At 38.7% G+C, this 288358-nt stretch overlaps 3 protein-coding genes and 1 pseudogene across 5 annotated transcripts; 2 read left to right on the plus strand and 2 right to left on the minus strand.

Moving 5' to 3' along the window:
- The first annotated feature begins 25587 nt into the window (after positions 1 to 25587).
- LOC104654143 lies at positions 25588 to 26332 on the plus strand. Its single transcript, XM_010353218.2, has one exon. The coding sequence runs from the start codon at positions 25622 to 25624 to the stop codon at positions 26027 to 26029; it is 408 nt and encodes a 135-aa protein (XP_010351520.1). The 5' UTR covers positions 25588 to 25621; the 3' UTR covers positions 26030 to 26332.
- Positions 26333 to 77407: 51075 nt separating this feature from the next.
- On the plus strand, positions 77408 to 158699 carry APOOL (apolipoprotein O like). 3 transcript variants are annotated; one of them, XM_030934277.1, is made up of 9 exons: positions 77408 to 77486; positions 121013 to 121117; positions 127202 to 127321; positions 130206 to 130260; positions 131698 to 131796; positions 139366 to 139457; positions 145915 to 146028; positions 146191 to 146308; positions 158348 to 158699. In XM_030934277.1, the coding sequence occupies exons 1-9, from the start codon at positions 77472 to 77474 to the stop codon at positions 158434 to 158436; spliced, it is 807 nt and encodes a 268-aa protein (XP_030790137.1). In that variant the 5' UTR covers positions 77408 to 77471; the 3' UTR covers positions 158437 to 158699. The 3 variants fall into 3 exon arrangements, with proteins under 3 accessions (XP_030790137.1, XP_030790139.1, XP_030790138.1); XM_030934279.1 differs by lacking the exon at positions 77408 to 77486 and adding an exon at positions 77503 to 77598; XM_030934278.1 differs by lacking the exon at positions 77408 to 77486 and adding an exon at positions 83720 to 83766.
- LOC104659194 lies at positions 123792 to 125183 on the minus strand (annotated as a pseudogene).
- A 4822-nt stretch (positions 158700 to 163521) lies between the features above and the next one.
- On the minus strand, positions 163522 to 239187 carry SATL1 (spermidine/spermine N1-acetyl transferase like 1). Its single transcript, XM_030933675.1, has 9 exons — positions 239163 to 239187; positions 238820 to 238910; positions 206667 to 206724; positions 194843 to 195940; positions 185119 to 185170; positions 176312 to 176392; positions 175521 to 175622; positions 164308 to 164348; positions 163522 to 163689 (listed from the first exon to the last, which is right to left on the minus strand). The coding sequence occupies exons 1-9, from the start codon at positions 239185 to 239187 to the stop codon at positions 163522 to 163524; spliced, it is 1716 nt and encodes a 571-aa protein (XP_030789535.1).
- Positions 239188 to 288358: the final 49171 nt, after the last annotated feature.

Consider the following 288358-nt stretch of genomic DNA (forward strand, 5'->3'; position numbering starts at 1 on the left):
TATTTGATATTTGATACAAATTATTTGTATTATTTGATACAGATATTAAGCCTAGTATCCACTATTATTTTTCCTGAACCTCTCCCTCCTTCTACCCTTCACCCTTCAATAGGCCCCAGTGTGTATTGTTCCCTGACATGTGTCCATGTGTTCTCATCATTCAGCTCCCACTTATAAGTAATAATATGCAGTATTTAGTTATCTATTCCTGCATTACTTTACTAAGGAAAATGCCCTGCATCTCTATACATGTCCCTGCAAAGGACATGATGTCTGTATCATTCCACTTTCACACCACTATAAAGATACTATCGGAGCGGAGCAAGATGGCCGAGTAGGAACAGCTCCAGTCTCCAACTCCCAGCGCAAGCGAGACAGAAGACCGGTGATTCCTGCATTTTCAACTGAGGTACTGGGGTCATCTCACTAGGGAGTGCCATACAATCGGTGCTGGTCAGCTGCTGCAGCCCGACCAGTGAGAGCTGAAGCAGGGCGAGGCATCGCCTCACCTGTGAAGTGCAAGGGGGAAGGGAATCTCTTTTCCTAGCCAGGGGAACTGAGACACACAACACCTGGAAAATCGGGTAACTCCCACCCCAATACTGTGCTTTAAGCAAACGGGCACACCAGGAGATTATACCCACACCTGGCCAGGAGGGTCCCACGGACGTGGAGCCTCCCTCATTGCTAGCACAGCAGTCTACGATCTAACCCCAAGGCAGCAGCAAGTCTGGGGGAGGGGTGCCTGCCACTGCTGAGGCTTAAGTAGGTAAAAAAAGCTGCTGGGAAGCTCGAACTGGGTGGAGCTCACAGCAGCTCAAGGAAACTTGCCTGTCTCTGTAGAATCCACCTCTGGGGACAGGGCACAGCTAAACAACAACAACAAAAAAAGCAGCATAACCCTGTGCAGACGCAAACGACTCTGTCTAACAGCTTTGAAGAGAGCAGTGGCTCTCCCAACATGGAGGTTGAGATCTGAGAACGGAGAGACTGCCTGCTCAAGTGGGTCCCTCACCCCTGAGTAGCCTAACTGGGAGACATCCCCCACTAGGGGCAGTCTGACACCCCACACCTCACAGGGTGGAGTACACCCCTGAGAGGAATCTTCCAGAGTAAGAATCAGACAGGTACACTCGCTGTTCAGCAATATTCTATCTTCTGCAACCTCTGCTGCTGATACCCAGGCAAACAGGGTCTGGAGTGGACCTCAAGCAATCTCCAACAGACCTACAGCTGAGGGTCCTGACTATTAGAAGGAAAACTATCAAACAAGAAGAACACCTATACCAAAACCCCATCAGTATGTCACCATCATCAAACACCAGAGGCAGATAAAACCACAAAGATGGGGAAAAGCAGGGCAGAGAAGATGGAAATTCAAAAAATAAGAGCACATCTCCCCCTGTAAAGGAGCGCAGCCCATCACCAGCAATGGATCAAAGGTGGTCTGAGAATGGCTTTGACGAAATGAGAGAAGAAGGCTTTAGTCCATCAAACTTCTCAGAGCTAAAGGAGGAATTACATACCCAGCGCAAAGAAACTAAAAATCTTGAAAAAAGAGTGGAAGAATTGATAGCTAAAATAATTAATGCAGAGAAGGTCATAAACGAAATTACAAAGATGAAAACCATGACACAAGAAATACGTGAAAAATGCACAAGCTTCAGTAACCGACTCGATCAACTGGAAGAAAGAGTATCAGTGATTGAGGATCAAATGATTGAAATGAAGCGAGAAGAGAAATCAAAAGAAAATAAGAAGTAAAAGAAATGAACAAAGGCTGCAAGAAGTATGGGATTATGTAAAAAGACGAAATCTATGTCTGATTGGGGTGCCTGAAAGTGAGGAGGAAAATGGAACCAAGTTGGAAAACACTCTTCAGGATATCATCCAGGAGAACTTCCCCAACCTAGTAGGGCAGGCCAACATTCAAATTCAGGAAATACAGAGAAGGCCACAAAGATACTCCTCGAGAAGAGCAACTCCAAGACACATAATTGCCAGATTCACCAAAGTTGAAATGAAGGAAAAAATCTTAAGGGCAGCCATAGAGAAAGGTCAGGTTACCCACAAAGGGAAGCCCATCAGACTAACAGCAGATCTCTCGGCAGAAACTCTACAAGCCAGAAGAGAGTGGGAGCCAATATTCAACACTCTTAAAGAAAAGAATTGTAAACCCAGAATTTCATATCCAGCCAAACTAAGTTTCATAAGTGAAGGAGAAATAAAATCCTTTACAGATAAGCAAATGCTTAGAGATTTTCTCACCACCAGGCCTGCCTTACAAGAGACCCTGAAGGAAGCCCTAAACATGGAAAGGAACAACCGGCACCAGCCATTGCAAAAACATTCCAAAATGTAAAGACCATCGAGGCTAGCAAGAAACTGCATCAACTAACGAGCAAAATAACCAGTTAGTATCATAATGACAGGATCAAGTTCACGCATAACAATATTAACCTTAAATGTAAATGGACTAAATGCTCCAATTAAAAGACACAGACTGGCAAACGATAAAGAGTCAAGACCCATCAATCTGCTGTATTCAGGAGACCCATCTCACATGCAGAGACATACATAGGCTCAAAATAAAGGGATGGAGGAAGATCTACCAAGAAAATGGAGAACAAAAAAAATCAGGGGTTGCAATCCTAGTCTCTGATAAAATAGACTTTGAACCATCAAAGATCAAAGGAGACAAAGAAGGCCATTACATAATGGTAAAGAGATCAATTCAACAGGAAGAGCTAACTCTCCTAAATATATATGCACCCAATATAGGAGCACCCAAATTCATAAAGCAAGTCCTTAGAGACTTCCAAAGAGACTTAGACTCCCATACAATAATAATGGGAGACTTCACCACTCCACTGTCAACATTAGACAGATCAACGAGACAGAAAGTTAACAAGGATATCCAGGAATTGAACTCATCTCTGCACCAAGCAGACCTAATAGACATCTGTAGAACTCTCCACCCCAAGTCAACAGAAGATACATTCTTCTCACACCACATCACACTTACTCCAAAATTGACCACATAATTGGAAGTAAAGCACTCCTCAGCAAATGTAAAAGAACAGAAATTATAACAAACTGTCTCTCAGACCACATTGCAATCAAACTAGAACTCAGGACTAAGAAACCCAATCAAAACCACTCAACTACATGGAAATTGAACAACCTGCTCCTGAATGACTACTGGGTACATAACGAAATGAAGGCAGCAATAAAGATGTTCTTTGAAACCAATGAGAACAAAGATACAACATACCAGAATCTCTGGGACACATTTAAAGCAGTGTGTAGAGGGAAATTTATAGCACTAAATGCCCACAAGAGAAAGCTGGAAAGATTTAAAATGGACACTCTAACATCACAATTAAAAGAACTGGAGAAGCAAGAGCAAACACATTCAAAAGCTAACAGAAGGCAAGAAACAACTAAGATAAGAGAAGAAGTGAAGGAGATAGAGAAACAAAAAACTCTCCAAAAAATCAATGAATCCAGGAGTTGGTTTTTTGAAAAAATCAACAAAATTGACAGACAGCTAGCAAGACTAATAAAGAAGAAAAGAGAGAAGAATCAAATAAATGCAATAAAAAATGATAAAGGGGATATCACCACCAACCCCACAGAAATACAAACTACCATCAGAGAATACTATAAACACCTCTACGCAAATCAACTAGAAAATCTAGAAGAAACGGATAATTTCCTGGACACTTACACTCTTCCAAGACTAAACCAGGAAGAAGTTGAATCCCTGAATAGACCAATAGCAGGCTCTGAAATTGAGGCAATAGTTAATAGCCTACCAACCAAAAAAAGTCCAGGACCAGATGGATTCACAGCTGAATTCTACCAGAGGTACAAGGAGGAGCTGGTACCATTCCTTCTGAAACTATTCCAATCAATAGAAAAAGAGCAAATCCTCCCTAACTCATTTTATGAGGCCAACATCATCCTGATACCAAAGCCTGGCAGAGATACAACAAAAAAAGAAAATTTTAGACCAATATCCCTGATGAACATCGATGCAAAAATCCTCAATAAAATACTGGCAAACTGGATTCAGCAGCACATCCAAAAGCTTATCCACCATGATCAAGTGGGCTTCATCCCTGGGATGCAAGGCTGGTTCAACATTCGCAAATCAATAAATGTAATCCAGCATATAAACAGAACCAAAGACAAGAACCACATGATTATCTCAATAGATGCAGAAAAGGCTTTTGACAAAATTCAACAGCCCTTCATGCTAAAAACGCTCAATAAATTCGGTATTGATGGAACGTATCTCAAAATAATAAGAGCTATTTATGACAAACCCACAGCCAATATCATACTGAATGGGCAAAAACTGGAAAAATTCCCTTTGAAAACTGGCACAAGACAGGGATGCCCTCTCTCACCACACCTATTCAACATAGTGTTGGAAGTTCTGGCTAGCGCAATCAGGCAAGAGAAAGAAATCAAGGGTATCCAGTTAGGAAAGAAGAAGTCAAATTGTCCCTGTTTGCAGATGACATGATTGTATATTTAGAAAACCCCATTGTCTCAGCCCAAAATCTCCTTAAGCTGATAAGCAACTTCGGCAAAGTCTCAGGATACAAAATAAATGTGCAAAAATCACAAGCATTCTTATACACCAGTAACAGACAAACAGAGAGCCAAATCAGGAATGAACTTCCATTCACAATTGCTTCAAAGAGAATAAAATACCTAGGAATCCAACTTACAAGGGATGTAAAGGACCTCTTCAAGGATAACTACAAACCACTGCTCAGTGAAATCAAAGAGGACACAAACAAATGGAAGAACATACCATGCTCATGGATAGGAAGAATCAATATCGTGAAAATGGCCATACTGCCCAAGGTTATTTATAGATTCAATGCCATCCCCATCAAGCTACCAATGAGTTTCTTCACAGAATTGGAAAAAACTGCTTTAAAGTTCATATGGAACCAAAAAAGAGCCTGAATTGCCAAGACAATCCTAAATCAAAAGAACGAAGCTGGAGGCATCACGCTACCTGACTTCAAACTCTACTACAAGGCTACAGTAACCAAAACAGCATGGTACTGGTACCAAAACAGAGATACAGACCAATGGAACAGAACAGAGTCCTCAGAAATAATACCACACATCTACAGCCATCTGATCTTTGACAAACCTGAGAGGAAAGAGAAATGGGGAAAGGATTTCCTATTTAATAAATGGTGCTGGGAAAATTGGCTAGCCATAAGTAGAAAGCTGAAACTGCATCCTTTCCTTACTCCTTATACGAAAATTAATTCAAGATGGATTAGAGACTTAAATGTTAGACCTAATACCATCAAAACCCTAGAAGAAAATCTAGGTAGTACCATTCAGGACATAGGCATGGGCAAGGACTTCATGTCTAAAACACCAAAAGCAACGGCAGCAAAAGCCAAAATTGACAAATGGGATCTAATTAAACTAAAGAGCTTCTGCACAGCAAAAGAAACTACCATCAGAGTGAACAGGCAACCTACAGAATGGGAGGAAATTTTTGCAATCTACTCATCTGACAAAGGGCTAATATCCAGAACCTACAAAGAACTCAAACAAATATACGAGAAAAAAACAAACAACCCCATCAAAAAGTGGGCAAAGGATATGAACAGACATTTCTCAAAAGAAGACATTCATACAGCCAACAGACACATGAAAAAATGCTCATCATCACTCGCCATCAGAGAAATGCAAATCAAAACCACAATGAGATACCATCTCACACCAGTTAGAATGGCAATCATTAAAAAGTCGGGAAACAACAGGTGCTGGAGAGGATGTGGAGAAATAGCAACACTTTTACACTGTTGGTGGGATTGTAAACTAGTTCAACCATTATGGAAAACAATATGGCGATTCCTCAAGGATCTAGAACTAGATGTACTATGTGACCCAGCCATCCCACTACTGGGTATATACCCAAAGGATTATAAATCATGCTGCTATAAAGACACATGCACACGTATGTTTTTTGCGGCACTATTCACAGTAGCAAAGACTTGGAATCAACCCAAATGTCCATCAGTGACAGACTGGATTAAGAAAATGTGGCACGTATACACCATGGAATATTATGCAGCCATAAAAAAGGATGAGTTTGCGTCCTTTGTAGGAACATAGATGCAGCTGGAAACCATCATTCTTAGCAAACTATCACAAGAACAGAAAACCAAACACCGCATGTTCTCACTCATAGGTGGGAACTGAACAATGAGATCACTTGGACTCGGGAAGAGGAACATCACACATCGGGGCCTATCATGGGGAGGGGGTAGGGGGGAGGGATTGCACTGGGAGTTATACCTGATATAAATGATGAATTGATGGGTGCTGACGAGTTGATGGGTACAGCACACCAACATGGTACAAGTATACATATGTAACAAACCTGCACGTTATGCACATGTACCCTAGAACTTAAAGCATAATTAAAAATAATAATAAAAAAAGATACTATCAGAGACTGGGTACTTTATAAACAAAGGTTTAATTGACTCAGTTTCACATGGCTGTGGAGGCCTCAGGAAACTCACAATCATGATGGAAAGCAAGGAAGAAGCAAGCGTGTTTTACATGGCAGGCAGCAGGAGAGTGAAGAAAGCAAAGGGGGAAGAGCCCCTTATAAAACCATCAGATCTCCTCAGAACTCACTCAGTATTATGAAACATCATGGGGGCAACTACCTTCATGATCTAATCACCTCCTACCAGGTCTCTCCCTCAATACCTGGGAATTGCAATTCAAGATGAGATTTAGGTGAGAACACAAAGCCTAACCATATCAATGTCATTCTGTGTGTGTGTGTGTGTGTGTGTGTGTGTGTGTGTGTGTGTGTGTGTTTTGAAACGGAGTTTCACTCTTGTTGCCCAGGCTGGAGGGCAATGGCATGATCTCAGCTCACTGCAACCTCCGCCTCCCAGGTTCAAGTTATTCTCCTGTCCTCAGCCTCCCAAATAGCTGGGATTACAGGGATGCACCACCACGCCTGGCTAGTTTTGTATTTTTAGTAGAGACAGGGTTTTTCCATGTTGCCCAGGCTGGTGTTAAACTCCTGACCTCAGGTGATCCACCTGCCTTGGCCTCCCAAAGTGCTGGGATAACAGGCATGGCCACTGTGCCCAGCCAATATCATTTTTTTAATGGTTGCATAGTATTCCATGGGGGTATATATATCACATTTTCTTTATACAGTCTGTCACTGACGGGCATTTGAGTGGATTCCATGTCTTTTCTATTGTGAATAGTACTGCAATGAACATATGCATCTTTATAATAGAATGATTTACATTCCTTTTGGTATATCAGCAGTAGTGGGATTGCTGTGTGAAATTGGATTTCTGTCTTTAGTTCTTCAAAGAATTGACACAGCCTTCCACAATGGTTGAACTAATGTACATTCCCACCAACAGTGTATAAGCATTCCTTTCTCTCCACAGCTTCACCAGCATCTGTTATTTTATGACTTTAATAATAGCCATTCTGACTAGAGTGAGTTGGTAACTCATTATGATTTTCATTTATATTTCTCTGATGATCGATGATGTTGAGCTTTTTCATATGCTTATTGGCTGCATATATGCCTCCTTTTGAGAAGTGTCCACTCATGTCCTTTGCTCACTATTTTATGGGGTTGTGTTTTCTTATAAATTTGTTTAAGTTTCTTATAGATGTTGGATATCAGACCTTTGTCAGATGTGTAGTTTGCAAAAATTTTCTCTCATTCTGTAAGTTGTCTGTGTAATCTGCTGATAGTTTCTTTTGTTGTGCAGAAGCTCTTTAGTTTAATTAAATCCAACTTGTTAATTTTTGCTTTTGTTGCAATTGCTTTTTGCATCTTCATCATGAAATAATTGCCTATTACTTAGTTCAGAATGGTATTGCTTAGGTTGTCTTCCAGGGGGTTCATAGGCTTTGATTTTACATTTAAGTCTTTAATCTATCTTGAGTTAATTTGTGTGTGTGGTCTAAGGAAGGGGTCCAACTTGTATCTTCTGCATATAGCTAACCAGTTATCCCAGGACCATTTATTGAATAGGGAGTCTTTTCCCCATTGTTGTTTTGTCAGCTTTGTTGAAGATAATATGGTCATAGATGTGTGGTCTTATTTCTGGGCTTTCTCTTCTATTTCATTGGTCTATGTGCCAAATGTTTGTACTACTACCATGCTGTTTGGGTTACTGTAGCCATGTAGTATAGTTTGAAGTTGAGTAATGTGATGTTTCCAGTTTTATTCTTTTTACTTAGGATTGCCTTGGCTATTCAGGCTACTTTTTGGTTTCACATAAATTTTAAAATAGTTCATTATAGTTCTGTGAAGAATGTCATTGATATAATAGTTGGATAGAAATAGCACTGAACTTGTAAATTGCTTTGGACAGTATAACCATTTTAATACTGTTGATTCTTCCTATCTGTAAGCATTGGATGTTTTTCCATTTGTTTGTTTCTTCTCTGATTTCTTTGAGTAATATTTTGTAATTCTAATTTTAGAGATCTTACACTTCCCTGGTTATCTGTACTGCTAGGTATTTTATTCTTTTGTGGCAATTGTGAATGGAATTGCCTGTTTGATTTAGCTCTCAGTTTGGCTTTTGTTAGTGTCTAGGAATGCTAGTGATTTTTGTATATTGATTTTGCATCCTGCAACTTTACTGAAGTTGTTTATCAGCTGGAGGAACTTTTGTGCACAGATCATGTTTTTTTTTGTAAATATAGAATCATGTCATCTGCAAACAGGGAGAGTTTGACTTTCTCTCTTCCTATTTGGATGTACTTTGTTTATTTCTCTTGCCTGATTCTACTGTCTAGAACTTCCAATACTATGTTGAATAGAAGTGGTGAGAGAGGGCATCATCAGAAGTGCCAGTTTTCAAGTGCTGAGACCAGCTCGGTTGGGGACACCCTAACCCAGTGGCACTAGAGGAATTAAAGACACACACACACAGAAATATAGAGGTGTGAAGTGGGAAATCAGGGGTCTCACAGCCTTCAGAGCTGAGAGCCTCAAACAGAGATTTACCCACATATTTAGTAACAGCAAACCAGTCATTAGCATTGTTTCTATAGATATTAAATTAACTAAAAGTATTCCTTATGGGAAAAGAAGGGATGGGCCAAATTAAAGGAATAGGTTGGGCCAGTTAACTGCAGCAGGAACACACCCTTAAAGACACAGATTGCTCATGCTTTTGTTTGTGGCTTAAGAATGCCTTTAAGCGGTTTTCCACCCTGGGCCGGCCAGGTGTTCCCTGCCCTCATTCCCGTCAACCACAACCTTCCAGTTTGGATGTTAGGGCCATTATGAACATGTTACAGTGCTGCAGAGATTTTGCTTACGGCCAGTTTCGGGACCAGTTTATGGCCAGATTTTGGGGGACTTGCTCCCAACATGTCTCCCTTCTTTGATTTGCAAAGAGATAAAAGCAAGGGCAGCTTTCTCACGGTGAGCTACTTCTCACAGGAATCGGAATCCTCATCTGCAGACTGTACAAAGACAAACAACATAGATTAAAAGCACCATGATCCTTGAAATCACAGAACTTCCACGTGTTTTTATCCACTTTAATGGGTTACTAGCTGCTAATTTGTCTGCAGCTCCTTTAAGCATTCCAGTTCTTGACATTAAAGTCAGGTGTGCCTGGGATGCTTTAAATATTTGTCCTTTTAATTTTGCTGTATCCAAAAACAAGTTTGTAGAGTGTCCTTCTAGATGCTTTTTTATTCTTTCCCAAATTTTGATCTTATTAAGAGCATGTAATAGTTTCCACAAATCCTTATGTTTAGCTCCTAGAGTGGGCCATGCCATTTGAGGTTGAGGTGCCACTATACCGCCATGGTTCCAGATAATAGGAACTTTTGTTGTACTTCTTATCATTTCTACCATCTGACTGTTTTGTTCAGATCATCTGAACATAGTATGGCCCTGGCACGCAGACTGAGAGGTGCAATTCAAGCTAAACATCCCCTTAGGGGACCAATTAATAATGATTCCATGGGAATCATTGTGCAGCTCCTCTGCCTGTACTGCAAAGCAATCTTCCTAAACAAGTATGTTCATTTTTTCTAACTGGGTTCAATCCTGTTTACAAAATAGGTTTTTAAGTGCGGTATGTTGGGCATCACTGGATAATAGTTTTAGCTTCTTTCCAGGTAATGCTGTATCTGCGTTTGAGACCAAAGGCATTAACATGGTTTAAATTGTGAAGAGGTGTATGAGCCCTAATGTGAGTGATGTAAAAAGGGTACATTCTACTCCTGACTGCTGTTTGCAATTGGGTAAATGAAGTCATCAGTTGTTCATCTGTATGAAATCGTAACTGAGCATTTTCAATTAACTGTGTGGAATGAACCACGTATGAAGAATTAGAAATCACATTAATAGGCATATCAAAAGCAGTCAATACCTCAATTACAGGTACAAGCTCCGCTTTTTGAGTTGAAATATAGGACATCTGGAAAACTTTACTTTTTGAGCCAGAATAAGAAGCTTTACCACTACTAGACCTCTCCGTAAAAACATTCGCACCACCTTCGATTGGTTTAAGTTTAGTTATTTTAGGGAGAATCCAATTAGTTAATTTCAAAAACCGAAACAGCTTTGTTTTAGGAAAATGATTATCGAGAATACCCACAAAGTCAGCTAAATGGGTTTGCCAAGTAAGACTATTTATAAAAGCTTGCTATATTTGTGCCTTTGTGAAAGGGACAATATTTTTCCAGGATCATATCCATGTAATTTAACAATCTGTGTTCTCCCAATCCCTATCATAGTAGCGATTTGATCTAAACAAGGAGTTAGAGTCCATGAATTAGTATGTGGAAGAAAAAGTCACTCTACTAAGTCCTGTTCTTGGACAATAACACCAGTAGGTGAATGCTGAGTTGAAAAGATTAGCAAATCTAGAGTCTTCTCTGGATCTATTCTATTTATCTGAGCTTTATGGATTTGCTTCTCAATCAGTTGTAATTGTGCCTCCACCTCCTTTGTTAATTCCCGAGGGCTAGTGAGACTAGGATTTCCTCTAAGGATAGAAAACAGATTACTCATGGCATAGGTAGGAATACCTAGAGTAGGTCGTACCCAATTAATATCCCCTAGTAATTTTTGAAAATCATTTAATGTTTTTAATTTATCCCTATGTGTGGCTACTTTCTGTGGCATATTGGTAGTGTCATTTACTAAGGTCCCCAAGTAGGAGTAAGGAGTAAGTAATCTGGAGCTATAATTAAACCAGCACGAGAAATTGAATATTGCAAGTGACCATAACATTGGAACAATATTTCTCGAGTGGAAACAGCACAAAGTATATTATAATAAGGTTACACTGTGAAAAATTTTTACGAGTAGGTTCAATTGCTTGCCCCACATATGTCTGACAAATACTCAGACTGTTTAACATGCCCTGTGGCAATGCCCTGTGGCAACACTTTCCAATGATAAGCTTAGCAGGCTGCAGGTTGTTTACTGCAGGAATTGTAAATGCAAACCCTTCACAGTCTTGCTCAGCTAAAGGGATAGTAAAGAAAAAGTCTTTTAAATCTATGACTATTAAAGGCCAATTTTTTGGAATTATAGCAGGAGAAGGCAATCCTGGCTGTAATGCTCCCATAGGTTGTATAACTGAATTGATGACTCTTAAGTCAGTTAACATTCTCCATTTACCTGATTTTTTCTTAATTACAAAAACTGGAGAATTCCAAGGAGAAAATGTTGGAGCTATGTGCCCATTTTCTAATTGTTCAGCAACTAATTTCTCAAAGCCTCCAGTTTCTCTTTATTTACCGGCCATTGTTCTATCCAAATTGGCTTACCTGTTAACCATTTTAAAGGTATAGGTTCTGGAGGCTTAATAATGGCTGCCATCAAAAATTATTTCTTAATCTTTGGTGGGAACTTTGTATTTCCACTTATTCTGGAAATAGAACTTGTGCTCCCCATTGTTGTAATAAATCTCTTCCCCATAAATTTATAGGTACAGAAGTTATAATCGATTGAATAGTCCCAGGTTGTCCGTCAGACGCCTCACAATGCAAAATATAACTACTTTGATATACTTCAGCGGTTTTACCAATTCCAACTATATTCAATTGAGGAGGTTGAATTGGCCATACAGATGGCCAGTGCTGTAGAGAAATGATTGAAATGTCCGCTCCTGTATCTACCAAACCTTTACATTTCTTTCCTTGAATAGTTATTTCACAGATAGGACGTTTATCAGTAATTTGATTTACCCAATAAGCTGCTTTGCCTTGTTTGTTTGTGCTTCCAAATCCTCCTGTTCATTTAATTTCACTTTTTCCCACTCTCACATATGGTACAATCAGGAGCTGTGCTCTGTGCTCTCCTGGTTCTGCTTTCCAGGGAACAGAAGTAGATATAATAATTTGAATTTCCCCATTGTAATCTGAATCAATGACTCCTGTATGTATCTGTATGCCTTTTAAACCTGAACTAGACCTTCCTAAAATTAATCCTATTGTCCCTGTTGGCAAGGGTCCACAGACTCCTGTTGGGACCTTTTGCAGGGGTTCCCCAGGCAGAAGACTCACAGCTTTTGTGCAGCATAAATCTACTGTGGCACTAGCAGCTGTGGCGGGGGACAGACATTGTACAGGGATGAGGGAATGGCCTGAGCTGGAAATGCCCTGGTTTAGAATGGGGCTCAGGACGGGCCCCTCATGGCATTTCCCAAAATTGGGTTCCCATCTTTATCAAGCTTAGAGTGACACTGACTAGCCCAGTGTTTTCCTTTTTTACATTTTGGACATTTTTCAGGCTCAACAGTTTTCTGTTTTCCCCTATTTGGTGACCTAACTCAATGATTTATTCTACATTCTTTTTTAGTATGACCATGCTTCCCACAGTTAAAACAAGCTCCAGGAAATGGAGTATTTCCTTTGTCCAGTCTCAGTCCTGCCATTGCCTGTGCCAACAAGGTTGCTTTATGCAGATTACCTCCGATACCATCACAGACCTTGATATAATCAACTAAATGTGCTTTCCCTCTGATAGAGCGCAGAGCAGCCTGGCAATCCGGATTAGCATTGTCAAAAGCTAATAACTGCAACACTATATCCTGAGCAGCTGAATCTGCAATCATCTTTTTAAGAGACTCCTGTAACCGAGCTATAAAATCAACATATTGTTCTCCGTGTCCCTGTTTTTTAGCACTGAAGGAAGAGTATTGCTCTCTGCCTGAAGTGATTTTTTCCCAAGCTCTAATGCACACTCCTCTAAGCTGTTATATGGTATCATCCTGCATGACCAGCTGTGCATATAAACCAGCCCAGCTGCCAACCCCCAAAAGTTGGTCTGCAGTTACATTAATTTGAGTTTAGGCCTGGGCATTGAAAGCAGCCTAAATGGAAGCTTCATCTGCCCACCAAGTTTTTTTTTTTTTTATTTTATTTTTGTTTGTTTGTTTTATTATTATTATTATACTTTAAGTTCTAGGGTACATGTGCATAATGTGCAGGTTTGTTACATATGTATACTTGTGCCATGTTGGTGTGCTGCACCCATCAACTCGTCAGCATCCATCTTGGTGGGATTGTAAACTAGTTCAACCATTATGGAAAACAGTATGGCGATTCCTCAAGGATCTAGAACTAGATGCACCATATGACCCAGCCATCCCATTACTGGGTATATACCCAAAGGATCATAAATCATGCTGCTATAAAGACACATGCACACATATGTTTATTGCACCACCAAGTTTTAAATTGTAAGAACTGAGCAGGATTTAGACAAGCTCGAGTAAGAGCGTCCCAGTCAGTAGGAATCATCTGACTGGAAATAGTAACTTTCTTTAACAATCCCATTACAAAAAGAGAACCTGGTCCATACTGATTTATTGCTTGTTTTAATTCTTTGAGTAATTTAAAAGGAAAAGGCTCAAATGTACCATAATATGTCCCTCTTGATCTGGGGGGTGTATTCTAACAGGGAACTGCCAAGCCTCTAAATCACCCTCTCATCTAGCTTGCTGAATTCCTGCCTGAATAGAACTAAGAACGGTCACTGAAGGTGCTGCTCAAACAGTCACTGGGGCAACTATTTTTTGCCTAGTGTCTTCTGGAAAAGAAAGATCTGGGGGGTCATTTTCTTCAAAATAATAAGGAGGGAATGCAGAAGGGTAGGGGTGAACCTCTTCCTCCTTTGCTGCTTTAGCTTCAGCTGGCATATAAACATGCTCTGTAACCTCTTCTGTTATTTCGCTATAGTCTTGTTCCTCTTCATTATCAGTGTGAAAAAGTTCCAAGGTGAAACGAACCAGACCCCACACTTGTCCCACTGTTACCCTGATACTTCTGAGCTCCCCTTCTTACTCACCATGGGGATTGCTTTAAGAGTACTCGGGTGTCCCCCAGCTAGTTTTCTGTTCCAACTGTCGCTCTGGGGACCCTTCGACCTGGATTTGAACCCCCATGAATGGATGCCACTTGCTGAGACCAGCTCTGTTGGGGAGACCTTAACCCAGCAGTGCTAGAGGAATTAAAGACACACACACAGAAATATAGAGGTGTGAAGTGGGAAATCAGGGGTCTTACAGCCTTCAGAGCTGAGAGTCTCAAACAGAAATTTACCCACATATTTAGTAACAGGAAACCAGTCATTAGCATTGCTTCTATAGATGTCAAATTAGCTAAAAGTATCCCTTATGGGAAACGAACGGATGGGCCGAATTAAAGGAATAGGTTGGGCTAGTTAACTGCAGCAGGAACATGCCCTTCAAGACACAGATCACTCGTGCTTTTGTTTGTTACTTAAGAATGCCTTTAAGTGGTTTTCTGCTCTGGGCAGGTCAGGTGTTCCTTGCCCCTATTCCTGTAAACCCACAACCTTCCAGAGTGGGCATTAGGGCCCTTATGAACATGTTACAGTGCTGCAGAGATTTTGTTTATGGCCAGTTTTGAAGCCAGTTTATGGCTGGATTTGGGGGGATTTGCTCCCAACATCAAGGGGGATGCTTGTAGCTTTTGCCCATTTAGTATAATATTGGTTGTGAGTTTTTTACATATGGTTCTTATCATTTTGAGGTATATTCCTTCAATACTTACTCTTTTGAGTTTTTAACATGAAGCACTGTTCAACTTTATCAAAAGTCTTTTCTGCATCTATTGAGATAATTATGTGGCTTTTGTCTTTACTTCTGTTAATGTGATGAATCACATTTATAGATTTGCCTATATTGAACCATCCTTGCATCTTGAGGATGAAGCCTACTTAATCATTTCAGGTTAACTTTTTAATGTGCTGCTGGATTTGATTGGCAAGTATTTTGCTAAGGTTTTTTGTATTGTGATTCATCAAGAATACTGACCTCAAGTTTTCTTTTTTTGTTGTGCCTCTGCCAGGTTTTTGTATCAAGATTATTCAGGGAGGAGACTCTCTGCTTCAGTTTTTTGGAATAGTTTATGTAGGAATGATACCAGCTGTTCTTTGTATATCTGGAGGAATTTGGCATGAGTGCATCATGTCCCAAGCTTTGTTTTGGTTCATAGGCTATTTATTACCGATGCAATCTCAGAGTTCATTATGGGTCTGTTTAGGGAATCAATTTCTTTCTGGCTCACTCTTGGGAAGATGTGTGTTCCCAAGAATTTATCCTTTTCTCTAGGTTTTCTAGCTTGTGTGCATAGTAGTGTTTTTAGTGGTTTCTGATGGTTGTTTTTTTTTTTTTTTTTTTTCTGTGGGGTCAGTGGTAACATTCCTTTCAGCATTTCTAATTGTGTTTATTAGTATCTTCTCTCTTTTCTTCATTAGTCTAGGTAGCGGCCTATTTTATTAACTTTTTTGGAGAAAAAACCTCCTGGATTCATCAATCTTTTGAATGATTTTTCATGTCTGAATTTCCTTCAGTTCAGCTCTGATTTTTGTTATTTCTCATTTTCGGCTAGTTTTACGATTGATTTGTTCTTGCTGCTTTAATTCTGTCAGTTGTGAAGTTAGGTTGTTAACTTGAGGTCTTTCTAAGTTTTTGACGTGGGCATTTAGTGCTGTAATTTTTTTTTTCTTTTTTTTTTTTTTTTTTTTTTTTTTTTTGAGAGGGACTTTTGCTCTGGTCACCCAGGCTGGAGTGCAATGGTGCAATCTTGGCTCACTGCAACCTCTGCCTTCTGGGTTCAAGCGATTCTCCTGCCTCAGCCTCCCAAGTAGCTGGAACTACAGGCACACACCACCAAGCCTGGCTAATGTTTGTATTTTTACCTCCTGACCTCAAGTGATCTGCCCACCTCTGCCTCCCAAAGTGCTGGGAGTTAACAGGCATGAGCCGTCATATCTAGCCTGACTTTTCCTCTTAGCACTGCCTTAGCTGTGTCTCAGAGATTCTGGTATGTTGTACCTTTGTTTTCATTAGTTGTACAGAACTTCTTGATGTCTGTCTTAATTTCATAATTTACCCAAAAGTCATTCAGGAGAATGTTGTTTAATTTCCATATAATCGCATGATCTTAGGCAGTTTTCATAATCTTGACTTCTATTTGTATTGGGTTGTGACCAAAAGTGTGTTTGGTATGATTTTGGTTATTTTGCATTTGTTGAGCATTGTTTTATGTTTAATTATGAGGTCAATGTTGGAGTATGTGCCATATGGCAATGAGAAGAATGTATATTCTGTTGTTTGGATGTGCAGAATTCTATAAAGGTCTAAAACCCATTTGGTCCAATGTTGAAATTAGGCTCAAAATCTCTTTAATAATTTTCTTCTGCTTGGTGATCTTTTCAGTACTGTCACTGGAGTGTTGAAGTCTCCCACCATTATTGTGTTGGAGTCTATGTCTCTTTGTAGATCTCTAAGAACTTGATTAGTGAATCTGGGTACTCCTGTATTGGGTGCATATATATCTAGGATAGGTAGGTGTTATTGTTTAATTGAACACTTTTCCATTAGGTAATGTTCTTCTTTGTCTCTTTTGATCTCTGTTGGCTTGAAATCTCTTCTGTCTGAAATTAGAATTGCAACCTATGCCTTTTTGCTTTCCATTTGCTTGGTAGATTTTCCTCCATCCTTTTATTTTGAGCCCATGATTGTCATTATGTGTGAGATGGGTCTCTCAAAGACAATATACCATTGGGTCTTGCTTTTGTTATCCAGCTTGCCACTGTATGCCTTTTAAGTGAGGGATTTAGCCCATTTACATTCAAGGTTACTTTGATGTGTGTGGATTTGATCCTGTCATTGTGATGTTAGCTGGTTATAATGTTGGCTTGTTTGTGTAGTTGCTTTACAGTGACACTGGTCTGTGTGTTATTGTGTTTTTGTATTAGCTGGCAGCAGTCTTTCTTCTTGATATTTAGTGCTCCTTTCAAGATCTCTTTCAAGGCAGGTCTGGTGGTAAGAAATTTCCTCAACATTTGCTTATCTTAAAGGATCTTATTTTTCCTTCACTTAGGAAGTTTATTTTGGCTGGATATAAAATTATTGGTTGAAGAGTTTTTTTCTCTAAGAATGTTGAATATAGGCCCCCAATCTCTTCTGGCTTGTAGGGTTTTAGCTAAGAGGTGTGCCATTAGCCTGATGGTGTTCCTTTTGTAATTAACCTGCCCTTTCTCTCCAGCTGCCTTTAACATTCTTTCTTTTTTGACCTTATGAAATGGACAATTAAGTGTCTTGAGGATGATCTTCTTGTGTAGAATCTTGCAGGAATGCTCTGTATTTCCTAAATTTGACTATTGGCCTCTCTAGCAAAGTTGGGGAACTTTTCACAGATGATATCCTGAAATATATGTCCCAAGTTGTGTGCTTTCTCCACCTCCATCTCAGGGATGCTAATGATTTGTAGACTTGGCCTCTTCACATAATCTCACACTTTTCAGAGGTTTTGTCCATTCCTTTTTATATTTTGTTCTTTATTTTTGTCTGTGTTATTTCAGAGAACCAGTTCTGAAATTATTTCCTTATCTTGGTTTATTCTGCTGTTAATACCTGTGACTGCATTGTGAAATTCTTGTATTGTGTAATTCAGCTCTGTCAGATCTGTTAGGTTTTATTATTTGTTTTTTTTTTTTTTTTTAACTGGCTATTTGGACCTTCAGTTCCAGTATTACTTTATTGTGATTCTTATTTTCCTTGGATTGGGTTTTGCCAATCAAAGATCTTGATGGTCTTTCTTTCTATCCATATTCTGAATTCCATTATGTAATTCCAACCAGTTCAGCCTGGTTAAGAACTCTTGTTTGAGAACTGGTGCAGTTGTTTGGATGACATAAGACACTCTGGCCATTTGAGTTACCAGATGTTTTGTGTTGGTTTTTTCTCATCTATGTATGTGGGTGTTCCATTAATTGCACTGTAGATTGAGTACACTCAATAGACTTCTTTCCTGGATGTTTTCACCAGGCCAAGGCATTGTGTAGGGTCTTTACTTGAGGCTGACTTTTCATCTCTGGTTTTAGATGGGTGTATATTAGTGAAATACTTTTAGTGTTCGCTCTATGCTGTGTGATCCAGCAGGTGGCACTTAGGCTTATCGATCAGTTGGTAGACTCTTGAATGGCTGTGTTGCTTCCTTATGTGTCCACACAGTTGCAGCTCTGTTCCCTTTCAATGCTCTGAAAGTGTGGGTTCATCTCCTGCTTGAGTGCTGGCTATAGATCTTGATTTGGCACTCCTGGACTACCCACTGCAGCTCTGGGGAAATCTCATTGTTTATGTTTCTTCTCCAACTTGGAGGCAGCGGAGGAAGGGATCTAGTAGTCACTGTGGCCAAGGGTCACTTATTTGTCTCCTGAGGGCTCCACCCCAGAGAGATGCAGATCAGCAATTGCTCAATGCAATCATCCCAGGATGGAGAGTCCATGCTGTGGGCCCAAGCCCAGGGTTCTCTGTCTGATGTGTGTGGGATCCATGGGAGATGGACTGGCCTCTTTATGGGTCAGCTGCAGCTTCTTGGAGGCACTTAGGGTCTTTGCTCCTTTGTTAGTCTGACGATGGCAAGGACAGCTCCACTGCAGAGGCAGTGGCAGAGAGGCCTTCAGTTGCTCCTGGAGGCTCTGCACAGGGAGTTACTAAGTTGCTACTGTCTCGATAGTTCTGGTGGAGGATGACTGGAATCCGAAGCCTGGAGCACCTGCTTGGTGAGGAGATATAGGAATGGGTACCCACATAATAGTGTGATCACTTGTCCATAGGGCTGCTGTGGTATGCTTGGGGCCCACTCTAGTCCCTAGTTGCCTTGGATTTTCCAATACCTAGAGGTATCAGCCATGATGTCTATAAAACAGCAAAGATGCCAACCTGCCCCTCCCTCTGGAAGCTTCATCTCAAGGAGTTACAGGCCTATTTCCAGCCAAAAGGCATCTGTAGAAGGTGTTTGGAGACTCTGGTTTGGAGGTCCCACCCAGTGAAGAGGAACTGTATCAAGGATATGCTTAAAAAATCAACCTGGCCATGTTTTGGTAGAGCGGTTGTGCTGTGGTAGGGGTCCACTTTAGCCCCTCGTTGCCTCAGACACTCCAAAGCCTGAAGGCTGAAATGGCTAAGTGGCCCAAACAGCAAAGATGGTGACCTGCCCCTCCCTTTAAGAGCTCTGTCCCAGGGAGTTTACAAATCTCTGTTGGCCAAAGGACATGAACAGGGGTGGTTGGGAGCCCAGTTTGGGAGGTCTCACCCAGTGAGTAGGAACGGGAACGGGGACCCACTTAAAGTAGTCTGGCCATGTTTTGGTAGGGCAGTTGTGCTGTGCTGGGAGATCCTTTCCGCCCCAGTCGGCTCAGACTCTCCAATGCCCAAAGGCTGAAACAGTTAATTTGCCAAACAGCAAAGATGGTAGCCCACCCCTTCTTCTGGGAGCACTGTCCCAGGAAGAATTCAACTCTCTGTTGGCTGAAGAACACCAGTGGTGGTGGCTGGAGCTCCTGGTTGGGAGATCCCACCCAGTGAAGAGAAGTGGGGTAAGCAACCTGCTTAAAGAAGTAGTCTGTCTGAAGGCTCTACTTTCACGGCACCTCATAAGATAAGACCCACTGGTTTGCTTAAAGAAGTAGTCTGGCTATGTTTTGGTAGAGCATCTGTGCTGTGCTGAGGGATCCCTTCCACCCCTGGTCAGCTCAGACTCTCCAAAGCCTGAAGGCTAGATCAGCTAAATTGGCAAAACAGCAAAGATGGTGGCCCACCCCTCCCTCTACGAGCACTGACCAAGGGGGGGATTCAAATCTCTGTCACCTGCAGAACAAGGTGGGGGTGGCTAGAGGCCCCAGTTGGGAGGTCCTGCCCAGTGAGGAAGAATGGAATCAGGCACCTGCTTAAAGAAGTCTGGACATGTTTTGGTAGAGCAACTGTGCTGTGCTGCGGGATCCTTTATGCTCCCTGGTTGGTTTGGACTCTCCATAGCCTGAAGGGTGGAATGGCTAAGGTGCTCAAACAGCAAAGATGATGGCCCACCCTTCCCCCTAGGAAGCTCCTTCTTAGAGAGGTACAATGCCACTACCAGTGGCTGGCTGGAATTCCATGCCCATGGGTCTTACCTTATGAAGTGCCGTGTAAGTAGAGCCTTCAGGCTGTCACTGCTCAGCCCTCTGTATTCAGCCTCTTTCCTAGGGGTATGTATGGGGGTCTACCCTCCTATTTTGCTGGAGCTGCAGCTACTTTTGCCAGAAATCCCTAGTATCTAAGATTCCAGGGTTTCCACGCATGCCTGAGCAGCTGCTCTGCCAAGACTCCACATAGTTCTGCGTGTCAGACTGAAGGCCTTAGTGGAGTGAGTTCACAAGGCTATCTCCTGACCCAAGGGTTGCAAAGATCCATGGGATAAGCATAGTGTTTCTCTATGGCACATTCACTCACTGCTTATCCAGGCAGGGAAGTTCTCTTGGCTCTGTGTTGCTCCTGGGTGCATCACTGTCCTGTCTTGCTTTTCTTCATTCTTTGTGGGTCAAGTTGTTTCATTGATTAGCCCCAATGTGAGTACCTGAAGGTTTCAGTTGAAGGTGTTGTATTTACTCACCCCTTCCATTCCTCTCCTTGAGAGCCATGCACGCTAGCTGCTTCTAGTCAGCCATCTTGGTCACTCTCCCCATATACAAATGTTAACTCAAAATGGATCCCAAACAAAAATTTAAAACCTAAAAGTATAAAACTCCTAAAACAAAATATAGGAGAAACTCTTTGTGACCTTAGGTTAAGCAAAGATTCAATAGGTAAGATACCAAAATTCCAACCCACAAAAGAAAATATCAATAAATTGGGACTTCATCAAAATAAAATTTTCTGTTCTTTGAATGATAATGTTAAGAGAATGAAAAGGCAAGCAACAGAGGAGGAAAAAATATTTGCAAGTCATATATATGATAATGGACTTGCATTCATAATAAAGAACTCTCGAAATTGAATAATTAAAAAAAGTCCCAAAAATCTTTTTGACACAACAACCTCATTAAACTTATATTGATTTTTTATTATTTTTGTGATAGAAACCAAAGACAACTCTGTAATTGTGTCAACTTCTGTTAAGGGCAAAGAGAGGAAAATCAGCTATGGGAGATTAAAGAAGCAGTTGCTGAGCTTCTATTTGTCTTAGATAACTAGAAGGGACATTTTAGCTACACAGGGTGATGAAAAGTGAAAAACAGTTAATAGTTAATAATTTATTCCACCCCACACATTTTAAGTGAAATGCTAAAGTTTTGGCCAGGCGCGATGGCTCATGCTTATAATTCCAGCTACTCGTGAGGCTGAGGCAGGAGAATCGCTTAAACCTGGGAGGCAGAGGTTGCAGTGAGGCGAGATTGTGCCACTGCACTCTATCCTGGGTGACAGAGCAAGACCCTGTCTCAAAGGAAAAAAAAAAAGTTGAAGTGGCTTTGAACTGTCGTTGAGGGCTTGTCAAATGAAGAATAATGCAATGTATTCTCACTATATTGCTTTTTATTTTTATTGTGGTATAACATCTTGTGGCCTGTAATGTTTCTGACTTAAATCTTAGGTTAGGTGAAGAAATTTTATATCAATGACTGTGTACAAGTTATATCATTCCTTTTTTTTTTTTTTTTTTTTTTTTTTTTTTTACAGAGTCTTGCTCTGTCGCTGAGGCTGGAGTGCAATGGCATAATCTCGGCTCACTGCAACCTCTCCCTCCCAGGTTCAAGTGACTCTCCTGCGTGAGCCTCCCAAGTAGCTGGGACTACAGGCACATGCCGCCACACCTGGCTAGTGTTTGTATTTTTAGTAGAGACGGGGTTTCATCATGTTGGCCAGGCTGGTCTCAAACTCCTGACCTCAGGTGACCTGGTCGCCTCGGCCTCCCAAAGTACTGGGATTACAGGCGTGAGCCACTGCACCCAGTCATCATTCATCTTTAATGAATGCATGCACTTATCCAGAAAGTACTGAGTACCTAATATATACTGGGCAGTAAGAGACAAAAATGATCAAGGCCAATCTTCACATAAAAGAGCTATCAGACTGGTTAAGAGGATGAACACTTAAAAAGATAGTGACAATGCAGTATAATACATGCTGTATTAGAGACACACAAAAGATTCTGCGTAGCCTAACAGAGAGAAGTTTAATTCTCCCTGGGGATGACTTAATTGGGCAGCCCTGAAATTTAGAATTTACCCTTCAGGTGATGGATGGCTATTGAAAGCTTTAAGTATGGATTATGATAGGAATTAATTTAGGCTTTAGGGAGATAATTCTACATGGCAGTGTTGAAAGTGGATTTGAGAGTGGCAAGATTAGCAGCACAGACACTTATTAAAAATATATTATTGTAGTCTGGTGATAAATGATTACATCCTAAATTAAGACAGTCACACTGAAGATGAAGTGCAGATGAACGTAAAAGGTATATTCCACAGGATTTTACCACAGAACAGATGTGGTGATCATGACTACACTTTTTCCCAACAGAGAACTTACACAAGGTTACATGATCCTTATTCCCAACTCAATCAAAAAGGTTGATGTTAATGGCATCTGGTCTTGCAAAATAATTTTCAAGTCTCATCACGATGGAAAAAGAAAACTCTGGAAGCTTACTATATAACATTTTGCAATAATATGCTTCCCCAATAAATAACTAGCCCTGGTTTTCTTTTTGAATTTTCTTACAAAATGCTATTTTAATTGAAGACTTTAAAGTTTGATATTTAATAATCAGTAGAGTAAACAGATAACCGACAGAATGTAAGAAAATATCTGCACACTAAGTATCCAACAAAGGACTAGTATCCAGAATCTACAAGTAACTCAAATCACCAAGAAAACAATAACAATCACATTAGAAAGTGGGCAAAGGACATGAATAGACATTTCTCAAAAGAAGATATACAAGGCCGGGCACGGTGGCTCACGCCTGTAATCCCAGCAGGCTGAGGCAGGAAAATTGGTTGAACACGGGAGGTGGAGGTTGCAGTGAGCGGAGATCGCTCCACTGCACTCCAGCCTGGGGACAGTGTGAGACTCTGTCTCAAAACAAAACCAAAAAACAAAACAAAAAAAGATATACAAATGTCCAATAAACATATAAAAAGAGGTTCAACATCACTAATCATCAGGGATATGCAAATTAAAACCACAGTGAGATATCGCCCTACCCCAGCCAGAATGGCCATTATTTAACAAGTCAAAAACAATAGTTTTTGGCATGGATGTGGAGAGAAGGGAACCCTTAAGCACTGCTAGTAGAAATGTAAATTAGTACAACCTCTATGGAAACCATTATGGAGATTCCTTAAAGAGCTGAAAGTAGATCTATTCAATCCAACAATCACACTACTGGGTATCTACTCAAAGGAAAATAAACCACATCAAAAAGATACCTGCACTTGCATATTTATTCCACCATAATTTGCAATTATAAAGATGTGGAATAATCCTAAGTGCCCATCAATTAATCAGTGGATAAGGAAAATGTGGCTTATATACAGCATGGAATACTATCAGCCATTAAAAGGAATGAAATAATGCAACTTGCAGCAACTTGGATAGAGCTGGAGACCACTAGTCTAAGTGACATAACACAGGATTGGAAAACCAAAAACGGTATGTTCTCACTCATAAGTGGGAGCTAAGATATGAATATGCAAAGATATACAGAGTGATATAATAAACTTTCAAGGTTCAAAAGTGGGAGTATGAGAAAGGGCCTAGTGATAAAAAGAACTACACATCAGGTACAATGTACATTACTCAGGTGATGGATGCACTAAAATCTCAGAATTCACTACTATATAATTCTTTCACGCAACAAAATACCACTTGTACACCAAAAGCTATTGAAATAAAAAATATAAACTAAAACCACTAAAAATATAATATGAAATGCTAGCACACATGAAGTTGCAGAGACTGTTTTTAATTGATCTCTACCCCTTGTTATTCTCATTGGTCTACCAGCAAGAATAAACTGTCGCACAAGAAAAATAAATAAACAAAAATAAAATTTGATATTTCACCACAGTAACAGCAATAACTCATTTGTTCAGAAGCACACAAACCCTGTTCTTCTGCAGTAATATATAACACAACAGATTGGGGAAAGTTCCTTTCAATTAGTTTGACATTTTAACCTACTATTAGAAGATCCACTCTTCTATATCTACATTCTCACCTTTGTACCGTCAAATAATTATCTTGCCTTCACAAGTTAGTTGAATAGGTATGTTAGTTAACTAATTTTGCAGCAAGAAATTTTCATAACTGAAGGATATCCAGTATCTTATAAATGAAACTATGATCTAGTTTATATACTATAATTTCTTACCAAAATTTAAGAACTCCTCATTGAATTATTACTTAATTCATGGAAAGGAACTGATATGGCTGACAGGCCAACCTATTTTGAAGGTACTTAGTTGGCTTTACATTCCCACATATAAGTAAGTGAAGGTTTCATGTGAATCGGTATTAGTACTGGAAAGCCTCAAGAATGAGACATTCTGTTCTGCAGTTATGCTTGTTATTGGAACCATTATTTTTTTTTTAAAAAAGATCATTTTTATAAACAACAATAACTGAAGTGTTTATATATGCCACATGGACTACTGGTTTCCTTTCTTCCCTCCCTCCCTTTCTTCTTCTTGTCAGGAGTTCCTCAACAATTGAAGTGGTTTTAGCTCCAAATTGAATTTTTTGAAGGCCTTAAATCTTCATAAAAAATAAATTTACCAAAAGGTTATCAAAAGTTACTTTAAAAAGTATTATATTGATAGTAAATCTACTAAAGTTATTTATAAAAGAGAATGTCTCTGGAAATACACAAGTGGTGACAGAAGGGAGGGGAGGAGAAGGCCTCTCAGGTAAACTGTGAAGGAAAGGTGACTGTGGGTAAGGGGCGGAGAGGCATTCACTGAACTGCTCCTATTTCTTGAGGTCACTCTGGGCGAAGGGCAGTGCCTGGGGTCCTACTTGCCCGCCAGGCACAGGCACAGGCAAGGAGTGAGACCGTCCCGCCCCGCCCCTCCCCCCAACTTTTCACCTTCCTTTCCAGCCCCACCCCGCTCCCATGGCCCCGGCCCTTGGCAATGCTGCGCAGCGCGTCAGTCAGCGTCAGAGGGCGTGGGGGTGGCTAGAGGCTCCCGTGGCCTCTGATCTCACAGAGCGGATCCGCGCGGGTGTCCAGCGCCCCGATGTGGGCAGTAGGGGCTAGCCGCTGGGGCAGGCTGCCCCCAGCAAGAGGAGCGGCGGCTCCAAACCACAGAATCTCCAACACTGGAAAGCGTGGCCTCCGTCACCCTAAGCCACAGGTATCCTGCGGGTCATCGCTTGTGGTGGAGCGCCCGGCGCCAATCGTGGTCAGTCCCCCTCTACGCCACAGTCCGATTCCCCCGGCGCCCCCGCCGACCCCGGAGCCGGCCCTCAACCCCTTCGTCTGCGGAGAAATACCCTTGCTGCCCATCCCATCCCAGCCAGGGATCACCACCGCTGCCCTCTACCAAGCGTCGGGCCCGGTACCGAGGACTGGCCGCCAAGTTTTGCGGACTACGGCCCTAAAGCTCATCCACAAGGAGTTCCTCGACCTAGCCCGCGACTCCTAGCCCCACTGTTCAGCAGGGCCAGTGTAGGACGATATGCTCCACTGGCAGGCCACCGTAACGAGGCCCAACGACAGCTCCTACCTGGGAAGGGTCTTCTTCCTAAGTATCCAGTTTCCCTCCCACTGCCTATTCAAACCACCCAAGATCAAATTTACCAACGGAATTTACCATCAACATCAACGGAAATACAGGATAGGAGGAAGTATGGCAGAATAAGTAGAGACTGGACTCAGTAGTGTACCAGGTAATTTCAAAATATAATTCCATCGCCTTAATAATAAAGATGCAGAAAGTGACAGTTCACTTAATTGGCTGTTTTGATTACTTTCTATGAAGGGGAGTCTCCTCATTCTTCTACGCTTTTCTTAGCAGGCAATGAGTGGAGGGCATAGAAGTGGTGGGGTTCTGGGGGTTGGGGACAGGGGCGTGCACGGTTGGTGAGGGTGTGGCCGAGTGGGAAGTCAGGGTGTGTGGAGAGTGTAAGACAAACAGGTCAGTTTTCATTTAGTTTTGACAAAAAAGATTTATTTGTTGATTTAGGATTGTAAAACAAAGCAAGAACAACGGGGCGGGGGATGGCTTTAAGATTGAGAACAGTTCCACTGACTAGTGGGAATTTTATTTATTTATTTATTTATTTATTTATTTATTTATTTATTTGAGAGAGGAGTCTAGCCCTGTCGCCCAGGCTGGAGTGCAAGGGCATGATCTCGGCTCACTGCAACCTCCACCTCCCGAGATCAAACGATTCTCCTGCTTCAGCCTCCGGAGTAGCTGGAATTACATGCGTGAGTCACTACGCCCAGCTAATTTTTGTGTTTTTAGTAGAGACGGGGTTTCACCATGTTGGCCAGGCTGCTCTTGGAACTCCTGACCTCGTGATCTGCCCACCTCAGTCTTCCAAAGTGCTGGGATTACAGGCGTGAGCCACTGCCCCTCGCCGGGAAAATTTTTAATGCGCAGTCTGTTTTGAACTGACATCAGTTGGGAAAAGCAAGATGAAGATTAATAAAGCTCGTATTCATTTTATTCTGAAGAACTATTCATCCATCCTCTACTTTGAGATTCAGATTTAACTGGCCCAAAATGAAATCAATTAGTTGTTACAATAAAAAATGTGTTTTGTTCCCAGTTTCCAACAGCTCCCACACCTTCATCTCCCACCTTTTTGCCCACTCTGCCGCTCTCCCACGCCCAGGGTTGGGTTGTCTGTGACTTCTCAGGCCATACCTACTAGCTCTTATTTCTCATGTTTTCTCGAGAACCATGTAAGGTCTGAGATTCTACCCAGCCTGCAGCTACAAGTTAGCTTGTCAGAGTTTGGTGGAGGCTGGCAAAATGACAGAGTCGTGGGTTAGAGGCAGGAGTCATACATAGCACAGCAGGCAGTGTTAGTTTCACTGACATCAGTTTCCCTTGCTCCCTCAAGTCCCAAGGAGGAGAGGTGGATCAGACCAGGTGAGTGCTGCACACATAGTGGGTTTGGGTCACAGCTAAGAGAATTTAAATTTAGGAATCCCCAGTCTTTGAAAGGGGACTACTAGCAAGCCTGCCCACCCTTTGCCTAGAGAGAGATGTTCTTATTAAGCTGATCAGGAAACAGTCAAATCTACCCTCTCCCCTGGAGGGGTTTCTAACTTCCAAGGCTGTTATATACAAGTATATGTCAATAAAAATATTTGAAAAAGAAAAAAAAAATACTTTCAATATGAAACCGAGTTTTCAATAATCCCCTTTTATTCACTTAAACACAATTTTTACGTTTCTTTTTAGTTTTTGTTTACATTCTTACAAGGAAAATCAACTATTAAATAAAGATTAGTATATCTGTAAGAAAATTTTTATTTTTCTAAATATAAAAAAAAAAAATTTGAAATAATAGTCCAGGACAAATGTCGTCACAAGGTGACTAGAATTATCATGAAGAGTTGCACCCTGACAGTTTTAACTGGACTATCTGGTTGTACAGGTAAAAATTAATTTTATGAAAATACTTATGTGTAAGGAAAAGCCCAATTCCTCCATTAGAACTTGTATATTCAGGGATGGCCAATCAGTGTAATAAGCAGATTACTACCATCATCACATTTAATACATTTTGTGATTTAATCAATTACTTCATCTAATCTTAGTAGGCTAAAAAAGTTTTAATTTTCTGAAAGTAAGTTTATTTCTTAACACTTCAAATAAAAGAGAACAAAAACTCCTCAGCAGGAAAAATATGTGCTTAATGTCTTACTGCTTTCATCCACGTTTAAAATAATTTATTTGGATTCTGACAATGTTATTGACATTACATTTTCAATACATGCCAAATTTTCTCTTACCTGGAGCACAGAAGAAAAAGAGATGTAGAGAAACTTCTTTGGGCCTGGCGCAGTTGCTCATGCCTCTAATCCCAGCACATTGGGAGGTCAATGAGGGCAGATTGCTTGAGCTCAGGAGTTCAAGACCAGTTTTGGCAACATGGCAAAACCCCATCTCTACAAAAAAAAATTAAAAAAAAAAAAACAACCCAGACACCAGACATAATGGCGCGCACCTGTAGTCTCAGCTACTTGGGAGACTGAGGTGGGAGGATCCCTTGAGCGGCGGGGGCGGGGGGGGGGGGGGGGGGGGCGGTGGCGGGAGGTTGAGAGGCTGCAGTGAGCTGTGATTGAGTTACTGCAATTCAGCTTGGGTGTCAGAGTAAGATCCTGTTTCAAAAAAAGAAAAAAGTCTTTGCATTTAAATTTGTTAATTTGTAAATTACACTAAATCTCACTTGAGAAAATTTTGTTTCTAAATGAGACTTTACAAACTCTTTTTTGAAGTGTAAAAGTTAACTTTAGTTTGTTACCTGTATCTACTCTTTTTAAAGGGGAGATGGAAGGATGAAGGCAATACTGTCTAATAAAACTTTCTGCAATGACGGAAACATCCTATATCTACACAATCCAAATACAGTAGCCTCTAGCCATGTATGGCTATTGAACATCTGAAACAGAGAGAGAGAGGGAGAATTTTTTTTTTTTTTTTTTTTTTTTTTTTTTTCTACTTTGTATATCTTTATTCTTCTTGCTTCACCACCTTTCATGTTCTAAGAAGAAATGTAAATGAAATGATACATCACATAGTCCTTTATAGCTCTATATCATTATTGTTTAGTCTTCTCATGTTGAGACACATCTCTAAGTAAAGATACAATATGATACCCCACTGACAATAGCACATTGGTATAGAAGAAAAATCAGTTTTCAGAGTGAGAAATAGGATAAGTATTGCCGAAGTCAGGAATCCAGTTTCTATTTATGTCATGGTATAGAACTTCTATAGGATATCTTTCTGAAAGACTTTTTATAATGAGGGGAGGTTTCTGTTAAGGATGGATGATTAACATAAATATCGTGTAGGCTGGACTCAGGGAAATTTAATTCCATGTCTATTAAGTCTCTGTATTCCTTTCAAGTCTTGAATTATCAACATGAAGTTTCATCAGCTGTTTAATTAGCTTCCGATCCAGGCATCTCACTACTATATACCAAAAAAGAAAAAAAATTCCATAGCCTGTGAGCTAGGTGAAGTGTGAAAAGTAAATAATACTTTTATTATTTATCTTTAATTTTCTGACATGGAGCGTCACTCTGTTGCCCAGGCTGGAGTGCAGTAGCACGATCTCTGTTCATTGCAGCCTCCACTTCCTGGACTCAAGCGATTCTCCTGCGTCAGCCTCCCGAGTAGCTGGGATTACAAGTGCATGCCACCACGCCTGGTTGATTTTCTTTTTGTATTTTCAGTAGAGATGGGGTTTCGCCATGTTGGCCAGGCTGGTCTCAAACCCCTGACCTCAAGTGATCTGCCTGCCTTGGCCTCCCAAAGTGCTAGGATTACAGGTGTGAGCCATTACGCCTGGCTGCCCTCAATACATTTATTTATTTACTTATTTATTTTTATTTTTTTCTGGTGGATGCTCTCTTGCCCCCTCCCCTAAACTGAGATATCCCCATTTGGCACTTTGCCTAGTTGGAGTCAAGCTCCAAGTTTTAGACTTAACAAGAGTGAGGTATGTGCTCATTTTTCCTCTGATAAACTCACCCATGCAGAGGGGATGATGAGTGATCTTGATGGGCAGCATGTCAAAGGGGCATTTTGAGGGCAGTATCTTTTTTTTTTTTTTTTTTTTTTTTTTTTTTCTCTTTTTTTTTTTTTTTTTTTTTTATTATACTTTAAGTTCTAGGGTACATGTGCATAACGTGCAGGTTTGTTACATATGTAAACTTATGCCATGTTGGTGTGCTGCACCCATCAACTCGTCAGCACCCATCAATTCATCATTTATATCATGTATAACTCCCCAATGCAATCCCTCCCTCCTCCCCCCTCCCCCCTCCCCATGATAGACCCCAGTGTGTGATGTTCCCCTTCCCGAGTCCAAGTGATCTCATTGTTCAGTTCCCACCTATGAGTGAGAACATGGGGTGTTTGGTTTTCTCTTCTTGTGATAGTTTGCTAAGAATGATGGTTTCCAGCTGCATCCATGTCCCTACAAAGGACGCAAACTCATCCTTTTTTATGGCTGCATAGTATTCCATGGTGTATATGTGCCACATTTTCTTAATCCAGTCTGTCACAGATGGACATTTGGGTTGATTCCAAGTCTTTGCTATTGTGAATAGTGCCGCAATAAACATACGTGTACATGTGTCTTTGTAGTAGACTAATTTATAATCCTTTGGGTATATACCCAGTAGTGGGATGGCTGGGTCATATGGTACATCTAGTTCTAGATCCTTGAGGAATTGCCATACTGTTTTCCATAATGGTTGAACTAGTTTACAATCCCACCAACAGTGTAAAAGTGTTCCTATTTCTCCACATCCTCTCCAACACCTGTTGTTTCCTGACTTCTTAATGATTGCCATTCTAACTGGTGTGAGATGGTATCTCATTGTGGTTTTGATTTGCATTTCTCTGATGGCCAGTGATGATGAGCATTTTTTCATGTGTCTGTTGGCTGTATGAATATCTTCTTTTGAGAAATGTCTGTTCATATCCTTTCCCCACTTTTTGATGGGGTTGTTTGTTTTTTTCTCGTATATTTGTTTGAGTTCTTTGTAGATTCTGGATATTAGCCCTTTGTCAGATGAGTAGGTTGCAAAAATTTTCTCCCATTCTGTAGGTTGCCTGTTCACTCTGATGGTAGTTTCTTTTGCTGTGCAGAAGCTCTTTAGTTTAATTAGATCCCATTTGTCAATTTTGGCTTTTGCTGCCGTTGCCTTTGGTGTTTTAGACATGAAGTCCTTGCCCATGCCTATGTCCTGAATGGTACTACCTAGATTTTCTTCTAGGGTTTTGATGGTATTAGGTCTAACATTTAAGTCTCTAATCCATCTTGAATTAATCTTCGTATAAGGGGTAAGGAAAGGATCCAGTTTCAGCTTTCTACTTATGGCTAGCCAATTTTCCCAGCACCATTTATTAAATAGGGAATCCTTTCCCCATTTCTTGTTTCTCTCAGGTTTGTCAAAGATCAGATGGCTGTAGATGTGCGGTATTATTTCTGAGGACTCTGTTCTGTTCCATTGGTCTATATCTCTGTTTTGGTACCAGTACCATGCTGTTTTGGTTACTGTAGCCTTGTAGTATAGTTTGAAGTCAGGTAGCGTGACGCCTCCAGCTTTGTCCTTTTGACTTAGGATTGTCTTGGCAATGCGGGCTCTTTTTTGGTTCCATATGAACTTTAAAGCAGTTTTTTCCAATTCTGTGAAGAAAGTCATTGGTAGCTTGATGGGGATGGCATTGAATCTATAAATAACCTTGGGGAGTATGGCCATTTTCACGATATTGATTCTTCCTATCCATGAGCATGGTATGTTCTTCCATTTGTTTGTGTCCTCTTTGATTTCACTGAGCAGTGGTTTGTAGTTCTCCTTGAAGAGGTCCTTTACATCCCTTGTAAGCTGGATTCCTAGGTATTTTATTCTCTTTGAAGCAATTGTGAATGGAAGTTCATTCCTGATTTGGCTCTCTGCTTGTCTGTTGCTGGTGTATAAGAATGCTTGTGATTTTTGCACATTAATTTTGTATCCTGAGACTTTGCTGAAGTTGCTTATCAGCTTAAGGAGATTTTGGGCTGAGACAATGGGGTTTTCTAAATATACAATCATGTCATCTGCAAACAGGGACAATTTGACTTCTTCTTTCCTAACTGGATACCCTTGATTTCTTTCTCTTGCCTGATTGCCCTAGCCAGAACTTCCAACACTATGTTGAATAGGAGTGGTGAGAGAGGGCATCCCTGTCTTGTGCCAGTTTTCAAAGGGAATTTTTCCAGTTTTTGCCCATTCAGTATGATATTAGCTGTGGGTTTGTCATAAATAGCTCTTATTATTTTGAGGTACGTTCCATCAATACCGAATTTATTGAGCGTTTTTAGCATGAAGGGCTGTTGAATTTTGTCAAAAGCCTTTTCTGCATCTATTGAGACAATCATGTGGTTCTTGTCTTTGGTTCTGTTTATATGCTGGATTACGTTTATTGATTTGCGAATGTTGAACCAGCCTTGCATCCCAGGGATGAAGCCCACTTGATCATGGTGGATAAGCTTTTTGATGTGCTGCTGAATCCGGTTTGCCAGTATTTTATTGAGGATTTTTGCATCAATGTTCATCAGGGATATTGGTCTAAAATTCTCTTTTTTTGTTGTGTCTCTGCCAGGCTTTGGTATCAGGATGATGTTGGCCTCATAAAATGAGTTAGGGAGGATTCCCTCTTTTTCTATTGATTGGAATAGTTTCAGAAGGAATGGTACCAGCTCCTCCTTGTACCTCTGGTAGAATTCAGCTGTGAATCCATCTGGTCCTGGACTTTTTTTGGTGGGTAGGCTATTAATTGTTGCCTCAATTTCAGAGCCTGCTATTGGTCTATTCAGGGATTCAACTTCTTCCTGGTTTAGCCTTGGGAGAGTGTAAGTGTCCAGGAAATTATCCATTTCTTCTAGATTTTCTAGTTGATTTGCGTAGAGGCGTTTATAGTTTGATGGTAGTTTGTATTTCTGTGGGGTCAGTGGTGATATCCCCTTTATCATTTTTTATTGCATCTATTTGATTCCTCTCTCTTTTTTTCTTTATTAGCCTTGCTAGCGGTCTGTCAATTTTGTTGATCTTTTCAAAAAACCAACTCCTGGATTCATTGATTTTTTGGAGGGTTTTTTGTGTCTCTATCTCCTTCAGTTCTGCTCTGATCTTAGTTATTTCTTGCCTTCTGCTAGCTTTTGAATGTGATTGCTCTTGCCTCTCTAGTTCTTTTAATAGTGATGTTAGAGTGTCCATTTTAGATCTTTCCTGCTTTCTCTTGTGGGCATTTAGTGCTATAAATTTCCCTCTACACACTGCTTTAAATGTGTCCCAGAGATTCTGGTATGTTGTATCTTTGTTCTCATTGGTTTCAAAGAACATCTTTATTTCCGCTTTCATTTCGTTATGTACCCAGTAGTCATTCAGGAGCAGGTTGTTCAGTTTCCATGTAGTTGAGCGGTTTTGATTGAGTTTCTTAGTCCTGAGTTCTAGTTTGATTGCACTGTGGTCTGAGAGACAGTTTGTTATAATTTCTGTTCTTTTACATTTGCTGAGGAGTACTTTACTTCCAATTATGTGGTCAATTTTGGAATAAGTGCGATGTGGTGCTGAGAAGAATGTATATTCTGTTGATTTGGGGTGGAGAGTTCTATAGATGTCTATTAGGTCCGCTTGGTGCAGAGATGAGTTCAATTCCTGGATATCCTTGTTAACTTTCTGTCTCGTTGATCTGTCTAATGTTGACAGCGGAGTGTTGAAGTCTCCCATTATTATTGTATGGGAGTCTAAGTCTCTTTGTAAGTCTCTAAGGACTTGCTTTATGAATCTGGATGCTCCTGTATTGGGTGCATATATATTTAGGAGAGTTAGCTCTTCCTGTTGAATTGATCCCTTTACCATTATGTAATGGCCTTCTTTGTCTCTTTTGATCTTTGATGGTTTAAAGTCTGTTTTATCAGAGACTAGGATTGCAACCCCTGCTTTTTTTTGTTCTCCATTTGCTTGGTAGATCTTCCTCCATCCCTTTATTTTGAGCCTATGTATGTCTCTGCATGTGAGATGGGTCTCCTGAATACAGCAGACTGATGGGTCTTGACTCTTTATCCAGTTTGCCAGTCTGTGTCTTTTAATTGGAGCATTTAGTCCATTAACATTTAAGGTTAATATTGTTATGTGTGAACTTGATCCTGCCATTATGATATTAACTGGTTATTTTGCTCGTCAGTTGATGCAGTTTCTTCCTAGCCTCGATGGTCTTTACATTTTGCCAAGTTTTTGCGATGGCTGGTACCGGTTGTTCCTTTCCATGTTTAGGGCTTCCTTCAGGGTCTCTTGTAAGGCAGGCCTGGTGGTGACAAAATCTCTAAGCATTTGCTTATCTGTAAAGGATTTTATTTCTCCTTCACTTATGAAACTTAGTTTGGCTGGATATGAAATTCTGGGTTTAAAATTCTTTTCTTTAAGAACGTTGAATATTGGCCCCCACTCTCTTCTGGCTTGTAGAGTTTCTGCCGAGAGATCTGCTGTTAGTCTGATGGGCTTCCCTTTGTGGGTGACCCGACCTTTCTCTCTGGCTGCCCTTAAGATTTTTTCCTTCATTTCAACTTTGGTGAATCTGGCAATTATGTGTCTTGGAGTTGCTCTTCTGGAGGAGTATCTTTGTGGCGTTCTCTGTATTTCCTGAATTTGAATGTTGGCCTGCCCTACTAGGTTGGGGAAGTTCTCCTGGATGATATCCTGAAGAGTGTTTTCCAACTTGGTTCCATTTTCCCCCTCACTTTCAGGCACCCCAATCAGACGTAGATTTGGTCTTTTTACGTAATCCCATACTTCTTGCAGGCTTTGCTCATTTCTTTTTCTTCTTTTTTCTTTTGGTTTCTCTTCTCGCTTCATTTCATTCATTTGATCTTCAATCGCTGATACTCTTTCTTCCAGTTGATCGAGTCGGTTACTGAAGCTTGTGCATTTGTCACGTATTTCTCGTGTCATGGTTTTCATCTCTGTCATTTCGTTTATGATCTTCTCTGCATTAATGAGTCTAGCTGTCAATTCTTCCACTCTTTTTTCAAGATTTTTAGTTTCTTTGTGCTGGGTACGTAATTCCTCCTTTAGCTCTGATAAGTTTGATGGACTGAAGCCTTCTTCTCTCCTCTCGTCCAAGTCATTCTCTGACCAGCTTTGATCCGTTGCTGGTGATGGGCTGCGCTCCTTTGCAGGGGGAGATGCGCTCTTATTTTTTGAATTTCCAGCTTTTCTGCCCTGCTTCTTCCCCATCTTTGTGGTTTTATCTGTCTCTGGTCTTTGATGGTGGTGACGAACTGATGGGGTTTTGGTATAGGTGTCCTTCCTGTTTGATAGTTTTCCTTCTGACAGTCAGAAGGACTCTCTGTTGGTCTGTTGGAGATTGCTTGAGGTCCACTCCAGACCCTGTTTGCCTGGGTATCAGCAGCAGAGGTTGCCGAAGATAGAATATTGCTGAACAGCGAGTGTACCTGTCTGATTCTTCCTTTGGAAGTGTCCTCTCAGGGGTGTACTCCACCCTGTGAGGTGTGGGGTGTCAGACTGCCCCTAGTGGGGGATTTCTCCCAGCTAGGCTACTCAGGGGTCAGGGACACACCTGAGCAGGCAGTCTGTCCGTTCTCAGATCTCAACCTCCGCGTTGGGAGATCCGCGGCTCTCCCCAAAGCTGTCAGACAGAGTCGTTCGCGTCTGCACCGGCTCCCGCTACTTCCCCTGTTGGTCTTCAGCTGTGCGCTGTCCCCAGAGGTGGAGACTACAGAGACAGGCAGGCTTCCTTGAGCTGCTGTGAGCTCCACCCAGTTCGAGCTTCCCAGCGGCTTTGTTTACCTACTTAAGCCTCAGCAATGGCGGGCGCCCCTCCCCCAGCCTCGCTGCTGCCTTGCGGATAGATCGCGGCAGACTGCTGTGTTAGCAGTGAGGGAGGCTTCGTGGGCGTGGGACCCTCCCGGCCAGGTGTGGGATATATTCTCCTGGAATGCCTGTATGCTTACAGCGCAGTATTGGGGTGGGAGTTACCCGATTTTCCAGGTGTTGTGTGTCTCAGTTCCCCTGGCTAGGAAAACGGATCCCCTTCCCCCTTGCGCTTCCAGGTGAGGCGATGCCTCGCCCTGCTTCAGCTCTCGCTGGTCAGGCTGCAGCAGCTGACCAGCACCGATTGTCCGGCACTCCCTAGTGAGATGACCCCAGTACCTCAGTTGAAAATGCAGAAATCACCGGTCTTCTGTGTCGCTCGCGCTGGGAGTTGGAGACTGGAGTTGTTCCTATTCGGCCATCTTGCTCTGCCCCCCGAGAATTTTGTTTTTAGCTAGTTTTTAGTAAAAGCTTTATTGCAAGGTTTGCAAACCCCTTTTTTTTTTTTTTTTTTTTTTTTTTTTTTTTTTGAGGCAGAGTCTCTTTCTGTCACCCAGGCTGGAGTGCAGTGGCACGATCTCGGCTCACTGCAAACTCCGCCTCCTGGGTTCACACCATTCTCCTGCCTCAGCCTCCCGAGTAGCTGGGACTACAGGCGCCCACCACCACGCCCGGCTAATTTTTGTGTTTTTAGTAGAGACGAGGTTTCACCTTGTTAGCCAGGATGGTCTCGATCTCCTGACCTCCTGATCCGCCCACCTCAGCCTCCCAAAGTACTGGGAGGACAGGCGTGAGCTACCGCACCCGGCCTGCAAACCACTTTTTAACCTTTGTATTTTAGATTTTACATGCCATCAACAGATCTTTACAAAATGTTTACATTATGATATGTAACTATAAAAAAAGAATAAAATTTCTCTCCATGTCACTAAAGATCATTGATTTAGTAGAGAGCTATGCTATGAATATGTTTAATATTTGTAGACTGTTGAAACATTACCACTTAAGAAATTTCTAACCAAGAAATTCAAAATGTGAGTCTGTTCCTAAGAAACTAATATAAATTTTTATTGTAGAGATTATGTATGTAGGTCATCAATAATGATAGTCAGAATTTTCAGAATATTAATACAATGATCTCACACTATTATGACCTTTTCCTATTATGGTCCAATTCACAGTTACTAATTATATTGCCTTTATTATTTTGCTTCAAATACCATATTTTCACCATCAAAATCAAACCCACATAATAGTAAATATTTGGGGATAAACAATAAAATCTAAGCAGGACATTATGAGACAGTCAAAACGGCCATAGTAGGATGGCAATTCTATTTCTGATTAGAATATTTAATGTTCTTTTTTATTCAAAATGGTTACTCCCATCTTGCTCTGTTAGTCTCTACACACCAGTTCCTCGATTTCAGTGAAATCAATTATGAAATGTTAAAATTTGTATTTGGATTAGGGGAGGGAAAGATGATTGTATTCTATTGTCAGTATTTTCAGAAGCAGAATAACTGAGCCGATTTGGGGAAAAGGTTCTATCCTAGGTATCAAAAAACATAGCTTTTGCCTCGTAGAAACTGCTAACAGATACTCTACACGTAAAATTGAGTACTTTCAACTTATTAAATGTTTGGCATGATTTCTAATATCACGTTTTATGTGTATTGGGGTAAAAAATTATGACTGTGTCTTGCCTCTATAGATACCATCAGGGCAAGTGAATTCAGTTTGAAAGTTAGACCCTGAACAAGGATAATCCGGCTTATATTATTAGCATATATTAAAATATTTAGCTAAAAATATTTAGCTTTCTCATGTTAGGTATATGAAAAGCATAGCAAATATCCAACTATCCATGGTATAGCTTTCTTTCATCTCATGATTAGAAAAGAGTTTCTTATATAATTCATACTGGCCTCAAATCATGATCTTTACTTGTTTTGGGTTTATACTGTGAACAAAAAGAGTCAAGCTCTGTAAAATATTGGAAGAGGTTTATTCTGAGCCAGATATGAGTGACCATGGCCTGTGACACAGCCCTCAGGAGGTCGGTCCTGAGAACATGTGTCCCAGGTGGTCAAAGTGCAGCTTGGTTTCATATATTTTTATAGAGGCATGAGATACCAATCAAATGCATTTAAGAAATATGTTGGTTTGGTTCAGAAAGATGGGACAATTCAAAGTGGGGGCTTCCAGGCAATAGGTAAATTTAAACATTTCCTGGTTGACAATTTGTCGAGTTTGTCTAAAGACCTGGGATCAATAGAAAGGAAATGTTCATGTTAAGATAAAACATTGTGGAGACCAAGGTTCTTTTAAGATCTTACAGTGGCTTCCCTCAGAGACAATAGATGACAAATGTTTCCTATTACGATTTTTAAAGGTGGTAGACTCTTGGTTAATCTCTTTAGGATTGGAAGGGCCTGGAAGAAAAAGAGCTAGCTATGTTAATAGAGATTCTTTACAAATGCAGATTTTCCCCCACAAAGGACAGCTTTGCAGGGCCCTTTCAAGATATGGCAAAGAAACATGTTTCGAAGTAAGATATTTTGACTTTCTTATTTGTCACATGTTATGCCAGAATCAGATTGAAAAGTAAGTCACAGTAAAATAAATAAAACCCATCTGATGAGAATTTGTAGTTTGCAGAGCATGACTTTCCAGACCCCTCAGATAGGAATTTGGGGAGGATTAAGAAAAAAAAAAAATCAGAGCTTAGTCCTCAGTCCCCTCTCTTGGACAAATGTTCAGACCAACAAACAGCAGCAGGTCCCACGGTCCTAGGAAGGCTCATTCCTAGAGTTGTCTGGTTTGGCCATCTGACAAGGTGTCCTGGCACTAGTAAGGCTCATTCCTAGAGCTCTCTGATTTGATGGTAATACTTTTAAATATTAAGCTGGGTGCGGTGGCTTACGCCTGTAATCCCAGCACTTTGGCAGGCCAAGGTGTGTGGATCACAAGGTCAGGAGTTCAAGACCAGCCTGGCCAAGATGGTGAAACCCTGTCTCTACTAAAAAAAAAAAAAAAAAAAAAAAAGACAAAAAAATTAGCTGGGTGTGGAGGCATGCGCCTGTAATCCCAGCTACTCCGGAGGCTGAGGCAAGAGAATCGCTTGAACCTGGAAGACGGAGGTTGCAGTGAGCCAAGATGGCACCACTGCACTCCAGCCTGGGCAACAGAGCGAGACTCTGTATCAATCAATCAATCAATCAATCAATCAATATTAGCTATTTGGATCATGGGGGAGGATGTGGTCTGACCCAGTATAATAGCCATTTGTTTAAGGGGTGAGATGGAGTCAGGCCTAGGGTTTAGTAAAAACAAAGAAACAAAACTCCCGGGCCAGATGTATTTTGCGATCTATCATGATCCAGGTCCTTAATTGTGCCTTTTCCTTTTGCTGTATCTGGCATAACATTTACAAGAGTTGCATAATGCTAATATAGTAAGAAATATAATAAAGATAGTGAAGATTGAGTGTCCAAGGTTATAGGTAGAATCAGAGGGCAGTAAACAAGCCAATCTGCCAGAAAAACCCCTGTATGCCTTATTATGTGCTTTGATCAAACTCACAATGTGTTCAACCCCCTTATTAAGGGTTATTTGAACTTTATGATAAATCTTATTTGAGGATTGTAGGACTGACATTAAATCAGAATCCAATAAATTTAGTGTCTCTTCTAGGCAATTTGTCTCCATAGGTATAATAACCTGAGGAGGGTATTAATGAATTGCAAGAAACACCTGGTCCTCAGTGTCTAAATTGTTATAAACTTGCTAACAGTAGAAAAATCTATTTTTCCTAACAGTAGAAAAATCTATTTTTCACACCACTTTTGTATTGCACCATATACTGGTATTTGGGAGAGAAAAGAAGGCTTTGTCACAGGAGAAGTCATGTAGTTCTACAGTGGCATTTCTTTTTGTCCCTTGGCAGGACTCCCTATGGCTGAGAGCCTTAAGAGTCGAAAGACTTATAGCCAATTAATTGTTCCAGGCCAGCTAGGAATGGATATGGACAGGCATTTGTTACTTCTTAAAATTATTTTAAGTAAAAAAGCCAACAACAAAACCAAAAGGCAGTTACAAGACTGACTTATTTTTAACTTCTATGTGTTGAGCTACTATAAGCTTGGTTTTTGTTACAGACTTTTAGCAATTAGCTATATAAAACATAAGCATTGCTCTGAAAAATAATTAAACATGTATATATCTATATCTATATAGATATAGATACATTTATCTTCACAACTCATAATTGGGAGTGTTATACCCAGAAGGCTTTGTTACAAGGTATTTTTATTCTGTTATTTTACTAGTTAGTAAATATTTCCTTTTAATTCTATAGTAAGCAGAAAATTTTTATAGTTGTGGTGGATGCAAAAGTGACACATGATAGTTTAGAAGGCAATTAAACTTGTTTTACCTGATATTTAGGCATTTTTGTACTCCCTTTTAGATTTGGAGGGTTTGACTTTGACCTAGTTTTATCCCTCAAAACTGACCCTTACAGTCCTATGCACCCATCTCTTCCACGATAGTTCCTGGGCCTACAGGGAGGCAGCTTGTAAAGTTTTAGCAGCAGAGCATTAGCGATGAAACAGATCTGGGCCCAGTGGGATGCCAAATGAGGGAGATTCATATCTCCAGAATACCGTGGCTTTGGTTTCCTTGGAAGTAAAACAAGGAGAGATAAATAACAATTATAGTTTAACAATTATAAGAGTAATTGAGGCCGGGCGTGGTGGCTCACACCTGTAATCCCAGCACTTTGGGAGGCCGAGGCGGGTGGATCACCTGAGGTCAGGAGTTCTAGACGAGCCTGGCCAACATAGTGAAGCCCTGTCTCTACTAAAAATACAAAAATTAGCTGGAAGTGGTGGCAAGTACCTGTAATCCCAGGTTCTAAGGGGGGCTGAGGCAGGAGAATCGCTTGAACCTGGGAGGTAGAGGTTGCCGTGAGCCGAGATACCACCATCGCACTCCAGCCTGGGGGACAAGAGCGAGGCTTCATCTCAAAAAAAAAAAAAAAAAAAAAAAAAAAGAGTAATTGGTATGTCAGAACAGAAAAGGAAACTTATTCCATTAGGGCACCAATTAAAAATATGAAGAAAAATTATAATCTAATACATTCTAGAGGATTATTGTAGCCAAGAAATAACGATCTAATCTGTACTCGAAAAAGTTAGGGCTGAAATCTAGTATTAAGTATTACATTTTCCCCTTGAAAGTATTTTTTTAGCTGCCTTTATTTATTAAAGAGAAAATTATAGCAAGGCCAATTCGTGTGCAAGGTCAGTTTTGGGCTTATTATGCTTGCTTGATTATTTGCATAAAATACATTGATAATTGATTGGCCATATAAACTTGTCTTAAGTTGGCTATTGCTGGAACTTTGCCTAAAAATAGGCTATTTTAGTTTAAGTCTTGGTAAAATAACCAGTGTCTCCAATTGTTTTTTTAGACAGAGTCTCGCTCTGTCACCCAGGCTGGAGTGCAATGGCAAGAACTTGGCTCACTGCAACCTCTGCCACCCGGACTTAAGCGATTCTCCTGCCTCAGCCTCCTGAGTAGCTGGGATTACAGGCACCTGCCACCATGCCCGGCTAATTTTTGTATTTTTAGTAGAGACGGGGTTTCACCATGTTGGTCAGGCTGGTCTCGAACTCCTGACCTCGTGATCTGTCCGCCTGGGCCTCCCAAAGTGCTGGGAGTCCAGGCATGAGCCACCGTGCCCAGCCCATTTACTGGAATTCTTAAAAATATTAGGAGAAAAACAACCCTAGAACTGTAAATATTATATGTAGTGTTAATGTAAATAATAAATATAAGACAACACTAACGACACCACAGGATGCCCTAAAATATTGCATGTTAAAACATTATTTTTGTTTTGAAAATTAATTTAGTTTATTCCTCTCAACTACCAAATTAGTTTGGCATAAAAAGACACAGGGCATAAGGGGGAAATTATTGAAATATTTTACTAAATCACTGAGTAGAATGCCCTTCTCAGAGAGAAGAGGATCACTTTTTAATGGCCAGATGATCAGCATGGTATTCAAATTACACAACCACAGTTACCTATAAAATTTGGTTTTAAAGAACATTTATTTCGGCCAGGCGTGGTGGCTTACGCCTGTAATCCCAGCACTTTGGGAGGCCGAGTCGAGTGGACCACCTGAGGTTAGGAGTTCTATACCAGCCTGACCAACATGGAGAAACCCTGTCTCTAATAAAAATACAAAAAATTAGCCGGTCGTCGTGGCGCATACCTGTAAACCCAGCTACAGGCGGAGGTTGCAGTGAGCCGAGATCGTGCCATTGTGCTCTAGTCTGGGCAAAAAGAGCGAAACTCCATCTCAAAACAAAAACAAAACAAAACAAAAAAGCAAAAAAAAAAAAAAAAAAAAATATTTCACAAAAACCTTTAAGATAGGTAAGATATGACTGGAAAGGTAATGAGACTAGCTCATAAACTACAGGTGGAAAATAACCTCATTATATTCATGCATAATATATTTTCTTCCAAAGTTTTGGGGCATATGGGCCATTATTCAAATTGTACATTTAAATTTTCAACTATCCTGAATAATGGTAGCTGTTGTTTTTACAAAACCAAGGGTTTAATTTCTAGGTTACCACCTAACTCCTAATTATGTGTCTTACCACATGGTGCAAGGGGTGGTGATCTATAGTCTAATGGCAAACTCCTGCCCACTTACAGGATCCATTTGGTCTTTGAGGAAGAAGGTAAAAAGGATAGCCCTCTCTTCACTACCCCCTGGTTCAGTATGTGCTTACTGAACCATGGCTTTGGCATCAGAAGAAAAGGACAAGTAGTGAGATTTCTTTCCCCTATTTCTTACCAGCCCAGAAGATAAGATACCATTTCAGACTTGAGCAACCTGAATTTTGTGTATGGTAGCAAAACCACATAAGTAATGCAAGGATACAGGCTGCCACACTTCAGTTACTGCCAATGCGTGACTCAGAAAAAAACAAACTGACAATTCACCCTGTTTAAAAGAGAGTCTATATATACACGATCTTGTCACACTGACTTTGTGAAACAGAACTATTACATTTTTAACCTTCAAAGGGAACCACCTTGTGGGTGCAAAAACAGTAAAATAAGATGGAAACTGAGAAATGGCTTATTAAGAACTAACATTTAGTACAAAGCAAGTAAAAAAAAAAAAAGAGAAACAACTATATATAATTGTTCTCAACTATATATAATACTGACATATAATTGAAAAAGGTCACTAAAACACCAACATCATCAACAACAGCAGCAAAACCCTGCGATGTCAGTGTTATTTCTCATCCTTTATGATCAATATATTTTGGGGGTACTGTATTTAGTGACTTTAAATATAAAAAAAAATGTAAAGTGGCCAGGTGTTTCTTTGCAAAATTTTAAGAAATTGAATGAAACTAAGGTAAAGAATCAAATGTGAAGATGGTCTAAGAAGATAATTCTCAACCTTGTAAAGAAAATTACTTCCAAATATTGTTAGTTCAGACCAGAGCAATGCAAAAGTTTCAATGTCACATCATTATTTATCTTCCAAGATTGTCCCATGTCTTCTTAGGGCTCTCTATGTCAAGTAAATTATCTAAAGTCATTCAATAATCATCATAATTCCAGAGGAAAGAGAGTAAAGAACATGGAATATACTGAATAAGAAATTTTCATCACAAATTTCACATAAATTGAACCTGAGGCTTTCATGAAAAAAATGTTAAAATTGAAAATCTAAAGGCATAGGATTGAAGAAAGAAAATGATGAGCCATTTCCAATTCTCTTGCTTTTTCCAAATAAATGACAGATTAAAATTACCTACATGTAATATATTTACATTTTAATATGTTCCTATAAAATAAGAAGAAAATTAGTTGCTAAAATTGATGATAGCATAGGATGGGAGAAAGAACTCTGAATGTTTCCTGCATATTTTACTATGCAAGAAGGAACATTTAATCAGAAAACAACAATAAATAGTTATTAGTTAACCACCATAATTAGCCACATTGTTTCCTTCTAAAGCTATAGAAAAATGTAAAGTGTGCACTGCTCAGTGTAAGAGATAAATTTTTCTAATTTTACAGACGTTTTACATACATTCCCCTAATTATACTAAAATAATTTTAAATTGTAAATTAAATTGTACAATGTGCATTCAGACAAGTTGAAAGAATTTTTAACTAAGCAGAAGAATGAGTTTTCTTTACTAAATAATATTTCTTTTATGTCTGTTTAAGTCTTCAAAAATTAAGCAAATGAAAGAATGTTTTCCTCAAAGGTTAATATGATGGAACTAAGGGGAAACATATTTGATACAAAAACACTTATCTAAGAACCAACAAAATGCAGTATTCGAATATCATAACTTCTACTTTCATTTCAATAAACACAGTGTTAGAAAAATATTTCTCGAAGCATTTAATTCAATTCAAAATATTTTTGAAGCATTCTGAATAGGGAAATCATTCACACATAACCACGATCTGTATATTAGAACAAAGGGACTTCAACTGTTTGTAACATTAAAAAAAATATATTTCAAATGGTCTGTTTGTCTATAATTAGAAGGTAAAATGAAGAATTGAGGCTTTACACATGTAGTGAAATCTTAATTTATTTCAGAAAACCACAATATCAAGAATCGTTATAAAATTACAACACATAACTATAGAAGAAATTTTATCCAAAAAATCAAGCAAGGGCATTAATTTTGAACATTAATCTCATGGTAATTGAATGTACAACAGTACTTCTTTTTAATAATGAAACAGTATAGACAGTGTGCATAATTTATATTAAAATCCATTAACTAGCAAGAAAGCTTCATTTATTGCATATGGCGTTTCCATCTAATAATTAAACTTTAAGTATGTTTTAGAAGTGGAAACTTAAAATACAGCAAATTGCTTTTAGTAGATCATAGGGTATAAAGTACATATGCCTGTTCAGCAAATCTTTTAAGAGCAAAGAGCCTCATTGATGTGTGATAATCTTGTAGAAAGTGAGGGGATAAAAGAAGAGCAAAACAGAAATTAGAATAAAACTGTAGCTGAAGGGGGGCAGAGCCAGATGGCCGAATAGGAACAGCTCCAGTCTCCAACTCCCAGCGCGAGCGACACAAAAGACCGGTGATTTCTGCATTTTCAACTGAGGTACTGGGGACATCTCACTAGGGAGTGCCGGACAATCGGTGCTGGTCAGCTGCTGCAGCCGGACAATCGGTGCTGGTCAGCTGCTGCAGCCTGACCAGCGAGAGCTGAAGCAGGGCGAGGCATCGCCTCACCTGGGAAGTGCAAGGGGGAAGGGAATCCCTTTTTCTAGCCAGGGGAACTGAGACACACAACACCTGGAAAATCGGGCAACTCCCACCCCAATACCGCGCTTTAAGCAACGGGCACACCAGAAGAATATATCCCTCACCTGGCCGGGAGGGTCCCACGCCCACGGAGCCTCCCTCATTGTTAACACAGCAGTCTGCGGCGTATAACAGCAAGGCAGCAGCGAGGCTGGGGGAGGGGCGCCTGACATTGCTGAGGCTTAAGTAGGTAAACAAAGCCGCTGGGAAGCTCGAACTGGGTGGAGCTCACAGCAGCTCAAGGAAACCTGCCTGTCTCTATAGACTCCACCTCTGGGGGCAGGGCTCAGCTAAAAAACAACAGGGGAAACAGCAGAGGCCTGAGCAGACGCGAACAACTCTGTCTGACAGCTTTGAAGAGAGCAGTGGATCTCCCAACATGGAGGTTGAGATCTGAGAACGGACAGACTGCCTGCTCAAGTGGGTCACTGACCACTGAGTAGCCTAACTGGGAGACATCCCCCACTATGGGCAGTCTGACACCCCACACATCACAGGGTGGAGTACACCTCTGAGAGGAAGCTTCCAAAGTAAGAATCAGACAGGTACACTCGCTGTTAGCAATATTCTATCTTCTGCAACCTCTGCTGCTGATACCCAGGCAAGCAGGGTCTGGAGTGGACCTCAAGCAATCTCCAACAGACCTATAGCTGAGGGTCCTGACTGTCAGAAGGAAAACTATCAAACAGGAAGGACACCTATACCAAATCCCCATCAGTACGTCACCATCATCAAAGACCCGTGGCAGATAAAACCACAAAGATGGGGAAAAAGCAGGACAGAAAAGCCGGAAATTCAAAAAATAAGAGCGCATCTCCCCCTGCAAAGGAGCACAGCCCATCACCAGCAATGGATCGAAGCTGGTCAGAGAATGACTTTGACAAGATGAGAAAAGAAGGCTTCAGTCCATCAAACTTCTCAGAGCTAAAGGAGGAATTACGTACCCAGTGCAAATAAACTAAAAATCTTGAAAAAAGAGTGGAAGAATTGACAGCTAGACTAATTAATGCAGAGAAGGTCATAAACGAAATGACAGAGATGAAAACCATGACACGAGAAATACGTGACAAATGCACAAGCTTCAGTAACCGACTCGATCAACTGGAAGAAAGAATATCAGCGATTGAGGATCAAATGAATGAAATGAAGCAAGAAGAGAAACCAAAAGAAAAAAGAAGAAAAAGAAATGAACAAAGCCTGCAAGAAGTATGGGATTATGTAAAAAGACCAAATCTACGTCTGATTGGGGTGTCTGAAAGTGAGGGGGAAAATGGAACCAAGTTGGAAAACACTCTTCAGGATATCATCCAGGAGAACTTCCCCAACCTAGTAGGGCAGGCCAACATTCAAATTCAGGAAATACAGAGAACACCACAAAGATACTCCTCAAGAAGACCAACTCCAAGACACATAATTGCCAGATTCACCAAAATTGAAATGAAGGAAAAAATCTTAAGGGCAGCCAGAGAGAAAGGTCTGGTTACCCACAAAGGGAAGCCCATCAGACTAACAGCAGATCTCTCGGCAGAAACTCTACAAGCCAGAAGAGAGTGGGGGCCAATATTCGACGTTCTTAAAGAAAAGAATTTTCAACCCAGAATTTCATATCCAGCCAAACTAGGTTTCATCAGTGAGGGAGAAATAAAATCCTTTACAGATAAGCAAATGCTTAGAGATTTTGTCACCACCAGGCCTGCCTTACAAGAGACCCTGAAGGAAGCCCTAAACATGGAAAGGAACAACCGGTACCAGCCATTGCAAAAACATGCCAAAATGCAAAGACCATCGAGGCTAGGAAGAAACTGCATCAACTGACGAGCAAAATAACCAGTTAATATCATAATGGCAGGATCAAGTTCACACATAACAATATTAACCTTAAATGTAAATGGACTAAATGCTCCAATTAAAAGACACAGACTGGCAAACTGGATAAAGAGTCAAGACCCATCAGTCTGCTGTATTCAGGAGACCCATCTCACATGCGGAGACATACATAGGCTCAAAATAAAGGGATGGAGGAAGATCTACCAAGCAAATGGAGAACAAAAAAAAGCAGGGGTTGCAATCCTAGTCTCTGATAAAACAGACTTTAAACCCTCAAAGATCAAAAGAGACAAAGAAGGCCATTACATAATGGTAAAGGGCTCAATTCAACAGGAAGAGCTAACTCTCCTAAATATATATGCACCCAATACAGGAGCACCCAGATTCATAAAGCAAGTCCTCAGAGACTTACAAAGAGACTTAGACTCCCATACAATAATAATGGGAGACTTCAACACTCCACTGTCAACATTAGACAGATCAACGAGACAGAAAGTTAAAAAGGATATCCAGGAATTGAACTCATCTCTGCACCAAGCGGACCTAATAGACATCTACAGAACTCTCCACCCCAAAACAACAGAATATACATTCTTCTCAGCACCACATCGCACTTATTCCAAAATTGACACATAATTGGAAGTAAAGCACTCCTCAGCAAATGTACAAGAACAGAAATTATAACAAACTGTCTCTCAGACCACAGTGCAATCAAACTAGAACTCAGGACTAAGAAACTCACTCAAAACCGCTCAACTACATGGAAACTGAATAACCTGCTCCTGAATGACTACTGGGTACATAATGAAATGAAGGCAGAAATAAAGATGTTCTTTGAAACGAATGAGAACAAAGATACAACATACCAGAATCTCTGGGACACATTTAAAGCAGTGTGTAGAGGGAAATTTATAGCACTAAATGCCCACAAGAGACAGCTGGAAAGATCTAAAATTGACACTCTAACATCACAATTAAAAGAACTAGAGAGGCAAGAGCAAACACATTCAAAAGCTAGCAGAAGGCAAGCAATAACTAAGATCAGAGCAGAACTGAAGGAGATAGAGACACAAAAAACCCTCCAAAAAATCAATGAATCCAGGAGTTGGTTTTTTGAAAAGATCAACAAAATTGACAGACCGCTAGCAAGACTAATAAAGAAGAAAAGAGAGAGGAATCAAATAGATGCAATAAAAAATGATAAAGGGGATATCACCACCGACCCCACAGAAATACAAACTACCATCAGAGAATACTATAAACACCTCTACGCAAATCAAGAAAAAATGGATAATTTCCTGGACACTTACACTCTCCCAAGACTAAACCAGGAAGAAGTTGATTCCCTGAATAGACCAATAGCAGGCTCTGAAATTGAGGCAACAATTAATAGCCTACCCACCAAAAAAAGTCCAGGACCAGATGGATTCACAGCTGAATTCTACCAGAGGTACAAGGAGGAGCTGGTACCATTCCTTCTGAAACTATTCCAATCAATAGAAAAAGAGGGAATCCTCCCTAACTCATTTTATGAGGCCAACGTCATCCTGATACCAAAGCCTGGCAGAGACACAACAAAAAAAGAGAATTTTAGACCAATATCCCTGATGAACATCGATGCAAAAATTCTCAATAAAATACTGGCAAACCGGATTCAGCAGCACATCAAAAAGCTTATCCACCATGATCAAGTGGGCTTCATCCCTGGGATGCAAGGCTGGTTCAACATTCGCAAATCAATAAACGTAATCCAGCATATAAACAGAACCAAAGACAAGAACCACATGATTATCTCAATAGATGCAGAAAAGGCTTTTGACATAATTCAACAGCCCTTCATGCTAAAAACGCTCAATAAATTCGGTATTGATGGAACGTACCTCAAAATAATAAGAGCTATTTATGACAAACCCACAGCTAATATCATACTGAATGGACAAAAACTGGAAAAATTCCCTTTGAAAACTGGTACAAGACAGGGATGCCCTCTCTCACCACTCCTATTCAACATAGTGTTGGAAGTTCTGGCTAGGGCAATCAGGCAAGAGAAAGAAATCAAGGGTATCCAGTTAGGAAAAGAAGAAGTCAAATTGTCCCTGTTTGCAGATGACATGATTGTATATTTAGAAAACCCCATCGTCTCAGCCCAAAATCTCCTTAAGCTGATAAGCAACTTCAGCAAAGTCTCAGGATACAAAATTAATGTGCAAAAATCACAAGCATTCTTATACACCGGTAACAGACAAGCAGAGAGCCAAATCAGGAATGAACTTCCATTCACAATTGCTTCCAAGAGAATAAAATACCTAGGAATCCAGCTTACAAGGGATGTAAAGGACCTCTTCAAGGAGAACTACAAACCACTGCTCAGTGAAATCAAAGAGGACACAAACAAATGGAAGAACATACCATGCTCATGGATAGGAAGAATCAATATCGTGAAAATGGCCATACTGCCCAAGGTTATTTATAGATTCAATGCCATCCCCATCAAGCTACCAATGAGTTTCTTCACAGAATTGGAAAAAACTGCTTTAAAGTTCATATGGAACCAAAAAAGAGCCCGCATTGCCAAGACAATCCTAAGTCAAAAGGAGAAAGCTGGAGGCGTCACGCTACCTGACTTCAAACTATACTACAAGGCTACAGTAACCAAAACAGCATGGTACTGGTACCAAAACAGAGCTATAGACCAATGGAACAGAACAGAGTCCTCAGAAATAATACCACACATCTACAGCCATCTGATCTTTGACAAACCTGAGAGAAACAAGAAATGGGGAAAGGATTCCCTATTTAATAAATGGTGCTGGGAAAATTGGCTAGCCATAAGTAGAAAGCTGAAACTGGATCCTTTCCTTACTCCTTATACGAAGATTAATTCAAGATGGATTAGAGACTTAAATGTTAGACCTAATACCATAAAAACCCTAGAAGAAAATCTAGGTAGTACCATTCAGGACATAGGCATGGGCAAAGACTTCATGTCTAAAACACCAAAAGCAATGGCAGCAAAAGCCAAAATTGACAAATGGGATCTAATTAAACTAAAGAGCTTCTGCACAGCAAAAGAAACTACCATCAGAGTGAACAGGCAACCTACAGAATGGGAGAAAATTTTTGCAACCTACTCATCTGACAAAGGGCTAATATCCAGAATCTACAAAGAACTCAAACAAATATACAAGAAAAAAACAAACAACCCCATCAAAAAGTGGGCAAAGGATATGAACAGACATTTCTCAAAAGAAGACATTCATACAGCCAACAGACACATGAAAAAATGCTCATCATCACTCGCCATCAGAGAAATGCAAATCAAAACCACAATGAGATACCATCTCACACCAGTTAGAATGGCAATCATTAAAAAATCAGGAAACAACAGGTGTTGGAGAGGATGTGGAGAAATAGGAACACTTTTACACTGTTGGTGGGATTGTAAACTAGTTCAACCATTATGAAAAACAGTATGGCAATTCCTCAAGGATCTAGAACTAGATGTACCATATGACCCAGCCATCCCACTACTGGGTATATACCCAAAGGATTATAAATTATTCTACTACAAAGACACATGCACACGTATGTTTATTGCAGCACTATTCACAATAGCAAAGACTTGGAATCAACCCAAATGTCCATCTGTGACAGACTGGATTAAGAAAATATGGCATATATACACCATGGAATACTATGCAGCCATAAAAAAGGATGAGTTTGCGTCCTTTGTAGGGACATGGATGCAGCTGGAAACCATCATTCTTAGCAAACTATCACAAGAAGAGAAAACCAAACACCGCATGTTCTCACTCATAGGTGGGAACTGAACAATGAGATCACTTGGACTCGGGAAGGAGAACATCACACACTGGGGCCTATTATGGGGAGGGGGGAGGGGGGAGGGATTGCATTGGGGAGTTATACATGACATAAATGATGAATTGATGGGTGCTGACGAGTTGATTGGTGCAGCACACCAACATGGCACAAATATACATATGTAACAAACCTGCACGTTATGCACATGTACCCTAGAACTTAAAGTATAATAAAAAAATGAAAAAAAAAAAAAAAAAGAATAAAACTGTAGCAAACCACCATGGCACACATTTACCTATGTAACAAACCTACACATCCTGAATATGTACCCCTGAACTTAAAAGTTGAAAATCAAAAAAGAAACTTAGAAATTAATGATAAAATATTGTGAGCAGTCCCAGATCATATTTTAGCATTCTTTTGCCAAGTGAATGGAATGATTATGAAACAAATATCTCATTTGCCATTAGAAAAGGAATTAGTTGCATAATAGTAGACTTCATTATATTGTTTGTCTCACTGTCTTCCCACTTTTCATTTGGGCAGCATCTCTTTTTTTTTTTTTTTTTTTTTTTTTTTGTATCCTTTGTTGGTATGCAAAGTAGATCGATACATTAGTTTTAAAAAAGGAAAAAAAATAAAATGATATATTTTGAAGACTTTTAAAAATTTTTGCAGGTTTGAACTTGTCATTTTACTTTTTATTAATATGAACAAATAAGCCTTAAAATAATTAAACTTTAGCACTAACATCCCTAAAGTTTATGCTAACCCTGGCTGGGTGCAGTGGCTCATGCCTATAATTCCAGCACTTTGGGAGGCTGAGATGGCTGGATCACGAGGTCAGGAGATGGAGATCATCCTGGCCAACATGGTGAAACCCCGTCTCTACTAAAAATACAAAAATTAGCCAGGCGTGGTGGTGTGCACCTGTAGTCCCAGCTACTCAGGAGGCTGAGGCAGGAGAATCGCTTGAATCTGGGAGGCAGAGGTTGCAGTGAGAGGAGATCACGCCACTGTACTCCAGCCTGGGTGCCAGAGCGAGACTCCATCTCAAAAAAAAAAAAAAAAAAAAGTTTATACTGTCCCCGATTTCCTAATTCTTATGATGTACATCATCAATTTATGAATTTGCCTAGAGCATATTTTTGCTATTGAAAAGTAATATTTAAGAGTTTATTTTAAAGCTGATTTACCTCCAGTAGATCTGATTATCTTATGCAACTAGTATTTATCTACAAACTAAGTTCTCTATTCTTACACATATACTAGAATAAAATAAGAGATCATCTTCAAAATAAAACTTCAGAAATGCAGTGACATTCAAAATTATAGCTAACACAATATTAAATCGTGTTAGAATTATTATCAGTTAATAATGCTGATTTTCACCAAAGCCCAATACTGAAGATCATCATGAAAATACTAATTTTCATAATTCCTCCATAAGTGTATTGAGTCATTCAAAAACAAATACACATACATTTCAGAATTTTAAAGTTGCAGAATAATAATGGACAAAGTTCATTCCTGAAACTTAACATTTCATTACTATGTAATAAGTGCTAATGGCGACACATGTGCAGTACTCAGATGGATTCAAAAGTCTGTGAAGAAGAAAAGATCACGAAGACGTAGTATTGACTTGGAAATACCCATTATTGTCAATATTCGGTAATAACACCTCTACACATTACACCTTCTCAAACCTTTAAGCCTGTCAAGTTCTCAAACCAAGTGTTTCAGTTTGTTGTATCTGTGTGCAGTATGTTTCACATAAGTGACTCTACATTTATCTTTTTCTACATTTATCACCAGTGACTAGAGAACAAATCTGCCTTAACTTAAAAAACAACAACAACAAGAAACCCCTTTCTTGATTCAAGAAAATCAGCAAGAGCTGATGCAGTGCTTACAATTTTACTATTCGTTATGAATCTAAACTTTTTCTCTTTCGGAAATGAAAGATACAACTTGAATTTATTTTCAAAGAAAAGGACAGTGAGTAAAGTACGCTGGTATTATGAAAAACCTTCCATTTTTACACTGATTCTGTATTCAATTTTTTAAAATGTGTATTGCCATTAACTGCTGGCCATTGTTGACTTCTGTCTTATTTATGAAGTGTCTACTTGGATAGGTTTAAACAGTGTACCATTCAAGGTGATATTTTAATATATAGGTGGCATGTATACCTTGGCCTCTATTGTATCTTTAAATAAAATGTGGTATAGATTGATGTGACAGGTTTTTTTTTTTTTTTTTTTAATTCTGGAGTTGAATTATCACAACACTAGGATATTAAACTGTTGGTGCTCAATCTGTACAATTAACCTAATCTTGCAAAGTTCACAACAGGTATTTTAATATCTTACTAAGTTAAAATTCTAATAAAGAAAATTGCAGAGGGGTTATAACCATTTAAATGCAAAATTTTTACAAGATTAATCTTATTTCTGCAGCAAAATTTACCAATAATTTATTAGGACTGTTTGCAAAAATAAACAAAATTAGGCCGGGTGAGGTGGCTCACATCTGTAATCCCAGCACTTTGGGAGGCCGAGGTGGGAGGATTGCTTGAAGCCCAGGAGTTCAAGACCAGCCTAGGCAACAAAGTGAGACCACCCCACCCCCCACCATCTCTACAAAAAATAAAAAAATTAGCTGGGCACGCTTGCAGTCCCTGCTACAGGGAAGCTGAGACAGGAGGATCACTTGAGTCCAGGAGTTCGAGGTTACAGTAAGCCATGATCATGCTACTGCACACCAGCCAGGATGACAGAGTGAGACTCTGTCTCAAAAAATAATAATAAAATCAAAATCACTTCTACACCTACTGATGCAGCTGTTACCATGGTCTTTTGTCCAAGTGTCATGCTATGATGTAGGCACTATCATTTTTGGATCTTTGTGAGTGTATATGTGCATGAATGCACATATATGTGAAACACAGAGAAAGGAGACTTGGAAATAAATATATACACCATCATTCGCACTTATGTTTAATCATTAACAGTTTTAACATAGTTGCTTTCTTAAGCACCTTAAGATTATTTTATATTTTACTGTAGAAAGATTCCAGTATCATTTCATTTGTATTGGTAATATAAACCTGTGGTTCTTATGCTTTTCTTGCTAAGCTGGCAAGCAGAGAAATAGATATTTTAAATGTTACCTTTTGTGTCCTAAATTAGTGATTAAATATCATACAAAAGTAGAAAAAATGTTACGATTAATTCTATGTAATAGAAAGAAGAGCTAACCTACAAACTTATGCACTGAAAATCTTGGTTTGTTCTGTTTCACATGTTTCATTTATATACAAAATTTCATTAAAAATTCAGTTTTTCTTTATTCAGAAAGTGAACTGTTTTGTGAAATGCAAACTTGATTAAGAAACATATGAAGTAAAACACTAGAAATGTTTGATGTTAGAGAAATTAAAATTAACTCACTTTCATCTTATATCTTAAAAATAAATTTCAACTTGTGGATAATGTTGTTTTTCCTAAATATTTTAAATTTTATATTTGTAACATGTTGAGACTTGTACTCTAAGTTATGTAACCTATAATGTTAGTTGTTTCTTTTCCTTCTTCTCATCAAGTAAATTATGAAACTTATTGTAATTGGTGCCATTTTGCTATCAGATTTCTGCCAGATACCTTGTTGATATTTAGTGTCTGGTAAAATTTGTTGATGGTGAATGTTACTGTGCAGTCCTCATTAGGCATATATTTTCCAGTACATTACAATGATATGCAAGGTCCACTGCAAACATGTTTTAAAATGGTCTTTTATCTTATATATTGACCTGTTGCAAATAATATACATTTGGCACAATAGTGAAGGGAATATATTTCTTCCTAAATTCAATTTTTTCCCCACTTTTATTGTCTATTTATTTTTTATTTTTAATTTAAGTTCTGGGATACACGTGCTGAACGTGCAGGTTTGTTACATAGGTATACACGTGCCATGGTGGTTTGCTACACCTATCAACCTGTCATCTAGGTTTTAAGTCCCGCATGCATTAGATATTTGTCCTAATGCTCTCCCTTTTCCTTTCCCCAATCCCCCGACAGTCCCCGGTGTGTGATGTTTCCCTCCCTGTGTCCATGTGTTCTCATTGTTCAGCTCCAGCTTATGAGTGAGAACATGCAGTGTTTGATTTTCTGTTCCTGTGTTAGTTTGCTGAGGATGATGGTTTCCAGTTTCATCTATGTCCCTGCAAAGGACATGATCTCATTCCTTTTTATCTTTGAATAGTAATCCATGGTGTATATGTACCACATTTTATTTATCCAGTCTATCATTGATGGGCATTTGGGTTGGTTCCAAGTCTTTGCTTTTGTAAACAGTGCTGCAAAAAACATATGTGTGCATTTGTCTTTATAGTAGAATGATTTATAATCCTTTGGTTATATACCCAGTAATGGGATTGCTAGGTCAAATGGTATTTCTGATTCTAGATCCTTGAGGAATTGCCACTCCACAATGGTTGAACTAATTTACACTCCCACCAATAGTGTGAAAGCGTTTCTATTTCTCCACAGCCTTGCCAGCATCTGTTGTTTCCAGACTTTTTAATGATTGCCATTCTAACTGGTGTGAGATGGTATCTCATTGTGGTTTTGATTTGCATTTCTCTAATGACCAGTGATGATGAGTTTTTTTTAAGAAAAAAAAAATCCCATCAAAAAGTGGGTGAAGGATATAAACAGACACTTCTCAAAAGAAGACATTTCTGCACCCTAAATTCAAATTTACCTTTTGCTTAAAAACTTCATCTAAAAATTTAGATTTCAATAAATGGTGTCACCTGCTCTCAAGTATTGTATTTTCTCTTTTTATTTCTTTCAGATACAGTTTGCTTAGTGTTACAGTCATCCCTTGGTATTTGTGCAGGCTTAGTTCCAGGACCCCTTCAGATAACAAAATCCACAGATACTCAAGATTTTTATACAAAATGGTGTAGTATTTGTATATAACCTACACATATCCTCTCATATACTTTAAATCATCTCTAGATTACTTATAATACCTAATACAATGTAAATGCTACGTAGATAGTTGTTATACTGTATTGTTTAGGGAATAGTGACAAAAAAATCTGTGCATGTTTAATACAGACACAATCACCCATTTTTTCCCCAAATATTTTTGATCCACAGATAATTTAATCCATGGATGTGGAATCTGTGGATATGGAGGGCCAACTGTACAAACATCCCTAAGTCAGATATGTTGAATCTCAATCAAATAATAATAGAGCTAATTATTTGAATGCTTGAAACCTCAAGCCATATCCCATAAAATAGTCCAGTAATTTAAAAAGCATTTGATGGTGCTACTTTAAATCTTGAGTGATTTATAGTTGAATCCAGTTGTGTGTAAACAAAACCTATTAAGCAACGTTAGAATTTGTGAGAAACACAAGCTTCCATCACATCCCAGGATTCTGACACACATGGGTCTCCAGCTAGAACTCTGCTAAAGGCTTCTCTTCCCAAGTCACCAATCTCTCAATAACGTTACTGATGTGCCTCAGGTGTAGATGGGGTGACTTTCCATTTTGGGGAACTTCAAGCATTTCAGAGGTCCGAACATGCTGAACATAACTTCAGAAGAGCACTATTTACTCCTTTCCATTAGATAGATGTTGAGAAAATATTGATATGTTTCATGAGTATATATATTCATTTATATATATGTATATGCTAATATGTATTGCACATATTAGAGTTTATTCTAACTACATTACATTGATGAGACAAAGATAATGAATAAGGCCAAACCAAATCAGCTATTTTTCTTTATTACCTGGTCCCAATTTTAATTTCTGGCTATTTTTATAACTTAAAAAGCTGGGGCCAGGCACAGTGGCTCATGCCTGTATTCCCAGCACTTTGGGAGGCTGAGGCGAGTGGATCACCTGAGGCCAGGAGTTTGAGACCAGCCTGTCCAATACGGCGAAACCCTGTCTCTGCTAAAATTACAAAAATCAGCTGGGCATTGTGGAGGGTGCCTGTAATTCCAGCTACTCAGGAGGCTGAGGCAGGAGAATCACTTGAATCTGCGAGGCGGAGGTTGCAGTGAGCTGAGATCATGCCACTGCACTCCAGCCTGGGTGACAGAGCGAGGCTCTATCTGAAAAAAAAAACAAAAACAACAACAACAACAAAAAAAACTGAACATTTTATGTAGGATAAAATATTCTAACCAATGAATGAATGAACATCGGTATGCTAATAACAGTGTTTCATTGAGAAGCGAATTACTGCAGAAAACTTGAGAAGAGAGAGCTATGGCATCCATTACTTTTTTTCAACATACAGTTGAGCACCAACCTCTAACCTGTACTGAGCTAGGCACTAGGGAATATAATGGTGGAAAAAACAACCTCATTCATACATACACTCTGGAAACATACAAGCTTATTGGGGATACAGAGTAAATAGAGTGGTCATAAAAGGCCACTTTGGCAACAAATGGTAATTACTTTCACTTCATTTTTATAGGAAATAACTCTTAAAACCAGCTACAAATAATTCACACAGACAAAAAGGTCTGCTTCAGTCCTTACCACGTTTTTATAACATAAAATAGCCTTGGACAAATATTGAGTGGTATCCTATAAGAATTCCAGAAGAGTATTCTCTCTCTAAAAATCAGCAGTCTTAGGCATGAAATCCTATAATAACTCAACACAACAATAGCAAAGAAATCAACTCACAATTGTTGCTCCTGTTTATGTTGTTGATAAGTTTTCTCCAATGCAATGACTCAGATTTGATGTGTATCGAAATGTCTTGGAGAAGTAGTTATAAAGACAAATTTTGAAGACAGACCTTAATACTAAACAAGAATCTTTGAAGCTAGGACATAGGAACCTATATTTTTATTTTTATTTTGAAACAATTGCATACTTGGAATAAAAGTATAAGTGCAGTAGAAAACATTTTTATTTCCGGACCATTTCAGACTAAGTTGCTCACCTGATGCACCTTCGCCCTCAAATAATTTAGCGTGTATTTCCTACAAGCAAGGACACCACTTATGTAACCACAATACAATCATCAAAACAAGACAATTGACAGACCCTATTGGAATTTTACCAAGAGTCTCAATAATGTACAATATGGCAAAAGAATCCAGTTCAGTATCATATGTCGTATTTAGATGCATGATTCTTTAGTCTTCTTCAACCTGGAGCAGTCCCTCAGTCTCTCCTTGAGTTTCATGACCTGGACTTTTTTTGAGGATTACAAGCTAGTAAGTTTATGTGTGTTTGTTTGTTTAGAATGTTTATGAATTGGGTTTGTCTCATGCTTCATCATCACTAGATTCAGGTTATGTATCTTCAGCAGGAATATGACAGGATGTTGTGATCTTATTGTGTCCTATTGGATGGCACACAATTTCAATTTGTCTTATTTAGCTATTCTGATCTCCATCAAACTTTTAATTTGTCATTCATTTATTTATGTCTGCAAGGACACACTAGTTTCTGATTTATTCAATGATTTATAATCTACTATTAATATTATTTTTATGCCCCAAATATCCTCCACTTAGTCAGTAGGATCTCCTTAAGACCTGACTTCTTATCCTTTCAACATGTCACCATTGTTCTTTTGTACTTCCTGGCTCTATGGCACAAGATGTCCCAGCTTCATCTAGTATTTTTCCTGTACCAGCCCAGGAATCACCATTTCTCCAAAGAACCATCATTCCTTTTAGTGGAGATTGGTATTTAGAGGCCTAAATCTAGGTATTAAGTGTTCAATATTACAGGGGTGTGGTGGCTTTTAGGGTTCATGGTTAAACAAAACCACAGTGTGATTCTCATTTTCTCCTTTTCCAAATTTGTAATGTCCTTCTCTGGCAGTGAGAAATCTGGCTTTAATTATACTTAATATACTTACTTCTTTGATTAAGAAACCAATCTCCCATTTATGCATCCACAACCCTCCCCCTTACAGATACTGTCTTATCTCTGTTACCACTCTGAGTTCCCATTCTGAGCCAAACATATCCCTCAGCCCACATGAATGCCCTCCTCATGCTACTTAAGCTATGACTTCCTGAGCCAGGCCACCCCTCTGTAGATATGCCATCCTTACCTTGCTAAGGCTTGGACTCAATATCTTTAGAACTGAATGGTTCAGGAATAGCATAAAAGAGAAGAGAGAGAAAAGGAAGGGAAGAGAAGGGGAAGGGGAAGAGGAAGGGGAAAGGGTGCTTGTCTGGAACCACTGAGGAGTAAACCCTAAGATGCAGTTAAATGTACAAGATTTTTATTAGGGGAAACACCAGTGATGGAAAATGGGAAGGGAGCTGGGAAAGACTGGAAAAGTCATCAGACCTAAAGTGAAAGAGTGAGGGAAAGAAAGTTGGGTAGAAGTGTTCTAGACTACCTTGTGATTTCAGGAAGGTTTGTCAAGACTGTGGTGGAGTGCTCAAACCCATGACATTTGTCCAGAGGAGTTCTATGTCTCTCAGGGATGTGCCTGCCTTAATTTGCCTGCCATGCTCAATCATATGGCAGGAACAGTCCATGGGAGGCATGATTTTAGTCCAAATACAACAGTGAATTTTGGAGTACTGTACTTGAGGCCCTTGGTGAATTACACTTACTGTAGTTGGAGGCCTATAAGGAACTTTCTCAATGTGTCCACCTGAGAGAGAAAGGAAGGGATTAAAAAGGTAGAGAAATGTACCCAACAGAGCATCTAGAAGTCATTGTGCTGTTTGTTGAATATTATAAAAAAAAGTATGCGAGGAAAAGGACTTCCTGGAGGTGGAGCAAGATGGCAGAATAGAAGGCTTAACCGATCATCCATCCCCAAAAAGGGCACCAATTTAACAACTATCTACATGAAACAAACAAACAAACAAAAACCTTCATAAGAACCAAAAATCAGGTGAGCCCTCATTGTATCTGGTTTTAACTCTGTGTCATTGAAAGAGGCATTGAAGAGATAGAAAAATCATGCCCTTGGAAATATCAAAATAGTGTGTAGAGATTTACATTGTGAACTTCTATCCAAGAAGGAACATGGGAGCTCAGGATAAAAGCAAAAGAAACTTTGGATCCTCTGAAAAATATGACAGATGGCAGACTGCATGGTGGGGGCAGCAGAAGACTGTGAGTAAAGCCTCAGTTCATGAGAGAGGTAGAGAAGGCTTGATTCCCACTGGGGAGTCAAGCAATCAAGGCTACCTGGGGGTTCCCTGACCCCACCAAACACCGGATCTGATGTGGGGAGCAGTAGGGAGACCCTGGGAAAAAGTGTCAGCAGGAATTGCTCCATGCATGCTCCCGGTCCCTGGCAACAATAGAGGGAGCAGCAGTCACTGTTTTAAAGAGTGACTGCTATCCATGATGTCACCAGAGTGGCCAGAGACACAGTTTCTTGACTGTGGTTGGCAATCTACTCTCAAGTGGAGTAGTGAGTGTGGCATGGGTTCCAGCCACTGGCCTGGGAGTTGGGAACCCCCTCACTTTGCAAGACCAGATTGGGAGGGGTATGGCCTGGGAGCCATGGTTTTTCACCTAGGCATGGAGTTCCTTAACCTGGGGTAGGTTTGCAATCTGAGGACAGACTGCCTGTGATGTGGCTGGCTGTTTTGGCTTGCTGTGGCCAGCTGTGGGCCACAGGAGGGAGTCCCAGTGGGCCAAGATCATAGGAGTGAGGTGGGTCCCTCTGCAGCCTGCTAGTCTGTGGAGCCTTAGCCACCCCTCTTTCCTCATGCTGGCTCTTTGGTGTGGCAGTGGTTGCTCCAATCTCCCCTGGAGCATTGCCCTAGTGACCTGAGAACTGTCTTCTGACCCCCATCAGGGTAAGCCCTTATGTTAGCTCTCAGGGATCCCAAACATGGGCTTTCCTGACTCAGCCCTGCTTGGCTTACCCCCTACACCTGCCTCAGAAGCAGAGCATGGGACAAGGACCTCTGGGAGTTCCACAGTCAAATTCATTGCCTAAGACATCTGGCATCTCCTGGTTAAAAAAGTTGAAGCATACATGGAATACTATGCAGCCATAAAAAAGGATGAGTTCATGTCCTTTGCAGGGACATGGATGAGCTGGAATCCACCAATTTCAGCAAACTATCGCAAGGACAGAAAACCAAACACCACATGTTCTCACTCACAGGTGGGAATTGAACAATGATAACACCTGGACACAGGGTGGGGAACATCACACACCAGGGTCTGTCATGGTCTGTCATGAGGTGGGGGGAAGGGTGGAGGGATAGCATTTAGAGATATACCTAATGTAAATGACAAGTTAATAGGTGCAGCACACCACCATGGCACATGTATACATATGTAGCAAACCTTCGTGTTGTGCACATGTACCATATAACTTAAAGTACAATAATAAAAAAAATGTTGAAGTATAAACTCTACTGTCACCACTGTGGCTGGCACTCACATGAAAGTACCACCTACTGGCTGGGAGGTCAACCTGCACAGACCATTACAACATCTGCTGATACAATTGCACAGTGCTCAGGAAGGAGACAAATTTGTGTAACTGCTGCTACCACCATTGTGCACACCACCCTAGCTACTCAGAAGGCCCTGAGTCCATTCACTTGCCCAATGCATTACTACTGCAGCTAGCATTTGAGAAAGCCACCACATTTAGGCTATTTATGACCCAGGAAATCATACAGAGACTATGCCACTGAATGCACCCATAATCAAAGACAAATGACCCTACAAACCATACATCATAAACACATCCTGAAGAAAAAATGTCCTACCCTAATAAAAGTAAACTCAAAAATGAGAAATGATTGTTACCTCAGATGCAAAGGAATCACTGCAATAATACTAGACATTTTAAAAAAGAGCCAAGACGCAATGACACCCTTGAAGGAACACAGTAATTCTCTAGCAATGGATCTTAACCAAAGAGAAATCTTCAAAATGGCAGACAACAAATTAAAACTACAGATTGTAAGAAGGTCAATGAGATACAAGAGAAAGCGGAAAACCAATACAAAAAAAAAATATAAGAAAATCAATTCAGGATATGAATGAGAAATGCATCAAAGAGATAGATTTTTTTTTAAGCCAACAGAACTTCTAGAAATGAAAAATTCATTGAAATAATTAAACATATAGTTGAAAGTTTCAACAATACACTTGACAAAGCAGAAGAAATCCTCTTGGAACTTGAAGACAGGTCTTTCAGATTAATCCAGTCAGACAAAAAGAAAAAAGAATTTAAAAAAATGAACAAAGCCTTTGAGAAGTATAGAATTATGCAAAATGACTTAACCTATGAATTAAAGATATTCACACAGAAGAAGAAAGAGCAAGAGCAAAAAGTTTGGAAAACTAATTTCAGGAAATAACTGAGGAAAACTTCCTAGTCTAGCAAAAGATATAGATATCCTGATACAAGAAGCTCAGTAAATACATTGCAAGAAGGACCTCACCATGACATATAGGCATCAGACTAAGATCATCAAGGAAAATAACCTAAAATCAGCTAAAGTGTCTAGTCATCTATAAGTGATACCCCACCAGACTAATAGCAGACTTCTTAGTAGAAACTCTATGAGCCAGAATGGAGTGGGATTCTATCATCAAGAGTGGTTCAATCAAAAAAGAAAATGTCAAACTCAAATTTTGTATCCTCTGAGAAGAGCTTCATAAATTAAGGAAAAATAAAGTCTTTCCCAGTCAAGCAAACACTGACAGAATTTGACACCTTTAGACTAGTCCTAACAAAAATAGGCAAAGGAGTTCTAAACATGGAAACAAAAGATCGATATTCACCATCCTAAAATCCCATGAAAGTATAAAACTCACAGATTTTATAAAACAGTAACACAAATAAGAATGAGAAAGAAAGAAAATGGCAACATGACAGAACTCCACCAAATCACAAAAAGACAGAGAAAAAAAGAAACAAAGAATTTACAAAGCAACTAGATAACAATATTATGACAGGAACAAAACCTCATATATCAATATTAACTTTTAACAGAAATGGATTAAATGCTCCATTCAAATGACACAGATTGCAGAATGGATAAAAAACATGGGTTAACTATATGCTACTTACAAGAAACTCACTCTTAAAGACACATAGACTGAAAGTAAAAGGGTGGAAAAATGATATTCCATGGAAACAGAAACCATAAAGCAAACAGGAGGCCAGGTGTTGTGGCTCATGCCTGTAATTCCAGCACTTTGGGAGGCTAAGGCAGGTGAATCACTTAAGATCAGGAGTTTGAGCCCAGCCTGGCCAACATGGTGAAACCCCGTCTCTACTAAAAATACAAATATATATATTCCAGTCATGGTGGCGTGTGCCTGTAATCCCAGCTACTCAGGAGGCTGAGGCAGGAGAATCACTTGAACTTGGGAGGCGAAGGTTGAGGTGAGCCAAGATTGTGCCACTGCACTCCAGCCTGGGTGACAGAGTGAGACTTCTTCTCAAAAAAAAAAAAAAAAAAAAAAAAAAAAACAGAATACACACAAACAAAAGTAGCTATACTTATCTAAGATAAAACAGAATTTTTTTTTTTTTTTTTTTTTTTATTATACTTTAAGTTCTAGGGTACATGTGCATAACGTGCAGGTTTGTTACATATGTATACTTATGCCATGTTGGTGTGCTGCACCCATCAACTCGTCAGCACCCATCAATTCATCATTTATATCATGTATAACTCCCCAATGCAATCCCTCCCTCCTCCCCCCTCCCCCCTCCCCATGATAGACCCCAGTGTGTGATGTTCCCCTTCCCGAGTCCAAGTGATCTCATTGTTCAGTTCCCACCTATGAGTGAGAACATGCGGTGTTTGGTTTTCTCTTCTTGTGATAGTTTGCTAAGAATGATGGTTTCCAGCTGCATCCATGTCCCTACAAAGGACGCAAACTCATCCTTTTTTATGGCTGCATAGTATTCCATGGTGTATATGTGCCACATTTTCTTAATCCAGTCTGTCACAGATGGACATTTGGGTTGATTCCAAGTCTTTGCTATTGTGAATAGTGCCGCAATAAACATACGTGTACATGTGTCTTTGTAGTAGACTAATTTATAATCCTTTGGGTATATACCCAGTAGTGGGATGGCTGGGTCATATGGTACATCTAGTTCTAGATCCTTGAGGAATTGCCATACTGTTTTCCATAATGGTTGAACTAGTTTACAATCCCACCAACAGTGTAAAAGTGTTCCTATTTCTCCACATCCTCTCCAACACCTGTTGTTTCCTGACTTCTTAATGATTGCCATTCTAACTGGTGTGAGATGGTATCTCATTGTGGTTTTGATTTGCATTTCTCTGATGGCCAGTGATGATGAGCATTTTTTCATGTGTCTGTTGGCTGTATGAATATCTTCTTTTGAGAAATGTCTGTTCATATCCTTTCCCCACTTTTTGATGGGGTTGTTTGTTTTTTTCTCGTATATTTGTTTGAGTTCTTTGTAGATTCTGGATATTAGCCCTTTGTCAGATGAGTAGGTTGCAAAAATTTTCTCCCATTCTGTAGGTTGCCTGTTCACTCTGATGGTAGTTTCTTTTGCTGTGCAAAAGCTCTTTAGTTTAATGAGATCCCATTTGTCAATTATGGCTTTTGCTGCCGTTGCTTTTGGTGTTTTAGACATGAAGTCCTTGCCCATGCCTATGTCCTGAATGGTACTACCTAGATTTTCTTCTAGGGTTTTTATGGTATTAGGTCTAACATTTAAGTCTCTAATCCATCTTGAATTAATCTTCGTATAAGGGGTAAGGAAAGGATCCAGTTTCAGCTTTCTACTTATGGCTAGCCAATTTTCCCAGCACCATTTATTAAATAGGGAATCCTTTCCCCATTTCTTGTTTCTCTCAGGTTTGTCAAAGATCAGATGGCTGTAGATGTGCGGTATTATTTCTGAGGACTCTGTTCTGTTCCATTGGTCTATATCTCTGTTTTGGTACCAGTACCATGCTGTTTTGGTTACTGTAGCCTTGTAGTATAGTTTGAAGTCAGGTAGCGTGACGCCTCCAGCTTTGTCCTTTTGACTTAGGATTGTCTTGGCAATGCGGGCTCTTTTTTGGTTCCATATGAACTTTAAAGCAGTTTTTTCCAATTCTGTGAAGAAAGTCATTGGTAGCTTGATGGGGATGGCATTGAATCTATAAATAACCTTGGGGAGTATGGCCATTTTCACGATATTGATTCTTCCTATCCATGAGCATGGTATGTTCTTCCATTTGTTTGTGTCCTCTTTGGTTTCACTGAGCAGTGGTTTGTAGTTCTCCTTGAAGAGGTCCTTTACATCCCTTGTAAGCTGGATTCCTAGGTATTTTATTCTCTTTGAAGCAATTGTGAATGGAAGTTCATTCCTGATTTGGCTCTCTGCTTGTCTGTTGCTGGTGTATAAGAATGCTTGTGATTTTTGCACATTAATTTTGTATCCTGAGACTTTGCTGAAGTTGCTTATCAGCTTAAGGAGATTTTGGGCTGAGACGATGGGGTTTTCTAAATATACAATCATGTCATCTGCAAACAGGGACAATTTGACTTCTTCTTTTCCTAACTGGATACCCTTGATTTCTTTCTCTTGCCTGATTGCCCTAGCCAGAACTTCCAACACTATGTTGAATAGGAGTGGTGAGAGAGGGCATCCCTGTCTTGTGCCAGTTTTCAAAGGGAATTTTTCCAGTTTTTGCCCATTCAGTATGATATTAGCTGTGGGTTTGTCATAAATAGCTCTTATTATTTTGAGGTACGTTCCATCAATACCGAATTTATTGAGCGTTTTAGCATGAAGGGCTGTTGAATTTTGTCAAAAGCCTTTTCTGCATCTATTGAGACAATCATGTGGTTCTTGTCTTTGGTTCTGTTTATATGCTGGATTACGTTTATTGATTTGCGAATGTTGAACCAGCCTTGCATCCCAGGGATGAAGCCCACTTGATCATGGTGGATAAGCTTTTTGATGTGCTGCTGAATCCGGTTTGCCAGTATTTTATTGAGGATTTTTGCATCAATGTTCATCAGGGATATTGGTCTAAAATTCTCTTTTTTTGTTGTGTCTCTGCCAGGCTTTGGTATCAGGATGATGTTGGCCTCATTAAATGAGTTAGGGAGGATTCCCTCTTTTTCTATTGATTGGAATAGTTTCAGAAGGAATGGTACCAGCTCCTCCTTGTACCTCTGGTAGAATTCAGCTGTGAATCCATCTGGTCCTGGACTTTTTTTGGTGGGTAGGCTATTAATTGTTGCCTCAATTTCAGAGCCTGCTATTGGTCTATTCAGGGATTCAACTTCTTCCTGGTTTAGCCTTGGGAGAGTGTAAGTGTCCAGGAAATTATCCATTTCTTCTAGATTTTCTAGTTGATTTGCGTAGAGGCGTTTATAGTATTCTCTGATGGTAGTTTGTATTTCTGTGGGGTCAGTGGTGATATCCCCTTTATCATTTTTTATTGCATCTATTTGATTCCTCTCTCTTTTTTTCTTTATTAGCCTTGCTAGCGGTCTGTCAATTTTGTTGATCTTTTCAAAAAACCAACTCCTGGATTCATTGATTTTTTGGAGGGTTTTTTGTGTCTCTATCTCCTTCAGTTCTGCTCTGATCTTAGTTATTTCTTGCCTTCTGCTAGCTTTTGAATGTGATTGCTCTTGCCTCTCTAGTTCTTTTAATTGTGATGTTAGAGTGTCAATTTTAGATCTTTCCTGCTTTCTCTTGTGGGCATTTAGTGCTATAAATTTCCCTCTACACACTGCTTTAAATGTGTCCCAGAGATTCTGGTATGTTGTATCTTTGTTCTCATTGGTTTCAAAGAACATCTTTATTTCCGCTTTCATTTCGTTATGTACCCAGTAGTCATTCAGGAGCAGGTTGTTCAGTTTCCATGTAGTTGAGCGGTTTTGATTGAGTTTCTTAGTCCTGAGTTCTAGTTTGATTGCACTGTGGTCTGAGAGACAGTTTGTTATAATTTCTGTTCTTTTACATTTGCTGAGGAGTACTTTACTTCCAATTATGTGGTCAATTTTGGAATAAGTGCGATGTGGTGCTGAGAAGAATGTATATTCTGTTGATTTGGGGTGGAGAGTTCTATAGATGTCTATTAGGTCCGCTTGGTGCAGAGATGAGTTCAATTCCTGGATATCCTTGTTAACTTTCTGTCTCGTTGATCTGTCTAATGTTGACAGCGGAGTGTTGAAGTCCCCCATTATTATTGTATGGGAGTCTAAGTCTCTTTGTAAGTCTCTAAGGACTTGCTTTATGAATCTGGGTGCTCCTGTATTGGGTGCATATATATTTAGGAGAGTTAGCTCTTCCTGTTGAATTGATCCCTTTACCATTATGTAATGGCCTTCTTTGTCTCTTTTGATCTTTGATGGTTTAAAGTCTGTTTTATCAGAGACTAGGATTGCAACCCCTGCTTTTTTTTGTTCTCCATTTGCTTGGTAGATCTTCCTCCATCCCTTTATTTTGAGCCTATGTATGTCTCTGCCTGTGAGATGGGTCTCCTGAATACAGCAGACTGATGGGTCTTGACTCTTTATCCAGTTTGCCAGTCTGTGTCTTTTAATTGGAGCATTTAGTCCATTAACATTTAAGGTTAATATTGTTATGTGTGAACTTGATCCTGCCATTATGATATTAACTGGTTATTTTGCTCGTTAGTTGATGCAGTTTCTTCCTAGCCTCGATGGTCTTTACATTTTGCCAAGTTTTTGCGATGGCTGGTACCGGTTGTTCCTTTCCATGTTTAGGGCTTCCTTCAGGGTCTCTTGTAAGGCAGGCCTGGTGGTGACAAAATCTCTAAGCATTTGCTTATCTGTAAAGGATTTTATTTCTCCTTCACTGATGAAACTTAGTTTGGCTGGATATGAAATTCTGGGTTTAAAATTCTTTTCTTTAAGAACGTTGAATATTGGCCCCCACTCTCTTCTGGCTTGTAGAGTTTCTGCCGAGAGATCTGCTGTTAGTCTGATGGGCTTCCCTTTGTGGGTGACCCGACCTTTCTCTCTGGCTGCCCTTAAGATTTTTTCCTTCATTTCAACTTTGGTGAATCTGGCAATTATGTGTCTTGGAGTTGCTCTTCTGGAGGAGTATCTTTGTGGCGTTCTCTGTATTTCCTGAATTTGAATGTTGGCCTGCCCTACTAGGTTGGGGAAGTTCTCCTGGATGATATCCTGAAGAGTGTTTTCCAACTTGGTTCCATTTTCCCCCTCACTTTCAGGCACCCCAATCAGACGTAGATTTGGTCTTTTTACGTAATCCCATACTTCTTGCAGGCTTTGCTCATTTCTTTTTCTTCTTTTTTCTTTTGGTTTCTCTTCTCGCTTCATTTCATTCATTTGATCTTCAATCGCTGATACTCTTTCTTCCAGTTGATCGAGTCGGTTACTGAAGCTTGTGCATTTGTCACGTATTTCTCGTGTCATGGTTTTCATCTCTGTCATTTCGTTTATGATCTTCTCTGCATTAATGAGTCTAGCTGTCAATTCTTCCACTCTTTTTTCAAGATTTTTAGTTTCTTTGCGCTGGGTACGTAATTCCTCCTTTAGCTCTGATAAGTTTGATGGACTGAAGCCTTCTTCTCTCCTCTCGTCAAAGTCATTCTCTGACCAGCTTTGATCTGTTGCTGGTGATGGGCTGCACTCCTTTGCAGGGGGAGATGCGCTCTTATTTTTTGAATTTCCGGCTTTTCTGCCCTGCTTCTTCCCCATCTTTGTGGTTTTATCTGTCTCTGGTCTTTGATGGTGGTGACGAACTGATGGGGTTTTGGTATAGGTGTCCTTCCTGTTTGATAGTTTTCCTTCTGACAGTCAGAAGGACTCTCTGTTGGTCTGTTGGAGATTGCTTGAGGTCCACTCCAGACCCTGTTTGCCTGGGTATCAGCAGCAGAGGTTGCCGAAGATAGAATATTGCTGAACAGCGAGTGTACCTGTCTGATTCTTCCTTTGGAAGTGTCCTCTCAGGGGTGTACTCCACCCTGTGAGGTGTGGGGTGTCAGACTGCCCCTAGTGGGGGATTTCTCCCAGCTAGGCTACTCAGAGGTCAGGGACACACCTGAGCAGGCAGTCTGTCCGTTCTCAGATCTCAACCTCCGCGTTGGGAGATCCGCGGCTCTCCCCAAAGCTGTCAGACAGAGTCGTTCGCGTCTGCACCGGCTCCCGCTACTTCCCCTGTTGGTCTTCAGCTGTGCGCTGTCCCCAGAGGTGGAGACTACAGAGACAGGCAGGCTTCCTTGAGCTGCTGTGAGCTCCACCCAGTTCGAGCTTCCCAGCGGCTTTGTTTACCTACTTAAGCCTCAGCAATGGCGGGCGCCCCTCCCCCAGCCTCGCTGCTGCCTTGCGGATAGATCGCGGCAGACTGCTGTGTTAGCAGTGAGGGAGGCTTCGTGGGCGTGGGACCCTCCCGGCCAGGTGTGGGATATATTCTCCTGGAATGCCTGTATGCTTACAGCGCAGTATTGGGGTGGGAGTTACCCGATTTTCCAGGTGTTGTGTGTCTCAGTTCCCCTGGCTAGGAAAACGGATCCCCTTCCCCCTTGCGCTTCCAGGTGAGGCGATGCCTCGCCCTGCTTCAGCTCTCGCTGGTCAGGCTGCAGCAGCTGACCAGCACCGATTGTCCGGCACTCCCTAGTGAGATGACCCCAGTACCTCAGTTGAAAATGCAGAAATCACCGGTCTTCTGTGTCGCTCGCGCTGGGAGTTGGAGACTGGAGTTGTTCCTATTCGGCCATCTTGCTCCGCCCCCGATAAAACAGAATTTAAATCAACGGTAAAAAATGTCAAAGAAAAGTGATTATATAATGATCGATGGATTCAACTAATAAGAAGATATAAAAATCCTGCATCTATCTGCACCCAATCCTGGAGCACCCAGATTCATAATACAAATATTACTAGACCTACTAATAAAGATGGAAAGCAATATAAGAATAATGGGGGAATTGAGCACTCCACTGACAGCACTATATAGATTATCAAGGCAGAAAATCAATAAGAAAACACTACTTAAATTGGGCTTTAGACCAAAATTGATCTAATAGATATTTATAAAACATTCTATCCAACAACAACAGAATATACATTCTTATCATCAGCACATAGACTGTGCTCCAAAACAAACCATGTATTAGGCCACAAAAGAAGTCTCAATACATTTTTAAAAATTGAAATCATACCTAGTATCTTCTTGGACAAAAGTAGAATAAAACTACAAATCAATTCCAAGAGGAATTCTTGAAAAAATACATAGAAATTAAACCACACACTACTGAATAATATTTGGATCAATGATGAAATTAAGATAAAAACTTTAAACATTTTGGAAACAAATGAAAATGGAGACACAACATACTAAAATCCCTGGGATACAGTAAAAACACTGCTAAGAGGAAAGTTTGTAGTGCTAAATGCCTACATCAAAAAACTCAGAACACAATTTAACAACCTAATGTCACACCTCAAGGAAGTAGAAAAGTAAGAACCAAACATAAAGCTAGCAAAAGAAAAGAAATAACAAAGATCTCAGAAGACCTAAATGAAATTGAGGCCAAAAAATACAAATAATCAATTAAACAAAAAGTGGATTATTTCAAATGATAAACAGAATTGGAAAAATTTTGTAATCTATCTGTCTGACGAAGGGCTAATATCCAGGATCTACAAAGAACTTAAACAAATTTAAAACAAAACAAAACAAAAAAAACCCCAACAACCCAATCAAAAAGTGGGCAAAGGATATGAACAGACACTTCTCAAAAGAAGACATTTATGTAGCCAACAAACATATGAAAAAATGCTCATCATCACTAGTCATTAGAGAAATGCAAATCAAAACCACAATGTGATACCATCTTACACCAGTTAGAATGGCAATCATTAAAAAGTCAGGAAACAACAGATGCTGGAGAGGATGTGAAAAAATAGGAACACTTTTACACTGTTGGTGGGAGTGTAAATTAGTTCAACCATTGGGGAAGACAGTGTGGTTATTCCTCAAGGATCTGGAACTAGAAATACCATTTGACCCAGCAATCCCATTTCTGGGTATATACCCAATGGAGATTATAAATCATTCTGCTATAAAGACACATGCACATGTATGTTTGTTGCGGCACTGTTCACAATAGCAAAGACTTGGAACCAACCCAAATGTCCATCAATGATAGACTGGATAAAGAAAATGTGGCACATAGACACCATGGAATACCATGCAGTCATAAAAAAGGATGAGTTATTTTCCTTTGCAGGGACATGGATGAAGCTGGAAACCATCATTCTCAGCAAACTAACACAAGAACGGAAAACCAAACACTGTAGGTTCTCACTCATAAGTGGGAGTTGAACAACGAGAACACATGGACACAGGGAGGGGAACATCACACACTGGGGCCTGTTGGGGGCTGGCGGGCTAGGGGAGGGATAGCATTAGGAGAAATATCTAATGTTGATGATAGGTTGATGGGTGCAGCAAACCACCATGGCACATGTATACCTATGTAACAAACCTGTACGTTCTGCACATGTACTTCAGAAAATAAAGTATAATAAAAAATAAATATAAAATAAAGGCTGTTTATAAAAAATACAAATAATCTATTAAAAAGTTGATTATTTCAAAAGATAAAAAAAATTAGGCCAAGTGCAGTGGCTCATCCTTATAGTCCCAGCACTTTGGGAGGCTGAGGTGGGCAGATACTAAGATACTAATCAGCCAAAAAAAGAACAAAATCATGTCTTTTGCAGTAACATGGATGGAACTGGAGGCCATTATCTTAAATGAAATAACTTAGAAACAGAAAGTCAGTATCACATGATCTCACTTATAAATAGGAGCTAAATAATGTGCATACATGGACGCAGAGTGTGGGATAACAAACATTGGAGACTCAGAGGTGTGGGAGGTGGGAGGGGTGTGAGGGATGAGAAAATACTTAATGGATACAACATCTACTATTTGGGTAATAGTTACACCAAAAGCGCAGACTTCACCACTACACAATATATCCATGTATAAAAACTGTACTTGTACCCCCTAAATTTATAGAAATAAAAATAAAAAATAATAAAATAACATAGCCACAATGGAGAAGAGGAGATTTAGCTGCCTAAAGTCAGGTATATTTATACTGAATGTGGGGTTTTTTCGAAGAGTAAAATGAAACTTTTCCAGTGAGACTGGGTAGATGAGTTTATTGGCAAAAAAGCGGTTGGAGAGATGTACCACAAGGTCTAGGCTGGTGAGAAAATAAAATGAGGCTAGAAGGGACTAACATAGTGAAAAAGGAGATGTGATGGTGGCTTTAAAATATGTATTTAAAGTCTTTGGTATTCCTCCATTTAAAGCTAGAGCCTAATAGCTCTACGAGTTCTATGAGGACACTCACACAAACTTATGGAGTGATTCACATGGCATATCTGAAGGCTCCTGTCAACAACCACCAAAGCGAATGAGTCATTTTGGAAGTGGATCCTTAAACCCCAATCAAGCCTTCTGATAACTGCAGCTCTGGCTGATATCTTGACTACAACCTCATGAGAGATGAGTAAAATCATCCAGCTAAACCACTTCAGAACTCTTGACCCACAGAAACTGTGAGACAATACATGTTTCTTTTCTTTTTTTTTTTTTTTTCTATTGCTAAATTTGGGGTAAAGTGTTGTGTAGCCAAAGATAGCTAATATAGACATTAAGGTCTAGAGAGCTCGAGGAAGCCAATAAAATGTGTGGGTCAAAGAGCTCAAGGGAAAATAGTCGAAGTCCGAAAAATAATGTTTGAATTTAAAATTTCAGAGGAAATGTAGTTTTCTCAGCGATAACAGAGTCAAAACTATGGCCATTGTTGTGGATGGCTGAGGTAAAGTGAAAATAAAAGTCACTGGAGAGGAGGATTTCATGTGTCTACAAGAATACTGTTGTTGCCTAGGATCACCAAATACCATTAAATAAGAGCCCTTACATGATCCTAGGATGTCAGAGCTAGAAATAACACACCATTGTAAGTTATGTAGTCCATATAAGTGGACTTGATTTGTTTCTCAATATGTGGCCCAAGTAATGTCCATATTAGAAACACTTGGGGTACTCTTCAGACATGCCCCTACATCAGAACTAATAAATACCAATAGCCAAGGGTGAGATCCAGGAATTCTCATTTTATCAAATTATCCAGGTGATTCCCAAGCACACTAACTTTTGGAACATCTGGTCTAGCTCAACTCCTTCAAGCTTCTGCCTTTAGAGGCCAAGATCTTATTTTGATGCTAATATTCTCCATTATACAAAACTGCCTTTTGTGCCCAAAGCAATTAGTGGACAATTGGTAAACTTACAATAATAAATCAAAGAATATTTAAGAATAAATAACCTAAAAGAAAATCCAAATTCTTTATATAGATCTGGTTCCTGCCAGACTCTTCTATCACTTTCTGCCTTGCTCATGGCGCTCCAGTAAGTTTATTCTCACCTAACAGTCTTTGTATTAGCTGTTCCTTCTGCTTGGAGTGCTCAGATATTAACATGAGTAGACCCACTTTTCACTCAAGACTCTGCTGAAACATCTGCTCCTTCAAGAGGTATTCCCAATCTAAAGTAACTTTCACCCCAAACCAGAGACTAAATACTATAGTCACTCTGTATAGTACTTATCAGCATTTAAAATACTCTTAATTTATTTACTGTTTTAGTCAAAATATACTTAAGCTCCCTGGGACCAGGGATTGTATCTGTGTTGTTCATTACCTCAAGCCCAATATATATTTTTTCTGACTTTTTAAATATTTCTGCCGCTAATTGTGACATCACATATACATATTCTGAGAATCATACTTCTTTTTATTCTCATACGCAATAGTTCCGTGTCCTATATATCATTCTTACGTAAAGTCAAAGCATTTAGTTGAAAAAAACATGCCAATCATAAGCTTGCATATTTGTGGATAAGGTTATAAAAGCATTGAATGCATTCCACTGATTTATTCTTGATTGTTCATATAGGAAAAGATGAGTATAAGGGAATTATGAATTTTTTTCTATTTTTGGGATTGAAAAAGTTAATATTGTTTTTATTTATTTATTTACTTACGTTTTAAAAAAATTTTAGGTTCTGAGGTACATGTGCAGATTTGCTACATAGGCAAAGTTGTGTTATACGGGTTTGTTGTACAGATTATTTCATCACCCAGGTACTAAGCGTAGCACCAAATAGTTATTTTTCTGAACTTCTCCCTCCTCCCAACCTCTACCCTCAATTGAGCCTCAATGTCTGCTGTTCCCCTCTTTGTGTTCACATGCTCTCATCATTTAGCTCCCACTTATAAGTGAGAGCATGTGATATTTGGTTTTCTGTTCCTGCATTAGTTTAAGAATAAAGGCCTCCAGCTCCATCCTTGTTGCTTCAAAGGACATGATATCATTCTTTTTGGGCTGTGTAGTATTTCATGGCATATATGTACCATATTTTCTTTACCCAGTCCATAGTGATCGTACATTTAAGTTGATTACATGTCTTTGTTATTGGGAATAGTGCTGCAATAAACATACGTGTGCATGTGTCTTCATGATAGAACAATTCATATTCTTTTGTGTTTTTACTCAGTAATGGGATTGCAGAGTTGAATGGTATTACTGTTTCCAGCTCTTTAAGGAATTGCCACACTGCTTTCCATAATTGTTGAACTAATTTACACTCCCAGCAACAGTGTATTAGTGTACCCTTCTCTCTGCAACCTCACCAGCATCTGTTATTTTTTGACTTTTTAATAATAGCCATTCTGACTTGGGTGAGATGGTATCTCATTGTGGTTTTGATTTACATTTCTCTAATGATCACTGATATTGAGCTGTTTTTCATATGCTTGCTGGCTGCATGTATATCTTCTTTTGAGAAGTGTCTGTTCATGTCCTTTGCCCACTTTTTAATGGGGTTATTTGATTTTCTTGTAAATTTAAGTTCCTTACAGAAGCTAGATATTATTTTCTCCCATTCTGTAGGCTGTTTATTGATAGTTTCTTTTGCTGTGCAGAAGTTCTTTAGTTTTATTAGATCCCATTTGTCAGCTTTTGCTTTTGTTGCAATGGTTTTGGTATCTTCATCACGAAATCTTTGCTAGTTCCTATGTCCAGAATGGCATTGCCTAGGTTGTCTTAAAGGGTTTTTATAGTTTTGGGTTTTACATTTAAGTCTTTAATCCATCTTGAGTTAATCTTTTATTATGGTATAAGGAAGGGGTCCAGTTTCAGTCTTCTGCCTATGGCTTGCCAGCTTTTCCAGCACCATTTATTGAATAGGGAGTCCATTATTGGGTATGTACCCAAAGTCATATAAGTCATTCTACTATAAAGACACACGCATGGGTCTGTTCATCACAGCACTATTCTCACTAGCAAAGACATTGACTCAACCTAAATGACCATCAACAGTAGACTGGCTAAAGAAAATGCCATAAAAAACATAAAAAAGAATGAGATCATATCCTTGGCAGCACCATGGGTGGAGCTGGAGGCCATCATCCTCAGGGAACTAATGCAGGAACAGAAAACCAAATACTGCAGGTTCTGACTTATAAGTGGGAACTAAATGATGAGTATGCATAGACACAAAGATGGAAACAATAGACACTGGTGCCTACTTGATGGTGGAAGGTGGAAGGAATTGAAAAACTACCTATCAAGTGCTATGCTTATTACCTGGCTGAGGAAATAATCTGTATGTCAAACCCACTTGACATGCAATTTTCCTGTATAACAAATCTGCACACGTACCCAAACCCAAAATAAAAGTTAAAGTTGGAAAAGAAGCAACAACAACTACAACAACAAAACATGAGTGTTATTGAAATTCCTGAAATTTTTGGGAAATAAAATTGTTATAAATTTATTCTAAGCTTATTCACAATTTTAAGACTTTTCCTATTTGCCTGTTGATTATTGTGAAATAAACCTGACATATTAAAATCAATAAAACGTGTGCATCTATCAGTTATGAACAAAGTTAGCTTGACAAATCTAGGTATACTATTTATTTAATATGCAGAAATGTTAAATTTGGATGAAGTTATTGACAAATATACAGAGGTTAAGGCTCAAAACCAGAAACTGTAATATTATTATTCATTCCTGTGGTAGACCACCATGTAGATATAAGTTTTTTTCCTTTGAAAAATACATTAAAGCAATTAAAACACCTTGATCCATTTTTTTCCTTTTTGGTTCTGTACTATTTATTTTGCATTTTATTTTTATATTGGCATATATATGTATGTATATGTTTATATTAAGTTCAATAAAAGAAAATAGTCATTCAATGTTTCTTTCGCAGCCAGTATTATTAGTTTCATTTCATCATTATTTCTTAAAATAATTTTGTCATTTACAGGATAGTTCTGTTAAAAAAAGATCTGTTTTCGGTATGAAATGTGATAGGTATCAACTAATGCCTAGTATATAGTTTGTACTTAATAAATATTTGTTGACTGAATGAATGAATACATGAATTAATATTGGGACTGTTAATGGGCATATTATGAGCATCCTCTTTCCTCAGAATCCTTCATGGAGGCCTACGGAAGACCTTGCTCCTGTTGTGAATATGGCAATATACCCTTAGTATTTCTCCTGATAGCACCAAAATCATCCTTCAAAAACGTAAATTAGATCACATCACACCTTTGCTCAAAATCCTCCAACGATTTCCCATCTTATTCAGCATAAAATCCAAATTTATTTTTTCGTAAGCACGAAAGCCCTTACACTGCATTACTTCACTACCTCTGAAATTATTGCTCCAGCCTCACTGGCCTTTTTCATTGCTCTTCCTTCCGTATGCAACCCTCTTCTCTAAATTCCTCCAGGACTTTTATCAAATGAGCTTATCAGAGAGTCTTTCTCTCATTTATATAAACCAGTAAACTCCCACCTCATCCCCACACTGTTTTATTTTCCTTCATAGCATTTGTCTCTTTTACTCCTGGAATCATAACTATGAGGAAGCCACCATGTTTTGTCTGTGCCCCGGACAACTGCCTGCCATAGAGTAAGCTCTCCGTGACATAGTTTTAGAATGAATGAACTTACCCATGTTTCTCAGAGGTAACAACTTCTTTTTCTGACTATATAATTAATTATTAAAGCAGCTACACTTGGGTAGTAAGTCCTTATGTAGACATATCACATATGCCTGAAACAAAATAATTAAAAGTTCTGCACCCAGGAAAATAACTCCCACCTAGACTATGGATAATATTCTGAAAGGCTTTATCTGGGACCAGGAGGGGCAACCACAAGAGTGAACAGTTTCTCCGGAAGACAGCCGACCAAAACTGCAGCAGTTGCCAAGGCCGCTGGAGGAGGGCGGAGAAAAGGCGGTAACTGGCAGGCAACGGGCGTAACGGGGCGGGGCTGTCGGAAGGGGAGCCTAGTCGAACTGATTTGTCCCTCTCCGCTCTCCGTCTGAAAACCTTGGCGAAAAGGGTCGTAGACATGGCGGCCATCAGGGTAAGCGAAAACGAACTTGCTTAATTTCTGTGGTTGCCGATAGCATCCCAGTAACTGTAAAAGGGATCCTACTAACTTCTGAAGGAGCCCCGGAGCAAGGGGCGGGGTGGAGGTGGGTTTTGACATAATTACAATCTTTATTGTTTGAAGCGTCAAGACACCTGCCTTTCCCCATTAGAGTTTTATCAGCCTGGGACACTGCTTCCTCAATCCCCGGCGGTTGTCGATTTACACAGTGGCACAGTACAAAACTGGGAAACGGCTGGGTGAAAATGGCTGGCCAGGCGACGAGCCACAGTAGACGTTTTGGTCTTGAGCTGCAATAAAGAGAAAAAAAAAAATCCTGGGCATTTGTCTCGGCGCACAGGGCAAGGCCTCATGACCCTATGGAAGGACTTTGTTGAAACATTTGGGGTGAAACTGACCAGGATAGAGAGGTCCCATAGTCTCTCAGGAATGCGCTGGTTTACAAGTAGTGTTGTTGCTCTCTGTGCTCGAATAACCTGTTTCTTTCGAGTTTTACGCTTGGAAAACGTGCCTTTACTTGGGAATCCGTGTACAGTGAGTGACTCAGCTGGCTGCTTGCTGCAGTTCCCTAAGTAGTGTTTAATAATGGTAGTCTACAGGTATTTACGTAGCGGGTTTTAAGTGTAAAATATTCTGTTAGGCTTGCAGGAGATACAATATGAATAATTCAGTTTCGCTGAAGTTTAAGTCGGCAGCATCTGCAGTTCTGGTTCTCATACTTCATCTGAGTTCTTTCAACAACCTCCTACCTGAACTTGCTGCCTCAAGCCTGGCTCTCATGTAATCCGTTTTCTGTGTTGCCAGAGTACATCTACCAAAATGCAAATTTGATTTTTGCCTCCCCACCCCCCCCATTTAAAAAACTATATGGGCATGTCATCATCTCCCCTCTGGGGTCAGGTCATGCTCTTATGTCTAGAACACCTGATTTTACCTAGACTTTCCAGCCTTATCTCTTGTCACTCAGGAACCCTCCTCCTGTCGATACTGAGCTATTTGCTTGACCCCTCCTTGCTTTTTTATGTGCTCTTTCTCTGGGCCTAAAGTGCCTTTTCCCCTGCTTATCTAGTTGCATTTATAGGTCATTCTTTAATTCAACAGATATTTGTGTACAGCCTCCCCATAGGCAAAACACAAAAATGCCTTGTCTAACAGTGTCCTTGATCTCCCCAGTCTATTTTATTTTATTTTCTATTTTTGAGACGGGGTCTTGCTCTGTCTCCCAGACTTGGCGTGCAGTGGCGCGATCTCAGCTCACTGCAACCTCCCCGCCCCCCGCTCCCCCCCGGGTTCAAGTGATTCCCTGCCTCAGCCTCCTGAGTAGCTGGGACTACAGGCGCGCGCCACCATGCCTGGCTAATTTTTTTATTTTTTAGTAAAGACTGGGTTTCACCATGTTGGTCAAGCAGGTCTCGAACTCCCGACCTCATGATACACCCGCCTGGGCCTCTCAAAGTACTGGGATTACAGGCGTGAGCCACCGCGCCCGGTCCTCGCCAGTCTATTTTAAATAACTCTTGTCTGTGCTCCCAGAGGACTCTGGGCACACTCTTAACCAAGCATTTATTCCACTGCGCATACAGAATACTTACTTGTCTGTTCTAGCTACCTAAACTTTAAGTTCCTTGAAGACAGTAATTATATTTTGTATCTGTAGTACCTGGCACAAATCTGATGTATATTAGGTAGTCAACATGTTCTATATGAATAAAGTGCCAGGCAATGAGGACAAAAGAGATTAAGTGGTGGAGATATAACACATATAACACAAATGACTGTGATTAAGAGTAAGGGGAGTTTCTTACCTCAAGAGAAGTACAAAGTGCTCTGAAGCTCAAAAAGAGAGAGAGCTCACACTTGGTTTGAAGAGAGTAAAGAAACGCTTCATGGAGAAGGTGCACAGGCAGAAGGAATGGTCAGTGGCAAAAAGCAAACCAGAATAGTGTGTTGTCATTGAAACTTAGAGAAGAGAGTTGAACAGGCCTTTGATTTCACCGTTAATAAGTTGCTGCAGTTATCATTTATTAAGTGCTTACTGCAGGCCAGGCACTATGCTAAAACACGTTACATGTGTTAATTCACTAATTCTCAAGACAGCTTTATGTGGTGGGTATTATTACCATTTTACAGATTAAAATTAAGGTTTAGAGGAGTCAGATTATTCAAAACCATGCTAATAAGAGCTGAAGTGAGCTAAAGAGATAGAGTGGTAGAGGAACAACCAAAATTGTAAGGGGTTAAGAAAAGAATAAGGGATGGAGAACTGGCATTCATTTAGCACCTACTTTGGCCAGATGATTTACATATATTATTTTAGTTTAATCCTCTTGATGACCCTAAGAAATGGGTAGTATATCCATTTTACAGATGAAAAAACGGAGGGTTAGAAAAACTGCTTGCTCCAGGCCATACAACCACTAAGTGGAAGAACTAGGTTCAAACAGTATATTTATCCCCAAAGTCTTTCCACTACTCCATGCTTCCTCTGGAAAGGAGTTATACATTACTCTTTGGTGGTGAAAGAAAGGAACGAAATCTTGGAATGAGGGTAGCAAATTCCAGAAAAGGTGTCTTTTAATTTAAAAAAAAACAAAAACAAAAACAAAAAAAAACTGAAAACAAACAGGAGACAGAAGACTTGAGCTACTTTGGAGACAAGGGGAAATGTACCAGGAGGTATCTAGAGGGAAAGGTAATAGTATTTACAGCTATTATGTTATTGAATATTGACTACGTGCTAGGAATTTTGCTAAGCACTTTATGTGGATTCTCTCATTTATGCTTCACATTGGCCCTATGAGTAGGAACTGTTATTAATCACTTTTTGCAGGTAGGGAAACAGAAGCTTAAAAAGGTTGAGTAACTCCAAGGTCATACAGGAGTAAAGTGGTAGAGCTGGATCTGAAATCACATGGTTTAAGTCCTGAACCTGGACTCTTAACCATACTTTGTAAGAAAGTGGTAAAATCAAGAGAACAAGTGGAGGGATTAACCTTGGCAAAGAGGAGACACACTTTGCTTCAAAGGCCAGAGTTGGTCAAGATAGAAGGTGAAGATACAAAGTGATTTTGAAGAACGAAGGAGGTCAAGGAGGGAGCTCACATTGGAGGTCTGTATCTTCTGGGTATAAGGTCATCTGCTGAGAGAGTAAAATGTGCCTTTAGGAGTTTAAGAATAGGATAGGCTTGGAAAAGGTGTTGTAGGAATTCAGTAAAGTATCAGTAGATATTGAATAAAATATTAATAATTGCTGAGAAGTGAGGGCCCGGCTAATGTTGGCTCTAGTAGTGACTTTCTCCAGCAGTGCTCACAGCATAGGGGAAGAGGAGACAGTGGGTTGCTCCAGTGCTGAGTGTTGTCAAGGTGAGAATGTTAGAAGATCTAGGGAATTTATCCAAATAATAGTCATCTACTCTGGATAAGGAGACAAACAAAGAAGACTGAAGTGATGGACTAGGGTACTAGAAGATTTATGGCCATAGTGAGAAAGAAGATCTAGTTCAAAAAGAGTAGGAGAGTTGAAAGAGCATTCTATTTTAATGAGGGAAATTTCAAGCATTTAGGATCTCGAAGGTGAAACAATTTCTAATAATTGCAAGGTAGGGTAATTGCGTTAGAAATGGCTGAGATTTGTGGAGATCATGGTGCTTGAGAAGCAAGGACTATGCTGATCTCTCAGGTCTTCTGGAATCAGGGGGAATTGCTGGGGGTCTGGCCTTCAATTAAGTGGATTGGGAGGAATGTATAATAGTAGTGTCAAGTAAAAGCCAAGTTTCATTTAATGCCAGAGGTTGAGAGTGAGTGTGAGAACAATTTGGGTATTGGCAGATAATTTGTTTGTAATAGAATACTTAAAATCAAAATTTGTCTATGATTTATTGAGGACTTACTGTGTATCAGGTACTGTGCTAAGCTGTTGATACACATTATTCCATTTAATTCTCACTAAACGTCTTCTAAGGTAGGTAACTTTACCTGTAAGAACTGAAGTAGATCAGTAAGGAAATCGAAACTGTAATGATAGGAGGTTGTACTCAGAAAAAAACTTGCTGAATTTATGATTTTAGCTATTAAGAAGTTCTAGGGAATGGTAAATTCAAGATGTACCCAGGGAATAGGTAGCTATAAGACCCTCTGGGTTTATGTATTTTTTTTTCTTTTTTTCCCCAGCTTTATTGAGGTATAACTGACAAATAAAATTGTTTGATTTTAAGGTGTACAGTGTGATGATTTGATATACATATATTTTGTGGAAAGATTACCAGAATCAAATTAGTTTATATGTATCACTTCCTATGCTGTGTATTGTATCCCTTGAACTTACCTATCTTATCATTGAAAGTTTGTGCCCTTTGGCCAACCTCCCAACCTCTCCCCTTTCCTTCACCTTTGCCCCTGGTAACCGCCATTCTATTCTCTAGTTCAGTAAGTTCAACTTCTTAAGATTCCTAGTACAGATAAAATCATACAGAGTTTGTCTTTCTTTGTCTGACTTACTTTACTTAGCATAATACCCTTGAGGGTTATCCATGTTGTTGCAAATGACAGGATTTCTTTCTTTTTTTATGGTTGAATAATAACCCGGGGTGTGTGTGTGTGTGTGTGTGTGTGTGTGTGTGTGTATGTATACACCACAATTTCTTCATCCATTGATCTGTTGGCAGACACTTGTTAGACACTTAGGTTGTTTTCATGTTTTGGCTATTGTGAATAATCCTGCAATGAACATGGGAGTGCAGATATCTTTGCAATTGCTGATTTCATTTGCTTTGGTTGTACACCTACTTTGGCTATTCAGAGTCTTTTGTGATTCCATACAAATTTTGCAATTGTTTATTTTTTCTGTGTCTGTGAAAAATGCCATTAGAATTGAATCTGTGGATTGCTTTGGGTAGTATGGATATTTTAACAACATTCATTCTTCCAATTCATGAACATAGGATATCTTGCCATTTGTATCTTCATTTTTGTTCATTATGGTTTGATAGTTTTCAATATACAGCTCTTTCACCTCTTGGGCTAAGTTTATTCTTAAGTGTTTTATTCTTTCTGATGTTTTAAACGGCATTGCTTTCTTTCTTTCTTTTTTGGGTAGATCATCTTCAATAGTATATAGAAATATAACTGCTTTTTTGTATGTTGACTTTGTGTGCTGCAGTTCCCTGAGTTTATTTATTAGTTCTAACAACTTTTTGGTGGCATGTTTAAGATCTTCTATGTATAATATCTTGTAATCTGCGAAAAGAGACAATTCTACTTCTTCTTTTCCAATTTGTATGCCTTTCATTTCTTTCTCTTGCCTAATTGATTTGCTAGAACTTCCAGTGCTATGTTAAATAGAAGTGGCAAGAGTCTTGTTCCTGATCTTAGAGGAAATGCTTTTAACTTTTCACCATTGGGTATATTAGTTGTGGCCTTATCATATATGGCTTTTATTATGTTGCGGTACATACCTTGTATAATTAATTTGTTGAGAGTTTTTATCACAAAAGGATATTGAAGTTTGTCAAATGCTTTTTCCGCATTCGTTAAAATGATCGTGTTGTTTTTGTCTTTCATTCTATTAATGTGGTGTATCATGTTTATTGATTTGGATATGTTGAACTGTCCTTGCATCTCTGGGATAAATCTTACTGATCATGGTGAATGAGCCTTTTATTTATTTATTGACTTCTTTGTTCAACTTCTATTTTAGGTTCAGGTGTACATGTGAAGGTTCGTTACACAGGTAAACTCGTATCATGGGCATTTATTGTGCAAATTATTTCATCACCCAGCTATTAAGCTCATTACCCAAAAGTTATCTTTTCTGCTCCCCTCCTTGCTCCCACCCACTACCCTCAAAGAGACCCCAGTGTCTGTGGTTTCTTTGTGTTTGTAAGTTCTCATCATTTAGCTCCCACTTATAAGTGAGAACATGTAGTATTTGGTTTTCTGTTCCTGCGTTTACTTGCTAAGGATAATAGCCTACAGCTCCATCCATATTCGTGCGAAAGACATGATCTCATTCCTTTTTACGGCTGCATAGTATTCCATGGTGTATATGTACCAATTTTTTTTAATCCAATCTGTTATTGGTGAACATTTGGGTTGATTCCGTATCTTTGCTATTGTGAATAGTGCTGTCAAGCTACCCTTCTAAGTGGTTGTACCATTTTGCATTCCTACTAGCAATGAATGAGACTCCCTGTTGCTCCATGTTCTCCCCAGCATTTACCATCATCAATGTTTCGGATTTTCACCCTGCTAGTAGGTATGTAGTGGTATCTTATTGTTGTTTTAATTTGTAATTCTCCGGTGACATGATGTTAAGCATCTTTTCATATGCTTATTTGCCATCTGTGTATCTTTGATGAAGTATCTTTTGAGATATTTTGCCCATTTTAAAACATTTTAATAGTTTTTCAGGAACAGGTGGTTTTAGGTTAAATGGATGAGTTCTTTAGTAGTGATTTCTGAGATTTTGGTGCACCTGTCACCTGAGCAGTTTACACTGTCTCCAATGTGCAGTATTTTGTCCCTTACCCCTCCCAGTGTTCCCAAGTCCCCAATGTGCATTGTCTTATTTTTATGCCTTTGAATTCTCATAGCTTAGCCCCCACTTATTAGTAAAAACATATGATAGTTGGTTTTCAGTACCTGAGTTACTTCACTTGGGATAATGTTCTCCAACTTCATCTGGTTTGCTGCAAATACTATTATTTTGTTCCTTTTTATGTCTGAATAGTATTCCATGTTGTATATATACCACATTTTCTTGATCCACTCATTGGTTGATGGGCATTTAGGTTGGTTACATATTTTCACAATTGCAAATTGTGCTGCTGTAAACATGCATGTGCAAGTGACTTTTTTATATAATGACTTTTTTTCTGTGGGTAAATACCCAGTAGTGGGATTGCTGGATCGAATAGTAGTTCTACTTTCAGTTCTTTAAGGAATCTCCATACTGTTTTCCATAGTGGTTGTACTAGCTTACATTCCCACCAGCAGTGTAAAAGTGTTCCCTTTTCACCACATCCACACCAACATCTGTTATTTTTTGATTTTTAATTATGGCCATTCTTGCAGGAGTAAGATGGTATCGCATTGTGGTTTTAATTTCCATTTCTCTGATAATTAGTGATGTTAAGCATTTTTTCATGTTTGTTGGACATTTGCATATTGTGAGAATTGTCTCTTCATGGTCTTTGCCTACTTTCTGATGCAATTATTTGTTCTTTTTCTTGCTGATTTGTTTGAGTTTCTTGTAGATACTGGGTATTAGTCCTTTGTCAGATGCATAGTTTGTGAGTATTTTCTCCCACTCTGTCGGTTGTCTGTTTTCTCTGCTATTTTGTTTGCTGTGTAGAAGCCTTTTAGTTTAAATTAGGTCCCATCTATTTATTTTTGTTTTTATTGCATTTGCTTTTGGGTTCTTGGTCATGAACTACTCTTTGCCTAAGCCAATGGCTAGAAGAGTTTTTCTGATGTTATCTTCTGGAATTTTCATGGTTTCAGGTCTTAGATTTAAGTCTTTGATCCATCTTGAGTTGATTTTTGTATGAGGTGAGAGATGAGGATTCAGTTTCATTCTTCTACATGTGGCTTGCCAGTTATTCCAACATGATTTGTTGAACAGGGTGTGTGTGCTTTTCCCATTCTGTTTTTATTTGCTTTATCTAAGATCAATTGGCTGTAAGTATTTGGCTTTATTTCTTGGTTCTCTACTATGTTCCATTGGTCTACGTGCCTACTTTTATACCAAAACTATGTTTTGGTAACTGTAGCCTAGTTTGCAGTATAGTTTGAAGTTGGGTAATATGATGCCTTCAGATTTGTTCTTCTTGCTTAGTATTACTTTAGCTACGTGGGCTCTTTTTTGGTTCCATATGAATTTAAGGATTGTTTTCTTCTAGTTCTGTGGAGAACGATGATGATATTTTGATGTGAATTGTATTGAATCCGTAGATCACTTTTGGCAGTATGGTCATTTTGACAATATTGATTGTACCCATCCATGAGCATGGGACATGTTTCTATTTGTTTGTGTCATCCATAATTTCTTTCAGCAGTGTTTTGTAGTTTTCTTGTAGAGATCTTCCACCTCCTGAGGTTTTTTTGTTTGTTTATTTTTTGTTTCTGTTTTGTAGCTGTCGTAAAAGGGATTGAATTATTGATTTGATTCTCAGCTTGGTCATTGTTGGTGTATAGCAGTCCTACTGATTTGTGTACATTGATTTTTGTATCCTGAGACTTTACTGAATTATTTGTTAGATCTAGGAGCTTTTTGGATGAGTTCTTAGAATTTTCTAGGTATACTGTCCTATCATTGGTGAACAACACCGGTTTGACTTCCTCTTTTCCGATTTGATTGTCCTTTATTTCTTTCTTTTGTCTGATTTCTTTGGCTAAGACTTCCAATATCATGTTGAATAGAAGTGGTGAAAGTGATTATCCTTGTCTTGTTTCAGTTCTCATTGGGAATGCTTTCAATTTTTCCCCATTTAGTATGATATTGGCTGTGGGCTTGTCATAAATGGCTTTTATTACCTTGAGGTCTGTCCCTTCTATGCCAATTTTGCAGAAGGTTTTTGTCACTAAGGGAGCCAGGATTTTTTTTAAATGCTTTTTCTGCTTCTATTGAGATGATCTTATGATTTTTAGTTTTAATTCAGTTTATGTGATATATCACATTTACTGACTTGTGTATGTTAAACCATCCCTACATCCCTGGTATGAAACCCACTTGCTTGTAATGTATTATCTTTTTGATATGCTGTTGGGATTCAGTTAGCTAGTATTTTGTTGAGGATTTTTGCATCTGTGTTCATCAGGGATATTGGTCTGTAGTTTTCTTTTATTTTTTGTTATGTCCTTTCCTGGTTTTGGTATTTGGATGATACTGGCTTCATAGAGTGATATAGGGAGGACTCCCTCTTTCTTTCTTTCTTTCTTTCTTTTTTTTTTTTTTTGTAATAGTTTCAGTAGGATTGGTACCAATTCCTCTTTGAGTGTCTGATACAGTTTAGCTGTGAATCTATCTGGTCCTGGAATCTGTTTTTGTTGGCAATTTGTAAATTACTGTTTCGATTTCGCTATTGGTCTGTTCAGTTTCTACTTCTTCCTTATTTAATCTAGGAGGGTTGTATATTTCCAGGAATGTATCCATCTCTTCTAGGTTTTCTAGTTTGTGTGCACAAAGGTATTCATAGTAGCCTTCAATGATCTTTTGCATTTCTGTGGTGTCAGTTGTAATATCTCTCTTTTCATTTCTACTTGAGCTGATTTGGATATTCTCTCTTCTTTTCTTTCATTTAATCTCTCTAATGATCAATCAGTTTTCTTAATCTTTTCAAATAAACAGATCTTTGTTTTATTTATCTCTTGCATTTTTTTTGTTTCAATTTTATTTAGTCCTGCTCTGATTTTGTTATTTCTTTTCTTCTAGCTTTAGGTTTAGTTTGACCTTGTTTCTCCAGTTCCTAGAGGTGTGATATTTGATTGTCAATATTTGGGCTCTTTCACACTTCTTGATGTAGGCATTTAATGCCATGAACTTTCCTCTTTGCACTATTTTTGCTGTATCCTAGAGGTTTTGATAAGTTGTGTTACTATTATTCAGGTCAAAGACTTTTTAAATTTCCATCTTGATTTCATTGTTGGCCCAAAGATCATTCAATAGGAGATTATTTAATTTACATGTATTTGTATAGTTTTGAGGGTTCCCTTTGGAGTTGATTTCAGTTTTATTCTACAGTGGTCTGAAAGGATGCTTAATATGATTTTGATTTTCTTAAATTTATTCAGAAGTGTTTTTTGGCCTATCATGTGGTCTGTCTTGGAGAATGTTCAATGTCCTGATGAAAAGAGTGCATATTCTGCAGTTTTGGGGTAGTAAGTTCTATAAATATCTAAGTCCATTTGTTCTAGGATGTAGTTTAAATCCACTGGTTCTTTGTTGACTTTCTGTCTTGATGACCTGTCTAGTGCTGTCAGTGGAGTATTGAAGTCCCCTACTATTATTATGTTGCTGTCTGTCTCATTTCTTAGGTCTAGTAGTAATTGTTTTATGAATTATGGAGCTCCTGTGTTAGGTACATATATGTTTAGGACTGTGATATTTTCCTGTTGGTGTAGTCCTCTTATCACTATATAATATCCCTCTTTGTCTTTTTAAACTGTTGTTACTTTAAAGTAGCTACTCCTGCTCACTTTTGATGTCCGTTTGCATGGACTATCTTTTTCCACCACTTTACCTTAAGTATATGTGAGTCCTTATGTGTTAAGTGAGTCTCAGCAATTACTTGGTTGGTGGATTATTATTCATTCTGCCATTCTTTATCTTTTAAGTGGAGCATTTAGGCCATTTGCTATCAGTGTTAGTATTGAGATATGAGGTACTGTTCTATTTGTCATGCTGGTTGTTGCCTGAATACCTTTTTTTAAATTGTGTTATTGTTTTATAGGTCTTGTGAGATTAATGCTTTTAGTTGATTGTATTTTGGGTGTATTTCCAGGTTTTCTTTCAAGATTTAGAACTGCTTTTAGCAGTTCTTATAGTGCTGGCTTGATAGTGGCGAATTCTCAGTTTTTTTTTTTTTTTGTCTGAAAATAACTTTATCTCTCATTTATGAAGTTTAGGTTTGCTGGAAACAAAATTACTGGCTGACAATTATTTTATTTAAGGAGGTTAAAGATAGGACCCCAATTCTTCTGACTGTAAAGTTTCTGCTAGGAAATTTGCTGCTAGTCTGATAGGTTTTTCTTTATAGTTTACCTGATGCTTTTGTCTCACGGCTCTTAAGATTTTTTCCTTCGCCTTGAGTTTAGATAACCTAATGACTGTGTGTCTAGGTGATTATCTTTTTTGTGATGAATTTCCCAGAAGTTCTTTGAGCTTCTTATAGTTGGATGTCTAGATCTCTAGCAAGACCAGGAAATTTTTTTCTCAATTATTCCTTCAAATGAGTTTTCCTAACTTTTGGATTTCTCTTCTTCCTCAGGAAGACCAGTTATTCTTAGATTTGGCCATTTAACATAATCCTCAGTTTACTGGAAGCTTTGTTCATTTTTTTAGATTATTTTATCCTTGTCTTTTTCTGATTGGGTTAATTTGAAAACCTTGTCTTCGAGCTCTGAAATTCTTTCTTCTACTGGTTCTAGTCTATTTTTGAAAATTTCCACTGCATTTTGTTTTTCACTAAGCGTGTCTTTTATTTCCAGAAGTTGTGATTGGTTTTTCTTTATGATACCTATTTCTATGGAAAACGTTTCATTCATATCCTGTATTTTTTTAAAAAAGTTTTCTAAGGTCTTTTTCACCTTTCTGTGGTATCTCCTTGAGTAGTTTCATAATCAGCCTTCTAAATTCTTTATCTGGCAATTCAGAGATTTCTTTTTGGTTTGGATCCACTGCTGGGGAGCTGGTGTGATTATTTGGGGGTGTTATAGAACCCTATATTGTCATTACCAGAGTTACTTTTCTGGTTTCTTCTCATTTATGTAGACTGTTTCTTAAAATTGTTCTTGAATCTTTTTTTGATTGGACTTCTTTTTTATTTTAAATTTCTTCTTTTCCTTCTTAAGTATCAGACTTTAATATTTATTTATTTATGAGATGGAGTTTCACTCTTGTGGCCCAGGCTGGAGTGCAATGGCATGGTCTGTGCTTACTACAACCTCTGCCTCCTGGGTTTAAGTGATTCTCCTGCCTCAGCCTCCTGAGTAGCTGGGGTTATAGGTGTGTGTCACCAAGCACAGCTAATTTTGTATTTTTATTAGAGATGGGGTTTTGCCATGTTGGCCAGGCTGGTCTCAAACTCCTGACCTTCTTTTTGCTTGTAGGGATGAAGACTGTGTATGAGATATTTAGTTATAAAAAGAGCCTTTGTGTGCTGGCTTTCCCTGATGCTGGTTGTAGTAGTTATATTTGTGGTGTGTGGGTGAGTTCACTGTCTCCTATGGAGTTGGAATGGCAGGGATCTTTTGAAGGTTATCTCCTTCTCTCATGGCATACAATTTATTTATTTACTTAATTTTTTCCATTGTTTTATTTACTAAATTGATGATTCAGTCTTCAGTCCAGTAGGGAAAGTATCCCTGGATAGTCACCAGTTGTGGCTAAGATAGGGTTGGTGCAAAGGTAATTGAGGTTTTTCCCATCAACGGCAAAAACCTCAATTACTTTTGTACCAACCTAATAATGCCCAACTGTGGGCCAAGGTCCCAACCTTGATGAGGGTTGCTGGGGGAGCTCTCAGTGAAATCTGCTGAGGTTTTATCAGGGTGAAGAGTGAGAGCTACCTCAGCCCCCCTGCCAGATCAGCAGGAAAGTTATTCACCTCATAGCTTCACTCCTGTCTTTGTGTTTCAGCTACTTGGGTTATACAGACACATCTTTTAATGTATAGGAATGTTGATCTTCCAGGTAGGGAGGAATTGTGACTCTGCCTCTCTGCTGGCCTGAACCTGGAGTATGCTCCTGTTATGGGGATACACTCACCCTGGATTGTTCCAGCAAGGCTGTCTATACATTCTTCTAGGCTGCATTCCTGTGGGGGAAGCCCACTGTGTCTTCAGTGGAGTGCTGGCGAGGAACAAGGTCCCCTTCTCCAAGACCTTTTATGATCACAGAAGCTGCCTGCCTGTTGGGGTATAGGTCTAGACTTTCCCTACTGTACCCAGCATTGCAATTGTGTCTCTGTTGTGAGAAACTACCCACTAGCATAAAGATCTAGAACTCAAGTCCTGCTGTTCAGATTCTTTTATCCCATGGGGTGATTGCCTGACGTGGTGCTCTCCCCCTTCTTAGGAGCAGGGTTATTCTGTCATGAGTTGCTGTAATGGCATGAGATAATTGCCCTCCAGTCAGGAGGTAACACATTCAAGATAACACCAGCTGTGGTAGCAGTAGTGGGATATAAGCTTGCCCTCAGTTGGCAGAGGAAGTATTCTGTTTTCTCAGGTAATGGGCAGGGCCATAAAGCTCCCAAGAGTTCATGTCTTTTGTATTTGGTTACCAGGCAGGTTGGAAAATACCACCACGTGGGGGCAGGGTATTAGGTGGATCTGAGCTTAGTCTCTTCTTGCATGGGGCTTGCAAAGGTTCCGTGGAGGTTGCGCGGGGTGGTTCTCAGGCCAGTGGGGTTATGTTCGAGGGGATTATGGCTGCCTCTGCTGTGCAGTATAGTTCTCCAGGGATTTAGGGTATAGCCATTAGTGAAAGGACTCACTCAGCTCCCATGCATTTGGCGAGGCCGATCTTGATTCTGCAGTGCCCTACTAACAGTTTAGATCCAGGCAGCCTGTGCGCAGAGCTCAGACCTGCCCCGGGCCATAAGTTTCCTTGCTAAGAATGCAAGCACAGCTTTCAGGCCCTCATCTCTCTTTGTGCTCACAATGTTGATGGTTCCTATGCTCATATTTGCAGCAGTTCCCATTCACCCCCTATATTCTGCTCAAGAATGTTTGTGCCCAGTCAAAATTATTACAAAATTCAGTTGGAAACTTCTTTCACCCTTTGACCCCTCCCTAATTCTGCTGGCTGTCTTCCCTGAAGGCCCCTGTGAGATCTTAGCAGTTAGGGATGGCTTCCCTGGGCTTGAGCTGGAGACTCTGAGTGCCTACAAGGTCCTTCCCCACTGCTGCTTTTACCTTTATATTTCATACGGCTCCTGAAATCTGTTCCAGCTCTAGGCAGGGTTAAATCCTTCTCCCATGATCTGAATTTTTAGATTCCCCAGTGGAATATGTGTTTGGAGGCAGGTTTTCACCCTCTCTCACTTTGGAAACTCACCCATCTCATGGAATTTGCAGCAGCGCTCTGCTACCATCAAAGGATCTGTGAATTCTTTTGGTTTTCCTGGTATGTTCCTGCAGTGGTTCTTGGAACAAAAGTTCGTGGTATGAGTCTCCACACACTGTTCTGTCTGTTCAAGTGGGAGATGCATGTTAGCCCTGCTTCCTGTTTGCTATTTTCCTCCCATCCATAAATGAGTCTTTTAATGTGCTGTTGAATTTAGTTTTTACTAGTATTTTGTTGAGGACTTTAGCATCTATGTTGTATTAGACCATTTTTGCATTGCTATAAAGGAATACCTGAGACTAACTACTTTGTGAAAAGAGGTTTTATTTTTGGCTTATAGTACTTCAGGCTGTACAGGAAGCATGGTGCTGACATGTTTCTGGTGAGGGCCTCAGGAAGCTAACTATCATGCCAGAAGGCAATGAGGAACCAGCATGTCATATGGTGAGAGTGGGAGCAAGAAAGCAAGTGGGGAGGTGCCACAAAATTTTAAACAACCAGATCTTGCAAAAACTCACTCACTATTATGAGGATAGCACCAGGTTATTTATGAGGGACTGCTCCCATGATCCAGTAACCTCCCACTAGGCCCCAACTTCAAATTTGAGATGACATTTCAACATGAGATTTGGAGGGGACAAACATCCAAATGTGATCAGTGATTCAGTTGATAGTGTCCTGTAAGTTCTTTGGGTTTTCTTCACTATTTTTCATTTTTTTAAAAATCTTCTCAGTGGATCATTTCATAAGGTCTGCCTTCAAGTTTGCAGATTCTTTCTTCTATTTGATCATGTCTCCTGTTTGAAGCTCTCTTTTACATTTGTATTTCATTCATTATATTCTTCAGTTCTAAAATTTTTGTTGGTTCTTTTTGATAATTTCTGTTTCTTTGTTGATCTTGTTTTGTTTATTACTTTCCTGAGTTCATTGAGCTGTATGTGTTCTCTTGTATCTCACTTATCTTCTTTAAAATAATTATTTTTAATTGTTTTTCGGGTAACATAGATCTCTGTTTCTTTGAGATCACTTACTGCATAGTTAGTGTGTTTCTTTAGTGGTATCATATTTCCTTGATGTTTTCCTTTTTCTGGCAGCCTTATGTTTATATGTGTGCAGTCTGTGGTGGCTATAGTGGCTAGGGCTCTTATGGTCCTTGGTAGTGGTGGCTGCTGGGTTCCTCTTGCATTCCTTTTCTCTCATGGGGGGATATTCTAGCCAAGGTTATTCCTCTTGGCACTGGTTGTGGCATGCTGGCATTCACACAACTGTAGCTGTGGTGATGCTGGGATTGGGGCAGGTGCATGATCAGTGGCTGCTATGGTTTGAACGTGGGTGTTCCCTTCAAATTTATATGTTGGAAACTAATACTGTATGTGACAGTTTTAATAAGTAGGCCCTATCTGAAAGATATTAAGTTATGAGGGCTCTGCCCTCACAAATGGGACTAATGCCCCCATAACAGAGATTGAAGGGTAAGATTGACTTATTCCTTCTGCCATGTAAGGATGCTGGAAGAAGTTACCATCTTTGAAGCACAGATCAAGCCCTGATTAGAGACTATATCTTCTGTTGCCTTGATATGTGACTTTCCAGCCTCCAGAACTGTAAGCAATGCATTTCTATAATTTATAAATAATCCAGCTTAAGGCATTTTGTTATAGAAGTCCAAAGAGGCTAAGACAGTGATGGTGGTGCCAGTACTTAGGGCACAGGTATTTGGAGTAGCAACAGATCTGAGGATCTGTGGTTAGGTGTGCACAGAACTTCTGTGGCATCTGGGAACTGGAGCACAGACATACTTGCTGGGATAGTGGTGCCAGTGATTAAGACATGGTCTTGTGCATATCATCTACAGAGTTTACAGTGGGTCTCTAGGACATTCCCCAATGACTTGACCTCATGGGGAAGGGATATAACAGCAACACAGATCCAGCAATGACAGGACCAAGAAGAGGCCTGGGTTGTGGGTCTGTGATGCAGCAGTGGGTAGTATGGCCCAAGGGATGGCTGGTTGTAGCCACAACTCAGGCCCCAGGGAGTGGAGCAAACAGCAGTGATATCTGTGACTTAAGCTCCAGAGTGTAGAGTCTAGAGCAGTGGCAGCATAACCCCAGGGATGGTTAATCAAAGCCCTGGCTCAAGACCCAGGGGCTAGGGCACAGAGTAGCGGGAGTGCAGCCTCAGTAAGGGCATGTGAAAGCCCTCATTCAGGACCTGTGGGTGGGTGCTGAACAGAGGCAGTGTCAGCAAGATTGGTGATGATGATATGATTGGTCAAAACCCTGACTCAGAGACAAGCATCAGCAAAATGGCAGAATAGGATGCTCCAGCACTCTTTCCCTTGCAGAAACATCAATTCGAAGATCCCTCCATATATGAAATGACCTTTATAGGAGCTAAGGAAACCAAGTGAGAAATTACAGCTCCCGGGTGTAGCACAGAATTATGAAAAGATGCATTTATGAGGGCAGGAGAGATGGTCAGTTTTACATTGCCCATGTCACCCCTCCCCCAACACCAGGCAGTGTAGCGTGAAGAGAAAAGGGGGCAATGGACACCAGACTTTGCCTTGGACACCAGCAATAGATTTGTCTTAGTAAAACACAATGCAGGGTAGGCCTCCACAGCTCTAGACTCCAGGTCAGTATCTATGGACTAAGCCTCTAAGCCCACCTGTTCCAGCAACCAGGCTGCATCCTACAGCCTCAGGCTCCAGACCCATGCAGCAGACTTGGTCTCCAGGCTTCTTTACTGTCAGGACAACCTCAGGATCCTCAGGTTCTGGACTGTCCTCAATGTTCAGCTGACCTCAGTGGTCCTAAGCTCTCGGCTATCCCCAGCACCAGGCTGGCTCTTGCAGCCTTAGTCATCAGGCTGGCATGTGTGGATACAGGTTCCACGTCTGCTCAGTACCAGGCTAGCCCCTTTACCCCAGGTTCAAGTTAATACCTGCAGATACAGTCTGAAAGCCCACCCTGGTATCAGGCAGAAGCCTCTAGCCCCAGGCTCCAGGCCTCCCTAGTGCTAGGCCAACACCAGCAGCTCCAGGCTCTAGACTATCCCCAGTCTCAGACAGGTCCTTGCAGTTTTAGGCTCCAGAGCCACCCCAGGGCAAGGTCACCCCTAGTGATACTAGCATCAGGATCGTCCCCAGGAATGGGCCAGTTCTCATGGCCATAGGCTTGAGGTCCACTCCTGTGCTGGATTAGCACCCTTAGCCTCTGACACTAGGCAGGAACTCAGAGACACAGGCTCTAGGCCTGCCCGATGTTAGGCCAGTCCCTGTGGCCCCATGCCCCAGCAGACCTAGAGTACATGCCTGTCCCAGTAGACACTGCTAGTGGATTGGTCTCCATGGACTCAGGCTCCAGGACCACCCATGTATACCCAGGACCCAGGCTGGCCCCAGAACCAAGGCCAGTCCTTGCAGACTTAGCCTCTAGACAAGCACCTATATACTCAGCCTCCAGCCAGCACCAGTAGATACAAGCTCCAGGCCTGTCTCCAGAGCCCTAGGATCCTGGCCATTTCTAGTGGCTCCAGGTACCAGGCCAGTGCCATAATCCTAGGCTTCATACCAGCCCCTACAGAACCGAGCTCCATGCTGGCCCCAGGCTCTAGAGAACCCAGAGTTCAGGCCTGCTTCAGCAGATCCAGGGTCCATTCTCACCCCAATACTGGGACAGACCCTATAGACTGAGGTACTAAGACAACCCAGACCCAGGTTCCAGGCCCATCCCAGTGGTCCCAGGTGCCAAGCCTCTCTCGGTGCCAGGCCAGTTCCTGTGGATTCAGGCTCCAGGTCCCAAGTATAAAACCTAATGTTATACCTCAAGAAGCTAGGAAGAAACAAAACAAAACAAACAAACAAAAAATAAGCCCAAAGTTAGCATAAAGAAGGAAATAATAAAGATCAGAACACAAATAAATGAAATAGAAACCAGAAAAACAATATAAAAGATCAGTGAAACTAAGAGTTGGTTTTTGTGAAAAGGTAACATTGATAAACCTTTAGCTAGACTCAGTTCTAAAAAAGAGAGAAGACAAATCAGAAATGAAAGAGGAGATATTACAAATGATACCACAGAAATACTAAAAATCATGAGACTACTGTGAACAATTATATGCCAACAAACTGGATAACCTAGAAAAAATTGGCAAATTGCTAGACACATACAACTTATCAAGACTGAATTATAAAGAAATAGAAAATCCGAACAGAGTGCTAATGAATAAGGAGATTGAGTCACTAGTAAAAAGTCTATCTAAGAAAAGCTGGGGACATGATGGCTTCACTGCTGAATTCTACCAAACATTTAAAGAAGGAATAATACCAGTCCTCAAACTCTTCAAAAACTGAGCAACAGGCATTAGTTTCAAATGCATTTTATAAGGCCAGCATTACCGTGATACAAAAGCCGGACAAGGACACAACAAGAAAAGAAAATTACAGGTCAGTATTCCTGATGAACTTAGATGCAAAAGTCTTCAACAAAATACTAGCAAACTGAACTCAACAGCACATTAAAATAATCATTTACCCTGGTCAGTGGGATTTATCCAAGGGATGGAAGGATGGTTCAAAATATCCAGATCAATAAATGTGACATATGGCATTAACAAAAGGAAGGACGAAGCCATATGATCATGTCAATAGATGCAGAAAAGGCATTTGACAAAATTCAACATCCTTTCATGATAGAAACTTCAAGAAATTGGTTATACAAGGAATGCACCTAAACATGGTAAAGGCCATATATGAGAATCCTACATTTGACATCATACTCAATGGTGAAAAGCTGAAAGCTTTTCCTCTAAGACCAAGCACAAGACAAGGATGCCCACTCTTGCCATTTCTATTTAACATAGTACTGGAAGTCCTACCCAGAGCAATTAGGCAAGAGAAAGAAATGAAAGGTATCTCAATTGAGAAGGAAAAAGTTAATTTGTCCTTATGCTATAATCTCAATGTTTTTTCCCCCAAACCTCATATTGAAATTTGTTTCCCAGTGTTAGAGGTGGGTCCTCATGGTAAATGTTTGGGTCACAGGGCCAGATCCCCCATGAATGGTTTGGTGCAGTCCTTACTATAATAAGTGAATTCGTGCTCCATTATTTCCTGCAAGAGCTGGTGGTTACAAAGAGCCTGGCACCTCCACTCTCTCTCTTGCTTCCTCTCTTGCTATGTATCTAGCCTTTTAGCCAGCTGAATCGTGAGCCAAATAAACCTTTTTTCTTTACAAATTACCCAGTCTCAGATATTCCTTCATAACAACACAGAAAGACTAAGACTCTGTTTGAAACAACATGATCCTTGTATACAGAAAACCCTAAAGACTACAGAAAAATCTTTTAAAAGTAATAAATGAATTTACTAAAGTTGCAGAATACAAAATCAGCATACAAAATCAGTGTTTCTATACAGTAACAGTGAACTATCCAAAAAATAAATCAAGAAAATTATTTCATTTAAATTAGCTACTATAAAAAATACTTAGAAATAAATTTAGCCAAGTAAATGAGAGATCTGTACACTGAAAACTTTAAAACACTGATGAAATAGAAGACAGAAGCAAACTGAAAGCTATCCCCTGGTTATGAATTGAGAGAATTCATATTATTAAAATGTCCATGCTACCCAAAACAGTCTACATATTCAGTGCAATCCCTATCAAAATTTCAATGACACTTTCCCCAGAAACAGAAAAACAATCCTAAAATCCATATGCAACCAGAAGAGACTCCGAACAGCCAGAACAATATTGGCAAAAAGAAGAAAGCCAGAGGTATCACATTGCATGATTTGAAAATCTATTCCAATGCTATAGTAATAAAAAAGCTTGGCACTGACATAAATACATACACACAGATTAAGGGAATAGAGTGGAGTCTAGAGTAACTCCACCAGACAAAATAGCTTTCAAGACAAAAGTATAAAAAGAAAGAGAATATCACTGCATCCATCTGGATTTTCTCTAAGACAATTTCTATTGGGTCAAAACTTCCTGTTTATTTGCATGTTTTATATTTTTGTGTTGTAAATGGGACATTTTAGATAATATATTGTAGCAACTCTGGTTTCCAACAACACGCTTCATCCCACCCCAGGCTTCTTGTTATTGTCGTTTGTTCACTTGTTTAGTGACTTTCTTGGACTTACTCTGTGATGTCTATTTGTAACATGGTATGAAGTCTCAGATATCCCTGCCTAGATACTTCTTTTCTGTTTTTATATTTAGGCCTAGATTTCTAGGGATTGCCTCTGTGTCAGCATGCTAAGTGATCTGTGGTTAGCCAGAGGTTGTGATTAAGCATTTTAAACCAGCAAGGTGTTTACCCTTTACTGTTGATTCTGTTTGTGGCTTGGAGAGTGCTTTCACAGTCCAAGGAGCTTGAGGTTGCCTCATATTCAGCCAAAGACCAGATAATCATTATTTTCCTCTTCAGGCATTCCTCGGAGTATGCAGCCTTGGGTATGTGCCTAGTATTCTGGGCCACTAGCGATGACTGGTATTTGTGGAATTCTCTTTGTCTCTTTTTCTGATCTCCCCAATAATGGCTCTTGGCTTCTATTTATATCATACCAAACTTTTAGTCTCCACTGATTGCTGTTAGTTCTGTTGTTTTTGATTACCATACGGAGCATAAATTGCCCCGCAGTTTGATCCAGATAAAAGTCTAGTTGCTTGGCAAAGTTAGGGTGTTGCCAGTTTTCACGCTTGATCCAGTTTTCCCCTGGGAAGAACCCCTGCCAAATCTAACTGGGATACCACTTTTGCACCATAAAGTTGGGAGATATGCAAGATTCCACAGGGCTGTTTTGACTCCTAGACCAGCTCTTCAGTCACACAGAGCTATGAGGGACTAGGGGACTGGACTTTTCACCAGCAGCCGTCCTTTCTGAATCCTTCCTATGGGACAGAAGCTTTGGTTGAGAAAGCAGCATATTTCCTAGTTTTCACCATCTGCCAAATTCACCTGGAATATCTCTTTTAGCTCAGGGAATTGGGAAAGATGGTAGTTGCCACTCTGCTGGAGAGCTCTTTGGAATAGCTCTTTCAGAACAGAGCTCTGAATGGGTATGGGTACAGGCCATTGTTGTAAACTGGACTGTGTTAGGCCATTTGTGCATTGCCTAAATGCCTAGATGTTTGGGTCACAGGGTCACAGGTTTGGTGCAGTCCTTACTATAATGAGTGAGTTCGCACTCCATTATTTCCTGCAAGAGCTGGTGGTTACAAAGAGCCTAGTACCTCCACTCTCTCTCTTGCTTCCTCTCTTGCCATGTATCTAGCCTTCTAGCCAGCTGAATCATGAGCAGTAAAGAAATACCTGAGATGGGGTAATTTATAAGCAAAAGAGGTTTAATTAGCTCACAATTGTTTAGGCTTTACATGAAGCTTGGTGGCATCTGCTTCTGGGGAGGCCTCACAAAGCCTCCAATTATGGCAGACTACAAAACGGGGAGCAGGCATCTCCCATGACAAGAGCAAGGGCAAGAGAGAGAGATAGAGAGTATGTGGGGAGGGGAGGTTCCACACAGTTTTAAATGAGCAAGTCTCACAACAGCTCATTCACTGTCATGAAGACAACACCAAGCCGTGAGGGGTCTGCCCCCATAATGCAAACACCTCCCACTAGGTCTCACCTTCAGCACTGGGGATTATAATTCAACATGAGATTTGGGCATGGACAAATATCCAAATTATATCATTCCACCTCTGGCCCCTCCTAAATCTCATGTCCTTCCCACATTGCAACATACAATCGTACCTTCCCAACACTCCCCAAAAGTCCTAACTCCTTCCAGTGTTAACTCAAAATTGCAAAGTCCAAAGTCTCATCTGAGACAAGGCAAGTCCCTTCTACCTATGAGCCTGTCAAATAAAAAACAGGTTTTTTATTTGTTGGGTATAGGCATTAGGTAAACATTCGCATTCCAAAAGGGAGCAATCCGCTAAAAGAAATGGGCTACAGGCCCCATGTACGTTCAACACCCAGCAGGGCAGTCATTAAATCTTAAAGCTCCAAAATAATCTCCTTTGACTCTGTGTTCCATATCCAAGACACACTGCTGCAAAGGGTGGGCTTCCAAGGCCTTGGACAGCTCTGCCCCTGTGTCTTTGCGGGATTCATCCCCCAGGGCTGCTCTTATGGATTGGATTTAAATGATTGTAGCTTTTCTAGGTGCAGGGTGCAAGCAGCTGGTGAATCTACCATTCTGGGGTGTGGAGGTTGGTATCCCCTTTTTCTTTTTTTTTTTTTTTTTTTGAGACGGAGTCTTGCTCTGTCGCCTGGGCTAGAGTGCAGTGGCCAGATCTCAGCTCACTGCAAGCTCCGCCTCCCGGGTTTAGGCCATTCTCCTGTCTCAGCCTCCGGAGTAGCTGGGACTACAGGCGCCCGCCACCTCGCCCGGCTAGTTTTTTTGTATTTTTAGTAGAGACGGGGTTTCACCGTGTTAGCCAGGATGGTCTCGATCTCCTGACCTCGTGATCCGCCCGTCTCGGCCTCCCAAAGTGCTGGGATTACAGGCTTGAGCCACCGCGCCAGGCCTGGTATCCCCTTTTTCATAGCTCCACTAAGCAGTGCTCTGTTGGGGACCCTCTGTGGGGGCTCCAACACTTGACACTGCTGGAGTACAGGTTCTCTGCGAGGGCTCCACCTCTGCAGTAGGCTCCTGCCTCAGTCCCAAGGCTTTCTCATATATCCACAAATCAGGGAAGAGGCTGCAAAGTATTCATCACTCTTGGATTCTGTACCCCTACAGGCTGAACACTACATAGAAGCTACCAAGGCTTATGTCTTGCATTCTCCAGAGTGGTAGCCTGAACTCTACCAGGGCCAGTTTGGGCAATAGCTGGAGCTAGAGTGGCTGAGATATGGGAAAGTGTTCTGAGGTTGTGCAGGACTGTGGGCCCCTGGGCCTGGCCTACAAAACCCTTCTATACTCCTAGGCCCCTGGGCCTGTGATGGGAGGGGCTGCCGCAAAGGTGTCTGAAATACCTTCAAGGCCTTTTCCCCAGTGTCTTGGATATTAGCCCTTGACTCCCTTTTAGTTATGCAACTATCTCTACCAGGTGGTTGCTCAGCAGCCTGTTTGAAAGAGCTTTTTTTTTTTGTCTGCCACGTGGCCAGGCTGCAAATATTTCAAACTTTTATGCTCTACTTTCTGTTTAAATATAATTTCTAACTTTAAGTCATTTATTTGTTCTTGCATCTCAGTGTAGGCTATTATAAGCAGCCACATCACTTCTTGAACGCTTTGCTACTTATAATTTTTTTTTTTTTTCTGTCAGATATGCTAGGTCATCACTCTCAAATTCAAACCTCCACAGATCCTAGGGCATAGACACAATATAGCCAAGTTCTTTGCTAAGGCATAGCAAGGTTGACCTTCGCTCCAATTCCCAAAATATCCTCATTTCCATCTCAGACCTCAGCAGCCTAGAGTTCGTTGTCCATATCGCTGTCAGCATTTTGGTCAAAACCATTTAAACAGTCTCTAAGAAGTTCCAGACTTTCCCTCATCTTCATATATTCTGAGCCCTCCACACTTTTCCAACTTCTGTCCATTACCCAGTTGCAGAGTCACTTTCAAATTTTCAGGTATCTTTATAGCAATGCCCCACTCCTGATACCAATTTTCTGTGTTAGGCATTCTGGAATTGCTATAAGGAAATACCTGACACTGGGTAATTTATAAAGAAAAGAGGTTTAATTGACTCACAGTTTTGCAGGAAACGTGGTAGTATCTGCTTCTGTGAAGATTCTCAGGAAGCTTCTAATTACAGTGGAAGGTGAAGCTGGAGCAAGCATCTCACATGGCAGAAGCAAGAGAAGTGGAAGGAGGGAAGGAGGAAGGGAGAAGGGAAGGTACCACAGACTTTTAAACAACAAGATTTCACGAACTCACTGTCGTGAAGACAGCACCAAGCCATGAGGGATCTGCCACCATGACCCAAACACCTGCCACCACCAGCCCCCACTTCCATTATTGGGGATTAATATTCAACATGTGATTTGGGCAGGGACAAATATCCAAACTATATCACGGACATTTTAGATAATATATTGGAGCAACTCTAGTTTCTGATAACACTTCACAACCCCACCTCGGGCTTGTTATTGGTGTTGCATGTTTGTTCACTTACTTGTTTAGTGACTTTCCTGGACTAACTCTGTGATGTCTCTTTCCTGTATAGCATGAAGTTCAGATATCTGATACATATTCTGGATACTAATGCTCTGTTAAATAAATAGTTTGGGTCACTATTTTTCATCCCCTCTGCCAACATCTGCCTTAATTAGTATATTTAAACAATTTACATGTAATTCAGTTATTGGTATGTTAGGGTTTAAGTCGCCATGAATGCCATTGCATCTCACTCTTCTTACCAAATTCTATAGATTTTGTTGAATAAATGCATCTCAATTTGTTGTGAGTGATTTGATCAATATTCAGAGAATTTGCTAATTTTTGCTAGTTTGATAGAAGTCTCCCTGAGGGAGAAGTTTCATTAAGCTTTTCATACTGCCATTCAAGAACCAACTGAACGTTTCCAGTTTGGGCTGTTGCAAACAAAGCTGCTACAAACAATTGTGTATAGGATTTTTTGTGGATATAAATTTTATTTTACTGGTATAAATGCCCAGAAATATGATTGCTGAGTCCTATGGTAATTACGTTTAGTTGTTTAAAAAAATGATTTTTGGTGGATTGACACTTCTATTAATTTTTTATAGCTGCTGTAACAGATTACCACAGTCTCAGTGGCCAAAAACAACACAGATTTGTTTCCTCACAGTTCTGGGGGTCATAAGTCTAAAACTCAAGGTGTTGGCAGGCATGTGTTCCTTCTGGGAGTTTTAGGGGAGAATCTATTTCTTTGCCTTTTGTAGTTGCTAGAGACCATCAGCATTCCTTGTCTCATGACGACTTCTTCCATTTTGAAAGCCAATAATGGCTGTGCAAATTCTACACATTCTGCCTCACTATGATACTCTTCTGTAATCAAATGTCTTTTTTATTTTCATGTTTTTTAAAAGTTTTCTAGGTACATAGTACATGCATATATTTATGGGATACATGAGATATTTTGATATAGGCATGCAATGTGAAATAAGTACATTATGGAGAATGGGGTATCCATTCTCTCAAGCATTTATCCTTTGAGTTACAAGCAGTCCAATTGTACTCTTTAAGTTCTTTATAAATGAACAATTAAGTTATTATTGACTTTAGTCACACTGTTGTGCTACCAAATAGTAGGTCTGATTGTTTTTTTTTTTATTTTTTATTTTTGTAATAACTAACCATTCCCACCTCTCCCCTTACGCCTATCACCATCCTTCCCAACCTCTGGTAATCATCCTTCTACTCCCTATGTCCATGAATTCAATTGTTTTGATTTTTAGATCTCACAAGTAAGTAAGAACATGGGATCTTTGTCTTTCTGTGCCTGGCTTATTTCACTTAACATAATGACCTCCAGTTTCATCCTTGTTGTTGAAAATTACTGGATCTCATACTTTTTTGTGGCTGAATAGTACTTCATTGTGTATAGGTACCACATTTTATTTATTCATTGACCTGTTGATGGACACTTAGGTTGTTTCCAAATCTTAGCTATTGTGAACAGTGCTGCAACAAACACAAGAGTGCAGATATCTGTTGGCTATACTGATTTCCTTTCTGTTGGGTATATATCCAGCAGTAGGATTGCTTGATTATATGGTAGCTCAATTTTTAGTTTTTTGAGGAACCTCCAAAGTGTTCTCCATAGTAGTTGTACTAACTTACATTCCCAGAAACAATATACAAGGGTTCCCTTTTCTCCACATCCTTATCATCATTTGTTACTGCCTGTCTTTTGGATATAAGCCATTTTAACTAGACTCACATGAGAATTTCCCTCCCCTATCATATAAAAGCTGCATAACTTTGAGCCGATCACATAAATGATCTAAGTGTATTTTCTTATCTGCATAATTAAAATAAGAATTGTACTTGTTTCCCAGAGTTTTTATACTGGAAAATACTAAATTGGTAATAGGTAAAGTGCACAACACTATGCTAGGGCTATTTCAAATGTTCAATAATTGCTAGCTTCTGCTGTTATTCTGTTTTAGAAGAATTCTTTTTTTCCCAGTACTTACTGTAGTGCAATATTTCTTCCGATCTTCAGATTTCAGTTTAATTCTCACCTCCTTCATGCCAGTGGACTAATAACCTGTTTCTCGTCACAGTGAACGTGAAAAGTCTCAAGCAATTATAATTGAAATTTGTTGTGTAGTTTTATCAAACAGAATCTATAAGGAACTCAAATCACCAAGAAAAACAAATAATCCCATCAAAAAGTGGGCAAAGAACATAAATAGACATTTCTCAGAAGATGTACAGACAGCCATCAAACATATTACAAAATTCTCAACATCACTAATCATCAGGGAAATACAAATTAAAACCACAATGAGATACTACTTAACTCCTGCAAAAATGACCATAATTAAAAAGCCAAAAAGCAGTAGCTGTTCATGTGGATGTGGTGAAAAGGGAACACTTTTACACTGCTGGAGTGTAAATTAGTACAACCACTATGGAAAACAGTATGGGGATTCCTTAAGTAACTAAAAGTATATCTACCACTCGATCCGGCAGTCCCACTACTGGGTGTCTACCCAAAGGAGAAGAAGTCATGATATGAAAAAGACACGGACATGCATGTTTATAGCAGCACAATTCACAATTGCAAAAACATGGAATCAACCTAAATGCCCGTCAGCCAACAAGTAGATCAAGAAAATATGGTATATACACAGCATGGAATACTATTCAGCCATTAAAAGGAATGAAATAATATTTTTTGTGGCATCTTGGATGGAGCTGGCAGTCATTTTAAGTGAAGTAACACAGGAATGGAAAACCAAAAACCATATGTTCTCACATATAAGTAGGAGCTAAGCTGTGAGTACACAAAGGCATACAGAGTGGCATAATGGACTTTAGAGAGTCAGAATGGGTATACTGGGAGGTGGGTCAGGGATTAAAAAAAAAAAAACTACACATTAGGTATAATATTCACTGCTCAGGTGACAGGTGCACTAAAATCTCTACTACATAATTCATCCATGTGACCAAAAACCACTTGTACCCCAAAAGCTATTGAATTAAAAATAAATAAGTAGATAAATACAATAAAATGTTGTGTATACACCACGGAATACTACTCATCCATAAATAAAAGTGAAATAATGTCTTTTGTAGCAACTTGGATGAGACTGGCAGCCATTCTTCTAAATGAAGTAACTCAGGAATGGAAAACCAAATACCCTCTGTTCTCACTTAGAAGTGGCATTTAAGCTATAGGTATGCAAAGACATACAGAGTAGTGTGATGGAATTTGGAGACTCAGAAGGGGCAGAGTGGAAGGAGGACGAGAGATAAAAGAGTACATATTGGGTTAAAATGTATACTATTTGGCTTATGGGTGCACTAAAATCTCATAGTTTACCTCTATACAATTCATCCATGTACACAAAAACCACTTGTACTCCAAAAAGTATTAAAATAGTAGATATAAGAAATTAAAAATAATAAAATGATTTTTCAGAGTTCACCAGAATTGTATTTGATTCTTAGAGCACTCCTGAGGGAATTTTGTATCTGCATATCAGGATAAAATGTACTTGTGATAAATTTCATTTGTGTTAGAGCTGGATTGATTGGGTCCTCAAATGCCTCAGAGTGTGTTGGCCTGCAAGCATATGCGAAAATTTCAGAGTAAGTACATTTTGAGCTAAGATAGTTAATAACTTTCATTAAATTTTCAAAAAGTTAAGATTGCTGAATCAGTCTTAAAATTTCAGTTTCGCTTTAGGACCTTTAGTTGTTTGCTTCCACAAATGCTTGGTGGATAGGCATTTCATAAATGCTATTACATAAAATAACTTAGTAGATTCTCTGTGTGTACTGCCCTATTTAAACCTGTGTATCATTTTATTATTTAGTTTTAAGGTCCTTAGTCGTGCAAAGTCTTTTGGATACGAGAGGTCTAAGACTACTCACAAGAGTCTATATTTAATAGAAAAATAGGCTGCATATATTTCAAAAAGATAAATAATAATGTGATGTTATATTTGTTAAACACCAGATTAGTGCCTCACAAAAATATGAACTGTATGAATTCAGAGATATGTCTTTGAGTGAACTAGTGGGAATTGAGCCAGGCCATCAGTGAAGGGCAGGGTTTTGGTAAGTGTATTCATTCAATAATTATTTTCTGAGTGCCTGCTGTGTGCCAAGTACTGTTAGGTACTGGAGAGGAGAGGGCATTCTAGTACAACACATGGAGTGTGTGAAGGCACTGAGGGAGGAATGTGCTTGACATGTTTGGGGCCTAGGAAGATTAATGTGGCTAGGGCCAGAGGAAGGCAGTAAAGGTTGTAGAGCTGAGAGAACAAGCAGTATTTTAGAAAGATCAGTTCAGCATTTCTGTATAGCTTATTTAACCCTGTTTTGAAATTTTGTAACATCTGAATTCTAAACTGACAACAGCCTTAAAATCATCTTTTATTGGAGTGCTACAATCTTTTCAAGTAAATAGAATGCTCTCAATATTCCTCTCCCACATTTCCACCAGGGAGATACAGCCTGATTTTTTCCCCAGATATAGCATATGTGTATATATGTGTGTGTCAAAGGAGGCTGTCAGGTGTTTTTCAAAATCTTATTACTGAGTTTGACAATATTCAGTATTTGTCAAAGTACTGATTAAAGTATCTAAAAAATACTCATAAAATACTTTAGCCTGATTAACAAACTGGCTAAAGTAATTTTGGCTGATCTGTTGTGCCATTTCTGGAGGATTTTTAAGATGTTTAATTGTGGTTGGGCGCGGTGGCTCACGCCTGTAATCCCAGAACTTTGGAAGGCTGAGGCGGGCTGATCAACTGAGGTTGGGAGTTTGAGACTAGCCTGACGAACATGGAGAAACGCCATCTCTACTAAAAATACAAAATTAGCTGGCTGTGGTGGCACGTGCCTGTAATCCCAGCTACTTAGGGGGCTGAGGCTGAGGCTTGAACCTGGGTGGTGGAGGTTGCAGTGAGCTGAGATCGCGCCATTGCACTCCAGCCTGGGCAACAAGAGCAAAACTCCTTCTCAAAAAAAAAAAAAAAAAAAGAAAAAGTTTTAAAAAAGATGTTTGTGTAAATATACTCCCGATGTATGTTTTTATTTTTAATTTTCTAGTTAGATTTTTATTTAAGATAAACTTTTGATACTTTCAAGTATTACCCAGTAATAATTACACCACAGTTATTGAATGATTAATATGTTCAGAAATTTCAGAATAATCCTTTCATACATTGTAATTAAAGTAACTTAGTGCTTGAAATGCTTTACCATTAATGTTCTATAATTTTGTAATACAACCACACTGATCTAGACACTTATTTGTTGTAGGTAACTTAAGATTGGTCTTTTAAGTGCTAGAGCTTTAATTTTGATGACCATTGTATCTCAAATGTACTACCTAACTCCTATCTATGTTAAACCAGACAGTTGAACACTTTCTTCGTAACTCTTTAGTTTTTAACTTTGCCAATTATAATACGTTGTATTTGTTATGTAAGTGACTATATAGATAGTGGACCTGAATGGGTATTGAGCCCGGAAATAGTCTTAGAAAATGCTATCTTGAAAAAGTGGCTGTTATCATTTTCTTTTTCTTCCATAATTGTGAATTGAAATATATACAGCTTCTTGGCCCTGTGGGCAGGGTGACATGCTCAGTAAATCAAAGGCAGCCTTTTTCCAAGTGTTTTTTTGTTCTCCAAAGGCCACTGCTGGTATTTGTGGTCTTGTATCCAAATACTTTCTGGTGCATAGTAGGCGTTCAGCAAATGTTAATTACCCCTTTTCCATTGCTATTATATTAGACCACAGGTGTTATTTTGTCAGCACAGTCGTCTTCAGAGTATTTGACTTTTACAGCTGTGTTACAGGTCACTCCTTTTTCTTAGTGTTCCTTAATATTTAGTTTTCAAGAAAACACCAGATGCTATGCATCATTTTAAATGGCACTTTGAGATACCATCTCACACCAGTTAGAATGGCAATCATTAAAAAGTCAGGAAACAACAGATGCTGGAAAGGATGTGGAGAAATAGGAACACTTTTACACTGTTGGTGGGATTGTAAACTAGTTCAACCACTGTGGAAAACAGTATGGCGATTCCTCAAGGATCTAGAACTAGAAATACCATATGACCCAGCCATCCCATTACTGGGTATATACCCAAAGGATTATAAATCATGCTGCTATAAAGACACATGCACACGTATGTTTATTGCGGCACTATTCACAATAGCAAAGACTTGGAATCAACCCAAATGTCCATCAGTGACAGACTGGATTAAGAAAATGTGGCACATATACACCATGGAATACTATGCAGCCATAAAAAAGGATGAGTTTGTGTCCTTTGTAGGGTCATGGATGCAGCTGGAAACCATCATTCTCAGCAAACTATTCCTAGAACAGAAAACCAAACACCACATGTTCTCACTCATAGATGGGAATTGAACAGTGAGATCACGTGGACTTGGGAAGGGGAACATCACACACTGGGGCCTATTATGGGGAGGGGGGAGGGGGGAGGGATTGCATTGGGAGTTATACCTGATGTAAATGGCGAGTTGATGGGTGCTGACGAGTTGATGGGTGCAGCACACCAACATGGCACAAGTATACATATATAACAAACCTGCACGTTGTGCACATGTACCCTAGAACTTAAAGTATAATTAAAACAAAACAAAACAAAATACTTGGAATTTTGCTACATAGATCAAACAGAGTTTGAATATTGTATATTCTCCTTTTTAATGAAAACAGACTAAAATACGTGGAGTAAATAAATAAATGGCACTTTGATGTGGGCAACAGAGAAAAATGGAAGAACCTGGGTTCTCAGTAAGCTAATGAATTAACCAATCCTTATGTCTGCCTGCTCCTAGACTTTGTTATATGGAGAATAAGTTTTTTTCATTGTCGAAGCCAGTTTAAGTTGGAGATTCCAGAATTTTAGCCAAAAGCATCTTAAATAAGACCACAATATTGGATTATTGTGAAGATTAAAAATACTAGATATATATAAAGCACCTGGCACACAGTATGCACTCCTTAAATACAGAACAGACACACTGTCATCAGAGATCTCTTTTCTTTTCAGAGACATTATAATGAGGTGTGGCACAGGTACCATAACACTACCAGGTTATAGAGCTTTTCCATCATGCATTTGTAGCCTTGTTGCTGGTTCTTTTCCTTTGCCAGCCATACTGTGCCTCTGCTACTTTTATTCTCTTTTTTATTATTTCTTGACTCTTCTGTTCCTTGTTACTTCTCCCATTTTGTGACTTTTGGTATGTATAATCGTAACTTTTATAATCATAACTAGCCAACTGGAGTAACCTTACCTCTAATACTCAGCTCTTGATTTTTCTCCCTCTGTGTTGGTTGCTGGATGTTCCAGGACAGCTTTTTGGCCACAAGAGATTTTGAAAATGTCTTGTTTCTTTCCCCCCTTTGCTGGTTGAGGAACTCCTCTAGAAGCTGAAAAGTTCTAGATAGCTGAGTCACACAATGTATATTTTATAAATTAAAAAAAAAAAATACCATTAGTCAAGATAGGTGTTATTGGGGAAAAGTATATTTTCTTGCAGAATGACTTTTTTCTCCTCTTTTATTTTAGAATCAAGTTGCATTTGATCATGTATCCCCATAATGTTGTTAGACTAGAAGTAATAAAACAGATTATTGAAATGTTTTATAAATATTATTTTAGAAAAATGCTAGGTGGTAGGGAATAATTATAGAAATCAGCCTTATGTTTTTAGTAAAAGTAATAGGCTTCATAATTAAATTCTAGTTGACACCTTTTTGCATTTTTTTTTTTTTTTTAAATAATGTCAACTTTTATTCTAGGTTTAGGGGTACATGTGCAGGTTTGTTACAAGAATATATTGAATGATGCTGACATATGGGGTTTGATTGATCCCATCACCCAGGTAGTGAGCATATTGCCCAATAGTTTTTCAATTATTTTCTCCCTCCCTCCCCCATCTACTAGTCCTCAGTGTCTGTTGTTCCCATCTGTATGTCCATGGGTACCAATTGTTTAGTTTCCACTTATAAGTGAGAACATGCAGTATTTGATTTTCTGTTCCTGCATTAATTCAGTTAGGATAATGGCTTCCAGCTGCATCCATGTTGCTGTAAAGGACATGATTTCTTCTTTTTTATGGATGCGTAGTATTCCATGGTGTATATGTATCTCATTTTGTATATTCAGTACACCACTGGTGGGCACCTAGGTTCATTCCATTTATTTGGTATTGTGAATAGTGCTGCAATGAACACATGAGTGCATGTATATATGGTAAAATAATTTATATTCCTTTGGATATATACCCAGTAGTGGGATTGTTGAGTCAAATGATAGTTCTGTTTTAAGTTCTCTGAGAAATATCCAAATTGCTTTCTACAGTGGCTGAACTAATTTATATTCCCACCATCAGTGTATAATGTTCCCTTTTCTCTGCAGCCTCACCAGCATCTGTTGTTTTTTGATTTTTTAATGATGGCCATTCTTACTGGTGTGAGATGGTATCTCATTGTGGTTTTGATTTTCATTTGTCTAATAATTAGTGATGTTGAGCTTATTTTCATATATTTGTTGGCCACTTGTATGTCATCTTTTGACAAGTGTCTGTTCATGTCTTTTCCCCATTTTTTAATGGGGTAAATTGTTTTCTGCTTGTTCCATTGTCTAAGTTTTGTGTAGATTCTAGATATGAGACCTTTGTTAGATGCATAGTTTGTGAATATTTCCTCATATTCAGTAAGTTATCTGTTTAATAGTTTCTTTTGCTGTGCAGATGCTCTTTAGTTTAAGTTCCATTTGTCAATGTTTGCTTTTGTTGCAATTGCTTTTGGTTTCTTTACCAGGAAAACTTTGCCAGGGCCGATGTCCAGAATGGTATTTTCTAGCTTATCTTTCAGGGTTTTTATTTTTTTAGGCTTTACTTTTAAGTCTTTAATCCATCTTGAGTTGATTTTTGTGTATGGTGAAAGGCAGAAGTTTAGTTTTAATCTTCTGCATAGGACTCACCAGTTATCCCAGCAACACTTGTTGAATAGGGAGTGCTTTACCCATTACTTGTTTTTGTTGAGTTTGTAAAAGATCTGTTGGTTATAGTTGTGTGGCTTTATTTCTGGGTTCTCTAATGTCTAACCTGGGTTCTCTAACCTCTAACCTGTTACATTGGTCTATGTGTCTGTTTTCGTACCGGTACCATGCTGTGTTGGTTACTATAGCCTTGTACTATAGTTTGAAGTCAGGAAGTGTGATGACACCAGCTTTGTTCTTTTTACTTAGGATAGTTTTAGCTATTTGGGCTTGTTTCTGGTTCCATATTAATTTTAGAATCATTGTTTCTACTTCTGTGGGAAATGTTGTTGGTAGTTTGATAGGAATAACATTGAATCTGTAAATTGCTTTGGGCAATGTGGCCATTTAAAAAATACTGATTCTTCCTACCCATTAGCATGGATTGTTTCTCCATTTGTTTGTGTCATTGCTGATTTCTTTCAGCAGTGTTTTATAGTTCTCATTGTAGAGATCTTTCACCTCTGTGGTTAGCTGTATTCCTAGGTATTTTATTCTATTCATGGCTAATGTGAATGGTATCATATTCTTAAGGTGGCTCTCAACTTGCATGTTGATAATTTATAGAAATGCTCCTGATTTTTCAAATTTTTATTTTGTATCCTAAAACTTTGCTGCAGTTGTTTATTAGCACCATAAACTATTGGACAGAGACTATGGGGTTTTCTAGGTATAAGATCATATCTTCTTTGAAGAGACTTTGTCTTTTCATATTTGGATGGATTTTATGTCTTTCTTTTGCCTAACTCCTGGCTAGGACTTCCAGTACTATATTGACTAGGCATGAAAAGAATGCACATCCTTGTCTTATTATAGTTCTCAAAGGGAATGCTTCCAGGTTTTGCCCATTCAGTTTGTTGTTGGCTGTGGGTTTGTCATAGATGGCTATTATTATTTTGAGGTATGTTCCTTTGATGCCTAATTTGTTGAAGGTTTTTAAAATGAAGGGTTGTTGAATTTTGTTGTATTTTAAAAATTTTATTTCAATAGTTTTTGGGGAGCAAGCGGTTTTTGGTTACATGGATAAATTCTTTAGTAGTGATTTCTGAGATTTGGTGTACACGTCACCTGAGCAGTGTACACTGTACCCAATATGTAGTCTTTTTTCCATCACATCCCTCTCATCCTTCCCCTTGAGTCCCAAAAGCCCATTATATTATTATTATGTCTTGCATCCTCATGGATTAGCTCTCCTGAAGCTTAGCTCTCATGTGTAAGTGAAAACATACAATATTTGGTTTTCCATTCCTGAGTTACGTCACTTAGAATAATGGCCTCCAACTCCATCCAAGTTGCTGCAGAGGCCGTTATTTCATTCTGTTTCATGGCTGAGTAGTATTCCCTGGTGTATATATAACACATTTTCTTTATCCACTCCTTGGATGATGGTTATTTAGGTTGGATTCATATTTTTGCAATTGCAGAAGGTACTGCTATAAAGGTGTATGTGTCTTTTTCAAATCTGGAGGCATCACATTACCTGTTGATATGGGTTGACTGTGTTCCTACCCAAATCACATCTTGCATTGTAGCTCCCATAATTTGTTCATGTTGTGGGAGGGACCCAGTGGGAGACAATTGAATCATGGGGCGGTTTCCCCCATACTGTTCTCATGGTAGTGAACAAGTATCATGAGATCTGATGGTTTTATAAGGGGAAACCCCTTTTGCTTGGCTCTCATTCTTCTCTTGCCTGCTGCCATATGAGATGTGCCTTTAACCTTCTGCCACGATTTTGAGGCCTTCCTAGCCATGTGGAACTGTGAGTCCATTAAACCTCTTTCTTTTGTAAATTGCCCAGTCTCGGGTATGTCTTCATCAGCAGTGTGAAAACAGACTAGTACACCTGACTTCAAACTATACTCTAAGGCTATAGTTACCAAAGCAGCATGGTACTGATGTAAAAATAGGCACATAGACCAATGGAACAGAGTAGAGAACCCAGCAATAAAGCCAAATACAGCCAACTGATCTTTGACAAAGCGTACAAAAGCATAAAGTGGGGAAAGGACACCCTATTGAACAAGTGGTGCCAGGATAACTGGTAAGCCGCACATAGAAGAATGAAAATGGATCCCTATCTGTCACCATATACAAACATCAACTCAAGAGTGATCAAAGCCTTGAATACAAGGCTTGAAACTATAAAAATTCTAGAAGACAACATTGTAAAAACTCTTGTAGACATCAGTCTAGGCAAAGAGTTCATGACTAAGACCCCCAAAACAAATACAACAAAAGCAAAAATAAACAAATGGCATCTAATTAAACTAAAGAGATTCTGCACAGAAAAATAAATAATCAACAGAGAAAACAGATAACCTACAGAGTGGGAGAAAATATTTGCAAACTGTGCATTCAACAAAGGTTGTTGAATTTTACTGAAATCCTTTTCTGCATCTATTAAGAGGATCATAGCGTCTTGTTTTTAGTTCTGTTTATGTGATTAATTACATTTATTATTCTGCATCTATTAAACCAGCCTTGCATCCCAGGTTTAAAGCCTGCTTGGTCATGGTGGATTGGCTTTTTGATGTTTTCCTAGTTTTGGCTTTCTAGTATTTTGTTTAGAATTTTTACATCTATGTTTATCAGAGTATTGGCCAGAAGTTTTCTTCTTTTGTTGTGTTTCTGTGGGGTTTTGGTATACAATGATGCTATCCTCATAGAATGAGTTAGGGAGGAGTCCCTCCTCCTCAATTTTTGGAATACTTTAGTAGGATTGGTACCAGCTCTTCTTTTCTTCTTTACTAAGCTGTGAATCTATCTGGTCCAAGTTTTTTTTTTTTTTTTTTTTTTTTTTTTTTTTTTTTTTTTTTTTTTTTTTTTTTTTCCTGATTGGTAGGCTTTTTATTACTGATAAATTTCTGAACTCATTATTTCTCTGTTCCGAGTTTTAATTTCTTCATGGTTCAATCTTGGGTGGTATATATTTTTAGGAATTTATTTGTTTCTTCCAGGTTTTCTAGCTTGTGTTCATAGAGGATTTCATAATAGTTTCTGGGGGTTGTTTGTATTTCCATGTAGTTGGTGATAATGTTCCATTTGTCATTTCTGATTGTGTTTATTTGGATCTTCTTTTTTTCATTATTAGTCTGGCTAGTTGTCTCTCAATCTTATTTATTTCTTCAAAAAACCAACTATTGTTTTTTTTAATCTTTTGTATCATTTTTCACATCTCTGTTATATTGAGTTGCTCTATGATTTTGGTTATTATTTTTCTTCTGCCTTTTTGGTTGGTTGGTTCTTGTTTTTCAAGTTCCTCTAGTTGTGATGTAAGGTGATGTTAATTTGAGATCTGTCAGGCTTTTTGATGTGGATTTTCAGTGCTGTAAACTTTCCTCTTAATAGTGCTTTAGCTGTGTCCCAGGGGTTCTGGTATGTTGTATCTTTGTTTTCATTAGTTTCAAATAATTTTTTGGTTTCTGCCCTAATTTCATTGTGTACCTAAAAGTAATTCAGTAGCAGATTGTTTAATGTCCATGTAATTATATGGTTTTGAGAGATTTTGGCATTGACTTCTTTTTTTTTTTTATTGCATTGCACTGTGGTCTGAGAATGTGATTGGTATGATTTCAGTTTGTTTGTGTGTGTATTTTTTGAGAACTGCTTTAGGGATGATTGTGTGGTTAGTTTTAGAGTATGTGCCATATGCAGATGAGATTAATGTATATTATGTTTTTGTTGGGTGGACTGTTATGTAGAAGTCTGTTAGATTCATTTGGTCATGTGTCAAGTTCAGGTCCTGGTATCTTTGTTAGTTTTCTGTCTTGATGATATTTCTAGTACTGCCAGCCGGGTGTTGAAGTTTCCTACTGTTATTGTGTATTTATGTAAGTTTCCTTGTAGGTCTCTAAGAACCAGAACTTGCTTTATGGATCTGGGTACTCCAGTATTGGGTGCATATTTATTTAGGATTGTTAAGTCTTCTTGAATTGAACTCCTTATTATATAATGTCCTTCTTTGTCCTTTTTTGATCATTGTTGGTTTAAAGTCTTTTTTGTGTGAAATTAGATTAGCACCCCTTGCCCTTTTTCATATTGTGTTTGCTTGGTGAATTTTTTTCCATCTGTTTAATTTGACCCTATGGATGGTCATCTTATATACTGTCTCATATGGCTTCTATTCATTTCTTGAATTTGAATGTTGACCTTTCTAGTGAGGTTGGGGACATTCTCATGGACAATATTCTCAAATATGTTTTCCAAGTTACTATCTCTTTCTCTCTGTGTTTTAGGGATGCCAGTGAGTTATTGGTTTGGTCTCTTTACATAATTCCACATTTCCAGAGGTTTTGTTCCTTTTTTTAAATTCTCTTTGTTTTTGTCTAACCGAGTTGATTGGAAGAACTGATCTTCAAGCTCAGATTCTTTCCTCAGCTTGGTCTTTTCTGCTGTTAGTACTTCTGATTATATTATGAAATTTTTACAGTACGTTTTTTCAGCTCTTTCTATTGGTTTTAGTTCTTAAAATGGGAATTTTATCTTTCAACTCTTGTATTGTTTTATTTACTTCTTTAGATTCTTTGGATTTGCTTCAACTTTCTTCTGAATCTTGATGTTCTTCATTCCTATCTATATTCTAAACCTTTTGTCTGTCATTTCCACCACTTTCGTCTGGTTAAGTACCATTGCTGTGGAGGTAGTGCGTTTGTTTGGAGGTAAGAAGACGCTTTGGCTTTTCCAGTTGCCCGAGTTCTTGCACTCATTCTTTTTCATGTGTGGGCTGATGTTCCTTTAATGTTTGATGTTGCTGTCCTTTGGATTTGTTGTTGTTTTGTTTTGCTGCGGTAATTGTAAAAGTCATGTGTCTCTTGATTACTTCTGGGAGCTCCATCCCAGGGAAATGCAGAGCTGCTGCCAGCCCAAGTGCTCAGGTTGGGGTAGGGTGGCTGTACTGGGGACCCTGGTAGGGAAGCTCTGCCCAGTGAGGAGTAGCACTGGCAGAGACCTGCATGGAAAATAATCTGGCCACTTCTCTGTAAGGCTGCTGCCGTGTGCTGGAGGCCAGCAATATTTTGGGCTCTTCTCTCCCTTCTCAGCCTGAGTGTAGTAGAGGTGGGGGCTGAGGCATTAGCCAAAATGTCAGGCCTGTCAGTTACCTCTGGGAGCTTTATCCCAGAAGAATTGCAGAGCTGCTATTGGCCCGAATTCTTAGGTGGGGTTGGTGTGGTTGTGTTAGGATTGCAGGCCAGTGGGCTTTGCCTAGACAGGTGTAGCAGAGGCAAAGCCTGCAGTCCGTCCATTCCTCAGTACCATGAATATGGCCCCTATCCTGGGGGCATGTGAGAGAGTCTAGCCTCCCTTGTTGGTGGAGCTATGGTAGCTGGTGCAAGAGTGCTCAGGAGTCCAAGGCCCTTGGGCATCCTTATGTGCCTGAGTGGCAACTCTGCCCACCGAGAAAACTCCAGGCAGCCTGTGTCAGTCTGGAGGCCTTGGGAATAGAGGGTCTATGGGGGTCTCCTGTGTACAGGATTGCAAAGGTTCATGGTATAAGTGTGAGCCCCTGACTTACCATTTTTTTTTGCTGATTTACCATTTCCCTGTGGTGGGGAACCCCCCTTGTCTTCCTGCCAGTCCTGGGTGGGCAGCTGTCCTGTCTTGCACTTCTCTGCTCTCTGTGTGTCATGTTGCTCCCTTGATGAATTCCAACATGTCTTCCTGGATGATTCAGTGGAAGAGCTTGTGTTTACTGGCTACTGTGTATCTTCTCCTTGAGAGCAGCATACACTGGCTGCTTCTAATCAGCCATCTTCACACCTCCCCAAACAAAAATTCTTAATAACAAGAGCTAACCAAACGCAAAATCAGTAGAAGAAAAGAAATAATAGTGATCAGAGCAGAAATAAATGAAATTGAAATGAAGAAAATAATACAAAAGATCAATGAAACAAAAAGTTGATTGTTTTAAAAGATGAAATTTACAAACCTTTAGCTAGACTAACAAAACAAAAGAGAGAGAACACCCAAATAAATAAAATAATAGATGAAAAAGACATTCAGCCAATACTGCAAAAATTCAAAGGATCATTAGTGGCTACTATGATCGACTATATGCCAATAAATTGGAAAATCTAGAAAAAATGGATAAATTCCCAGACACACGCAACCTACCAACATTGAACCATGAAGAAATCCAAAATCTGAGCAGGCAAATAACAGTGAGATGGAAGACGTAGTAAAAATCTCCCCAGAAGGAAAAGCCTGGGACTTGATGGCTTCACTGCTAGATTTTACCAAATATTTACAGAAGAAATACCAGTTCTACTGAAACTCTTCTGACAAATAGAGAAGAGGGGAGTACTTCCAAACTCATTCTACAAGGCTAATATTACCCAGATATTAAAACACATCAAAAAAGAAAACTATAGACCAGTATCCCTGATGAATATTGGTGCAAAAATCTTCAATAATACCAGCAAACCAAATTCCAAAACACATTAAAAAGATCATTCGTGATGACCAAGTAGGATTTATCCCAGAGATGCAAGGACGGTTCAGCATATGCAAATCAGTCACTGTGCTACATCATATCAACAGAATGAAGGATCAAAATCGTATAATCATTTCAATTGATGCTGAAAAAGCATTTGATAAAATTTAACATCAGTTCATGATAAAAAACCTTCAAAAAACTTGCTATCACAGGAAGCTCACCCTGCATTTTTCCCTGGAGGAATGGTTCAGTATTCTGTAAATCAGTATTCACAGCTACTTTATAGAATATAACTGCTGGAAATAACAAGAATCAGCTCTATTTTTATTGCAGTAACAGTTGGAGAGGGTGAGTCTTATGGGTAAGTTACCTCATACTCATCTTTTAGCCCTGCTGTTTGTAAATTTCCATGTGAGAGAATTCTGTTTTAGGACCTGTTATCTTTTGTAGAGAGCCAGTTTTCGATCTCTCATTGATTTTAAATAAGTTGTAATTTTGACTTAACGAGTTATTATTTTGAGTTAAAAATAGTTTTAAGTCAAGGCCTTTCCTCTTGTGAAAACTCGATTATCTCTGCTCAATTTTAATGCTGTTTGATTAATGACAGCCTTATGAGGCTGTAAGTTTTTTAATAACACCCCACACTCTGATAACTTTTTGAATATCTTATTTGGTTTTCTAAATTGGAGCCTGGCACATTTTTTTTTTTTTTTTGTAAATGGCCTCATAGTAAATGTTTTAGGCTTTGCAGGATGCATGAGATCTCTTGTCACATATTCTTGTTTTTACATATCTTTTTTTTTTTTTTTTTGAGACGGAGTCTCGCTCTGTCGCCCAGGCTGGAGTGCAGTGGTCAGATCTCAGCTCACTGCAAGCTCCGCCTCCCGGGTTCACGCCATTCTCCTGCCTCAGCCTCCCGAGTAGCTGGGACTACAGGCGCCCGCCACCTCACCTGGCTAGTTTTTTGTTTTTTTTAGTAGAGATGGGGTTTCACCGTGTTCGCCAGGATGGTCTCGATCTCCTGACCTCGTGATCCGCCCGTCTCGGCCTCCCAAAGTGCTGGGATTACAGGCTTGAGCCACTGCACCCGGCCTACATATTTTTAAATATGTTTTTTAAAAACATTTTTAGCTTAGCGTCCAGGCCAGATTTAGCCCAGAGTTGTAGCTTGCCAATCTTCGTTCAAAAATTTTCAATGTGCTGTACTATTAGCTTTCCCTCTTTAAGACAGTTACATGTACTTCACCAGTATAACAGACTTGCAGATGCCCTAGTGTGCCAGTCTTCCTGATTTCTTTTGACAAAACTTGTGACCTTTTTTTGTTTGGAGGTAATAAATATGCTGGATAGATTTTATTGTTCTCACTGTTCTCACTAGAGCCTGATTAGCATGAAATACATGTGAAAAGAAAAATGAGGAATAAGCATAACCACTTAATTTTTTTATTCAGCAAACAGAAGGAATGGGAAACTAAACTTAATTGCCTATGTACCAAATGTAAGCCATTGTAATATAACTCCTTATTTAATCCTTGTGATAATCAACAGGATGGCATACACATTTTTTCAGATATTTAACCTAATAGTACTTAGTTAACCTAGTTAAGAAATCACTGTCCACTGGAAATTTCTGCAATGATGAACTTGTTTTATATCTGTGGTCTACATTATGGCTGTTGAGCACTTGAAATGGGACTAATGCAACTGAAGTTTTTATTTATTAATAATTTTAATTTCAATTTAAATGACCACATGTGGCTAGTAGTTACCATACTGGGCAGCATAACTTGAAGAACTTCAATAATTTGTTCAAGTTTAGACAATAAGTTCTGTTTAACTCCTAAGCTTATACATATATATATAATTTTTTTTTTTTTGGAGACAGAGTTTTGCTCTTGTTGCCCAGGCTGGAGTGCAATGGTGCTATTTCGGCTTACTGTAACTTCTGCCTCCTGGGTTCAAGCGAGTCTCCTGCCTCAGCCTCCCAAGTAGCTGGGATTACAGGCATGCACCACCACACTCAGCTAATTTTGTATTTTTAGTAGAGACAAGGTATCACCATGTTGGTCATGCTGGTCTCGAACTCCTGATCTCAGGTGATCCGCCAGCCTTGGCCTCTCAAAGTGCTGGGATTACAGGTGTGAGCCACCACTCCCGACCCTAAGCTCATATTTTTTTTTGGTTGTGCCATACTGCCTCCTCAATAAAAGTCAAGGAATCTATGAAGACAATAGGAAAGAATGGTAACTGTAAGGTAACTTATTACCTTACAGAGTAAAAAATGTGGAGAAAGTACTTAGGCAATGTTCAAGTTATATTAACTTTTAGGCTATGAGCTCAATGAGTAAATCCATAATCTGGAATACTAACTAGATCATAATTATCAAGCAATACCTATGAAATTATTTTATAGCCTATGTATTATTATTGCATTATATGAAGTAATGTGAGTATACTCTGTGATCATTAGTGTGCTGAAAAAATTCAGATATTAGCATACTTTGAAAGTATGTGTCTTATATCCAGGGAGTAGTCTCTTAGGAAGAAGTAAAGTCTAGTCAGGCATTTCAAAAAAAGCTTTTAAATGTTATAAAATTTTACATCCTTCCTGTAGTATAGAGCTTTTATTAACAAAATTTCCCTGGTTCATGGGGACCATACTTGCTGGCATCAGTTTTAATATACATTTAAATTATACCTGACATAAGTATGGTATGGAAATCTTATTATTTCATTAATGAATACCAACTGGGTATAAGAAATAAAAAAAGTGATGTCTTTAAGGGAAGCATGCATAGATAAATAATTCTGTGATACTGTTTCCTCTACTAGAAGGAGGCATGTGGGAGGAGAATAAACAAAATTTATCTTCTTAGTGTTGACTCTTAATTTTACCCTGTATTTTTATTGCCCCAATCTAAATTAGAGTCCTGCCCAGTTTAAACAGGAAATTACATAACTGATTGATGCCTGAGTAGCTTCCCTTGCTCTTCTCAGAAAATATTAAAAACAGTGTCAGAAATGAAGTATAGGCACTATCACTGTCATTGGAGAACATTTAGAATCCTTTAGCCAATGATTCTTCCAGGTGTTGCACAGTTTTATTTGTGTGTAAAACAAGGAGACCGCTTTCCTCATGATGTCCTTTGTCAAAATTCAGGAAGCTTCTTTCCCATCTAAAGAATCAGAGTGTTAAAATATTTGTACCTTGGAAAGCTTTACACTTGGCCCTTGCTGAATGGATAATCTTTGGAAATTATTTTGGTACCTGAATAACACTAGAACACTTTATTCTTAGAGTCAGTACTTTTCCTGCATTCTTAATTCAAATCAAGTTATAGCTAAAACAAAGATCACTTTTTGCTTTAGATTTAGCATGAAACAGGTAAAAGGGAATGCATTGGGAAAATTGGGGCAAAGGATTTATAGTAGAAAGAATTCATTTTTATGGATAATGTTAATATAAATTGTATTTCAAGATGCAGCCTGCATCACTCAGTACTCCAGTCCACTCTTATCCTTTACATTCTCCAGAGCATTTATCAACTTGTAATATAACATATAGTTTATTGTGTTTATTGCCTGTCTCTTCTCTACTAGAATGTCATTTGTATGAGAGCAGGAATGTTTGTTTTGTTCACTGATATATTCTAAGCACTAAAACCAGAGTCTGGCACATAGTAGGTGTTCAACTGATGTTTGTAGACTGAATGAATACCAAGACCAATCCCACTCCATCCCTCAGATTTTAGTAATTATTACATTGCTATATTATTACATAATAATATTCCAGATAAATATTATATTGCTATATTCCTTATGAAGTAGTTAACAAACAGGTAAAAATAGTACTCTGCCATCCAGTATGAGAAGATAATTTTATGAACTATGTCTTAAAAATGTATGAAGTAATTTGGAGTGTTTGAATATTTAATATATTACTGTGAAACCAATAGATTACCTGAGATTCTTCCAGAATTTATTAGGAAATGGAAGATGGAAAGCTTTTCAACTAAAAAGGTGTTTTTGATATATCTTTCTCAGATGGGAAAACTGACAACCATGCCTGCAGGTCTGATATATGCATCTGTAAGTGTACATGCAGTCAAAGAAGAGGCATCCAAAAAGCAGCTAGTGAAACCAGAGCAGGTAATTTGCCTACAAAGGTTTATGAACTTTGTATAATATCAAGATAACACAAAAGCTATATTTTTAAAAATTATCTTTACTCATCAAAAATATCTTAGAAGTCTTTGTTAGGTAGGTTTTAAACGTTGAGAGAAATAGTTATGAAGTATCTCAAAAGACAATATATAACTCAAACATCTAAAATTCTAACTCCAATGAAAAACAACTGGTGGTTTTTCTTACTGAATAATCAATAAGTAGTAGAGGGTGTTAGACGTTCTAGTCAGTCTGGTTTTTCTTTCTTGAAAAATGTATACAGTTACATTCAGTATTAGGAAACTTCAGTTTAAGAGATTCATTAAGATCTCAGTTTTGGAAGTGACCTTAGATGTTTTCTAGATCAACCTTCTGTATGGTACTGTAATTCCCTGTATTGTAGGCACATTTAGTGGCCATATATCTTCTACGTGAATAAAACTCTAGATAAAGGAGTCTAAGGAGCCCATTCCATTTTCTAAATCCTCTCATTTAATTTAAGGTCCTTTTCTTATGTCAGACAGAAATTAGTCTCATAATCACTTCTACCTGTTGGTACTGTATCTCTTGCATTGGTGCCAAACAGAAAACTTCTCTCTTTCAAAAAACAAGCCTTTAAATATCAGTTATACTTGTAAGTAATTTTGCTTCCAGGATAAACATTTTAAAGCATTTAGTTGCTTCAACTATTTCTCATACATCACAGCTCTGAGTTCCTCACTATCATGATCAGCCTCTGCCAAGCATGTTCAGGATAGTTAGTGTTTTCTTCAGGTGTAAGTACTTTGTTTTTCTTTTTAAAAAGCATTTTGGTTTTTGGTGCCATGACTTGGATGTATGAACCAAGGTGTTTTGACTGCTACAGGACGGAGTCAGTCTCTGACTTCTCCTCTTCTAGATGTTATATTTCTATTAACGCTGCCTAATATCGTGTTAGTTTTTATGTTTGAGCGCTCAAAATCAACCATGCTCATAAGCAGCCTTTGACCATGATATAGTAAGCATGTTGTTCTCTAAAATTCATTAAGCCTTTTTACATGGACTACCAGTAAAGTATGCCTCATCCCAGTCTGTACTTAGGCATTTGAACTTTTTGGACTCGTTGAAGGTATATTTATACCTGTGTAAATTTTACCTTGTTGATCTGGCTTATCATGCCAGCCTGTTGAGCTGTAATTGTGGTTACTAATTCTATTCATCATTGTGCTTTTTATCTCTTCCCACTTTAAATCACCCCTAAGATTTATCTACACACTTAATAATATGTTTTTGAATCAGGCCTGAATTTGAATCCTGATTCCATGACTGACTAGTTAGATGACATTGGGCAGAACTCTTAATGGTGTCATAAGTATTCTGTTGTATGAATGTACTACCATCAAATAAATGTAAAATTTTCATAAATTTTTGGAAATGTAGACTATTTCCAGCTATTGCTCTTGTATTCAGTACTTGTTGAACCACTTTGTATTGAATCTATATATACGTCTATAACCATTTCCTTAGAATGAATTTCTAGAAGCAGAAGTGTAGGTCAAAAGGCACAAAAAATTGATAATATTGCCAAACTAATGTGCATAAAGGTAATATTCATAAATTCAACCAAAAATATTTTCTAAGCTCCTCTTATATATTTGTGAGGCACTGTTCTAATTACTAAAGTTTATTTTCATTAATGGTCTAGGGTAGAGTCATTTCCCTACCCGCTAACTGATTCTAAGTATTTTTTTAAATTTTTTCTTTTTATTAATCTTAGGAGGATGTTGATTTTAAGGCTTCCTTGACACTCCCATATCTGGACAGCTCAAATCTAGGTAGGAAGATAAATCCCTAATGACTGAATTTAATTTTTGAAATTTTAAAATAAAGTAGTGCTGTTTATTATGGAATACACAGTATTCCTTGGTATTTATTGTATTCCCCAAGTACATTTTAAATATCATTTAATTGAATTACTTATTAAACAAAGCTGGTTGCCAACTACGTGCTAGGGACTATACACAAAGTCAGGATCCAATCCTTGAGGACTGTAGAATTTCTGAAGGGATTAAAATGTGATTTATGTGCAACATTTCTAGCTACTTTTATTGTGTAAAGTGAGCTATACTTCTGTTTAAATCTATAATAATGCTTCTACTAAACCAGAATACTTTATGAATGAAGTGTTCTAGTTATTTGGTTATTTGAATCTTTTGGTAAACTTGTAGCTGAACAGAAAATCTGTTTTAGTTCAACTCTTCTTACTAAGTGTCCTTTTAAATATTCTCAATGTATTCCTGCCTTATATGCCATCTAGTGAACATAATTAAATCTCTGTTTAATAGAAAACTCTGTAGGACCATGAGACAATCATTTTTTTAACCATGAAATCTGCAGTATTCAGATCAGTAAAATGACTGGTAATTGGAATGCATGTATACAGCTAGCCCTAGATATCCCTGGACATTTCTTTTTTTTTTTTTTTTTTTCTCTTTTTAAGGGTCAAAGTATAATGTGGCCCAATGCAAACAAATTTCTTTTAACACACAAGACTAATGTTTAGAAGTCAAGACACTCAGATGTTTGCTAAAAATGAAAGCGGCGATGAGTAGGAGGCTCTGAAACCTTTCCATCCCCACTCATGCCCTAGTGCAAGGCTTGGAAGCCTACATGTGGGGCTTCAGAACCGGCAGGGATGGCTACGTCGTCACTGCCCGCTCCTGCGTCACATTCTAGCAGTCTGAGCAAGCCTTGGTGGTAACTTAGCTGAAAGTTACTTCATTCATGGAAGTAATACCAGGCCCAACTAGGACCACCAACCAGCCCCAAAATTTCTCCAAAAAGGTCTTCATACTTGGGATTCTTCTCTCCAGGGAGGGGTTGGTTGAGAACGGTGGGCTTGGATGGTGGCGCTGGAGCGGCCTCCTGGGAGGAGCTGAGGCCTGCGCTGGGCTCAGTACTCTGGCTGTCCTCCTCCAAGACCAATCTGCTTATTGTCATGCACTTGTTCTTGGGCTGCAGTTCTGAGCCACCCTCACCCTCAGCTGGGGCTGAACTTTCATAATCATCTTTTCTGGGTCTCTTGTTTTTGAGGGCTGGTGATGCTGGGGAAGCTTGAGTAGGAAGAACCAGATCCTTCTGGTCCAGTTTTGCAAAGGCTGCCTCAGAATCCTGTGCACCAGACAGAGTCTTGAAAGCTGCTTTCAGAGTCATCATTCCAATGGTGGTTGGAGGATTCCGTAGCCGCCTTGTGGGTTCTCTGGGTGGCTTTTCCACAGGCCCTGGTGCTGGCTGTTTATCTTCCTTCCCTGTACTTGAGGCAGCGGACTCAGATTTCAAAGCCTTTTTGGCCATCGTGAGGAGGTAGGGCTCTCTCGGCATCATCCAGGTGGCTCTCCAGGAAGCGCAGCATCTTCTGCTGGAAGGTCTCGTAGGAAAAGTTCTGGATGACAGGATGGGCCAAGTTATTTTCTCGAATAATATTCAGGAGACCATTTCTCAGCTTCTGAGTTGTGGGGTCCTTGGACATATGTTTTTTCAAAATTTTTGAAGCCTTTTCAAATTCTTTGTTTTTGATACAAATAATGACAGCAGCCTCCTTGACCAGTTTTCTACTGGATTCAATCACTGCTTCTGTCAGTGTAAATTCCGTTTTAATCACCTCCGGCACATTGATAGCTGATTCCAGTGATGTGAGCTCAGCCTCCATATCAAAGGAACAGTCTAAATATTCCCCTTCTTCAATGCGCGACAGACACTGCATAACCTGCAGCAATCAGGACACGGTGTGCTCCTTCCCCAAGGGCCTGATGAGCAAAGCCTGCATGATGTCCGGGATCTGTCTGAAGTCCCCGTACCGGCTACCCCGAAAGGCCCGCAGCGCCTCGTGGAAGTAGAACTTGAGCACCCAGCGATTGACTGCCTCTTCCAGCCGTGCCTCCCCCGCGCCGCGCTCCGCCGGGCCCCCCAGCCCCGGCTCGTGGCGCCCCCGCCGGGCCCGCCCGCTACTGCCGGTCGCCCACCTGCCAGCTGCCCGCCCGCTGCCGTCGCTGCTCCCGCCTCCTCCCGCCATCGCGTCGACCGCCGCGCGCCCTCCCCGCCCTCCCCTCGCCGCACGCCCTCCCCGCCCTCCCCGACATTTCTTTTTAAAATCCCTCTATGAGATGAATTGTACTTATTTTTGAGACGCGGTGGCCTCACGCTTGTAATCCCAGCACTTTAGGATGCCAAGGTGGGCGGATTGCTTGAGCTCAGGAATTGGAGACCAGTCTGGGCAACAGGGTGAAACCCCGTTTCTACAAAAAAATACAAAAATTAGCCAGGTTTGTTGGGGGTGTGCCTGTAGTCCCAGCTACTCAGGATGCTGAGGTGGGAGGATTGCTTGAGCCCGGAAGGTTGAGGCTGCAGTGAGCTGTGTTCATGCCACTGTACTCTAGCCTGGATGACAAAGCAAGACCCTGTCTCAAAAAAAGAAAAAAAAAAAAAAAAAAAAAAAAAAAAAAAGAAACCTTAATCAGCCGGTTTTGATGGGGACAGAGGAGAGAATAAGAACAATGAGTGTAATAAAGTTTGGAATTGGGCTGTGTAAATAATAGAGAGGATAGAAACATGATGGGCAAACATATAAGTAAATAATGTTGTCCACTGTAACACCAGTACATCCACATATATCTCTCCTTTCTAGGGGAGAAGGGAAACTTCTCTACTTGCAGTGCACCTGCTTTTTATATATACAATGCATCTTTAATATAAAATATGCATCTCTCACCTTCCTAATTACACATAGTTGCCAATGTGGTGAATTTAAATCTAAGTAGTAGTCTAGAAAGATAAACACTAACTCTCTCATCCTGGTATGGGAAGTAAAGAGCCATTTAATGGTAAAGCAAGACTTTTCTGACTTACTACTGGAAAAACTTTACCAAACTGACACTGTCTTATGGTTTATATGTCTTTTAAATTTTAATTTAAAAAACTGACATAAAATTGTATGCATTTACCTTGTACAGCATGATGCTTTGAAGTATATATACATTATGGAATGACTAACTCAGTTTACATATGTATTACCTTAAATAGTTATCATTTTTGTGATGAGGACATTTTATACCCACTCTTAGCATTTTTCAAGAATACTATATAGTGTTAACTATAGTTTCATGTTTGTTGTTGATAGAGGACTAAATCCAAAGTCATTAATCATCTAGTTCCCTTGCTGTTGATTTGTAAACTTGATTCTTTCCGTTTATATCTTCATCAAACACCAAGCTTCGTAGAATGATTTATACCCTAAATATAAAAGCCAAAAATAATTTTTTTTTTTTAAAAGAAAGTAAGTCCCTACCTGGTTAAATTTTTCATTGTTCTTTTGTGTATGTTTGTTTTTATTAAGTAATAATTAGAATAAAAATCTGTTCAAAATATGAAAGGTATGAATAATAATAATATGATGATAATGACGTACAGCTGTGTGCCTACCACCCAATTTAAAGGAAAACAAAATCCCCTGTGTTCCCATTTCATTCCATTCAGAGGTTACCATTACCCTGAATTTTTACTATTATTCGCCTCCTTTACTTTTTAATTTTACCTTATATGTCTGTTTTGCTAAGCAATGTTTTTTGTTTTTTTTTAAGTAAACTTATATTCCTGAAATTCATCCAAATTTTTCCATGTTGCTGTAATTTTTATATTTACCCCCTAATTTCTAATATTTCTTTGTACGAATATGCCCCAATGTATCCATTTTACTGTGGATGGACATTGGGTTGGTTGTAATTAAAATGTTGCTGTGAACATTATTATACATAACTCTGGGTGTGCAAAAACAGTAGTTTCTCTAAATATACGTAGGAGTAGAACCACTATATTATACTATATTTGGCATCTTTTAATTTCTGGGTTTTAAATAGTCTTTATAAACAGTTTACCACATCATTCCTGTATTTAAGATGGTTTTTTCAAAGTATTTTATCAGCATTTTTAGTTGTTTTTAGGAAGAAGGCTGATGAGGATTCCTGTTCTGCCATACTGCTGTTACGGACAGTCCAGCTATTTTATGTTTTTGACATGAACATTTTTTGCCTGTAGCTCCCCATATATACTGCACCACCCCTTCAGTCTAAATATGTTGAAGAGCAGCCTGGTCATTTACAAATGGGCTTTGCTTCCATCCGGACTGCAACTGGTTGTTATATTGGCTGGTGCAAGGTAAGTCAATTCTGATAGTGGTTTAATATCAGAGGTTTCTGATTTAATTGTTCCAGTTACCTATTGATGTGTAGAAAACTAATCCAAAACTTAGTAGCTTAAAACCACAACCATTGTGTTACATCTTGTGATTTTGTAAGTCACAAATTTGATCTGAGTTCAGACAGATGATTTGTCTGTTGCATGTGGCATTGACAGAGGTGGCCCAGTGGTGTTCATCTGGCAAATGAGCTGATCGAGGCAGTCCAAGACAGCTTTATTTGCATATCTGGCACCTTGTTAAAGATGGCTGGATGGCTGGGTTTAGCTGGGATTATTGACTAGAACACCTACACATGGCCTCTCAAGCATGGTGATCTCAAGTAGGTCAGATATAACTTAACATGGGTAATTCAGGGCTCCTAAAAACAATGTTACAAGTGGCCCTAGGCAGAATTTGTCAGGCTTTTTGCCTGTCATCAGATGTCCAAGAAAGTCACTTCTACAGTATTCTATTGTTAAGTCACTAAGGCCAGCTTCGTTTTAAAGGGAAGGGAATTAGATGCCAATTCTCAGTAGAAGTAGCAGCAAATAATTTGTGGCTATATTGAACCTACTGTACCCCTACTGCATAAATTAGTTCAGCAAGCATTTGTGTCACCTAGCATGTACATAGTATCCCTCACTTTTTATGTGAACTTCTGAGATTACTTCTGAATATTTTCTTCTTTGGCTAAGCAAAGTGTTGTTTACTTGTTGGGGTTAGCCCATAAGACCATTCTAGCTATAGTAAGCTATTGGGCAAGCTAGAATACACGTGACTTTAATGCTTATCCTTCAATCAGTGATACCCATCAGCAGAGTGGTGGAGTAAGCTGATATAACACTAATGTTTCATTATCATCACATAAACATAATTGTGTTAGCATCGGTATCTCCAGTGTCAGTGTCTTAATGTTGGTACCAGTGTTTTCATCATTCTGACCTAGTAACCATGTGACTTTTCCCCAACTATAGCCTGATGGTGAACCATTGTTCTTGTTTAGTTTCTATCCATTATCTTTAAAAAGAAATCTAATGAGCTTATAAAAAATAATGTATGCTTAGGTGAAATACCAAATCAATGAACTCTGGTAATTCCAGATGATATTTTATTCAAATATCTGATAAATATATGATGTTATTTTTGAAAACTTGTGTTTGTCATACAATTGTTATGGTACTAGTTGTACTACACACTACTAATAGTTTGCTCTAAGAGGGAAATACCTTAACCAATTATGGTCTGAATCATGTCCCTATGACTATATGCCAATAGCTAGATGATTCAGACTTAAGCCTCCTGAGACGTAATTTTCCATAATGTTCTCAAATTTTTCTTTAGTGAGATAAAATGTTCCTGAGAGGTCTTTAAATTGCTCTTGTAACTATCATCCAATTTAAGACTCAAAGAATGTTTTATTCCATTAATATACTCAAACAAATAGGTTGAAAAAAGGCAATTTCCAATGCATTTTGTCCTAAATGTAAACAACTTTTTTTTCTAATTTTCCCCTAAAAATGTAATCTATTCTTTAAAAATTACGTCTGACTCAAATTTGTTCCACATTAAACCTTGAATTATGTAGAGCAAATTCAATTTCTACTACTGCTAGCTTAGTGTTTTGAAATTTAGATAGCACTGACCCCATGTGGTAAAAATGAATTCCTTAACAGAGATAAGAAAAAAATTTTTTTAAAAGATGACTAATTTTCTTCCTTAATGGTTAAATGATTCCCAATCGACTGGTCAATAGATATTTTAACTTTGAAGGTGAAATATTCTCAAGAGAGTCCCTACAGAAAAGTAGTTCAATAGCAGTTAGCATTTATGCTGATTTGTAAATTTTAAACCAAGATGAACCTCTGCATCTCTCTGATAACCATTAAAATATCTAAGATAAAATTACAAAACCAAGCTATCTCTATAACAAAAACTTATTTCTTCCCTGTCCAATATAATAATCTCTATTTTCTCTGCTTTGAAAGTCTTTTTTGTTCTGTTTTTTTCCCATGGTTTCATAGCAGCTAGTTCAGAGAAGGAGACCATATATTTGGATTGTGTTTTCTGGTTCCATCAACAGAGTACAATATGACCATGAGTAAATCATTTTGTGACTTCCTTTTTTTTTATATATATAAGTGAGATAATACCTAGCACTCAATAAATATATTTAACACTCTTTTGCACTAAAATAAATCAGTTAGAGACAGGTAAAGTTAAAGATTTGCTTTAAAACTTTAATTCCTCCAATGGATTAACATAGTTTTGATTTCTAGAGAATTTATGTTCCTGTTTAAAAACAGGATAAACAGTAGTCTATGTAGGATGATTTCTGTCCTGAGGTAATTTAGATTTTTTTTTCTCATTCTAATGTACAATAAGAAAAGGGAGGAAGATGAAGCCCTTTGCTTTAGGCTTTTTGTTCTTTTTTTCCCTCCACAAATCATTATGTTATTGCTATTGCATCTTTATTAATCAGATGTTGCTTCTAAACTGAAATATACCTCCCTTCTTGCTTTATTTAAATTCCATTTATTTTTCTAGTTCATTATAACATAAGATGATAAATCTTTATTTTCTTCACTATCATTTCTGCTCTGATTATTTCATAGACATCCATTTATATGAGAAAAATGGTATAAATGTTATCCATGTTAAATAGAATGAAAAGCAGAAAATGAAAATAAGCTAAGTTAAACGAGTATTCTGATAGTAAATACACAAGAAAGCTGGATTTAGATTTGGGCATAATGCTAAGTCAACCTTTTAATATAATCTCGGAGATGCAGTCAATTTTGTCTCATTATCAACAGCTTCAAAAATGCAGATGTCTTCTCCCCCCCCCCCCTTTTTTTTGCTTAGGGTGTTTATGTCTTTGTGAAAAATGGGATAATGGATACAGTACAATTTGGAAAAGGTAGGTGAGTAAATAATTAGAAATGTTGTATTGTGTTTTTAAATTGCATTGTTTAAATGTGAGAAAAATAAACTTGGTATGTTACCCATTATCATGCATTTGCCAACTCAGAAGATACTCTCTATAGCAATTTATTGATAATAATAGCAAAGCAATAATATTCATTATTCAGCAGTTATTATTGGCTAAGGTGTTGTACTAAACATTTTACATAATTTTTGTCACAATTCTGTTAGTATTGGTATTATAATTATTCCCATTTTACAGATGAGGGCAACTGAGGTTTAGAAAGGTTAAGTAGGTTATCGAGGTTACATAACTACAAGTGGTAGTGCCAGGATACAAACTGAGGTCTGTTTTAACTACTAAGTCTATATTATATATCATAAAGCATAAATTAAAAACATGTCTCCATTGTTGCTAATTAGTTTAAATGCTATTTGCTGTTAAAATACATTGTATTTTGCTGTCAACTGCTAGGAAATGTTATAGCAATCACTAACCCTGGAATATTTAACCTAATGTTTAAAAAGCAATTATATTTGAGTTTAAAAAGCAATTATATATTGAGCAATTATATAGCTTGTTAATGGTGTTTAGCAACAGATACAGCTTTCTAATATTCTTGGCTTATGCCAGTTGTCATACTAAATATGTATCGGAGATAGAAAGATGAGCTAAAATTTTGAATGTTTCCATGAAGTTGATGACCTGTATTTGAATTATTATTTAATGTATTAAGAATAAATTCAAAATTATATTCCTCATCAATCATTAGGAATAGGATTAAATATGTGATTGCCATTAAATAATTAACTATGATAGAAAAGTATACTTTTGGAACTAGAAACAATTTAAATATATAGAAAGCCAAGAAATCTGGACTTTCACCTACTCTTCATCTACTTTTTATCTAGGCTCAGTGATGATTAACCAACAGCAGTGGCTGTCTTGAGATTATTAGGGAGTAGTGGCAGGCAAGATCTAATAGCTGTGTATATCCTTAAACTATTATTCAAAACTTCTTTATAAAGTATCTATTTTGGTTCTCACTGGAGGCTACTAATGTTTGAACAGATAAGGGCAGAAGCATGTTCATTATAGAGATATAATACATACACAGTCAGAAATTCACCTTATGGTAACCCATATTAAGATGTGCCCTCTAGCATTACATTTCTTTATAGTAATAACCACTGGTATCATTAAGAAAAGAAATATTAAATCAACTATAGAAGGAAAATGTTATTTCGTAACAAGTAAATATATCTAGTTTTTTAGGTTGCTACTCATATCGTCATTATATATAGCTCTTTTGAAGAATATTTAAACCTCATTATTATCTTAACAAATCTCTTTAACCTTCCTGCATCATAACTGTATAGAATGCCCAGTAGAATTCAGTTATTTATGTTAATTTTTAACTGATTTCTTGAGATGCTTATGTCTATCTGAAGAATCCTCCTCGAGACTTTCTTCCGAAAATGGGAGTTATTACAGTTTCAGGATTGGCGGGCTTGGTTTCAGCGAGAAAAGGTAGGGTTTTTAAGAGTATATTCTCTCTTAATGCCATGATATTAGTTTCTGAATTTTACGGTCATAAGAAAACCTCATATGCTTTATTGAATATTATCTGGACAGGCTACTGTAAAGATTTTTAGATTCTGTATTACAGCATGCTTACTTTTAAAAGGACTTTGTGTTTTCAAAACTATAGCTATTCCAAAGGCTGTTCAATGTCGTTAGTCATTAGGGAAAGGCAGATAAAAACCAGAATGAGATACCATGTCAGTTCTAACAACATTGGTCAGGATGAGACCAAGAGAAAATCAAATTTTATCTCATATATCAGTATCTCTGTCTCAAATCTTTAAAGTAGCCCCCAGAATATGGGGGGGTCATGACTGAGAAAATTAGTTTGAGTGATTAGTATATATTTTTACATTAAGATAAAACTCTCAAGAAATTTTTTGGTAGTTAGCGACTCTTAAGGTCTTAAAAAAAAGTTACCTAGAAAACATAATGACAAATTATAATTTTAATAGGAACAGCTGTATATTCAAAAAAAAATTTATTTCAAAATTATGACACAGTAGATTCATACAATTCTATCAGTTTTAATATATACATAGAGTCATGTAACCATCACCACAACCAGGATACAGAACAGTTATGTTATTCCCAAAAAGTACCTCATACTGTCTGTCTGTAGTCAGACCTTCTTCCCACTTCTAACTCCCAGAAACACTGATCTGTTCTCTGTCACTCTAGCTCTGCCTTTTTGAGAATGCCATCTAAATGGAATCATACATAGACTGGCTTCTTTCACTCAGATTATCAAGATTGTTGCATGTGTCAATAGCTTGTTCCTTTTTGTTACTAAGTAGTATTTCTTCATATGGATGTGCCATGGTTTACTTTATCACTTACCTGTTGGACATTTGGGTTGTTTCCAGCTTTTGGTCATTAGGAATAGAGCTACTATGAAAATTTGTATACAGGGTTTTCGTTTCTCCAAGCCCTTACTCAGCTACTGTAGTTCTCTAGTCACTAGCCATTTTGGTCACCTTTCAGTCATCCTTTGTCCACACTCCAGTTGCCAGACATTGTCCCCAAACTAAATTGCTTATATTTGGAAGGCACAGCTCTGAGCCAGTCTGGAATCTGATGTCAGGTACTTTGTAGTTTGTTTTTCCAGCTATAGTCCTAAAAGCCTCAACTCAAGGCATAATTAGGTACAAAACTGCTGTGCAATTATAAGAACATTCTAGCATCCTAACTCTAACATATATATATATATATATATATATCTCATATATATAACATATATAACAGATATATGTATAACAGATATATATATAACATACATGAGAGGATGATAGAATGTTCATATATATATATATATCATCTGGATGGACATAACACTCTCCCTATAGCTAATATTAATGCCTCCCTATATCCTATTTCTTATTATAGTAGGCAAGCAACTTCTAATTGAATAGGTATTATAAATTATTCAGTAAGAAATAATTAAAAACCAAGATCACGATATAAAACAATAAGACTCAAAGAATTAAATTTTGAAGGAAATTGTCCAAAACATATTACTCCGTTTCTCAGTAAAAAACTTATACCATTCTTGTAAGAGAAAATGTTCTGTAGGTCATTCACCGTGTTTCCAAATGTCAGAGCTAGAATAGTCTAACCCAGTGTTTTTCAAGTTGGAGATCTCAACCTATTAATAGATAGTGACATAAATATAATGAATCTCAGGAGACATTTTACCTTTGTTTTAAAAAAATATATTTTAAGTTTCAGGGTATATGTACAGCATGTTCAGATTTGTTACATAGGTAAACGTGTACCATGATGGTTTTCTGCACCTGTCAACCCATCAGCTAGGTATAAGCCCAGCATTCATCAGCTATTTTCCCTGATGCTCTCCCCCCACCACCCTCCCATGACAGGCCCTAGTGTGTGTTGTTCCCCTCCCTGTGTCCATGTCTTCTCATTGTTCAGCTCCCATTTACAAGTGAGAACATGCAGTGTTTGGTTTTCTGTTCCTGTGTTAGTTTGCTGAGGATAATGACTTTCCAGCTTCATCCATGTCCCTGCAAAGGACATTATCTCATTCCTTTTTATGGCAGCATAGTATTCCGTGGTGTATATGTACCACATTTTCTTTATAAGTCTATCATTGATGGACATTTGGGTTGATTCCATGTCTTTGCTATTGTGGATAGTGCTGCAATGAACATATGCATACATATATCTTTATAATAGAATGATTTATATTCCTTTGGGTATATACCCCAGTAATGGGATGGCTGGGTCAAATGGTATTTCCAGTTCTAAATCTTTAAGGAATCGCCACATTATCTTCCACAATGTTTGAACTAATTTACATTCCCACCAACAATGTAAAAGCATTCATTTCTCTCCACAACTTCACCAACATCTGTTATTTTATGACTTTAGTAATAGCTGTTCTGATTGGTGTGAGATATTATCTCATTGTGGTTTTGATTTGCATTTCTCTGATGATCAGTGATGTTGAGCTCTTTTTCATGTTTATTGGCCACATGTATGTCTTCTTTTGAGAAGTGTTTGTTCATGTCCTTTGCCCATTTTTAAATGGGGTTCTTAGTTTCTTTCTTATAAATTTGCTTAAGTTCCTTGTAGATTCTGGATATTAGACCTTTGTCAGATGGATAGATTGCAAAAATTTTCTCCCGTTCCATAGGTTGTCTGTTCACTCTGATGATGATTTCTTTTGCTGTGCAGAAGCTCTTTAGTTTAATTAGATCTCATTTGTCAATTTTTGCTTTTGTTGTGATTGCTTTTGGTGATTTCATCATAAAATTTTTGCCCATGCCTATGTCCTGAATGGTATTGCCTATATTTTCTTCTAGAGTTTTTATGGTTTTATGTTTTATGTCTTAAGTCTTTAATCCATCTTGAGTTACTTTTTGTATAAGGTGTAAGGAAGGGGTCCAAGTTCAGTTTTCTGCATATGGCTAGCCAGTTTTCCCAAGACCATTTATTAAATATTGAATCCTTTCCCCATTACTTGTTTTTGTCAGGTTTGTGAAAGATCAGATGGTTGTAGATGTGTGGTTTTAGTTCTCTATTCTGTTCCATTGGTCTGTGTGCCCGTTTTTGTACCAATACCATGCTGCTTTGGCTACTGTAGCCTTGTAGTATAGTTTGAAATCAGGTAGCATGATGGCTCCAGCTTTGTTCTTTTTTGCTTAGGGTTGTCCTGGCTATACGAGCTCTTTTTTGGTTCCATGTAAATTTTAAAATAGTTTTTTCTAATTCTGTGAAGAATGTCAATGATAACTGAATGGGAATAGCATTGAATCTGTAAATTCCTTTGGGCAGTATGGCCATTTTCACGATATTGTTTCTTCCTATCCATGAGCATGGAAAGTTTTTCCATTTGTTTGTATCTTCTCTGATTTCCTTGAGCAATGGTTTGTAGTTCTCCTTGAAGAGGTCCGTCACTTCCCCTGTTAGCTGTATTCCTAAGTATTTTATTCTTTTATGGCAGTTGTGAATGGGAGTTAATTTGTGATTTGGCTCTCTGCTTGCCTGTTGTTGGTGTATAGGAATGCTAGCAAATTTCGCACATTGATTTTTGTATCTTGAGGCTTAGCTGAAGTTGCTTATCAGCTTAAGAAGCTTTTGGGCTGAGTTGACGGGGTTTTCTAGATACAGGGATCATGTCATCTGCAAACAAAGATAATTTGACTTCTTCTCTTCCTATTTCAATACGCTTTATTTTTTTCTCTTGCCTGATTGCCCTGGCGAGAACTTCCAGTACTATGTTGAATAAGAGTGGTGAGAGAGGGCATCCTTTTCTTGTGCCAGCTTTCAAGGGGAATGCTTCCAGCTTTGCCCATTCATTATGATATTGGCTATGGGTTTGTCATAAATGGCTCTTATTATTTTGAGGTGTGTTCCTTCGATATCTAGTTTATTGAGAGTTTTTAACATGAAGGGATGTTGAATTTTATCAAAGGCCTTTTCTGCGTCTATTCAGATAATCATGTGATTTTTGTCTTGAGTTCATTTTACATGATGAATTACATTTATTGATTCGCATATGTTGAACCAGCCTTGCATCCCAGGGATGAAGCCAACTTGATCATGGTGGATAAGCTTTTTGATGTGCTTCTGGATTTGGTTTGCCAGTATTTTATTGAGGATTTTTGCATTGATGTTCATCAGGAATATTGGCCTGAAGTTTTCTTTTTCTTTTTCTTGTTGTATTTCTGCCAGGTTTTGGTATCAGGATGATGCTGGCCTCATACGATTAGTTAGGGAGGAGTCCCTCCTTTTCAGTTGTTTGGAATAGTTTCAGAAGAAATGGTACCAGCTCCTCTTTGTACCTCTGATAGAATTCAGATGTGAATCCATCTGGTCCTGGGCTTTTTTTGGTTGGTAGAATATTTATTACTGCTTCAATTTCAGAACTTTTTGCTGGCCTATTCAGGGATTCAACTTCTTTCTGGTTCAGTCTTGGGAGGGTGTATGTGTCCAGAAATTTATCCATTTCTAGATTTTATAGTATATTTGCATAGATGTGGTTGTAGTATTCTCTGATGGTGTTTTGTATTTCTGTGGGATCAATGGTGGTATCCTCCTTATCATTTCAGATTGTGTTTATTTGAATCTTCTCTCCTTTTTTCTTTATTAGTATAACTAGCAGTCTGTTTTATTGACGTTTTTCAACAAAACCAGCTCCTGGATTTGTTGATTTTTTTTTTTTTTTTTTTTTTTTTTGAAGGGATTTTTGTGCCTCTGTCACCTTCAGCTCTGAAGCTTGGTTATTTCTTGTCTTCTGCTAGCTCAGTGGTTTGTTGGCTCTTGGTTCTCTAGTTATTTTAGTTGTCATGTTAGGATGTCAATTTGAGATCTTTCTAGCTTTTTGATGTGGGCATTTAGTGCTATAAATATCCCTCTTAACACTACTTTAGCTGCGTTGCAGATTCTGGCACGTTGTCTCTTTGTTCTCGTTAGTTTCAAAGAACATCTTGATTTCTGCCTTAATTTCATTATTTACCCAGAAGTCATTCAAGAACAGCTTGTTCAATTTCCATGTAGTCATGCGGTTTTGAGAGAGTTTCTTAATCTTGAGTTCTAATTTGATTGTGCTGTGGTCTGAGAGACTGTTATGATTTCAGTTCTTTTACATTTGCTGAGGAGTGTTTTACTTCCGATTATGTGTTCAATTTTAAAGTAAGTGCCACATGGCACTGAGAAAAATGTGCATTCTGTTTTTTTGTGTTTTTTTGTTTGTTTGTTTGTTTGTTTTCTGGAGTGGAGAGTTCTGTAGATGTCTATCAGGTCCACTTGATCTGTAGTTGAGTTCAAGTCCCAAAATATCTTTGGTAATTTTCTGCCTCGATGATCTGTCTGATACTGACAGTGGAGTATTAAAGTCTCCCACTATATTATGTGTGGGTCTGTATCTCTTTTTAGGTCTTTAAGTACTTGTTTTATGAATCTGGGTGCTCTTGTATTGGGTGCGTATATATTTAGGATAGTTAGCTCTTCTTGTTGAATTGAATGTAATGTCCTTCTTTGTGTTTTTTGACATCTGTTGGTTTAAAGTCTGTTTGGTCAGACACTAGGATTGCAACCCCTGATTTTTTTCTGCTTTCCATTTGCTTGGTAAATTTTCCTCCATCCTTTATTTTGAGTCTGTGTGAGTCTGTATGTGACACATGAGATGTGTCTCTTGAATACAGCACACCGATTGGTCTTGTCTTTTTGTCCAGCTTGCCATCCTGTTTCTTTTAATTGGGGCATTTAGTCCATTTTCATTTAAGGTTAATATTGTTATGTGTGAATTTGATCCTGTCATAATGGTGCTGGCTGGTTAATTTTGCAGACTTGTTAATGTAGTTGCTTCATAGTGTCATTGGTCTGTGTACTTCAGTGTGTTTTTGTAGTGGCTGATAATGGTTTTTCCTTTCCATGTTTAGTGCTCCCTTTGGGAGCTCTTGCAACACAGGTGTGGTGGTGATGAAATCCCTCAGTATTTGCTTGTCAGGATGCATTTTATTTAAAGATAGAGGAGAACAGCAAATATCAGAGTAGTTTTTTCTTGCAGACTGGCCTCTCTTATCAGGTAAAGAGAGGATAACTGTAAGTCTTTTAAAAATCTTTAAAATGACACATAAATAAAAGCTGCCACCTGCTACATTTAGGAGCCACACAATTAGGGGAATTCAGTTAAGTCAAGGGAGCTTACATCAAGAGATATTAGGATTATAAAATAAGAAATTTAACTGTAGATAATGGAATAACAGCGAGCAGGACTAGAGTAAAGGAGCAACTTAGGACATTTTAATATACTTAAACCCTCTTTCTGCATACCACAAAAGTCTAAATCTAGAGAAAAGCTAAACTAGTTCGAATCAGCCTGGCCACCCACCACCCCTCACTTCAGTCCATTATAGACATGGCTATAGAAAACTTCCTTAATAATAGTTAAACCAGACCGATAGAGACCTCTAGTTTTTCTCTTCCGTAAACTGAAAATTGCCTGCAAACATTCATTTTCATTTGTATAATATACCAGATAGGCTGTTCCCTTTTTAGATTAGGGATTGTATAAGCTGCTTCAGATCATGAAAGTACTTATCCGAATTTAAAAATCCATCATCCAATTACCCAGATCATATATACAGTCTAAAATACTCAGAGAAGCATTTAACATACATATTATTTTGAATCAACAGTTAGTTGGAACTAAGCTATGGCTTAAAGTGGTGGATTTCAAACTATTCTGTAGAACCCTTAGTTTCATGGAAGTGTTTAGTGGTGGTATCAGGATAAAGGAAAAGCCACACAGCCAGGGTTTGATACAGAGCTTCCTACCCCAAAGTTAGTCACAGCAGCATCAAGTTTATAGGTTTTATATATTGAAGTTCCTAGGGAGATTCTATTTGAAAGATATTTTGAAAGGATTTTGTTACCAAAAAAAGATATGAAAATAACCTTAAATGATGCATAGTTAAGGCACTTTTTGATATGCATTAATTATGTCAAGTTATTTGCAATTATTATTCAGTATTCTAAGTCAGTGACAGGAAGGAGTTATGTACCTGTTAAAGTCCTTAGCTGATTATTTAGTTGAGTAACTAACCTTCCTAAATACTTAATCAAAAAGGACACGTAAGAGAGAGTCCATTTCACTTTAACATGGTGTCACAAACACAGTAGTTAATTAATTCTCTATATTATCATGCTTTATTAGATACTTGCAAAATTGTGGTTATAAATTTGGGTTTCGTAGGACATGAAAAATACCTAGCTTTCAAGCAGAAGAAAATCATCCATTCCTTTTGTGTAGGTAATTGTCAGTATTAGATTGAGAATACTTTTGTTAAATTGGACATGACAGCTAAAGGGTAATTGACTTGAAATCCTTAAGGGCATTTTGGCTTCCATCTTGATTGGTATAATTACGTAAAAAGTAATTTAACAGAGTGTGATGGCTTACTAGGGGAGCAAAGAAAGCATTACAATATAAGAACATCAAGTCTCTGGTGGCATATATTTGGAGTTTTATAATTTATTTGCATTTTATAGGTTCCAAGTTTACGAAAATTACTTATCCTCTGGGACTGGCCACTTTAGGAGCAACTGTTTGCTACCCAGTTCAGTCCATAATAATTGCTAAGGTAAGTTCTTTTTAAATAGTAGCAACATTTCAGTATTTGTTTAAACTCTCACTGTGACAATATTTAAATGTTACACAGCACCTTCAACATTTAATTTTAAGAGATGTAGTTGGTATCAACTCTCATGTTGGCCAAATCATATTAGCATCTCAGCATGGTAAATGCCATTCTTAATAGGATGAATTTGTTTAAATATAATTCAACAATGTAAAGGCAGATTTGAAGATTACGTTCAGAGACACCGAATTAGAATTTATGGGGATAAATACTGCTCCATTATTAAGGTATATAAACTTCAATTTTTATTTAAAAGAAGATGAAAATACTAGCAGCTGTTTGGTTCAACAGATTAACCTGACATGAGAAACAACCAGTTGATAGATTGGCTTCAGTGGTTTCTGAACATAAAACACACACACACACACACACACACACACACACACACACACGAACTCAATATTGAAACCACTTAGAATTAAGAAACACCTGTATAAATGCTTATTATAGTTGTTTTGTCTTTTTCTTGTGAGCTTAAGTACAAATCCAGATTCTTTTAATGATTTGAACAGTTTCTGTCAGTATTTTATTTTTAACACATGTTCAGATTGAGAAGGAAAACTTTGGGTTATGCATTTTTCTCCCGCTTTTCCTTCTCCTATTAATTACCAACAGTTAACATTTCCCCCTCATGCTTGAAACAATGTGTGGTGTTACCAGAAGGACTTTCTGTACTTGTATTCCCATTGCTTCATCTCTTTAACTATTGATGTAGAGGAAGTTGCCTATCAATATTTTGAGAGTGTCAAGGATATGGTGTACTATGTAGTTTGTAATGTGATCAAACTATAGAAGCTCATAACAGAGGAAGAGAGCATTATTCATTAAGTCTACTTATACCTGAAATAATTGATAACATGGTAAACTTATTTTTAAAACTTTCTTAATAATTTACATAGGAATTAACCACTGAAATCAATAAAATGCTAGTATTGGAAGAAAACATTAAGCTCATTTAATTCAACTTTGATCTTTTCTCATTTATCTATAGGGAAACTGTGGCTCAGAGGAGTTTCATAGTGACTGATTTGCCCAACATCATACTGAGCTTCAGATTTTTTGGCCTCCGTGTTCATTACTCCTCCCAGTGGATGATGCTTCCACTGATTCTTCTTTTTTTTTTTTCTATTTTTTTGAGATGGAGTCTTGCTTTGTCGCCTAGGCTGGAGTGCAATGGCGCAATCTTGGCTCACTGCAGCCTCCGCCTCCTGGATTCAAGTGATTCTCCTGCCTCAGCCTCCTGAGTAGCTGGGATTATAGGCGCCCACCACCACATCCAGCTAATTTTTGTAATTTTAGTAGAGACGGGGTTTCACCAGGTTGGCCAGGCTGGTCTCGAACTCCTGACCTCAGGTGATCCATCTGCCTCGGCCTCCCAAAGTGCTGGGATTACCGGCGTGAGCCACTGTGCCCAGCCCTGATTCTTCTTTTTTCTAAGAGTAATGACATCATGGTTGTTTTTAAAAATTGTGCCTGCTTATCTTTAGATAATCTAAATATTTCAGAAAAGTTTAGGAAAAAAAACCGCCCGAAATGCATCTATCCATACAAATATCCATGTCCACATTTGGATGGAATGTTCTTCTAGACATCTTAACATACATACACAGAGATAGAAAAACAAATGTATATTCGAATAGGCAGGTAAGAATGAGATCATAGTATGTGTCTTATTTTTATTTTTTAAAATAAAGTATTGAATTTTACTTTTACAAAAGGAAAAAAAAGAATTGCTGAACTTCAAATAGCAATTTTTCTAATATAAGAGATTAACTTGTAAATGTTCTTCTGGGGCAAATAATTGTTACTTTAATTCTTAGAGTTGAAATCCTTGCTTTTCTTTTGACTATAATAATGTCATATTTAATATTTTAAAAAATTCAAATATATAATTTTTTAAACCTGAGATTCATGATGGACTTTAGAGAGTCTGTAGCACACCCTCCTCTCCAAAACTTTATGAAAAGTCATGTGTGTACAAGAAAAACCTTATTTGAAATAATCAGGACCAGTAGTTAACAATTAATCAAAAGTGTTAAAGCAGCGAGTTCTAAAAATATATATAAAAATATATACCCACAATTTTACTTCAAATTAAAACATAAGTGTCTTTCTTCAGTCTGGCCAATATGGTGAAACCCCATCTCTAGTAAAAATACAAAAATTAGCCAGGCCTGGTGGCGGGTGCCTGTAATTCCATCTACTCGGGAGGCTGAGGCACGAGAATCACATGAACCCAGGCAGCAGAGGTTGCAGTGAGCCAAGATTGCGCCATTGCACTCCAGCCTGGAGACAGATTGAGACTCCATCTCAAAAAAAAAAAAAAAAAAAAAAAAAAAAAAAAAAAAAAAAATCTTTCCTTTTCTCTATTTTGAAGTAGGGCTTTTCTTTGAGTATTGGTCTACTGGTTAAAGATCTATAACATCTTTCCAACGGTAAGCCATATTTGTAGTATGTCTTCTACAACTTCCAGATTAGGTTCCTTTAAAATAGAATGAACAATTAAAAACATTGAAAAAAAGATGAGTGCAGAATCCTTTTAGATGTTTATTATTTCTCCCAGCTGTGATAATTGTCTTGCTCACCTCTAATTTCATAGCAGTTATTTTTTTAGCCATTCACATTTGAGTCTTTATGAAGCATTTAACTTAATTTTCCTAGAAACAATAATTCTTTTTATAATCGTATTTTATCATATTATGTTACATTTAGATTGTTTAATTACAAGTAAAACTGATGTAGCAACTTGGGGAAAAAGGGAACTTACTCTTGATAAGCATACTAATCAACTTCTGAAAGATAGTACCTTAGCATTTTGGAGAGCACCTGATAGGAATGAATGTTCAGTATTTTACAAACATCATTTATAATAAATTAAAAAAACATTTTATTAATCAGTCACGTCTCCTGAAAGGATGTCAGGTGAGAGCTTTTTACTGTATCTGTATTTTTCTGTAGGAAAGGGCCTATAGCTTTCAAGAGCTTCTCCAAGTATCTATGATATTAAAAAGTTTAAGAAATGATAGTCTAGAAGGTCCTTTAAACAATGAAAGACTCATTCCAGTTATTCATCATTTTGAAAATACACTTCAAGATGGAATTATTCTTTGCTCTTCATAATTTTCCTCACAATATTATTATTAACTTATGTAAAGAGTAACAAGTAGTCTGTCTTTGAAAGCTATAAAATATCTGGGAATAGACTTACCAAATAATGTTTTAATGCCTGTTTAAAAGAAGAATAAACTATCAAACTTTACTGAAGGGTATTTTTAAATTTTCACAATATTTAATTGATGAATAAAGATTAAATATATTCAGGGTGTACAACATGATGATTTGACATACATATATAGTGTAATGATTATTACAATGAAATTAACACATCCATCACCACCCATGCAGCACATTATATACCCAGAACTTGTTCATCTTATGACTGAAAGTTTGTTCCCTTTGACCAACATCTCATTTACCTCACTCCTATCCCCTGGCAACCTCCATTCTACTGTCTGCTTCTATTCTGCATATATATCCAAAAAAAAAAAATGAAATCAATATCTTGAAGAAATATATGCACCTCCATGTTCATTACAGCATTATTCACAATAGTCAAGATTAGCAACAACCTAAGTGTCTCTCAGTAGATAATTGGATAAAGATAATTTGGTACATATATATAACAGAGTGCTATTTAGCCATTAAAAATGGAAATTCTGCCATTTGCAACAGCATGGATAACCCAGAGGACATTATACTCAGTGAAATAAGATAGACACAGAAAGACAAATACTGTTTGATCTCACTTATATGTAAAGGATGTTTACCAAAAAATCTTGAATGTCTTTGGAGATATATCCTGTTTCTGGATGAAAGACTAAATGTTGAAATACGGCAGGTATTTCAAAATCTAGAAATTTAATTCAGTTCCTACAAAAGCCCTGGATTTGAATGGAGTGTGACATTCATTCACCTAATATTTGTTGTCTGTCTACTGTGTATTGGTTACTATAGCATACACAATAAAATAGATCAAGAGGACAAAAGAGAATATTCAAACAATCATATTGAGTATATCTTTGTACACATGAGGGTAGGGATGGATATGTGGTACAGGTGGCATTTCAAATCAGTGTGTAATGGAAAGGATAGATTTCTTTTTTTTTTTTTTTTTTTCAAGAAATGTGTTGGGATAATTGGCTGTTTGGAAAATTACTCAGACCTTTACCAACTATCATGGGAAAACTAATTCTAGGTGGAATAAACATCTAACCATGAACTAGAATACTATAAAAGGTATGAGAAGAAATAAGAGGAATACCTGTTTAATCTTGAGATAGGAAAGGCTTTCTTAAGCAAATTATAATCTAGAAGCCATCAAAGAAAAAGTTGACATATTTGACAACATCAAAATTAATACATTTCTGTAGATTACAATATACCATACACAGTGTTAATGGATACATGAAAAACTGGGAAAACTATTTATAACATATGTGACAAAGTACTAATATCCTTCATGTATTAAGAACTCCTATAAATCAATGAGCAAAAGATGAATGTGCACTCTGGGAAAATGAAAAAATACCTGAACAAGCAGTCTACAAAATAAGAAACAAAAATGGCCTAATGTACGTAAGATACTTGATTTCATCAACAAATAAATGCAAATTTGAAAAATCATTTAGATATTGGTTTTTAGGCTTTAAATTTGACAAAGATTTAAAAGACTTATAATATCACTGCTGGTAAATAGGGTAGGAAAACAGACATATACTCTTGGTGGGAATGTAAATTGCTGCAGTATATTGCTGACTTTCTGGAGAGCAACATAGTAATACTGTCAAAAATTAAAATGTGTGTACTCTTGAGTGCAGAAATTTCAGCTCTAGGAATTTATTTTGAGGAAATACTATAAGGGTTATGGTCCCAGTTGTATGTGTAAGGATGCTAATTTCATCATTGCTTATACTTGCCATCTCCCTACCCCCAAAAAGGAAAACAGTCCATATGCTCACCAACAGGGGATTTGTTAAATCATCGTGCCTCAATAGGGAATTTGTTCAACAAATTGTGTCGCATCCATTATGGAATACTAAACTAAGCAGCAAATTTAAAAAGTAGACCTATGGTGTATAAAGTAATATAGAACCATGCCTTTGAAATATTGTCAAGCTTTTAAAAAAATAATATCTCAGAATAACATGTTTACTGTGATCCCAAGTATTTGAAAAGGAAAACAAACTAAATACATATGTAATTTATTTTAAAATTTAATTGAAAAATTAATTGAGATTGTATTGTATGATCTATTCTGTAACTTTTTCAAATTAGTGGTTCATCATGGACTTCTGTTCATGCCAGTACATATAGATCTACCTCATCTTTTTTGAAAGATCTATAAATATTAACATTACATTTGTTTTAAAATTTGTGTGTGTGTAATGTATATATGAGTAAAAATTCAGGAAGAATATATGTATAACTGTTAACCAAGGTTATATTTGGGGAGGAGGAGGAATTTCTTTATATTAGCTTATTACTTAACTTTTCAAGTGTAGATATATACTTAGTAAAAACAATAAATATTTCTATTTGAGGATGGAAACATAATTTTTAAAAAATTTATGTTTGTAGAAATTGTAATCCTGGAAAACCCCTCAAAACATCTTCAAAACTTGAAAAATCAATGGCTGTTGAAATTACTTTAACTATAATAAACAAAAGGATTGGAGAAGAATAGGAAAAAGCAGAAATCAGAAGTAGATTTTCAAAGAGAAATAGAGATGAATGAAAATAAAAGTAACTTTAGGAATTCAGCCAGCATCCCATTCTCTTCTTGAGTGTATTTATCAGTCATTGTTTATTGTACCTTTCTACCACAAAAGAATATTACTCTTTGGAGGAATTAGTTGATGCTTTTTATTTCTTTATGAATGGAGAAAGCACCATCAAACTTTAAGCAAAAGCATTAACTTTGTAGCATGTTAAAAATCTCATTTTCTCAGTCAGCAGTTTATTATCACGAACTATATTCCCCAAACTTCTGTTAATACAGTTTCACTTACATCAAATCACCATGTTATATACCTTAAATAGATACAATTTTATATATGTCAGTCTAATCTCACTAAAGCTGAAAAAAATTTTTAAACAGACATAGTTTTAAATTTATATGTTACAGTGTGAATGCAGATTATACATTATAACCCTTTGCATGACACAACAATTTTTTCATATAAAATTTTAGAAATGGTGCTTTGTGTTGTATGATTTAGAGATTTATATCTTTATTGATTCTGATCTGAGTGTTCACATAAAATACCTGACAAATCTAAAATACATTTTAAATTTTAACTTTTAAAAATATGTTATTTGACTTACTTTTTGTTTTAATTAGGTAACAGGGAAAAAGATATATGCTACAAGCCAGCAAATTTTTGGAGCAGTTAAATCACTGTGGACAAAAAGCAGCAAAGAAGAGTCACTCCCTAAACATAAAGAAAAAACTAAGGTAGAGTTTACATGGAGCAAGGCGGTCGACATTGAGTTTTGTTTGGGTGGGTGTTGGCTTGTAATGAGGGTACTGGACAGAGGTCGAGGATAAAATGAGAAAGTAGATGAAGGAATTAGTAAAATGATTTACTTACGAAGGAAAAATCTGTTTGGTAAACAGCTAGGATCCTCTGTAGAAATAGAAGTACCTGCAAAAACAACTGACGTCTTGAAACACTCAGTGCCCTTGCCAACAGAACTCAGCTCTGAAGCGAAGACCAAATCAGAATCCACTTCAGGTTTGTTGGGTATAAGTTAATTTTGTTTCCATTCTTTTCTTAAATAATTTGATTGCATTATCATTAGTGGTTTGAACTTAAGATGTGTTCTCCCCATAAATATTTTGTCTTTTTCATATCTGTGGTTTGTGTTTCTTTTTAGGTTATGAGGTACTTAGGTACCTGCAATTGCTTTAAATTACCACATAGTTCATAATATAGATCTTTATATGTGAGTATATAGAGTAGCACCGACACGTTGATTGGGTAAAGCATTTAATATAACTTTATAAATTTGAGCTATTTTATTAGGTGGGGGAAATGGGCCTTTCTAGATTCTATAATTTTAAAGGGATGAGTCACACCTACATAAAGAAATGTCAGCTTCCATTTTTTGTGCTATTTACCTATAAGTCTCCCTGTAAATCTTAAGACTGTTTTATTTTTATTAAGTTTAGTTTTATTAAGTTTAGGCACCAAAAGAACTTCCAGCATCAAATAGTAGAAATATCATCAATTATAATACTTATAATGTTGCTAGTATTCCATACTGGCAATAAATACTTTGTGGGACCAAACAGTGACAATTATACTTTCTAAACAAATACTGCCATGATTTTACTGTGATCACAAAGAAGGTGACAGAGTGTTTAATACCATTTTGACAATGTATTCATATGGATTTGCATAGGTTTATCTGTATGTACAATGTGAATTGTAAAACCCGTTGTCTTATTGCAAAGGAAAGGTGACTAACTCAGAGGTTGGAGAATAATAATATCCACCCTTTATCAAACACATACTGTGATGCAGAGAGTTAGAAGTATATTATGTCATTCAGCCCTTACCCACAAAGCAAAACAAAAACCTGCCGGATCGGTAATTATTCCCATTTTATGATGAAGAGACTGAGACTCAGGGAGCTAAAATAACTGCCCCAAATCATATAGCTTGTGAGTAGCAGAGTTGTGTTTATGGCCTAGATCTTCTTGACATCAGAGTCTAAGCTCTTTCCATTGTGTATAGGTTATCTAATTTAAAACCGGAATTTAGTCTCAAATTTCAGCCCCCTTCTGTCACTTAATCTTCATAAAAACTGTCATTGAATAACAAACCTGATTTGAGTTTTACTATTTTCCTCTGTCCTGTCTCCTAACTAATCAAGACAAGTTATACAGTTTTTAGACTCTATGAATAATCTGCAGGTGACCATATTCTCACAAGAATATAATGTATGGTCATTTTTCCAAATGCCTGTTAATTCCAGAGTATCTTTATGAAGATGAAACATACTACACCTTAACAGTGGGACCAAAACCTTCCCAAGCTAATGTCTTTTTGTTCACACATCTAGATTCTGGAACCCTTTATTTGCCTGTCTTGGATGATGTGGTATATGAAAAGCATTCTATCGAGATGATGCAGAGGGAGAAAGAGATGCCAGTGCTACTCATTCTTATCATATATGTCTTGGTCAGTTTGAGCTGCTATAAAAAATACCATAGACTGGGTGACTTATAAACAACAGAAATTTATTTCTTACAGTTCTAGAGACTGAAATTCTGAGATCAGGGTGCCAACATGGTCAGGTTCTGGTGAAGGCCCTCTTCTGGCTTGTAGACAGCCTACTTCTCATTGTGTTCTCACATGGCAGAGAGCAGAGGGAAGCAAGTTCTCTCAAGATTCATAAGGGCACTACTGATCCCATTTACGAACGCTCCACCATCATCACCTCCTCTAATTCTAATCACTTCCCAAAGCTCCCCACCTCTTAATACCATCACAATGGGGGAGATACGGTCTTAACATGTGAACTTTTGGGGCATACTAACACCCAGTACATAACAATATATCATTTGGAGTTTATTATACAGTATAACCTTGGGATTCACCATTTCCACATTTCATATGTAGAATTAAACATTTTTTTTTCACCATGGGAAACAGTAGTGATTGTGAGCACAGGTTATAGAATAACACTTGAATCGAAACCCCAGATCCAGCATTTACTAGTTCTGTTACCTGGGGCAGGTTATCAAACACTTCAAGCCACAGTCTCCTCATCCAACAAAAAAAGGACAATAATAGTTCTCACATGGTTGTGAGTATTACATGAGATATTGCATGTAAAGCACTAACTACAATGCCAGGGACATACTAAGGGGTATCAGTGGGTATTAAAATATATCATTATTATCATTTGCCTAGAGTAATTAGCCATTTTGATGAGAAACAGATTTTCACTGAGCATACTTAAGGAGCAAGTCACTTACCTAGTGAGCCTAGCCATGGCTACCACTTATCACCATACAGAAGAGATAGGGTGTACTGTCCAACTATATGTTGTGGCTCTGAATGTGGGTTTGGTTGTTCTCTACCATCTCATGTACATTAATGGAGAAAATTGTTATTTTGGGAATCACAAATTTAGAAATTTGGTGTCATAGACCTCTTCAAGAATCTGATGAAAGCAGAATGAAATCTCTCACAGTCTTACAAAATTAATGTCCCTCTAAAGCAGAAGTTGAGAAGCTATGGCTCATATGCCAATTCTGACTCGACTCACTATTTCTTTTTAGGTGATAAATATGCAAAACCTATATTCTTTATTTTTTAAAAAAATTCTACTTTAAGTTCTAGGGTACATGTGCACAACGTGCAGGTTTGTTACATAGGTGCGCCATGTTGGCGTGCTACACCCATTAACTCATCATTTACATTAGGTATTTCTCCTAATGCTGTCCCTCCCCCATCTCCCCCACCCCACAATAGGCCCCTATGTGTGATGTTCCCCGCCCTGTGTCCAAGTATTCTCATTATTCAGTTCCCACCTATGAGTGAGAACATGCGGTGTTTGGTTTTCTGTCCTTGTGATAGTCTGCTTAGAATGATGGTTTCCAGCTTCATCCATGTCGCTACATAGGACATGAACTCATCCGTTTTTATGGCTGCATAGTATTCCATGGTGAGTATTTGCCACATTTTCTTAATCCAGTCTATCATTGATAGACATGTGGGTTGGTTCCATGTTTTTGCTATTGTGAATAGTGCCGCAATAAACATATACCCAGTAATGGGATGTCTGGGTCAAATGGTATTTCTAGTTCTAGATCCTTGAGGAATCGCCACCCTGTCTTTCACAATGGTTGAACTAGTTTGCACTCCCACCAACAGTGTAAAAGCGTTCCTATTTCTCCACATCCTCTCTAGCACCTGTTGTTTCCTGACTTTTTAATGATCGCCATTCTAACTGGTGTGAGATAGTACCTCATTGTGGTTTTGATTTGCATTTCTCTGATGACCAGTGATGATGAGCATTTTTTTATGTATCTGTTGACTGCATAGATGTCTTCTTTTGAGAAGTTTCTGTTCATATCCTTCACCCACTTTTTGATGGGGTTGTTTGTTTTTTTCTTGTAAATATGTTTAAGTTCTTTGTAGATTCTGGATATTAGCCCTTTGTCAGATGGGTAGATTGCAAAGATTTTCTCCCATTCTGTAGGTTGCCTGTTCACTTTGATGGTAGTTTCTTTTGCTGTGCAGAAACTCTTTAGTTTAATTAGATTCCATTTGTCTATTTTGTCTTTTGTTGCCATTGCTTTTGGGGTTTTAGTCATGAAGTCCTTGCCCATGCCTATGTCCTGAATGGTATTGCCTAGGTTATCTTCTAGGGTAAAAGGTTTTAGGTCTAACATTTAAGTCCTTAATCCATCTTGAATTAATTTTTTTTTTTTTTTTTTTGTATGAGGTGTAAAGAAGGGATCCAGTTTCAGCTTTCTACATATGGCTAGCCAATTTTCCCAGCACCATTTATTAAATAGGAAATCCTTTCCCCATTTCTTGTTTTTGTCAGGTTTGTCAAAGGTCAGATGGTTGTAGATGTGTGGTGTTCTTTCTGAGGCCTCTGTTCTGTTCCATTGTTCTATATCTCTGTTTTGGTACCAGTACCATGCTGTTTTGGTTACTGTAGCCTTGTAGTATAGTTTGAAGTCAGGTAGCATGATGCCCCCAGCTTTGTTCGTTTGGCCTAGGATTGTCTTGGCAATGCAGGCTCTTTTTTGGTTCCATATGAACTTGAAAGTAGTTTTTTCCAATTCTATGAAGAAAGTCATTGGTAGCTTGATGGGGATGGCATTGAATCTGTAAATTACCTTGGGCAGTATGGCCATTTTCATGATACTGATTCTTCCTATCCGTGAACATGGAATGTTCTTCCATTTGTTTGTGTCCTCTTTTGTTTCATTGAGCAGGAGTTTGTAGTTCTCCTTGAAGAGGTCGTTCACATCCCTTGTAAGTTGGATTCCTAGGTATTTTATTCTCTTTGTAGCAATTGTGAATGGGAGTTCACTCATGCTTTGGCTGTCTGATTGTTATTTATGTATAGGAATGCTTGTGATTTTTGCACATTGATTTTGTATCCTGAGACTTTGCTGAAGTTTCTTATCAGCTTAAGGAGATTTTGGGCTGAGACAATGGAGTTTTCTAAATATGCAGTCATGTCATCTGCAAACAGGGACAATTTGATTTCCTCTTTCCCTAGTTGAATACCCTTTATTTCTTTCTCTTGCCTGATTGCCCTGGCCAGAACTTCCGACACTATGTTGAATAGGAGTGGTGAGAGAGGGCATCCCTGTCTTGTGCCAGTTTTCAAAGGGAATGCTTCCAGTTTTTGCACATTTAGTATGATATTGGCTGTGGCTTTGTCATAAATAGCTCTTATTATTTTGAGATACGTTCCATCAGTACCTAGTTTATTGAGAGTTTTTAGCATGAAGGGCTGTTGAATTTTGTCAAAGGTCTTTTCTGCATCTATTGAGATAATCATGTGGCTTTTGTCATTGGTTCTGTTTATGTGATGGATTACGTTTATTGATTTGTGTATGTTGAACCAGCCTTGCATCCCAGGGATGAAGCCTACTTGATCGTGGTGGATAAGCTTTTTGATGTGCTGCTGGATTCGTTTTGCCAGTATTTTATTGAGGATTTTCGCATCCATGTTCATCAGGGTATTGGTCTAAAATTCTCTTTTGTTGTTGTGTCTCTGCCAGGCTTTGGTATCAGGATAATGCTAGCCTCATAAATGAGTTAGGGAGGATTCCCTCTTTTTCTATTGATTGGAATAGTTTCAGAAGGAACAGTACCAGCTGCTCCTTGTACCTCTGGTAGAATTCGACTGTGAATCTGTCTGGTCCTGGACTGTTTTTGGTTGGTAGGCTGTTAATTGTTGCCTCAATTTCAGAGCCTGTTATTGGTCTATTCAGACATTCAGCTTCTTTCTGGTTTAGTCTAGGGAGGTGGTATGTGTCCAGGAATTCATCCATTTCTTCTAGATTTTCAAGTTTATTTACGTAGAGGTGTTTATAGTATTCTCTGATGGTAGTTTGTATTTCTGTGGGCTTGGTGGTGATATCCCCTTTATCATTTTTTATTGCATCTATTTGATTCTTCTCTCTTTTCTTATTTATTAGTTTTGCTAGTGGTCTATCAGTTTTGTTGATCTTTTCAAGTAACCAACTCCTGGATTCACTGATTTTTTTTTTGAAGGGTTTTTTTGTGTCTCTATCTCCTTCAGTTCTGCTCTGATCTTAGTTATTTCTTGCCATCTGGTAGCTTTTGAATTTGTTTGCTCTTGCTTCTCTAGTTCTTTTAATTGTGATGTTAGGGTGTTGATTTTAGATATTTCCTACTTTCTCTTGTGGGCATTTAGTGCTATAAATTTCCCTGTACACACTGTTTTAAATGTGTCCCAGAGATTCTGGTACATTGTGTCTTTGTTCTCTTTGGTTTCAAAGAACATCTTTATTTCTTCTTTCATTTCATTATGTACCCAGTAGTGCTTCAGGAGCACGTTGTTCCGTTTCCATGTAGTTGTGCAGTTTTGAGTGTGTTTATTAATCCTGAATTCTAATTTGATTGCACTGTGGTCTGAGAGACAATTTGTTGTGATTTCTCTTCTTTTACATTTGCTGAGGAGTGCTTTTCTTCCAACTATGTGGTCAGTGTTGGAATAAGTGCGATGTGGTGCTGAGAAGAATGTATATTCTGTTGTTTTGAGGTGGAGAGTTCTGTAGATGTCTCTTAGGTCTGCTTGATGCAGAGATGAGTTCAAGTCCTGGGTATCCTTGTTAACCTTCTGTCTCATTGATCTGTCTAATATTGACAGTGGGGGGTTAAAATCTCCCATTATTATTGTGTGGGGCTCTAAGTCTCTTTGTAGGTCTCTAAGGACTTGTTTTATGAATCTGGGTGCTCCTGTATTGGGTACATATATATTTAGGATAGTTAGCTCTTCCTCTTGAATTTTTCCTTTACCATTATATAATGGCCTTCTTTGTCTCTTTTGATCTTTGTTGATTTAAGGCCTGTTTCATCAGAGACTAGGATTGCAACCCCTGCTTTGTTTTTGCTTTCCATTTGCTTGTTAGATCTTCCTCCATCCCTTTATTTTGAGCCTATGTGTGTCTGCACGTGAGATGGGTCTCCTGAATACAGCACACTAATGGGTCTTGACTCTATTCAATTTTCCAGTCTGTGTCTTTTAATTGGAATATTCAGCCCATTTACATTTAAGGTTAATATTGTTATGTGTGAATTTGATCCTGTCATTATGATGTTAGCTGGTTATTTTGCCCGTTAGTTGTTGGAGTTTCTTCCTGGCATTGGTGGTCTTTACAGTTTGGCGTGTTTTTGCAGTGGCTGGTATCGGTTGTTCCTTTCCATGTTTAATGCTTCCTTCAGGAGCTCTTGTAAAATAGGCCTGGTGGTGCCAAAATCTCTCAGCATTTGCTTTTCTGTAAAGAATTTTATTTCTCCTTCACTTATAAAGCTTAGTTTGGCTGGATATGAAATTTTGGGTTGAAAATTCTTTTCTTTAAGAATATTGAATGTTGGCCCCCACTCTATTCTGGCTTGTAGAGTTTCTGCTGAGAGGTCTGCCGTTAGTCTGATGGGCTTCCCTTTGTGGGTAGCCCAATCTTTCTGTCTGGCTGCCCTTTACATTTTTCCCTTCATTTCAACCCTGCTGAATCTGACAATTGTGTGTCTTGTGTTTGCTCTTCTCAAGGAGTATCTTTGTAGTGTTCTCTGTATTTCCTGAATTTGAATGTTGGCCTGCCTTGCTAGGTTGGGGACGTTCTCCTGGATAATATGCTGAAGAGTGTTTTCCAAGTTGGTTCCATTCTCCCCATCATTTTCAGGTACACCAATCAAACAGATTTGGCCTTTTCACATAGTGCCATATTTCTTGGAGGCTTTGTTCGTTTCTTTTTCCTCTTTTGTTTCTAAACTTCTCTTCTTGCTTTGTTTCGTTAATTTTTCATTAATTCAATCACTGTTACCCTTTCCTCCACTTGATCAAATCGGCTATTGAAGCTTGTGCATGCGTCATGTAGTTCTCATGCCATGGTTTTCAGCTCCATCAGGTCATTTAAGGTCTTCTCTACACTGTTTATTCTAGTTAGCCATTCATCTAATCTTTTTTCAAGGTTTTTAGCTTCCTTGTGATGGGTTCGGACATCTTCCTTTAGCTCGGAGAAGTTTGTTATTACCGACTTTCTGAAGCCTACTTCTGTCAGCTCGTCAAAGTCATTCTCCGTCCAGCTTTGTTCCGTTGATGGGGAGGAGCTGCAATTATTTGGAGGAGAAGAGGTGCTCCAGGTTTTAGAATTTTCAGTTTTTCTGCTCTGGTTTCTCCCCATCTTTGTGGTTTTATCCACCTTTGGTCTTTGATGCTGGTGACCTACAGATGGAGTTTTTGTATGGATTTCCTTTTTGTTGATGTTGATGGTCTTCCTTTCTGTTTGTTAGTTTTCCTTCTAACAGTCAGGACCCTCAGCTGCAGGTCTGTTGGAATTTGCTAGAGGTCCACTCTAGACCCTGTTTGCCTGGGTATCACCAGCGGAGACTGCCAAACAGCAAATATTGCTGCCTGATCCTGCCTCTTGAAGCTGTGTCCCAGAGGGGCATCCGCCTGTATGAGGTGTCCTGACTCACTATTTTTGTATATTCTGCAAGCTAACCATGATGGTTGAAAAAAATCGAAAGAATAATATTTCATAGCAAGTGAAAATTACATGAAATTTGGATCTCAATGTCCAGAAATAACGTTTTAATTGAACATACCCACACACATTGATGTATGTATTGTCTATGGCTGCTCTTACACTACAGTGGCAGAGTCGAGCACTTGTGACAGAGACCATATGGTTCACAAAGTCAAAAATATTTACTACTAACCTTTTGCAGAAAAGTTTGCCAAATCCTCTTCTAGAGAGAGGGGATGTGCCACATAGGCATGAGTCATGTCTCCCTCATGGTAGTTGCCAGATTTTTTGTGGATTCAGAGACTAAATAGCCAAACTCAAATCCTCTTAAGGGCAAAACCGGATTTCCTACAGTTTTTTGGTGCTGTGGAGACAGAAACTAGTCAGACTGTCAGTCAGAAGCTTGGGAGTGCCATACCTGAACTGGGAGGAACCAGAGGTTAACTGACTCTTACTAAAATTAGAATGCAGCCCAGACCCAGCTCAATGCCTGACTAGATTGAGATAGTAAGTGTTTCACCCTTTCTAAAGAGATAAAGGGCACCCCTGTCTGGTGCCCTTTATCTTCTGGAGCTTCTACCTTGCTTTTATACAAAATGTCCACTATACAAACAAACAAAATACTACTTACGCAAAAAGGCAAGAAGATGTGACTGACAGTCAAAAGAAAAAATAAATAAATGTAACAATAACAGCAGACCCACAGATGACCTAAATATTGAAGTTAACTGAAAAGGACTTTAAAATAACTATAATTAATACATGAAATAGAAAAAAATGATGGAAAAAATGGATGAAAAGATGGAGAATGTCACAGGGACTTGGAATCTGTTAAAAAAATTCTAGTGGACATTCTAGAAGTGAAAAATACAGTACCCAAAATTAAGAACTCATTGGATGGGTTTAACAGATGACTATATACCAGAAAGCACAGAATTAATGAATTCAAAGACAAGTCAATAAAAAATAGCCAAACTGAAGCACACAGAGAAAAAAGGAATGGAAAAGTTTCAGAAAGTACTTTATAGTGACTAGTGTCTTTAAGTATTTGAGTTACTAAGAAGCTGCATGCTGAGTGTTATCCTGATTTTATACATAAGAAACCAAAAGAGAATTTTTAACAATCCTAGCTTCACTCTGCAATTTATTAGTTATCTGTCCCCTTTTTTGTACCTAACTTGCTTAAAATATCAATGAGATAACATGTGAACTAAATGATCAGTTATGTAATATTATCAAATATCACATAACGGCTATGAAGAATTATAAATCTATGAAGAATTATAAATCTGAATCTCCAGAGGTGAGGCCTCTAAGCAGGTGGATTTTAGGAAGAGCTTTACAGAGGATTCTTTTACATACTACTCTCGCTAAGAATCTCTGTTTTAAGTTGTGAATAAATTAAAATCTTGAAGCCTTTTAAGAAATTTTGAGGGGTGATCTAAAGGCAAAAAAATCTTTCTAATTCAGGAAATTGGGGTAAGCTGGATCTTTCACCAAACTTTGAACAAGAATATAAATTAAGGAAGTATTTAGAAGTGCTAAATAACTTAGTTGATGAACACTGTTAAGCAAATTTGAGACATTGAGATTTACATAAAATAATTGTTTGTCACATGCCTAGTGTTTTCTGCTTGATAAAAAAACTTGTTGCACCATTCTTTTCACTTGTACTGAGCAATGGTACCCACCAGATGGCAGTAGAGATACAGCAGAACCACCAGTGGATTCCTGTTTTTTTTGCTACAAACTCTTCTCAGAATGTTTTCAAATGCAGAAAGTAAAACACTTAGTAATGTATGAACTTCCTTAAGTGTATTAAACAACAGCATCTAACAATAGGTCTAATGACTTTTAATTTTTAAGTAGCGGTGAGTGTGAATATTTTGAGATAATCTGCAACTATAATGTAATAAGGTACCTGTGATTTCTGTTGGTGACAAAGAAATCTAAGGCACTGCTGATACTATCGTGTTTTGTTGCCTGTATTCATTATTGAAGAAAATGTCCATTTAAGTCAGAAGTAAGTGAAAATAATGACAAATTTTCCTCATCCAAGTTAATAGATTACATGAGTTCTATAACATACCCCCAAAGAGACAAGAGGTTAAGAATTTATTCTGTGGAGAGCTGCTTTACCTGTACCATCATGAATACTAATTACTTATGAATCTGGTTGTTTTGTTAATATATTTGGTGATGAAGTTACACATAGGTGTGTCACACTGTAAAATACATTTTAGAAAAGATAGGTGTAAGATAAATCACTGTATTCCAATTTCTCTCCTTTGTTTTCGTTATAAAACTGGAAACTAAATTCTTTTATGCAGAAAAGGTATGGTTCCCAAATGTAATAAAATTAATTTTAAAATGAATCCTATTTTGAACGTATTTAAAATAAAAACAAATTTCTGAAAAAATGTTTGTAGTATTATGTCACAAAATAAATATAAAATAGTTGTCTCTTGCCTACTTACCATGCACAAGGTATTATATGCAGCAGTTTGTGTGCATTACCTTGTTTAGTACTAAAACTAATTGTATGAGATTTTTACTGCTATAAACATCATTTTAAAGAAGAGCCTGGGTTGTTATGTTGGGGTCAGACAAATGTGGATTCATTCCTGGCTCCACCACTTATCAGCCAAATGACTTTGGTCAAGTTACTTAAATTAAGTTTGGTCAAGTTATCTTAAATTAAGATTTTCTTATCTGTAAAATAAGGACAATGTAAAAATAGTATCTACTTCATGGTGGGATTATGAGATAATGCATGAAAATAACTTAGCTGCTTGCCGGGGACACAGGAAGCTTGTCAGGTTCACCAGTGATCCACACTTTGCCAAATCCAGGAGTTGATTCTCAATCTCCGTCTTATGCAATCCATTAGTAACCTTTGACACAGGTTAAATTCCTTCCTCCTTCAAACAATATCTTCACTTGGCCTGTGGGATTATCTCTTGCTCTTGGTTCTCTTACCTCATTCACTGGCTTTCCACCTTAGTCTTCTTTCCTACAATTCTCCTAACCTTTTTAACATCTCCTAATCTTAACCCAAAAGACTCATTTGTACTCAGATGTTAAGTAAGCAATTCAAATTTAACACATCCAACACTTAACGATTCATTTGTTTTCCCCTAAACCTGCTTCTCCCACATTTTCCTCTATCTCAGTAAATGTCACCTCCATTCTTCCAGTTTCTCAAGTTGAAGAGTCTCGCTCATAAGACATAGTCAATCCATTTAGGAAATCTTGTCCATTCTGCCTTCAACATTATCCAGAATCTGGTACCTTTTCACCACTTCTACTGCTACCATTGTAACTAAAGCCCTCAGCATGTCTTTTGGAGTACTGTAATTGCTTTCTAACTAGTCTCCCTGCTGCTATCCTTTGTTTCCCTGTAGTTTCTTTTCCCCGTAGCCAAGAGTGATCTTTTTAAAAACATAGCATCACTCACTCCTCTACTCAAAATTGTCCAGTAGCTTCTCATCTCACTTAAAGCCAAAATCTTTACCATGGCCCTATGTGACCTAGCTTTCCATTGTCTTTTTGATGACATCTCCTATCATTCTCTCTCTCACTGCCTTGCCGCCACCCCTACATACACCACATTTGTCTACTCTGTTCCAGCCATATTGGTTCCTCAGATATACCTCAGGTCCATTACACTTGCTGTCTGCTCATCCTGGAAGGCATTGCCTGCTGGTCTCTATAGGGTGCACACCCTCACCTCCTTCAGTTCTCAGCTCATATATCACCTTTTTGGAAGGCTTTCCCTGGCTGCTCTATTTAAAATTACAAATCACCTAAGCACTCCATATATCCCTCCTTGTTTCATTTTTTCACATAGCACTTAACCACCATCTGATATATATTTAATTAGTTTGTCTCACCTAACTCAAATGTTAGGTCTATGTCACCAGAGATTTTTATCTGGTTTGTTCACTGCTGTCTTCCCAGTATCAAAAATAAATTTGTTAAGTGACTAATTTTTTTTTTCATTTTAATACTTTATCAGGTGCAACACAGTTTATGCCTGACCCCAAGCTCATGGATCACGGGCAGTCCCACCCAGAAGATATAGATATGTACAGCACTAGAAGCTGAAGTAGACTGCATACAGAGACTACATAGAAAACTACAAGATGTGTGACGTTGCAAATAATGATGAAAAAAATCACCTAATGGGTAACTGATACATAGAGTATTACTTAAACCAAGTTTTTCCCTTACATATCCAAATGTGCAATTTGATAAGTTACATAAGTGGTTAACAGACAAACTGAATGCAATGCAAACAATATTAAATGATTGATGAGGAGACTTAGGTAGAAGTATTAGCTTGCATTTGGTGACCTTTAAGGGCATTTTAAAAAAAAAAATGAAGACATGAACTCCAGTGAGATTAAAATCTCATACATATACATACATATATGTATGTATAAAGACATACATATTTATACATATAAACATATATTTCTGCTCTAGCTTTCCCAGACTAGTGTCAGTTAAATTAGAATGGTGTGTGGAAAGATGTGTTTCCCTCTGTTTTTTTTTTTTTCCGTTTCCTAGAGCTGGAATAAAATATCCATGTTTTATGGGGCTTAAGCTTGGCTTTGTCTCTTGGTTTTGTTAATATTAATTCCTCTTAAATATCTGAAAACATCTCTAACTATTTGAGAGGGCCGTATGCTACACAGGCTTCCTAATACTGCTTGGCAGTCCTTCTACTGGTTCCTGAGTGGTTTACTATTGTGTTCCCTAGAAGAGGTATTACAAACCTTTTATTCTCCTCAAACCTCTTATAACTGTCAAAGTTGACTGTGCCTCCTGTTTCATAGAGAAAGAAGTAAATTATTAGACATGACCATTCCCAACTTCTTCCCATCTACCTTCAAGACTTACCTCTTTTCAGCCATGCATCCCCCTTTCCTAAGACATACTTCTCTTTGTGTTCTTGATCTCATTCCTTCACATCTAAGACCATATTCCACCCTGTTTAATCTCCAGTCTTTGGTTTCTCTTTTTACTAGTTTCTTTTCCTCCACTTCTACATAGCTGCAGGTGTTCTCTGTCTTAAATCAACAAAAACAAAACAAGACAAAAACCTTTCCTTAACTCGACCTCTCCCCTTGAACTATTTTTTCTCTCTCCTTCCTATAATTGTTATACTTCTTTAAAAAGTAATTGTTACTTTTTGACAAAAGTAAATATTATCCCTTTTTCCCCTACTTTCAAGTCCTCTCTGCCTTGTGACATTCTGGCCTCCATACCTGCTTAAATTTTTTTGAGATGGGGTCTTGCTCTGTTGCTTAAGCTGGAGTGCAGTGGCACAAGCACAGCTCACTGCAACCTCCACCTCCCAGGATCAAGCAGTCCTCCCATCTTACCCTCCCGAGTAGCTGGGACTAAGGCACCCGCCACCATGCCTAATTTTTTGTATTTTTGGTAGAGACAGGACTTCACCATGTTGTCCAGGCTGGTCTCGAACTCCTGAGCTCAAGCCTGTGCCTGACTCAGCCTCCCACAGTGTTGAGATTACAGACGTGAGCCACTGCACCCAGCCCCTACTTGAATTTTTATGTCATTATTGACTCTTCACCACTCTCTCCATGAAACTCACTTACCATTTGCTTTCTATTTTTCCTGCTTTTGTTATTCTTCATTTTTTTTTCTCTTGCTCTGAATCCCTTAAATGCTGAGGCTGCTCAAGTTTCATCCCTAGTCCTATTATTTTCTCATTCTATATGCGCTCTCATTTTCATTTAACAGACCTCGCTGGCTTCAGCCACCATTTGTTTTATTATTCGTATCTTCAACCCCCATAGCTATCTAGTGCTGTAGACCTTTATTTCTACTTATTAGTTATATTCACATCTCATAGATATGCCAATGTCAATATGCCTAAAACAAAATTGTCTCTACCTCCCACTCCTTCAAATCTATTCTACCTTCTCTAATCCTATAATTACTCTCCCTCAAGTCATCATCATCACTTTTCTGGGTTACTGTGGTAGCCTTCAGGCTAATTTGCTCACTGTCAATCTTGCTCTCTCTCATTTTAGAATATGTTCTGTTTACAGGTGACAGTAAACTAGTTAAACAAGTACTTAATATTAGCTTAAGCAAAAAAAAAAAAAAAAGAAAAAGCCCTATTTATAGCCTAGAATTAGGCAGTATAGGGTTGGGACAGTGGCTCATCGGTGCTATTAAGGACGTAGACTTTTTCTCTTTCCACTCTGTCCTCTACAGCATGCTGGTTTGTCACCTCATGGTCACAAGATGTCTGCTGTACCTCCAGAGAGCAGATACACATTCAAAGTAGGAAATAGCAGATAAAAATGTACACAAGATGCTTCTGACTCCCTTTTATCAGAAAAGTAAATGCTTTCTTAGAATCTCCTCAGAAGACCTCTGTGTATATCTCAACCAGTACTTGTCATATAGCCACACACTTAGCCTAAGGAAGATAGGGAATAGGGAAATCGTGTTTATTTTCCCGTGGTGAGGAAGGCAAAGGGTAAGGGGTTGGGAACAGGTCTTGAGTTTAAGCTAACATACAGTGTCTGCTACCCTATTCTTCTAACCTATTTGTCTATTATGACATAGTTGTCTTTCTGACAACTATAATGAATAGTTGTCTTTCTGAAATCTTTAGTGGCTCATCATTGCTTGCAGAATCAAAGCTCCTTAGTTTGATATACAAGGCCCTTCATATCTGATTCCAGCTTACCTTCTAATCCTATCTTCCTTCTCCTTACCCACCCTACTGCTAATGTGTATTATACTGTCCTTGTGATATACCATTTGTTTCTTGAACATGCTTTGCTCATTATTGCCTCTTTCTCTGCCTGTGCTAGTGTGTCCACTTAGACTGTTCTTCCATCTTATCCTGCTCCACATTCTAACTTCTACCCATCCTACAAGTCCAATTCTGGTGTCGTGTCCCCTTTCTTAGTCCTCTAAGATAGAATTTAGATGTTCTCTCTTCTAGAGATAGGATCTTGCTATGTTGCCCAGGCTGGTCTCAAACTCCTGGCCTCAAGCAATCCTCCCACCTCAGCCAACCAGACATAAGCGACTGTGCTCAGCCTTTTTTTAAAAATTGAAGGTATATGATATGGCCGGGTATGGTGGCTCACACCTATAATCCCAGCACTTTGGGAGGGCAAGATGGGTGAATCACCTGAGGTCAGCAGTTCGAGACCAGCCTAACCAACATAGTGAAACCCTGTCTCTACTAAAAACACACAAAAAAAGTACAAAATTAGCTAGGCATGATGGCGCATGCCTGTAATTCCAGCTACTTGGGAGGCTGAGGCAGGAGAATCACTTGAACCCGGGAGGTGGAGGCTGCAGTGAGCCTAGATCATGCCATTGCATTTCAGCCTGGGCAACAAGAACAAAACTCAATCTCAAAAAATAAGTAAATAAAAAATAAAGGTATATAATATGTCTTAGATTTGATGAAATATGAGTGTGTTTGAGATGTGATCCAAGGTTTTAAAAAAATCATTTCAAATACTGGAGATAAATTCTGAGGAGCTTACTTATGAAAAACTAGCAAGTGATAGGTGATATTTATAGATACGGTACTTACACAATTTATGTAATTAACATTTTCTCACAGACAAGGTTCCTTGTGGATATCACTGAATAATTTTTGTGTAGTTTCTATGCCCATGAAATGCCTGGTAGGTAGTAGGAACTCACATGTTCTGCTATGCTGGTTGCAGCACAGGACACAAAAGTTAGAATTATTTCAAAGGACTTATACTCTACTAGGAAAGAGGGAAACATAAAAATACAGTGTTATATGTGGTATCTTCCCTAAGATAAGCACAACCAAAGAGGTATGGATGTGCAGAGGCAGAATGTAGTACTGGGATGATGTCAAGGAGGCAGTGGTACTTAAGCTGCTCAAGGTAGGGAAGCAGTTTACTTGCTAGTTTTTCGTAAGCTCTTCAGAATTTATCTCCAGTATTTGAAATGAATTTTTTTTTTTTTTTTTGAGACAAGAGTCTCGCTGTGTTGCCCAGGCTGGAATGCAGCAGCTCGATCTCAGTTCACTGCAAGCTCCACCTCCTGTGTTCACCCCATTCTCCTGCCTCAGCCTCCCGAGTAGCTGGTACTACAGGCACCCGCCACCACGCCCGGCTAATTTTTTTTTGTACTTTTAGTAGAGATGGGGTTTCATCGTGTCAGCCAGGATGGTCTTGATCTCCTGACCTCGTGGTCTGCCCACCTCGGCCTCCCAAAGTGCTGGGATTACAGACGTGAGCCACTGTGCCCAGCCTGAAATGAATTTTTTAAAACCTCAGATCTGAATATATTCAAACACCAATATTTCATCAAATCTAAGGCATATCATATACCTTTAATTTAAAAAAAAAGGCTGAGCAGAGTTGCTTATGTCTGGGAGGCTGAAGTGGGAGGATTGCTTGAGGCCAAAAGTTTGAGACCAGCCTGAGCAAATAGCAAGATCCTGCCTCTAAAAACAAATAAACAAACAAATGCTGCTAGTTGATCATTACATTTATTCCAACATCAGATAACGTCAGATTGTGAAAGAAGAAGCATCTTAAATCTGATGAAATATGGTAGGTAAAAAATAGCGCAAAGCTAAGTATAAGTGACTTTTCAGTTATCTGCTCTTTTGGATTATCACCACTGCTACTAGCCATTAGAATATTGATTTGGATAGGCCAAGTGCAGTGGGTCACACCTGTAATCCCAGCACTTTGGGAGGCCGAGGCAGGTGGATCACAAAGTCAGCAGATCGAGGCCATCCTGGCTAACATGGTAAAACCCCATCTCTACTAAAAATACAAAAAAATATTAGCCGGGCATGGTGGCGGGTGCCTGTAGTACCAGCTACTTGGGAGGCTGAGGCAGGAGAATGGCGTGAACCCAGGAGGCGGAGGTTTCAGTGAGCAGAGATCACGCCACTGCACTCCAGCCTGGGTGACAGAGCGTAACTCCGTCTCAAAAAAAAAAAAAAAAAAAATACTGGTTTGGATAATGGAAAGTTGACTAGAGCTACAAAATCTGTTTCAAAATAAAAGATCTGCTCAAACAAGAATGTGATGATCACTTGCTGTATTGTACAACAAAGTCAAACTGCTGGTAGACTCAGGTGACAGTCAAATGTTGGAGGCTATGTTGGGATGAGTTGTTTCAAGGCCTCTTTCATTATTCCCATGCCATGTCCAGGAGTTCTCCTCTGTTAAACCTGAAGAGATGCCAGCCCTCCTCAGAGGAAAGGTCTAAAGCCCCTCGACTAGTGTAGTAGTCGACAGAAGCCTGATTCCAAATGACGACAAGAAAGTGCATGCGGTTACATTGAGTTCTGATGGCTATCTGTTTAAAAACAAACCAGCAAATATTACTTTCATTTGAAAGCATAATCTTCATTAACATATATATTTTATTGAAGGTCTACTCTATGCAAGACACTATGTGTGAATAATACTTCCAAATATAGTAGTTATCTTTTGAACTTTTCTATAGCTGTAAAAAGAAAAAAAACTCACTGTTCTGAGCTTCAGAGCCCTCTTTAAAAGCTCAAGACTGATTTGCAAAGCCTTTATATAGAAAAGATGTACCTATAAGAACACATGTTCTCATGTTTCCAAAATACAAGAAGATCTTGCTTTTATAGTCTTGTAATATTATACTGTGGGCCTGTTTTTTTGAATAAAAATACTTTCTAGTCTCCCTCCTCCTTACTTTCACTTGATAGCAAAAAGGGTGTATAGTGTGGTTGTAGATTATATATAAATCAATTTTAATTGACTGTAACTCATATGCTCTATATGATCATCTGATTTGAAAATCCAGTTTAATTTGGGTAGAAATTTGAAGGATATGTTGGGGTTATGTTCAAATGGAGAGATTAATGATTTAATTTATGCCCTGTGAATATTTATTGAAGAAAAAGTTAGTGAATAGAATGTCAATACTAACTGTAATACATACCTGACTTAGCCTCTTCAGCATTTCAGCTCCAATACCTAGACCTTTTAAATAGACAATGCAAAATGAAAACTGCAAATTTCACTTAACTAGTCATTTGCTTTAGTTTAAAATAAGTAATATCTAAAACTCTGTATTTTATATATATATATATATATATTATTAATAGCTTGTGGAAACACAACTCATGAATGCTTTCATATCCCTTTTTCCTAATTGGAATGAGGTACCAAAGGTCAGAGAAGAGTTTGGGTTTAAAGATCAGTGAAGAAGTGAGTCTCTGCCACTATTGTCTTATAATGGTATATTTCTTATCTAATTTTACTGAAAACCACCTAAAATGTAAAAACATTTTTAAAGATAAAAGTATATCTGTGTGACCAGGCACAATGGCTCACACCTGTTATCCCAGAACTTTGGGAGGCCAGGGCAGGAGGATCACTTGAGCCCAGGAGTTCGAGACCAGCCTGGGCAACACAGACTCTGTTTCTACAAAACATAAAGAATTAGCTGGGTGCTGTGGCACCTGCCTGTAGCCCCAGCTACTTTGGAGGCTGAAGTAGGAGGATTGCCTGAGTGTAAGAGGTCAAGGTTGCAATAAGACGTGATCACACCACTGCTCTCTAGCCTGGGTGACAGAAAACCCTGTCTCAAAAACAAAAACAACAAAAAAAAAACATATAGCCATGTGATACCTTGGCTTGTTCAAACCTTGAGAGGAAGTAATAAAATGTTTTTCTAATCTGTTTCTGAGTGTTCACTGCATGAAAGAATATCTAGGATAGTGATCAAACTCATTAAGTAGCAATACGTTACATCAACTAAAACAGCATATGTATAGTAAAATCCTATCTCCTTAAAATATGTCATTTTAATTTTTAAAGTATTTAAAAGTAATATCGTTACAGGAAGTCAGGGACCCCGAACGGAGGGACCAGCTGAAGCTGTGGCAGAAGAACATAAATTGTGAAGATTTCATGGATGTTTATTAGTTCCCCAAATTAATACTTTATAATAATTTCTTATGCCTGTCTTTGCTGCAATCTCTGAACATAAATTGTGAAGATTTCATGGACTCTTATCACTTCCCCAATCAATACTCTTGTGATTTCCTATGCCTGTCTTTACTTTAATCTCTTAATCCCATCATCTTCATAAGCTGAGGATGAATGTCACTTCAGGACCCTGTGATGATTATGTTAACTGCACAAATTGTTTAAACAATATGAAATCTGGGCACCTTGAAAAAAGAACAGGATAACTGCGATGTTCAGAGAACAAGGGAGATAACCCTAAAGTCTGGCTGCCTGTGGGCTGGGTGGAACAGAGCCGTATTTCTCTTCTTTCAAAAGCAAATAGGAGAAATATCGCTGAGTTCTTTTTCTCAGCAAGGAACATCCCTGAGAAAGAGAATGCGTTCCTAAGGGAAGGCCTCTGAAATGGCCGCTTTGGGAACGTCTGTCTTTTACGGTTGCAGATAAGGGATGAAATAAGCCCTGATCTCCTGTAGCACTCCCAGGCCTATTAGGACAAGGAAATTCTCACCTAATAAATTTTGGTCAGACCAGTTGTCTGCTCTCAAACCCTGTCTCCTGATAAGATGTTATCAATGACAATGCGTGCCCGAAACTTCATTAGCAATTTAAATTTTGCCCCGGTTCTGTGATCTCGCCCTGCCTCCATTTGCCTTGTGATATTTTATTACCTTGTGAAGCATGTGATCTCTGTGACCCACACACTATTCGTACACTCCTTCCCCTTTTGAAAATCATTAATAAAAACTTGCTGGTTTTGCAGCTTGGGGGGGGCATCACAGAACCTGTCGACATGTGATGTCTCCCCCAGACACCCAACTTTAAATTTCTCTCTTTTGTACCCTTTCCCTTTATTTCTCAGACCAGCCAACACTTAGAGAAAATAGAAAAGGACCCACGTGAAATATTGGGGGCTGAATTTCCCGATATCTGGCGCCCACATGGTCTTTTTTCCCAAGTGCATGTGGGAACCCGAGTCCCTTTGGTAGGTGCAGAGAAACGTCATCAGTTTGGTCCACAGATATGCATGTGCAACTCCCTGACGATTGGTGAGTAGTCTGTATATGGTCTGGGTTAACTGTGGGTCATGTGGAGTCTAAACATCATGTTTATCTCTGCTATATTAAACTCTTATTGAAACAGGGCAGTGTTCGAGTGCCTATGGAAAATATGGTCACTCTAGTCAGGGAAGTGGAAGAATACTGTCCTTGGTTTCCTGAAAAAGGAACCTTAGATGTAGAAATATGGGATCGTGTTGGTGCAACATTCTGGGAACTGGTCTCCCAAGAAATTATGTTCCTGTCACTGTTTGGGGTGATTGGGCCTTGGTACATGCTGTCCTGATGACATACCAATCCCATGACCCCCTACAGTTACCACAGTTTTCTGAATCTGACGACCCTCCACCTCTTCCTCAACCTTCCTCTCCCACACGGCCTTCATTATCTGATCAGCCTCTCCCTTCGTCTACTCCTCCCCCACCTGACGATGTTGAGAATTCAATGTCTAACGCCGGTGACTTTGGATTACGGTCACCCCCCTGATGATCTTATTTATTTTCACGAAGAGCCGGTACTTGTAGCTCCTGCGCCCCGACTCACACAGCCCAGGACCATATATATGCTAATTCTTCTCTTTTCAAATCTCTGGAGTCACCTAATGGCTCTGGGACCAAACTACAATTCGCCTATAATTCTGCAGGCCCTCCCCTGTCCACTTCAGCCCCTCACCCTCCTGTCGTTTCAGTTCCTCAACCGGTTGCTTTGCCATCCACTCAGCCTGCTTCTCTGTACCCTTCTTCACACATGAACGCCAGTAATTACCAGTATACTTCTGCTCCCCCAATGCCCTTTTCTCACACTCTCATTCCAGTCCAACCCTCTCACCCTCAGTTTCCCTTATCTACACATGATTTTCCTGTCACTTCTATGCCGACTCCATCTCAGATGCCTATTCTTGAAACTTCAATGCAACGCTTATTATGCCAAAACAAAGAAACAAGTGGATTAGACGTGTGGACTTATCCGGTCGTGCTAGAACTGTAGCAGGACCAGCCGCAGACAAAACTCAGACACCGGATTAAAAAAGGAAGAGGTTTTTTATTCGGCCGGGAGTGTCGGCAGACTCGCGTCTTAAGAGCCGAGCTCCCCGAGAAAGAAATATTTGGCCTTTTTAAAGGCTTACAACTTTAAGGGGTCCACGTGAAAGGGTCGTGTTAAATCGAGCAAGCGTGGGAAACGTGACTAGGGGCTACAGCATCAGCTAACAGAACGAAAAGTTTTATAATGCTTTTTTCATACAGTGTCTGGAATTTACAGATAACACAAGTAGTTTAGGCCAGGGGTTGATGTTATTATTATTACTTTGTTTAACTCCTGGGGCTGGGTGGTGGTGCCAAGGTTGTCTGGCTATTTATCTTACTTTTGCTTATCTCTCTTTACTCCTGTCTTGTGAACTAGGCAAGGTGGGGGGAGGAGGGCAGCAGGAGTAATAGTGGTCTCCTTCCTTAGACCCACCTAACTTCCAAGGGGTACAAATGCGTCGTTATGTACCTCTTAATCTTACCTTTTTAAAAGAATTTAAGGATGCTTGTACTCAGTATGGTCCTACTTCTCCTTATGTTAAAATGGTATTACACACTTTTTGTACGGAGGTCACTTTGCTTCCTTTAGACTGACAAAAGCTGTTCTGACACCATCTCAGCATTTACAATTTTGTACTTGGTGGTCAGAAGAGGCTCGTTTGCAGGCTCAGCTAAATTAAACTAAATTGAACTAGTTACTCAGGCTCAGCTCACAGGCTCTGATAATGTCTCTGATACTTATGCCCAATTAAACTTTGATGGTCTTACCACAGAACAAGTAACAAAGGTGTGTATGAGAGTTTGGGATAAATTACGTGCTCCAGACCAAGCTCCTGTTTCTTTTACCACGGTTAAACAAAGTCACTCTGAATTATACCCTGATTTTTTAGCTAAATTACAAGATGCTTTTGAAAAATCTGTCTTTGATGAGCGCGCTCAAGGTATTCTCCTTTGTATGTTAGCTTTTGAAAATGCAAACCATGAGTGTAAAATGGCCATGCGTTCTGTCCAACAATAAAATTTACCTGATCACGAGGTGTTGCCTGCATATATTAAAGCTTGTGAAGGCATTGGATCAGACACCCACAAAGCTATTCTGTGGGCACGGGCATGAAGGACACCAACCAAACTGGTCCCACTAATTCTTTTCTTGGAACCTGCTATAATTGCGGTCAACTTGGTCATACTCGAAAAAATTGCACTGTTAAAAACTTAAAAGCAGCCAAGCCAGCTCAACAAACACAGCCAAATGCTGCTGCTACTGTTTGCCCACGTTATCGCAAAGGTAAATATTGGACCAGTAATTGCCACTCTAAAGATGATATAGATGGAAATCCCCTGCCACACCACCAGGGAAATGGGGAGCGGGGCCAGTCCCAGGCCCCAATATCAAATGAGACGCTTCAGACTCAGACCAATATTGCGTTTCTCCTTCAGGTGGTCCCAACGCAACCCTCAGCACAAACAAATTTACCTACAGCCAAACCAAATGGGTCCCAGCCTCTCCTGTCTCAGTAAAATGCTTGTCCACCTCCGCAGTAGGGGGCGGGGTGGTGGATCTCTGTAGTACTATTCCTCTAAATTTACTACCTAACTCTTTGTCTTTAATTGTCCCCACGGGGGTCACTGGCCCTTTACCTCAAGGTTCGGTGAGTCTGGTGTTAGGTAGGGCATCCACCTCTGCTAAAGGTATCATCATTTATACTGGTCTCATTAATTCTGATTCTGTTGATGAGATTAAATTAATCGTGCCTGCCAAGGTTCCTGTTTCCATTCCGGACGGTGAGTCAATTGCTCAATTGCTTTTACTACCTAATACCATTTTAAACAAAGGAGATAAGACACGTGGCCCTGGAATGGGCTCTGTCAGTGAAAAGGCCGCTTACTGGATTAATGTAATTTCTAAACAATGGCCCACCTGTACCATACACATTCAAGGAAGAAAGTTTGAGGGCCTAGTAGATACTGGGGCTGATGTTTCTGTTATTTCCTCTAGTTTATGGCCTTCCTCCTGGCTTAAACATCCCGCCAACATGGGACAAGTAGGTGTTGGAAAAGCTGAGGAAGTTTATAACAACACATTTATCTTGCCTTTGCACTGGCCCTGATGGTCAAAAGGGTACAATTTAGCCTTATATCACGCCAATCCCCATTAATCTTTGGGGTAGAGATTTACTGGCACAATGGGGGGCTGAAATTAATGTTCCACATAACTCTTACAGTGCTCCCAGTCAGCATATGATGGAAAACATGGGGTTTGTTCCTGGGCTCGGTCTCAGTCCAAAGCATGAAGGGATTACTAAACCCCTCCCAGTTACTGTAAAAGAAAACAGGGCTGGTTTAGGTTATCCTTTTTACTGGCGGCAGCTGCTACGCCTCCTGATCCTATCCCTTTCCAATAGAAATCTGACACACCCGTTTGGATTCAGCAGTGGCTGCTTTCTAAAGAAAAACTGGTGGCTTTAACTCAGTTGGTTTCTGAACAGTTACAACTTGGAAATGTGGAACCTTCCCTTTCCCCCTGGAATTTTCCTGTGTTTCTAGTAAAAAAAGAAATCAGGCAAGTGGTGGATGGTAACCGATTTAAGGGCCATCAATGCCGTAATTAAACCTATGGGTACCGTCCAACCCGGCATGCCTGCTTCTGCTTTAATACCTAAAAATTGGCTTCTCATAGTTATTGATCTTGAAGATTTTTTTATATTGCTTTACATAAATCGGATTATGAAAAATTTGCTTTTACTGTACCATCTATCAATAATCAGGAGGCTGCAGCTCATTATCAGTGGAAAGTACTTCCTCAGGGAATGCTGACTAGCCCTACAATCTGCCAGCTTTATGTTAGACAAGTGCTTTCACCAGTTTGAGCCCAATTTCCCCAGGCCTATATTCTTCATTATATTGATGATATTTTAATTGCTGCCCCCACTGAGACAGAATTAATTGACTGTTACAAAATTTTGAGCCGCTATGTTACAGAGGCTGGGTTACACATCGCTCAGGATAAAATTCAACAGACCGCTCCTGTTCAATATTTAGGAATGGTGGTCGATAAACAACATATTCAACCTCAAAAAGTTCAAATTAGGAGAGATTCTTTGAAAACATTAAATGACTTCCAAAAACTTTTGGGTAACATTAATTATTTAAGACCTGCTTTAGGTATTCCGACCTATGCGCTGTCTAACTTGTTTTCTACACTGCAGGGAGATTCTGGTCTCCGCAGTCCCAGGACTTAGACCCCTGAGGCTTTACTAGAACTGGAATTCATAAAGGAAAGAAACCAGACCGCCCAGTTATCTAGAGTACAGCCGTTTCAGCCTTTTCAGCTTCTGGTTTTCACTTCATTGCACTCCCCTACTAGACTAATAGTTCAACATAATGATTTAGTGGAGTGGTGTTTTCTTCCTCATTCTGTGTCAAAAACTTTGTCTGTTTTTCTGGACCAAATAGCCATATTAATTGGACAGGCTTGGTGTAGAATACTTCAAATTTCCAGATTTGATCTGAATTTAATTGTAGTTCCTTTAAATCGACTCGAAGTTCGAACCACCTTTCAACATTTCGTACTGTGGCAAATTCACTTGACTGATTTCATTGGCATTGACAATCATTATCCAAAGAACAAATTGTTTGATTTTATAAAGATGACGTCTTGGGTGGTCCCTCGATTAACCAAAGATCAGCTCATTCCTGAGGCCGTTACAGTGTTCACTGATGGCTCCAGTAATGGCAATGCTGGTCATGTAGGCCCTACAGACAAGCTTATTTCTACCTCTTATACCTCTCCTCAAAAGGCAGAGTTAATGTGATTACTGCTTTACAGGATTTCCCCAAACCTTTAAATATTGTCTCTGATTCTGCTTATGTTGTATATGCCACTAAAAATATAGAAACTGCTACTATCAAACATATTGATAATTCTGAATTGACTTATTTTCAAGGTTACAACAGGTGGTTCACCAACATAGACACCCTTTCTATATTACACATATTAGATCTCATACCACTTTACCGGGACCCATGTCTGCCAACAACCATAAGATCGACTGTTTGGTCTCTTTTGCAACCCAGGAAGCTCAGGAGTTCCATAATCTCACTCATGTCAGTGCTGCTGGATTAAAAGATAAATTTGCTCTTACCTGGAAACAGGCTTAGTTTATTGTTCACAGATGTCCTCAGTGCCAAGTTTTTATACTTCCAAGTCAGGAACCTGGGATTAACCTGGCGTTAATCCCAGAGGCCTAACTCCTAATGCTTTACAGCAAATGGATGTAACTCATGTTAGCTCCTTTGGCAGACTGTCATATGTACATGTTTCTGTAGATACCTTCTCAGGTTTTATCTGGGCTACTTGCCAAACAGGGGAAGGCACGGCCCGTGTTAAAAAACATCTGTATTCTTGCTTTGCAGTTATGGGGCCTCCATATCAAATAAAGACAGACAACACCCCCAGATATGTTCGTAAGGCTTTTGATTTATTTATGCAACAGCGGGGATTTCCCATATTACTGGAATCCCTTACAATCCTCAGGGACAGGTTGTGGTGGAACGGGCCAATCACACTTTAAAAACCCAGTTGTCCAAAGAGTCTGAACAGCAAAAACATGATTTAACTACCCCTCACTCTCAATTATATTTGGCATTGTTTACTTTACATTTTTTAAATGTTCCTAAAGATAATAATCTAACTGCAGCCAAACGCCATTATACAGGCAAAAAATTCTCCCTAAACGAAGGCAAGCCAGTGTTATGGAAAAACTCCCAAACTAATACCTGGGAACCTGGCACAGTTATAATGTGGGGAAGAGGATATACTTGTGTTTCACCAGGAGATCATCAATCCCCTGTCTGGGTACCCACCAGGAGACTCAAGCTTCGGGTGAATACCGACAACGAAAACCACGGGGAAAAGACGTCCATGTCAGAGACTGCCCTCAGACGTGGTGAGATCTGTGCCAACTCCTCAGAAGCAGGCACACCAAATCACAATGGGTCTGATTCAGTCCTCCCTGATGGCAATGGAGACCCATCTAACTAATCCCACTTCTCCTGATTACCTTTCTTTTTCTCCTTACAAACCTAAAAATCTCACCATTTCTATTAGCCTGAAAATAACATCCCTCTGTTCTCTTCCTCCTTCAGCCCTCAATCTCACTTTCACTGGGTTTTATTTAATGATTCTCCTTATACTTTCTGTCTCACCAGTTTCCTCTTACACTGATTTACCTGCTACACAAAATTATTCTTACTGGACTTATGAGCCTTTTCCTCCACTTATTCAACCTCTCACCTGGATTGATGCTCCTGCAGAAATCTACACTAACAATAGTGTGTGGATGCCTAGAGCTGCAGATGACCGTTGCCCTGCTCAACTAGGAGAAGAAGGCACTGCATTCAATGTTACCATGGGTTATAAATACCCGCCTCTGTGCCTCAGATGGCCTCGGACATGCACCTGATTGTATCCATCTAGAAACTCAAGTCTGGGCTGCTTATCTTCCGGAGAGATCAGTTACAGAGGAACCGGGACACTTGATCTCTGGCCTCTCCCTTTCTACTTTAAAACAAATGAAAGAGGGAGTAATGGGAGATACCCCATACTTTCAATATAAATCTGCAGGAAAACCATGCCCTAAAAATTTTGAGGGCCCATCTACAACTTTAATTTGGGAAGACTGTTAACTCACATGCAGTCATATTAAAAAATGACTCATATGGTTTAGTAATAGACTGGGCACCCAAGGGCTATTTAAAAAACAATTGCTCCTCTGGTGGAAAGGAATGCCTGGAGGCTACTTATTTTATTTCTTATTGGGAGAACAAGAATCATCATTCTACTTTGCATAGGGGGTTCAGCTCATTCTTTCCCTTAAAATGGGAAGATAAAGTCATTACCCGCCCCACCCCCCCCCCCCGACCTCATGTGATACTCCCCATTCTGAGCCCAGAACACCCAGAACTTTGGAAATTGGCTATTGCCATGTCTGGACTGCGAGTATGGGAAGGGGAAACTATTCTGTTTGTTGTTCCCGCTATCACCCCCGTCTCTCAGGATCAACGTAGATCTGGACATTCTGCTTTACTTACTTCCAACCTGACTGTTCCCATACAGAGTTGTGTTAAGCCTCCTTACATGCTGTTAGTGGGAAATAACAAAATTTGGACGAACAATCAAACTATCCAATGCATTAATTGTCATTTATACACTTGTATTAACTCCCATTTTGACTCTAGGAAAAGTGTAATGTTGGTTTGAGCTCAAGAAGGAATCTGGACTCTGGTAACTTTGCCCAGACCTTGGGAATCCTCCCCCTCAATACATTTAATTAATGAAGTGTTACAGCAAATTCTAAAAAGATCTAAGAGATTTGTTTTCACTTCAATCGCTGTGATCATGGGCCTAATTACAGTCGCTGCACTGGCCAGCACTGCCAGAATGACATTGCATCAATCTATTCAAACGGCTCATTTTGTTAATAATTGGCAAGCCAATTCCACCCAAATGTGGAATTCTCAACAAGGCATTGATCAAAAATTGGCTAATCAAATTAATGATTTAAGACACCGTCTGTTATTTGGCTTGGAGATTGGGTAGTGAGTCTCGAACATCACATGCAAATGCAGTGCGATTGGAATACCTCTGCTTTCTGTATCACCCTATATTCCTATAACGAGATTGATCATTCATGGGAAATGGCCAATGGACACCTTCTGGGTAGGGAAGATAATTTATCATTGGACATAATTAAAGAAACAAATTTTTGAAGGCTTTCAAGCTCACTTATCCATTGTGCCTGGAGCTGAGGCCTTAGATCAGGTGGCAGAAAATCTTTATGGACTAAACCCCACGACTTGGGTAAAGTCTATTGGGGGCTCAACTGTAGTAAATTTTGGAATTATGTTTCTCTGTTTAATCGGCTTGTCTTTAGTGTGCAAGACCAAAGAATCCTGCGTCAAAATTGAGAGAATGAACAAGACTTCATCGCCATGGCACATTTATATAAAAAGAAAGGGAGAGATGTTGCGGGAAGTCAGGGACCCTGAACGGAGGGACCAGCTGAAGCCGCAGCTGAAGAACATAAATTGTGAAGATATCATGGACATTTATTAGTTCTCCAAATTAATACTTTTATAATTTCTTATTCCTGTCTTTACTGCAATCTCTGAACATAAATTATGAAGATTTCATGGACTCTTATCAATTCCCCAATCAATACTCTTGTGATTTCCTATGCCTGTCTTTAATCTCTTAATCCCATCATCTTCATAAGCTGAGGATGAATGTCACCTCAGGACCCTGTGATGATTGCGTTAACTGCACAAATTGTTTAAACGATATGAAATCTGGGCACCTTGAAAAAAGAACAGGATAACTGTGATGTTCAGAGAACAAGGGAGATAACCCTAAAGTCTGGCTGCTTGTGGGCCGGGTGGAACAGAGCCGTATTTCTCTTCTTTCAAAAGCAAATAGGAGAAATATCGCTGAGTTCTTTTTCTCAGCAAGGAACATCCCTGAGAAAGAGAATGCATTCCTAAGGGGAGGCCTCTGAAATGGCCGCTTTGGGAACGTCTGTCTTTTACGGTTGCAGATAAGGGATGAAATAAGCCCTGATCTCCTGTAGCACTCCCAGGCCTATTAGGATGAGGAAATTCTCATCTAATAAATTTTGATCAGACTGGTTGTCTGCTCTCAAACCCTGTCTCCTGATAAGATGTTATCAATGACAATGCGTGCCCAAAACTTCATTAGCAATTTTAATTTCACCCTGGTCCTGTAATCTCACCCTGACCCCATTTACTTTGTGATATTTTATTACCTTGTGAAGCATGTGATCTCTGTGACCCACACACTATTCGTACACTCCTTCCCCTTTTGAAAATCACCAATAAAAACTTGCTGGTTTTGCAACTTAGGGGGGCATCATGGAACCTGCCTACATGTGATGTCTCCCCCGGACACCCAACTTTAAAATTTCTTTTGTACACTTTCCCTTTATTTTTCAGACCAGTCAATACTTAGGGAACATAGAAAAGGACCCACGTGGAATATCGGGGGCTGAATTTCACCCAATAAATATCATAAATTTTAGTTTTACCTTGGTAGGCTCGTGTGACATAAAAGTCTTCTAGGTAAAGTACTTTGCCAATCCATGAGTCATATGTAAAGTAGTACATGGCAAATCCAACAGTCAATTTGCCTAGGAAGGGAGAAGAAAGGGTGTAGAAAGGTTGTGTTGAAACTTAGCCAGTTCTTTACCCCCAAATTGAATGTCTTTTGGTGTTTGTTTAACTATTAAAGTAATAAATCCTCACTGAAAAAAAATAACAGTACAAAAACATATAGTGTAGAGGACTTAAGTCCCTTAAAACATAACCTTTAAGATATAAGCCCTCTTTTTATAGTGTGGTGTACGATCTTCCAAAAAATTTTGACTGGGCGCAGTGGCGAATGGTTGTAATCCCTGTGCTTTGGGAGGCCAAGGCAGGAGGGTCAGTTGAGCTCAGGAATTTAAGACCAGCTTGGGCAACATTGTGACACCTTGTCTCTACAAAAAATAATTTTAAACTAGTTGGACATAGTGGCACATATGTGTAGTCCCAGCTACTTGGGAGGCTGAGACACTTGTGCACAGGAGTTTAGTTGGAGGCTGCAGTGAGTCATGATCATGCCACTGTACTCCAGCCTGGGTGACAGAGCGAGACCCCGTCTCTTAAAAATTATAATAATAGTAATGCTTATACAAACATAAGTACATACCATGCATATTCTTTACAAAAAAACTGAGTTTATACACATTCTCTTCTCTTCTGCTTAATAGTAATTATATGCTGCAAAACTGTACTATTTTTACTCCAGATTAAACTGGAGAAGAAAGATTTACTCTACCTGATGGTTTTTGTTGATCGTTTACTTCTGCAATCAGGCAGTAGAAAAGGGGATTGTCCCCAAAGCCATCTCTGAGTAAATCTGAAATATCAATTCATATATAGTATGTCAGAAAGTTTACAGCAGAGAAGGAGATGGTGGATAGGAAGCATTAGGAATTTATCCACCTGGATAGCAATTGTATTGGTGGAAACTAAAGTGAGTATTTTGGAACTCTGGAGTTTATCTGAACATTTGCAACTTACAGGAGACAGCCTGACTGGTCAACTGCAGTTAATTTGGATCAAATTCAGCCATCAGTGAGGTGGCAGCTACCCAGCACTCAACACTATCTACTCCATGGGAACAGCAGCCTGTATTTCTGTAGCAGTTTGCTGGAGCCAGGGTGATCAATAAACATCTTGTCCTCAAAATACTGAAGTTCTGTGTTTTGACTGTGTATTGTTACTCTGATCACTGAGGTGAGGACTTGGAAACCCCCACAAGCTGAAGTGGCTTCCAGGAGATTTAAAGGAGCTGCCTTGTTTTGTGAGACATTTGGGAATTAAAAACATATATACAGGGGAATTTAGAAAGTCACCATGTGTGACTAGATAAAGGCAGAGGGGACCTGAGAACACATTAAGCTTTCAACTCAGGCTGATCTGTGACACAGAGACACCTTGTAATGCTTTAAAATAAACTCCATCAAATCCTGGGGGAAAAGGATAATCTGATTTCCAAAGTTACCATAGTATTAGCTTCAAAGTCTAGCTTTCAACAAGGATCACAAGAAACGATGGTCATTCAAAGGAATAAAATACATTAACAAAAAACATACCTGAAGAAACCCAGATGTTTGACTTACTAAATAACTTAAAACATCTGTCTTAAAGATGCCCAAAGAGATAAAAGAAGACATGCACAAATACAGGAAAAATATATATAAACAAAATAACATAGATATAAATTTACAAAAATCCTCCCCCTAACATTCTGAAGCTTAAAAGTACGGTAACTGAAATGGAAAAAAAAAAAAAAAAAAAAAAAGCACTGTACTGGAGGGGTTCAAAGGCACATTTGAATAAGTTGAAGAAAGAATCCGTGAACTTGAAACTAGGCCAGGTGAAATTATTGAGTCTGAAAAACAAAAAAGGGATGAGGAAAAGTGAACAAAGCCAAAAGTGTCTGTGGAACATCATCACCATTAAGTGGAACAGGATATATCTTGTGGGACAGGAGAGAGAGAGAGAGAGAGACAGAGAGAGAGAGGATGAGAATGAATGAGAATTTGAAAAAATAACTGCTGAAAACAAAATTTGACATAAAACATGAATCTACAAATACAAGAAGCTTAACAAACTCTAAGTAGGATACACCCAAAGAAATCCACACCAAGACACATTATAATGAAAGTCTCAAAAACCAGACAGAAAATACACAGCAAGAGAAGCAATTTGTCATATACGAGGGTCCTCAATTACCGTCTGATTTCCTGTCAGAAACCCTGGAAGCCAAAAAGCAGTGGATTGATATTTAAAGTCTGGGGAGTGGGGGGAGTGGGGACTGTCAGCTAATAATTTTATATCCACCAAAACTGTCCTTCAAAATGATGGAGAAATTAAGACATTCCTAGACACCCCCTCCCCGCCCCCCCCAAAAAAAAGAAACCGGAGGAATTCATTACCATTAGACCTGCCCAGCAAGAAATGCCAAAAGGAGTCTTTCAGGTTGAAATGAAAGTAATCTAGACAGTAACTAAAAGTTGTATGAATAAAGATTTCTGGTAAAGACAGATATATGAGCAATTATAAGAGGTAGTATTGTAATTATGTTTATACAGTTGACCCTTGAACAACATGGGTTGGAACTATGCAAGTATACTTACACATGGATTTTTTTCAAACACAAATCAAAAACAATATTCATTGGAGGAGAAACCCGCATATACAGAGGACTGACTTTTCATATATGTGAGTTCAGTAGGACTCACTGTGGGACTTGAGTATGCATGGATTTGGGTATATGCAGTGGGTCCTGGAACCAATCTCCTGCATATACTGAGAGATGACTCTAACTCCACGTTTTGTTTTCTACATTGTCTAAAAGACAAATGGATAAAAATAATAATTATTATTTTTTTTTGAGACAAGTCTTGCTCACCCAGGCTGGAGTGCAGTGGCATGATCTCAGCTCACTGCAATCTCTGCCTCCTGGGTTCAGGCAGTTCTCGTGCTTCAGCCTCCCATGTAGCTGGGACTATAGGCACCTGCCACCATGCACAGCTAATTTTTTAAAAGTATTTTTAGTAGAGATGGATTTTGCCATGTTGGCCAGGCTAGTCTCAAACTCCTGGTCTCAAGTGATCCATCCACCTCAGCCTCCCAAAGTGCTGAGGTTACAGGTGTGAGCCACCATGCCCAGCCTAATGTATGTTATTGGGCACACAATGTGTAAAGATGTAATCCCTGACATCAATAACAGAAGAGGGGGACAGAGATATATATATATATATATAAGAAGAATTTTTGTATGCTATTGAAGTTAAGTTGGTTTAAATCAAAATTAGATTGTTATAACCATCAAATACCCCCATGGTAAACAAAAAAAGTCTATAAAATATACACATAAGGAAATGAGAAGGAATAAAAATGTTTCACTACAAAAATAAAACACAAAAAAAAGGACTAATGGAGGAAAGTATGGACAACCAGAAGCTTTAAGGCATATGGAAAACAGTTAAATAGTACAGGTGAGTCCTTCCTCATCAGTAATTACATGTAAATGGATTAAACACTCCTGCCAAAACACAGAGATAGCCAGAATAGATTAAGGAAAACAAACAAACAAAAAAATGATCCAAGTATATACTGTCTACAAGAGACATACTGTAGATCCAAAGTCACAAATACTTTGAAAATGAAATGATGGAAAAATATATTTCATGCACATATACACCATGGAATATTATGCAGCCATAAAAAAGGATGAGTTTGTGTCCTTTGTAGGGACATGGATGCAGCTGGAAACCATCATTCTTAGCAAACTATCACAAGAACAGAAAACCAAACACCGCATGTTCTCACTCATAGGTGGGAACTTAACAATGACATCACTTGGACTCGGGAAGGGGAACATCACACATCGGGGCCTATCATGGGGAGGGGAGGGGGGGAGGGATTGCATTGGGAGTTATACCTGATATAAATGATGAATTGATGGGTGCTGACGAGCTGATGGGTGCAGCACACCAACATGGCACAGGTATACATATGTAACAAACCTGCACGTTATGCACATGTACCCTAGAACTTAAAGTATAATAATATATATATATATATATATATTTCATGCAAATAGTAACTAAAAGAGAGCTAGGGTGGCTATACTAGTATCAGACAAAATAGACTTTAAGTCAAAAACAATTACAAGAGACAAAGTACATTATGAAATGATAGAGAGGTTAATTCACCAAGAACATATAACATTTATAAATATACATGCATTGAACATCACAGCTCCAAAATATATGAAGCAAACACTGACAGAACCTAGAGAAGTACACAGCAAGACAATAATAGGAGATTCAATACCCCACTTTCAGTAATATATAGGGCAACCAGACAGAAAAGTAGATGACTTGAACACTATAGACCAATTGTACCTAACAGACATATACATAAAGCTCTATCCAACTACAACAGAGTACACATTTTTTTCCCTCAAATACACATGGAACTTTCTTTAGGATAGATACATTAGGTCACATACCAAGTCTTAATAAATTTTAAAATATGAAAATCACACACAGTATTTTTTCTAATGACAGTACAATGATACTAAAAATCAGTGGGAAAAAAAACTTGAGAAATTTACAAATATGTGGAAATTAAACAACACACTGTACACAACCAATGGGTCAAAGAGGAAAGTATAAGGGAAATAGGAAAACATTTAGATGAATGAAAATGAAAACACAACAAACACGCTTATGAGATGCAGTGAAAGTAGTGCTCAGAGGGAAAATTATAGCTCTAAATGCCATTTTAAAAAATGATCTAAAACAATAATCTAACTTTATGACTTAAGGAACTAGACAAAGAAGAGCAGAATAAGCCCAAAGCTTGCAGAAAGAAGATAATAATAAAAATTGGATAGAGATAAAACAGAGGATAGAAAAACATGGAGAAAATCAATGAAGGTTGATTATTTGAAAAGATCAACAAAATTGACAGCTAGACTGACAAAGAGGATGCAAATAATTAAAATCAGAAAAGAAAATAAGGACATTACTGCCAACACTACAACATTAAAAGGGAGTATAAAAATATTATGATTTATATAACAACAGATTAGATAACTTAGAAGAAACGGACACATTCCTTCAAACATGCAAATTACCTAAACCTACTTAAGAAGAAACAAAAAATCTCAACAGACCTGCAAGTGTTGGAATCAGTAATCAAAGATCTCCCAACAAAAAAACGTAAGGAACCAAATGGCCTCATCAGTGGTGAATTCTACCAATCATTTGCAGAAGAATTAATACCAGTCTTCCTCTAACTCTTCCCAAAAAAATTAAGAGACGGGAGCACTTTATAATTAATTCTGTGAGGTCAGCATTACTCTGATTCCAAACGCAGTCAAAGATATTAGAAGAAAGTTACAGGCCAATATTCCTTAATAATATAGGTTAAAAAATTCTCCACAAAATTGGAAATTGAACCCAACAGCATATTAAAGGGATTATTCACCATAATCAATTGTTATTTATCCTAGGAATGTAAGGGTGCAGCAACATAAGAATATCAATTTAATACATCATATTAATGAAACAATGGGGGAAAGCCCACATAATCAAATCAATGAATGCCAAAAAAGGCATTTGACTAAAGCACAACACTTTCAAGATAAAAGCTTTTATAAAACTAGGAATAGAGGGACATTCCTCAACATGATACAGTGTACTTATGAAAATGACATTACACTTAATGGTGAATGACTGAAAACATTCCCCTTAAGATTAGGAAGAAGACAAAGATGCCCACTTTCACCACTGGTATTCAACATTGTACTGGAAGTTATGGCCAGAGCTATTAGACAAGAAAAATAAATAAAAACCATTCATAGGCCAGGCCCAGTGGCTCACAACTATAATCCCAACACTTTGGGAGGCCAAGGCAGGTGGATCACCTGAGGTCAGGAGTTCGTGACCAGTCTGGCCAACATGGTGAAACTCCATCTCTACTGAAAATACAAAAATTAGCTAGGTGTGGTGGCATGCGCCTGTAATCCCAGCTACTTGGGAGGCTAAGGCAGGAGAATCGCTTGAACCTGGGAGGCGGAGGTTGCAGTGAGCTTAGATTGTGCCAGTGCACTCCAGTCTGGTCAACAGAGCAAGACTCTGTCAAAAAAAAAAAAAAAAAAAAAAAAAAAAAATCCATAGTAGAAAGGAAAAGCTAAAACTATCTCTATTTGCAGATCACATGATTCTATATAGAGAAAATTCCAAAGAATCTAAGAGAAATCTTCTAGAGCTATAAACAAATTCAGCAAAGTTGCAGAGTACAAGATCAACAAACAAAAATAAGTTGTGTTTCTATATAGCAGCAAAAAAAAAAAAAAAAAAACAAAAAATAAATTAGGAAAGTAGTACCACTTACAATAACCCCTAAAAGAATTGAATACCTAGGAATAAATCTAATCAAGGAGGTTAAAAACTTGTATACTGAAAGCTATAAAACATTGCTGAAAGAAACTGGAAAAGATCCACAGGGATTAAAAAAAAAAAAAAAAACCTATATATGCATAGGAAGACAACATTGGTAGGATGCCAATACTATTCAAAATGATCAACATATTTAATGCAGTCCCTATTAAAATTCTGACAGCCTTTTTCACAGAAACAGAAAAGCTGATCCTCAAATTTATATGGAATTCCAGGGGGCCCCGAAGAGTCAAAACAATCTTGAAAACAAAAAATAATATTGGAAGACTCACACTTCCTGACTTTGAAACTTATTCCAAAGCTACAGCAATTAATACTGTAGTGTAGTGACAAAAGGACAGACATATAGACCAGTGGAACAGAATAGAGACCTCAGAAACAAACCCTCACATATCTAATCCATTGATTTTTGACAAGGGTGCTATGACCATTCATGGGGAAAAGGACTGTCTTTTCAACAAACAGTACTAGAGAAACTGAGTATCTATATGCAAAATAATCAAGTTGGACCCTTAACTTCACAGCATGTACAAAATGTAACTCAAAATAGATCAAATACCTCAACATAAGTGCTCAATCTGTAAAACTCTTAGAGGAAACATGGAAAATCTTCAAGACATTGGATTTGGCAATGATTTCTTGGATATAACACCAAAAGCACAAATGACAAATGAATAAATTGGACTTTATCAAAAACAAAATACTTTGTATGTGAAAGGACAATATCAAGAACAAAACGGCAACCCATGGAATGGGAGAAAGCATTTGGAAATAACATCTGGTAAGGGATTAATATCCAGACTATATAAAGGATTCCTACAATTCAACAACAACAAAAAACCAACTCAATTCCAAAATGTGGAAAGATCATAAATAGACACTTCTCGAAGAAGATATACAAATGGTCAATAAGCACATGAAAAGGTGTTCAGCATCACTAATCATTAGTGCAATGCACATCAAAACACAATGAGATAGCACTTCATACAGACTAGGATGGGTATTACAAAAAAACAAAAATAAGTGTTGATGAGGATGTGGAGAAATTAGAACTCTTGTGCTTTGCTAATGAGAATGTAAAATGATGCAGCTGTTGTGGAAAACAGTATGGAGACTTCTCAAAAAAAAAAAAAAAGAAAAAAATTATCATATGATCCAGCAATCCACTTCTAGGTATGTGCCAAAATAATGAAAGCAGCAACACAGACAGCTATTTGTACACCAATGTTTCACAGCAGCATTATTCACAATAGCCAAAATTTGGAAACAGCCAAAATGTATAAAAGGATAAACAAAGTTATGTATATATAATCACATTTTATATATACACAATGGAATGTTATTCAGCTTTGAAAAGGAAAGAAATTCAGATACAGGCTACCACTTGGATGAAACTTGAAACATTATGCTAAGTGAAATAAGGCAGACACACAAGGACAAATATTATATGTTTCCAGTCATATGAGGTACCTAGAATAGGCAAATTGGTAGAGATGGAAAGTAGAATAGTAGTTATGAGAGCCTAGGGGGAGGGAGGTCGGCAATGGGGAGTTATTGTTTAATGATTACAGAGTTTCAGTTGGGTGATGGAAAGGTCTGGAGATGGATAGTGGTGCTGGTTGCACAACAATGGAACAATGGATGTATTGAATGTCACTGAATTATACAGTTACAAATCGTTAAAATGATATGTGAATTTAATCACATTTTTTAAAAGTTTGCAACAATAGGTAAGAGTAAACAAAAATCAAATCTCTCACTGGCCTCTATACAAGTACATAAGGACATTTTAAGATTAAAAACAGGACTGAGGACATTATGAAATTACTGCAATTTAAATATATACTGAAATCCTAAGGCAGGATGCTGGAGTATACAAAGTATTTTGTTGTTTGTTACTTATGACTGTTACATATTACCCTAAGCAGTATTTTTCTAACTACAACGAAATAGTGTAGGGACATTATCTCAACATAGTACAGATTGAGTATTCCTTATCCAAAATTCTTGGGACCAGAAGTGTTTTGAATGTCTGATATGTTTTTGATTTTTAAAATATGTCATTATATACTCAACAGTTGAGCATCCCTAATCTGAAATCTGAAATGCTCCAATGAACACTTCCTTTGAGTGTAATGCCAGTGCTCAAAAAGTTTCTGATTTTGGAGCATTTCAGATTTCAGATTCTCAGGTTAGGGATGCTCAATTTGTTATGCTGCTTCAGTTTGAGTACTGCTTTCATAGAGTGTACATTACTTTCAACTTTGTATTTCTTACTATTTCTTTTAAGCCAACAAAATTACCATTTAGTTAACATTCTAGTGGTGTTAACTGTCAAATATAAGAACATAAGTATCATCATATAAGACGACTGATCCATGATCTATGCGGTTCAGGGTTCTATTTCTGACCGAGGCACTAAGACTCGTTTGTTAGGGCATGGCACAAAAGACTCCACAAACATCCCAGAACTTCATTCTGAATCTGTCACCCAGTATTATAGTGAAACCATTTATCTCCTTGGTAGAATGTTCTCAGTTTATTACATGCATTCTGAAGTATTCAACTTCAGGGAGTTATCCTTCATCAGTTCTTCTAGATTTTGATAACTGTCTTCACCTAGTCTTTGCCATTTTTAATTTTATATACATTAATGATCTTTTCATCTTCATATTTACTCCCTAAAATGTTCTAATCCTTCACAAATCATTGGCCTATCCTATTAATCTTGCTATCGACATGTAGTAAATACTTTGAAAATATTTTAAATCATTTTGCTTTTATCGATTTCATTGTATCAAGCTACTACCAACATACTGGGTGTTAAATTATACTTTTTGACCAGTAACGCTCCTCATTTTACATTCTGAAAACCAGCTGGTCTATTGCAGCTGTAAAGGTGTAAGAGCTCTTAAGTATCAATTTTGTACTAAAAATAAGGAAAATAAAATAGTGGAGCTCTGACAAAGCTATCAAATGTATGTCCTGTACATGCTAGTAATGGTGTCACCTTTGTGTACCAAGAACAATAGCTTCCACATATCTAAGTAGTACTGTGTGTTTCTTTTCCTTGCTCTGAAAATACCACAAAGTATCTTACCAGCTGCTGTTAACTCCATTGCATCTAGCATGCTTTCACAGGCAGCCAATTCCTGTCAAAGTAGATAAAACCTTCAGTTTATGATTTAGCAATAAATTATTAAGATGATAATCATCATAAAATTTGTATTAAACATTTATTGACATGTGATGTCCTGGGCAGTGTTAAAAGTTAGTCAGACTTAATCCTAGTCATCTAGAAACAAAATCTAAAACAGTAATGCAACAAAAGGATGTATAAATATTATTAGAGAGAGAGATTAACTATGTTGATACCTCACACATACGAATGTCAATTATCCAGATTAGTAACCTTGAATGCAGCCAGAAACTGGGAAGTAAAGCAAAAAATGTTACTGAGCATTCAAGGCAGCTGTCATAAAGTTTATGTATTATGAAGCTCATAGGCTTTACAGAGAAGTCTCTCAGGTGTTTGCCTGTGAGATGTTTTTGCCAGTTTAACTTGAGGCTTTTTTATTGTGGCTTTTTACTATGTCATGTATTTTTTTTTTTTTTTTACATATTCAGGGTCTTTCCTTCACGGTTTATATCTCATGCTTGGAAAGCAAAAGGTATTCACTCGTTTTCTTTTTAAGATCATAATATTAATAATTGATTTGTTCAACTTTTTTTGGTGTAAGAAGTTAGGTAGAATTTCACCTTTATCTTTTCCTCCCAATTGTCCCAACAGCACTTACTGAATAACCCATCCTGGATGACTCGGTATGTCTCTTTTATCATATACTACATCCTCATTTATAGTCATCCCTTTGTATCCATGGGAGATTAGTTTCAGGACCTGCTCCCTCAGCCCCAGGATACCAAAATCTGAGAGTGTTCAAGCCCCTTATATAGCAGAGTATTTTGCAATACCCTATGTATATCCTCTCATATACCTTAAATCATCTCTGGATTACTTATAATATCTAATACAATGTAAATATTATGTAAATAGTTATACTGTATTGCATAGGGAATAATGACAAGGAAAAAGTCTGTACATGTTCAGTACAGTTGCAATTTTTACAAATATTTTCAATCCATGGTTGGTTGAATCTACAGATGTAGAAGCCATGGATACAGAAGGCTGACTGCATACTTAAGAGAACTTCTGGACTCTCCATTCTGTCCCATTGATCTATCTTTCCACTAGTTACCATAGTATTTTAATTACTTACAGTTTTATAATATCTGGTATAGATCATCTCCCCTCATTACTCTTCTTTTTTGGATTTTTAAAATGTTTCTATGTGAAAATTTGGAGATTTTGACTGGAATTGCATTAAACTTTTAATGGAAATAAGCTTTTAAAATACAGGAGAACAGCAAGGACCAGATTACATAGAGCATTAGTAAGAAGTTTGGATTTTATTCTCAAGACAGCCAGAATCTCAATGGAGTTTTAAGCATTTTGACTGCTGTGTAAAGAATGGATTGATCAGGGAGGACAATATTTATGTTGATACCTCCCCTAAGATGCTGTAAGCTCCTTGAGGGTAGAGACTGTAATCCAAGAATCCTTATATCTTTTATACTACTTGGTGTATAATCTTCCCCTAATATGCATTCAATGTTTGTACGATGAACAAAAGTAAAATCTTTTTTTTTTTTTTTTTTTTTTTTGTTTTTTGTTTTTTGTTTTTTTACTATTGTTTTTTTTTTTTTTTTTTTTTTTTTTTTTTTTTATTATACTTTAAGTTCTAGGGTACATGTGCATAACGTGCAGGTTTGTTACATATGTATACTTATGCCATGTTGGTGTGCTGCACCCATCAACTCGTCAGCACCCATCAATTCATCATTTATATCATGTATAACTCCCCAATGCAATCCCTCCCTCCTCCCCCCTCCCCCCTCCCCATGATAGACCCCAGTGTGTGATGTTCCCCTTCCCGAGTCCAAGTGATCTCATTGTTCAGTTCCCACCTATGAGTGAGAACATGCGGTGTTTGGTTTTCTCTTCTTGTGATAGTTTGCTAAGAATGATGGTTTCCAGCTGCATCCATGTCCCTACAAAGGACGCAAACTCATCCTTTTTTATGGCTGCATAGTATTCCATGGTGTATATGTGCCACATTTTCTTAATCCAGTCTGTCACAGATGGACATTTGGGTTGATTCCAAGTCTTTGCTATTGTGAATAGTGCCGCAATAAACATACGTGTACATGTGTCTTTGTAGTAGACTAATTTATAATCCTTTGGGTATATACCCAGTAGTGGGATGGCTGGGTCATATGGTACATCTAGTTCTAGATCCTTGAGGAATTGCCATACTGTTTTCCATAATGGTTGAACTAGTTTACAATCCCACCAACAGTGTAAAAGTGTTCCTATTTCTCCACATCCTCTCCAACACCTGTTGTTTCCTGACTTCTTAATGATTGCCATTCTAACTGGTGTGAGATGGTATCTCATTGTGGTTTTGATTTGCATTTCTCTGATGGCCAGTGATGATGAGCATTTTTTCATGTGTCTGTTGGCTGTATGAATATCTTCTTTTGAGAAATGTCTGTTCATATCCTTTCCCCACTTTTTGATGGGGTTGTTTGTTTTTTTCTCGTATATTTGTTTGAGTTCTTTGTAGATTCTGGATATTAGCCCTTTGTCAGATGAGTAGGTTGCAAAAATTTTCTCCCATTCTGTAGGTTGCCTGTTCACTCTGATGGTAGTTTCTTTTGCTGTGCAAAAGCTCTTTAGTTTAATTAGATCCCATTTGTCAATTTTGGCTTTTGCTGCCGTTGCTTTTGGTGTTTTAGACATGAAGTCCTTGCCCATGCCTATGTCCTGAATGGTACTACCTAGATTTTCTTCGAGGGTTTTTATGGTATTAGGTCTAACATTTAAGTCTCTAATCCATCTTGAATTAATCTTCGTATAAGGGGTAAGGAAAGGATCCAGTTTCAGCTTTCTACTTATGGCTAGCCAATTTTCCCAGCACCATTTATTAAATAGGGAATCCTTTCCCCATTTCTTGTTTCTCTCAGGTTTGTCAAAGATCAGATGGCTGTAGATGTGCGGTATTATTTCTGAGGACTCTGTTCTGTTCCATTGGTCTATATTTCTGTTTTGGTACCAGTACCATGCTGTTTTGGTTACTGTAGCCTTGTAGTATAGTTTGAAGTCAGGTAGCGTGACGCCTCCAGTTTTGTCCTTTTGACTTAGGATTGTCTTGGCAATGCGGGCTCTTTTTTGGTTCCATATGAACTTTAAAGCAGTTTTTTCCAATTCTGTGAAGAAAGTCATTGGTAGCTTGATGGGGATGGCATTGAATCTATAAATAACCTTGGGGAGTATGGCCATTTTCACGATATTGATTCTTCCTATCCATGAGCATGGTATGTTCTTCCATTTGTTTGTGTCCTCTTTGATTTCACTGAGCAGTGGTTTGTAGTTCTCCTTGAAGAGGTCCTTTACATCCCTTGTAAGCTGGATTCCTAGGTATTTTATTCTCTTTGAAGCAATTGTGAATGGAAGTTCATTCCTGATTTGGCTCTCTGCTTGTCTGTTACTGGTGTATAAGAATGCTTGTGATTTTTGCACATTGATTTTGTATCCTGAGACTTTGCTGAAGTTGCTTATCAGCTTAAGGAGATTTTGGGCTGAGACGATGGGGTTTTCTAAATATACAATCATGTCATCTGCAAACAGGGACAATTTGACTTCTTCTTTTCCTAACTGGATACCCTTGATTTCTTTCTCTTGCCTGACTGCTCTAGCCAGAACTTCCAACACTATGTTGAATAGGAGTGGTGAGAGAGGGCATCCCTGTCTTGTGCCAGTTTTCAAAGGGAATTTTTCCAGTTTTTGCCCATTCAGTATGATATTAGCTGTGGGTTTGTCATAAATAGCTCTTATTATTTTGAGGTACGTTCCATCAATACCGAATTTATTGAGCGTTTTTAGCATGAAGGGCTGTTGAATTTTGTCAAAAGCCTTTTCTGCATCTATTGAGACAATCATGTGGTTCTTGTCTTTGGTTCTGTTTATATGCTGGATTACGTTTATTGATTTGCGAATGTTGAACCAGCCTTGCATCCCAGGGATGAAGCCCACTTGATCATGGTGGATAAGCTTTTTGATGTGCTGCTGAATCCGGTTTGCCAGTATTTTATTGAGGATTTTTGCATCAATGTTCATCAGGGATATTGGTCTAAAATTCTCTTTTTTTGTTGTGTCTCTGCCAGGCTTTGGTATCAGGATGATGTTGGCCTCATAAAATGAGTTAGGGAGGATTCCCTCTTTTTCTATTGATTGGAATAGTTTCAGAAGGAATGGTACCAGCTCCTCCTTGTACCTCTGGTAGAATTCAGCTGTGAATCCATCTGGTCCTGGACTTTTTTTGGTGGGTAGGCTATTAATTGTTGCCTCAATTTCAGAGCCTGCTATTGGTCTATTCAGGGATTCAACTTCTTCCTGGTTTAGCCTTGGGAGAGTGTAAGTGTCCAGGAAATTATCCATTTCTTCTAGATTTTCTAGTTGATTTGCGTAGAGGCGTTTATAGTATTCTCTGATGGTAGTTTGTATTTCTGTGGGGTCAGTGGTGATATCCCCTTTATCATTTTTATTGCATCTATTTGATTCCTCTCTCTTTTTTTCTTTATTAGCCTTGCTAGCGGTCTGTCAATTTTGTTGATCTTTTCAAAAACCAACTCCTGGATTCATTGATGTTTTGGAGGGTTTTTTGTGTCTCTATCTCCTTCAGTTCTGCTCTGATCTTAGTTATTTCTTGCCTTCTGCTAGCTTTTGAATGTGATTGCTCTTGCCTCTCTAGTTCTTTTAATTGTGATGTTAGAGTGTCAATTTTAGATCTTTCCTGCTTTCTCTTGTGGGCATTTAGTGCTATAAATTTCCCTCTACACACTGCTTTAAATGTGTCCCAGAGATTCTGGTATGTTGTATCTTTGTTCTCATTGGTTTCAAAGAACATCTTTATTTCCGCTTTCATTTCGTTATGTACCCAGTAGTCATTCAGGAGCAGGTTGTTCAGTTTCCATGTAGTTGAGCGGTTTTGATTGAGTTTCTTAGTCCTGAGTTCTAGTTTGATTGCACTGTGGTCTGAGAGACAGTTTGTTATAATTTCTGTTCTTTTACATTTGCTGAGGAGTACTTTACTTCCAATTATGTGGTCAATTTTGGAATAAGTGCGATGTGGTGCTGAGAAGAATGTATATTCTGTTGATTTGGGGTGGAGAGTTCTATAGATGTCTATTAGGTCCGCTTGGTGCAGAGATGAGTTCAATTCCTGGATATCCTTGTTAACTTTCTGTCTCGTTGATCTGTCTAATGTTGACAGCGGAGTGTTGAAGTCTCCCATTATTATTGTATGGGAGTCTAAGTCTCTTTGTAAGTCTCTAAGGACTTGCTTTATGAATCTGGGTGCTCCTGTATTGGGTGCATATATATTTAGGAGAGTTAGCTCTTCCTGTTGAATTGATCCCTTTACCATTATGTAATGGCCTTCTTTGTCTCTTTTGATCTTTGATGGTTTAAAGTCTGTTTTATCAGAGACTAGGATTGCAACCCCTGCTTTTTTTTGTTCTCCATTTGCTTGGTAGATCTTCCTCCATCCCTTTATTTTGAGCCTATGTGTGTCTCTGCATGTGAGATTGGTCTCCTGAATACAGCAGACTGATGGGTCTTGACTCTTTATCCAGTTTGCCAGTCTGTGTCTTTTAATTGGAGCATTTAGTCCATTAACATTTAAGGTTAATATTGTTATGTGTGAACTTGATCCTGCCATTATGATATTAACTGGTTATTTTGCTCGTTAGTTGATGCAGTTTCTTCCTAGCCTCGATGGTCTTTACATTTTGCCAAGTTTTTGCGATGGCTGGTACCGGTTGTTCCTTTCCATGTTTAGGGCTTCCTTCAGGGTCTCTTGTAAGGCAGGCCTGGTGGTGACAAAATCTCTAAGCATTTGCTTATCTGTAAAGGATTTTATTTCTCCTTCACTTATGAAACTTAGTTTGGCTGGATATGAAATTCTGGGTTTAAAATTCTTTTCTTTAAGAACGTTGAATATTGGCCCCCACTCTCTTCTGGCTTGTAGAGTTTCTGCTGAGAGATCTGCTGTTAGTCTGATGGGCTTCCCTTTGTGGGTGACCCGACCTTTCTCTCTGGCTGCCCTTAAGATTTTTTCCTTCATTTCAACTTTGGTGAATCTGGCAATTATGTGTCTTGGAGTTGCTCTTCTGGAGGAGTATCTTTGTGGCGTTCTCTGTATTTCCTGAATTTGAATGTTGGCCTGCCCTACTAGGTTGGGGAAGTTCTCCTGGATGATATCCTGAAGAGTGTTTTCCAACTTGGTTCCATTTTCCCCCTCACTTTCAGGCACCCCAATCAGACGTAGATTTGGTCTTTTTACGTAATCCCATACTTCTTGCAGGCTTTGCTCATTTCTTTTTCTTCTTTTTTCTTTTGGTTTCTCTTCTCGCTTCATTTCATTCATTTGATCTTCAATCGCTGATACTCTTTCTTCCAGTTGATCGAGTCGGTTACTGAAGCTTGTGCATTTGTCACGTATTTCTCGTGTCATGGTTTTCATCTCTGGCATTTCGTTTATGATCTTCTCTGCATTAATGAGTCTAGCTGTCAATTCTTCCACTCTTTTTTCAAGATTTTTAGTTTCTTTGCGCTGGGTACGTAATTCCTCCTTTAGCTCTGATAAGTTTGATGGACTGAAGCCTTCTTCTCTCCTCTCGTCCAAGTCATTCTCTGACCAGCTTTGATCCGTTGCTGGTGATGGGCTGCGCTCCTTTGCAGGGGGAGATGCGCTCTTATTTTTTGAATTTCCAGCTTTTCTGCCCTGCTTCTTCCCCATCTTTGTGGTTTTATCTGTCTCTGGTCTTTGATGGTGGTGACGAACTGATGGGGTTTTGGTATAGGTGTCCTTCCTGTTTGATAGTTTTCCTTCTGACAGTCAGAAGGACTCTCTGTTGGTCTGTTGGAGATTGCTTGAGGTCCACTCCAGACCCTGTTTGCCTGGGTATCAGCAGCAGAGGTTGCCGAAGATAGAATATTGCTGAACAGCGAGTGTACCTGTCTGATTCTTCCTTTGGAAGTGTCCTCTCAGGGGTGTACTCCACCCTGTGAGGTGTGGGGTGTCAGACTGCCCCTAGTGGGGGATTTCTCCCAGCTAGGCTACTCAGGGGTCAGGGACACACCTGAGCAGGCAGTCTGTCCGTTCTCAGATCTCAACCTCCGCGTTGGGAGATCCGCGGCTCTCCCCAAAGCTGTCAGACAGAGTCGTTCGCGTCTGCACCGGCTCCCGCTACTTCCCCTGTTGGTCTTCAGCTGTGCGCTGTCCCCAGAGGTGGAGACTACAGAGACAGGCAGGCTTCCTTGAGCTGCTGTGAGCTCCACCCAGTTCGAGCTTCCCAGCGGCTTTGTTTACCTACTTAAGCCTCAGCAATGGCGGGCGCCCCTCCCCCAGCCTCGCTGCTGCCTTGCGGATAGATCGCGGCAGACTGCTGTGTTAGCAGTGAGGGAGGCTTCGTGGGCGTGGGACCCTCCCGGCCAGGTGTGGGATATATTCTCCTGGAATGCCTGTATGCTTACAGCGCAGTATTGGGGTGGGAGTTACCCGATTTTCCAGGTGTTGTGTGTCTCAGTTCCCCTGGCTAGGAAAACGGATCCCCTTCCCCCTTGCGCTTCCAGGTGAGGCGATGCCTCGCCCTGCTTCAGCTCTCGCTGGTCAGGCTGCAGCAGCTGACCAGCACCGATTGTCCGGCACTCCCTAGTGAGATGACCCCAGTACCTCAGTTGAAAATGCAGAAATCACCGGTCTTCTGTGTCGCTCGCGCTGGGAGTTGGAGACTGGAGTTGTTCCTATTCGGCCATCTTGCTGTTTTTTTTCAAAAGTAAAATCTTAATACTACTCAGCACCATCTGTGGTTCACCAATGATCCAAAACCACACTTTAGGGACCACCACAATAAAAAGCTTTAGAAATTCTGGTAAGCAAGAAGTTATGGCTGCCTGGCAATGAAATGACTAGGCTCCCAAATAATGCTGTGATGTGGTGATTGAGAATAGTATAAAATGAGTTCATACAGAGGATACTTGGAATGGAACAGTCAATAAAACCTGCAATATATTCAGCTAAGCAATTACCGTGATTACAAACTCTAATAAACTCCTCTGCAAAGAGAGACTGTTTTGCAAACTTAGCAATGAACAGGAGTTAGGACAAATGGACATAAAGTATTAAGAACATAAAACTCAAAGCCAATTAATCATTATATACATGTATGTGAGACAGTAAGTAATTTAGCTTTTCTATTATTTTTCCAGAATGAATACTCATTAAAATTACTCCCAATAAACATCTTACGTATTATCAGATACATGTGACAAATTAAAAAGTAAATGTGGCCAGAAACCCTACAGATAGTTTCATTGAAATGGGGTAATCTAGTGATGTATTATTCCCTTGGTGATGACAATGGGCATTGTTTGGAAAGCTAGGAAAAGTACATTTGTCCAGGTAAAGAGATCGTCATTCAATAATAAGTTTATTAATTGCCAACCAGGTGTCAGATGCTAGAACTACAAAAAACTCTTTTAAAAATGTTTTCTACCACCTGGAAGAATGTGAATCTGTAATAATCTGTTGGGCATAGTATTTTGATAGGTTATTTAATCATTCAGATTAATGCCAGTTAGAGAAATGATGTAAGAATTTGTGGAAATGGAATAGAATATAAGCCATAAAACAACGGATAACTCAGTTCTTACAGATCTGTAACCAGGCCTAGAATCACTTCAACAGGTGGATTTCACTGGAAAACTATGGGTATTTTATTTTGGCCATTAAAACACACTCTCCAAAGGGAACACAAACTTGGCCTGATTTAGACAAGATTTAAATATATTAGTGAGGATATTAAAACATTTTCATTACAAAACACTTATGAGGTCTGCATATCTATAATCTGTGCCTTGCTCCAGCCACATATTTACTCCATAAAGAACTTAGTCTACCGCTTTATATGGAATTGTGCAGGTTGCCCATCACACAAATGAGTGCTTTCAGCACCACAGAACTTCAGCACAGTAACTGTGAACTACTAGATATCTTATCCCCTTTAATTAACTGGAATGATTTCTAAGGAAGCCATTAAAATAAACATTTAAATGAGAAATATGTAACCCAGCTGCTTGGCTCCTGGGGGCTGTCTGTGGATGGGCTTCAGTGATCAATGAACTGTCTGAGAATGTATGGAAAATTTGTTGCATGTGACTATTGTTTTTGGGGTTAGCTGATCATCAGTTTCAACAAGTAGGTGTGGCCTTAGAAGCAATGAGACTCCCTACCCCAAAATCTTAGCCACTAAAATATGAAACTCTATCATTGGTGGGTCATTTGTTTAAGGTAAGCATTTCCTTTCTCTAAGATACTCTTTTAAAGTTAAAATTTCCCCAGGAAACAGAACACATTCAGTCCCTAAAAGTTCCAGGAATTGGTTCCCCTATAACTTTTTGAGCCCCTTACGTGTAATGTAATCATTTTATGTTACTGTCTCATAACAACAATCTTTTGAGATATATATTGTTATAATCTTAATTTTAGATGCAGAAAATGAAGAGTAAAGAGGTTAAGTAACTACCAGAGGTTATGTACACATAACTAGCAGAGGCAGAATTCGAACCCCAACTATGCCTCTCTTACTCTTTCAGCCCTACACTAATGCTGTGAGGCTCCGTGTAATAAAAATGGGCTTACTTTAATCAGTCGCAAAATTTCTGGGCAGTCTCCAGCCTCTGCAGGTCTTATTTGAAAAGAATCCATGCTTGTCTGCCTCATGCCCATTTGGCTCACACTTGGCTGGCTCCTGCCTGGTTGACTCAGGCCTGGTTGGCTCAGTACTAATTGGTCCAGGTCTTGTTGGCTCCGGCCTGGGTGACTCGGCCCCGGTTCCCATATGCCTGGATGACCCCTGCCTGGATGGCTCATGCCTGTTTGGTTCTTTCTTGATTGGCTAGTGCCTGGTTGTCTCATGCCTAGTTGGCTGGGGACTTGCTGGCTCATGCCTGGTTGCCACATGCCTGGTGAACTCATGTTTGGTCGGCTCCGGACCGGTTGGCTCAGGCCTGTTTGCCATGTGACTCGTTGGCTCATGCCTATTTGGCTTGTGCCTGATTGGCTGGTGCCTGTTTGTCTCATGCTTGGCTGGCTCCTACCTGACTGTCGCCTGTCTAGTTGCCACGTCACTGTTTGGCTTATACCTGATTGGTTCCTGCCTGCTTGGCTAGTACTTGATTGGCTGGGGCCTGATTGGCTTGGGACTGGTTGAGATGGGCCTGGTTGGCTTATGCTTGCTTTGCTCAGGAATAGTTGGTTCAGGCTTTGTGGCCACATGCCTTGTTGTCTCCTGCCTGGTTGGCTCCTACCTAATTGCCACGTGCCTGGTTGTTTCATGCCAGGTTGGTTTATGTGTGGTAGGCTTGTACCTGATTGCCTCATGCCAGCTTGGCTCATGCTTGGTTGTTTCATGTCCACTTGGTTCATTTCATGTAGGCTTGTACTCTGTTGGTTCATGTCCATTTGGTTCATACCAAGTGAGCTCGTGCTTGCCTGGTTTATGCTGGTTTGCTTCGAATCTGATAAACTTGATTGGCTTGTGCCTGATTGGTTCATGCCCTGTTGATTCCTGCTTGATTGACTAAGGATGCGGTGGCAGATGATGGTTTGGTAGACAACTGATTGGCTGATGGCTGTCTTGATGGAACAGGATCCCTTAACTGTAGTGCTGTGGTGGGAGGTTGTTGGCTGTTTCCAGTTCTTCTCAACTTGATTCGCCCACTTTGAGATACCCCCCCGCTATCAAAGTGGGAATTGGAAAAAGAACCACCTCAGGAAGGTTATTAATGCCTCCGATTTGCTGGAGTTGACTTCACCAGCGACCACAGCTGCAAGCTTGGCTGAGTTTCAAGTTGTCATCTGGCCTTTCCCTGCCGAAAGCGGGGAAGTAAAGGGAAGAAGAAAATGATCTTGGAGGAGTATAACCACCAGCCTGCCCTTGCATGGTCACTGCATCATAGTGCCGAAGTCACAATGCCGGTATCAAAGTGCCTACGTGCTCCCCCGCGTGGTGAGGGAGGGGCAAAGCAGGGCTCGCTTGACAACTTTATTTCATCCTCTCTTAAGAGCTTAAAATGGTGAAGCAAGAGGCTGGAAAGAGTCTCAGAGCTTATGCTTGGCACTCTCAAGAGTCCCTGCTGTTTTAGCCAATTCAAAGAAACTTGCCCCAACTCCCCTCCCTTTCCCTACATCCCATTCCTCAAATAATTCAATTTCTATTTCCGTCCTGATTTTTCACTTACACTGGAAACCAGTTCCAGTGAAGTGCTCAAGTCCGGAATGCAGATAATACGTCTTTAAAGATAATAATAGCTGGGCTGGACCTGGTGACTCACGCCTGTAATCCTAGCACTTTGGAAAGCCCTGGCGGGTGGATCGCCTGGGGTCAGGAGTTCGAGACCAGCCTGGCCAATATAATGAAACCCCACGTCTACTAAAAATACAAAAAATTAGCTGGACATGGTGGCAGACACCTGTAATCCCAGCTACTCGGGAGGATGAGGCAGGAGAATTGCTTGAACCCAGGAGGTGGAGATTGCAGTGAGCCGAGCCGAGATCGCACCATTGCACTCCAGCCTCGGCAACAAGAGTGAAATTCCATCTCAAAAATAATAGTAATAATAATAGCTACAGCTAACATTTACTGAGTTCTTTTATGGCCTAAGCTTAGTGGAATGTACGATTCATTTTCTTATTCAATCCATATCAACACTATTATCCCCAGTTCTGAGGAAACTGACTCAAAAGATTTCGTTACCTCCCCAAGGCTTCGTAAAAGTTGGTGGAGAGCCTGAATTCAGACCCAGATCTATCTTTCCAGGCTTTTTATTATTACTCTGTCCTGCCTCTTAAAGCACATTCTACTCATTCTCCATCCTCATATCTGTGAGGTCAGGCATTTTGTCCTTTTACCTCTCCTCCTCTGCAGGATTCATTCTCCCATCATTTTAACTGCTGGCTTACTTCCTGAATAATGTATATTATATAACTGGTTCTAATATTGTTTCAGATGGAATATTGTTTATTTTTTAAATATACCAGAGAACTTTGATTGAGGCTGTTCTAAGTCTCAGCTGTGCTAAGGGCTTTACCTATGTATTATCTCACTTAATCATCACAATAACCCCGTGATGTATATACCGTTGTTCCCCATTTTATCAATAAACTGGAATTTAAGTTAACTCAGTTCCCCACGTGTAGTAAACAGAGGAATGGGGATGGGTATCCAAGGCCCATCCCATAGATAGAAGCGTTCAATTTAAACTAGAGAGTCCAATCACTATTAGGCCTACGTTAGCTATAAATTGTACCTAGAGAGCCCATCTTCTTAGCATGACAAGCAAATCAAATCACATCGCAGAATTATGTCAAGCTTAATACAAATTAGATGTAGGTATGTTGCTGCTTTTCATCTACCTTATAATGAAAACAAGAGCTAATATTTAGTGAATTATTTCTGCAGTGTCAGGCATGGTTCTAAGGAACACTTGTATTAACCCAATCCTCATAACAATCCAATGGAGTAGGAGATAGTCTTATCCCCATTTTTCAAGTAAAGAAACAGATCGAGAGAGGTTAAGTAAGTTGACATAGGTCACACAGCTAAAAGTCCAGACAAAACAAGGAAAACCCAGTTATTTTGTTTTCTTCTGAAATGCAGGCAAAGAGATGAGGTAATTTTGCTGTTTACTTTACAAAATCAAACAATTTGCATAATTTATTGTGAGAATGGATGAAGTTTGTCTTTTGCTTTCTTGGAGGAAGAGGCAAGTAATAGGTTTCTGGTTGATGTCTTTAATAAGTAAAGTTAGAAAAATGCAGTTTCATAACCTAGAATTGGTTAACGAGTTTATTTTGCATTTTCTTTACATGCGTTGAAGACTATTTAGATATTTGCTTTTTGTTATTTTAAAATAATATTTGGTTTGAACATAATGCATTTGTGTTTTTAAGGGAACATACACAAAATATATTTTTGCTTAAAGTTCCTTATTAGAACAATTTGTCCCGTCTTGGAAACTCAGAATAAGACTGGCTCCATCAAACATTCAAAAATCCACTTTAATTGATACACCATCAGGGAAAATACAGTTTTTAAAACTATTTTTTAAAAAGCTTCAGTAGTCTATCATTGCCACAAGGCGGCAGTGTTATCCAGTGTAGGAACCAAAAATCTAAGTAATATTGCAAGCTTGTTTATATTTCATAAAAGTATACATGTTATTTGAATTTGAAGTTTCTTTATTCCAGATATTAACAGAAAAATTTTAAAAGCCTAATTTTAGTTTTAACATACTATTTTATTAAAGATCTAGTTTAGGTAGTGAGTTTTGTAGGCCAAGACTTCTGAAATTCTCTTTCTAAAACTTCAAAATGTACACGCATTGTCTGCTCTACCAAAATGTTTTGAATTAATATAACATATGAAGCCACCCCTCAGAGATCCATAATATGTACAATCCCCTTTTTCTGTAGGTGCTAAGTAAAATCCAGACACTTTTAGTAGCAGAATGTATCCAAATCATGAGACAACAAAGCATATTACCTGCAGCAAATTTGTAAGGGTCTGCAGCAACCTCAATTCTTGCTTTCCCAGAAGAAAGAATTAGACTGAGTGGCATAAGGCAGAAGAAGAGACCGAGACAAGTTTTAGAGCAGGAGTGAAAGTTTATTAAAAAGCTTTAGAGGCCAGGTGCGGTGGCTCAGGCCTGTAATCCCAGCACTTTGGGAGGCCGAAGAGGGTAGATCAATAGAGGTCAGGAGTTTGAGACCAGCCTGGCCAACATAGTGAAACCCTGTCTGTATTAAAAATACAAAAAATTAGCCAGGCGTGGTGGTGGGTGCCTATAATCCCAGCTACTCAGGAGACTGTGGCAAGAGAATTGCTTAAACCTGGGAGGCGGAGGGTGTGATGAGCTGAGATCGTGCCACTGCACTCCAGCCTGGGTAACAGAGTGAGACTCTGTCTCAAAAAAAGCGCTTTAGAGCGGGAAGAAAAGGAAGTAAAGTACACTTGGAAGAGGGCCAAGCAGGTGACTTGCGGGATGAAGCGCACGGTTTGACCTTTGACTTAGGGCTTTATATGTTGGCTTACTTCTGGGGTCTTATGTCCCTTTTCCACCGATTCTTCCATTGAGCGGGGCTGTCTACATGCACAGTGGTCTGCTACCGCTTGGGAGGGGCTGCATGTGCAGCGTGTTTACTGGAGTTGTATGCATGCTCACTTGAGGCATTCTTCCCTTACCAGCCAAATATTCCTCGAGGGTCATATACCAGTTAGATTCTGCCATTTTGCCTTTTAATGTGCATGCTTGAGCCCACTCACCCAACTCCTGAGATCTTATTGGGAAGATGCTGATCACCAGTTTCAGGTTTTTCTATCTATAGGGAGACTGCCTTTCCTGGTGCCAGCTGTGACTAATTATTATGTCAGCAAAACAGTTAACAACTGCCTGACCATCACCTGATGGTGGCCTGACATTCCTGGTCAGGGGGGCTCTCCTGCCCTGCTCATGTCTGCCTGACTACCTACTATAACATTTCCCCCATCAAGAGTTCAAGACCCTAATTCTTTGGGGAAAATGAATGAAAGTAAGTCTTCTGTAACTGCTTCCTTTTTCCTTCTGACAGTGCGGGGCTGGTGGTGGTGGTTCTGTGAGTCTTGGACTCTTGCTACCTGTCAGGGCAGGGTGGCTCCATGGGTTAGTGAAACTGGTATCTAGCTAGGTCCAAGGGAGACAGGGGCAGAATTGTGCCTCTGTCATGTCCCACTGATAGGTAGTCTAGGGTTTCTCTGTAAAAGGGTGACTCTTGAATATTGAGAGGACGATATCCCTCACTGAGAATCATTTGGAGTGTGATGGCCTGAAGGCAAGAGGAGACAAATCAGGTTATTATTTGGAAGAATGTCAAACCAAAATAATAGGCTGCAGATAGCTCCAAAAAATCCTGAGGCTACCAACATGCTGTAGTCATGCCTGCTAAGAGTTAGGTGCATGGGGTTGCTAGGTGATTTCAATATGTGCCCAGAATTAGAGTGTTGATCCACATTTTTGCATTATCTGTCCCTTTTGTTTCTTCTGAGCTGCAGGCAGAGATCACTAGTTGATTCAGAAGAACAAGCAGGATTAGTTTAAATTGCAGACAAAAACTCAAAAACAACTGGATGAATCTAGAGTCTAATCATAGGTATACTATTTTTTTAAACATAATTTTTCTGTCTCCTGTCCTCATTTGTATTAAAAACAAATCATGATAAGACTGATTTGTTTTGCAAAATCAGCTTTAGTTTTATTATACTTGGCTTGATTATTTGCATAAAGCACAGCAAGAATATATGCCATATAAGCCCCTTTTAAAATTGGCTTTGATAGAACTTTGTTCCATAAGAAATCTCAGATAAGACTTTTTAAAACCTTAAGCCCAGCCATAGGTGGGTGCCATCAAATACCATATGAGTTGGGTAAATTCCTCTCCTCTTGAGACCCCAAGATAACTTGGGGTCCCTGGGCCTGTCAGAAAGTGACATTCTTTACTTACCACAGGTTGGTAACCATGTACAGGGACTGTGTATACAAGGTATGAGGCCAGTTTTCACAAGGGACTTTTATTGGCTCTCTAAGTTACATTTGATTTCTTAAAAGAAAGCATGCTGTTCCAGTCAAAGATTTGGTAAAATAACTAATGGCTCTAATTGTGTCCTATTACAAAAGAAAACAGATTTTTATTGCACTTATAAAAATAACTGTATTGTTATAAGTTAAGAATATTCACAAGTAGTTTCCAAATTACTGAGAAACCAGGTAGAGAGGAACTAATATGCTCCAAATTTTATTTATAAGAGTATACTGTACTCAATTGTTAAAAGCTCTAAATAGCTGAAAAGAAATGTTTTCTTGACTCTGAAAAAAAGGATCAGCAACATTTTAAGCAAAAAGTCATTAAAGGATTATTTCAGTCTTCTCTTTGTTCACTGCATGCAGTCCTATTCTGCTTGATATTCATGAACATTTTAGCTCTCCATGAGAGTTCTGACAGTGTTTTCCTGTATTCTAATGTCACAATCTCCAAAGTTATCAGAAACCTGCATTTGAGAGCAACTGTTAAAGTTCTATAGCTGATTATAAAACCACATTTTAAAGAGGATTAAAACAAGACAACAATTGTCTGTGGATAACAAAAAGTCTTAGGGCAGCAAGAGTCAAAGACAAAATTGAAAAGGAAATCTGTTACCTCTGTGGGACACAATAATTTAACATAACATATACTAAGTTATATCAGAATTATAGGAGGTTTGCGTAACTTTGAAATGCGTACCAATAACACATTTATAGAAATACAGTCTAAAGAAAGCCAGATTTTACCTTTGCATTAGTGTACTATTGATGTCAAACCCAGTTCTTAATAAAATCTTATAGACACATCTATACAGTCTTAATCAGTTTGACCATAAGGTAGGATTCTTATAAAACTTTTATAACCCTTTACAATTTTCTGTCAAATAGCAGAACAGTGCTCTAAGAAATTCATCTTGTGCTTTTGTTCCAATGTTCAATTTACAGATGAACTGAATAATAACCCTTTAATTTTAGCTAATATGCTCACATACAGAATTTCTTTTACAAGGTTAATCTTTCACAAACCTTCCACAACTTTGCCAAATCTTTAGCTTTATCCTATCTAGCTTAAAACAATTCTTTAACCCTTTAAATTAGGCCAAAAAAAATCCACATTCCCATGCCTTCTTACGATCTTTTACCAAAAGCACATTCTACATTCCTTACACACCTTGCATCCTTGCATGTAAAACTGTTTTTCCAGTAGTTGTAAATATATGTTACACTGTTAACTCTTAGACAATTTTACTTTTGGTGAAAAACCTGGTAAGTAAGTGATTCTAATTATGTGCTAAGTGTGGAGCCTAGGACACCAGAAAGAAGTGCAAGTAAGGCTTGACTCCTTCCAGCATAGCTAGGGGGCATGGCTAACTTTACATGTCCCCAGGCCTTACCTAGAACTTAAAGGCTTTAAAAAGCAGAAAAGTTGTAAAGTTATTAAGAATCACAGTAGACTGCCGACTAGAAGCTGACGTTTGGGGGCTCCTATTTAAAAAAAAAACATAATAAGCATGTGACTCTTTCACCGACAATTAAGGTATCCAAGTTCTCTCATCAAAATTGATCAGAAGGCTGGTGTGACCTACAGAGAGAGGGAAGAGCAGTGTGGTGCAGTGATCCACCTGAGAGTCACACGGGGAAGGGGAACCCCCACTTCCCAGCCAAGGGAGGTGGTGAGTGAGTGCACTACCCAGCCAGGGAAATTGTGCTTTTTCTATGGAACTGTGCAATCCATGGGTCAGAAGATCCCACTTGCAAACCCACACCACTGGGGCCTAGTGTTCCAACCCCAGAACATGCAGATTCTTACAGGCTCTCAGCAGGAATCTGCTTAAGCCTACTGAACTCCTGGGGGGTGGGGTAAGCAGTGCCGGCTGCAGCTGCCTGCTATCTAAGCCATTTGAACTTCTTAGGGGAGGGACAGCAGCCAGCACTGGGAATTGCAACTGCCTAATACACTAAGGTCCCTGGGCAGGGAAAGGCGACACCCACTTCTATAGCTCCAGGCTGTGCTTTTCCCCTATTGGAGCCAGGGAGGCTTGATGACTTGTTCCTAATACTTGTCCCCACAGCCCAACACACCAACTGTGGCAATCTGCAGCCAGAGTGCCTCTTCAGGCCTAACCCCAAACCATCCTTCTTCAGTGGGCAGGGCTTCCCTCCAGAATCTCCAATAACTCCAGTCAGAGGCTCAGGGACAGAATTCAGATGGCCCTGGGCCTGACCCCCTAGGGGGAAGGATGGCTGCTGTCTCTGCAGACCAGCAGACTTAGCCTCTCCTCCTGGTAAGTTCTGAGGAATTTGGGCAGTATAGACGAGTCAGTTTCCTCCTAGCGAAACGCACCCTTTCCATCAAGGGACAAAGTGCTTCGTTAAATGGGTCCTGCTCCTCATGCCACCCAACTGAGTGAGACCCTCCAACAAGGGTTGTCAGACACCGTATACAGGAGCAATCCTAGTGGCATCAGGTTGGTGCCCCTTGAGGTCAGAAGTCCCAGAAGAAGGAGCAGGCACTCATCTTTGATGTTCTCCAGCCTCCTTGAATGACATCTCCCAGCAAAGGAACAAATCAGATGAATAGGGGCTTAAGTGAACCCCCAGCAAACCACAAGAGCCCTATAGAAGAGCGACGAGACTACTGAAAGAAAAACGAACAAGAAGAAAGCGACAACAAGAGCATCAACAACAACAACAACAAAAAGGCCCCCAGAAAAACCCCATCCAAGGGTCAGCAGCCTCAAAGAACAAAACTAGACAAACTCATGAAGATGAGAAAGAGTCAGTGAAAAACTGCTGAAAACCCAAAAGGCCAGAGTGCCTCTTCTCCTCCAAATGATCACAGTGTCTCTCTATCAAGGGCACAGAAATAGATGGAGGATCAGATGGATGAATTGACAAAAGTAGGCTTCCGAAGAAAAACTACAGTGAGCTAAAGGAGTATGTTCTAACCCAATGCAAAGAAGCTAAGAACCTTGATAAAACATTAGAGGAATTGCTAACTAGAATAACCAGTTTAGAGAGGATACTAGAGAAAGGACACAGAGGGGATACTAGAGTGAACAGTGGGCACCCTGTTCACCCTTGGGGTTCTAGAATAACCGGTCTTATTGTATACCCCTAACCTTTCATCTTTATTTTAATTGTAATTTGTTAGTTTGGGACCAACCTTCATCTCTGTTCTAAGAGTCTCTTGTGCCCACAGTATTGGGCCAGCCTATATGCTCATCTCCATAACCTGATAGTGAGTCTTGCTCAGAGCATTCTAGCAACAACATTATTATCTATTTTGGCTGATTCCCATATCTTATGATCTTTAAGGAGATGAGAAGCCTATTTTTTAAATAACAGCCACAAGGGCGCTGGACTTCCCTCCCTTTGAATATGAACTTGAAGGTCTTGATGCATATTGAGAAGGACTTGGAAGTGATTAGAGAAATGGAGGCTACAGGAAGAAGTGGAAGGAAGTGAGAGGAATATTCATGGAAAGCCTTCAAATGCTTGGAAAAACAGCAGCCCTTGGATTCCAGAGGGTAAAGTTTATTTGCCCTGTTGACCTAATGGAGGGAAATTTGCAGTACTTGGGGCTTGAGGTAAGAACTTGCAAATGGCAAAGGAAGGATTTCTCCTCCTCCCAAAGCGGGGTTAACTCAAAAAAAGCAAATAGGTGAGTTCCTCAAAGGGCAACAGAGTGAGGCCCTATGCAGGCAGGCAAACTGCTTCAAAAGCCATTGGAATACTTGGCCCTGTGGCATAACAGCAATGAAAAGTGTATGGTAAGTCATAAGGAACTGGTACAGCTGGGGTTCCAATTAGTGTCTGTCCTGGCAATGTGCCAGAAGACAGGAGAAGGGTTGGAGGTCATCTGAGTTTTCAGGTTAAAAACAGGTATAGATCTCAGGGGATATCCACAGAGAAGACCAAGGTTTTGCTGCCAAGAAAATGTGGCAAGAGCTCTGGGTGCAAAAATAACAGAGAATGTGTGTTTAAGAAGTCACATGGCATGTGAAGTGTAACTAGAGAAAAGGCAGACTTGCCTCCAAGGTGTACATTCTGGCAGGTGCACAAGGCCATTTCAAAACACACACACAGAGAACAGGAAAATAGGCAGCATGGGTTCTTTGGAAAGAGCCAATTTTAGGTGAATAAGCTGAAGAAACCTCAGACATTGCACAGTTTTAGGCTTTAGCGCTATCACTCTCATGAGCCTCCCGTCCAGGAGAGCCTCTAATGTTTCAGTTCTAATCAGTGTGGACCCCAGGAATCTTCCCACCACCCCTGAAAGACACCCATCAGGGTGAGCTGAGAGATCAGCCAGGGGGAACAGAGCCATTTGTGGCTGAGAAGAATCATTCTAGGGGTTGGTTAGTAAGCAGGAGAGTGAAAAGGGAGAAGAAAACTGCATATGGGGGTTGAACACCTTTAGCCAAAGAACAGGAAGTGTAGAGGTTACATGCCTCCAATCAAATAAAGTGAAGTGGAGAGGTGTCTTATCACTGGGAAATGTATTTAAGTCACATGGCACCAAAGTATGTTAGCAGCAGATTACATCCCAGTCACATGGCATCAAAGTATGTTACTGGTGGTGAATCCATGTGGGTCTGCAGAACAAAGAATTTGATAGAGAGCCATAAGGCAGAAGGAGAGACTGAGGCAAATTTTAGAGCAGGAATGAAAGTTTATTAAAAAGCTTTAGCACAGGAACAAAAGGAATTAATGTACACTTGGAAGAGGGCCAAGCAGGCAACTTGAGAGATCAAGTACAGGGTTTGACCTTTGACTTGGGGTTTTATATGTTGGCATACTTTCAGGGTCTTGTGACCCTTCTGCCATGACTCTTCCCTTAGGGTGGGCTCTTTGCGTGTACAGTGGCCTGTTACCCCTCAGGAGGGGCTGCATGTGCAGTGGAGTCCTATGCATGCTCACTTGAGGTATTTCTTCCTTTACAAGCCAAATGTTATATACTAGTTAGACTCCACCATTTTGCCTCATAATGTGCATGCTTGAGCCCGCTCACCCAACTTCTGAGAGACAGGAGAGACAGTATTTCAGATAAACAGTTAACAACCAACTGATCATCGCCTGATGGTCGCCTGACATTCCTGGTGGGCTGCCCTGCTCATGTCTGTCTACTTACCTACTCCAATAGTAAGTAGTCTCTAAAACAATAATTGGTCACAGCCAGAACCAGGGAAAGGCAGTCTCCCAATAGATAGAAAAACCCAAAACTGATAATCAGCAGCTTCCCAATATGATCTCAGGAGTTGGGCATGTGGGCTCAAGCATGTGCACTAAGAGGCAAAATAGCAGAGTCTAACTGGCATATGACCTTCCAGGAACATTTGGTTGGTAAGGGAAGAATGCCTCAAGTGATCATGCGTATAACTTTAGTAAATATACTGCACGTGCTCCCTTCCCAACTGCTAGCAGGCCACTACACATACGGGCAGCCCACCCCAAGGGAAGAATCAGAGGATAAGGGACACAAGGCCCCAGAAGTATGCCAACATATAAAACCCTAAGTCAAAGGTCAAACCATGTGCTTGATCTTTCAAGTTGCCCACTTGGCCATCTTCCATGTGTACTTTCTTTCATTCTCATGTTAAAGCTTTACAATAAATTTTCCCTCCTGTTCTAAAACTTGCCTCTGTCTCTCCTTCTGCCTTATTTCCCTCAGTCAAATTATTTCTTCTGAGGAGGCAAGAATTGGGGTTGTTGCAGACCCACATGGATTTGCCACTGGTAACAACTCCAGCTTGGTTTCATCTAAATAAAAACTTGTGATTAAGAAAGGCATTTGTATAATCTTCATCTACAGCAAGCAGAGTTTAAATTTGTGAGAATCTCCTTACCTCAGAGCCAATATTGTCTTTTCTCTCCCTTTTAAGTTCATAGGCTTTTTTGGTATCTCTGTAAGATTCAAACAGGAAGGAAGAGAGTGAGAAAGGGAGAGAAAAGGAAAGGTTAGGGGAAGGAGACCTTAAAGCAAGGAGCCAGACTGGAACAGAGCTGACAAATGGGGTAGGTTCTGAAATAAGAACTTGAAGTGCTTTGGAGACATTCATCCATAAGCAACACTTACTTTTTAAGGTAATATTTACTGTATTATATTTTATTAAAGAATGCATGTTCATTGTAGAAGATATCTGACAGGTTGACAGAAAATTACCTCTAGAGTTTGTTGTAATTGGAAAAAAACACACTCAAGAATTTGAATCTTCTTCTTTTCCAGATATCATCAGCGAATTTCCAATTAAGGGAAAATCTATCTCTTTGATTTTGCTGTCTCTTTGCTTAGCTAAGGGTGGAGATCAGGGACAAAAGACTTTTTTGTTTATAAAAGTTATCCAACAGTAACCTTTTGTGAAAGGCAAGATGGATCTGGGGGCTAGTCTGGAATAAGGGCTGAGAATGGAACTGCTTTGCAAATAAAAAGAAGAACTTAACTTTTTTTTTTCCCCAGAGTGCAGTCTAGAGAAAGAGGCTGAGGATCCCAGGAACCAAGAGAAGAGGGGTTAAATGTAAGGTCAGAGCTCTTGGCATGAGGAGCAGAACCTGGCAAAACTGGTAGTAGGCTGAGGCCTAGGGCAAAAAACAGCCAGTAAAAGGTTATCTTTAAGAAGTCAATATTAAGTTTTAAATGGTTTCCTGTTTGGTGTTATATGGAAATATGTCTATCTTTTCCCCAATACTTTAAAGTTGCTTACCACACACCAGTGTTGTATTTGTGATAATGCATTTGGGGGCATGACAGTGAAGGGATGAGGAGCACATGTGAGCAGAGTTGCTGAAAGAGGACAACAGCCACAGGAACTGAACCCAGGGACTGTAGCCTGGACTGACTCATGAACAGGCTTATAAGAAGAAGGTAGCCCTGGAGAAGGAAGGCTGAGTAAAGAGAATAAATCCTGTTACCTGGGATGGAAACTCAAGACATTTTGTTATTACAAAAATAAGTGACTCCAGAAGATTGGAAGACATTTAGGTCACTTGCAAAACACATAAAATAGAAATGAAAAATTGCTTAGAATCATATCTGGAGATAACCACTATTTACTTTTCAGTGACTATCCTTCTACTCTTTTCTTTTTAAATATATAGAATGAATTTTTAAATAAAATTGGAGTCATAGTTACTATCTTTTTTTCACTGAAAAATGTATTGTATTCTTAAAAATCACTGGGAGTAGATTTTAAGTGTTCTTATCACAAAAATGATAAGAATCTGAGGTAATACGTGTTGATTAGCTTGATTTAGCTATTTCACAATGGATACATACTTCAAAACAGCATGTTGTACATGATAAATATATACAAATTTTGTCAACTGAAGTTAAACAAATTTTTATAAGCAAATATACACATATATTTATCATTAGTCTTCCACAGATCCATAGCATTACCTATAATATTTCAAAAAACTATTATCATTCAACAAATACTTATTAAACATTAACTATGTGCCAAGCTGTTTGAGGCAATGCTGAACATTAATCAAGTGCCAGGTACTATGGCAAATACTTTTTATACATAATCCCATTTATTCATCACAATGAATCAGGCATAAGGACCCCAATTTCACAGGTAAGTAAACTGAGGCTTAGAGAAGCTACAGTGCGTGGGTTCAGCTCCTGTCACTGTTGTCTTCTTCCAGCACCTCTGCTCACATGTGATCCTCATCCCTTCACTTTCATGCCCCTAAATACGCTACCGTAAATACAAAGCTGGTGTGTGGTAAGCAACTTTAACTGAAGTATTGGGGAAAAAGTAGACATTGTGTGCCCATGATTACAAACCTTCAAAATGATTGAGCCAGATGCCAGATACAGAACTAGTGTGACTCCAGAGTCCACTGCTCTGAATCAGATGCTGTCAATTCACTGCTTAAGTATATGTTTTCATTTATTTAACCAAGCTCATATTTGATGTGCATTTTAATTATTTCCCATTTTGTGGCATTAAACAATGTTCCAGGAAACATATTTGTATAATACATTTTAAAATAAATATCGCATTAAATATCTCTTGGAAACTCTAGAGACTTTTTGTAAAAATATCAATCGACAATGCCTAGAAAAAAGCCCTATTTAAGATGTTTTAAATACCTTGCATTTGATATATAAGTCAGGGAATGCCAAGTTAGAGCATACTTTTTATGTTTAAAAAGTCTGGTTTTGCTTTAGCTCCTCAAATATTTTAAGGAGAATCAGAGGAAATTGGTGGAGAAAGCTATCCTTAAAAAGGATTTTGGATACCATTAGTAACAATTAATGAAACTTAAAATATCTAAGTATTTTTATTTTATTTTGTTAACCAAGAGTAATGAAGTTTAGTGTATTTTTAAATTAAGCAAATAAAAGGCTAAAGTAAAAAAAAGTTCAACTACTAGAATGGGATAATTCAGGATATATTTATGAAGTAACTTGTTCTCACTTTGAGTCTTAACTATTAATAACTTTAATTTAAATCCTTCTTTTTCTCCTTCAAATAGTCCCCCTTTTAAACTGCCTAGTAACCCAACTAAATATTACTATAATCTTGTTGTTTCAGTCTCTTCAAATATCCCTGTCCCTGTGCTAGTACTTTGAGAAAGCTTGTCTCTCCACGGTATGGTTGAGGTGAAATGGGGCAGATACTACAGATGTGACCCCAGAGAAATGTTTATATTCCCTTTATTCGTACTCACAAATCTTACTAACCTTTGACTATTTATGTACTGTCTTTCTGGAATGTCCCCAGTTTAGAAGGAAATCCCAGCTCCAAAAGAGGAACAATGCCAGTCTTTCTCTACTTCCAATGAAGAAGTGATATTTGTGGAGAAATTGAGAGGTAAATTTAAAAACTTTTCAGAGGAATATAATTTTGGGATGAAAGGGACCAAAAAGAGCTAACAAGTTTGATGAAATTGAGAAATTGGTTTACTTTGGGATTATTAGGAAACATCCAACATAGCAGGAAACAAAGTTAGAGGAACCGCATTTCCAGAAATTGAGTTTATGTTAATGGTGGTTGATGAGAGAATCCTGCTTCATTTAAACTTTGGAACTTGAAAAATCATAGCCATAAACTATCTTGTGTAATATCTTGAAACATTATCGAGAAGGTTTTTACTGTAAATATTGTGCTTAGTTAATAAGTACTCATTAGATGCTAGTGATTTATCAACGTATACTTGAAGACATTCCTTTTCATCTATGAGCCTTTCTATTACAAAAAAATATTTAGAGTTGTCTGTCATAGCGAGGGGTGAAGACAAATGGGGTCCTGCTTAAATTGACCTGAGACCTTTTGAATTGTCACCTATGGTGATGATACTCCCAACATTGTAATGGCCTTCAGTTGGCTGGAGTATATAAAATCTTGTAGGATAATCTCAGAATTCAAGATGCTGTCAAATGGAAAGAGGTAGTAGAAGAACAATGAACTGGGCAAAAGCAAAATAAAAAGCAAAACATAACAAACAAAAAATTGTAAAGAATTAGCTCTGTGCTTCTTAGTAACTTTGAGACCTTAAGAACCTTAACTTACATGAACTTCAGATGTTTTATCTGTAAAATGGAAATGATAACACTTGCCCAATCTACCTCATAGATTTTTTGTGGGGATCCATTCAGATGAAAAAATGTATAAGAAAGTGCAAATGTAAGAGATTGTTATATTATTTATTTTATTTTTATTTTTTTGTAGGTACATAGTAGATGAATTATATTTAGAGAGAGAATAATATGTATATATAAATATATATGTATGTATATAATATATAAATACATGTGTATTAACAAGAAATAGCTAATTGACCAAGAATATGACAGAAAATGATTGAATGGTCCTTCTTAATCTTCTTGACCTCCTTCTCCTGCACACCTCCCTTAAGTCTTAAAGATCCCTATGGTACCAGTGTTGGTTACCATCTTGAACTACCTTCTCCATGGGGGGCGTCTTGTCGACCACTCTCCTGCCCTCTACCCACCTTAAATTCTATGTGGGGGTGGGGAATGGGGAGTTGCTTAAAGGGTAAAATGTTTTGGTTAGACAGGAGGAATAAGTTCTGGTGATCTATTGTACAGCATGCTAACTATAAATAATAATCATGTATAGTATACTTGAAAATACTAAGAGAATAGATTTTAATTGCCCTCACCACAAAAAATGAGAAGGATGTGAGGTGATGGATATGTTAATTAGCATGATTTAATCATTCCAATATATACATATATCAAAACATCGTGTTGTACACCATAGATACATACAAATTGTCATTTGCCAGTTTAAAAATAACTAAATAAGTTAAAAAAAAAAAACCCTCAACTCTTTAGACATATTGAACTTCTTTCAATTTCTGAGTGCAGGCACTCTCTCTCTCTCTCTCTCTCTCTCATATTCAGGCAAGTTTTTCTTCTTGTTATGCTCTTATTTACCTCCCAACCCCCAACTTTCAACTGTCTAGTTAATTCTTACTTCTTGTTCATCTCAATTTAGATGTAACTTTTTGCAGATGTCTTCCCCGACGTCCTTTAAACAAAGCTGCCCACCATACACTTTCCTTTGCAGCCTGTTCTTCTATAAACTGCCAAAAGACAACATCCACATTAGAACCACCTGTGGAGCTTATTAAAATGTAGATTCTTGGGATCCACCCTCCAGGTATTCTGATTCAGTGGATTTGATGTAGGGCTATTCTGCAAATTTAACATGCATCCCAACACTCTGAAGTTTAAGAATCACATTCTGTCATACTATTGATCACCATGAGTTAAAATTGTACACTTCTGTCTTCCCTCTAACCTATAATGAGAGTTGGGACCCTGCCTGTGTTGCTCACCACTGTATTCCCAGTGCCTGGCATATTGTAAGCACTCGATTCATATTGGAACAAATAAATAAATATACCAAAGAAAAGAATAGAAGAAGAAATAAAGTTTTCTTTTTCCCTACAACTTTTATTTTAGGTTTGTGGGGGTACCTGTGCAGGTTTGTTACATGGGTAAACTGTATGTTGCAGGAGTTGGGTGTACAAATTATTTTGTTGCCCAGGTGATAAGCATAGGAATTGATAGGTAGTTTTTTAATCCCCACCCACTCACCACACTTTGCCCTCAAGTAGGCCCCGGTTTCTATTGTTTTCTTGTTTGTGCTTGTGTGTATTCAATGTTTAGCCCCCACTAATAAGTGAGAACATGAGGTATTTGGTTTTCTGTCCCTGCATTAATTTGCTTAGGATAATGGCCTCCAGCTACATCAATGTTGCTGCAGCGGGCATGATTCCATTGTTTTTTATGAATGCATAGAATTCCATGATGCGTATATATCACATTTTCTTTATCCAGCCCACCATTGATGGGCATTTAGGTTGATTCCATGTCTTTGCTATTGTGAATAGCGCTACAATGAACATATGCATGCACATGTCTATATGGTAGAATAATTTATATTATTTTGGGTATATACCCAATAATGGGATTGTTGGAACAAATGGATATTCTGTTTTAAAATCTTTGAGAAATCTCAACACTGCTTTCTACAGTGGCTAAATTAACTTACATTCTCACCAGGAGCGTATGTTTCCTTTCCCTGACAACCTCACCAGTATCTGTTATTTTTTTGACTTTTTAATTATAGCTATTCTGACTGGTGTGAGATGGTATCTCATTGTGGTTTTGATTTGTATTTTTCTAATGATCAGTGATATCAAGCATATTTTCATATGCTTGTTGCCCGTATGTATGTCTTCTTTTGAAAAGTGTCTGTTACACATGAAAAACATGCTCATCATCACTGGCCGTCAGAGAAATGCAAATCAAAACCACAATGAGAAACCATCTCACATCAGTTAGAATGGCGATCATTAAAAAGTCAGGAAACAACAGGTGCTAGAGAGGATGTGGAGAAATAGGAAGGCTTTTACACTGTTGGTGGGAATGTAAACTAGTTCAACCATTGTGAAAGGCAGTGTGGCGATTCTTCAAGGATCTAGAACTAGAAATACCATTTGACCCAACCATCCCATTACTGGGCATATACCCAAAGGATTGTAAATCATGCTGCTATAAAGACACATGCACACATACATTTATTGTGGCACTATTCACAATAGCAAAGACTTGGAGCCAACCTAAATGTCTATCAATGATAGACTGGATTAAGAAAATGTGGCACATATACACCATGGAATACTATGCAGCCACAAAAAAGGATGAGTACATGTCCTTTGTAGTGACATGGATGAAGCTGGAAACCATCATTCAGAGCAAACTATTGCAAGGACAGAAAACCAAACACCACATGTTCTCACTCATAGGTGGGAATTGAACAATGAGAACACTTGGACACAGGGTGGGGAACCTCAAACACTGGAGCCCATTGTGGGGTGGGGGAGGGGGGAGGGATAGCATTAGGAGATATACCTAATGTAAACAAAGAGTTAACGGGTGCAGCCCACCAACAAGGCACGTGTATACATATGTAACAAACCTGCACCTTGTGTATATGTACTCTAGAACTTAAAGTATAATAATAAAAATTAAAAAATAAAAGAAAAGTGTCAGTTCATGTCCTTTGCCCACTTTTTAACGGGGGTGTTGTTTTGGTTTTTACTTGTTAATTTGTTTAAGTTCCTTATGGATTCTGAATCTTAGACCTTTGCTGGATGCATAGTTTGCAAATATTTTCTCCCATTCTGTAGGTTGTCTGTTTACTCTGTTGATAGTTTCTTTCACTGTGCAGATACTCTTTAAGAAACAGTCTTCTAAAGTTGGAGGGGTCACATGAACTCTGCATGACCCTTTGAACCCTGAATATCAATGATTACAAAGAAACATCCTCTAAGAACACAAGCACTAAATGAAAACATTTACCTACTCCTGGTTTCCCTGTCATAGTAACTGCCAACTGATTTCATATCAGTCTTTTAATAAAAATAGCTGATAATTTTTCAGAAACAATAAAAGCATGGACACAGCACAGCAAGCTGTTAACTCTGGTTACAACTGAAGAGTAGGATGGTGAGAGGGTAAATGATTTGGGGTTTTACTTTTCATACTTCTGCATTTTTTAAGTTAGAAGTATATATTACATTAACATTTTTTAAATTATGGAAAATAAAATAATTATTTTAAAAAGTCAAGGGCTGTGTTATTGACTCCATGATTTATAAATATGCTAGCCTACAAAAATTCATTTGGATAGTTGTTTACAGTCCAACTTTCTTTGTGATAATTAGATATTAGAAATCGATGTGGAGCTATTTAAGCTTTGAATATTTGCTTCATCCCTTTGTTTGGTCACTTTTTAATATTACCCCCAGGCATATTTTTACATCACAGATTCAATGGAGAAGTTACATTAAGCAGATATTGAAACTATGGCGTAGAGTGAAGAGCATTAGCTTTGAAGTCAAACAGTCCTCAGTATGAATTCTGGCATTGCCATTTAATAATTCTGTGACATTAGAAAAGCTACTTAATCTTTCTGAACTTCAGTTTTCTCATCTTTAAAATGATAGTAATAATACCTTCCTCACAGAACTCTTGTGAAGAACAAATGCGAGTTTACATATAAAATATTTAGCATGGTGCTAGGTGATCAATAAATGCTAGCTTTCCTCTCCATTTTGTTCATTAAACAAATATGTGCTTAGCACCTATGTGTTGTGAAGCAGGTTCACTAATAAGTAACCCAAAGAGAAGATTCCCACTGTGTGGAGGGTAGCAAAATCATCACTATGCCAACCATCAGGAATAGGAGTCCAAATCTTTCTGCCCAGTGCATTTTGGGCTGCAGCTTTATTTATTGCCTGAGTTCAATGAGAGAACACACATACAACAAGTTATATGAAGCAGATTTATTACTTATAGATAGTAAGCAAGGGACAGGAGAAGCCTTTGGATCCATTGTGAGCTGGTGCCCCAAGGCTCAATAAATCTACCCAGGGTGGATGGAGTCTTGACTGCACATGCCCCATTTGTACAACACCTGAGGGACCCCTAAAGGATGTCTACCCTGGGTTTTATACCTCAGGAGTAATATGAATAATTGAGAAAAGTTTTTAACGACATCCTGCTTCCAGAGGTGAAAGGAACCAAGACCAGACTGTACAGGGCAGTTTCTCCCTAACTCAAGGAGAGACAGGAATAAGACCCAGGCTGTTTCAGGCAGTTCTTTCTTATGTTAGGATATTGCATACCCAATGTACTTTATAGTTATTTTGAGAACTATAGGCAAGAAAAAGAAGAAGAGACTGGGTTGGCCAAGGCTATCCAGGGACCATCCAGCTCATGCCAGACATCATTTTATGCATTGGAGATACATGGTACACAGACATTAAATTATATATACCTATCTATTTAGTGAAAAGGTACAATAAGTACCATGAAGAAGAACCACAGGATGGTATGAGAGAGTATAACAAAGATATCTAATTTATTTTTGTTTTAGTTTTAATGTGGAAATGTGGGTACCTTCCTTGGGAAATGACAATTACACTGAGTGGTACTGGGCCAGGCAAAATGTGCAATCAAAAGCAAAAAGAGCACTGTATTGCTTTAATCTTAAGTATGCCCCTTTTTTTCTTCCACTTGAAGGTTAAAAACACATGGGAAAGTGTGTGTGTGCTCGTGTGTGTGTGTGTGTGTGTATGTGTGTAAGAGACAGAGAAGAGTGATAGACTTGTCCATTGCCTTATGTAAATGGTGTAAATGGTAGATACAACTTATAAACTCTGAACACATGAGAACTTATCTCAAGTCAATCTATGATGAGCCCATAGGAATTTGCTTAAACAAACATCTATAGCACCATACCATTCACTGTATAGATTTCATATGAAAAACAAATTTTAAATATATATACACAATCCATTATTGAATCATTCAATTAAAATCCTTACCAAATATGTGATCCATTGCTAAGCAGTGTCTGAAATTTCCACGTTTAATTATTTATGAATTATGATCTGTCTTCTAAGAGTACTTAGTCAATCTCAGGGTAAAGAATTCCCTGGCCAGTGATGGATCCCAGGGAATGCAAATTATGCTTTACTCATTGTAATCCTGTGTTACTCTTGATCCAGAAGATCTCTTTAGGGCCTAAAAGGATTTCAGGTCTTTTTCAGTACAGGCCCAGCGAGCCCTAAATAATCTTGAAGGTCCCAGAATTGAGCTAACTTCACAAGAGTTCATCTGAGGATAAATGCAGACCACAATACATTTCAGGCTCTTCCTCCTCTTCTGTATCTGCAATCCACCTCCAAAGGAGCCCATCTTTCCTTTGAGCTTTTTATCTGTTACATCTTCCCTATCTTCCGTCACCCCAGCCTAGATTACTGCAACAGCTTCTCATTTGGTCTCTCTAGCTTCAGCCTTTCTTACTTTTGTCAGTCCTTCCTGTGGATCCAGATTATTAATTATTTTATTTATGTTTTACTCCCATATAAAGCATTGGGTACCTGGAATTTTTCTAAACATTATAAACATATTAATTCATTTAATCCTACCAATAATCGTATAATATTGGTGAGGAACCTGAGGCACAGAAGAGGTTAAAATAACTTGCCTAAGGCCACAGAGCAAGTAGTAAAAATCAAATTGAAGTTAAAAAATCTAGCACCAGAGTTTGTGCATTTTACCACTACCTATACTGCCACTGTCAGTGTAATGAGACAATCTCTAGCTACTCTAGCCCTACTGATCTTCTTTTCTATGGATTATAAACTGCACCACTTTAGTATTTTTTGTATAATGTTTTATGCCTATTGATTTGGATAGTCCAACCAGGTTGTAAAATTCTCAAGGAGCAGCAACCACATCTTATCAAAATTTTGTAGCCCTCAGAATCCCTAGCACAAATTAGGTACCTAGTAAATTGCCCAGGACTTGAACCAGCCTCCAGGGATTGAAGTACCAAATGATGGCCTTTATTCCTTTCATCACAAATTTTACCCTCCCACCACACCCCTCCCACCCCATTTTGGGTAAGCTGACATATACCATTATAGGAAATGTATTCACTGTACGTAGAATGACTCGTGTATCAAAATTGAAAGTTACTTTGAAACACTGGAAAACTGACTCAGGGAATATTTTAATTTATCAACTCAACTTCCTTGAAGTCAGGCATCATATAATTTTAATGTATTATTTTGCAAAAAGGAAAGAATAAAAATAAACAGTTAAATTCTTGTCACTAACTTGCAGTTAATTCAGAGTCCTATGCAATGTACTGTGATCTAGTATATAATTTATAGACAAAAGACTTGAATCCTCTTCCCTACTCAATACTTTACTAGTTATATGCTTTTAGGAGGTTACTTAATATCTTTGAGCCTGATCCTCTACCACCTCGCTTCACCCCACTCCTGTTTTCTCATCTGTAAATCAGGGATAATATTTGCCTTACCTCAAAGATGACTTTGAGGATCAAAGAAGATAATGTATCTGAAAGTCCTTTTTAAACTCTAAAGCACTATATAAATGTAGGTTGTATTATTATTCATAGTATCAGGTCCAAGAACCAAGGAATGTTAGTTTAGCTTTAGTTTTGTCTCTATTCTAAGGCATGTGATTTGGATGAAGGCATTAACTTCTCTGTACCTCATTCTTTCCATTTGTAAAATGAAACAGCTTACAATTTTAACCCTTTGTGATCTAATTCTCTTAACTTGCTCCATATCCTGTTGGCAAATAACACAAAATCTATTTTGTTGCTGGACTTTCTCAACCCAAAAGACTACCAATGCATGAAGTGAATTATTATTATTTGTTATTATACTTTAAGTTCGAGGGTACATGTGCACAACATGCAGGTTTGTTACATATGTATACATGTCTCATGTTGGTGTGCTGCACCCATTAACTCATCATTTACATTACATATTTCTCCTAATGCTATCCCTTTCCCACCCCAGATCCCACGACAAGCCCCAGTGTGTGATGTTCCCTGCCCTGTGTCCAAGTGTTCTCATTGTTCAATTCCCACCCATAAGTGAGAACATGCAGTGTTTGGTTTTCTGTCCTTGTGATAGTCTGCTCAGAATGATGGTTTCCAGCTTCATCCATGTCTCTACAAAGGACATGAACTCATCCTTTTTTATGGCTGCATAGTATTCCATGGTGTATATGTGCCACATTTTCATAATACAGTGTATCATTGAGGGACATTTGCATTGGTTCCAAGTCTTTGCTATTCTGAATAGTGCCGCAATAAATATCCGTGTGTATGTGTCTTTATAGTGGCATGATTTATAATCCTTTGGGTATATACCCAGTGATGGGATGGCTGGGTCAAATGATATTTCTAGTTCTAGATCCTTGAGGAATTGCCACATTGTCTTCCACAATGGTTGAACTAATTTAAACTCCCACCAACAGTGTAAAAGCGTTCCTATTTCTCCACATCCTCTCCAGCATCTGTTGTTTCCTGATTTTTAATGATCACCATTCTAACTGGTGTGAGATGGTTTCTCATTGTGGTTTCGATTTTCATTTCTCTGATGACCAGTGATGATAAGCATTTTTTCATGTGTCTGTTGGCTGCATAAGTGTCTTCTTTTGAAAAGTATCTGTTCATATACTTTGCCCACTTTTCAATGGGGTTATTTGATTTTTCTTTTGTAAATTTGTTTAAGTTCTTTGTAGATTCTGTATATTAGCCCTTTGTCAGATGGGTAGATTGCAAAAATTTTCTCCCATTCTGTAGGTTGCCTGTTCACTCTGAAGGTAGTTTCTTTTGCTGTGCAGAAGCTCCTCAGTTTAATTAGATCTCATTTGTGAATTTTGGCTTTTGTTGCTATTGCTTTTGGGGTTTTAATCATGAAGTCCTTGCCCATGCCTATGTCCTGAATGGTATTGCCTAGGTTTTCTTCTAGGGTTTTTATGGTTTTAGGTCTAAGATTTAAGTCCTTAATCCATCTTGAATTAATTTTTGTATAAGGTGTAAGGAAGGGATCCAGTTTCAGCTTTCTACACATGGCTAGCCAGTTTTCCCAGAACGATTTATTAAAAAGGGGATCCTTTCCCCATTTCTCATTTTTGTCAGGTTTGTCAAAGATCAGATGGTTGTAGATGTGTGGTGTTATTTCTGAGGCCTCTGCTCTGTTCCATTGGTCTATATCTCTGTTTTGGTACCGGTGTCATGCTGTTTTGATTACTGTAGCCTTGTAGTATAGTTTGAAGTCAAATAGCGTGATGCCTCCAGCTTTGTTCTTTTTGCTTAGGATTGTCTTGGCAAAGTAGTTTTTTCCAAGTCTGTGAAGAAAGTTATTAGTAGCTTGATGGGGATGGCATTGAATCTATAAATTACCCTGCGCAGAATGGCCATTTTCACAATATTGATTCTTGCTATCCATGAACATGGAGTGTTCTTCCATTTGTTTGTGTCCTCTTTTATTTTGTTGAGCAGTGGTTTGTAGTTCTCCTTGAAGAGGCCCTTCACATCCCTTGTAAGTTGGATTCCTAGGTATTTCATTCTCTTTGTGGCAATTGTGAATGGGAGTTCACTCATGATTTGGCTGTTTGTCTGTTCTTGGTGTATAGGAATGCTTGTGATTCTTGCACATTGATTTTGTATCCTGAGACTTTGCTGAAGTTGCTTATCAGCTTAAGGAGATTTTGGGCTGAGATGATGGGGTTTTCTAAATATACAATCATGTCATCTGAAAACAGGGACAATTTGACCTCCTCATTTCCTAATTGAGTACCCTTTATTTCTTTCTCTTGCCTGATTGTCCTGGCCAGAACTTCCAACACTATGTTGAATAGGAGTGGTGAGAGAGGGCATCCCTGTCTTGTGCCAATTTTCAAAGGGAATGCTTCCAGTTTGTGCCCATTCAGTATGATATTGGTGATGGGTTTGTCATAAATAGCTCTTATTATTTTGAGATACGTTCCATCAGTACCTAGTTTATTGAGAGATTTTACCATGAAGGGATGTTGAATTTTCTCAAAGGGCTTTTCTGCATCTATTGAGATAAACATGTGGTTTTTGTCTTTGGTTCTGTTTATGTGATGGATTGTTTATTGATTTGCATGTGTTGAACCAGCCTTGCATCCCAGGGATGAAGCTAACTTGATCGTGGTGGATAAACTTTTTGATGTGCTGCTGGATTCATTTTGCCAGTATTTTATTGAGGATTTTCACATCAATGTTCATCAGGGATATTGGTCTAAAATTCTCTTTTTTGTTGTGTCTCTGCCAGGCTTTGGTATCAGGATGATGCTGGCCTCATAAAATGAGTTAGGGAGGATTCCCTCTTTTTCTATTGATTGGAATAATTTCAGAAGGAATGATACCAGCTCCTCCTTGTACCTCTGGTAGAATTCGGCTGTGAATCTGTTATTAGAGCCTGTTATTGGTCTATTCAGAGATTCAACTTCTTCCTGGTTTAGTCTAGGGAGGTGGTATGTGTTTAGGAATTTATCCATTTCTTTTAGATTTTCAAGTTTATCTGCGTAGAGGTGTTTATAGTATTCTCTGATGGTAGTTTGTATTTCTGTGGGGTTGGTGGTGATATCCCCTTTACCATTTTTGATTGCATCTATTCGATTCTTCTCTCTTTTCATATTTATTAGTTTTGCTAGTGATTTATCAATTTTGTTGATCTTTTCAAAAAACCAGCTCCTGGATTCATTGATTTTTTTTTTTTGGAAGGGTTTTTTTTGCGTCTCTATCTCCTTCAGTTCTGCTCTGATCTTAGTTATTTCTTACCTTGTGCTAGCTTTTGAATTTGTTTGCTCTTGCTTCTCTAGTTCTTTTAATTGTGATGTTAGGGTGTCAATTTTAGATCTTTCCTGCTTTCTCTTGTGGGCATTTAGTGTTATAAATTTCCCTCTACACACTGCTTTAAATGTGTCCCAGAGACTCTGGTGTGTTGTGTCTTTGTTCTCATTGGTTTCAAAGAACATCTTTTTCTCTGCCTTCATTTTGTTATTTACTCAGTAGTCATTCAGGAGCAGGTTGCTCAATTTCCATGCAGTTGTGCAGGTTTGAGTGAGTTTCTTAATCCTGAGTTCTAATTTGATTGCACTGTGGTCTCAGAGACAATTTGTTGTGATTTCTGTTCTTGTACATTTGCTGAGGAGTGCTTTACTTACAACTGTGTGGTCAGTTTTGGAATAAGTGTGATGTGGTGCTGAGAAGAATGTATATTTTGTTGATTTGGGGTGGAGAGTTCTGTAGATGTCTATTAGGTCAGTTTGGTGCAAAGCTGAGTTCAAGTCCTAGATATCTTTGTTAACCTTCTATCTTGTTGATCTGTCTAATGTTGACAGTGGGGTATTAAAGTCTATCATTATTGTGTAGGGGTGTAAATCTCTTTGTAGGTCTCTAAGGACTTGCTTTATGAATCTGGGTGCTCCTATATTGGTTGCATATATTTTTAGGATAGTTAGCTCTTCTTGTTGAATTGATCCCCTTACCATCATGCAATGGCCTTCTTTGTCTCTTTTGAGCTTCGTTGGTTTAAAGCCTGTTTTATCAGAGACTAAGATTGCAACCCTTGCTTTTTTTTTTTTTTTTTTTTTTTTTTGCTTTCCATTTGCTTGGTAGATCTTCCTCCATTCCTTTATTTTGAGCCTATGTGTGTCTCTGCATGTGAGATGTGTCTCCTGAATACAGCAAACTGATGGGTCTTGACTCTATCCAATTTGCCAGTCTGTGTCTTTTACTTGGACTATTTAGTCCATTTACATTTAAGGTTAATATTTTTATGGGTGAATTTGATCCTGTCATTTTGATGTTAGCTGATTATTTTGCCCATTAGTTGATGCGTTTTTTTTTTTCCTAGCTTCAATGGTCTTTATAATTTGGTATGTTTTTGCAGTGGCTGGTACCAGTTCTCCCTTTCCGTGTTTAGTACTTCCTTCAGGAGCTCTTGTAAGGCAGGCCTGGTGATGACAAAATCTCTCATCATTCGCTTGTCTGTAAAGGATTTTATTTCTCCTTCACTTATGAAGCCTATTTTGATATGTGCTGGATATCTGGGTTATCCCAGATATGGGATATGAAATTCTGGGTTGAAAATTCTTTTCTTTAAGAATATTGAATATTGGCCCCCACTCTCTTCTGGCTTGTAGAGTTTCTGCTGAGAGATCCGCTGTTAGTCTGATGGGCTTCCCTTTGTGGGTAACCCGACCTTTCTCTCTGGCTGCCCTTAACATTTTTTCCTTCATTTCAACCTTGGTGGATCTGACAATTATGTGTCTTGGGGTTGCTCTTCTCGAGGAGTACCTTTGTGGCATTCTCTGTATTTCCTGAATTTGAATGTTGGCAGGCCTTGCTACGTTGGGGAAGTTCTCCTGGATAACATCCTGAAGAGTGTTTTCCAGCTTGGTTCCATTGTCCCTCTCACTTTCAGTACACCAATCAAATGTAGATTTGGTCTTTTCACCTAGTCCCATATTTCTTGGAGGCTTTGTTCATTTCTTTTTACTCCTTTTTCTTTAAACTTCTCTTCTCACTTCATTTCATTAATTTGATCTTCAGTCACTGACACCCTTTCTTCCACTTGATCAAATCGGATATTGAAGTTTGTTCATGCATCACGTAGTTCTCATGCCATGGTTTTCAGCTCCATCAGGTCACTTAAGGTCTTCTCTATGCTGCTTATTCTAGTTAGTCCTTCATCTAATCTTTTTCCAAGGTTTTTAGCTTCCTTGCGATGGGTTCGAACATCCTCCTTTAACTCGGAGAAGTTTGTTATTACCGACTTTCTGAAGCCTACTTCTGTCAACTCATCAAAGTCATTCTCCTTCCAGCTTTGTTCTGTTGCTGGCGAGGAGCTGCAATCCTTTGGACGAGAAGGGGTGCTCTGGTTTTTAGAATTTTCAGCTTTTCTACTCTGGTTTCTCCCAATCTTTCTGATTTTATCTACGTTTGGTCTTTGATGATGGTGACCTGCAGATGGAGTTTTGGTGTGGATATCCTTTTTCTTGATGTTGATGCTATTCCTTTCTGTTTTTTAGTTTTCCTTTTAACAGTCAGGTCCCTCAGCTGCAGGTCTGTTGGAGTTTGCTGGAGGTCCACTCCAGATGCTGTTTGCCTGGGTATCACCAGCGGAGGCTGCAAAACAGCAAATATTGCAGCCTGATCCTTTCTCTGGAAGCTTTGTTTCAGAGGGACACCCAGCTGTATGAAGTGTCAGTTGGCCCCTACTGGGAGTTGTCTCCAAGTTAGGCTACATGAGGGTCAGGACCCACATGAGGAGGCAGTCTGTCCATTCTCAGAGCTCAAATACCATGCTGGGAGAACCACTGCTCTCTTCAGAGCTGTCAGACAGGGACATTTAAGTTGGCAGAAGTTTCTGCTGCCATTTGTTCAGCTATGCCCTGCCCCTAGAGATGGGGTCTACAAAGGCAGGTAGACCTTGTTGAGCTGCGGTGGGCTCCACCCAGTTTGAGCTTCCTGGCCTCTTTGTATACCTACTCAAGCCTCAGCAATGGTGGACACCCCTTCCTCAGCCAGGCTTGCCACCTTGCAGTTCGATCTCAGACTAGCAGTTACCAAGGCTCCATGGGTATGGGACCCGCTGAGCTAGGTGCGGGATATAATCTCCTGGTGTGCCATTTGCTAAGACCGTTGGAAAAGCACAGTGTTTAGGTGGCAGTGTCCCGATTTTCCCAGTACAGTCTGTCATGGCTTCCCTTGGCTAGGAAAGGTAAATCCCCTGACCCCTTGCACTTCCCGGGTGAGGGGATGCCCCACCCTGCTTTGGCTCACCCTCTGTGGGCTGTACCCACTGTCTGACCAGTTCCAAGGAGATGAACCAGGTACCTCAGTTGGAAATGCAGAAATCACCTGTCTTCTGCGTTGATCACGCTGGGAACTGCAGACTGGAGCTGTTCCTACTTGGCCATCTTGGACCAATCCTCTGAAGTGAATAATTTTATATTATTGCTTTATATTGTCACTTAGAATTTATATAAATCTTTTGCATGACTAAATTATTTTAATGTCTCCTGTTTTATATAATTATCAATTATGATATAGAAAATGTTATATTCACATTGTTTTACATAGAAAAGATTAAATTTCTTTTTTTTTGCTATAGATCTATATTTATTCATTAAAATGCAGATTAAGTATAAAAAGTTATATACACATATACTGCACACACACATGCACTTTAAGCTCATTGTAAAATATACATATATAATTTGAATAGGTATAATTATTTATTTATTTATTTATTTATTTATTTATTTTTATTATACTTTAAGTTCTAGGGTACATGTGCATAACGTGCAGGTTTGTTACATATGTATACTTATGCCATGTTGGTGTGCTGCACCCACCAACTCGTCAGCACCCATCAATTCATCATTTATATCATGTATAACTCCCCAATGCAATCCCTCCCTCCTCCCCCCCTCCATGATAGGCCCCAGTGTGTGATGATCCCCTTCCCGAGTCCAAGTGATCTCATTGTTCCCACCTATGAGTGAGAACATGCGGTGTTTGGTTTTCTGTTCTTGTGATAGTTTGCTAAGAATGATGGTTTCCAGCTGCATCCATGTCCCTACAAAGGACGCAAACTCATCCTTTTTTATGGCTGCATAGTATTCCATGGTGTATATGTGCCACATTTTCTTAATCCAGTCTGTCACAGATGGACATTTGGGTTGATCCCAAGTCTTTGCTATTGTGAATAGTGCCGCAATAAACATACGTGTGCATGTGTCTTTGTAGTAGAATAATTTATAATCCTTTGGGTATATACCCAGTAGTGGGATGGCTGGGTCATATGGTACATCTAGTTCTAGATCCTTGAGGAATTGCCATACTGTTTTCCATAATGGTTGAACTAGTTTACAATCCCACCAACAGTGTAAAAGCGTTCCTATTTCTCCACATCCTTTCCAACACCTGTTGTTTCCTGACTTCTTAATGATTGCCATTCTAACTGGTGTGAGATGGTATCTCATTGTGGTTTCGATTTGCATTTCTCTGATGGCGAGTGATGAGCATTTTTTTCATGTGTCTGTTGGCTGTATGAATGTCTTCTTTTGAGAAATGTCTGTTCATATCCTTTGCCCACTTTTTGATGGGGTTGTTTGCTTTTTTCTTGTAAATTTGTTTGAGTTCTTTGTAGATTCTGGATATTAGCCCTTTGTCAGATGAGTAGGTTGCAAAAATTTTCTCCCATTCTGTTGGTTGCCTGTTCACTCTGATGGTAGTTTCTTTTGCTGTGTAGAAACTCTTTAGTTTAATTAGATCCCATTTGCCAATTTTGGCTTTTGCTGCCGTTGCTTTTGGTGTTTTAGACATGAAGTCCTTGCCCATGCCTATGTCCTGAATGGTACTACCTAGATTTTCTTCTAGGGTTTTTATGGTATTAGGTCTAACATTTAAGTCTCTAATCCATCTTGAATTAATCTTCGTATAAGGGGTAAGGAAAGGATCCAGTTTCAGCTTTCTACTTATGGCTAGCCAATTTTCCCAGCACCATTTATTAAATAGGGAATCCTTTCCCCATTTCTTGTTTCTCTCAGGTTTGTCAAAGATCAGATGGCTGTAGATGTGTGGTATTATTTCTGAGGACTCTGTTCTGTTCCATTGGTCTATATCTCTGTTTTGGTACCAGTACCATGCTGTTTTGGTTACTGTAGCCTTGTAGTATAGTTTGAAGTCAGGTAGCGTGACGCCTCCAGCTTTGTCCTTCTGACTTAGGATTGTCTTGGCAATGCGGGCTCTTTTTTGGTTCCATATGAACTTTAAAGCAGTTTTTTTCCAATTCTGTGAAGAAACTCATTGGTAGCTTGATGGGGATGGCATTGAATCTATAAATAACCTTGGGCAGTATGGCCATTTTCATGATATTGATTCTTCCTATCCATGAGCATGGTATGTTCTTCCATTTGTTTGTGTCCTCTTTTATTTCACTGAGCAGTGGTTTGTAGTTCTCCTTGAAGAGGTCCTTTACATCCCTTGTAAGCTGGATTCCTAGGTACTTTATTCTCTTTGAAGCAATTGTGAATGGAAGTTCATTCCTGATTTGGCTCTCTGCTTGTCTGTTACTGGTGTATAAGAATGCTTGTGATTTTTGAACATTAATTTTGTATCCTGAGACTTTGCTGAAGTTGCTTATCAGCTTAAGGAGATTTTGGGCTGAGACAATGGGGTTTTCTAAATATACAATCATGTCATCTGCAAACAGGGACAATTTGACTTCTTCTTTTCCTAACTGGATACCCTTGATTTCTTTCTCTTGCCTGATTGCCCTAGCCAGAACTTCCAACACTATGTTGAATAGGAGTGGTGAGAGAGGGCATCCCTGTCTTGTGCCAGTTTTCAAAGGGAATTTTTCCAGTTTTTGCCCATTCAGAATGATATTAGCTGTGGGTTTGTCATAAATAGCTCTTATCATTTTGAGGTACGTTCCATCAATACCGAATTTATTGAGCGTTTTTAGCATGAAGGGCTGTTGAATTTTGTCAAAAGCCTTTTCTGCATCTATTGAGATAATCATGTGGTTCTTGTCTTTGGTTCTGTTTATATGCTGTATTACGTTTATTGATTTGCGAATGTTGAACCAGCCTTGCATCCCGGGGATGAAGCCCACTTGATCATGGTGGATAAGCTTTTTGATGTGCTGCTGAATCCGGTTTGCCAGTATTTTATTGAGAATTTTTGCATCGATGTTCATCAGGGATATTGGTCTAAAATTCTCTTTTTTTGTTGTGTCTCTGCCAGGCTTTGGTATCAGGATGACGTTGGCCTCATAAAATGAGTTAGGGAGGATTCCCTCTTTTTCTATTGATTGGAATAGTTTCAGAAGGAATGGTACCAGCTCCTCCTTGTACCTCTGGTAGAATTCAGCTGTGAATCCATCTGGTCCTGGACTTTTTTTGGTGGGTAGGCTATTAATTGTTGCCTCAATTTCAGAGCCTGCTATTGGTCTATTCAGGGATTCCACTTCTTCCTGGTTTAATCTTGGGAGAGTGTAAGTGTCCAGGAAATTATCCATTTCTTCTAGATTTTCTAGTTGATTTGCGTAGAGGTGTTTATAGTATTCTCTGATGGTTGTTTGTATTTCTGTGGGGTCGGTGGTGATATCCCCTTTATCATTTCTTATTGCGTCTATTTGATTCCTCTCTCTTTTCTTCTTTATTAGTCTTGCTAGCGGTCTGTCAATTTTGTTGATCTTTTCAAAAAACCAACTCCTGGATTCATTGATTTTTTGGAGGGTTTTTTGTGTCTCTATCTCCTTCAGTTCTGCTCTGATCTTAGTAATTTCTTGCCTTCTGCTAGCTTTTGAATGTGTTTGCTCTTGCCTCTCTAGTTCTTTTAATTGTGATGTTAGAGTGTCAATTGTAGATCTTTCCTGCTTTCTCTTGTGGGCATTTAGTGCTCTAAATTTCCCTCTACACACTGCTTTAAATGTGTCCCAGAGATTCTGGTATGTTGTATCTTTGTTCTCATTGGTTTCAAAGAACATCTTTATTTCTGCTTTCATTTCGTTATGTACCCAGTAGTCATTCAGGAGCAGGTTGTTCAGTTTCCATGTAGTTGAGCGGTTTTGATTGAGTTTCTTAGTCCTGAGTTCTAGTTTGATTGCACTGTGGTCTGAGAGACAGTTTGTTATAATTTCTGTTCTTTTACATTTGCTGAGGAGTGCTTTACTTCCAATTATGTGGTCAATTTTGGAATAAGTGTGATGTGGTGCTGAGAAGAATGTATATTCTGTTGATTTGGGGTGGAGAGTTCTATAGATGTCTATTAGGTCCGCTTGGTGCAGAGATGAGTTCAATTCCTGGATATCCTTGTTAACTTTCTGTCTCGTTGATCTGTCTAATGTTGACAGTGGAGTGTTGAAGTCTCCCATTGTTACTGTATGGGAGTCTAAGTCTCTTTGTAAGTCTCTAAGGACTTGCTTTATGAATCTGGGTGCTCCTGTATTGGGTGCATATATATTTAGGAGAGTTAGCTCTTCCTGTTGAATTGATCCCTTTACCATTATGTAATGGCCTTCTTTGTCTCTTTTGATCTTTGATGGTTTAAAGTCTGTTTTATCAGAGACTAGGATTGCAACCCCTGCTTTTTTTTGTTCTCCATTTGCTTGGTAGATCTTCCTCCATCCCTTTATTTTGAGCCTATGTATGTCTCTGCATGTGAGATGGGTCTCTTGAATACAGCAGACTGATGGGTCTTGACTCTATCCAGTTTGCCAGTCTGTGTCTTTTAATTGGAGCATTTAGTCCATTTACATTTAAGGTTAATATTGTTATGTGTGAACTTGATCCTATCATTATGATATTAACTGGTTATTTTGCTCGTTAGTTGATACAGTTTCTTCCTAGCCTCGATTGTCTTTACATTTTGGCATGTTTTTGCAATGGCTGGTACCGGTTGTTCCTTTCCATGTTTAGGGCTTCCTTCAGGGTCTCTTGTAAGGCAGGCCTGGTGGTGACAAAATCTCTAAGCATTTGCTTATCTGTAAAGGATTTTATTTCTCCTTCACTTATGAAAGTTAGTTTGGCTGGATATGAAATTCTGGGTTGAAAATTCTTTTCTTTAAGAACGTTGAATATTGGCCCCCACTCTCTTCTGGCTTGTAGAGTTTCTGCCGAGAGATCTGCTGTTAGTCTGATGGGCTTCCCTTTGTGGGTGACCCGACCTTTCTCTCTGGCTGCCCTTAAGAATTTTTCCTTCATTTCAACTTTGGCGAATCTGGCAATTATGTGTCTTGGAGTTGCTCTTCTGGAGGAGTATCTTTGTGGCGTTCTCTGTATTTCCTGAATTTGAATGTTGGCCTGCCCTACTAGGTTGGGGAAGTTCTCCTGGATGATATCCTGAAGAGTGTTTTCCAACTTGGTTCCATTTTCCCCCTCATTTTCAGGCACCCCAATCAGACGTAGATTTGGTCTTTTTACATAATCCCATACTTCTTGCAGGCTTTGTTCATTTCTTTTTCTTCTTTTTTCTTTTGGTTTCTCTTCTCGCTTCATTTCATTCATTTGATCCTCAATTGCTGATACTCTTTCTTCCAGTTGATCGAGTCGGTTACTGAAGCTTGTGCATTTGTCACGTATTTCTCGTGTCATGGTTTTCATCTCTGCCATTTCGTTTATGATCTTCTCTGCATTAATTAGTCTAGCTGTCAATTCTTCCACTCTTTTTTCAAGATTTTTAGTTTCTTTGCACTGGGTACGTAATTCCTCCTTTAGCTCTGAGAAGTTTGATGGACTGAAGCCTTCTTCTCTCATCTCATCAAAGTCATTCTCTGACCAGCTTTGATCCGTTGCTGGCGATGGGCTTTGCTCCTTTGCATGGGGAAATGCGCTCTTATTTTTTGAATTTCCAGCTTTTCTGCCCTGCTTCTTCCCCATCTTTGTGGTTTTATCTGTCTTCGGTCTTTGATGATGGTGACGTACTGATGGGGTTTTGGTATAGGTGTCCTTCCTGTTTGATAGTTTTCCTTCTGACAGTCAGAAGGACTGTCTGTTGGTCTGTTGGAGATTGCTTGAGGTCCACTCCAGACCCTGTTTGCCTGGGTATCAGCAGCAGAGGTTGCCGAAGATAGAATATTGCTGAACAGCGAGTGTACCTGTCTGATTCTTCCTTTGGAAGTTTCCTCTCAGGGGTGTACTCCACCCTGTGAGGTGTGGGGTGTCAGACTGCCCCTAGTGGGGAATGTCTCCCAGCTAGGCTACTCAGGGGTCAGGGACCCACCTGAGCAGGCAGTCTGTCCGTTTTCAGATCTCAACCTCCGCGTTGGGAGATCCACGGCTCTCCCCAAAGCTGTCAGACAGAGTCGTTCGCGTCTGCACTGGCCCCCGCTGCTTCCCCTGTTGGTCTTCAGCTGTGCGCTGTCCCCAGAGGTGGAGACTACAGAGACAGGCAGGCTTCCTTGAGCTGCTGTGAGCTCCACCCAGTTCGAGCTTCCCAGTGGCTTTGTTTACCTACTTAAGCCTCAGCAATGGCGGGCGCCCCTCCCCCAGCCTCGCTGCTGCCCTTTGGATAGATCGCAGCAGACTGCTGTGTTAGCAGTGAGGGAGGCTCCGTGGGCGTGGGACCCTCCCGGCCAGGTGTGGGATATACTCTCCTGGTGTGCCTGTCTGCTTAAAGCGGAGTATTGGGGTGGGAGTTACCCGATTTTCCAGGTGTTGTGTGTCTCAGTTCCCCTTGCTAGGAAAACGGATTCCCTTCCTCCTTGCACTTCCAGGTGAGGCGATGCCTCGCCCTGCTTCAGCTCTCGCTGGTCAGGCTGCAGCAGCTGACCAGCACCGATTGTCCGGCACTCCCTAGTGAGATGACCCCAGTACCTCAGTTGAAAATGCAGAAATCACCGGTCTTCTGTGTCGCTCGCGCTAAAGATTAAATTTCTTTCTTTGCATTGTTCAAAAATAAACTGAAAGAAATACACATTTTAGAGTGTTCTTGAAGGAAATAAGTGAATTTTCCACCCAAAAGGAGAACATTTCTTCCCTGCTCAGAATTAAAGCTTCAAAAGCATATGTGAACTCTTAATTAATGAGTGTTTCAATAACATAAAGCATCTACAAATATATATGTATGTGTGTAAGTATATATATATTTGTGTGGGTGTGTGTATAGTGTGTGTGTGTTTGTGTGTGTGTATAGTTTTAAGTTTATTGTTAATGGAAACCTTCAAGATATAAGTCTTTAAAAAGAGACATTAAACCAAAAATGAGAAATGTCTGACTCATGATAAAGGGAAGGTATGAAAGGAGGAGAATTATAACTTTGCAGATTAAATTGAAGGTAGGAGTGAAGCTCTCATTTACTTAACCATTCATTCAAAAAATTTGATTGCCTTCTATGTGCCAGGTAGGTATAATGCTAGGCACTAGGGAGACAATAAAATGAATAGACAAATCTCTGTTTTCAAGGGTTTCAGTATTGTTGGAGAGGCAGTCATATATATAGACATAAGTCAATGTAAGTGCTGTGCTAGAGATATGCAGAGGGTGGCAAAGGAGCAACAGAAAGAACATCTATCTCAAAGTAAAGGATCAAGTAAAGCTTCCTGGAAGAAGCTTCCTGTGCTGAGTTTTAAGTGGGAAATATAAGTTATTCATGTTAAATGAGAATGACATGTATTCCAAGTAGTAAAAGAAGCTTTTATGAAAGTCTGGAGATAACAAAAAGCAAGGAGGATGCCAGGGGTCTGTAAGGTTTTCAATGCTTAGAGTATGAAGAAAGAGTAGCCACAGATAAAGCTGAAGAGGTAGGCGGTAGCTAGATCTTGAAAGGACTTGGTATGCTATGCTAAAATGTTTGGATTTATCCTGAAGGCAACTGAGAATAATCAAAAGAATTTAAAAATAACAGTGACATGATACGTTTTATGTTTTAGAGAGATAACCCATGGAATACTATGCAGCCATAAAAAGGAACAAGATCATGTCCTTTGCAGGGACATGGATGGAGCTGGGAGTTGTTATACTCAGCAAACTAATGCAGGAAGAGAAAACCAAAGACTGCATGTTCTCACTTATAAGTGGGAGCTGAACAATGAGGGCACATGGACACATGGCAAGAAACAACACACACTGGGGCCTGTCAGTGGGGGATGGGGGTAGGGAGAGCACCAGAAAGAATAGCTAATGAATGCTGGGCTTAATTCCTGGCTGATGTGTTGATCTGTGAAGCAAATAACCATGACACACGTTTACCTATGTAACAAACCTGCACAGCCTGCACATGTACCCCAGAACTTAAAAGTTGAAGAAAAACAACTTCAAATATGTTCTAAGTGATAGTCTTGTGCTGCAGAAGTGAAATGTGAAATGATGGGTGTATTACACTGCCTTACAATTTTTTGGGGAAAATTACAACAAAAACCAATACTTGATTCACTCTCCTTGGTTCTGAGAAGTACTGCATTTAATTATAAATTATATTTTGTTACTTACAAAATAAAATGCATTCGCTTTCATTAAAAAAAGAGCAAGATAAATCTTTTGTGTGTGTGTGAGACAGGGACTCACTTTGTCACCCAGGCTGGAGTGCAGTGGCATGATCTCCGCTCACTACAGCCTTGACCTCCCAGGCTCAAGCAATCCTCCCACCTCAGTCCCCCCACCTGAAGTAGCTGAGACTATAGGCACTCACCATCGTGCCTGGGTAATTTTTTGTAATTTTCATAGAGATGGGGTTTCACCATGTTGCTCAGGCTGTTCTCAAACTTCTGAGCTCAAGAGTTCCATCTGCCTTGGCCTCACAAAGTGCTAGGATTACAGGCATGAGCTACTGCACCCAGTCTAGAGAGATAAATCTAATGAAAAAGGGAAAGAGCCAAAGCCAGTTAGGAGTTGTTGTTTTTATCTAGGTAAATTATAATGATAATGATGAGTTTCTGAAATAAAGCAGTGGAGGTAGGGAAGAAAAAGGACACAATTCAAGAGTTATTTCGGAGGTAGAAGTGAGGAGAGTTGGTGACCAACTATTAATACATGTGAGGATGAGGGGGATCATAGGGCAGAGGAAGACCTCTGGATTTTGGGCTTTCATGAATAGTTAAGAGTGCAATTTAATGAAACATGGCATATGGGAGAAAGAATAGCTGGGGAGGCAAGATTATTAGTTCAATTTCAGTCATATAAAATTTGAGGTATCTTTGAAATTTCCAAGCAGCGATGTTCATTAAGCAGTTGGATATCTACACTGGAGATAGATTTAAGAATATTTTTATAGAGAGTATAGATGAAGACATAGTCACAGTGAGATTACTCAACAAAAAGTACAAAAACTTAGGTCAGAACCCAAATGATAGGGTCCTAAGAAGTCCCAATGTTTACGGACTAAATGGAAGAAGAAGAGTACCTGAAAAAGACTGAAAATACTGTCTATAGACGTATGGGGAAAGTCTGGAAGACAGTAATGTCACAGAATCTAAGGGAGCAGAGAGTTTCCAGAAGGGAGTTGTCACCAGTGTCAAAGGCTGCAAATGTTCACAGAAGATCAGGTTGGAAAAGTGCCCGCTGGATTTAGCAACTAGTAAGTTATATATAACCTTGATATACAGTTTCCATTTCAGTGGCCTGAAGGGAATGGAATAAAAATGCAGTAGGCTGAGGAGTGGTAAGAAGTGAAGCAGCCCAAGGACATTTTCTTTGGCAGCCTCACAAATATTTTCTTTTGGGAGCTCATAGCAAATAGTAAAGTGTACCTGCATCCTCGTTACACGTAATTTCTCCCTGTAGCATTTATTAAAAGATTTTCAGCAAAAATAAGTGAGTGTAAACAATGAGTGATTATTACTCTTCCAACTGGCTGTGCTATAAAGAAGAGACAAATAGTGATAACTCTCTCCTCTCCCTGTCTCTGTCTGTCTCTCTGTCACTGAAAATACTAGAACATGTTTAAATACTGATGGGAAGGAGCCAATGGAAAAGAAGAGGTTGAGGATTTAGAAAAGAGGGGAATAATCAATGGAAAAGGAACCACAAAGAGGCAGAAAAGGGTGGCATCAGGAACACATATGGAAGAAAGGGATTTGTTAGGATTGGGAAACACCTCTTCCATTGAGATGGGAATGGAAGTGTGAAGGATGAACACCAATGCAGAGAAGTTTATAGGTGGGGGCTGAATGGTAAGGACCAGGGAGTGGAACAGTTCTTATATCATAACCCCAGTTTTACCCCACAAAAATTTTTATATGGAGTAGTGAAAGTCTGAAATAGCAGGTGAATGTAAAAATTGAAAGAGATGACTAAGATAACGAATTCCTCATGAGACTGACGCTAGGGGGCAATGAATATTTCATGCTCTTCATCTCTATTCTTATATCTCATTTCCAATCCATCAGGAAATTCTACAACTTTATCTTCAAAATATACCCCAAGTCCAACCACTTTTCTCCACCTACACTGCCACCACCCTAGTTTGAACCATCACTATCTCTCTTTGATTACTGTAATAGCTTTTCCCACTCCATTCCACCCCACCCCTACCCCACTCTGGCTTCTTTCAAGATTTTCTGTCATTGGTTTTCAGCAGTTTAAATTATATACCTACATATAGAGTTTTTGGTATTTATCCTACTTAGTGTTCTCTGAGATTCCTGGATCTGTGGTTTGGTGTCTGCTATTAACTTCAGAAAATTATAAGCCATTATCACTTCAAATATTTATTCTGTTCTTTTCTCTCTTTCTTCTCCTTCTGGTATTCCCATTATGCATATGTCATAGCTTCTTAATTGTCCGACAATTCTTGGGTATTCTACTTTTTTTAATTCTTTTTTTCTCTTTGCATTTCAGTTTGGGAAGTTTCTACTGAGATATTTTTCAGCTCAGATTCTTTCCTCAGCCATGTTCAGTCTACTAATAAGTGCATCAAAGACATTCTTCACTCCTGTCACAGTGTTTTGATTTATAGCATTTCATTTTGATTCTTAGGGTTTCCATCTCTCTGCTAACATTACCTATCTATTCCTGTATATTGTCCACTGTTTCCATTAAAATCTTTAGCATATTAATCATGCTTATTTTAAATTTCCTGTCTGAAAATTCCAAAGTCTCTGCCACATTTGAGTTTGGTTCTGGTGCTTTGTCTCTTCAGACTGTATTTTCCCTGCCTTTTAGCATGCTTTATAATTTTTTACATGATGTATCAGATAAAAGGAGTGTGAGGTTTTATGTTTATCTGGCTAGGAGTTAGGTGCTTAGTGTTTACTGTAGTTGTGGTGCCAACAGCTATAATTTTCTTTAGTGACCTTGGTTTTGTTGCCCTGTTGGGAGTTTTCCTGGAGCCTCCTTAAATAGAGTCTGAGTCTTGCAGCTCTCACAGCTGTGATCCACTATTATTATACTGCAGCCCTGTTGATTTGGTAGTAAGGTATTGAAAGTGTGAGAGTGCCCCTAAGAATGTGACACGGGATTTTTTTATTTTTATTTTTTTAACTCCCAAGCAGGTCCATTCTCAGCTTATAGCAATTTGTCAATTACCATTTAGGTGTTCCTACCAGTTATTGACTCCAGTGGTTTCTGCTCCACTAAGTTAATCTGGACTTTTATTTCTCTGCATAGCAGGAGCACATTGGTAAGGAAAAAGTTTGACTGAAGTGGGTTCAAGATAGAATAGGTAAGAAATATTGGAAACAGCATTTCCTTTGAGGAGTTTTGCTGTGAATGGGAGTAGAGAAAAGAAAAATAGCTGAAGGAAGATATGGGGCAAATATTTTTTGTTTGTTTTGGAGATTAAGGAAATCAGAGCACATTTGTTGATGGGAATGATCCAATGGAAAGCCAAAAATTCTAATGCAGGAGAGAAATGAAGAGTTTCTGAAGCAAAGTCCTTAAGTAGGCAAGAAGAAATAAGATGGGAGCCAATGTACAAGTTATTATTATCATTAAAAATATTAGTGCTACTTTTTTACTATTATTCCTTTCAGTACAAATGTTCAAATGATCTTTGGCTTGCCTGATTCATGTGGATCTGTTTCTACTGTTCCATGCAGAATTTTCTAGCCGTTTGCCAACCACCGTCATAACGAGCCTTTCACTTCGATAAATCACAGTTTGGAGGCCAAGATGGAGTCTTAATCCTACCAGAGTCCCTCAACATTTGGGATAAAGTTTTTAAAGGGAGGGGAGCCTAGAATCTATGATAACAGCTAATACTTTTATAGCACCTATGTGCCAAGCACTGTGGTAAATACATACATATATATGTATATATATTTATCATATACATAAATTGGGTACATGTGTATACACAACCTTATTGGGTTATTGTGATAAAAAATGAGTTGATATATATAACTCATCTTATTATCACAGTAACCCACTGAGGTATATGCTCTGTAATTCTCATTTTACAGATGGAGAAACTGAAATACACAGCTAGTAAATGGGGGAGCCAAGAGATATGAACCCAAAGTCTTGGGTTCTGGAGTCTTTATACTTAACCCCACCATAAATCTTTTCCTTTTCTGAGCAAGAATTCATTTAAGGCCCTGATGATAATGTCAAGGGTCACTGAGCTTAGTCCAGTCTCTGAAGAGAGGAACACAAGCTTAGTTTCTCATTACAGTGTCCTGAGAAATCTTCATAAATCTCGGAAAGACCCCTCAGATTAATCTCATTTTCTTATGGCTCATTATTTATGAATTTGTCTTTGTCCATAAATAGGTAAAGTATAATATGCCTTTTTCAAGGTAAAGAATCTGACTTTATTTTACAATAGATTTACGCTATTTCTATGAACACCCCAACCCGCCTTTTAAAAATATTATTTACTACAGTATTACATTCAGAAAAGTATCATAAATGCACAGTTAGTTAAATCATCACACAGTGCACAAGCCCATGTAACTAGTACCTAGATCAAGAACCAGAACATTATTAGCACCCCAGTGTCCCCTTCTTGCCAACTCTCAGTCACTATCATCCCAAAGGTAACTATTATTAGTTTTTTTATGTTTTTGAACTTAAATCCAAACTATTAGACTGGTATAAAAGTAATTGTGTTTTTTTTTTCCATTGCTTTTAAAAGCAAAGCCACAATTATGTTTGCATCAATCTAATACTTTTAAATTAACCCCTACTTCCATGAACAATCTATACATTTCTTGCCTGATTTTTTCCAACTCATTCAAGGATGAAAGCTAAATTTGCATCATGTCCTGCTCACCTAAATGACCACATTTTGTTCTGAGCTTTTATTTGAACTACTTTTATGTCATAAAACAATAAATAATAACAGTAGCCACACGTATGGAGCACCTACTATGTGCCAGGTAAGTATTTTACTTGTCTAATCCCCATTAACAACCCTAAGAGGGTGATATTATTATTTCAAATTCTACTTTTCAAAACAGGAAACTAAAGTGCAGAGAGATTAGGTAACTTTCCCAAGGCCACACAGTTAGCAAGTGGCAGAATTAAGGTAATCTTTTTCTCCTTTTGAAATACGTTTGGCCAATATAGATCAGACAAATATATCCTAGTTCATCTAGATGCACTCTTGTTATTATAAGATTAGTTTTAATGAATTATTTAAGTACACATATCTATTATATCTGATTATACTTTAATTGCAGTCCACACTGAATTCCCCCTTATATAATCAATTCAAAATTTAGAATTCATTGTTAACCTTCTTGGGTTTAACTGTGTCCTGTTTCATGCATCAGATTAACAGGTTGCTAGCTACTGCTCCCAATGTGTAGAATGCAGAATGTTTACTTTATATCCCTAGAATTTTTTTCAAAGGCATTTTGGTCGATCCATATTATTGTCCCTTTGATTAACATGGTTTGTCAGTTAGAATACTTTTGGCTGCAAGTAAGAGAACACCCAACTAAACATATTTTAAACAAAGATTTATTAATAAATCTCACATAACAAGAAGTCTTAGGTTAGGCAGTCCCAGGCTTGATTCATTAGTTCACTGAGGTTATCAAGGACCCTATTTTTCCCCCATCTTTCCACTCTGGAACCTCCAGTTTATTAGGATGATTTTTCTCAAGGTTGCAAGATGACTGCAGCCATTCCAAGCATCACATCATGACAAAGCTGTATGTAAAGCAGGAAGAAAGGGGGCTGCAAAGGAAGGCTGCCCTTTACTTTTTTAGAGAAGAAACTTTCTGAGAAGCCCCAGCAAACTTCCCCTTATGTCTCATTGGCTAGAATTGTTCCATGTGGCCACTCCTAGCTGTTAGATGGGCTGAGATAACAATTTAACACTCCCAGCCTCTGTTGGGAGAAAAAAGGTTTTTATTGGGCAATATGTTGTTGGATAGGTAACCACCATTATGGGCTTCACATAGATAATTTACAGCTAACCTTAATGTCTTAGAAAGGATATAGATGAAGAAAGGCAATATTAACTACACCCATAGTATATTGGATGTGTAAGCTGAAATGTTGCCTTCCTACGACTTGTCAGTCTGATAGTCTTCATGCTACTGTATTTCTGAAGTCTCACCATATGGTAGGACTTCCTAAGTGTGTCACAGTGAATTTGCTCCATATTGGCTGGAAGTTTCAGGAAAATAGGATTTGGCTTAATAGAAAGAAAGATATTTCTGACAGAGCTGGTTGTTTCCAGAAGGTTTGAAACACATATCACCAAAATGTTTAAGTAGAGTAGAGTGCTTCAGTTTATAATAATAACAATAAAAATTATGATAATGATATATAAATTCTGAATCAAGAGATACTCAACCTCCTGTCAAAAACCAATGGATTTTTGTAGAGGGAATTCATGTAGAACTTAGATAAAGAATTAGACTCCATCTATGATTTATAACCCTTTGTATCTTCTTTCTTACTAAATACCCAAATAATTACTTGTCTGTTACCATAATAAAAACAAATAAACAAAAATGTCTGTTTTCCAAAAATGTTCATGTATATTTTCATAATATTGTACTAATATTAGGTTAGTGCAAAAGTAATTTCTGTTTTGCCATTAAAAATAATTGCAAAAATCGCCATTACTTTGGCACCAACCTAATAATATTAAGTACATACTTTATTGCTATGGTATTACAAAACAAGGTGATCATTTTTTAAAAATTGAAGTAGAGTTGTTGAGAGCAAACAAATTAAACCAGGTCAAGGTAAGCTGGGTAGGTAAAAAATTATCTATATTAACAGGTGGCATGAAGGTTCAACCTGAAACTTCCATGAAACTGCAATTTTATTAGTGGCAAGAAAGGAAGAAGGGTGAATAAAGTACAATAATAGACAAATTCCAGCAGAAATACTTACATACAAATAAATATACATGCCAGTAGGTGGGGAGAAGAGTGGATTCTGAGACACACAGGGGCTACAAGGTTAATGATATCTTGTCAAGGTGACTTAGATGGAAAATATATGGCAGATATGATTAGGTGAACTGGCATCCTGACAAATGTGGATCTGAGGAGAAAAAGAGAGAGAATATCCTAATGAAAGCCTGGTATCTCAACTGGATTACATCTGTATTTGCTTCCTTGCCTGACACTTCCTTTTCTGTCTTCTCTTTATTTTTTCCTCCTGAAAACTCTCTTTATTTTTGTTTCTCTCTTTCTGCCCTCTTCCACTTTCATTTCTTTTTCTTACCTTTTCTTCATCTCTCCTCTTTGCCCATGATACCCAATGATGTCCTCAGATGATTGTTCAGCATTCCTGGTGGCTGTAAGGTCACAGATCTCTGGTTATGAGCAGGGTTGGAAAATGCATTAGTTGCAATATGTTTCAAGCAAAGATTTAACTTTGGCAAATAATAAAACATGAATCTTAGTACAAAGATGAACAAATAGTTCTTGAAAATAATAATGGCTATGACTAAACTCAAGCAGTATACAACTCATACACAATTCATGCATGTTCTGTATACAGGAAGTATAGACATGGGGAACTGACAAGTGTACAACCAAAAAGTTAACTAGTAATTTATACATACTGTAAGGAACAAGTTCAAAATCCATGGTCCCTTATCTCCTATATAAGCCATTCACAATCTCTATCTGCTGATTGCCTCTCATAATTGCAGCAGTCTTTAAATGTAGTTGTCAGGACTGCCTTCTTCTGTCTTATGCTCATGATGATGGATCACATGTTTATACTGATTTGAAGTCTGTTCATCTCTTGGTATTTTCTGACTGTACATTGTGAACAAAGTAAGAAAAATTTTAATTGCCTTATTTCTATAGGTTAAAGATATAAATAATTAAGTATGCTTTAATTAGAGAGGGAATTAATGCTTTGTAGTGTCTAAGGCTAAGGAACTAGACAGTATTACAAGCAAAGGTTCTGTTGTTTAAAATTCACAAACCTGAAATCATGTTTTTTTTTTTTAAGTGATTATTTTTAGAAGAGATAAATAATTATTTTCTCTTAAAGATAACATGCTTGTCTCTGATCTCTGAGATAACTATGAAAAATTCTGTGGGCCAGTAACTAAAATTTGTACTTGTGTCAATATTAATAACTGTTTTAGGCTACTTATATTTAACACTATGTTTCTTAGAATATCTAAAGGTTGTACTATATTTCAATCTGCAATGTGTTCAATACAAATGTGTACTTATTTGGCATAATAAAAACCATGTGATCTATGTAAAAGGAAAGATATGGCCAAAGAAATAAGTGGTATAATCATACCTGTCTATGAAACAGCATAAAATCTTTGCCAAGCCAAGAAGTACAACTTTTTTTCTAAATATTGGCTATTGAAAACAGATGTGACTTAAATCTCTCTAAACAGCACCATTTGACATACTAATTCTGGTGGGCACTTTTGGAATGTTGGGTAGTTGGATGTTCAGTGGAGCATTTTGGCCCACTGAACTTGTTTCCATATTTAAAGATGTAAGTGAAACTTTTAAAGTACCCTACTATGTTTTTACCTAACAACTGTGTGCCCTTTCACTCCTTTTAGCAATATGTTTATGTAGTAGAATCAGTGTGTCATATTTTATATTAGGAAAAAATACGCTTTTGGATTCTATGTACCTAATCTCATCAAAGAAATTTCCCCTTCTTGCCTATCGCCTCCATCCTCAAACATACTTGGATGCTCAGAGACCTGGGATTCAGACAATATGAACTCTGACTCCATGGAATCTCTTCTTTGTGTTTAGCCTGGAGGAAGGTTAAAATAGTTTTCCTTTACTTGGAATTGCAGTTTCTGTGCGTGTTTATAGGTCCTGTGATTTGACTCGTAAGAAACGTTCTTATTGAGTTTCAGACTTTAGAAAGCTTTTTCTCAGTTCAGATTGTGGAGGAGATACTGCAGCCATATCCTGGGCAAAATGACTCTCCATGGTTTTCTTGGAATTGGCAAAACATCATTAAGAGTTGGGACTATCTGGGTGCAGTGGCATGTGCCTGTAATCCCAGCTACTCAGGAGGCTGAGATGGGAAGGTCTCTTGAGCTCAGAAGTTCAAGACCAGTCTGGGCAACACAGTGAGACCCAGTGTCTTCAAAATATGAAATAATAATAATAAAAGAGCCAAGTGTGGTGGAGCACAGCTATAATTCCAGGTATTTGGGGGGCTGAGGTGGGAGGATCACTTGAGTCTGGGAGGTAGATGCTGCATGAGCCTTGATTGCACCATTGCAATCCAGCCTGGGTGATGGAGCTAGGCCCTGTCTCAAAAAAAAAAAAAAAAAAAAAAAAAAAAGAGAGAGAGAGAGATGTGGCTGAGGTGCCTGCTACCCCTAGTGGCCTACTAGTAGGGTGACTATTTAATCTATCTGTCTAAATTAGTGCACATTGGGAGTGGAGAGAACATTATTAATAATTATTCTGGGACAACAGGCATAAACTGGAAACGTCCTAGCAACCCAGTATTTATGTTGACCCTATCTTTGTGTACTGTGCATCTTGTCAAATTTACTAATTATGGTTGTTTTTATGTCTGTTTTTCTCTTGTATATTGTAAGCTATTTAAAAGTGTAGATCTTTGTTTTATCCATGATTACATATTAAATGCCTGGAATAGTACTTGGCACATACTAGGTACCCAATAAATCTTGTTGAATGAGTGAAATATTATTGTATAATAGGCCATTTTTTTGTGATTCATTCCTAGGCTAAATGAGAAATATACTCCTGTGAAAGTCCTTTTCCAGGAAGAAATCTATGAGTATGAATAAGATATATTTGAAAAACAAACCTTGACCTCCAATAAATGACAGTGTGTTACATATTAAAAGCCATGTCCTTTTAAGTAGAGTACCCCACCTATTTGAAGTTGGTAGATGCATTTTCTCAGAGAATCCTAGACAATCATAGCTATCAAAGATTATAATAATCACCTAACCAATCTTTTCATGTCAGCTATGACAGGATGCCTTAATATAGTAGTCCCCCTTATTTGCAGTTTCACTTTCTGTTGTTTCAGTTACCTGTGGTACCACGATCTGAGAATACTACATATGGTAAGACATTTTGTAAGAGACCACATTCACATAACTTTTATTACAGCATATTCTTATAATTACTCTATTTTGCCACTTGTTATTCTTGTTAATCTCTTACTATGTCCAATTTATAAATTAACAGGATGACTACAGCCAATGATAATTTATTGTCCATTTAAAAATAATTAAGAGTATAATTAGGTTATTGGTAACACAAAAAAGGATAAATGCTTGAGGTGATGGAAACCCCATTTACCCTGATATGATGAATATGCATTACATGCCTGTATCAGAATAGCTCATGTACACTATAAATACATACAGCTACTATGTACTCACAAAAATTAAAAATAAAAAAATAAACTTTATCATATGTATGTAGGTATAGGAAAAATCATAATGCATATAGGGTTCAGTACTATCTGCAATTTCAAGTATCCACTAGGAGTCCTGGAATGTATAACCTGTGAGTAAGTAGGGACTACTGTGTATTGGAATAACACATACTAGGAGTATCTTACTTAGGATCTGACATTTACTCTTTGATGGGGTAACCTGATAACAATTCTGCAGAAGGCAATGAAGCACTCTCTAAAGACACTATATGAACAATCCTTGCCAGTAGTCACACCTATTGGGGAAAGTCATATTCTCCCTCTCCATAAATGCATCCACATTTATATGTGATGTATGCCATCTCAGTTTTCAGTATATGTCTCAGAGAACCACATTCACATTATTTGGCAGAGTCTCATGGTTTTATAAAAACACTAGAAGTTCATATATGAGTCATTTTTTTCTATAAAATAGAGGAGGAAAATCTGGAATCATGGGAAAGATGGGGGCAGGTAGATTTTGCTGGCAGTCTTTTCTCATCTTCTCATGTTTCTTCTTGCCTTTGCTACAGAGTGGCCAAGTTAGTCTGTTAACCTACATTCATTGCTGTAGGAGTAGGTGGGGGGAAACACTCAGATTGCAAGTATGGAATTGGGAGCCTAGGCGGCTTTGACTTCTTCAGAGCAGTGATAGAACTAGTGTAGCCAAAGCGAATACAGGCAAAATGCCGATAATTTAAAAAATAGTCTTGAGACAGCCATTGTGGATGAGCCTTATTTTTTTTTTCATTCTACGTGCCACATCTTCATTCCTAATGATTGGGAAATCTTGACAGCCTTCTGCATGCTGACTCAGTGTGTTCAAACCTGTAGGTTTTAGAGTGTTTGCTCAAGTGGAAAATGGGACAACATAAAACTCTTGAAGTCCTTAAGGAGAAGTGTCATGGATGAGTAACAGTGAAATGTTTGACTCATTCAAGGGAGACCATTTGTTTTTTCCTGATATGTGAGCTTTTTCTGTTTCTCTCTATATAGATGTCCAAATTTCAGAAGTCAGTGGTAAAATTATTGGTACATGGGTACCAAATGTGACCAACTCTAGAGTACTCTGGATCTGATTTTAGTAGCAGCATTGCCTGGAATACCACTGGCTTTAATAGTTAGTGTAGGGGGCGGAGCAAGATGGCCAAATAGGAACAGCTCCAGTCTCCAACTTCCGTTGCGAGCGACACAGAAGACCGGTGATTTCTGCATTTTCAACTGAGGTACTGGGGTCATCTCACTGGGGAGTGCCAGACAAATGGTGCTGGTCAGCTGCTGCAGCCCGACCAGCGAGAGCTGAAGCAGGGCGAGGCATTGCCTCACCTGGGAAGTGCAAGGGGGAAGGGGATCCCTTTTCCTAGCCAGGCGAACTGAGACACACAACACCTGGAAAATCGTGTAATTCCCACCCCAATACTGTGCTTTAAGCAAACGGGCACACCAGGAGATTATACCCACACCTGGCCGGGAGGGTCTCAAGGCCATGGAGCCTCCCTCATTGCTAACACAGCAGTCTGCGATCTAACTGCAAGGCAGCAGTGAGGCTGGGGGAGGGGCGCCCGCCATTGCTGAGGCTTAAGTAGGTAAACAAAGCTGCTGGGAAGCTTGAACTGGGTGGAGCTCACAGCAGCTCAAGGAAACCTGCCAGTCTCTGTAGACTCCACCTCTGAGGACAGGGCACAGATAAAAGACAACAGGGGAAGCAGTAGAGGCCTGTGCAGACCCGAACGACTCTGTCTGACAGCTCTGAAGAGAGCAGTGGATCTCCCAACACAGAGGTTGAGATCTGAGAACGGACAGACTGCCTGCTCAAGTGGGTCCCTGACCCCTGAGTAGCCTAACTGGGAGACATCCCCCACTAGGGGCAGTCTGAAACCCCACACTTCACAGGGTGGAGTACACCCCTGAGAGGAAGCTTCCAAAGTAAGAATCAGACAGGTACACTCACTGTTCAGCAATATTCTATCTTCTGCAACCTCTGCTGCTGATACCCAGGCAAACAGGGTCTGGAGTGGACCTCAAGCAATCTCCAACAGACCTATAGCTGAGGGTCCCGACTGTCAGAAGGAAAACTATCAAACAGGAAGGACACCTATACCAAAACCCCATCAGTACGTCACCATCATCAAAAACCAGAGACAGATAAAACCACAAAGATGGGGAAAAAGCAGGGCAGAAAAGCTGGAAATTCAAAAAATAAGAGCACATCTCCCACTGCAAAAGAGCGCAGCCCATCGCCAGCAACGGATCGAAGCTGGTCAGAGAATGACTTTGATGAGATGAGAGAAGAAGGCTTCAGTCCATCAAACTTCTCAGAGCTAAAGGAGGAATTACGTACCCAGTGCAAAGAAACTAAAAATCTTGAAAAAAGAGTGGAAGAATTGATAGCTAGAATAATTAATGCAGAGAAGGTCATAAATGAAATGACAAGAGATGAAAACCATGACACGAGAAATACGTGACAAATCCACAAGCTTCAGTAACCGACTTGATCAACTGGAAGAAAGAGTATCAGCGATTGAGGATCAAATGAATGAAATGAAGCGAGAAGAGAAACCAAAAGAAAAAAGAAGAAAAAGAAATGAACAAAGCCTGCAAGAAGTATGGGATTATGTAAAAAGACCAAATCTACGTCTGATTGGGGTGCCTGAAAGTGAGGGGGAAAATGGAACCAAGTTGGAAAACACTCTTCAGGATATCATCCAGGAGAACTTCCCCAACCTAGTAGGGCAGGCCAACCATTCAAATTCAGGAAATACAGAGAACACCACAAAGATACTCCTCGAGAAGACCAACTCCAAGACACATAATTGCCAGATTCACCAAAGTTGAAATGAAGGAAAAAATCTTCAGGGCAGCCAGAGAGAAAGGTCGGGTTGCCCACAAAGGGAAGCCCATCAGACTAACAGCAGACCTCTTGGCAGAAACTCTACAAGCCAGAAGAGAGTGGGGGCCAATATTCAACGTTCTTAAAGAAAAGAATTTTAATCCCAGAATTTCATATCCAGCCAAATTAAGTTTCATCAGTGAAGGAGAAACAAAATCCTTTACAGATAAGCAAATGCTTAGAGATTTTGTCACCACCAGGCCTGCCTTACAAGAGACCCTGAAGGAAGCCCTAAACATGGAAAGGAACAACCGGTACCAGCCATTGCAAATACATGCCAAAATGTAAAGACCATCGAGGCTAGGAAGAAACTGTATCAACTAACGAGCAAAATAACCAGTTAATATCATAATGGCAGGATCAAGTTCACACATAACAATATTAACCTTAAATGTTAATGGACTAAATGCTCCAATTAAAAGACACAGACTGGCAAACTGGATAAAGAGTCAAGACCCATCAGTCTGCTATATTCAGGAGACCCATCTCACATGCAGAGACATACATAGGCTCAAAATAAAGGGATGGAGGAAGATCTACCAAGCAAATGGAGAACAAAAAAAAGCAGGGGTTGCAATCCTAGTCTCTGATAAAACAGACTTTAAACCATCAAAGATCAAAAGAGACAAAGAGGGCCATTACATAATGGTAAAGGGATCAATTCAACAGGAAGAGCTAACATCCTAAATATATATGCACCCAATACAGGAGCACCCAGATTCATAAAGCAAGTCCTTAGAGACTTACAAAGAGACTTAGACTCCCATACAGTAACAATGGGAGACTTCAACACTCCACTGTCAACATTAGACAGATCAACGAGACAGAAAGTTAACAAGGATATCCAGGAATTGAACTCATCTCTGCACCAAGCAGACCTAATAGACATCTATAGAACTCTCCACCCCAAATCAACAGAATATACAGTCTTCTCAGCACCACATCGCACTTATTCCAAAATTGACCACATAATTGGAAGTAAAGCACTCCTCAGCAAATGTAAAAGAACAGAAATTATAACAAACTGTCTCTCAGACCACAGTGCAATCAAACTAGAACTCAGGACTAAGAAACTCAATCAAAACCGCTCAACTACATGGAAACTGAACAACCTGCTCCTGAATGACTACTGGGTACATAACGAAATGAAGGCAGAAATAAAGATGTTCTTTGAAACCAATGAGAACAAAGATACAACATACCAGAATCTCTGGGACACATTTAAAGCAGTGTGTAGAGGGAAATTTATAGCACTAAATGCCCACAAGAGAAAGCTGGAAAGATCTAAAATTGACACTCTAACATCACAATTAAAAGAACTGGAGAAGCAAGAGCAAACACATTCAAAAGCTAGCAGAAGGTAAGAAATAACTAAGGTCAGAGCAGAACTGAAGGAGATAGAGACACAAAAACCCCTCCAAAAAATCAATAAATCCAGGAGTTGGTTTTTTGAAAGGATCAACAAAATTGACAGACCGCTAGCAAGACTAATAAAGAAGAAAAGAGAGAACAATCAAACAGAAGCAATAAAAAATGACAAAGGGGATATCACCACCGACCCCACAGAAATACAAACTACCATCAGAGAATACTATAAACACCTCTACGCAAATCAACTAGAAAATCTAGAAGAAATGGATAATTTCCTGGACACTTACACTCTTCCAAGACTAAACCAGGAAGAAGTTGAATCCCTGAATAGACCAATAGCAGGCTCTGAAATTGAGGCAATAATTAATAGCCTACCCACCAAAAAAAGTCCAGGACCAGATGGATTCACAGCTGAATTCTACCAGAGGTACAAAGAGGAGCTGGTACCATTCCTTCTGAAACTATTCCAATCAATAGAAAAAGAGGGAATCCTCCCTAACTCATTTTATGAGGCCAACATCATCCTGATACTAAAGCCTGGCAGAGACACAACAAAAAAAGAGAATTTTAGACCAATATCCCTGATGAACATCGATGCAAAAATCCTCAATAAAATACTGGCAAACCGGATTCAGCAGCACATCAAAAAGCTTATCCACCATGATCAAGTGGGCTTCATCCCTGGGATGCAAGGCTGGTTCAACATTCACAAATCAATAAACATAATCCAGCATATAAACAGAACCAAAGACAAGAACCACGTGATTATCTCAATAGATGCAGAAAAGGCTTTTGACAAAATTCAACAGCCCTTCATGCTAAAAACGCTCAATAAATTCGGTATTGATGGAACGTACCTCAAAATAATAAGAGCTATTTATGAAAAACCCACAGCCAATATCATACTGAATGGGCAAAAACTGGAAAAATTCCCTTTGAAAACTGGCACAAGACAGGGATGCCCTCTCTCACCACTCCTTTTCAACATAGTCTTGGAAGTTCTGGCTAGGGCAATCAGGCAAGAGAAAGAAATCAAGTGTATCCAGTTAGGAAAAGAAGAAGTCAAATTGTCCCTGTTTGCAGATAACATGATTGTATATTTAGAAAACCCCATCGTCTCAGCCCAAAATCTCCTTAAGCTGATAAGCAACTTCAGCAAAGTCTCAGGATACAAAATAAATGTGCAAAAATCAGAAGCATTCTTATGCACCAGTATCAGACAAACAGAGAGACAAATCATGAATGAACTTCCCTTCACAATTGCTTCAAAGAGAATAAAATACCTAGGAATCCAACTTACAAGGGATGTAAAGGACCTCTTCAAGGAGAACTACAAACCACTGCCCAGTGAAATAAAAGAGGACACTAACAAATGGAAGAACATACCATGCTCATGGATAGGAAGAATCAATATCGTGAAAATGGCCATACTGCCCAAGGTTATTTATAGATTCAATGCCATCCCCATCAAGCTACCAATGAGTTTCTTCACAGAACTGGAAAAAACTGCTTTAAAGTTCACATGGAACCAAAAAAGAGCCCGCATTGCCAAGACAATCCTAAGTCAAAAGGACAAAGCTGGAGGCGTCATGCTACCTGACTTCAAACTATACTACAAGGCTACAGTAACCAAAACAGCATGGTACTGGTACCAAAGCAGAGATATAGACCAATGGAACAGAACAGAGTCCTCAGAAATAATACCACACATCTACAGCCATCTGATCTTTGACAAACCTGAGAGAAACAAGAAATGGGGAAAGGACTCCCTATTTAATAAATGGTGCTGGGAAAATTGGCTAGCCATAAGTAGAAAGCTGAAACTGGATCCTTTCCTTACTCCTTATACGAAGAGCAAGCACTTGGGTTTATTTACATGCTTTTTGGGTAAATAATTAAGCTGTTTTATTTTCTTCCAATTAAAATGCAGTTTAGTTTGAGCTCCTTTTTATTCCCTCTCTGCCATTTCCTGATTTGTGAATTGACAAAGTAACTGTAAATATACTCTGGGAGATTCTTTAGTGTAGTGAAAAAAATAGGGGCCATGGTGCTAGAAGGAATGAGACTCAATTCCCTGCCCCATAGATCACTGACTATGTGGCCTAGAGGAACGTTCTTAAAATTTCTTATACCTGGGTTTCTTATGCACAAAATGAAGTTAAAATTACCTACCTTGCAAGTTTTTTGTAAATATTTAAATAAAATAATGTAATATTTTTGTGAAATACACTGATGTCTGCAATTTACTTTCGAGTGTTTCAAAAAATAAGGTGTACTAATGGATAAAGGAATGAATAGATGGACAGATATATGTTAAAGCAAGTATATTAAAATTTTAATGGTATAATTAAGTTGGTATATACATGGGCATTAACTGTAAAATTCTTTCAGCTTTGCTGTATGTTTGAGCATTTTTATAATAAAATGTTAGATGAATCAGACAATCTTAAGTAAACCACTGTGAACATGGAAAACATTTAAAAAGGTCACCATTCTTATTGCTTTCTCTTGGGTATAGTCTGAAAATGGGAGCATGCATTCTGTATTGTCACAAAACGGTTCATCAAAGAAAAAGATTCATAACCAGTTAAGCAAATGCTCTATCCTATGTTGTTGTTGTTTTCAAATGTGCCAGAGAACAGAGGCGTTCATCAGGACTCCAACCTTAGCAGAATTCTACATATGATTTTGATACTGATATGAGGCCTCCTCAACCTGATCAAGGCCAGGTAAACAATGGAACTCATTTGCCAGATAAACTAAGTTTATAGAAGGCACCATAAACAGAAATGCCTCGCAGAAACAAAAAGAACCTTTTGAGATCAAAGAAGTAGTCAGAGACAACAAAATGAGATGTAATCAGAAGATCAAATTGCACAAATATGGGACGGTTGATGACAGGTAGAGTACAGATTGATGATCAGTAGAGTACAGGCCAGGCCTGGGGCATTTACACTGGGAGTGCTATCTACTATTTCTCCCCACCAATTGTTTCCAGGTAACATCAATTTAAAACACACATCTAAGGCAGCCTCGAGGAAAGTTAAAACATATTAAAGAGCCAAAGAAGTCCCTAAAAGAGGCCTAGAAAGATAAGGATAACAGTACAAGGATTTGAACCATGTGGAGATATATATATATATACACACACACACACACACACACACACTATATATATATACACACACACACTATATATATATATATATATATATACATATATATATATGTATATATATATAATCTCTTCTCCTCTAATGTTCTTAGTAGCACAGATTCTCTAACACAGACTTGTGGGAATCTCTTCAATTCATTTCATTGTGCTTTAGGAGCAGCTCTGAATAAACAGTAAAAGGGGTATGCGTGTCATATTAGGCCACAAGTATCAGAAAGGGCAGTAATGCTTTTATTGTTTTAAATCGAACAAATCATACACAAAACACTACAAAATCATCTTTTTTGTTATGGCATACTAAGTCCTAGAATATGCCCAATTACGATCGCTATATTTAAGGAAGTAATTCTACATATGTTTCTGATATGGCTCTGTCTTAGTAACATCAAGGCCAGTTAAACACTGAAACTCATAAAAAGATTAAATTAAAGGGTTTATGAATCACGGAGAGTGGCAAGATACTTTCTGGTTGAAGTCAAAAAAATTAAATATTGAAACAAATTATAGTATGTAGGGTTTGTTATAATCTATAGTATTTTTCAAAAAAGAAGGTAAAAGTACTCTAGGTGGATATCCTACTATGATTATTGTTGATGTCTCCAAAAGGTTAAACTCTAGAGCTGTCAAATGACTTTGGTTGCCTGTTTTTCCCAATTATTTTCTAAGTTAGAGAACCGTGCAGGTAGGAGGTACCTTTCTTTTTCTAAGGATTCACTTTTTCTTAGTCTCTAGTTACTTCTGTCACCCACCTATTTTTCAAATCTCTGAGCTGACATTCTCATCTTTTCTCCTGTATAATAATCTCTCTTTTTAACTTAATGCTATACAAGCTCTAATTGTGGATAAAATTCAATAGGAAAGCCAAGTATAATGCCCATCACTTAGGCTATGTTCCATAAATGTCACTCTCCCTTTCCCTGTCCAAATTTCCTATGGCTAAATCTCCGCTACAGTTCTTGTTAAATATGAATACTTATGGATACTTTTTATTCAATGCTTTAACCATTTCCTAAACTTTCCTTGTCCAGGAAAGCCACAAGCGAACTACCATACCTGTCCCAATCTACATGTTCTTCTTTTCAGATTGTTTCCCAAAGTCCGGGGAATTAGGAAGCAGAAATGGACTACAGGTTAACAACTTAATAGAAAACTAAGAGACTTTTAAACCAACTTAAACTAGTTAGAAAGGTGTCCAGATGCACTTTGCTCTGAACGTACATTTGAAATGTTGACTTTTGCAAGTCATGACTTCTCAGAAGCTAAGGCTCAGATGAAGTTTCCACAGAATTAATGCTTTTTCATGCAAATTCATCACTATTTTTTTTAATTCAGCTAGCTCACACACACAACCAGGAACTAATAAGCAGAGGTTGAATTCATTCTTGAATTGTCTATATTAACTTTTTCTAATTGATTTAGCAATTAGATTTGAGTGAGTAGAGGTGAGACTACATATTTGCTACCTCTTCACCCCATCCCCACCTCCACTTTTACGTTTGGCAGAAAGTAGCTTATAGCTTTCAAAGTTGTTACAATTCTAGCATGAGTATATAATTAGAAATCCTAACATATTCTGTAAATCTTTGACAGAAAGGGGTGCTGCATAGTTTAGTCATGTGAAAAGAATTCACCTTTACCTTTGTTGGTTATTTTTCATTGTTGTTCTCATCATAAATACTTTTTAAAAATTTATCTACCTTTAAAACAAAACTTTTATAGTTCAGCCTTTTCAATAGGAAAGGAATATACTTGAATTACTTTCGCCTTGTGAAAATACGCAGCAATTATATTAGGGGAAAAAAACTACGTTTCCTAGAGATCTAGCTAATGGGCATATTCCTTTTGTTTTTTTTTTTTTTTTTTTTTTTTTTTTTTTTTTTTTTTTTTTTTTTTTTTTTTGAGACGGAGTCTCACTCTGCCGCCCAGGCTGGAGGTGCAGTGGCAAGATCTCGGCTCACTGCAAGCTCCGCCTCCCGGGTTCACGCCATTCTCCTGCCTCAGCCTCCAGAGTAGCTGGGACTACAGGCGCCCACCACCACGCCCGGCTAATTTTTGGTATTTTTTAAAGTAGAGACGGGGTTTCACCAAGTTAGCCGGATGGTCTCGATCTCCTGACCTCGTGATCCGCCCGCCTTGGCCTCCCAGAGTGCTGGTATTACAGGCATGAGCCACCGTACCCGGCCATGGGCATATTATTAAGAGTATAGAAATAAATACTGGTATGGCTTAGTGAGCATAAAAAGAAGGCCAAGCCATATAATAGAAGCAACAAATATGGATAAATGCTCACTGAAAAGGAAGAACACTATAATCTGATTTTCTAAATGTGGCGGTGATAATCACAAACTTACCAAATTGTTGACTTTGTTATATTTTCAAATGGAATAAATTGAAAGTAAGAGGAGACAAGCTAAGCTTTAAATTATCAAGTTTTTAAATCCAGGAAATTATTATTCCTAAATAATAATATGAAAATAATATCTAATAATTTAAAATATTCTTTACATACCTGAGAGTATTATCATAACTTAAATAATTTATCATTTGAAGTTGTTCATATCATCTTCAAATAGTTAAATATTATCAAGCACTCCACAACAGACAACACTGTACATATTGTGATAATCTCCAGCCCTTCACTCTAATTTCAATATGCAATATCACTGGATAAGTACAAGATTAACTCCACCCTATAAGTACATGGTTAGTCAGTCACAGCTTTATGACTGTGCATATTTGCATGGTTAAATCACTATGTCATATCACTTATGTAATTCATGAAATGAATATTTTTAGACAACCAGTTATATACTGCAGGGGTCCCCATCCTCCTGGCCATGGACCCATACTGAGGGGGCATTAACGCCTGAGTTCTGTCTCCTGTCAGATTAGTGGCAGCAATAGATTCTCATAAGCATGCAAACCCTATTGTGAACTACACATATGAGGGATCGAGGTTGCACACTCCTTATGATAATCTAATGCCTGATGATCTGAGGTGGAGCAGTTTCATCCTGAAACAATCCTCACCTGTCTGTCCGACCCCCCCACACATAGAAATATTGTCTTCCAGGAAACTGGTCCCTGGTGCCAAAAAGGCTGGGGATCGCCGATCTAAAGTGTACTGGAAATAAGAAAGGTAGAAATAACATATTTTACCATGATTTTTTTTTCAAAATAAATAATACAACGTTTTGCTTTAAAAAAATATTAGCCCCCATGGTAACACCACCATGAACACAACTGCATGCAGTTGCTAGAGGGTCCCCCCCACCAAGTCATGGTGCCTCTGTGAATGCCCACATGGAAGCCAGCAACCTGGCACCTGCTAGCATCCTGCTGTAGCTGATAAGTGTGAACCCTGAAATGCTGCCACTACTGCTGCTGCTGCTATGACATGTGAACAAGGATGTATCCTGCTGCCACCACCCTATGAAACACCTTGGCTGGCACCACCCATTGGTGTTCTGGGACCAGCAGGTCAGGAGCACATAGGCCCCCACCATCACAGTGGGTTCTTAAACTTGAAGAGTCAGAAAACAAAGTCGGGGCTCCATATCAGTCCCCCAGATTTGGAGCACGCAGTTCAGGAGTTGTGAGCTGAGCCCTGCCCCCCTATAATCTTCCAGAAATGAAGTCAGTTGACTGAACCCACCTTACACCACAATCAAACTCTCAAGGTCATCAAATAGAAGAAAAGAAAAAAAAAAAATCTAGAAGACAGCAACTTTAAAGATGGAAGGAGTATCAGTCCATAAACATGAGAAATAATCAGTGCAAGGTCTCTGACAACTCAAAAGGCCAAAGTGCCTTCTTTCCTCCAAACAACCACACTAGCTCTCTAGCAAGAGTTCTGACCTGGGATGAGATGGCTGAAATTACAGAAATAGAATTCAGAATATGGATAGGAACAAAGATCATTGAGGTGCAGCAGTAAATTGAAACCCAACCCAAGGAAACTAAGGATCACGGTAAAACGATACAGGAGCTGACAGAAAAAATAGCCAGTATAGAAATGAATGAAACTGACCTGATAGAGCTGAAAAACACACTACAGTAATGTCATAATGCAATCCCAAGTAAAATACCACAATAGACCAAGCTGAAGAAAGAATTCCAGAGCTTGAAGACCGGCTTTCTGAAATAAGACAGTCAGACAAGAATAGAGAAAAAAGAATGAAAAGGAAAAAATAAAACCTCCGAGAAATATGAGATTATGTAAAGTGACCAAATCTATGACTCATTGGTGTCCCTGAAAGATGGCAAGAATGGAAGCAACTTGGAAAACTTATTTCAGGATGTCATCCATGAGAACTTCCTCAACCTAGCAAGAGAGGCTAATATTGAAATTCAGGAAATGCAGAGAACCTCAGTAAGGTACTTCACAAGATCTACCCAAGACACACATCATCAGCTTTTCCAAGGTTGAAATGAAAGAAAAAAAAAATCTTAAAGGCAGCTTGAGAGAAAGGTCAGGCCATGTACATCAGACTAACAGTGGAACTCTCAGCAGAAACCCTACAAGCCAGAAGAGATTGGGGGCCAATATTCAACATTCTTAAAGAAAAGTAATAACAACCAAAAATCTCATATATGGCCAAACTAAGCTTAATAAGCAAAGGAAAAATAAGATTCTTTTCAGATAAGCAAATACTGAGGAAATTTGTTACCACCAGACCTTCCTTAGAAGAGCTCCTGAGGGAAGCAGTAAGTATGGAAAGGAAAGACCATTACCAGCCACTACAAAAACGCACTGGAATACACAGACCAGTGACACTATAAAGGAACCACATGAACAAATCTGCATAATAACATCTAACATATCATGATGACAGGATCAAATTCACACATATCAATACTAACCTTCAATGCCAATGGGCTAAATGCCCCGATTTAAAAGGCACAGAGTGGCAAGCTCAATAAAGAAGCAAGACCCAATGGTATGCCATCTTCCAGAGACCCATCTCACATGCAATGACGCACACAGGCTCAAATAAAGCGATGGAAAAAATCTACCAGGCAAATAAAAAACAGGAAAAAGCAGGGGCTGCAATCCTAATGTCAGACAAAACAGACTTTAAACCAACAGAGATCAAAACAAAGAAGGGCACTACATAACAGTAAAGGTTCAATTCAAGAAGAAGAGCTAACTATCCTAAATATATATGCAGCCAACACAGGAGCACACAGATTCATAAAGCAAGTTCTTAGAGACCTACAAAGAGACTTAAACTCCCACATAATAATAATGGGAGACTACAATACCTACTGACAGAATTAGACAGATAATTGAGGCAGAAAATTGGATATTCAGGACCTGAATTCAGCACTGGACCAAATAGACCTCATAGACATCTACAGAACTCTCCATCCAAAACTAACAGAATATATATTTTTCTAATCGCCACATGTCACATTCTGTAAAATTGACCACACCATTGGGCATAAAACAATCCTCAGCAAATGTAAACGAACTGATATCATACCAGCCACTCTCTCAGACCAGAGCATGATAAAATTAGAAATCGAGACTAAGAAAAATCTTGAACCCATATAGTTATGTGGAAGTTGAATAATCTCCTCCTGAATGGCTTTTGGGTCAGTAATGAAATTAAGGCAAAAATCAGAAAGTTATTTGAAACTAATGAGAACAAAGATACAACATACCCGAATCTCTGACATACATCTAAGGCAGTGTTAAGAAAGAAATTATAGCACTAAATGCCAACGATAAAAAGTTAGAAAGATCTCATGTTAAAAACCTAACATCACAACTAAAAAGAGAACCAGGAGCAAACCAACTCCAAAGCTAGCAGAAAACAGGAAATAACCAAAACCAGAGGTGAACTGAAGGAGACTGAGACCTGAAAACCATTCAAAAGATCAATCAGTGCTACTGATTTGTGTACAGTGATTTTGTATCCTGAAATTTTACTGAATTCATTTATCAGATCTAAGAGCTTTTTGGATGAGTCCTTAGAGTTTTGTAGGTATGCTATCATATCACTGGTGAACAGCAACAGGTTGAATTCCTCTTTTCTGATTTGGGTATCCTTTATTTCTTTCTCTTGTTTGATTTCTCTGGCTAGGACTTTCAAGTACTATGTTGAATAGAAGTGGTGAAAGTGGTTATACTTGTCTTGTTTCAGTTCTTAATGGGAATGCTTTCAATTTTTCCCCCATTTAGTATGATACTGGCTGTGGGTTTGTCATAAATGGCTTTTATTATCTTGAGGTCTGTCCCTTCTATGCCAATTTTGCTGAAGGTTTTCCTCATGAAGGGATCCAGGATTTTTTGAAATACTTTTTCTGCTTCCATTGAGATGATCATATGATTTTTGGTTTTAATTCTGTTTATGTGGGGTATCACATTTGCTGACTTGCATATGTTAAACCATTCCTGCATCCCTGGTATGAAACCTATTTGACCATGGTATATTATCATTTTGATATGCTGTTGGATTCAGTTAGCTTGTATTTTGTTGAGGATTTTTGCATCTATATTCATCAGAGGTATTGGTCTGTAGTTTTCTTTCTTTCTTTCTTTCTTTCTTTCTTTCTTTCTTTCTTTCTTTCTTTCTTTCTTTCTTTCTTTCTTTCTTTCTTTCTTTCTTTCTTTCTTTTTTTTGTTATGTCCTTTCTTGGTTTTGGTATTTGGGTGATACTGACTTCATAGAATGATTTACGGAGGATTCCCTCTTTCTCTGTCTTTTGGATCAGTTTCAGTAGGATTGGTACCAATTCTTCTTTTAATGTCTGATGGAATTCAGCTGTGAATCCATCTGGTCATGGAGTTTCTTTTGCTGTTGTTGGCAATTTCTTAATTACTGTTTCAGTCTTACTCTTTGTTATGGTTTTGTTCAGTCTTTCTGCTTCTTCCTGGTTTAATGTCTTCTTCTGCTGGGTTTGGGTATAGTTTATTCTTGTTTCCCTAATTCCTTTGCATGTGAGCTCAGATTTTCTATTTGTGCTCTTTCAGACTTTTTGATGTAGGCATTTAAGGCTATGAATTTCTCTCTCAGCACTACTTTTGCTGTATCCCAGAGGTTTTGATAGGTTGTGTCATTATTATCGTGAAGTTCAATTAATTTTTAATTTCCATCTTTATTTCATTGCTGACCCAAAGTTCATTCAGAAGCAGATTATTTAATTTACATGCATTTGTATAGTTTTGAGGGTTTCTTTTGGAGTTAATTTCCAATTTTGTCCCACTCTGGTCTAAGAGAGTACTTCATATATTTTAGATTGTATTAAATTTATTGAGACTTGTTTTGTGGCCTACAATATGGTCTAGGAGAATGTTCCATGTGCTGATGAAAAGAATGCATATTCTGTAGTTGTTGGGTAGAATGTTCTGTAAATATATATTAAGTCCATTTGTTCTGGGGTATAGTTTAAGTCCATTGTTTCTTTGTTGACGTTCTGTCTTAATGATCTGTCTAATGCTGTCAGTGGAGTATTGAAGTCCCCCACTATTATTATGTTGCAGTCTGTCTCATTTCTTAAGTCTAGTAGTAATCGTTTTACAAATCTGGGAGCTCCAGTGTTAGGTGAATATATATTTAGGATTGTGATATTTTCCTGTTGGACTAGTCCTTTTATCATTATATAATGTCCTTCTTTGTTTTTTTAAACTGTTGCTGTTTTAAAGTCTGTTTTGTCTGATATGATAATCCAGTTTGCTTTTGGTGTACATGTGCACGGAATATTTTTTTCCATTCCCTTGCTTTCAATTTATGTGAGTCCTTATGTGTTAAGTGAGTCTCAGCAAATACTTGGTTGGTGGATTTTTATCCATTCTGCTATTCTGTATCTTTTATGTGCAACATTTAGGCCATTTACGTTCAACATTAGTATTGAGATGTGAGGTACTGTTCTATTCATTGTGTTAGTTTTTGCCTGAATACCTTGTTTTTTTATTGTGTTATTATTGTTATAGGCCTTGTGAGATTTATGCTTTAAGGAGGTTGTATTTTGGTGTATTTTGAGGTTCTGTTTCAAGATTTAGAACTGCTTTTAATAACTCTTGTAGTGCTGGCTTGGTAGTGGTGAATGCTCTCAGCATTTGTTTTTTGCTGGATATAAAAGTCTTGGTTGATAATTATTTTATTTAAAGAGGTTTAAGATAGGACCCCAATCTCTTCTAGCTTGTGGGGTTTCTGCTGAGAAATCTGCTGTTAATCTGATAGGTTTTTCTTTTTGGTTACCTGATGCTTTTGCCTCACAGATCTTAAGATTCTTTCCTTAGGCTTGACTTCAGATAACCTAATGACTATGTGCCTAGGTTATGATTTTTTTTTTTTTTTTTTTTTTTTTTTTTAGATGGAGTTTCACTCTTGTTGCCCAGGCTGGATCTCGGTTCACTGCAACCTCCGCCTCCCAGGTTCAAGCGATTCTCCTGCCTCAGCCTCCCGAGTAGCTGGGATTACAGGTGCACACCACCACGCCTGGCTAATTTTGTATTTTTAATAGAGATGGGGTTTCTCCATGTTGGTCAGGCTGATCTTGAACTCCCGACCTCAGGTGATCTGCCCGCCTCGGCCTCCCAAAGTGCTGGGATTGCAGGCAAGAGCCACTGTGCCTGGCCTGATCTTTTTGTAATAAATTTCCTGGGTGTTCTTTGAGCTTCTTGTGTTTGGATGTCTAGATCTCTAACAAGGCCAGGGAAGTTTTATTTGACTATTCCCTCAAATAAGTTTTCCAGACATTTAGATTTCTCTTCTCCCTCAGGAAAACTAATTATTCTTATATCTAGTCATTTAATATAATCCTCAATTTCTTGGAGGCTTTGTTCATTTTTTAAATTCCTTTTTCTTTGTCTTGGTCGGATTAGGTTAATTTGAAAGCCTTGTCTTCAAACTCTGAAGTTCTTTCTTCTACTTGTTCTAGCCTATTGTTGGAACTTTCCACTGAATTTTGTATTTCTCTAAGTGTGTCTTTCATTTCTAGAAGCTGTGATTTTTTAAAAATTTATGATCTCTATTTCTCTGGAGACTTTTTCAGCCATATGCTGTTATTTTGTTTTCCAATTTTTTAAAGTTGATTTTAACCTTTCTCTGGTATCTAATTGAATAGCTTAATAATCAACCTTCTGAATTCTTTATCTGGCATTTTAGCGATTTCTTGTTGGTTTGGATCCATTGCTGAAGACCTAGTGTAGTCTTTGGACAGTGTTATAGGACCTTGTTTCTTCATATTACCAGAATTACTTTTCTGGTTTCTTCTCATTTGGGTAGACTGTTTCAGTGGAATTATCCGAAACTCAATGGCTGCTTTTCAGATTATTTTGTCCCATGGGGTGATCCTTTGATATGGTGCTATCCCCCGTTGAAAAAAATAATTCTGAAATTCTTTTTTTTTTTTTTTTTTTTTTTTTGAGACGGAGTCTTGCTCTGTCGCCCAGGCTGGAGTGCTGTGGCCGGATCTCAGCTCACTGCAAGCTCCGCCTCCCGGGTTCACACCATTCTCCTGCCTCAGCCTCCCGGGTAGCTGGGACTACAGGCGCCGCCACCTCGCCCGGCTAGTTTTTTGTAGTTTTTAGTAGAGACGGGGTTTCACCGTGTTAGCCAGGATGGTCTCGATCTCCTGTCCTCGTGATCCGCCCGTCTCGGCCTCCCAAAGTGCTGGGATTACAAGCTTAGCCACCGCACCCAGCCCTGAAATTCTTATGAAACCAAAAAAGAGCCCTCATAGCCAAAGCAAGACAAAGCAAAAAAAAAAAAAAAAAAAAACCAAAACAAAACAAAACAACAAAAAAAAAAAAACAAATCTAGAGGCATCACATTACCTGAGTTCAAACTATACTACCAGCCTATAGTTACCAAAGCAGCATGGTATTGGTATAATAGTAGGCAAATCGATCAATGGAACAGAATAGAAAACCAAAAAATAAAGCCAAACATTTATAGCCAACTGATCTTCAACAAGACATACAAAAACAATAAGTGGGGAAAGGATACCCTATGTAATAAATGGTGCTGGGATAATTGGCAAGCCACATGTAGCAAAATGAAACTAGATCCTTACTCTCACCTTATTAAAAAATCAACTCAAGATGGATCAAAGACTTAAATCTAAGATCCCAAACCACAAAATTTCTAGAAGATAATACCAAAAAAACTCTTCTGGACATTGGCTTAGGCAAAGAAATACTGACCAATAACACAAAGATATATGCAACAACACACAAAAAAAGATATATAGCTGGGACTTAACTAAACTAAAAAGCTTCTGCACAGCAAGAGAAATAATCAGCAAACAGACAAGCCACAGAGTGGGAGAAAAATTTTCACAAACTGGGCATCCAACAAAGGACTAATATTCAGAACCTACAAGGAACTCAAACAAATCATCAAGAAAAAATTCAAATAATTCCATCACAAGTGAGCTAAGGACATGGATAGACAATTCTCAAAAGAAGATATACAAATGGCCAATGAATATATTAAAAAGTGCCCCAAATCACTAATTATCAGAGAAATACAAATCAAAACCACAATGTGATACCACCTTACTCCTCCAAGAATGGCCATAACTAAAAAATCAAAAAATAATAAATGTTGGTGTGGATGTGGTGAAAAGGGAACACTTTTACACTGCTGGTGGAAATGTAAACTAGTACAACCACTATGGAAAACAGTATGGAGACTCCTTAAAGAACTAAAAGTGAACTACAATTTGATCCAGCAATCCCACTGCTGGGTATCTACTCGGAGGAAAAGAAGTCACTATATGAAAAAGATACCTGCACATGCATGTTTTTACCAGCACAATTCACAATTGCAAAAATACGGAACCAGTCTAAGTGACCATTAACCAATGAGTGAATAAAGAAAATGTGGCATCTATATATATATCTGTGTGTGTGTATACACACGTATATATATACACACACACACACACACATATGGTATACAGATGTGTGTATATATGTGGTATATGTGTGTGTGTATATATACATATATCATGTAATACTACTCAGCCATAAAAAGGAACAAAATAATGGCATTCTCAGCTACCTGGGTGGAGTTGGAGACCATTATTCTATGTGAAGTAACTCAAGAATATAAAACCAAACATCATATGTTTTCACTTATAAGCCGGAGCTAAGCTGTGAGGACACAAAAGCATAAGGATGATACAACGAACTCTGGGGAGTCAGGGAGATGGGTGGGGTGATGAGAGATAAAAGACTACACAGTGGGTACAGTGTACACTTGCTCAAGTGATGGGTGCACCAAAATCTCAGTTATCACCACTAAATAGCTTGTACATGTAGCCAAACACCACTTGTTCCCCAAAAACTATTGAAATAATATTAATAAAATGGAAATAAAAATAAACATAATTAAAATTGACAAATGGGATATTACCACTGATGCCACAGATATACAAATAGCCATCAGAGAATATTATGAACACATCTATGCACACAAACTAGAAAATTTAGAGGAAATGGATAAATTCCCGGACACATACATCCTCCCAAGACTGAACCAGGAAGAAACTGAATCCCCAAAGAGACCAATAACGAGTTCTGAAATTGAGGCAGTAATAAATAGCTTAGCAACAACAAGAAAAAAGCCCAGGATCAGATGGAGTCACACCCGAATTTTACCAGATGTTCAAAGAAGAGCTGGTACCACTCCAATTGAAACTATTCCAAAAAGTTAAGGAAGAGGGACTCATTCAATGAGGCCAGCATCACCCTGCTACCGAAACTTGGCAGAGATACAACAAAACCAGAAAACTCCAGGCCTATATCTTTGAACATCAATGGAAAAATCCTCAACAAAATACTGGCAAGCCTAATTGAGCAGCACATCAAAGCCTGCTTGTCCATCACGATAAAGTAGGCTTTATCCCTGGGATGCAAGATTGGTTCAACATACACAAATCAATAAATGTGATTAATCACTTAAATAGAAATAAGAACGAAAAACATATGATTGTCTCAATAGATTCAAAAGGCTTTTGATAAAATTCAACACCCCTTCCTATTAAAAACTCTCAACAAACTAGCTATTGAAGGAATATACCTCAAAATAATAAAAGCCGTCTATAACAAACCCATAGTCAACATGATACTAACTGGGCAAAAGCTGGAAGCATTCCCCTTGAAAATCAGACAAGGATGCCCTCTCTCACCACTCCTATTCAACATAGTATCAGAAGTCCTGGCCTGAGCAATAAGGCAAGAGAAGAAATAAAGGAGATTCAAATAGGAAGAGAGGAAGTCAAACTATCCCTGTTTGCACACAACATGATCCTATATCTATAAAGTTCCATAGTCTCAGCCAGAAAGCTCATTAAGCTGATAAACAACTTCAGCAAAGTCTCAGGATACAAAATCAATGTACAAAAGTCGTTAGCATTCCTATACACCAAAAATGGTCAAACTGAGAGCCAAATCAGGAATGAACCTCCATTTACAATTGCCACAAAAAGAATACGTAGGAATACAGCTAACCAGAGAGGTGAAATATTTCTACAGTGAGAACTACAAAACACGGTTCAAAGAAATCAGAGATGACACAAAGAAATGGAAAAACATTACATGCTCATGGATATGAAAAATCAATATTGTTAAAATGGCTATACTTCTCAAACCAATTTATAGATTCAATGCTATTCCTATCAACCTAGCAATTATTTTCTTCACAGAACTAGAAAAAAAAAAACTATTTTAAAATTCAAGTGGAACCAAAAATGAACTCGAATAGCCACAACAATCCTAAGCAGAAAGAACAAAGCTGGAAGTATCACATTACCCAACTTCGAACTATATTACAGGGCTACAGTAACCAAAACAGCATACCACTTGTACAAAAACAGACTCATAGACCAATAGAATAGAATAGAGAGCCCAGAAATAAGGCCATACACCTACAACCATCCGATCTTTGGCAAAGGTGACAAAAACAAAAAATGGGTAAAAGACTCCCTCTTCAATAAATGGTGCTGGGTTAAGTGGCTAGCCATATGCAGAAGACTAACTGGACCCCATTCTTATACAATACACAAAAATAAACCCAAGATGGAGTAAAGACTTAAATGTAAAACCCAAAAGTATAGAAACCCTAGAAGACAACCTAAGCAATACCATTCTGGACATAGGAATGGGCAAATATTTCATGACAAAGATGCTAGAACCAACTGCAACAAAAGCAAAAATTGACAAATAGGATGTAATTAAAGTAAAGAGCTTCTGCACAGCAAAAGAAACTATCAACAAAGTAAGCAGATGACCTATAGCATGGGTGAAAATATTTGTAAGCTGCATCTGACAAAGGTCTAATATCCAGCATCTATAAGGAACTTTAACAAATTTACAAGAAAACAAAACAAACAAACAAAAAACAAGCAATCCCATTAAAAAGTGGGCAAAAGACATGAAAAGACATTCTTCAAAAGAAAACATACATGCAGCCAACAAGCATATGCAAAAAAGCTCAACATCATTGATCATTGGAGAAATGCAAATCAAAACCACAATGAGACACTATCACACCACTGAGAATGTCTATTATTAAGTCAAAAAGTAACAGATGCTGGTGCGGTTGTGGAGAAAAAGGAATGCTTATACACTGTTGGTTGGAGGGTGAATTAGTTCAACAATTGTGGAAACTAGTGTTGTCATACCTCAAATAGCTGAAAACAAAACTACCATTAGACTCAGCAATCCCATTGCTAGGTAAATACTTAAAGGAATATAAATTGTTCTGTCACAAAGACACATGCACATGTATGTTCATTGTAGCACTATTCACAATGGCAAAGACATCAAATCAACCTAAATGCCCATCAATGGTAGACTGCATAAAGAAAATGTGATACATGTAAAGCATGGAATACTATGCAGCTATAAAAAAGAATGAGATCATCGTCCAGGAATGTGGATAGAGCTGGAGGTCATTATCCTTAACAAACTAATGCAAGAACAACAACAACAAAACAAATACCACATGTTCTCACTTATGAGTGGGAGCTAAATGATGAGAACACATGGACACAAAGAGGGGAACAATAGACACTGGGGCCTACCTAAGGGTGGAGGGTGGGAGGAGGGAGAGGATCAGAAAAAATAACTAACAGGTACTAGGCTTAATACCTGCGTGACAAAATAATCTGTACAACAAACCCCCATGAGACAAGTTTTCCTCTATAACACACCTGCGCATGTACCTGTGAACTTAAAATAAAAGTTTAAAATATAAGAAAAATAATAAAAATATTTACTTGTCCAGAAACACTAAAGGAATCTCAGTAATTGAACAGGAGTATTTTTTTCCGCAACTTTTTATTTTGCCTTTCTCATATCAACAGTGATATATGGAAAATATTAGTTTAATTGGCTTAAAAGATGATTCAAAGCAATCTATGTACCGACGAAAAGCAAACAGTATGTCTTACAGTCTTAGACTAATGTCCACAGCAGGAAAGAACAATTAGCAAAATCATCAATTATCCCTCTGTTTTTACTTTCACTTAAAAGTCTGTCTTTTGGTTTGTATACAGCCATGTTTCATGGTTTGAGAAAAATCAAGAATTTCCACATTAATGTGTTAACTGAGTTTGGATTCTAGTGGAAAAACCTGTGTAAGTCAAACATTGATTTGGATAAATGAAATGCAAATGTGCTTAAAACAATAGTAGTCTTTAATGAAGAACCAATATATAAGACAAAAGGAAAGAAGTTAGCTCTTTTGTTAGAGGTCTAGACAAAGGATCATTTGTAAATTTGATATTTTTCATCCAGTTATTAACATTATCTGGTATAAGCATGGGACATACAACAGAAATTATATAAATGCTTGAACACATGAATTAATACCTGAATGAACAAATGTTCTCATGAGTTTTATTTTACTATGTGAATAAATTTTCATAAAATAAAATGTGTGTCATATCTGGATGATCTGATCACTAAAAAGGTTACCTGTAGAGTCAAGAAAATCTTGCATAACTGGTAATTTACAAGTAAGAAATACTAATGGAATAATATGGTCATAGGCCATAAATGCCAGCCACTGATTACAAGAGAGCAGATATGAGAACCGGCATAAATCAGGGTAAACTTATTCTAACTCCTGTATTGTGATCACAAGGCAAAAGTCTGTTTTAGGTGCACTAGTGATCTAGTTAGAACTAAATATTTATTGTTTGCTGTTTACTTTTGGAATCTCATAAGATTGAATCCATGGGAATATTAAAACTTAACTGTGAATATTTATTTTTATAATAGCATCAACACTCTAAGAACTGTACTTTCTTGTATCGTTATTTCAATTATGCTATTGAAGTACACTTAATGAATACATAATTGCAATCTGCAATATCATTCAAATGTTTTCATATTTAGAAAATCTCCCCCTTTCTGTTTCTGTTCAAATTATGATGAGAAAATCTAGCTTTCTTTTCCTATTAACATAAGAGTGTAAATAACCTCAGCCTGAAAAGAGAAGATATAAAGTGTCTCTCACATTCAGGGACTTTGTCCTTGCTAAATACTCCTGAATCGAGTGGGTCATTAGAAAAGACATTACTCTTTGTCTAGTTTCTAAAAAATGGGGACAGAACTTACCCACCTTGTGGGAACTATATATAGCAACAAATCATTCACTGTATGAGGCTACAGCTAGCATTCTCTAGTTTATGAAATGAAGGGTAAAGCCCCTTGTAAGTATTTCTGCATACTCTGCTCAAAAGTGAATTGCATCAAGTGAACAAATCCTCTCTCATGTGTTTACGAGCATTAATGTCTAGATTGCAGGAATGATTTAAAGAGAATGCCACGTCAAAGAAATTGTTCGACTAATGACAACTTCCAGTAGCGCCATGGCAGGATGACAGGAGATATAATTCAATACATAATTTGTTTCCCCCTGAAATCATATCACTCACACTGCTTTTGAAGTGATCACTGTGGCCACAATTTCCTGAATTCTTCACAAAGACATTAAAAGCAAGAAAGGGAAGTTATCAACCAATTATCTTATATCTTATTTCCTTCAAACCCTCTGGAACTTTTACTGGGAGAAAAAGGAAGGATTAATGTGGATATTTACATAAAGAGGATATATGCATGTATGTGGGGAATGTCTGTAAAGTGTTTAACCACAACATTCATTTACATAGACATTTACTAAAAATGTTTGTTGACTACCTACTACATGTTAGACACTCTATTTGATACTGGAGATGTAATGTCAAATAACACAAACAGTTTTGCCTATCATAGTGCTTCTATTCTAGTAAAAAAGGTTACTATACATGAAATATTCATACAAGTAAATGTGAAATTGTTACTGTGAGAAGTGTTTAGAAGGAAGACAATGTGGTGCTAAGAGAGTTCAAGTAGTATAAATACTAGACCAGAGGTAAAGGAAAGTGCTTTCCTTTATTCTGTACCTCAAATATTCTACCATTCTTTCATCTTTCCTTCTGTTCGCTATGCTTCTTTGACAGACTGTCTTAACTTAGGGCTCATATAGGCACGTCTTATGCAATAATAAGTACATAAATACACAGATCAACAATTTTAAAAATAGATAATTAAAATACAACTTTTAACCACTACGTTGTGTTAAGCTACTGATAATATATTGCCTAGATTGTATGGCATCATAGATAACAGGAATCCTAAAAGTCCTACTTACAAAGAAAACAAAAATAAACTAATAGAAACCTGGTTACAGGGTTATTAGATTTGGGAGCCATAAGATTAGGTTGTTTTGTATCTCTATAAGATGAGCATCTATATTAAAAAGTAAAGCCAAGAGGAAGAACGTTATGTTTTGACTAAAGTCCTACAATTTCTTAATTTTTATTCTGATTTTTTTGCCATGTTAGTTAATATTATGATGCCGTCAAATTTTCTAGAATTATTTTTAAAATATGTTTTTATAGACAAATACTCATGCCATGAGAAAAAGTCACTAGATGAAATTCTCCATTTTTAAGAGTAGATGGTAATGGCAGTGATTCACTTTTATATCATTGTTCATGTTTTCCATGTCTTTGAGCAGGAGCCTCTTCTGTGAAAACTCAAAAGAATAAAACCTGTAGTTAAGGACCCAGGGCCAAATTATTTAGTGGACTGTACAAGTAGTATCAGGTTATGCTGATTTTCGTAAAATTTTAAGTGATTTGCATTATATTAAAGGCATTTTAAAACAAGACTCCATCAAGTAAAAAATAGGAAAATATGAAATTGTAGATGTTGAAGGATCAGAACTATCCTTTTTTCCAATGTATACATAAATTAAAGAAATACATTTACCAAAATATGGACCACATTTTTCTTTATGTGGGAGACTACAGGTCTTTTTTTCTCCATTATTGAAGTTTTCCCATAGGTTTCTTTTTTTAATGGTAATTAAATGTTTTATTTTCTAATATACATTTTTTTTGTTTTATGCCAGTAATTTAATTCCGTGCTCAAATTTACATATAAGTAAATATTGCCCACTTCAGTTCATTAACGTTTTTGCTCTGATATGATGAATAAATTCAAAAGCCACATGCCAAAATTTCAAGAACATTTGGATTCAGGAAAAATTATAATAAATTTATTCTTCAATATACTTTTAAAATTCTTCCTTGCAAATACCAGTATCTACTACTAATTTTAAAACATCATGATAACCCTGCATTGTTTTACTCACATTGTTTTGCTCAACTAAAATGTTATTGTCTCAGCAGAGATCTACCATGATCCTAAACATTTTTTTAAAGCCCAGGACATGTTTTAGTCTGTCTGTGATTTCCAACCCAGTAATCCAATCTGTATGAAATAATTTAACACTAAAATATAATTGACACTGAATTGTTCCTTATTTTTTCCAGAATATTAATCTTTCTAATTTATCTGAATGATAAACTTTTTGAAGTGTGGCCCCAACATCACACAATTCTATTACTGAAAAGGTCTCAGGTGATTGATATTTGTAGGCCAAAGGTGTTTTTCTAAAAGATATCCTCACTAAAGTGGTGTTCATTTATTGTTATTATTAATTTTTTTTGTTTTTGTTTTATTTTTTATTATTATACTTTAAGTTCTAGGGTACATGTGCATAACGTGCAGGTTTGTTACATATGTATACTTGTGCCATGTTGGTGTGCTGCACCCATCAACTCGTCAGCACCCATCAATTCATCATTTATATCATGTATGGCTCCAATGTGTGATGTTCCCCTTCCCGAGTCCAAGTGATCTCATTGTTCAGTTCCCACCTATGAGTGAGAACATGCGGTGTTTGGTTTTCTCTTCTTGTGATAGTTTGCTAAGAATGATGGTTTCCAGCTGCATCCATGTCCCTACAAAGGACGCAAACTCATCCTTTTTTATGGCTGCATAGTATTCCATGGTGTATATGTGTATATGTGCCACATTTTCTTAATCCAGTCTGTCACAGATGGACATTTGGGTTGATTCCAAGTCTTTGCTATTGTGAATAGTGCCGCAATAAACATACGTGTGCATGTGTCTTTGTAGTAGAATAATTTATAATCCTTTGGGTATATACCCAGTAGTGGGATGGCTGGGTCATATGGTACATCTAGTTCTAGATCCTTGAGGAATTGCCATACTGTTTTCCATAATGGTTGAACTAGTTTACAATCCCACCAACAGTGTAAAAGTGTTCCTATTTCTCCACATCCTCTCCAATACCTGTTGTTTCCTGACTTTTGAATGATTGCCATTCTAACTGGTGTGAGATGGTATCTCATTGTGGTTTTGATTTGCATTTCTCTGATGGCGAGTGATGATGAGCATTTTTTCATGTGTCTGTTGGCTGTATGAATATCTTCTTTTGAGAAATGTCTGTTCATATCCTTTGCCCACTTTTTGATGGGATTGTTTGTTTTTTTCTTGTATATTTGTTTGAGTTCTTTGTAGACTCTGGATATTAGCCCTTTGTCAGATGAGTAGGTTGCGAAAATTTTCTCCCATTCTGTAGGTTGCCTGTTCACTCTGATGGTAGCTTCTTTTGCTGTGCAAAAGCTCTTTAGTTTAATTAGATCCCATTTGTCAATTTTTGCTTTTGCTGCCGTTGCTTTTGGTGTTTTAGACATGAAGTCCTTGCCCATGCCTATGTCTAGAATGGTACTACCTAGATTTTCTTCTAGGGTTTTTATGGTATTAGGTCTAACATTTAAGTCTCTAATCCATCTTGAATTAATCTTCGTATAAGGGGTAAGGAAAGGATCCAGTTTCAGCTTTCTACTTATGGCTAGCCAATTTTCCCAGCACCATTTATTAATTAGGGAATCCTTTCCCCATTTCTTGTTTCTCTCAGGTTTGTCAAAGATCAGATGGCTGTAGATATGCGGTATTATTTCTGAGGACTCTGTTCTGTTCCATTGGTCTATATCTCCGTTTTGGTACCAGTACCATGCTGTTTTGGTTACTGTAGCCTTGTAGTATAGTTTGAAGTCAGGTAGCGTGACGCCTCCAGCTTTGTCCTTTTGACTTAGGATTGTCTTGGCAATGCGGGCTCTTTTTTGGTTCCATATGAACTTTAAAGCAGTTTTTTCCCATTCTCTGAAGAATCTCATTGGTAGCTTGATGGGGATGGCATTGAATCTATAAATAACCTTGGGCAGTATGGCCATTTTCACGATATTGATTGTTCCTATCCATGAGCATGGTATGTTCTTCCATTTGTTTGTGTCCTCTTTGATTTCACTGAGCAGTGGTTTGTAGTTCTCCTTGAAGAGGTCCTTTACATCCCTTGTAAGCTGGATTCCTAGGTATTTGATTCTCTTTGAAGCAATTGTGAAGGGAACTTCATTCCTGATTTGGCTCGCTGCTTGTCTGTTACTGGTGTATAAGAATGCTTGTGATTTTTGCACATTAATTTTGTATCCTGAGACTTTGCTGAAGTTGCTTATCAGCTTAAGGAGATTTTGGGCTGAGACGATGGGGTTTTCTAAATATACAATCATGTCATCTGCAAACAGGGACAATTTGACTTCTTCTTTTCCTAACTGGATACCCTTGATTTCTTTCTCTTGACTGATTGCCCTAGCCAGAACTTCCAACACTATGTTGAATAGGAGTGGTGAGAGAGGGCATCCCTGTCTTGTGCCAGTTTTCAAAGGTAATTTTTCCACTTTTTGCCCATTCAGTATGATATTAGCTGTGGGTTTGTCATAAATAGCTCTTATTATTTTGAGGTACGTTCCATCAATACCGAATTTATTGAGCGTTTTTAGCATGAAGGGCTGTTGAATTTTCTCAAAAGCCTTTTCTGCATCTATTGAGATAATCATGTATTTCTTGTCTTTGGTTCTGTTTATATGCTGGATTACGTTTATTGATTTGCGAATGTTGAACCAGCCTTGCATCCCAGGGATGAAACCCACTTGATCATGGTGGATAAGCTTTTTGATGTGCTGCTGAATCCGGTTTGCCAGTATTTTATTGAGGATTTTTGCATCGATGTTCATCAGGGATATTGGTCTAAAATTCTCTTTTTTTGTTGTGTCTCTGCCAGGCTTTGGTATCAGGATGATATTGGCCTCATAAAATGAGTTCGGGAGGATTCCCTCTTTTTCTATTGATTGGAATAGTTTCAGAAGGAATGGTACCAGCTCCTCCTTGTACCTCTGGTAGAATTCAGCTGTGAATCCATCTGGTCCTGGACTTTTTTTGGTGGGTAGGCTATGAATTGTTGCCTCAATTTCAGAGCCTGCTATTGGTCTATTCAGGGATTCAACTTCTTCCTGGTTTAGCCTTGGGAGAGTGTAAGTGTCCAGGAAATTATCCATTTCTTCTAGATTTTCTAGTTGATTTGCGTAGAGACGTTTATAGTATTCTCTGATGGTTGTTTGTACTTCCGAGGGGTCAGTGGTGATATCCCCTTTTTCATTTTTTATTGCGTCTATTTGATTCCTCTCTCTTTTCTTCTTTATTAGCCTTGCTAGCGGTCTGTCAATTTTGTTGATCTTTTCAAAAAACCAACTCCTGGATTCATTGATTTTTTGGAGGGTTTTTTGTGTCTCTATCTCCTTCAGTTCTGCTCTGATCTTAGTTATTTCTTGCCTTCTGCTAGCTTTTGAATGTGTTTGCTCTTGCCTCTCTAGTTCTTTTAATTGTGATGTTAGAGTGTCAATTTTAGATCTTTCCTGCTTTCTCTTGTGGGCACTTAATGCTCTAAATTTCCCTCTACACACTGCTTTAAATGTGTCCCAGAGATTCTGGTATGTTGTATCTTTGTTCTCATTGGTTTCAAAGAACATCTTTATTTCCGCTTTCATTTCGTTATGTACCCAGTAGTCATTCAGGAGCAGGTTGTTCAGTTTCCATGTAGTTGAGCGGTTTTGATTGAGTTTCTTGGTCCTGAATTCTACTTTGATTGCACTGTGGTCTGAGAGACAGTTTGTTATAATTTCTGTTCTTTTACATTTGCTGAGGAGTGCTTTACTTCCAATTATGAGGTCAATTTTGGAATAAGTGTGATGTGGTGCTGAGAAGAATGTATATTCTGTTGATTTGGGGTGGAGAGTTCTATAGATGTCTATTAGGTCCGCTTGGTGCAGAGATGAGTTCAATTCCTGGATACCCTTGTTAACTTTCTGTCTCGTTGATCTGTCTAATGTTGACAGTGGAGTGTTGAAGTCTCCCATTATTATTGTATGGGAGTCTAAGTCTCTTTGTAAGTCTCTAAGGACTTGCTTTATGAATCTGGGTGCTCCTGTATTGGGTGCATATATATTTAGGAGAGTTAGCTCTTCCTGTTGAATTGATCCCTTTACCATTATGTAATGGCCTTCTTTGTCTCTTTTGATCTTTGATGGTTTAAAGTCTATTTTATCAGAGACTGGGATTGCAACCCCTGCTTTTTTTTGTTCTCCATTTGCTTGGTAGATCTTCCTCCATGCCTTTATTTTGATCCTATGTATGTCTCTCCCTGTGAGATGGGTCTCCTGAATACAGCAGACTGATGGGTCTTGACTCTTTATCCAGTTTGCCAGTCTGTGTCTTTTAATTGGAGCACTTAGTCCATTTACATTTAAGGTTAATATTGTTATGTGTGAACTTGATCCTGCCATTATGATATTAACTGGTTATTTTGCTCGTTAGTTGATGCAGTTTCTTCCTAGCCTCGATGGTCTTTACATTTTGGCATGTTTTTGCAATGGCTGGTACCGGTTGTTCCTCTCCATGTTGAGGGCTTCCTTCAGGGTCTCTTGTAAGGCAGGCTTGGTGGTGACAAAATCTCTAAGCATTTGCTTATCTGTAAAGGATTTTATTTCTCCTTCACTTATGAAACTTAGTTTGGCTGGATATGAAATTCTGGGTTGAAAATTCTTTTCTTTAAGAATGTTGAATATTGGGCCCCACTCTCTTCTGGCTTGTAGAGTTTCTGCCGAGAGATCTGCTGTTAGTCTGATGGGCTTCCCTTTGTGGGTAACCCGACCTTTCTCTCTGGCTGCCCTGAAGATTTTTTCCTTCATTTCAACTTTAGTGAATCTGGCAATTATGTGTCTTGGAGTTGCTCTTCTCGAGGAGTATCTTTGAGGCATTCTCTGTATTTCCTGAATTTGTATGTTGGCCTGCCCTACTAGGTTGGGGAAGTTCTCCTGGATGATATCCTGAAGAGTGTTTTCCAACTTGGTTCCATTTTCCCCCTCACTTTCAGGCACCCCAATCAGACGTAGATTTGGTCTTTTTACGTAATCCCATACTTCTTGTAGGCTTTGTTCATTTCTTTTTCTTCTTTTTTCTTTTGGTTTCTCTTCTCACTTCATTTCATTCATTAGATCTTCAATCACTGATACTCTTTCTTCCAGTTGATCGAGTTGGTTACTGAAGCTTGTGCATTTTTAATGTATTTCTCGTGTCATGGTTTTCATCTCTGTCATTTCGTTTATGATCTTCTCTGCATTATTTAGTCTAGCTGTCAATTCTTCCACTCTTTTTTCAAGATTTTTAGTTTCTTTGCGCTGGGTACGTAATTCCTCCTTTAGCTCTGAGAAGTTTGATGGACTGAAGCCTTCTTCTCTCATCTCGTTAAAGTCATTCTCTGACCAGCTTTGATCCATTGCTGGCGATGGGCTGCGCTCCTTCGCAGGGGGAGATGCACTCTTATTTTCTGAATTTCCACCTTTTCTGCCCTGCTTCTTCCCCATCTTTGTGGTTTTATCTGTCTCTGGTCTTTGATGATGGTGACGTACTGATGGGGTTTTGGTATAGGTGTCCTTCCTGTTTGATAGTTTTCCTTCTGACAGTCAGAAGGACACTCTGTTGGTCTGTTGGAGATTGCTTGAGGTCCACTCCAGACCCTGATTGCCTGGGTATCAGCAGCAGAGGTTGCCGAAGATAGAATATTGCTGAACAGCGAGTGTACCTGTCTGATTCTTCCTTTGGAAGTTTCCTCTCAGGGGTGTACTCCACCCTGTGAGGTGTGGGGTGTCAGACTGCCCCTAGTGGGGGATGTCTCCCAGCTAGGCTACTCAGGGGTCAGGGACCCACCTGAGCAGGCAGTCTGTCCGTTCTCAGATCTCAACCTCCGTGCTGGGAGATCCACGGCTCTCCCCAAAGCTGTCAGACAGAGTCGTTCGCGTCTGCACCGGCCCCCACTGCTTCCCCTGTTGGTCTTCAGCTGTGCGCTGTCCCCAGAGGTGGAGTCTACAGAGACTGGCAGGCTTCCTTGAGCTGCTGTGAGCTCCACCCAGTTCGAGCTTCCCAGCAGCTTTGTTTACCTACTTAAGCCTCAGCAATGGCGGGCGTCCCTCCCCCAGCCTCGCTGCTGCCTTGCGGATAGATCGCCGCAGACTGCTATGTTAGCAGTGAGGGAGGCTCCGTGGGCGTGGGACCCTCCCGGCCAGGTGTGGGATATATTCTCCTGGTGTGCCTGTTTGCTTAAAGTGCTGTATTGGGGTGGGAGTTACCCGATTTTCCAGGTGTTGTGTGTCTCAGTTCCCCTGGCTAGGAAAAAGGATTCCTTTCTCCCTTGCGCTTCCAAGTGAGGTGATGCCTCGCCCTGCTTCAGCTCTCGCTGGTCAGGCTGCAGCAGCTGACCAGCACCGATTGTCCGGCAGTCCCTAGTGAGATGACCCCAGTACCTCAGTTGAAAATGCAGAAATCACCGGTCTTCTGTGTCGCTCGCGCCGGGAGTTGGAGACTGGAGCTGTTCCTATTCGGCCATCTTGCTCCGCCCCCCTAATATACATTTTTAATTTGCAGATTAAAATTGACAGATTTTCAAAGCCATTATAGTTTTGAAGTTTTTCCCCTTCCACCTATGTGCAACTTTCCAAATTAGGAGATATAACTTTTAGAGGAAAGGATTTCAAACACTGACAGCTAGACTAATTAATGCAGAGAAGGTCATAAACGAAACGACAGAGATGAAAACCATGACACGAGAAATACGTGACAAATGCACAAGCTTCAGTAACCGACTTGATCGACTGGAAGAAAGAGTATCAGCGATTGAGAATCAAATGAATGAAATGAAGCGAGAAGAGAAACCAAAAGAAAAAAGAAGAAACAGAAATGAACAAAGCCTACTAGAAGTATGGGATTACGAAAAAAGACCAAATCTACGTCTGATTGGGGTGCCTGAAAGTGAGGGGGAAAATGGAACCAAGTTGGAAAACACTCTTCAGGATATCATCCAGGAGAACTTCCCCAACCTAGTAGGGCAGGCCAACATACAAATTCACGAAATACAGAGAACGCCACAAAGATACTCCTCGAGAAGAGCAACTCCAAGACACATAATTGCCAGATTCACTAAAGTTGAAATGAAGGAAAGAATCTTAAGGGCAGCCAGAGAGAAAGGTCGGGTTACCCACAAAGGGAAGCCCATCAGACTAACAGCAGATCTCTCGGCAGAAACTCTACAAGCCAGAAGAGAGTGGGGGCCAATATTCAACGTTCTTAAAGAAAAGAATTTTAAACCCAGAATTTCATATCCAGCCAAACTAAGTTTCATCAGTGAACGAGAAATAAAATCCTTACAGATAAGCAAATGCTTAGAGATTTTGTCACCACCAGGCCTGCCTTAAAAGAGACCCTGAAGGAAGCCCTAAACATGGAAAGGAACAACCGGTACCAGCCATTGCAAAAACATGCCAAAATGTAAAGACCATCGAGGCTAGGAAGAAACTGCATCAACTAACGAGTAAAATAATCAGTCAATATCATAATGGCAGGATGAAGTTCACACATAACAATATTAACCTTAAATGTAAATGGACTAAATGCTCCAATTAAAAGACACAGACTGGCAAACTGGATAAAGAGTCAAGACCCATCAGTCTGCTGTATTCAGGAGACCCATCTCACAGGCAGAGACATACATAGGCTCAAAATAAAGGGATGGAGGAAGATCTACCAAGCAAATGGAGAACAAAAAAAAGCAGGGGTTGCAATCCTAGTCTCTGATAAAACAGACTTTAAACCATCAAAGATCAAAAGAGACAAAGAAGGCCATTACATAATGGTAAAGGGATCAATTCAACAGGAAGAGCTAACTCTCCTAAATATATATGCACCCAATACAGGAGCACCCAAAATCATAAAGCAAGTCCTTAGAGATTTACAAAGAGACTTAGACTCCCATACAATAATAATGGGAGACTTCAACACTCCACTGTCAACATTAGACAGATCAACGAGACAGAAAGTTAACAAGGATATCCAGGAATTGAACTCATCTCTGCACCAAGCGGACCTAATAGACATCTATAGAACTCTCCACCCCAAATCAACAGAATATACATTCTTCTCAGCACCACATCACACTTATTCCAAAATTGACCTCATAATTGGAAGTAAAGCACTCCTCAGCAAATGTAAAAGAACAGAAATTATAACAAACTGTCTCTCAGACCACAGTGCAATCAAACTAGAACTCAGGACTAAGAAACTCAATCAAAATCGCTCAACTACATGGAAACTGAACAACCTGCTCCTGAATGACTACTGGGTACATAACGAAATGAAGGCTGAAATAAAGACGTTCTTTGAAACCAATGAGAACAAAGATACAACATACCAGAATCTCTGGGACACATTTAAAGCAGTGTGTAGAGGGAAATTTAGAGCACTAAATGCCCACAAGAGAAAGCAGGAAAGATCTAAAATTGACACTCTAACATCACAATTAAAAGAACTAGAGAGGCAAGAGCAAACACATTCAAAAGCTAGCAGAAGGCAAGAAATAACTAAGATCAGAGCAGAACTGAAGGAGATAGAGACCCAAAATCCCTCCAAAAAATCAATGAATCCAGGAGTTGGTTTTTTGAAAAGATCAACAAAATTGACAGACTGCTAGCAAGACTAATAAAGAAGAAAAGAGAGAGGAATCAAATAGTTGCAATAAAAAATGATAAAGGGGATATCGCCACCGACCCCACAGAAATACAAACTACCATCAGAGAATACTATAAACTCCTCTACGCAAATCAACTAGAAAATCTAGAAGAAATGGATAATTTCCTGGACACTTACACTCTCGAAGACTAAACCAGGAAGAAGTTGAATCCCTGAATAGACCAATAGCAGGCTCTGAAATTGAGGCAACAATTCATAGCCTACCCACCAAAAAGAGTCCAGGACCAGATGGATTCACAGCTGAATTCTACCAGAGGTACAAGGAGGAGCTGGTACCATTCCTTCTGAAACTATTCCAATCAATAGAAAAAGAGGGAATCCTCCCTAACTCATTTTATGAGGCCAATATCATCCTGATACCAAAGCCTGGCAGAGACACAACAAAAAAAGAGAATTTTAGACCAATATCCCTGATGAACATCGATGCAAAAATCCTCAATAAAATACTGGCAAACCGGATTCAGCAGCACATCAAAAAGCTTATCCACCATGATCAAGTGGGCTTCATCCCTGGGATGCAAGGCTGGTTCAACATTCGCGAATCAATAAACATAATCCAGCATATAAACTGAACCAAAGTCAAGAATCACATGATTATCTCAATAGATGCAGAAAAGGCTTTTGAGAAAATTCAACAGCCCTTCATGCTAAAAACGCTCAATAAATTTGGTATTGATGGAACGTACCTCAAAATAATAAGAGCTATTTATGACAAACCCACAGCCAATATCATACTGAATGGGCAAAAAGTGGAAAAATTACCTTTGAAAACTGGCACAAGACAGGGATGCCCTCTCTCACCACTCCTATTCAACATAGTGTTGGAAGTTCTGGCTAGGGCAATCAGGCAAGAGAAAGAAATCAAGGGTATTCAGTCAGGAAAAGAAGAAGTCAAATTGTCCCTGTTTGCAGATGACATGATTGTATATTTAGAAAACCCCATCGTCTCAGCCCAAAATCTCCTTAAGCTGATAAGCAACTTCAGCAAAGTCTCAGGATACAAAATTAATGTGCAAAAATCACAAGCATTCTTATACACCAGTAACAGACAAGCAGCGAGCCAAATCAGGAATGAAGTTCCCTTCACAATTGCTTCAAAGAGAATAAAATACCTAGGAATCCAGCTTACAAGGGATGTCAAGGACCTCTTCTTCAAGGAGAACTACAAACCACTGCTCAGTGAAATCAAAGAGGACACAAACAAATGGAAGAACATACCATGCTCATGGATAGGAACAATCAATATCGTGAAAATGGCCATACTGCCCAAGGTTATTTATAGATTCAATGCCATCCCCATCAAGCTACCAATGAGATTCTTCAGAGAATGGGAAAAAACTGCTTTAAAGTTCATATGGAACCAAAAAAGAGCCCGCATTGCCAAGACAATCCTAAGTCAAAAGGACAAAGCTGGAGGCGTCACGCTACCTGACTTCAAACTATACTACAAGGCTACAGTAACCAAAACAGCATGGTACTGTTACCAAAACAGAGCTATAGACCAATTGAACAGAACAGAGTCCTCAGAAATAATATCACACATCTACAGCCATCTGATCTTTGACAAACCTGAGAGAAACACAAATGGGGAAAGGATTCCCTATTTAATAAATGGTGCTGGGAAAATTGGCTAGCCATAAGTAGAAAGCTGAAACTGGATCCTTTCCTTACTCCTTATACGAAGATTAATTCAAGATGGATTAGAGACTTAAATGTTAGACCTAATACCATAAAAACCCTAGAAGAAAATCTAGGTAGTACCATTCAGGACATAGGCATGGGCAAGGACTTCATGTGTAAAACACCAAAAGCAATGGCAGCAAAAGCCAAAATTGACAAATGGGATCTAATTAAACTAAAGAGCTTCTGCACAGCAGAAGAAACTACCATCAGAGTGAACAGGCAACCTACAGTATGGGAGAAAATTTTTGCAATCTACTCATCTGACAAAGGGCTAATATCCAGAGTCTACAAAGAACTCAAACAAATATACAAGAAAAAAACAAACAACCCCATCAAAAAGTGGGGAAAGGATATGAACAGACATTTCTCAAAAGAAGACATTCATACAGCCAACAGACACATGAAAAAATGCTCATCGTCACTGGCCATCAGAGAAATGCAAATCAAAACCACAATGAGATACCATCTCACACCAGTTAGAATGGCAATCTTTAAAAAATCAGGAAACAACAGTTGTTGGAGAGGATGTGGAGAAATAGGAACACTTTTACACTGTTGGTGGGATTGTAAACTAGTTCAACCATTATGGAAAACAGTATGGCAATTCCTCAAGGATCTAGAACTAGATGTACCATATGACCCAGTCATCCCACTACTGGGTATATACCCAAAGGATTATAAATTATTCTACTACAAAAACACATGCACACGTATGTTTATTGCATGAAGCACTATTCACAATAGCAAAGACTTGGAATCAACCCAAATGTCCATCTGTGACAGACTGGATTAAGAAAATGTGGCACATGGGGGCGGAGCAAGATGGCCGAATAGGAACAACTCCAGTCTCCAACTCCCAGCGCGAGCGACACAGAAGACCGGTGATTTCTGCATTTTCAACTGAGGTACTGGGGTCATCTCACTAGGGAGTGCCGGACAATCGGTGCTGGTCAGCTGCTGCAGCCTGACCAGCGAGAGCTGAAGCAGGGCGAGGCATCGCCTCACCTGGAAGCGCAAGGGGGAAGGGGATCCGTTTTCCTAGCCAGGGGAACTGAGACACACAACACCTGGAAAATCGGGTAACTCCCACCCCAATACTGCGCTGTAAGCATACAGGCATTCCAGGAGAATATATCCCACACCTGGCCGGGAGGGTCCCACGCCCACGAAGCCTCCCTCACTGCTAACACAGCAGTCTGCCGCGATCTATCCGCAAGGCAGCAGCGAGGCTGGGGGAGGGGCGCCCGCCATTGCTGAGGCTTAAGTAGGTAAACAAAGCCGCTGGGAAGCTCGAACTGGGTGGAGCTCACAGCAGCTCAAGGAAGCCTGCCTGTCTCTGTAGTCTCCACCTCTGGGGACAGCGCACAGCTGAAGACCAACAGGGGAAGTAGCGGGAGCCGGTGCAGACGCGAACGACTCTGTCTGACAGCTTTGGGGAGAGCCGCGGATCTCCCAACGCGGAGGTTGAGATCTGAGAACGGACAGACTGCCTGCTCAGGTGTGTCCCTGACCCCTGAGTAGCCTAGCTGGGAGAAATCCCCCACTAGGGGCAGTCTGACACCCCACACCTCACAGGGTGGAGTACACCCCTGAGAGGACACTTCCAAAGGAAGAATCAGACAGGTACACTCGCTGTTCAGCAATATTCTATCTTCGGCAACCTCTGCTGCTGATACCCAGGCAAACAGGGTCTGGAGTGGACCTCAAGCAATCTCCAACAGACCAACAGAGAGTCCTTCTGACTGTCAGAAGGAAAACTATCAAACAGGAAGGACACCTATACCAAAACCCCATCAGTTTGTCACCACCATCAAAGACCAGAGACAGATAAAACCACAAAGATGGGGAAGAAGCAGGGCAGAAAAGCTGGAAATTCAAAAAATAAGAGCGCATCTCCCCCTGCAAAGGAGCGCAGCCCATCACCAGCAACGGATCAAAGCTGGTCAGAGAATGACTTGGACGAGAGGAGAGAAGAAGGCTTCAGTCCATCAAACTTATCAGAGCTAAAGGAGGAATTACGTACCCAGCGCAAAGAAACTAAAAATCTTGAAAAAAGAGTGGAAGAATTGACAGCTAGACTCATTAATGCAGAGAAGATCATAAACGAAATGACAGAGATGAAAACCATGACACGAGAAATACGTGACAAATGCACAAGCTTCAGTAACCGACTCGATCAACTGGAAGAAAGAGTATCAGCGATTGAAGATCAAATGAATGAAATGAAGCGAGAAGAGAAACCAAAAGAAAAAAGAAGAAAAAGAAATGAGCAAAGCCTGCAAGAAGTATGGGATTACGTAAAAAGACCAAATCTACGTCTGATTGGGGTGCCTGAAAGTGAGGGGGAAAATGGAACCAAGTTGGAAAACACTCTTCAGGATATCATCCAGGAGAACTTCCCCAACCTAGTAGGGCAGGCCAACATTCAAATTCAGGAAATACAGAGAACGCCACAAAGATACTCCTCCAGAAGAGCAACTCCAAGACACATCATTGCCAGATTCACCAAAGTTGAAATGAAGGAAAAAATCTTAAGGGCAGCCAGAGAGAAAGGTCGGGTCACCCACAAAGGGAAGCCCATCAGACTAACAGCAGATCTCTCGGCAGAAACTCTACAAGCCAGAAGAGAGTGGGGGCCAATATTCAACGTTCTTAAAGAAAAGAATTTTAAACCCAGAATTTCATATCCAGCCAAACTAAGTTTCATAAGTGAAGGAGAAATAAAATCCTTTACAGATAAGCAAATGCTTAGAGATTTTGTCACCACCAGGCCTGCCTTACAAGAGACCCTGAAGGAAGCCCTAAACATGGAAAGGAACAACCGGTACCAGCCATCGCAAAAACTTGGCAAAATGTAAAGACCATCGAGGCTAGGAAGAAACTGCATCAACTAACGAGCAAAATAACCAGTTAATATCATAATGGCAGGATCAAGTTCACACATAACAATATTAACCTTAAATGTTAATGGACTAAATGCTCCAATTAAAAGACACAGACTGGCAAACTGGATAAAGAGTCAAGACCCATCAGTCTGCTGTATTCAGGAGACCCATCTCACATGCAGAGACATACATAGGCTCAAAATAAAGGGATGGAGGAAGATCTACCAAGCAAATGGAGAACAAAAAAAGCAGGGGTTGCAATCCTAGTCTCTGATAAAACAGACTTTAAACCATCAAAGATCAAAAGAGACAAAGAAGGCCATTACATAATGGTAAAGGGATCAATTCAACAGGAAGAGCTAACTCTCCTAAATATATATGCACCCAATACAGGAGCACCCAGATTCATAAAGCAAGTCCTTAGAGACTTACAAAGAGACTTAGACTCCCATACAATAATAATGGGGGACTTCAACACTCCGCTGTCAACATTAGACAGATCAACGAGACAGAAAGTTAACAAGGATATCCAGGAATTGAACTCATCTCTGCACCAAGCGGACCTAATAGACATCTATAGAACTCTCCACCCCAAATCAACAGAATATACATTCTTCTCAGCACCACATCGCACTTATTCCAAAATTGACCACATAATTGGAAGTAAAGTACTCCTCAGCAAATGTAAAAGAACAGAAATTATAACAAACTGTCTCTCAGACCACAGTGCAATCAAACTAGAACTCAGGACTAAGAAACTCAATCAAAACCGCTCTACTACATGGAAACTGAACAACCTGCTCCTGAATGACTACTGGGTACATAACGAAATGAAAGCGGAAATAAAGATGTTCTTTGAAACCAATGAGAACAAAGATACAACATACCAGAATCTCTGGGACACATTTAAAGCAGTGTGTAGAGGGAAATTTATAGCACTAAATGCCCACAAGAGAAAGCAGGAAAGATCTAAAATTGACACTCTAACATCACAATTAAAAGAACTAGAGAGGCAAGAGCAATCACATTCAAAAGCTAGCAGAAGGCAAGAAATAACTAAGATCAGAGCAGAACTGAAGGAGATAGAGACACAAAAAACCCTCCAAAAAATCAATGAATCCAGGAGTTGGTTTTTTGAAAAGATCAACAAAATTGACAGACCGCTAGCAAGGCTAATAAAGAAAAAAAGAGAGAGGAATCAAATAGATGCAATAAAAAATGATAAAGGGGATATCACCACTGACCCCACAGAAATACAAACTACCATCAGAGAATACTATAAACGCCTCTACGCAAATCAACTAGAAAATCTAGAAGAAATGGATAATTTCCTGGACACTTACACTCTCCCAAGGCTAAACCAGGAAGAAGTTGAATCCCTGAATAGACCAATAGCAGGCTCTGAAATTGAGGCAACAATTAATAGCCTACCCACCAAAAAAAGTCCAGGACCAGATGGATTCACAGCTGAATTCTACCAGAGGTACAAGGAGGAGCTGGTACCATTCCTTCTGAAACTATTCCAATCAATAGAAAAAGAGGGAATCCTCCCTAACTCATTTTATGAGGCCAACATCATCCTGATACCAAAGCCTGGCAGAGACACAACAAAAAAAGAGAATTTTAGACCAATATCCCTGATGAACATTGATGCAAAAATCCTCAATAAAATACTGGCAAACCGGATTCAGCAGCACATCAAAAAGCTTATCCACCATGATCAAGTGGGCTTCATCCCTGGGATGCAAGGCTGGTTCAACATTCGCAAATCAATAAACGTAATCCAGCATATAAACAGAACCAAAGACAAGAACCACATGATTGTCTCAATAGATGCAGAAAAGGCTTTTGACAAAATTCAACAGCCCTTCATGCTAAAAACGCTCAATAAATTCGGTATTGATGGAACGTACCTCAAAATAATAAGAGCTATTTATGACAAACCCACAGCCAATATCATACTGAATGGGCAAAAACTGGAAAAATTCCCTTTGAAAACTGGCACAAGACAGGGATGCCCTCTCTCACCACTCCTATTCAACATAGTGTTGGAAGTTCTGGCTAGGGCAATCAGGCAAGAGAAAGAAATCAAGGGTATCCAGTTAGGAAAAGAAGAAGTCAAATTGTCCCTGTTTGCAGATGACATGATTGTATATTTAGAAAACCCCATCGTCTCAGCCCAAAATCTCCTTAAGCTGATAAGCAACTTCAGCAAAGTCTCAGGATACAAAATTAATGTGCAAAAATCACAAGCATTCTTATACACCAGCAACAGACAAGCAGAGAGCCAAATCAGGAATGAACTTCCATTCACAATTGCTTCAAAGAGAATAAAATACCTAGGAATCCAGCTTACAAGGGATGTAAAGGACCTCTTCAAGGAGAACTACAAACCACTGCTCAGTGAAATCAAAGAGGACACAAACAAATGGAAGAACATACCATGCTCATGGATAGGAAGAATCAATATCGTGAAAATGGCCATACTCCCCAAGGTTATTTATAGATTCAATGCCATCCCCATCAAGCTACCAATGACTTTCTTCACGGAATTGGAAAAAACTGCTTTAAAGTTCATATGGAACCAAAAAAGAGCCCGCATTGCCAAGACAATCCTAAGTCAAAAGGACAAAGCTGGAGGCGTCACGCTACCTGACTTCAAACTATACTACAAGGCTACAGTAACCAAAACAGCATGGTACTGGTACCAAAACAGAGATATAGACCAATGGAACAGAACAGAGTCCTCAGAAATAATACCGCACATCTACAGCCATCTGATCTTTGACAAACCTGAGAGAAACAAGAAATGGGGAAAGGATTCCCTATTTAATAAATGGTGCTGGGAAAATTGGCTAGCCATAATTAGAAGGCTGAAACTGGATCCTTTCCTTACCCCTTATACGAAGATTAATTCAAGATGGATTAGAGACTTAAATGTTAGACCTAATACCATAAAAACCCTAGAAGAAAATCTAGGTAGTACCATTCAGGACATAGGCATGGGCAAGGACTTCATGTCTAAAACACCAAAAGCAACGGCAGCAAAAGCCATAATTGACAAATGGGATCTAATTAAACTAAAGAGCTTTTGCACAGCAAAAGAAACTACCATCAGAGTGAACAGGCAACCTACAGAATGGGAGAAAATTTTTGCAACCTACTCATCTGACAAAGGGCTAATATCCAGAATCTACAAAGAACTCAAACAAATATACGAGAAAAAAACAAACAACCCCATCAAAAAGTGGGGAAAGGATATGAACAGACATTTCTCAAAAGAAGATATTCATACAGCCAACAGACACATGAAAAAATGCTCATCATCACTGGCCATCAGAGAAATGCAAATCAAAACCACAATGAGATACCATCTCACACCAGTTAGAATGGCAACCATTAAGAAGTTAGGAAACAACAGGTGTTGGAGAGGATGTGGAGAAATAGGAACACTTTTACACTGTTGGTGGGATTGTAAACTAGTTCAACCATTATGGAAAACAGTATGGCAATTCCTCAAGGATCTAGAACTAGATGTACCATATGACCCAGCCATCCCACTACTGGGTATATACCCAAAGGATTATAAATTAGTCTACTACAAAGACACATGTACACGTATGTTTATTGCGGCACTATTCACAATAGCAAAGACTTGGAATCAACCCAAATGTCCATCTGTGACAGACTGGATTAAGAAAATGTGGCACATATACACCATGGAATACTATGCAGCCATAAAAAAGGATGAGTTTGCGTCCTTTGTAGGGACATGGATGCAGCTGGAAACCATCATTCTTAGCAAACTATCACAAGAAGAGAAAACCAAACACCGCATGTTCTCACTCATAGGTGGGAACTGAACAATGAGATCACTTGGACTCGGGAAGGGGAACATCACACACTGGGGTCTATCATGGGGAGGGGGGAGGGGGGAGGAGGGAGGGATTGCATTGGGGAGTTATACATGATATAAATGATGAATTGATGGGTGCTGACGAGTTGATGGGTGCAGCACACCAACATGGCATAAGTATACATATGTAACAAACCTGCACGTTATGCACATGTACCCTAGAACTTAAAGTATAATAAAAAAAAAAAAAAAAATCTAAAAAAAAAAAAAAAAAAAAAAAAAAAAGAAAATGTGGCACATATACACCATGGAATACTATGCAGCCATAAAAAAGGATGAGTTTGCATCCTTTGTAGGGACATGGATGCAGCTGGAAACCATCATTCTTAGCAAACTATCACAAGAAGAGAAAACCAAACACCGCATGTTCTCACTCATAGGTGGGAACTGAACAATGAGATCACTTGGACTCGGGAAGGGGAACATCACACACTGGGGCCTATCATGGGGAGGGGGAAGGGGGGAGGGATTGCATTGGGGAGTTATACATGATATAAATGATGAATTGATGGGTGCTGACGAGTTGATGGGTGCAGCACACAAACATGGCACAAATTTACATATGTTAACAAACCTGCACGTTATGCACATGTACCCTAGAACTTAAAGTATATTTAAAAATTTTTTTAAAAAATTGTAAGCTTTTAAGTGTAAACATGCATTCGATCTATATGTCCTGTGTTTTCACAATCTCTCAAATTGCCTCCAGAAGTCTTTTTACTATTATTATTATTATTTAAGTTCTAGGGTACATGTGCACAATGTGCAGGTTTGTTACATATGTATACATGTGCCATGTTGGTGTGCTGCACCCATTAACTCGTCATTTACATTAGGTGTATCTCCTAATGCTATCCCTCCCCCGTCCCCCAACCCCACGGCAGGCTCCCGTGTTTGATGTTCCCCACCTTGTGTCCAAGCGTTCCCATTGTTCAATTCCCACCTATGAGTGAGAACATGCAGTGTTTGGTTTTCTGTCCTTGTGATAGTTTGCTCAGAACGATGGTTTCCAGCTTCATCAATGTCCCCACAAAGGACATGAACTCATCCTTTTTTATGGCTGCATAGCATTCCATGGTGTACATGTGCCATATTTTCTTAATCCAGTCTATCATTGATGGACATTTGGGTTGGTTCCAAGTTTTTGCTACTGTGAATAGTGCCGCAATAAACATACTTGCACATGTTTCTTTACAACAGCAATAAAAAGGACCAAATACCTAAGTGTATACTTAATAATAAAAGTATAAGATCTATATGGATAAAACTTTGTTTTTTTGAGATGTAGTCTCACTCTTGTTGCCCAGACTGGACTGCAATGGCATAATCTCGGCTCACTGCAACCTCTGCCTCCTGGGTTCAGGTGATTCTCCTATTTCAGCCTCCCGAGTATTTGGGATAGCAGGCGACCACCACCACACCTGGATAAATTTTGCATTTTTAGTAGAGATGGGGTTTCACCATATTAGTCAGGCTGGTTTTGAACTCCTAACCTCAGGCAATCTGCCTGCCTCAGCCTACCAAAGTGGTGGGATTACAGGTGTAAGCCACTGCATCTGGTGGATAAATCTTTTAAACACCAGAAATCTAAGAGAATAACTGAACAGATGGGGAAAGACATACCATTTTCATGGACAATCAAAATCAAAATCAAATATTGTAAATTTTCTCTCACTTAACTAATAACATTTCCATGATTCCAGTAAAAATATAATAGATTTGTAATATTTGTTTTAACTAGATGAACTGATTCTAAATTTCATATGAAAAATAAACAGAGAATGAACCTGAAGAAGACAATGAGAAGATACTAGTCTTATCAGATATTAAAATATATTATAAGGCTTTAATAACAAAACCTATATGGCACGGGGGCATTAATAAACAAGCCAACAAAGCAAAAAAAGAATCTAGGCATTGACTAGACATCAGAATTTAGTATACTGTAGATATGAAGGAGAGTTGGAATAATTAACTCATGTTGTGACAACCAGGAAGCAATTTAGAAAAAATTAATATTGGATCTATGCCTTACAGAAATGATTTTCAGTGTGGTTCAAACCAGTGCATCAGCATCCACCATGGAACTTGTTAGCAATGAAATTTGTTGGGCCCCTCTCCAGACTTAGTGAATTACAACCTCTAAGGAGGGCACACCCCAGCAATCTATTTTAAAAAGTTCTCTAGGTGATTTGAATGCATGCTCAAGTTTTAGCCACCTGCCTTTCTCTACACACCAGAGTAATTCAAAATGAATCAAATATTTGCCTATAAAGAATTGAAACCATATAACTACTAGAAGAAAATAGAAGAGAAATCTTTTATAACATTGGAGTGGGAAAGTTCTTTCCAACTATGACTCAAAATACAGCAACCATAAAAATTACTAATAAAATTTTACCACATTGGAAACAAAACAAAACACTTCTAAATTGTCAAATCACCCTGAGAAAAGACATGAGGAAACTGTAATAAAACATTTGTATTAACCAGAATCCCAGGAAGAAAGAGATGGCACAGGAAGTCAGATTAATTAAAGGACAGTTGGAAAGGTGTGGACAGATTAAATAAAGGAACCACAAGAATAATGTAATACCCCAGAGCTAGAAATATTAAGGCTTTTGACACCCCTTGGCTTAAAAAAATGAGGAGAGGGAATGGTTACTGGAACCTGGGAGGAAATAATTTTATGGAGAAGATCACTTTAGTCAAGGCGGGCAGTCATTGCAAGGCAACCTGGTAAAGATGGAGCTGGAGGAATAAATACTTCAATCTCACTTTCCTCCCTCACTCTTATCTCCTGATAGTACTTTCTATTGACCAAACTCAATCAGAAACCAGAGGCCAAGGGAGCCCATTGATAATTATATGGGTCAGCATTCGGAGGGCAGAGAGCAGGGAGAGTAAAGATGGAGATTACATCTAAAGCAGGAAACAGAAGATATCCAGGATAAATACTACGAAGGGCTAATTTTCCTTAAGATATAAAGATATCTTCAAAATCTTGAAGTAAAGGATCAACAACTTATTTTTTAAAATGGGCAAATTAGATGAACAGTTACTGAAAAGGAAACTCAAATGGATCTTAAACATATAAAAAGGCTTCACTCATAATAAGAGAAATGTGACTATAATCACACTGAGGTACCATTTTTGCCTACCATTTTGGTAAAGATATGAAAGCGTGATAATATATTCTATTGGTAATACTTCAAGGAAAATGGCTGGTGAAAAAGCAGTTTGGCAATTACAAATGCATACATCATTTGACTCAGCTATATCACTTCTGGTAGTCTATCCTATAGAATATATTACCACAGGTACAAACTGATGTATTTACACAGCTTTTATTGCAGTATAAATTGCAATAGAAAAGGACTGGAAACCAGATAAATGCCTACTAAGAGAGCCTGGTTAAATAAATCTATCATACATCTGTACAATGGAATGCTATGGAGCTTTACAAAAGAAGAATAAAGTTATCTCCGTACTGATCTGAAAAGCTCTCCAAGATATGCTAAGTGAACAAAACAATGCGCAAAAGAGTATGTATAGTATGTTTGCTTTTCTGTATGAAAGGCGAGGAAATTAGAATATATGTACATATTTGCTTACATTTACATACATAAATTCTACACAAGCAACCATAAAATTGATTGCTGTTTAGGGGGTCAGAGGTTGGGAACTGAGTGGTTGGAGACGATAAGTCGGAAAAAATTTTTCACTGTTTAAATTAGTACTCATTCAGAAATTTTTCAGTGTTTTGCTTTTAATAATGGAGTAAATAAAACTATGTTTTAAAAACAATCTGGCAGACACCACCTTAACTATGTAAACCAAGGTTAACATTACTAGTAATAAGATATATCAACATCATGTAATCCCTAATATGATGCACTATGAAGGGCAGGTCACTTCTGTGGTTTTCTTGCCAAAAATGAGTGGCCTCAATGTAATCATGAGAAAGCATCAAACTCGTTGAAGGGACATTCTACAAAATAACTGACTAGCATTATTCAAGTGTGTCAAGGTCATGTAAAACAAAGAAAGACTGGGTGTCTCTAAACAGAGTTGAAGAGACTG

The sequence above is a fragment of the Rhinopithecus roxellana genome, chromosome 7 (genome assembly GCF_007565055.1).
Source record: "Rhinopithecus roxellana isolate Shanxi Qingling chromosome 7, ASM756505v1, whole genome shotgun sequence".
NCBI lineage: Eukaryota > Metazoa > Chordata > Mammalia > Primates > Cercopithecidae > Rhinopithecus > Rhinopithecus roxellana.

What these genes read in the sequence shown, in the direction of transcription:
- LOC104654143 (XM_010353218.2), top strand. Translation starts at nt 25,622, where the DNA reads ATGTGGGCAGTAGGGGCTAGCCGCTGGGGCAGGCTGCCCCCAGCAAGA.
- APOOL (XM_030934277.1), top strand. An exon ending in AGCTAGTGAAACCAGAGCAG is followed by an intron (nt 121,118 to 127,201) that starts GTAATTTGCCTA and finishes TTTTGCCTGTAG; the next exon opens with CTCCCCATATATACTGCACC. An exon ending in CAAATCAGAATCCACTTCAG is followed by an intron (nt 146,309 to 158,347) that starts GTTTGTTGGGTA and finishes ATACTTTATCAG; the next exon opens with GTGCAACACAGTTTATGCCT.
- SATL1 (XM_030933675.1), bottom strand. Translation starts at nt 239,187, where the DNA reads ATGGATTTTGAACTTGTTCCTTACA. An exon ending in CGATCAACAAAAACCATCAG is followed by an intron (nt 175,623 to 176,311) that starts GTAGAGTAAATC and finishes CTCCCTTCCTAG; the next exon opens with GCAAATTGACTGTTGGATTT. An exon ending in TGTCACACGAGCCTACCAAG is followed by an intron (nt 164,349 to 175,520) that starts GTAAAACTAAAA and finishes TCTATTTAAAAG; the next exon opens with GTCTAGGTATTGGAGCTGAA.